General features: G+C 43.3%; 3 long non-coding RNA genes across 3 annotated transcripts; 2 read left to right on the top strand and 1 right to left on the bottom strand.

Moving 5' to 3' along the window:
- The first annotated feature begins 47,605 nt into the window (after window positions 1-47,605).
- Window positions 47,606-181,853, top strand: LOC309367793. Its single transcript, XR_014167366.1, has 3 exons — window positions 47,606-47,755; window positions 135,898-136,002; window positions 181,762-181,853. It is a non-coding gene; the product is annotated as an uncharacterized lncRNA (long non-coding RNA).
- Window positions 181,854-235,366: 53,513 nt separating this feature from the next.
- On the top strand, window positions 235,367-263,721 carry LOC309367773. The gene is made up of 5 exons (XR_014167346.1): window positions 235,367-235,550; window positions 235,775-235,821; window positions 251,997-252,142; window positions 257,317-257,436; window positions 263,559-263,721. It is a non-coding gene; the product is annotated as an uncharacterized lncRNA (long non-coding RNA).
- Window positions 252,171-256,032, bottom strand: LOC309367787. Its single transcript, XR_014167360.1, has 2 exons — window positions 255,208-256,032; window positions 252,171-254,713 (listed from the first exon to the last, which is right to left on the bottom strand). It is a non-coding gene; the product is annotated as an uncharacterized lncRNA (long non-coding RNA).
- Window positions 263,722-276,019: the final 12,298 nt, after the last annotated feature.

Genomic DNA, 276,019 nt, shown 5'->3' with positions numbered 1-276,019 from the left:
GCTGAAGGAACACTCCACAAGGGAGGGTGTTTGAAAAAGGGTGAGAGACTTCTAGGCAAGGGGGGATATAACTGGGCTCCTGAGCCCCACAGGTGTGCCACAGAAAGAATGTAGTTGCTCAAGGGAGCCATGGACACAAAAGGTTGAAAACCTGCCATAGTGGCTTTTTTTGATTACCACAATGGTGCTCAAAGCAAAGCCAAATCACAGTTCAAATTGCACTGAACTACTCAGTGACATCTTCCTACTGGACAGTTGGTGATAGACAACCTTGTGGGGAACAGAGGGGAATGCCAGTTGTAGGAGGCTCTATTTGCCTGCACTTTCTTATTAAACTTACATTTGCAAACAATGCTGATAGAAAAAATCCAGTTCTTTGAAATATCACAGCATGTTCTATGGTCTGAAACCTTTTGCAGTAACTTCGGCAATATATTATTAGTAGTTGTAGTGTTTAGGTGTGTAAAGGTAGTTTCTTTCCCCACTATTGCAATCCCCACCCCTCATTTATGAGTTGTGTGGTCTTATATTTGGACAGATTCTAAAGTGATGTGTGATCTTACGATTATAGAACAAGAATACCTTCAGTTAGGTCAATATTGTTTCAACTGCTTCAACATACTATGAGAACTGTTATGTTTGAACGTAGATCTTCTAAAAGGCTGAAAAAGCATTTCATCATCAAAATTGGTTTTCTTCCCTACATCTAAACAGGCTTATCCTGATGATGATGTAAGAATGAAATGTGTTTTGAAAGGCCAGGATCTTCATGCTTCTTGAATGTATGCTGCACCTGACGTATAACGGCACAGAAACAGGGAGGTTAGGAAACAGATCTGATAAATGTGCTACTTGATTTCACTTTGGGGACCTGAAATTGCATCTTGCACAGAATGAAGCAACTGGAAATGAAATAGTTTCAAATGACATCTTTAAAGGTCATGAAGGAAATGATGGTAGGTGATCCAGACTTTCTATGGCAACAGGTGTCTTGTCTATTCAAAGAAATATACCAGAACACACCTATTTTATGGCACTATTTTCAGACTGTTCAAAATGAACAAAAGGATAGAGAAAGGACCCCAAGAAATCTAAGCAAAAACCCTAATATTCTTCAAATTTATTTTTTAAAGTGCAGGGGGTTGTGACCCTGAAGTGATATTCTTATTTTTTCCAGTAAAGGGAGCACCAAAATGTCTGAGATGGTTCAATAACTGAAGCCTGGTTTAGAGAACCTGGTGATTGTGATTAAAACTGTTCTTGACCCATAACATTTCAGAATGCAAAAGGGGGTTGAGTGTTATAATGTCTACCTTTCTATACTTACACATGCACATTTCGCAGCATGGGGAAAACTTGGGTCAAAGAGTACTAATCTAGCCTTCTATCTAAAATGCTAGTTTTTGTACATACTGTATTGGCCTGAATATAAACTGCACTTTTCCCCCAAATTCTGACCATGAAAAGTTAAAGTGCGCCTTAAATTTGCGACCTTACAAAAATTGGCTTCCACGATATGAAACAGCTCCCAAGCCTCCCCTGAGAGGAGGAAGCTATCCTATCCTTCAGCTATCCTATCCCTCAACTCCTGTCTGAAGAGATGTGGTCCAATATACCACAATATCTGTGTTTTATATAAACTAACTGAATAGTTGGTGGTTTATAGATGCTATGTTGGTTTGGGCATGTCCTTCTGGCATTCTGTTGCATGTTTAAGTTCAACCAAAAGTAAAATATATGTGGACAAAAATAACTCCAGTTTTCTTTATTTGAAAAGAATAATGAATTGGCAACACTCCCTAGTACAGTGGTGCCCCGCAAGATGAATGCCTCGCAAGACGGAAAACCCGCTAGACGAAAGGGTTTTCCGTTTTGGAGGTGCTTCACAAAACGAATTTCCTATGGGCTTGCTTCGCAAGACAAAAATGTCTTGCGAGTTCCTGCGGGGTTTTTTACCTTCCCCCCCTTTTCCCAAGCCGCTAAGCCGCTTAACAGCTGATCCGCTAAGCCCGCTAAGCCGCTAATGGGCTTGCTTCGCAAGACGAAAAAACCGCAAGACGAAGAGACTCGCAGAACGGATTCTTTTCGTCTTGCGAGGCACCACTGTACTATGAGTACAGTGAGTACTATGTTGAGCATGGAAATGACCTTAGTGAGTCATCCTTTGCCAAAGCTAGCGAGATTGCATCTATTTGCAATCTTCAATGCATACATAGACACACTGAATGTTCTTTATTGGGCCAGCTGGAAGGTTTCCAACCATGGTAGAGACCCACTACTTTGGAGGGGGGGAGCAGGAGATGACACGCCTCTACTGCCCCTGAAATTGGTGCAAGTGATGGTTGTAAAGGCTCCCTCATTCCACCCAGGAACATCTTCATCAGCAGAAGGCAGAGAAGAGCCAGTTCCAATCAGCCTCAGGGGCAGGATATGGTTCATAGGTTTGGCTTGAGCCCGGTTACCACTTTAAATTTTGACACTTTGTTGCCAAAAGTAGTGCAAGGGAGGGGTGATAATTGGGCGCTTCAAGGGGTGTGTCTACTTGGTCCTAAGTTGCTCCCATGCCCCCTTGCTTTGTGTAACTTCATGGGGCAAGAGCTGTCGCTCCACTGAGATTATTGTGAGGGTAAAGGGGATCCTGAGCCATGCATTTAAAGCAGTGTTTACCAACTCGGGGCCATATGGCCCCCTGCCATAGCTGTCAACATTTCCCTTTTTTAATTCCAAATAGGATTCCTCGCAAGAAAAGGGGAAAGTTGACAGCTATGCCCCCTGCCCCCCCAAAATATTCCAAGGGGGCCACAGGTAAAAATCACGTAAATGCGGGGGGGGGGGGTAGTAGCACAAGGCTAGATGGCTAAAGGGGGAAGTGAGAAGTGAAGAAAAATAATATTTGTATTGATTTTTATTGGGGGGGCACCTCCCATGGGGGAACCACAGGAAGGAAACAAGGTCAGAAGGGGAGATGGTTGGGAAAAGGTTGGGAAACACTGATCAAAGGATATTCAGTGAAACTGCTTTACCCATTTTTTTAAAGTTTCAGCATGCCAATTTTCCTGAATATGATGCAAAATGCATTTGACAAGGAGTTTGTCACAGTTGCAACATTGAAAAGTGGTCTATCCACATGATCAATGCAAGCGTCATCTTAAATATCAACTAAAGCAGTTGATTTCCAAATTGTGAGGGTGGGAAAAACTTCTGGGTGGGTTGGTCCTTTTGCTGGTGCGCTAACTGACATTTATTGGACTGACAGCATTTGCAAGCACTTGATCTTCATCATGCTGATGAGCAGATCCATGCTGGGTTTTATTTACACTCCCAACTTGATATTTGCCCCTGAGAAAAAAAATGGTATGTTTGTCAGTTTCAATTTCAAGAACTTTCTGACACTTTGGTGGTTTGAGAGAATGTACTGATAGGAAGAGCACACTCTTCAGTCAAGAGGTAGGTACTTCTTTATTTAATCTGTTCCTGTTCAGTAATGTAGCCCTAAACATGATGAATATGACAATTCTAAAATAAGGACATAAACATTTGATAAACAGTATTGCAGAATGTGAAGTGTGTTGCATTCAGCCAGCCTGTTGCTAAATAGCATGGACACAATTTAGTCAGTGATGGGTGCAGTGTCGAAGCACGCAGAATTTCTACTGCCACTCGATTGCACACACAGGCATGCCTCCAGACAGCTGTGGAGGCTGTTAAGGCGAATGGCAGACCTGCATCCTTCACCATATCCCCTTCTAGCTTTCCCCTCTGCTTGGTGCAAGTTCATGCCTGCTGTGGAACACAATTAACTTGCGTTGAGGCAGGTGAAGGGACTTTGGAAGTCCTATTTACCTTTATGCCTCCCCCCCCCCACTCACTGCCTCTGGGCCCAGTCTAAAAACCAATGTGGGAAATGGTTTTGTTGAGTCCATGGGCATCATCTGCATGAAGGTGCAGCACCCATAGTTGGCTAGGAATCCTGGATTCCTAGGTCACGTGGCAGACCAGTCTGATCAGCTACAGCAACAGAAGCTCATTTTTTATTGCAATCCCAGGAGCAGTGAGCATGGCTTTTACTGGGGGGGGGGGGCACAGACACTAGCTCCAGACAAAACTTTTTCCATGGACTGCTTTACCGGGGCACCCTAAACACTTTGTTCCAGTTTTGACTAAGGATCCAACCCAGTGTCTTTTCCCCACAAAGTTGTGACTGTTGCTATGAGGTAGGCAAAACCTCCAGACAGGCCCAATTTGTCTGCAGGCAAGTTCCTCCCTGGCCCCAGATATGGCGACTGATTAATTCCCAAGCAAGGTCGTGCTAGCTAGAACAACTGTCCACTTACCTTCTGATAGGGCTGAATTGCGCAGGATGGGTAGATTGGATGTCTGACACTGACTTGGCTGCCCACTCACAGTGCAGTCATAATTCAAGCCACAGAGGTGGACCTGAGCGGAAACTGGCTCCCCCAGGTCTTATCTCCAAAACCTCACCCGCTAGTCTGGCCATGATTGGCAAATATGAATTTCAATGCTTTGCAGGACATCCCAGAAGACCCCTTGACCAGCAGAGGCTGTTAATGCTGCCAGCGGTCACACGGGTGAGGACTTCGCGCCCCCCCAGCTCCCCAATGGCTGCGTCACATCACACCATCCAGCAAAAGGTAAGCGGTCTATATTGATTTCTAATTGGCAGATCTACAATGCTGGATTATCCTGTTGAAACAACATCAACCACATTGCAGAGTTTCTCTGCCTCTAACAAAACCCCAACAGGAGCGTTCTGCTCTATATAATATAGCAGAGTGACCTCCCATTAACTCCACCTCTGAAATACAGGAACCTTTTTCCTTTGTGATTGTCAAGTCCCCCAAGAAGGATCAGAGCATTTTACTCTTTTTCTTTCTTTCTTTTTTCCCTTGGAAGATCTGCAGTGCAGTAAATCTTTTGACTCTGACAAACTGCAGAAACCAGTAAACAGCTTCAGCATAACACTGCTTGGATAAAGCATCAAATATCAGACAGGTTCAAAAATGAAGCTCTCATTGGAAAACATTATGCAGTTGTCATTGCTCATCCTTCTACTATCTAAGGCTGAATCTTGTTCAGATAAACCTCACCCTTGCTTAAGCAGCTAGGTACAGGGAAATGTCAGTATTTCAGCATTCCCAATTTAGCTTGTGTTAGGCTAGTCTGAAATCAGAGCTTAGATTTGGTAGGTAAACACATATAGCTGATCCTTAAAGGTTCAGTGCCTCAGCTGCATTTAGTACTTCAACTGCTTGGGGGAACGTGAGCACAGAGGCATCGGAAATGAAAACTATAAACATTTTAAATGTAATAGAAGGTGGTGAGAGAAATGTGTCCCTGATGGGCTGACTAATAGTAAATTGTGCCTTTTGGAGCAAGCTCATTCTTTATACCCTTGATAAAATAAACAGAATATTTCTTCCTTCCCACTTTATCTTTGCTCCTCTATGTATTCTAATTTCCCATAACACTCTCTCTCTCTCTCTCTCTCTCTCTCTCTCTCTCTCTCTCTCTCTCTGTGTGTGTGTGTGTGCGTATGTTCATAGAGATGGAATTTGTTTCCATGATTCTTGTGTGGTAGGTGTGGTGTTGAGCTGTACTGGTTTTGACGGCAGGTGCATTTCTGACTGTATTCCTCAGGCTTCCTCAACCTCAGCCCTCCAAATGTTTTTGGCCTACAACTCCCATGATCCCCAGCTAGCAAGACCAGTGGTCAGGGATGATGGGAATTGTAGTCTCAAAACATCTGGAGGGCCGAGGTTGAGGAAGCCTGGTCCTCATGCTTCTTCCGCACAAAATACTTCCTAGATGTACAAAAAGACAAGCCCCTGAGCTGCTCTATAACATTCTGCTTTTGTATGCAAGAGTTATGTTTAAGACCATTCCACAATCCATTCCCCACCTGAAGGCTGAACTGGTTTCTGCTATTCTATTTCACTTGGGGAACTGCAACCTTGAGTGGGATGTGCAGGTCTGGATGGCTTTGCAGATAAGCACTAGATCACATCTCACTGGGTGCCTTTTAAGTAAATGGCTTCAGCAAAAATTACATGTTGCAATTTTCCTGTGTATGCCCAAATCCTTCCCTTAAAAGACCTAAATATTTAAGCCTGTTTTTAATTGATGCTGATTTTATATTTTACATTTATGATTTTTGATTAAAATTTGAATGTTATTTTAATGCTGTTGGTTTAGTAAATTGTATTTTAAATATATCTTCCTCTTAGTCACTTTGAGAAGATTTCTACCACTAAACGTAATTTTTATTTATACACACACAGACACAATTAATACAAGTTTTTACATAATATCAATGCTTTTTTCTTTAAAAATGCTTAGGTGAACTCTCATTTTGACTCAAGAAAACCACCATTTTATAGTTCAAATCAGGAAAAAATAAATACAGTAAATGGACAAAAGTACAAAGATTCACAAAATGTTTAGGGGTATGCAGACCCCTGTGTCCCCCCACAAAAAAATCATTGCGTAGTATCAAAATATTTTGGGTGAAAACATCATATTCTGCCATATTGTATCAATTTCAAAACAAGAGTGTGTGTGTGTGTGTGGACACAGGTGGCACTGTGGGTTAAACCACAGAACCTAGGACTTGCCGATCAGAAGGTCGCCGGTTCAAATCCCCGTGACGGGGTGATCTCCCATTGCTCTGTCCCTGCTCCTGCCAACCTAGCAGTTCAAAAGCACATCAAAGTGCAAGTAGATAAATAGGTGCAGCTCTGGCGGGATGGTAAACGGCGTTTCCGTGCGCTGCTCTGGTTCGCCAGAAGCGGCTTAGTCCTGCTGGTCACATGACCCGGAAGCTGCACACCGGCTCCCTCGGCCAATAAAGCGAGATGAGCGCCACAACCCCAGAGTCAGTCATGACTGGACCTAATGGTCAGGGGTCCCTTTACCTTTACTATATACCGGTATATATATAATCAACCTAAAACTAATCAACCTAAAAACAATGGGCCACGGTCTTATTCATAAATATTTCAGCTCTCCGCCTTCCTTACCTTCTGGGAGGCAGAGATGAAGATTGCTGAAGCCAACAGTAGTAGCACTGGCCTAAAAACAGAAGCCAGCAAGGGGGGGGGGCAGAGGAAACTATTTTTCCTTATTTGTTTTTTACAGCTTCAGATATATTCTTTAACATATAAGATTATTAGAATATGTATCCTTGCCTGTTCTTAAAACAGAAACCTGTAGTATTACAATTCTGGATATTCAGGAATGGGACGAGGCAGAGTAGTTTCCCAGTGAAAATATATTTAAGAAATACAGGGAGAAAATGTCTCCATGTGCAGTATTATAAACTACATCCGCACAACTTACTTATTGGTGGACTGTAAACCTTGAAGAAGCACATCAAAGAGCTTCTTTTGTTACCAGAATTCTGACATAAAAAGTACGTCTCGACATATTACGTTTTCTCTGTTTGATGTCTTTTAAGGGAAAGAGTTCTTGGTTGGTAGTGAAAGTAGTCATAAATAGTGTTTATGGAGGCCTGAATGGGGCGAGGAAGAACTGAGTCTCTTGCAGGAATGATTTCTTGTAAATATCCTTTAGGCTACATAGTGTGGGCATGGAAATATTTGCTTTTAGTCTTTGGAAAGTTGAGTTCTTCACTTCACTTTAATGAACCTTTTCTGAGGCTTATTCTTTTGTCATTGGCTTAAATTAGGAGACTCCAAACGCTGACCTTGTGTGCTTTCCAAAGGGAGTCCATAGCTCATTTGTGCAACAAAGGCCTTTGCCGTAAGCCTAGGAGAGCCTTTGCCAATCAGAGTGAAAAATACCAGGTTCGATGGAGCAAAGATCTAAGCCAGTACAAGGTTGTTCTATATGTTCAAAGTCAGTGGGGGAAGGGGGGAGCACTTGCTTAGCGGCAAAAACCTTGACATAATGGTGCGAATGCAGTTAACATGTGTGTGTGTGTGTGTGTGTGTGTGTGTGTGTGTGTGTAATGCAGATAGTACCATAGCTCTCAACTTTCAGATTTGAAAATAAGGGATCAGCAGCCTCGAACATAAGGGATCAGCAGCCTCACCTGTCCTGGGGACAGTCTATGGTTCAACTTTGTAACCAGAGGTTCAACTGAATAGAATCTGAATCCCATGCACCACAAGGCCTATGCAGCCTCAACTTAAGATGGCTCCCCAGCCTGGCTTTGCAGCAACACGTGCAACCAAACAGCGTCCAGTGTTCAAAAACTCCTTCAGCTTGCATTAACTAGCCACACACACACGAGGCGGTGGCAGCCTCCCGCCCGCCATTGTACTCAACCAGCTCCTTTCCTTTCCCCCCACTGTGTGCCCCCCCCATCCAGACAGACCTTATCCCCGGCAAGGGTGAGTGGGCCATCGATGATGTACCCATCCGATTCTGAGCACAGGTACATTCCAAGCCCCTCTGAGCCAAGGCCCAAAGGCAGAAAGCCCAGCCAGTAGCCAAACAAAGCCTCGAGCGGTGGTTCCCACAGCGCAGCAACCCGGCAAAGGGATACAGCAGCAAGGAAAACCACACCGTCACCTCTCCGCGGGGAAGTGCTGAAGCAAAGGCGAGTCCCCAGGCAACGCGGCTGATTTTATCTGCACAAGGCATGCAAGCTCCACCCCCCAGTTGTTCTCAGACTCCTTATTGGTGAGCAATGCAGCCGAGCAACGCAGTTGAGGAGCCTCCCTGGCCAGCAGGGAGGGAGAGGAGCTGCTTCCTTTGAAATCTGGGAAATTTACAGGATATCAACAATCCGGGATAGCAGCGGGAAATAGCACTGGAATAAGGGCGTTTCCTGCCAAAGAAGGGAAGGTTGACAGCTATGGATAGCACCCACTGGGAAGGGGGAGCAAGGAGAGAGAGCTTAAGACAACAGAGGCTTCCCTCCCAATGAAGGCTTCTTCGTGATGTGCTTTGAGCATGTGTGTGAAGGACTGGACTGTTCCTCCCCACTCCTGCTCAAACCCCACTCTGTGGCTGTTAAAAATGTGCACATTGTGAGAACTTAAATAATTGCCATCACATCTAGTTCATCCCTTTGTTTAAACCAGGGCTGGGCAACTGCCTCCTCCCTGTCAAAGGGGGGATTTCGGGGGGGGGAATCACATCCTGACAGCAGCGCATTGCCCCCCCCAACCTCTCTCTCTCTGCCACCACACTCCTTCCCTTCCTTCCATCTTTCTCTCCACCCAGTCTGCTGCCAGGAGTGGGACAAAGTCAAAGGTCTGAGCCCACTTGCTGAAATAGAGGGATCTGTCTGCTGGGTGAGAGTTCCACAGAGTCTGGTCCACAATCTATCTCCTGGTAGAAACGAGCCGTGCAACTGAGCCAAGTGGGGAATTCACTGAAGATCTTGTTAACTGGGCAGAGATAGAAGGAATCAGGAGGACTGTAAAGTATCCTGGACCAAAGTCATTAAAGGCCCAGTAACATATAAGCAGATGCAGACATGGAAATTCCCCGTTTGCATTTTTGCTTCAGTGTTCAGGGCCAGGAAGGGGCTGTACTGCTTTTGAAATTTAATTTGAATGCTAATTTTTAAAGCCCTACAGGTCTGGGTCCCTGGATATCTGAAGGGCTATCTGCTCCAGTGTGGATCTCCATGTGCTTTTAGATCACCTGCGGAGCTCCTGCTGTGACAGGAGTCAGTAAGATCTAGTGCATTCGCATTAGTGGTGTCCCAGTTATGAAACTGCTCAAGAAGGATTTCCTAACTTTCTTAACATTTGCTGCTTTTAGGCTGATAGCCAGCACAACACCTTTCTGGAGGGCATTTGGCCTCCAGGAGATCTAAACCAAGAGCAGCAGTTTCAGTATCTGCTTCTTAGTGCTCCATCAAATCGAGATGCTTGTTATATGCTGGATGTTTTAACTCTGATTTTACGGATGTTTTTACATGGTTATATTCTGTTCTATACTCTGTTCTAAACTTACTGCTTTAAGAATAAGTTACTTACTAGTTCATCCTAAATTATAAATAAATTGATTTTATTGAAATTTCTTGCCAGATCTTCATACATTATGATTTCCAGGCTGTGCACACATTATACCTTTAAAGCAGATTAGAAAAACACTCTTTCTCTCAAAGAATTCTGGGGCCAGTAGTTTACCCCTCACAGATTTATGATTCCCAGCAACCTTTAACTTGGGTTGCCATACATCCTCTTTTTCCTGGACGCGTTCTCTTTTCCATGGGTAAAACGCCAAACTGGGAGTGGTTGTTGTTGTTTTTAAAAAAGCCAAAATGTCTGGGTGTTTTGTTTTTTGTGTGTTTTTTGCTTGCTACCCTTGCTCCCCCCTTAGGTATCCCTCTATTAGGTGCGCTTCCCATCATTAAGCGGCTCTGCAGTGCTCCTTGGGTCAAGGTGCTCTCTTACCTACCTATGTCCACCCCACCACCACCATTGGATCTGGTGTCTCTCGCTTGCAGACATGACTCGCTTTAGGGCCTGCTTTTCAAGTGGCTTGGCAAGTCCAGTTGGCATCCCGCCCCACTGCATGGGAGCTCAGGGAGGGCTGTGGTCTCAGGAAGAGGCGCAGAGAAGGAACCCGCCTGCTGTGTGGAGAGCTCAGCAGTTCCCCATCCCTCGTTTCTCCCCCCCCCTCATTTTCTGTCTCATTCTCTCTTCTTCCCCCTCCCTACCCCCCTTTCCCCCTCCCCTGCCTCGTCTCCCCCTTGCCAGGGCTTCACCTCCCCCTTTTCTCTGGCAACCTGGGGGTCCCTCCTGGATTCTTTGGGATTTTATACCTAGTGATGTGTAACTTACAAGATGCCCAGTAGTGGTGGCAGTGGGGGGGGGGTGTCTTCCTACTTCACAGAGGTTTTTTTGGCTATTTAATTCGCATCCTCTTGCTCCAGCAGCCTTAAAAATATATATTATTGACTCATAAGGAACCACCATTTCATGGCAAATCAGCTGTATCAGACTTTTGCAGCTGCTTGTCTGTATACATTGAAGGCATCAAAAATAAAAAAATCCTTTTTTATTTTTTAAAAAGGGAAATGGTTGCTGTCCTCCAGTTTTCACACAAAGGAAGGGACTGTTAAAGTAATTATAATTATTTGCTTTTTAAAGAAATTCTCTATATAACTTTAATTCCAACATTGTGCTCTGAACTGTTTGTTGGGTCTTGTAGCTCTCTGAATGGTGAAAGAATCAATTGTTTATTTAAAAAAAACACATCATTCTCTGCTTATCATCTGTTAGTATGCTGTCTTGTTGTTACTGGATCTGAGCTGAAGGGAGGGTATTTATGGGTATGTAGCATCAAATGCAGGTCGACTCTAGCTTGGCTGCAAAAATGCACAGTACATGCGTTAACATACAACACGGGTTCATGTCCTTGGAGTCATTGTTGTACCTTGATGGTAAAATGGGATGTTTTCAGGAGAGATCAGTGTTGGTTGTGTTGCCTAGTGTAATGGTTTTGGGCTTGTTGTTTTAGTGCATGGGTGGGCAAGCTAAGGCCCGGGGTCTGGATCCGGCCCAATTGCCTTCTAAATCCAGCCCGCGGACGGCCCAGGAATCAGCATGAGTAGAATATGTCCTTTTATTTAAAATGTATCTCTGGGTTATTTGTGGGGCCTGCCTGGTGTTTTTACATGAGTAGAATGTGTCCTTTTATTTAAAATGCATCTCTGGGTTATTTGTGGGGCATAGGAATTAGTTCATTATTATTTTTTTCCAAAATATAGTCCAGCCCTCACCCCGAAGGTCTGAGGGACAGTGGACCGGCCCCCTGCTGAAAAGAATTGCTGACCCCTGTTTTAGTGTGTTTGCATTTACAGTGGTACCTCTGGTTAAGAATTAATTCATTCCTGAGGTCCGTTCTTAACCAGAAACTGTTCTTAACCTGAAGCACCACTTTAGCTAATGGGGCCTCTCGCTGCTGCCGCGCCGCCGGAGCATGATTTCTGTTCTCATCCTGAAGCAAAGTTCTTAACCCGAGGTACTATTTCTGGGTTAGCGGAGTCTGTAACCTGAAGCGTATGTAAGCTGAAGCGTCTGTAACCCAAGGTACCACTGTATTTGCTTTGAATGGCACATTGATTGAAAATGATTTTGAAAACTGGCTATACTTTCTGGAAGAGACATAGACATAACTGGTGGTTGAAGACTTGCTTTCCTCTTCTCTTCTCCGGCCACCTCAGCAATATAGCACAGCTTCTATCAGGGGTCAGCAAACTTTTTCATCAGGGGGCCAGTCCACTGTCCCTCAGACCTTGTGAGGAGCCGGACTGTACTGTGGGGGGCGGGAATGAACGAATTCCTATGTCCCACAAATAACGCAGAGGTGCATTTTGAATAAAAGCACACATTCCATTCATGTAAAAACACACTGATTCCCAGGCCGTCCGCGGGCTGGATTGAGAAGGCGATTGGGCCGATCCGGCCCCCGGGCCTTAGTTTTCCTATCCGTGTTCTATAGCCTACATATAGTAGGGATATTTAGAATGAGAGTTGTAATAGCAATCCATAGTTAAAGGTAGAAGTCGGCAAACGTGTCCTCGTTTTTGCTCTTCAGAACATGGTAACCTACTCAGTGCCCAGAATTCTTGAGGGAAAGGAAGTTATTCCAGTGTTCTTAAAGCTTTAGGCCTAGATTCAAGGAAACAGTTGGGCTAGGAGGTAGCCCAACTGGTAGAACCAGGCTTTCTCTCCTCTCTTATTTTTCATTGCAGACAAAACCTCGGCCTGTCCACACAATTTTCCAATTTTGTTCCTGTTTATAAGGTTACAATATAGGTGTATATTTGGATTACTTGAAAACAGTTTGTGTGACCTGAGGAAAAGTCACCACTCGGCTGAAAGATCTATAAAATTCATTCACAGGTATCTCACTTCCTGATTCTGTTGCAGCCGCATAGGCAAAAACTGACAAAACGGGACAAGGTTTTTTTCAGAAGGCTTGCAAAGAATAATGTAGAGGTGGCAAAAGAATTGATTCAAAATCACTGTAGAAGATTAATTGTGTGACATGTGGGCAATTGGTTAATGGGATTGGGCCGGTTCCCATTGACTGATGCTTTGACAAAAAGAAGCTTTGCATTGCATTTCAAATGATGGAAGAGATTCGTTTTTCTACGCTTGTTTACCTCAGTGTAGTGAAAAATGTAATGTGTGAAGCAGCCCTTAGAATGCAGTTGCTGTTATTTGAAAAGGGACTTTACAAGCCAAGAGATTCTCCGCTCTGTAGCTTCCATGCTCTGAAAAATGAAACAAATCTAAATGGAAATTACAGGCTTAGCTGACAAACTTTGCTTTGGAAATTGACATTTGTACGCTCTATGCATGAAACCATTGTCACATATGAACTGAATCAAACACACCACGGGGGGGCGGGGATGGTCAGAGCAAATAAACCTTGTATATGATTGGTCCACTTTTGCAGCCTCTGACACATTCCAGCCACTTCTCTATTAAGCTTGCCAAATTACTAGAAAAAGTAGCCTAGCCTGCTCTTGTGCCTTTAACGGCAGCTTAATGTACAAAAATCAGCAGGTGAGTTTATCTCTCAGGACAGAGATAAAAATGAGCTAATGCCTGCAGCTCAAGCTGCTGCTAAACATGCAGCTACAGTGGTCATCTGAACAGTCAGCAGTCCCATTTTCTGTTGCAGCCAAAGCCTGTTTACTCAGAGGAGACCTTAATCTAATGCTCCTCTCTCAACAAGTGTGTCAAGAGGACAGATTCCACGATGGCCAGGCGCCCCCCATGTAAGAAGCTCTGCTATAAAAGGATGGATCACTGGATACGAGGAAGAATTGATTGGTTTGGCAACACTTTTTGAATGATTTTAATGGACTAGAATTTTGGCAGGACACTCAGGTACTAATAACCAAGTTTCTAGATCCAAATGGATGCAGAAGGGGTTATTGACTGTGGCTTTTCTTAACAGGGACAGATGGTCAGTGGAAGATGGTTGGCAGCCACAGTATGCATCTGGAGTTTAGAAGATACCACCCTTTCAACAGTTTTCCACTACTGTGAGCAAAGATGTTGTTATCACAGTTGGGGGAGGGGAGCCAAGTGTAGTTCTAAGCACATATATATGGCAAGGATTCAATTCTAGGCTGCAACTCTTGACTGATTGAAGCTAAGCTCCAGAAATTGTGCGGGAGCCTTTCACTATTGCTTCATCACAGGAGGCTCTCAAAATCTTGCTGGACTACGTAGTGTTGTCCCTGACTGTTCTTCCTGCTGGTTAGGGCTGATAGCAATTGTTATCCAACAACTTCTGCAGGGCCACAGGCCCCCTGTCTCTGATACATCAAGCTCTGCTGACAAGGTCTGGGCTGCCTCTGCCATGAAAAGAGAGCAAGTTATCTTAACTTATCAAACTAATAGATGATAATTAACTGCAGCTGGAGAATACCATGTTTGCAGGGCTTTTCAATTTACTGCCTGCCAGTTCCTTCTTATTTTCATTGTGTTGGTGGCAGATGATTCCTTAGCTTCTTCTCTTTTTGCTACAAAGTTGATTAAACAGTTGCAGAATCCAAGTCTTTCTGAGCAGTGGTGTTTGCCAAGTAGAAGAAAATGGCCTTTGGCAGATGTGGTGCCACAGAGTCCACCTTCTCATAAATTCTTTTTAAACATCTATTCTGCATGAATTTGCTGAAGGAAGTCACCCAGAGGTTTGGGCTGAAGTGTCCGCAATATGCTGATGAAATGCAGCCCCGTCTGTTTTCCATCTACACATCTCAGGAGGGCGGCAGAAATCTTGAATGGTGCCTAAAGGAGGATGCAATGTGGATGCTATGGGTAGGGAAACCAGCTGATTTGAGTAAAGGGGTGCAACTAGTTTTGAATAGGATTGCACTCCCTCTAAAGAAGCAAGTTCACAGTTTGGGGGTTCTTCAGGACTTGGCACCTGTGGATGCACAAGTGGTGGCACTGCCCAGGAGTGTCTTCTGTCAGCTTAGGGTGGCATGCAGGTTATGATGCTGCTTGATTGCAATAAAACCTCCAAGTGGTTTAAAAGAAATATTAAGGTCATTAAAAACAGTTTAAAGATTAAACATAATTAAAATTAACAATAAAATATTAAAACACACCAACATCTACAGGCCTGGATAGGCTTGCCGAAACAAAGATGTTTTAAGCAGGCACCAAACAGAGAACAATAAAGGTGCCTTCCTGAGGCCAATATTCAGGGAATTCTAAAGCATAAGGGCTGCCACATTAAAATATTTGTTACAACTGGGGGGGGGTATTCTTCAAATTAAAACGATCAGCTAGGCACATCTGGGGCAAGGCAAACCTGCAAGTAAGCTGGTCCCGAGCTATTAAGGTGCAGATCATGAGCAGAGGTGTTCTATGCTGTCTCACCCCTCTCAGCAACTGTGCTGCAGCATTCTATTCTACCTATAGTTTCAAGGGAAACAGAAGGGAAGCCCCACTGAAGGGTACATTGCAGTAACCCAATCCTGAAAGTCACCTAAGCCTGACCTGTTGTGGTCAAGGTCTCCCGGTCCAGGCATGGTCAGAGTTGTACCAAGTGCAGCTGGTAAAAGGCATGCATGCACAATGTACATCTAGAGTAAACTACTCTAATGCATGCTTTGTGGGGCTGCCTTTGATGATGACTCAGAAACTCCAGCTGGTTCAAAATGCGGCTTCTGGCTGGAGCCAGATAGTCATATCATATTGCACTTGGAAGGAAGTCTGGGTAACCATCTATTTGAAGGGCTACACCCCTTTTTAGAAGAGTTGCCCTTTTCAAGCCCAGTCTAGCCTGGATAGAATGTGTATGCATCACTGTAAGGGGGATTCAGTGCTATGTGGTAGACAGACCCCCATAAAGTGTTGTTGTGAGACACCGGCTGCATCTCATGGCCTGTGGTGGACCAAGTGCTGCAAGGATCCACTCTCATGACATGGCAAACCACAGGACATGAGATGCAGCAGGTGTCTCTACTGAGGGGAGTCATCCATAGATTTGGACTAGGGTGGATGAACCTTGTATGCTGATGGCAGCCAGATCTATTTCTGGTTTCCATCTTCGGATCCTGGGAAAGTGTGGCAGTTGAGAACTGGTGTCTAAAGGCAATATGACATTTGATGGAGAGCCATAGTTTCCATTTTGCCTGCATCTCTTCTTGCCTCTAGGTTTGCATGTGGGGAGACAGCGCCGGTTAGGGGGCTCCTGGGCCATCAGTTCTGGACCGTTGCAATGTACATGAAACATATTTCACCTTTCCACTGAGGTGAACTTATAACTGTAGTCTGTGTGTGGAGCCCATGCATATTTTATATACTATCTCATGTACTGTATTTGAGCCCACATGAACAATGAAAAAATTATTTGCCATTGCTCAGTGCATTGCCTTGATAATGGCAGGCTGCTGGTGCAGTCTCTGAGTTCCACAGGACAAAGAGAATGTACTATTTCAATTTTGCTTTTTAAAAATGTAGCTATAATGAACATGCCTTTTGGCTTTCAAAGCCATTTTTCTTTGGGGAAAGTATTGAAAAGAGAAAGAGAGGAAGATGGCTGAGGAAGCTGCCAGGTGTTGGCATGAGATGAGCAGACATCTCACCTACAGAACAATTATCCCGAGTTCCACTTTAATTAAAGAGAGAATGCAAGCAAGAAAGACCAGTTCTTTGCAGAGAAGCCTCCTCTATAGCAGCTTGTTCCTTTGTCCAATGGGCAGCCAGATTGTAACTAAGAATAGAGCCATGAAACGGTGTGAGAATTAAAAAGGGGAGCATGACATGGACAGGAAAGATAGCGTGGTTCTTTTCCCTGCCTTGTGAAATTCTCTTTTGTAAAGAATAAATAAATAATAATTCAGGGTGGTCACCCACAAGATGATCTTACCATGCCCACTCAGGTTTAATAATCTGCTTTGCCCCTCTTAGCATAACTTGTGGATATAGATGAACAAAGGACTGGAAGTTGGTGAAAGTGCCCATCTTGTCATTCAGTTTCTGAATAGGAAAATCTAAAGACATATGTTGAAAGTGACACTTTACATCTGAACTAGAATGCTTTAGATTTGTCTGCATCTCTTGATCAGGCATGAAATATCACAAGTTGTTGCCTATCAAATATTATACAATACTAAATTCAATTCAAACACAGTTTAACTATTTCAAAAGCACTGTGCACCAGCCATCTAACATTATTACATGGTGCCATTACAAACTATCCAATATTAAAATAAAATACTGTGGGATGCAAAGTACATTCATCCATTTGAAGTGCATGAAGTACGTTTGGTGTCAAACTTTCTGGGGGAGAATTTGGGAGAGAATTATTTGGAACAAATTATGTTTGGCTCTAGGATGGTGCTGATGCTAATTGGGATGGTCGTGATCACTTTGAAAACCACATAGACACATTTTGCACCTCTGTCACTAATGTAAATTACCTGCTGAAGAACATGGTAGTATCAATCATTCTGGAATGATCTTGAGATTGAAGAAAAGTGATCCAATCTGTCTGTAAATCATGTGGGCATCTAACCACCCAACTGTGATTTAATTTTTTAACATTGTGTTTGGGATAGAAACAAAAAATGCAAGTCCTTTCTCATAAGTACATGATCTGGCAATGCCAGACTCTATTAAGTTAAGAAATTCATTAGAAGCATGTAAAAATTGCCAAGCCAAAGCTGGACTAGGAAGTGGTAGTGTTCCAAATTATATTAAATTTTGTCCCCATATGGTTTGACACAATGTTGAATAGTAAGGATGAAGAGAGGAGAGAGGCCAGCAGAGCCAAGACTTGAAAAGGCTTCTCGTGGGCTGACTGAAATATTATGCATATAATCCTTTGAAAGTTGGCAGATATTTCCCTCACAAATAATTGGTCATCTGTGCTGCTTTTGCAACTGTTGTGAGTACAGATAACTACACTGTAAGCTCTGTAGTATTAGCCATTTCTGACAGGTGCGTCTTTGGGGTGGAGAATTGTCAGCCCACAGGCAGGATGTGGCCTAGAGTTCCGCCTTCATCCCATTGCCTTGCACATGATTTAGGTTTGAAAGAAACCACAATAGGATGTCTTGTTCAAGTAAAATCACAGCATGGTCGCTCTGGGAGAGAAGGTCAAGCCCTCCTCATGCGCTGCCCCCCACCCCATGCAATTGTGTTTGAAAACAGCCTTCAGGGCATTTTTTCAAGCCTAATTGTGGTACAGGCATTGTTGTTTGGAGGAGATCACAACTGGGGACAAAAGGGCTTGTACACCCCACGAGATCTCTCTCGCTGACCCACATGCATATATCCCACTGCTCTGTTAGTGCCAACAGGAGGCTGTATTCAAGCTTAACTGCTGCAGTGAAGGACCTTGGGGGAGATCAAACACACACAATTGGACTTGAAAAATGTGAAGATTTTTAAAAGCCTAATTGCGGAGGATTGGGGAGAGTTTGTGATGTGCATATGTATGTGATTAGTGCATATGCGAAATGGCTTTTTTATTTTTTTGGACCTGCTCACCACTGGGCGTGCACATTTCTATGACCCTTGTGAGCAAAGCCGGCAGGAATCTCATACTCCCAGCAGGGTCACCCAAGGCGGTAAGGTCAAAGGGAAGGAGCTAGACAAAGAATGATCCAAGAAATCCTCGATGGCAGAACAGGCGGAAGATAACAAGTGGTATGTTACAACAGCTGTGAAGGCAGATGAAGGCTGCAGCAGATAAGAATCTACCGCTCATCGTGACAATCTTACTCGGCTGTGAGTGATTGCCGACGAAGAACTGATACGTAACAGTATGCAACTGATGATCCCCCCTACCATTTGCAGCCGAGGAGTGTGGTGGAGTCTCCTTCTTTGGAGGTCTTTAAGCAGAGGCTTGACAACCATATGTCAGGAGTGCTCTGATGGTGTTTCCTGCTTGGCAGGGGGTTGGACTCGATGGCCCTTGTGGTCTCTTCCAACTCTATGATTCTATGATTCTTTTTCATTGAAATCAATGATGTGCAAAAATGCAATGATAACGTAACTGTAATTACATAAAGTTTCACCACTGCAGACAGAGAGAAATGAATAACATAGGTTTTGTTGGAAGCCGAACTGTAGCAGAATGGAAGCAGCACTGCATGCAATAAATACAGGGTGGAACAGAAGTCAATGCCTTCTTACATCCACACTTCCTGATCTGCTTCAACATGTCTTCCCTTCCAGAACAGTTTCCACCAACTTTGTTATATTTTTGGAACCAGCCAAAAGACACTTCTAATCACCCAGGTTGTTTAAGTTGCCACTTGGTTTGTTTTACCCGCTGCTTTACCTCATTGCCTTCACTTGCCCTCTTGAAGTTGCTTTACTTGTGAAAATGTTTTGCTGGTTTTAACGTTCCCTGCCCTGGGATTATTCATTCAGTGAAAGGTGGGTAGAAATGTTTTTAATAAATAATTAAACCCATGCAAGTACATGCTACAATACCTTAACCTCTAATGTGCCAAATCACATTATTTATTATTATTGTTGTTGTTATTGTTATTGCCTGTATAATAGAACAAGATGATCATAAGCAAGAACTGGCAAGTGAGTTCTATAAGTTCATTTCTGCCTCTTCCACAAAGAAACTTCAGATTTTGCTTTCAAATATGCAGAGCACAATGTTTTAGTGACGCCAGTTTCTCATTAGCAGGGAACAAGCTGTCTCTTTTGGGGGGCTACTTTTATGGGAAACTGTATAAATCAGGAATTAGCTTTAAGATAAAGTGCCATTTTGACAACAGTACATTACAATTAGCATTAACAGTATTGATTGGCCTATAACACCGTGCCATTTGCCTGGGAAATCTCAAAACATCTGCTCCTCTGTACTGCTTATTTAGGTGGAAGTTTATGGGTTTTCTATGCTAAGTATCTTTAATTTTATATTTTTCCACTGAAAATTGCTTCTAAAGGAAGCAACCCACCTTCCTTTTTATTTTTAGTTGTGCCAGTAGCAGAAAGTGATCAATAAGTTACTAGCATCAAGGTGGCCTTTTATTTCCCAAGAGGAGTAATAAAAAGGAGGGTGGAACTATTGCCATGCTTGGTTGCTGCCAAAGAATGGAGCTGTTGTAATGAATTTTAAATTGTACTTGGAAGAGGCTATTAGTGATAACCATTTTAAGTTGGTCCTATGCTACTTGTTTTTAGGGTCATGCTCGTGATCCGTGAGATGCTTTGCCTAGGGCTGCCACCTAGCTGATACCCTTCCCCCCGCAAGTCCATGCAGTTTGGTTGGACTTTGAAACAATGGCCAACCCCAACCAATGGAAAAGGCTGGGCAAGTCAGGGGTCTCTGAACCATTGCCTTCACTCTGCCTAAGAGGCAAGCATGAGGGGGGCCACTAGGGGCGCATCGGAAGATGGCTGACAATAACATCTCTCTGACCCACACAAGGTAATTAAGAGGCTGTGATGGGAGTACACAGCCTCCCTGCCCCCCCAAGCGTGTGGGGGGGGGGACTGCCCTTGCCTGCTGTGCCCTATACCACCCCCGAATTTGTGGGGATGGGGGCACTAGGCAGAAAGCCCTTGTGCGGATCTCGGCGCTCCTGGACACTGTCTCTGATTCGCGCCTCTAGCTGCAGCAACTTCAAAAGAAACAATTAGGAGGAAGCTAATGCACATATTTCAAGGAAGAAGGGGGAGTAAAGACTGCTAACTGAAGAGATCTCTGAGAAAGAAGACGGGTCGGAGGAACAGGAATAAATCATGAGAAGACACACCAAGGCTCGGTATGTTCGGCAACGGGACTGGATGGGGGAGGGGGAAAACTTTCCTTTCTTTTCTCTATGTGATTAACCAAGAATCCCCCCCCACAAGTCACAAGTCAGAAATGCCGTTTAAATGACTTAAGCTGTGGATTTAAGACTGTGTGGAGATAATTTTTTAACCAAAGCATGTTTCAAGAAGATCGTGGAAAGCATAAGAGCTTTGGAATGACGCAGCAAAAAATAGCGTCGCCATTTTGGCAAGTTCTGTCGAAAGACTTATGTCTGGGAGGAGGAACAGATCTGTTTTCATATTGTGGGTGAGCCTCCTCAGTGGGACTAAAGAGCGACAGATTTGTGAGATTAATGATGGAAAGAGTGCTGTTATTTATGAAAGTGATGATATATGGAAACCATCTTGATATGATGATTGGACGAACGGAAAAATTCACACAGGATTATGACTGGTGTTTACCTGCTTAAGGAGATTATCAGAAGAGATCATAAAGAAAAAAAAGAAAAATATACAAACAAGGCGAGATGTGGAAACAGCAAGATAAGACTGGATAGAATTATGAACATTATTTGGACAGATTTGTGGATATTAACACAGCAGCAAAAAGATGATTGGAATCCCCCTTCGGAACTTGAAATATGGGTCCCCCCAACAAAAATTTAAAATTCAGCTTTGTAATTTGGAATTTATGTGATGTGATTTGATTTGATTAGTCGGTTAATAACAATTGTTTTTTTTTTAAAAAAGAGGCAAGCATGAGAATAGTGGCAATGTGGCTGTAGTGAGAGGGGGCACCCAGGTCTAGTCCAGGAAGACCCCTCTGGCCTTGGATAAAGCAACACTGGTCACTGGACTCGGTCACTCCCAGTCCAAGGAGGAGTCTGTTGGCTGTCCACTGCAGGGTTATTTTGGCCTTTAAAGGCTGGAAAGCACTGCTTGGTTTTGCCAGAACTGGCATCTAATTCTGATAGTTTTACGCTCTGGTTTTTACTTGTATCTTGCTATTCTTGCTGGTTTCATTTCCTTTTCTGTTTTGGTCTTCACAGTATCCTATGATTTGTTGTAACCACTTTGAACTCCACAAGGATATGCCAGGATAATAGTATTTTACAATAGACACTTGTTCAGTTTCCAAAGAACCTGTTTTTTTTTTTAACAGATTTTATTTGAAATAAACATAAGTTTCTAGTACCTTTGCTTGAAAAAGTATGAACAATGGCCGGTGAGATCCCAAAACTGAACACGTGTTCAGGAGGATGAGTATATATTTGCTTCTTGGATAATATTTTTTAAAAAAGTTTTCAATTACGTTCCAATAATAGCCTCATTATAACAATACCAATTTATAATACAGTTATTAATACTAATTATTCAAATACCGAATTATATAATTTAGATAAAGTGGGCACACTAGAATTGATGGTTTGATTATTTGCTTTATTTCTGCGTTCCAAAATCTTATTAATTTCCATTACATCCCAGTCATCATAATATTCCCTTATATAACAACTGCAATATGAATAATTCCTATTTGTGTTGACACATTAATTGATTTATAAAACCACAAGTGAGGAACTCAAACTATATCCTCATTGAAATAAAAAATTGCCCAGTAGCACATTAGAGACCAGCTAAGTTTGTTCTGGGTATAAACTTTTGTGTGCTTGCACACTTCTTCAGATACCCGGAAACAGAAGTCACCAGAGCCTTATATATAGTGGGGTGGTGGGGTGGAGTTTTTCTCAGAAGGGTAGTAGGAGATGGGTTATTGCCTCAATGGTATGGTAAACCTGTTAACAACTGCAATTAGTCCTACAGGAAAAAGCAAGGGATAGTATGCAGATGACAAAAAATAGCTTTAGCGTATGTAATGAGACAAGAATCCAATATCTCTATTCAGACCAGGTCTCTCCATACAGTGGTGCCCGCAAGACGAATGCCTCGCAAGACGGAAAACCCGCTAGACGAAAGGGTTTTCCGTTTTGGAGGTGCTTCGCAAAACGAATTTCCCATGGGCTTGCTTCGCAAGATGAAAATGTCTTGCGAGTTCCTGCGGGGTTTTTTTCCTCCCCCCCCTTTTTCCCAAGCCGCTAAGCCGCTGATCAGCTGATCCGCTAAGCCGCTGATCAGCTGATCCGCTAAGCCGCTGATCAGCTGATCCGCTAAGCCGCTGAACAGCTGATCCGCTAAGCCGCTGAACAGCTGATCCGCTAAGCCGCTGATCAGCTGATCCGCTAAGCCGCTTAACAGCTGATCCGCTAAGCCGCTAAACCGCTTATCAGCTGATCCGCTAAGCCCGCTAAGCTGCTAATCCGCTAATAGCGCTAATCCGCTAATGGCCTTGCTTCGCAAGACGAAGAGACTCATGGAACAGATTCTTTTCGTCTTGCGAGGCACCACAGTAGTCTGAATAGAGATAATAGATTCTTGTCTCATTGGATTCCCACCCCACCCTCCCACTATATATAAGGGTCTGGTGACTTCTGTTTCAGTGTATCTGAAGAAGTGTGCAGGCACACGAAAGCTCATACCAATAACAAACTTAGTTGGTCTCTAAGTTGCTACTGGACAATTTTTTATTTATTTCGACTGCATCAGACCAACACAGCTACCTACCTGAATCTATATCCTTGTTCCTGTGCGTGACTCTGTCCATGGTGTTTTTTCCTGTCCTTGTAAGAGGTTATGTCTTTCTTTCCCCCCGATTGTTGCTGTTATCCATCACGCCTTGGGTGGAGCCAATATCCCACTGTGGTTCCAGAAATTTCTCCATAAGTATATCTTTGCTTCTCATTGCACCTAGCCTCTCCCCATGCACTGACTAAATTACAAAAAATGGCTTAGGTTGCCTTTTTTTTTTTTGCAAAACAATGCAAATTTACATAATTTAGCATTTCTAAATGCAAAGCTATGGCCTAGAATTTAGATTCTTTTGCAAAGCATCATGTTGTCTCTTTGGTGGAGCAGCTGCTAATGAACCTGCACATGTCACACCTGGGGCCATGAGCACTGTTGGCTCCTTAAGGTGATGCCTTTTAAGCCAACCTAAAACATACATTAAAAAATACAAGTGGGAATTCTAATGATAAGCAGGGAAGGTGGATGCAAAGTAGGTTTCTCTGAGTGGTGCACTCACTGAATTGATAAGTGGAGGAAGAGCAGGGCAGCGTTTGATACTTCAGATCAAGCAGGTTCAGGATCAAAATGTTTTCTGCCCAGCTGGGGCTTGACAAGACTGCAATTACTAATTATTTCACTGAGCTTGTGTAAAATCCTACAGCAGGTTCTCTTTTAACCTGGCAAAATAAATGGGTTCTGTGGCCAGTGTAACCAAGCTGGCAGGGAAATAATTGGCACGCACTGCTCTTTTTGTTCCAGTGCTAGGTGCCTTCCGTTTTTTACAGGTGGTGTTTGTGATTCCCCTGTGGGTGTGTGCATAAGCAGGCAGAGGATGCTGGAGGGTTGCAGACAAAGTCGGCTTTGCTAAGCAGCATCTGCAGCAAAATAAAAACAATACTTTTGCATGCTGCTGTTGCTGCTTCCTCCTGCTTCCATTCACTCTTGCATGCAAATGGATGTGCCAATTAACACAACCCTAATCATGCTTATTTGGAAGTAAGTCTTGTTTATTTCAGCAGGGTTTGCCTTTAATGTGAAAGTACTTAATGTTGTAGCCTTTCGTTATAAAGTTAAGCATTAGAAGTCGTGTGCCCAGCTTGTACAGGAGCAACTGCCTAAACAGTGATCCATCTTCCCCTTCTTGCTTATGCGGAGAAGATAAATAACAAAAACAAAATGCAAACAAAAACCTAGAACTATTCAATCATGAAATATTTAGAGCTCTTCCAGATATCCTATTTATTGAATATTCATCCTTATTTGCTTTCACAAAGCTTACTGTGGAGGTTAGATTGCTTTACTGAGCATTCGTTCTGATTTGACTGTGGGGAGGCTACAAGACAAAAACAAGCATTTGTTCCCATCTGCTTGCTGAGTGTTAATAAGTCGTCCTATTGATCACTCATTCACACACATTCTTCAGTGTATTTCCCTGTCACTTTCCAAGCGGCAAGAAGTCAAATTGTTTTCTTTTAAGTGGATGTGTTACGCTCAGGCATCAGAGCACTTTAATCCACTTTAATTGTGCAAACCTGGATTTACGGTATGTGCTTCAAACCCTCTCACAAACTAGTGTCAGCCTGGAGACAAGTCAAACTCACTCAGTATTTTTACTCTATCCCAGCTCCTTAAAAAAATAATTTTAAAAAATCCCAGAATATTAGGCCCATCTCTCTGATTTGAATCATCTTGTATTTTTAGTGAATTAACTCTCCCCCAAGGGTCAAAGTGTTGGTTTTTCATAATTTGATTAAAGAATAAAAAGAGAATTCCCTGGATGCCTAGATCCAGGTTTGGGGCAAGTACTCTTTGCTGAGAGAGACTCAACAGAGATTTAAAATCACAAGACATGCAGCAAAGTAAAACATGGAAATAAAGGCTGTTAGACCCTTAAAATATCTTCTTCTAAGTTTCTTCCAAAGTTACCCACTTCCCCTTAGCATAGAAAGAGACCACATTAAAAAGTTAAAAGTGGTTTGCTTACAAATTCTTCAAAGGTCAGATTCATGTGCTGCCCGATGCAGCAGCAAGAAAAGACATGCAGAAGAACTTAATTTCAAAAATTGTAAGAGTTTCTAAATTATTTGTATAGAAACACAAAGATGGCTTGCTAAAGCAACGCAGTCTAAGCTTGGAACCTCTAGATCAGACCTCCTTACTAGAAGGGTTCACGTGGTGCAAAAATGGTGGAAAGTGGGAGACCAAGGAGTTTGGTAACCCTTCCTCCCCAGTTGAGGGTGTGTGACCTAGCTAAGCCTGGCAGGACAGCTTACTGTATGGTTTAACCCCTTCATGCATTAGTTAAGCATTTTGGTTATATGAGGCTGGATATACCTCGCGAAGAGTACCTTTCTTCCATCTGGCATTTGGTGCGACAAGTTCATTTCCTTTGCTGTGGTGTTTTTCTGTCCCCCTCCCCAGTATGATATTAGCTTTTAATTATGTGAGCTGCCTTGAGCCTTGGATAAGCAGCTAACATATGCATTTTATAAAATGCAAAAAACAAATCTGGTTGCCCCTTTGAGAACAGAAGGTTGGACTAGCTGGCCATTGGCTTAATCCATTTAATGGCTCTCCATATTTAATGTCATTCTCAGTTCATGTGAAGAAAGAAAAGCAGCCGCCTTGTTTAAGGGCAATTTCACAGTCCAGATATTTACAGCAAAATACCCAAACAAAAAGTTTGCCACCCCCAATAAATACTAACAAGCAAATACTATTTTCTGCATAAATATCATCCCAATGCTGAAAAGCAGACCGGTTGTGACTGTGTGCAGCACATGGAAAACCGGGGGGGCGGGGAGCCTACAGTATCACAATTTGTTCTCAGTAGAAAGGAAACTTCATTTATTTTAAGGGAGTTACTTCTGAGTAAAACCTACCAAGGCCAGCCAATTGTGCTTTATTCTGTAAGGACAGCACATCTGAGGAACAAACGAAATCATGTGGACATGAGGAAAGTGCTTTAATTTACTCACTTATTTACTTACTATACCATCCTTCATCCAAAGATCTCAGGGTGGTTCACAGCATAAAAATACAGCTGGGCTCTATTAGCAGTGCATCTGGGAGAGGCACATTCCTGATACTGGTGGGGCTTGAGCAATGGCAGGGTTGGGCCATGCAGATACACCATTGGGAGCACTGGATGGTATTTCAGAAGTGTGGAAATGCTACTGAGTAGACCCTGTCACAAGTCAAGCAACACCCAGCAGCAGAACCATCGACAGGGCCTCCGTTGTTGATTCTAAGGCTCAGGATGGTTGATACTGGACGAGACAATTTATTGTGGCTTAATATGCTAGTCCTAATCCCTTGAATTGGGTCCAGTAGCTCATGGGAAGCAAAGTTCAGTTGGGCTGTTCCACTCACCAAGATGGTGGCAGTTTCTAGGCAGTCTTCAAGGCACGCCCCGCCCCCCATAGAGGCGCTCCAGCTCTTGGGACAATCAGTAAAGAGAGGACAACATATAAGAACCTGCCAAAAAGCAAAAAGAGAGAGAGATAGAGACTTCGAAAGACAGCAGTGGTGGTAGTGCTCAGAGGGGAGGTCATTAGAGTATGTACTGACTCCTAAGACCCAACTATCCTAGTCCAGAAACAGCCATAGTTGGTGAACCATTTTAAGCTTGGCACAAGTACTTCTAGCTACAGAGGCCCCTTGGAACTCCAGGGACAGATTGAAATACAGGCAGTTGCTTCAGGGGGAGTGCAAACCCTCCCAGAGCAGGCCATATATCAAATTCCCAAACATGAGAACCACCCACTCATAGCACCTGTCTATGAGAATTCAGCCTCTTAAAACAGGCCATTCAGCCCATCACTGGAGATCATCATGTTTCTGTGGCAACTGTCACACACACACACCAGAAGCAAAGATGGTGACCACCAGTGTAGTATAGTTGTGTGGTTGTGTGTGTTGCTGTTGTTAAAGGGTTCAATGTGGCATCAGTGGTGGGTCCCTTAGCCTAATGTACTATTTAATGTGATCCCCTGACAAGGAAGACTCCAGTTCAAGACTAGCCATTCTGGAACAGTTTTTTCTTCCTATGCCCGTAAGACTTTCCCCACTGAGAGCATATAGGATCAGGGCTGGCTGCCAGCCCAGAAACAGATCACTTTATTGTTTTATATAAGTGAGGAGAACCTTTTGCTTTTAACTTCATGGCATGCACTCTCCCAGCCCCAGTGCTTTTTTCCAGGTTGCTGTGAGCTATCAGGCACTCATGCAATTGAGAACTGGATTGGGGCGAGGAGGAAAAGTTAAGTAGAATGGCCTTTGCTGTAACCTGAGGGGAATTGTGTACAGAGGATTTTTGGCTAGAAATCTAAGCCATCTCCACATCTAACTGCAATATTAACCAGGGAATTTGCTGTTGGGCTGACATAAGTACCAGCAATTGTCTCTCAGCTGCCGTCCTCAGGTTGTAAAGGAAGAGAGGCTGGCCTGTGACCTTCCAGATGTTGTTGCACTACCACTTCCATGGTCCCTATTGGTCATGCTGGCTGGGGAGCTGGAGATCAACAACATCTGGAGAGTCACTGCTTCCTCATCCTTGATCTAAGTGAACTAGGAAGTTCTACCTGCAGGCAACAGGGATGCTTTTCTGTGATGCTTTAGTTCAACTGTCATTAACATTTGGCGAGTCCCAGAAGATCTCAAGTACTTATTTGGGCTATTTTAAGAGTTTCCTTTTTTCCCTTTTTCTAATTTAGAGATTTGCTTACCTAGAGAGTTTCAATATGCAGAAACAGCTACCTTATTTTTAGGTGTCTCTGTCTTCTCTCCCCCTGCAGCTGACAAACATCTCCAAGTTGGCATTTCACTGTATGATGTGTGGAGTGTTATTGTAGGGTGCTTCATATGATCTTTGGTGTGAGGAAGGGGGTGGGCTGGGTTTCAGACAAAAATTGGAAGACTTGCCTTTGGGAATTTCTATATAGGAGAGAGCACTGATGGGACAATATTTGGTCCAAAATAAGGAAATTGCTTGTTATAAAGAAAAGGTATATTTCCCTATGAATTGCTATCTGTATATTTCTCTTTTGAAAATAATTCAAGCCTAAATACTTTAATGTACTTGCTTTGTAGCTCAGCATGTGTTGCTTTTATCACACTTCATTGGGATTTGTTTAGGAATGCTAAACTGATAATATACGAAATGGTCCAACAATACTAATGGTGTTTATTCACTTGTAAGTCCCATTGACTTTTGTGGGACTCCTTCCCATGAAAGAGTGCTTAGAGTTGCAGCCAAAAGCTTGTGTTTCATTTTTGTTTCATTATTAGAAAGCTATTATAATTCCTTAACCCATTGTGCGCAGCCGTTAGCACAACTATAACAAGCATTTCCTCTTTAACCAGAATTTGAAGGGCCTGTGTTACCGTGGATGATGCTATAATGAAGAACAGGCACTTTGCAAGGAAAATATGTTTCATGTATTCCATTTCTTCTCCAGTGCCACAGAGTGTGTAGTCAACTTTCCCCATTCCTAACAAGGATTGATTTGGCAATAAAATGCATTTAACATTCCTGCATAAGCAGCAGTAAATTCAACTGTTAGGGCTTCAGAAGGAAAACAGGGTTAACTAGCTGGTTCTTTGAAACATAATTAAGCATGAATTAAATACGATGAGTTAAAGGCTAATGCTAATGAAGCTAAAGATAAGTTATGGAGATTCAGTCTGAAATGTTAATGGTTGACTTTCAACATATGTCACATATTGAACATATGTCCCTCTGGACTCTCATGCGCTGTGCAGCTGACATAGGCCAGTCAGAACAGGCTGCCGTGCTTCTCAAGCTCAAAGGAGACAACAAATAAAAGCATTAGGACTTAATCTTTGGGTTGGGGGGTCACTACTTGCCCTTGACACTGATGAAGAGAAAGAGACCTTTAGCTTTTCTAGCAGGTTGTACTAACTATAGATTTCTAGAGCCACAGCAAAGATGGATACATAATAGTACACATTTACTCAAACAAAGAAACGGGAGAAAGTTAATGCAAAACCCCAGCTCTTTGCTGGAGGCAGGGCTGTGTGCAGAACTTCCATCTCTTCAGACACAGCTAAACAAATGCACCCTTGCTTTGCCCCATTTAAGTCAATGGTGATTACTTGTGCCTTGTAATACCATGTGAGCATTAAGCACAGCCTGGAATCAGATGCAGAGTTCAGCTCCATCTAGTCTTTTTTATGCTTACAAATTGCCACATCAAAACGCAAAAGGGAAAAGGAAGTATGTTTGCTTCACATGCCGCTCTATTAGCTTTCAATTTTTCAATTTCTTATTTAAATGTGATCTTAGATGAGAATGTTATGTTATTTTCTTGTATCCTTTCATCATAACCTTTTGAGTATGAGCTCATTGGTGGTGGTGGGGTACCTCTGGTTTTGACAAGCAGTATGCAAGTTGTGATATAATGTTCTAATTATAACAATTGCATTCTATAGGCTTCCACTTCTGCAAGGGCCAGACTAGATGTGACGTTGGCTGTAATGCCTGTGTCTCTGCCCATTCACATATAAAGCGGGGGTAGAGAGAGTCTCTCACACAGGGGAATGCTGTGCCGGAGAGAGATGCTGAACCTGACATGTGTTCCTGCATTCTCGCACACCACTCTTCCCTACTATTCTAATATTGGCTACCAGATACAGAGCAAAACTGAAAATGACTCTCTTATAAACCCTTTTCAGACATTACAATTAGGTTAAAAAATAAACATAGGGAGGCAGGGAGAGGAACAAGAGCTGAAGGCTCTAACTCTGCTCTGCGGTTGCCATTCGTATCACCCTCCAACCCTTGGAAGGCAAATTTCTGCAAAGGGGAGCCTTTGTATTCATGGAGGCTCCCTGTAGTAGTAGTAGTAGTAATAATAATAATAATAATAATAATAATAATAATAATAATAATACTCCGCCCATCTCAGCCACTCTGGGCAGCTTACAACACATAGAACCCCAATTACATGCACTGAGCTGATTGCAGTGTTGACATGGAAAGGGGCACCTGGAACAGCAGAACGAGAGGGAGGTAAATATGGGAGACAGATCCAGGGTTCAGTGCATCCATCCTGTGTTCTCCTCTTACTTATAGAGACAGACGTCTGCTCTATATATCAGTGAGGCAGACACATGAAAAGAAAATGTTTGCCACTGTCATGCCTAGCCTGGCATGTCCAATACGTTTTGGCACTTGAGGTGAACCACAAAATGGCCCTGCCACCCCTCCAGAGAAGAAAGGGTGAGTGACGTTCTACATCAAGAACAAGGCAGGGGGCGATAAATATCCTCATCCAGAACAAGGGTGGGAGGAGATGAGCAGTGCCTCCTATGTGCCAAGAGGCTGCTGAAGTGGCAGCCGTGGGGTAGGGGGCTGCTGAGGAGGTGGCAAATCCTGTCTCCAGTGAGCACACTCCCACTGCTGCTGTGGCGGCAGCAGTGGGTGATACATTACTTGGAGACTGGATGTGCTGCCCCTTTGGATCCTGCCACCTGAGGAGGTCATCTCACCTTGCCTCAGGGGTGGGCTGGGTCTCTGTCTACCCTTTCTCCAAGTTAAATGTCTCGAAAAGAGGTTACATTGGTGTTAGACACAGTAACTCTTGCATTACACAGCTTGTGATGGTGCTGCATTTGTTGGTGTTCTGTGTATTTGCATTTGCGTGTTGAGGTCCCCAATCCACCCCCCAAAATAACTCACAACGGACACGTAATTTTTGTTTAAGATTTTTGGCATGATTTTGGCCACAACTTTATTAAAATACAAACTGTGAGTGGTTGTTTAGGCATTGGTTAAGACTATCTGTCCCCCCGCCTGGGGACAGAACTGACTTCCGGGCACCACCGAAAGACAGTGCGGGGGAAAGCAAGTCGGGGAGAAATGGAGCTGAGACACAGACCCTCAATTCTCACCCGCCTGCTCCCCGAAGGCTTGCCGGCCCTAGTCCCATTCCAGGGATTGGACAAAAAGATGGCAAGCCCCAGGATTCCTTTAACGGAATTCCCTTTCCGCAGCAACCATGGAGGGGCAGGCCCAGCCTATCCTGAACCCCTCCTCCACCAGATTTATAACCAATGCCTAACCGCCAATCGAGCCCTTTACGCTCGCCGCCAACCACTCACAATCCCAACCCATTCTTCAACCCTTCAATTACCGCATCCAACCAGACATCATTCCCCAGCTTGGAAAGATGTACCCCATCATTGCGGTAAAGGGCCAGAGCCTTGAAGGTAATATCCTGGTGGTAAATCACCAAGCCACCCAATTCCGTTACCCTCTTGCTCACTGCGGAATTAATGCGCTTCCTGGCCCTTTCAGCAGCCTTGGGTTGAGAAATGCCCTGCCAATTGCTCCTTTGCAGCAATTGTGACCAAAATATTTTAACGGTAGGTATTAAGGTCACCAACTCCCCCAAGTCTTTTGAATCGTGGAGCGCAAAGTGGAGCAATCAACCTTTGCCATATCATTCTCCCCCAACTGCACCACAATTGCCAAAGGGGGACCATGTGAAAGCACCCTCCGCTTAATTAGTGGGATGAATTCACTCCACCGCATTCCCCGTCTGGATATCCACGACACCAGTACGTGCTGTGGGAAGCCAAGATCCAGTCCCCTTCCAGACTGCCTCGCCCTGATGCCAGCCCAGTAAACGATGCTGTGCCACACAATCCAGATACGGACTGGAGCGAGACCTACAGGGTGGAGAACAAGCACACATCAAATACAATAATTCAACATCTCTTCCGCACGTAACCCTTGAACGCATCAGACTTCCACCGGCCCAAGTCCTTAATCCTGTAGGCCAACAACCCCCAATGGGCTACTGTTGTAGCAGCACCAATGCGAAAGGAATGGGGTGCGAAACCATTAGCCGGGACCCCACAAGCAGAAATAACCTTACGCATTACCTTGGAAAACTGATGCCATGCCAAGGGACGACCATTTTCGTGAATGAACAGTGGACCCTTCCCAGAGGTCCTCACTGCTAAGAATTTCCTCAAATCCTTAACCGGGCAAGGACCCGGCTCCCTAGTTACGGGGAGCCTTATAACTGCCCCCCGACCCAATTGGTCCGTTTTCGAGTTACGCACCACGATTCTCACTTCCACAGGGGATAAACATACATCCTGAAGCAGCAGCCCCCTGGAACCGCCATCTCGCCTAGCCTCCATGACCACTTCCCCCACCCGTAATGCGGCAAGGAATGCAATTGAAAAGGCCGCCGAAAAAAGGCGGGCCTCATACTTGGACCAACAGACGATCCTTAATTTGGCACGCATTCTACTCAGCAACTCAAAAGTGATAGGCTGCCGAACTGCTTTGCTAGGGGGAGCAAGATGACCCCAACCTTCCAAGGCCTTGCGCACTACATTCCTGCCTGCTGTCCTGTGAAGGTTGGAGCCTATTCCAACCTTCCGAGACCCTGCACACGACACACTTTAGAAGGGTCTCTAAAAAATTAAAGCTTTACTCTAGCAGACATTGCAGCGGACTGAATTCTGATAGTTTTAACACTGCATCCGATCTGCAGCAGGTGGGCGAATTACTGCAGGTCCTGCTCAGAGGATGGGGGCAGGTTCCTCTGAATGGCTGAGGACTGCCAGCTAAATTTTAAGAAATCAGTCCAGGCCTTCTCATAAGACCTGAAAGCGGATGTGGAAACGTAAGCTACTACTCCTCATAATTATTAATTGTTGCCAAGTGCCAAAGGAGCTCCAGAAAATCCGGCTATAGCTGGGCGTCCAGAGCCCAGGATCTGAAGCTCTCCAACTGAAAAAACCGGATAGAGCAACAGCAAAAACATTAGATGATCCCAAAATAAAGCGAGCAGAAACACAATATTAAACCTTAAGCAGTGTGAAGACTCTGCCAGAGCATGAGGACTGTTTTGCCAGGACTCTCATACTGCCTGGTTATCAGACCAAGACAGACCCGACGGCCCCTAAACTCCTCAGTCCAGATGTGCACTGACACTACAATGGGGAAAACTTGAGAAAAGTTAGGTTACATGTGATTGCCTTGCCCTGCCAGGCTCAAGGCCACTGTACATGATGATGAAGGGACCCCGGGCCATGAGACCACCTGGCCAAGCAGGAATGGAAGGGGCAGCCTGGAGCAACCACCCTGCATGCAAAATTTAACTGACCTAGGAATGATAGGATCTGACAAAGCAACACTTGCTTCAGAGGAAGCATTACAAGAATAACATCCTTCAAGGGAAACAGCTTTCCACAGCCAAGCAGATGTTTGAGCAACGGTATCCAGCTAGCCCCCAAATACGTTAAAAGGGGCAGTAGGACCCACTGTCCTCCACTGCCAACAGAACACCCAGCTCCTCAGGGAATAAAGGGGCATCTAGTAAGCCTAGAGGGGACACAGGTGGCGCTGTGGGTTAAAGCCTCAGCGCCTAGGACTTGCTGATCGAAAGGTCGGCGGTTCGAATCCCTGCTGCGGGGTGCGCTCCCGCTGCTCGGCCCCAGCGCCTGCCAACCTAGCAGTTCGAAAGACCTCCGGGTGCAAGTAGATAAATAGGGACCGCTTACCAGCGGGAAGGTAAACGGCGTTTCCGTGTGCAGCTCTGGCTCACCAGAGCAGCGATGTCACACTGGCCACGTGACCCGGAAGTGTCTCCGGACAGCGCTGGCCCCTGGCCTCTTAAGTGAGATGGGCGCACAACCCCAGAGTCTGTCAAGACTGGCCCGTACGGGCAGGGGTACCTTTACCTTTACTTTAGTAAGCCTTAGCAGAGGCTGGTGTCACATGAACCAGCCAGTAAAATAATCCACATAACGATACTCCCAGTTAAACGAGTCTTGACTTGCAATGTTTAATCCAGAAAGGCGCTCAAGGACTCAAGTGCTGCACAGCCTATTGAGCAACCCACTGGCGTCGCCTTATCAATATAAGGACCATACAATTAAAGCCTAACTACTTAAAATCTTAAGGGTGAACCGGCAGCAGCCTAACAGCCGATTCAATATTGCATAATGCCAACAAGGCACCTCCTCCAATTTGTTGGTAAGCTCAACTGCCTGATCCAAAGATGCATATTTCACGGAACAATTCCGGAGGGGTAGCATCATTCACTGAGGTGCCTTTGGGATGCGATAAGTATGGATCAGATGGAATTATATGGGACTTTCTTAGGGACGATCCCCAAAGGGGATAAATGAAAATCAGGACTAGAAGGAGAATCAAGGGGATCCCACCATACGTCCCAATGCAAGCTGCTTCCTAACCTTTCTGGCTACCACAGGTAGCTCTCTAACTGGCTTTTGAGTTACTGTATTCTGAGCCACTGGCTGAAAAGCCAGAGGAATCCCAAACCTTGGGAAAAACCCTTCCCACAAGCACAAAGCTACTGACCCATCTAGATAACCTTTTAGCCAGACTTTCAAGGGAGATATTTTTATGGAAATATGGGCGAGAGGTATTGAGTTATTGCTTGCCAGCCCCCGCTTGGGCAAGATGCCCTGCCTTGTGTTGCCACCATGATGTGTAAATTTACAGGGCCAACACTGGCCAGAAACCCTAAAGAAGTCCCAACAAAGCTGCCACCGGGCCAGCTTCCTGCATACCAGCTTCAGGTTCTATTGCTCAGGGAATTTCCATTGAAATGTGGAGCTGCGCAAGTGGTCCACATGTCCCCATCCCTGCGATCCTAGCGAGCTGAGGGGATGATGGCAGCCCTGCGTCTAACATTCCCATCATAGTGAATTACCACTTATAGAATAGTGGGGGTTGGAAGGGACTCCGAGGATCATCTAGTCCACTTTCCCACAATATAATAATCATCATCATCATCATCATCATTTATTTGTACCTCTGGGAAGCTTCCAACAAAATATTAAAATACAGTAATGCATCAAACAGTAAAAGCTTCCCTAAACAGGGCTGCCTTAGATGTCTTCTAAAAGTCTAGTAGTAGACATCTGGTGGGAGGGTGTACCACAGGGCAGGTGCCACTTCCAAGAAGGCCCTTCACCTGGTTCCCTGTAACTTGGCTTCTCACAGTGAGGGAACCACCAGAAAGGCCCTCGGCGCTGGACCTCAGTGTCCAGGTAGAGTGATGAGAGAGCGTGCAGCTGTCCCATACAGGGACCAATCCTGCAACCTAGGCATTACCGGCACCATACGCTGACTAGCTGAGCTATCCAGGATGGTCCCTAAAGACCTGGAACAGCCTCACCCTGACCCCTGGAGAGGTCCAAGGTGATGTCTGAATCATCATCAGAGCCCAGTGATGATTTACCTGCAAGGAGGTGTAAGCATCATCCCTGCTCCACTTTTTTCCTGCCTCTGAAGACGCTTCCTTCTGGAAGAAGGCACCTGGGGCATCAGCAAGTCATCCTCTGCAGGAGAGGCAAGCTCTGGAGGCATCTGCAAAGGCCCTGTCATAGTCTGCAAAAAGAAAAAACCTAAACAACGTGAGGAACAGGTGAAACCAATGCTTTGTGCACCACATGGGGATGCTATACAGGCCAGAAATGCTGCCAGAGGCCATCAAATTCTAGGGCCAAGCAGGCCAAGCCCTAGGATCACCTGCTAGGCCAGACATAAATGTTTCCAATGAGATAACAAACTCGAGGCAGCCCACCACCTGTCCAGGTACCCCTGCTTGCCCTTTAGAGGGAAGCACCTCCTCAAGAACCCCAAAGTTCTTTTTGGGAGCAATATCACAAATGGGCCAAACTACCCAGCAACAGAATAGTCCAAAAGGAGCAGCTTGTTTTGCTTTGTTGTAACAATGGCTAAGTGGGGGATATGAACCCTGTCTCCCAGGTCCTAGTCCTGTACTCTAGCCACTGAGCCACAATGGCTCATCTCTAAAACGGCAGTCGCCACTATCAGGGAAAAACAAACTTGAAGAATATAAACTTGTTCAGAAACAGCATAGTTAAAGAGCATACAAAGAGTGCTCATTGGAGGCACAGAGAGCCTCTGGCTCCACTCTGTCTGCCTAAGATATACATTAGCAACAAGTGAGCCTGCAAACAAACAGATACATTCTGAGAGAGAGAATGAGTCACATGTCACATAGACTTTAACAATTTACTGTACTGCTAACTGTAGCAGGCTAAGGCTTGAAAGATATGTGCAGGCCGAGCAGGCCGTGAAGGCCTCCCTGCTTCTGCTCTCTGCCTTTTATAGTCTCATTGCAATATTAAAGGAACTCAATATAGTGCTCCCGCCCAAGGCTAGATTAAAACTCGACCAACAGCACTGCAATCACCCAAAATAAAGCCAACCTATGAGGATACTATAAATGAAAGTGATTCCAAGTAAGCTGGGAATTTACTGTACTGCTAACTGTAGCAGGCTTAGACCTGAATGATATGTGCAGGCCGTGAAGGCCTCCTTGCTTCTGCCCTCTGCCTTTTTATCTCATTGCAATATTAAAGGAACTCAAAATAGTGCTCCCGCCCAAAGCTAGATTAAAATTTGGCCAACAGCACTGCACACACCCAAAATAAAGCCAACCTATGGGGCCACTTATAAATGAAAGTGATTCCAGGCAAGCTGGGAACAGCCCTGACTAGCCCCACAATTAAACAGGCGAAAATGGGGAAAACCTTTTTGCAAAAGAAAGCCCCTAATGGGGGCTCTCTCCCTATTGGGAAAAGCAAGCCCAGGAGGATTATGCACAGGCAGCGCTCACAGGTACAGGGAGAATCTTCCCAAAGGGCAGGGTAAGGGGTGGGGTGGGAAATCAAACAGGGGAAAAAAGGGGGGATTGAATTAATTAAGGGACTAGAGAAGATTAAAAAGAAGGGGGAAATAAAGAAATGTAACCAGACAATGAGAAGATCGCTCCACTGTCCTCCAGACGGTCCAAGCGCTCCAGGTGATCCGTTGCACGCAGCAAAAGAGAAAGTACAAGGCTGCGTGCAGAGTATTTAAACCTTTTACCCCTCCCACCAAAATTGCAACATAACTTTTGCCCCAGCAGCTCGGCAATCCAATCAATGCCCCCTGGCCATCTTGGGGAACTTACCCAGCAACAAAGGGGTGGCTCAGTAGACCCCACCGCAACACCTGCTCTCCCTGAAGGAGAACACGCTTTGTGGCCAACAGGAGCCACACTTGGACTCTGTCTCTCGCTTGCTCTGGTCTTCTGCCACTGCACAAAGACAAAAGAACCTTCTGGATCAGGCCAAAGGCCCATCTAGTCCAGCTTCCTGTTCTCACAGTGACCAACTAGATCACACCACTCAACTGCCCCAAATTAAGTGGGACACAAAGAATTTACAAAAGCCACCGCGCCATCTGTTTGAAGTCTGTGATGTCCTGTTTCCGCTGCCTTCTCTTCTCCACCTCTGGTGGGGCGGCCACAGCCAGGGGCTCCACCACCGCCATGACTGACTTCCGCTGTCGCCATATTCCAGTGAGTGAGTGCAGTGCATCTCCACTTCCAGTGGCTGCAGCCAGGCCAAGGAGGCTGCAAGAAGGCTGAGGCCAAGCTGTGGTGGTGGAGGAGAAAGAGGTGGTGAAGGTAAGGCTGTGGTGGGAGGGGGCAGCTGCAGCACGAAGATCGGGCCGGGGGGAGCGTGTGCGGATCAGGAGGGAAAGAGTGTGTGGGTCAAGTGGGGTGGGTGGGAGAAAGAGCAGATTGGGAGAAGGGGGTGGTAAAAAGAGCAAGCAGGTGGGGCAGGAGTGGGTGGCAGGAAGAGCATGCAGATGTCCCGCTTTCCTGTCCCAAAAAGTTGGCCAGGATGCTAGATTCCCCAGGGAAAATAGGAAGACCTTTATTTTACCCCCTACACACCCTACAACTCAGGTTTTTTTTAAGCAGAAAAGCAGGGGGGGACATAAATATACTTTAAACAAACAGGCACACACATCTGGGAAAAGTTGGAATGTGTAGAGTAATCCCTGGTCTAAGGCACTGAGCTTTTCCCACCCTAATGCATACGGGCTTCCATTTTACTACTATTCACATAACTTCTATATAGTGACAAACCTGTAGAAACAAAGGACTATAAAAAAAGTTGAAGCAACTTCACTGCCACCCGTGGAAATATTCTCCCTCCTCCAGTTCTAATATTGGTCACTTTATACAGACTAAAACTTAAAATAGCTTTATTATCGTCAACTAGAGCCTACGTTAGATTAATGGATCCCTGTGATGATGGCTTGAGACCTGTTAGGTTCAAGGCTATTCCTTTCAGGCTCCCACACACTCCAGTCTGGACAATAGCACAGACAGACAAAATTCAAGCTGAGCCTTTTGCTTCAGCTAGAAAATGGAAAGCAAAGTTGTCTGTGAAAAAATCATTTGCCATTCAATTGTATGTATCTGTGTCTTGGGGAAGGCAGAGCAACAGCTTTCGAGGTGAGAGTCATGTGTTACCTGAAGGAAAACCGACCACAGATTGCAGAAAATCTTTTTAAGCTAATCAAAGAAGCAAAGCTCCAGAGCAGAAGCCCAGAGATAGGGGGCTCTGCAGGACAGGACATTTTAAAAAGAGCTTGCTTTTCTACTGCAACCATTTCTTACCATCTCTCTCTCCTCTTTTTATTCTTTGCTTATGGTATACTTTATCCCTCCCGTTTAAATGACAAATTGCTCTCAATAATCACCCCCCCACCCTGTAGCTTTTATGAACACTTTCCCCCTTGAGACTCAGGATTCATTTGTTTTTGATATAGTAAATAATGCATTGTTTTCTCTCTGGTTCAGTCCTTTATATTGTAGCAAAAGCGCTTGTCCAGAATGATTATCCCTCTTTATCACCAGAGTTTACAGCAGGTGAGCTCCTTCACCTAATTATGATTCTATAATTTATCACCAATCTAGCCTGCATTGGTGTCTACGGCCTGGTATATATCATGAGTAATATGTTGTTTGAGGAAACAATGTCCCACTTAGAGTTTGGGCAGCCTGCTCCACCAAAAAATGCACTATTCAGCATGTATGTCTGCCTCCTTTGTTTTCCCCCACGTGATTTATTTCAGTAAGAAGCCCAAATAGCTTGCACAGTCCATACCAAGTCCCACGACGTGCTCCAACAAGTGTTCCCTTCCACGGTTATTTACTGCTCACATACAGCATTTTAGCTGTACAGCGCCATCAGGGCACATAGTGCTTTTACAGAGTGTCCTATTCTGCTTACTACAGTGCACTCTTAAGTGGGGCTGTCCTCTGAAGAACATTTGCATATGTCAGCAAATGCAGAATTTTACAGTATAATCATTCTCCTAATAGTTGCTGAGATTCTGGGAGCATGTTAACATCTATTCTCCAGTTGCCGTGTGGCTTTCTGTGTGATCCACAACCCTTTGCAAACAGCCGGTTTATGGCATTGTCGCTCCTGAAAAACCTAGACCTCATGCAGAGTGAAGTCTCCAGAGGGGCGCCCTTGAGACTCCCGAATGTGTGGTGGGGAGGGGCAAACAGGGTCTTTGACACGGGTGAAATAAAGCCTAGTTTTGCCCCTGCCACATGTATTCTCACGCATGAGCCTAACTCCGGGGCAGCCAACATGTCACTCTGCAGGCAGCGGTTGTGCAGAGGGACCTCTCCGTCCAAGCCAATGCAGCACCTCAGCCTGGAGGGCAGCCCTGGTCACTGGCTTTGGGCAATTTCAGGGTTCAGGGAGCCTTATGTCCGCTGCTATGTTTTTCATCTGTATATGCTGCTACTTTTTCAGAATGTTTTAAATGCTTCCTTTATTGATGGTTTATATTTTTATCTGTATTGTATTTATTTGTCTGCAAACCACCCAGGGGTTCATTGGAATGAAAGGTGTTTTGGAAGTGCGATAAATAAATAAAGCCTTGAAACTAAATTAACTTACATTGTTCATTTGAGAAAAGGAAGACAAAACAAACAAAAATTTGAGCAGCTTTTATTTCTTGTACGAAAACAATACAAATAATAACACATAGAGAGGATTTTCATTATTGGTACAAGCAAACCTTGACAACTCCAGTCATTAATTATATATTATTGTGTTATATTGTGCTGTGTATAAATTACCATGGAAAACCTGCAGGACAACATATTAATTTATTATGAAAGGCATATTTGATATTTATGGCGTATATTGTGTTATATTGCTTCTTGATTGTATACAGGGTATGAATTTGGGTATATTTTGTACGTCTTATATGCTTGGCATTCTATTTTCTAAAAAACCCAAGAAACCTTCTAGCTAGTTTCATTACAGAACTGGACTTTAACACCCCCCAAAAAAATTCTGTTTGTTTTTCTATTCTTTAGCATTAATGTAACATGTGTTTTTAAAATACTGAGTACATCCCACTCAGTGCTCTTTTTAGGCAGTTAATACAGTATATTCTGTTGCATAAATCTACGCTGTTCTTCCCTTGCATAGGTTTTCCAGATCCCCCCTCCCACCCAGGAAAGGGAGTCAGACCTTCTTAGAGGCAGAACTCAGGTTTATTCAGATGAATAAAGAAGAGACAGACCCCTGACTTCTCAGGTCAGAAAAAGGGTGTGTGTGGTATGGAAAGAAATCACAGTTTACATATCAAAAATGCATTCCAAGGAAACGGTGTTAAACAAAGGAGTATTTGCCACATTATCTGTCCTGCACTGCTCTGCCAGCTCATCTCTGGCTGCCAAATTTGTTGCAAACCCAGCCTGTTCTGTTAGCCAGTCCTGCCAGCTCCGTCCTTGATGTGATCTGCTTACACGGAGCCTGCATTCCGATCCCTCTCTGACTGTCCCATGCCTTAGAAAAAGTATACTTAGAAGCAAGCAATTGATACATAAGCAAATTAAGCATGATTAATTAATATAATAAGCATAAATGATTAATAATTCAGATTTTTGTAACAAATAAAAAATGTTGACAAGCTGTCTTTTGAATAGCTTAACATAATAAAAAAATTAAATAATTAAGATTCAATAATCAAATTTATCAAATATTGCACAGAAAGCAGTAAAGCTGCTGTTATAACCCCTACCACTGTGCAACGGAATAGCACAGTTTTAGTGCTTTATGAAAAGGCAAAAAGTTGAGTTAGGTAGGTTATGCAGCTGCGGTCATGTCATCTAAGTATCATATCAGAAGCTTAATTCTCCCTCTCATTTTAGAAAATGCATTTTTTCCTAGTACCAGAGTTTTGTATAGCCCAACATTTTGGGGAAATGCTGAGGTACCTGCAGTTTCCCAAGTGCTAATGCTGTTTATAAAGATTGATCTAAACCTGAGAAAGAAGACGGACATTGCTCTCCTTTAAAAGTGTGATGTTTTGACAATGCGTAGCAGACTATGTTAGATTATTATTATTATTATTATTATTATTATTATTATTATTATTATTCAGAGTTCCTGCTTTTGAATATGACACTGCAGCTTTGCCTGCTTGACATTTCACTTGGCAGGGCAAAGCGCTAGCTGCCGTAACGGACCAACCTCCACTGACTTTAACTGGGGAGTGAGAGAAATGAAGAGTGGAAGCGATGGACTAAAATACTAAAATTCACCAAAGGGGATTTCATTGTTGGTAGTCATGTTTCAAAGTTCTCCTCTCTGTTAATGATGCATACTAATGGTTTGGGAGCCCCTCAGCCCCCGCAGGGCCCAATTCTGCACATACTCTGCATACCCATAAATTCCACCCCTGATGTCAGGTGGTAGACAGGTGAGTGTGGTTTGTGGCAGATCATGTGGAGGCCTGGTGTGGCTGATCACGTGGTTTCCCACTTCAGTCATAAGTGGTCTTACATTCGCAAGGAAGTTCACAGAACAGCACTGATATTTTTTCTTTCTGCTCATGCTTTTAGATCAAAGTAATTCCTTTTAATAGAACCTTTAGAAGCAAAGTCACTACAAATTTTGAGAATGTCATTAATCTTAATTTTAAGATTAAATATCACTATCACAATAGTTGACTATCCTCTTTCCACCACTGGCCTCTGCTCCCAAAGACTGGGTTTTGTTACTGGACCAGGCCCATCTAGTCCAGCACCCTGCCCTCACAGTGGTGAACCAGATGCCAAGTGGGAAGACGGCAAGCGCATAGCTGTCAACTTACACATTTGAAAATAAGGGACCAGCAGCCTTGAAAATAAGGGACCAGCAGCCAAAATAAGGGACCTGCAGCCTCACCTGTTCCAGGCACTCCAGTCTTCCTGTCCTCCTGCAGTCTGGTCAAACTCATGCTGGTAGCTTCGAGAACACTGTCTAACCAACTTTGTAACCAGAGGTTCAACTGAATAGAATCTGAATCACATGCACCACAAGGCCTATGCAGCCTCAACTTAAGATGGCTCCCCGGCCTGGCTTTGCACTGCAAAGTTTGCAGCAGCACATGCAACAAAATGGCGTCCAGCGTTCAAAAACCTCCTCAGCTTGCATTAACTAGCCACACACAAGGCATGCAAGCTCCACCCCCCAGTTGTTCTTAGACTTCTTATTGGGTGAGCAACACAGCCAAGCAACACAGTTGGAGCCTCCCTCCTCCCTGGTGGGCAGGGAGGGAGGGAGAGGAGCTGCTTCCTTTGAAATTTAAGGGACATCATTTAAGGGACATCCATCAATAAGGGACAGCAGCGGGACATGCTGCTGGAATAAGGGACTGTCCCTTCAAATAAGGGACACTTGACAGCTATGCGGCAAGCGGGACATGAGCGCAGCAGCAATTCCCAGGAGTGGCATTCAGAGGCTTAATGCCTCTGGAGGTGACATACAGCCACTGTGGCTACTGGGGACCTTCAAAGATGCTGCAAATTCTCTCTGCTGCTTTTGGTCAACAGACTCTCAAGCTTATGATACATTTCAGCAAAGCACAGATCTTACTCCTACTCACTGGTGAACCATGCAAATATGTCCTTTCCCTGAGCTCATTCAGCTCCCAGAGGTGGTCATTACATGCATGAGAGGAAGGAATGAAAAGCTTAGCCGAAAATCAGTTACCCTGAAATTTTGCTCAAAGTGACAAGAGGCTGGAGCATGCAGGAAGCAACATGTTGTGCAACTCTTTTTTGTACTCATGAGACATCCACTGGTAATTTCAAATTCAGCATGTCTTAGCATATGTGTGGTTCTTAGCCCCATTCTAAGATTGTTTGTTTGTGTGTGTCGTAGAGATTCTGGTAGCAGTTCCTGTCTCTGAAGATCTGCATGGACTGCATGTATATGTCTCCCTCTGCCTAATTGGGAACACAGTTTTTGTAGGGTTACTGGTTACATGGACTCAATCATTTGTCATAGCAGCCTTCCATCCCCTCCAACATTCTGCTGATGGAAATCAGGATGAGATTCTTTTGGGGTTGGACTAGATGACCCCTTAGCACCTATTCCAACTCTACAGTTCTATGATCTATCACCTCTGTGAGGCAGATTGGGGCTGTGTGGAACTTGCCTAGAATGGTCACTTCAGCCAATGAGGGGTCTTGTTGTCTTGTCTCTCCACCATCCCAGACACTGCTTTCTGTTTTCCTCAAAAGCCTTTATTCTCTTCTCTTTCTTTTCTCCCCCCACTGCCTTTCCTTGTGCTCTTTCCCCCTCCTCTTTGGAGTCACCCCTGAGGGCCCTGCCATCTGCCATGCTGTCCACTCCTCGATGCTGAGAGAACACTCGGGGGGGGGGGTGTATTGATGTGCATCTCCTCCCAACCACCTTCTTGGCTGTTATGAGGGGGAGATTCCACTTGGGCAATTCTCTAAAAGTCTGGTAACAGCAGGCACGTTCATCTTGTCCGGGTCCCAGCAGACATCACGGAGGTGGAAAATCCCGCCGGCCTCCTCCACCGGCTGGCATGCAAATCACACTCCTCACTTGGTCCTGCCTTGGCTGCTTCCATTTCCTCCACTGACTGGAAACAAAAGCTGCATGTTGAAGTTCCGCTCTTCAAGTGAAGCTTGCATGGCTTTGAGCAGCAGGTGGGAGGGCTCTGGCAGGGTGCGAGAGTCCAAATACCTTCTTCTCAAAGCCTAGTAAGCACCAGGTGGGCTTTGGGAAGGAGTCTTCATACCTCCTGCCATCCCAGGAGCTGCTTCCACAGTCCACTGCTGGGAGAAATCAGGGGCCCCTGATTATTACACTTATTACAGGAAGTGCTGTGCAATGGCGGCCAGCACACAGAGACCCTTGTTCTGTGGCAAGCAGTCTGCATGGAAGTGGTGCTGAGAGCTGCTGTGAGTGAACCCAGGGAAGGCTGGTGTACAGAGCCTGTGCAGGCTAGCAATGAGCATCCCTAGGGCAGGGAGCCTGCTATCGTGAGCTTACTCCTGCACACGTGTTCATTGCGTGTGTGAGACAGTTCTGGTGGAGTGTGGAATGCTACTGGGTGCAGAATTCTCCTTCCCAGAGGCCAAACCATACTTAACACAAGAGATCTGTAATAATCCAGTTGGACCTGCCGTTGTCTTTCTTTTTAAACATTGCAATGTTTAAAAAGTAAAGATTTTACCTCAGCTTGATTGGTGCACCAGTGTTTGACCCTTTCCTGATCTAACAGGCTCCTAGAATGTGCTATTAGCCCAGGAGTGGTGAACATATGCAAACAGACAGCCTCCAAAATGTGCTTACTTAGCATAATTTATACTAGAGCACAGAGTCCAGCTTTTCTTTCTTTTTTCTTTTCTTAGCTTTTCTTTATACTAGAGCACAGAGTCCCACTTTTCTTTCTCAGCCCTTGGATTAGCTGGGCAGGGAAGTTTAAATTCAGTAGCATGGACTGCACCAAGTCCCAAGTGTATGCAAGGTTTGTTTCAAAGGCTTGATTTGAAAGAATATCTTTTTGAGTCTCAATTTTGCCTTGTTTATAAGATTTCATGGCAATTTTGCTTGTGTTGTGCTGAGAATGATTTCTTTATCACATGCAGATTAAGCCATCTAATTTCCCAGTTCCCATTTCTGGTGCTCCTGTAGAGGAGATGCACGGATCTTAACAGAGAGCGCAATATAGGGAAGAACAGCCCTCTGGACGGTTCCAGGGCTAATGGAGATGGACGGTTTGGATTAAGTGGAAGAGAAACCCACTTTCAAAGTAATATACTTTTGGTCTCTATTGGCAGCAGGTTGCCAATGTTCTCTTTATCATTGCTCCAACTACAGACGCAGGTCTGGTCAGAAGGGCCTAGTAATTATTTCAGAAAATTGCTGTTTCTCAGGAACAGGACCAGTTGGAGTAATTTCTTCATATAGTAGTGCTTGCAAAACAAACATTATCCATGGCTGCAGGAAATAGAAGGAATGTAACGGTTAGTGATTAACATTTGGGTTCATTGCACTGGTCTTCCGCGCTAAGCATTTAATAACACGAGAGACCCTCTGAACATTTGCAGAGTGCTTTCGTGTCTAGTGCTGCACTGCAAATCTACGTAAAAGCATCTGAGATAAAGGAAAGGGCTTCCACAGCAGTGGCATGGTTTAGGGTAGGGACCCATGACCCATGTGTTGTCGTCCAGAGGTTGCTCATCTTCCACCAGTCCCAGCCTGGGACCATGGCCAATGATCAGGCAGGATGGCAGTTGTAGTCCAAGAGCATCCGGAAGCACCACATTGGCTACCCCTTATTCATGGGGTTTGGGAACTGACTCAGGGAATTGGCTCCCCACCACCACCTCCCACCCTGCACGTGGATAGTCCTTAAGAGAATCTTACGTTTTGTTCAACTTCTTGATTCTATAGACAGACTATTGTTCTGTGCAGGCACTTATGCATGTTCCATTGCATGTGGCCACGTCTACACGTGGCACCGGGAATAATTAAATAATTCAATTCAAACCCTGAAATGGCAGGAGAGAGCTGGAGAGCCCTTGTAGCTCATGAGGGTCCCTCCCCAGAGCCTGAAGAGGATGTCATTGAGGGTGGAAGAAACCCCAAAGAGACCAAGGCGCAGTGGGGCTTTGTTAACGCTGCTCAGCCTCCCCGCCTAACAGCTGGTGCATGCAGTAGCGCGGCAGCCGCCAATGCCGCTTTCCCATGCATCCTCCAGCAGCCCCAGAGCTTCAGTTCTCGCTGTGGATATGTTTGGATACTGTACTTTTAAAATGGATGGGAGAGCAACAGAGAGTGCATTTAAAGGGTGTTTAGAGGGTGCTCCCCACTTTACGCAATTTCACTTCTATGTGTGGCGGCCTGGGACTTAACCCACGCATACAGTGAGTTGCCTGTGCAATGAATCCTGTTTGCTTCTGGGCTCAATTTGAAATGCTGGTACTTACCTTTGAGATGCATATACCTGAAGGAACTTCCATTCCTATATTAAGCTGCCTGACTCTTCCGTTGAGACCCATCTGCAGGCGCTTCCTCCCTCAGAGGTATTCTCTTTAACCACAAATGAGTGGCCATTTTTCTTTTTGCAATGAAACCCTCCCTAAAGGGGCTTGTCTAGCACCAACATTGCAATCTTGCTGACACCAAGCAATATTATTTTTATTTACCTAGGGATTTTACTAATGCACCCCCCCCTGCATATTATGATATAAATCTGGTTGTATATCATCCTGAATTTAACAGGATGGAGGGTGTTCATAATGTTTGTTATGAATAATAAAACAAATCACTTGGTTTAAAACTGCTTTCGTTTCTCTGCAATTTAATCTCCTTTCTCTCTCTCTCTGGGCTGTAGAATTGAAAATCACACCCACAGTGCACTGGAATGGCATCTTGGTGATAGGCAGGTTTAAGCCTTGGCACATCTCCCATTATAAATTAATCAGGGAGCAGGAAACCAGGTGTCCATAGTTCTAAAAAGCATTGGCGTAGACACAACAATGGGGTAAAACAAGTGTGTGTGTGGGGGGGAGAAATTATCCACCCAACACATTTACATTTACTTATTCTACGATTGTCTCCATCATGTAGCATCACTAATCCATTTCAAAGGTGCAGCTTTTCAGGCCTACAGAAGTCATGGAATTTCTTGGGCACTGCATTAGCAATGTCACCCTTCCATATCATGTAAAGAACAATCTTTGCTTTGGCACAGTTTCTTGTTCTATACTAAATCTATCTCTCATACCAATGAAGTTCAACTATAAAACCATTCCACATAGAAACCAATCCTCTTAAGTGTGATTTTGAGCTATCAGCTCTTGTTTGAGATATCGGAAATCCTCTGATTCAAAACGGCCTGTTCTAAGGCTTTTGAAAACTCTTTACCCATTTATCAAGTTGGCTAAGATTATGCATTTGGGTGCCTAAACAGCAGAATTGCTCAGTATTGCTGTAGCAATAACCTGCAGTTACTCTGTGCTTGCCACCCTGTGCAGAAAGGTGCAAGCAAGGTGCTTATGGGAAACTGTTGGGAAATTGCAAAGTTTCTGCCCTTGGCTACAAACTCACACACAGTCTTTTAATCGAGGGACTGTTTTAGTCTTCCAGTAATTAGTGATGTGGATGCTAGAAGTTGCTCGGAAGGTTGCAATCACTTCTAGATCTATTGGTCTTACCTCTGTTTTCAAGCAACAGAGAAGAGCAGTTTTGAAGCACCACAGCAAGTTGAGGTCAGTGCTGTCATGCATTATATTAAATATACATTCCAGAATTGTTACAACCTTTTATAGTACCAGAAAATGCTCAGATAATCTGTTCTTAAAGATCCACACATCTAGCTGGGAATTTTACTTTATGTATTCTGGTTAGTTTATGAGGAGTGAGATATCACTGGGATATTCTCTTAAAGAAATGCTTTTTTAATGCTGGAAATTTATTAAATGTTTGAGGATATTATTGAACACCCAAGTCCATTCTTGTTGTTGCATGTTGGAGTTTATGCTTAATAGAACTTTTTCTATAGTCCCATTTTAACTGTTTCTATAATCCCATTTTATCTTGCATATGGACTACGTTCAAACGAGTTTAATTTCCAAAAGGGTTATGTAGATGTTAGTATAGTAATCAATCTTTTTGGGTTGAGTTTCATTAGAAGAGCTTCAAATGCAGTCAGTTTATGCTGCTTTCCATATTTATCTACAGTGGTGCCCTGCAAGCCGAATGCCTCGCAAAACGAAAAACGCGCAAGACGAAAGGGTTTTTCGGTTTTTGCGTCTCTTCGCTAGATGAATTTCCCTATGGGCTTGCTTCGCAAGACGAAATGTCTTGCGAGTTCTTGTGAGTTTTTTTCCTTTTTCTTAAAGCCGCTAAGCCGTTAATAGCGGCTAAGCCGTTAATAGCTGCCAAGCCGCTAATAGCCGTGCTTCGCAAGACGAAAAAACCGTGAGACAAAGAGACTCGTGGAACGGATTAATTTCGTCTTGCGAGGCACCACTGTACTGTTTTCTCTGCCACATGTCTAAGTTGAAAAAGCTGAAATAATGGGAGAGTATATTGTCAATGCTTGGTGATGAGAGATCATATTTTCATCTTAAATCCAAGCACATACACACAATATATTTATCCATATTGAAGTATTGATTGTTCTTTATCCACCAATTCATCCTGTAGAATTGATGCCATTGGTGAGAAGACAGAGGCTAAATAAATAGGGAGCTTAATCCAAACTTTAATTGTTGCTTTAGTAGAAAGTATAAATTTTTAGTTTGAGGTGTTTTTGTTGTGGCTTATATCAAAGTGTATTCCACAGAGATTTCCTATAAAGAATTCTTCTATTTATATAGGAGACATATAACATCCACTTAATTAGAGCTAGTTTAGATGCGTGATGATAGCAAATAATTCAGGCACCTCAAGGCTGCCTTTGTTAATTTTTTGGTAGAGATTTTCATTAGCTGTCCTTGAAGGTCTGCTTCTTCAGATAAATTTCATTACTTTCTGTTGCCAAAGTGCTAGGTTACTTTAAAATAACAATTTCCAGCAAAAACGAACAAAAATATCAATTTTGCTAAGTAACCAGGTTTATGATAGCTATCCTCCCCAGCCATGACACTGGATATTTTCCCCAGTTATTTTAGTCCTTCTATATTTGTGTATAAAATAAATTGCAGTTATATTCCTTCATTAGTTCAAAATTTGAGTGAATCCAAATCCCCAGATATCAGAGCGGACTTCCAATTTAGTTTAGTAGTTTCTAGAAGCTTATTTTGTTGTTCACTTGAGATGTTTACTGCAAAAAACCAGATTTTAGAATATTTACGTTATAGCCCAAGGCTTTCCTATATGCAACTGGAGGGCATTCCACCCCCCCCCCCAACATTCTGGCTGGGATAGATATAATATTATGTCATCAGCATACAAAGATATTTTTACCTCTTAAGTTCAGGATCTAATCCTTTAATCTTCTTATTTTCTTGTATGTGAATTGCCAAGAGTTCAAGAAATATAGCTAAGAGTAAAGGGGATAATGGACATCCCAAACGTGTTCCTTGGCAGATAGGTGGCATTTTTGGCATAGGATTATTTATGTAGATTTTTTATTTAAAGCACTGATACAGAAAATTTGTCTATGTCTTGAAAAGGCTACCTAAGTTCAGTTCTTGTGTGGCCCTGGTAAGAAAGCTCCACTGTAATTGATCAAAAGGCTTTTCCATGTCAAATAAGAAAAGAAAAGGGGTTGTTGGTTTGGTTCTTTACTCATTTCTATGCAATTGATCTGTCTTTTTACATTTCTTAGAAGGGTTTGTGATTTTTTTCATAAAGCCTGTTGGAACTTAGTGTGTATGTATAGCATAATTTTATGCAAACTTTTAGCAAGAATAGCTATAAAATAATCTCTGCATCTTGCTACAGTTGTGAGATTGGTCAGTAGGATGTCGTGGTCCTTATTTGGTTTTCATATAAGCTTTATGGTTGCCTCTCGCCATGTTTCAGGAAGCCATTTTAAACACAGTTAATTGCTTATCATTGTTATATAATGTGGTGTTACAATTTTAGGGTAGCTTTTCTTACAAACTGCTTAGAGCTTTTATGACAAAGCCTTATTATCCATCTTAAATATGGTGGTGGGAACATGACAGAGGTTTCTTGGAGATGGAATGGCTTCCTAGTTGTCCTTGTTCCTTCTAGCCTTTTGAAAGATGTGGTTTTTCCAGCATTCCTTGCTGGCATAACTTTAGTTTTTTTATACCCTTGTTCTTTAACTCAGTTGTCTATATCACTAAAGCAGGACTCTTGTGGCATCCTGCCCTACCATATTTTTGCAGGTCCCCTGAGCACACAGGTAGTGTGTGCTACCTATAAATACCATAGATCATGTCCCCCACCTCGCCCTATAAAAAATGTTTGCATGTAGGACTGTTCCATATTGTTGTGCTGTGGTTGTGCTCTGTCTTTGTATAACCTCTAGTTGGCTATGTATTCTTACTTTATTATTATTTTTACTGTGGATGGCATTACCTGCTTTAAGAGATCATAGATCAAAGGCAAGGTTAAAATGTTTTAATTAATTAGTAAATTCTGGTAGTTCTTTTATAGTGGACATCTGGCATATGGTTACCAGTTTTTTCCAATGAATCTGGGGACACTTTTTTTTTTTTTTTTTTTGAAGCTGAGTAGCAACAGGATGGTGAGGCAAAAGACCCTGGGCTCAAGCACACATGCATGTTGCATAAAGGTGCAAATCCCTTCTTTTGCACCCTGTGAAACATGAATGCGCAGAATTTTCTAAAAAACAGGACAATGCCCACCCACCCAAGACTCCCAAGTCTCCTCCGATCTGTCAAAACAAAGGGGGCAGGAGATCTCTACTGCTGGATGTCCACAGTTCCCCTTGGACAGTGGTGGCGGCAGCGAGCAGCAAGCACCTCCTGAAGCCAGCCAGAGCCAACTGCACTACCAGGCTGACTTCGGGCTGCTGAGGCTGCTGCTGCCACGTTTCCCGGGGACAGATTTGCAAATCTGGGAACTGTCCCCGGGAACCAGGGGCATCTAGCGGGAATGAATACTTTTTTGTTTTATATCCCACTATTCATCTATATATAGCTCCTGCCCACCTAGCAGTTCGAAAGCTCCCCTAAGTGCAAGTAGATAAATAGGTACCGCTTTATAGCGGGAAGGTAAACGGCATTTCTGTGTGCGGCACGGTTGCTGGCTCACCAGTGCAGCTTCATCACGCTGGCCACGTGACCCGGAAGTGTCCTCGGACGGCGCCAGCTCCCGGCCTCTTGAGTGAGATGAACGCACATCCCTGGAGTCGGACATGACTGGCCCGTACGGGCAGGGGTACCTTTACCTTTACTTTATTCATCTATAATGGCCACATCATAGTTTTACAACACACAATCCCACAAAATATGATATCCACTAATATGCAGCAATGAAAATTCTAAAACCATCCTTAAAACAACAAACTTCAAAACTCTGGTATCTATATATGGCCCACAATTTTTATTATCTCTGAAAAGCTTGATTAAATAAAAACACCTTAAGATGACATTGGAAGATTACCAGTGAGAGGGACAGCCAAACTTCCAAAATGAGGAGCATGTGTGCTATGAATCTATAGTGTATCTATCTATTTTAAGCTGAACTGGGGCTCTATAGTGTACAGTTCTGCAAAGCTTTCAGCTTTGAAGAAACAGGGCCCTATTTGTCCACAAGGGACCTGATGATTTACTAGAATATATTTCACATCTCCTGTGCTCAGCCTTTATTCAGAATTATTTGAACCACTGCTGCGTCTGGGTCATGCACAACTTCTCTGCTGCATGCTGCTAAACTATTATTGGTACTGACTGCCCCTCCAGGGATAGTCTCTTCACTCTACTGATTCCATTCTTGCATTTAGGTTTAAATAGTTACTGCAACAACTGAAATTGCACTCATTTACAATTATTCAGACTTGCTTGCTTGCTCAGCTTCTGTGAGTTAGGGTTACATCTCGACGGTATCAGCAACTGTATCTCTGAAGCATTTTTCAATGCATATCGATTATCTTGTGATTTTTACAGATAGATCTAAATCCCAGGGAGCAACATTCATCCACAATGGACTGGAAAGTAGTAAGAAAGATGCCAATTGGATCATCTGTAATTAATGCTGAACTTCTTTCATCCTTTGGGGAAAACTCTGATTTATGTTGAATTCCTGAGGTAAGGCAAATCTGGACTTTATCTTGACTCCCTTAGCTAATTCTTCTTTTTCTGCTTCATCTCCTGATTGTTACTTCCTAACACTGTCTGTCATCGTAGGCTTGTAATGTCGTTGTTTATTGGATGCCTGCAGACATGAAAGGCAACAAGCTGGCTAACCAGACTGCCAGAACGTTGACCCAACTTGCCATCCAACATGTAAGGTGTCCCAGGTGGAAGAGCTGTCCCCTGGTGACAAATACAGCCCCCCCCACCCCCCGCTTCTGATTGTCATACAAGAACTGAATGCTTCTGAATGGCAAAGTGTACAATAACCTTTTGCCAGACACAGAACTAAGTGAATGATCAGTCTCTAGACTAGAACCAGAGCAATTCAGATATGTATGTGACGGTCAGCTGAACTAGACCAGTCTGGTGATGCAGTGCCTCAGAAATCCACTAGCGGGCTGGAACCTCTCTTGGATTGGCCACCAAGACTGCCAGCCAGATGATGGGAGTGGAGCCTGCACTTTGGGAGGGGAAATAAAAGGAGGCATTTCTGAGATAGTTGAGAGATAGTTTGACTTAGAGAGTTGGTCTTGGTCTCTGCTCTGAGGGAAAGGAGTCTCCTGAGCTTAGACTGGAAGACAGAGTGTGGTGTCTTGGGAGAGTATTCAGACAGAAATGAACTGGAGGGCTGAGTTTGAGCAGGAGAATTAGAAGTTGTGAGTATCCAGTTGGGAGGAGAGAGATCTTCTAGGTAGAGAAGACTCCCAAGCCTGTTAAGAGGGGTGAGGTGATTCCCTGGGTCTGTTGCACTGCCAGAAGTACCTCAGGAGTGTCATTGACAGAAGGTTGGGGATCTGACAGAAAGTTCCACCTTGCTTAAGGACCAAAGTATTAAGCTGTAACACCTATGCAAAAACTAAACCAAGGAGCTGAAGTGAAGTAACTGGAAATAAGCTGAGCATTGACCATCTAGGCTAGAAACCTGTAACATGTAACTGAAGCATAAGAACTGAATTAAGCAACAGAAAGGTGCATCTAAAAGCCTTGTCTAGAAGCCTGTAACACCCAGTGGTGTAGCGTGGGTTGTCAGCACCCGGGGCAAGGCAAGTAATTTGCATCCCCTAACCCGTGGATTTGCGCTCCCTAACCTGTGGATTTGCGCCCCCTAACCCTAACCCCCAGATGTTGCGCCCGGTGTGGCCGCCCCCCCTGCACCCCCCACGCTACGCCACTGGTAACACCCACTAGATTTAGTGTACTATTAATAAGTTAACTGTTTCCTGAAAGACATCTCCTGACACATCCTTTGTTTTATCAACTTTGTTCTGTAAATTTGTTCTTTTATTTGTTCAGCTTCTGCCTGAGTCTCCAAATATCTAAGTTTACCCCCACAAAAGAAAACCCCATAAGATAACCCATGGTGGTTATGTACAGTGCATACATAGGTGGTATCTGCCACAACTGGTGACAGAGGGGTAGGATCTGATACGGTCTGCTCCAAGGTGGTAGAGGAAAAGGAGTGAGAAGGCTAGGAAGATGGGTAGAGGAAACAGGTGGAGAAATTGCACACGTAGCAGAACTAAATATTTTGAAGTGTGGATGTGTAAAATAAAAACAAAAGGGAAAGGGGTTCCAGCACTGCATACCGCTGACCTGCATACCTGGGGGAAAGCACTGGAGCTCAGGATTCCTCCACAGGGACACAGTAGCATACATGGTTGAACTCAGGTGTGATCCCACCCTGTTCTGAGTCCAACACTTTATTTCTCTTTCTACAGGTCTAACCTTATAATTGCAGGGGAGAACAGTGTTTTCATGTCGACCTTTTTCTATGGCTAGTGGCTGATGCAAATAAAGATTCTTCTGATCTGTTCTATTGCAGGGGAGGGAAAGCTGTAACCCTCCAGATGCTGCTGAACTCCATCCCCCCCCCCTGCCAGCCTGGCCAGGGATCAGGGGTGGTGGGAGCTGCAGTCCAGCAACAAATTCCCCACATCTGCTATATTAGGTCATTTTTTACACATCAAAAACCCTGGAATTCTATTCCCAATTTATGATTTGTTCTTAACCTTCAGTGTCAGGGAATGCATGATTAATCTAAAGGCCATTGAAATTCCTTTGGGGTGGGGGTGGGGAAATGAGACAAGAAAGATGTTGGCTGCATCTCAGAGCTGCCATTTACATGTCACGTCTCACAATGAGAACTTGCAATACACTTTAAAGATTGGAGATGCGGGTGGTGCTATGGTCTAAACCACTGAGCCTCTTGGGCTTGCTGATAGGAAGGTTGGCGGTTCAAATTCGTGCTATAGGGTGAGCTCCTGTTGCTCTGTCCCAGCTCTTGCCAATCTAGCAGTTTGAAAGCATGCCAGTGCAAGTAGATAAATAGGAACAGCTGTGGCAGGAAGGTAAACGGCATTTCCGTATGCTCTGGCTTCTGTCATGGTGTTCTGTTGCACCAGAAGCGGTTTAGTCCTGCTGGCCACATGACCCAAAAAGCTGTCTGTGGACAGACACTGGCTCCCTTGGCCTGAAAGTGAGATAAGCGCTGCAACCCCATAATAAAATTCACCTAGACTTAACTGTCCAGGGATCCTTTACCTAACAGCATAAAGAAAATTGATATGCTGAGTGAGGAAAACAGCAGTCAGCTATTTCTTTTGTCCTCACTTTGACCACACTGACATTCTTTGCATCTATTAAAGCGTGCCAGAGTACTGCCATTGCCAGCACCACTGAGCCTCTTGTTTGTAGCAAAATAAAATCAACCAAGTCTTTCATAAATATGAGAAGGAGAGACAACATGTCTTAAAAGATAAAATACGAAAAAGTCAGTATCAAGGGGGAAAACTATCCAAAGCTCTAGAGATTCTGGGCAGCTAGTCTTGGTGAGACTTTGTTCAGTCAAGGAGCTAATCCATGTTAACATTTTGTCCAAGATGTTGACCATGGCTCAATTCATAGGAAGAAAAAAGATCATTTACTTTTTATTTTCAAACCTGTATATCTGGCTCAAAAAATAACTGCTTTTAAAGAGACGACTTTCTTCTTGTCTGAGTAAATTTTGTTCCAATTTTGTTTTGGACACAAGTCAAAGATAACAGCTGTACACTTGTGGGTTCACTGAACTTTACGTGATTGCTGGCTGCATTTGCCGACTAGAGGGAATAACCAATAATTAGAACATTTCAGGTCATCTTCTGAAGAACAGTTTTCTCATGTCATGTGATAACCCCCTGCTGTCTTCCCTTGATTTCCCCAATTGTGGAGCTGGCAGTCATGGAGAATGGAATTTTTCAAGACTGCTGTGTTGTGAGATTAGTGAAAATAGAAAAATTGCCACTCCTTCCAGTTTTGATGTTGGTTGTGCTTAAAGTTTTTCATTTCATTTGATTTGTTACAAAATGTCTCTAGCAGAATCACTCACAATGTTTCCAATAACAGAGAACTCCCAGAATTTCCGTATCTGACTTTTGGCTCAAGTTTTGGAAATCCTTGTGTTTCTTTCTTCCAATTGAATAAGATTAGCCTAAATGCTGCCTTGTTCCTGTAGGATCATTTTTATTTGCCTTCCAGGTGATAATGTTGATGACCAAAGAAAAGTTGGTTAACTGAATACAAACAACAAGACGAGGTACTGTTGTTGTTGTTGTTGTTGTTGTTGTTATATTTATTTATACCCCACCCTTTCCCCTGACTCAAGTAGGTCAACAGATAAAATGTGAACAACTAAAACAACTAAACCTTAATAGAATTATATCTATCATCTATCTATCTATCATCTATCTATCTATCTATCTATCTATCTATCTATCTATCTATCATCTATCTATCTATCATCTATCTATCTATCTATCTATCTATCTATCTATCTATCTATCTATCATCTATCTATCTATCATCTATCTATCTATCTATCTATCTATCATCTATCTATCTATCTATCTATCTATCTATCTATCTATCTATCTATATCTATCTATCTATCTATCTATGTATCTATATCTATCTATCATCTATCTATCATCTATCTATGTATCTATATCTATCTATCTATCATCTATCTATCTATCATCTATCTATCTATCTATCATCTATCTATCTATCTATCTATCTATCTATCTATCTATCTATCATCTATCTATCTATATCTATCATCTATCTATCATCTATCTATCTATATCTATCTATCTATCTATCTATCTATCTATCTATCTATCTATCTATCTATCATCTATCTATCTATCTATCTATCATCTATCTATCTATCTATCTATCATCTATCATCTATCTATCTATCTATCTATCTATCTATCTATCATCTATCTATCTATCTATCTATCATCTATCTATCTATCTATCTATCTATCTATCTATCTATCATCTATCTATCTATCATCATCTATCTATCATCTATCTATCTATCTATCTATCTATCTATCTATCTATCATCTATCTATCTATCTATCTATCTATCTATCTATCTATCATCTATCTATCTATCTATCATCTATCATCTATCTATCTATCTATCTATCTATCTATCTATCTATCTATCATCTATCTATCTATCTATCTATCTATCTATCATCTATCTATCTATCTATCTATCTATCTATCTATCATCTATCTATCTATCTATCTATCTATCATCTATCATCTATCTATCTATCTATCTATCTATCTATCATCTATCTATCTATCTATCTATCTATCTATCTATCATCTATCATCTATCTATCTATCTATCTATCTATCTATCTATCTATCTATCTATCATCTATCTATCTATCTATCTATCTATCATCTATCTATCTATCTATCATCTATCATCTATCTATCTATCATCTATCTATCTATCTATCTATCTATCTAATCTATCTATCTTCTATCTATCTATCATCTATCTACGGTATCTATCTATCTATCTATCATCTATCTATCATCATCATCATCATCTATCCATCTATCTACTGTAGTGTTATAGATTTGGGAGGGGGACTCCCTAATCCCTAGAAATTAATAAGTGATAAGATTTTGATTATCTGCAATGTGAAGGGAGAAATACAAGCTGCAGAGGAATTCTTGAGCTGGCCTAAGCTAAATGACCTGGTCAGGCTAGCGCCATTAAGAAACAATACAGGGCAATTGAGGGCCATTGGCAAGGCAAGAGAACAGAGACAAGGGATTTGGAAGGTTCCCAGGGTAAGGGAATGTGAGATGATAGGAAGAGAGTCCTGAGCCAGGGTTGCTGGGAAAAAGAAGGAAGAAAGACTGGGCTCCATTTTGGGCAGGCTGGCTGCACTGCTGTGCGGGACAAGCTCTTCTTGAAATGACCATGCTGTAAGGACTGGACTCACTCCATGCAGACTGAATGTGTAAATAGGTGAATAAATCATATTTCTTACGGCTACGACAGTCTCCGCCGTGTCTCAATTCACCAAAGGACCACAGACCAAAACAATTCACCAAAGGACCACAGACTGGGCCAAAACAAACAAGATGAATTTTAATAGGGAGAAATGTAAAGTATTGCACTTGGGCAAAAAAAATGAGAGGCACAAATATAAGATGGGTGACACCTGGCTTGAGAGCAGTACATGTGAAAAGGATCTAGGAGTCTTGGTTGACCACAAACTTGACATGAGCCAACAGTGTGACACGGCAGCTAAAAAAGCCAATGCAATTCTGGGCTGCATCAATAGGAGTATAGCATCTAGATCAAGGGAAGTAATAGTGCCACTGTATTCTGCTCTGGTCAGACCTCACCTGGAGTACTGTGTCCAGTTCTGGGCACCACAGTTCAAGAAGGACACTGACAAACTGGACCGTGTCCAGAGGAGGGCAACCAAAATGGTCAAAGGCCTGGAAACGATGCCTTATGAGGAACGGCTAAGGGAGCTGGGCATGTTTAGCCTGGAGAAGAGGAGGCTAAGGGGGGATATGATAGCCATGTTCAAATATATAAAAGGATGTCACATAGAAGAGGGAGAAAGGTTGTTTTCTGCTGCTCCAGAGAAGTGGACACGGAGCAATGGATCCAAACTACAAGAAAGAAGATTCCACCTAAACATTAGGAAGAACTTCCTGACAGTAAGAGCTGTTCGACAGTGGAATTTGCTGCCAAGGAGTGTGGTGGAGTCTCCTTCTTTGGAGGTCTTTAAGCAGAGGCTTGACAACTATATGTCAGGAGTGCTCTGATGGTGTTTCCTGCTTGGCAGGGGGTTGGACTCGATGGCCCTTGTGGTCTCTTCCAACTCTATGATTCTATGACCTGGCTGTGTGCCTGGAACCCCATCGGCAAAGAGAGGGGGAAGCACCCAGGTCTTGTAACACTATCTATCTAGCTCCCTCCCTAGCATCTATCTATCTAAAACATCTATTAAAAACATACAGATAATTACAATAAAAACAGTATGGAATCAGCTCTTTCATTAAAAGTCACTTCCCAAAAGCCCAAAAGTCACTTCCCAAAAGGAACAAGAGGGTCTTTACTTGCTGGAGGAAGGACAACAAGGAGGGAGCCAGGCTGGCTTCCCTAGGGAGGGAGTTCAAAAGTCTGAGAGCAGCCACCAAGAAGGAAACATTTCTTTTCCTAAACATTAGAGCTTACTGTCACTTTGCTCCATCTCCCTGCCCAAAAGGTCAGACTTTAGGTGAAATTACTAGATGTGAAAATGTGAACACTATCAAAATTAAGGTAACCAATCTTTAAAACTAGCCTGCCATATTCTACTGTTGTCTATATTATATCTATTTGAAAGGCAGACAACTGGATGACCTGTGCGTCTCTTGGAGGCAAATGCATAGTCAGGGACACAACAGCATGTGGAGAACGACAGCTTCTCCACCCCTGATTTCAGTTTTATGAATCTAGAAGTATTAATAGTAACTGGGTGCTGGGTTTGATCACGTTTGGGGAGAAATGAGTTCAACCCTTCTTCCTGCTTTGCCATGGTTCTGAGAAACCTCAACCCGCACCCCACAAGCTGGGAGGGATGCTCCCATCGCCCCCTCAAACACAATATAACAATGTTGAGAGGTGGGCAGGGGAAGAACTAGGCAGCCCCATTCCCACCCCGTGTTTTCATTCCAAACCACCCACTTCCAGTACTGTTTTGCAGCAAGGAAACAGGTGCCTGGGCTGTTCTTACATACCATATGATGTAAGAAGTATATAGGAACTATCATCTATCATCCAAAAAAGTGACAGGTGTCCCTCTCCCCTTTTCACTAGAAGTCCCACTTCCCTTTAAGATTCATTTAGGATTCTGCATGAAAAAGCTATTTTGAGGTGCTGCCCTTAAACATTGCATTTTGGGTGTGTTGTGAGTCTTTATGCATCTGTATTTTTGTATCTAACCCCAGGGAATAGGTTTCACATTCCCCAACCCTTCACACAGCCCCAAATTTCTTAGGGACCCCAATGATGAGAAAGATTGTTTGGGGTCTATCATGTAACATCTCTGGGTGACTGCAAATAAAACATTTCAAGTGCAATATACAATGTGACACTAGATGCCGATGGTGGGCCTTATGGAAAATTCAATGTTCAGTGGTACCTCAGGATGCAAATGGGATCCATTCTGGAGCCCCGTTCACATCCTGAAGCGAATGAACCCGTGTCTGCGTGTGCGCAGGTCGCGTTTTGCCACTTCCATGCATTATGTCATTTTGACCATCTGCGCATGTGCGCGCGGCGAAACCTGGAAGTAATGCACTCCATTACTTCCGGGTCGCCGCGGAGCGCAACCCGAAAATACTTAACTTGAAGCACATTTATCCCAAGGTATGACTGTATTTTTAAAAACGCTTTTCAAAAAAAGCATTTTCAAAACTTTTTTTATATGTGTGTAGATTCCACCTCAGTGCACCCAAGATGAAGGAGCAGTTTTCAGGTTCCCCAGCCCCCCCATTTGTCTCTCTGCCCTGGGGTGATGACAAAAAATACTGTTTGGAACTGTAAAACAGCTATATGCCCAACCCTTCATCAAGATCCTGGCTACTACTAGCCATGTTGGCAATGTTCTGCCACCATTGCCAGAGCCAGTAAGCTCTGAATACCCACTGCTGCGTGAAGGCAGTGCTGTCCTGCTCAGGTCCAGCTTGTTGGTTTCATTTAGCTTCTGGTGGTCCTCTGTGGATGGCAGACTAAGTGCTGGAGGGGCTCCTTTGGTCTGATCCAGGAGGCTCTCCTTATGCGCCTGGGAGGGGTGATTCAGAGTTCTAGTGCAAAGCAAAATTTCTCATCCAGCATCATCTGGGAATGCAACTATCGCATGCAGTTGCCCTATTAATATCTGACATTTGACGGGGGGAGGGGAGAAATTTAGTATCAGGGTTCAGTAAAATGCAGAGTTAAGACACCGTGAAACATGAAATACTAAAATTAGATATGCATGAGTTAAAATTCATGTGATTTCAGAGGAAGGGAAAAATCACAATGAAAATGCATCCTTCTCTGAACCATGATTTGATTAAATCACTGCTGAACCTTAAATGTTCTGTCCAATTAGCAAATGGCATATGAAACTGCTCCCTCTCCCCGCCCCGCTGAACAGAAGGGGTAGTTTTTGTGCTTATCTCCTGAAGTCTGAGAAATAGCTGCAAAAACCAGCTTTGTCGGCCTCCACTTGAAGATAGTTGTTTCTGCCAGAGTCCAGAAAGGGGAGCTCACCCAGCAGACTCTGTGGAGGGAGTGATTTATGGAAACTAATTTTATATCCTGACTAAAAAGTTCAATCTATGTAATTAAATTTTATACTGATATTATGAGGGAAGTGAGACAACAGCAGGACAATTTCAGTACAGAATGTTGGCATTTGCGAGTGTTGTAAGCATGCGAACGCTGCAGTGAAACCCTGAAGAAAAACCCATTAAAAGATAAAAGGTCTGACAATGTGCAAAAATTGTGCATGCGAGGTCATTTCCAAGGATTTGGCCAACCACATATAGTCTCTCTTTTATGTCAGTTGCACATACAGTTGTGTTATTGGGAGGGGAGGGCGGGGCATTCTGGCCTCCCAGAATGACAGCTGGCATTACCTACTAGGGGAGTCTTACTAGTGAGGAGTCCAGCAATGGGCTGGGAGTGGGTGATCTCCTTGCTTGGGGGGGTGTGCTTGTCTCATTCTGTTGCTGCCCATGATTATGCCACGTTGATAGATATGGCTTTGCCCAAAGCATCATGGGAACTGTGGTTTGTTTGTTGGTGAGAGTTGTTAGGAGATCCCTATTCCTCTAACAGAGCTATAATTCCCAGGGGGTTTAACAATCCCCCTGGGAATTGTAGCTCTGTGAGGGAAATAGGGGCACCTCAAGCAGGAGCAAAACTAGGCTTTATTTTACCCGGGTCAAAGACACAGTTTGGTGCACACACCCACACCCACCGTGCCCATTTGTGTACACACAGACTGGGAGCCTGAATGACGCCCCTCCAGAGGCTTCACCCGGGGCAGAAAACCTGGCTAGCCCCCCCCCCCCCCGCCCCCCGTAGCTACGGCTCTGCCTGAAGCCTCAGTAATTTTCAGCACTCTTCACAAACTGCAGTTGCCAGGATTATCTGTGGAAAGGCGTGGCTGTTAATGTGGTATAATCGTGCTTTAAGTGCAGATGAATGAATGAACTATGATTGAAAAGTTGAAAAAGAAAAATGGGTTTATTGCATCTTTAGTTTACCCTTCCTGCAAGGAGGTCAGAGCAGTGTTAATGGGGCTTCCTTCTTCATGCCACCCTGACAGCAAGCTTGTGAGATAAGGTAAAGGTAAAGGTACCCCTGCCCGTACGGGCCAGTCTTGGCAGACTCTGGGGTTGTGCGCCCATCTCACTTAAGAGGCCAGGGGCCAGCGCTGTCCGGAGACACTTCCGGGTCACGTGGCCAGCGTGACATCACTGCTCTGGCGAGCCAGAGCCGCACACGGAAACGCCGTTTATCTTCCCGCTGGTAAGCGGTCCCTATTTATCTACTTGCACCCGGAGGTGCTTTCGAACTGCTAGGTTGGCAGGCGCTGGGACCGAGCAGCGGGAGCGCACCCCGCAGCAGGGATTCGAACCGCCGACCTTTCGATCGACAAGTCCTAGGCACTGAGGCTTTAACCCACAGCGCCACCTGCGTCCCTTAGAGCTTGTGAGATAGGATAGGTCAAAAGAGAGACTTGCTACCCAGTGAGCTTTCTGACGGAGCAGAGACTTCAGCCCAGAGTCTCCTGCTCTAAAACTCTCTCCCCTTTACACTTAACTCTCTCAAGGAATGAACTGACACTGTGGAGGAAAATATTTCCATCTCTGTGTTGGGGAAATTGATGATTCACAAAAAGTTAGCGATGGCAATGCTTTCCAGTCCTGTAATTCTGCTTGGAAGTCATATACGTATTCCATGCCTGTGCCCAGTCCAATCAAACTTTTCTTCTTTTCCCCACATGTTCTGGGGATTGGCAAGGGTCACTCCTCCCTTTGATTCCATTCAGATATAATTTGGTGTGCTTTGTAATCAAAATCTTTTAAATCTGTCCTGGATGCTTTAGCTGGGAGTCCTGCATTGCAGGGGGTTGGACTAGATGACCCCAAGGGTCCCTTCCAACTCTAAGATTCTTTGATTCTATGAAACTCAAAGCAAGCACTGCAGTTTGAACTGGGTAGCTGCTTCTTTCTAGGCACAGGGCTATTCCTGTGTGGGCAAACCCTTGCTCACCTCCAGTTTGGAACTCTTTGTACATGGTGCTTTAGGGATGTGGGTGGCAGTGTGCTCTAAACCACAGAGCCTAGGGCTTGCCGATCAGAGGGTCAGCGGTTCGAATCCCCATGACGGGGTGAGCTCCCGTTGCTCGGTCCCTGCTCCTGCCAACCTAGCAGTTCAAAAGCACGTCAAGTGCAAGTACATAAATAGGTACTGCTGTGGCGGGAAGGTAAACGGCATTTCCGTGCGCTGCTCTGGTTCACTAGAAGCAGCTTAGTCATGCTGGACCCATGACCCGGAAGCTGTCTGCAGACAAACGCCAGCTTCCTTGGCCTACAGAGTGAGATGAGCACCGCAACCCCAGAGTTGTCTGCGACTGGACTTAATGGTCAGGGGTCCCTTTACCTGTACCTTTACATGGTGCTTCTTAGTGCTTGGGGGCTGAAGGAAAAATGGGAGAAGTAAAGGTAGCGAAAGATAAATGAGAGCAAATCAAGTTGCATGTACACAGGCTGCAGTATACTTGGGACTGAGTTTTGGTTTTTCAGAATATGTGAATTTGGGGTATAAAGGGGGGAGGGAAATAAAGTAGTATACAGTGGTACCTCAGGTTACAGACGCTTCAGATTACAGTCGCTTCAGGTTACAGACTCCGCTAACTCAGAAATATTACCTCGGGTTAAGAACTTTGCTTCAGGATGAGAACAGAAATTGTGTTCCGGCGGTGCGGCGGCAGCAGGAGACCCCATTGGCTAAAGTGGTGCTTCAGGTTAAGAACAGTTTCAGGTTAAGAACGGACCTCCGGAATGAATTAAGTTCTTAATGCGAGGTACCACTGTAGCAGTAATAATCAAGACAATACCAACAAGAAAGAAAAGTGGGAGGCATCTAAGGAAACCGGTGTGTCTGCATGAGGAGCTTACTGATGAGCTGAGAGTTACGAAGGGTATATATACGAAATGGAAGAAAGAGGAAATCACAAAGGAGGAGTATACACAAGTAGTCAACAGTTGCAGGGGGAAAGTCAGGCTGGCTAAAGCTCAGAATGAGCTCAGGTTTGCAAGAGAGGTTAAAAATAATTTAAAAAGGTATCTTCAGCTATGTCTGAAGAGGAAGAACAAGCAAGTGGTAGGTCTTCTGTGTGGGGAACAGAGAGAAATGCTATTGGGTGACAGAGAAACATCTCCTCAACATCTACTTTGTCTCTGTCTTCACCCAAAGGAAAAGTGATGCCCAGCCTGGTGATAACAGAATAAATGATGTCAGGAGGGAGCTGCAGCCCAAGATAGGAAAAGAGGCGGTAAGGGAACACCAGGCTACTTTAAATGAATTCAAATCTCCAGGACCTGGTGAGCTGCATCCATGGGTTTAAAGGAGCTTGTGGATGTAATTTCAGAGCCTTGCCTATTATCTTTGAGAACAGGTGAGGTCCCTACAAACTGGAGGCAGACAAATGTCCCCATATTTAAAAAGGGGGGAAAGGAAGACCCAGACCAACTGGTGGGCTTGACATTGATACCAGGGAAGTTCCTGGAACAGATCATTCAGCAGTTGGCCTGTGAGCATTTTGAAAAGGATGCTGTGATTACTAAGAGCCAGCATGGGTTTCTCAAAAATAAGTCATGCCAGACCAATCTGATTTCTTTTTTTGATGGAATTACAAACTTGGTGGATCAGGGAAATTCTGTGGACATAGTATATATTGATTTCAGTAAGGCTTTTGACAAAGTCCCCCATATTCTTGCGAGGAAGCTGGTAAAATGTGGGTTGAATGAGGTAACTGTTCGGTGGATTTGTAGCTGGTTGACTGACCAAACCCAAAGAGTACTCATTAATGGTTCCTTGTCCTCCTGGAAAAAAGTTACAAGTGGTGTGCCACGGGGTTCTGTCCTGGTCTGTTGCTGTTTGGCATCTTTATGTCTTGGATGAAGGAATTGAGAGGGTGCTCATCAAATTTGCAGATGACACCATATTGGGAAGGGTAGCTAATGTTGCGGAAGACAGAATCAGAATTCAAAATGACCGTAACAGATTGGAGAACTGGGCACAAGCTAACAAAATGAATTTCAATAGGGACAAATGTAAGGTTCTGTGCCTACGCAGGAAGAACCAGATGCAGAAATATAGAATGGGGAACACCTGGCTTACTAGCAGTACATGTGAAAAGCTTAACATGAGTCAACAGTGTGATGATGCAGCAGCAAAAAAACTTATGCTATTCTAAGCTGCATCAACAGAAGTGTAGTGTATAAATCCGGGACGTGGGTGGCGCTGTGGGTTAAACCACCGAGCCTCTTGGGCTTGCCGATCATAAGGTTGGTGGTTCGAATCCCTGCAACGGGTTGAGCTCCCGTTGCTCGGTCCCTGCTTCCGCCAACCTAGCAGTTCGAAAGCACATCAAAGTGCAAGTAGATAAATAGGTACCGCTCCAGTGGGAAGGTAAATGGCATTTCTGTGCGCTGCTCTGGTTCGCCAGAAGCGGCTTAGTCATGCTGGCCACATGACCTGGAAGCTGTACGCCGGCTCCTTCGGCCAGTAAAGTGAGATGAGTGCCGCAACCCCAGAGTCGGTCACGACTGGACCTAACGGTCAGGGGTCCTTTTGCCTTTTTAGTGTATAGATCAGGCACCCCCAAACATGGCGCTCCAGCTGTTTTGGGACTACAGTTTCCATCATCCCTGACCACTGGTCCTGTTAGGTAGGGATGATGGGCGTTGTAGTCCCGAAATATCTGGAGGGACGAGTTTGGGGGTGCTTGGTCTAGATCAAGGGAAGTAATAGTCCTGCTCTATTTTGCCTTGGTCAGAGCCCACCTAGAGTCCTGTGTCCAATTCTGGGCACCACCATTTAAGAAGGATGTTGACTAGCTGGAAGGTGTGCAGAGGAGGAGGACCAAGCCTTATGAGGAGCACTTGAAGGAGCTGGGTATGTTTAGCCTGGAAAAGAGGAGAGAGAGAGGAGATATGATAGCCATCTTCAAATATCTTAAGGGCTATCACATGGAGAAGGGAGCAAGCTTGTTTCTGCTCTTGAGGGTAGGACTCAAGACAATGGCTTCAAGTTATAAGCAAGGAGATTCTGACTAAACATTCATAAAAACTTTCTGACAGTAAGAGCTGTTTGGCAGTGGAACAGACTCCCACGAGAGGTGGTGGACTCTCCTTCCTTGGAGGTTTTTAAAGAGAGGTTGGGTGGCCATCTGCCATGGATGCTTTAGCTGAGATTCCTACATTGCAGGGGGTTGGACTAGATGACCCTTGGGTCGCTTCCAACTCTAAGATTCTATGATTCTATCGGTGGGACCTCCAGGAGAGGCCAGAAAGGGCCAGGAGTGCAGCTACGTGAGACTTCTGCAACAGGAGGAACAAATGACAGACAGACAGAGATATTTCAGAATTAGAGCATAACAAATGAGGAGAAGCGAAGAATTGGGAAGCTTTGGTAGAATATGATTATCAGATCCAGCCCCCATCTTCCTTATTGCCCATCCTAGTAATCCCACTTGGAAGATCAACAATAATTTGAGATGCTTAGCCATCTTTGAGCTGGTAGTGTTCTCTTAATATTTTTGCAGTACTGTACACAGATGGACAATAAGCCTTAGAATGAATGCCAAATTGTAGCTATATTGTAAAAAAGTAGGCAAGAGTTGTCCCTTGATGTAGCTTGGACAGCAAACGTTCCAAGGCAGCACTGGCATACGGATTTAAAAGTTGGTGAATAGGAAAAGCTTCAGTTGGTTACAGCATGCATCCAGGTTTTTATGACTTCTCATTGCATTACTTCATACTCTCCAAAGCAGGTGCTAGAAGGTTTTACATGCTCAGTGATGGGAGCTGGTGAGAAAAACTCAGTCACTGTAATTCTCCGCCTCCCTTAAAAGGTCGGCACACCATCTCTGTTGGTGCAGACAAAAGAACTTCTGCATAAAGCAGGGGTGGTCTCTGAGGTCATCCTAATAAAAGTGACTGGCTTATGAGATCCAGGAATATTTAGGCTAGACCAGGATTCCCCAAACTCCACATGTTAAGGTGAATTTCGACACAAATCACTACCCTGGTCTCCTATTTTATTCAGGAACAAAAAGGTAATGCTCTGCTTTGAACTTGAAGGTCTTAAGGAGAGCCTCCTCTTGAGATGGTACTACTGTATGTATTGCTTCCCTTTAGAATGTGGTGGGCCAGGCCTGCTGCAAATGAGAGTTCTTTTGCTCATTCTGCTGAGTAGGCCCCCGAGGATCCTGCCTCAAAGTCCTGCCTTGATGGCACTGTTACTTGCTTCCTTCCTTCCTTCTACCAGGACTCTGCAAATGACTTAAACATGTACAGGAACTGATTTCACACAGATGAGGGAAGCAGGCTTCTGTCAGAAGGGATACTTTCAGCTGGTCACCTGAACAGATGTCATATGCATATGGACTATACTTGCAGACTATACAGCTTGGGATCCTGTAAGAAGCAGTTTTTACATGTGTGTAGCACATGTTTTTTATTGGTACCAAATTGCTGATTGAAGGTGGTGCCCCACACCCAGCCTAGTGATGGAGGCTGATGGTGCCTGGAAGACAAGTGCAGATCTTCTTAGCCAAGCCTGAATAAACCTTTCGGTGGGAGCATCTATTGACGTTTCAACCAGATTTTGTTACCAGGTAAGCGATATTCACAAGGTGCTTCCAAATATCCATAAGATCATTTTGATTTACAGCTGAATGCCTGAAAAACACAATATAGTTCCCTTTAATTTAGTACTGGCTGCACTAGTTTTTCTGTAACATTTTCAGTGCAAGGCCTTGAGCACGGCTTGGTTGTTGAATGTGCGCTTGCTGGGCCACCTGCACAGGAATACTAGAAGAGCAGGGGTTGTGTATCCATCTCTACCCATGGCTTGCTGGTGCTCCAGCTGCATGCAGAGAGCTTTCTTCACATACAGCTGTGTACAAGGGATTCTGTTCAAGTGTTCTAATAAAGACACTCGGGTTGGTTTTCAAGGCTGATGCCATAATGCCGTCCTTCACGCACGTTTATTCCACATGCAAGTCACATCTGAAAACAAGGGCACAATGCTTTCATTGTTATACCTAGGAGCCTTGAAGCGCATGCTGAAGAAGGTTTATGCAGAAGGCAGTCCCACTGCGTTCAATAGGTTTAACCCCTTAGGAAGCATGCCTAATTTTAACTTAGACATACAGCGGTGTCCCTCTCAAAGGCTGGTAGCCGAGGCTGTTTTTTCTTTCAAAATAAAATTGGAGGCAAAATTTGCTTGCACATAAGCTGCAAACATATGTGGGTATAAGACTGAGTGCCAACCACCCTCAGAGGGCTACGCACTGTGCAGTTCTCTGTGAACCACTGGTCAGGCAATGCTTCTGGGTGCACAGAAGGAAGAAAGCCAGAGGCTTATGCACTCCTGAAACTGTTGGGCTAGAACTGGGAATGTTTAGTCCTGCTGTATGTAGAACTGGCCCATGCAGTGAATGATCAGAACTGCAGTTTAAAGCATCCTTTTGAACAGTGACTCTGGACTTGCCCCACCCACCTGTGAGGCTACTGGGTCTTCCTGAAATGGAAGGCAGGGCCAACCCGCCCATCGGGCAGAGTGGAGCAGCCCACCTTGGGTGGCACCTCCACAGGTGCCCCACCAGCCCCTGGCATTGCATTGCACTTATTTGCCCTATTAGCTGCTTGTCACCTGAAGGTCTCCAAGCAACTTGCAGCAGCAGCAGCAGCAGCAACAACAAATATACACTGCAGATTACTGTAGGAGGGAAAGGGGGGAATCATATAATGCATTAATATTCCATATACCTTAATATCCACATAAAAAACCCATGTTTAAATAATAAACAAAGCAATGCTCAGACCCACTAATTACCAAAGAAATAAAATACACAAAACTTCAAACTCCCCAAAGCCCAAAAATCATTCCCACCAGACCAATATTTCTTGTCTCAACCTCCCCGCCCACCCGGAAGTCTGGGGTCAAGGCCAGCTGCTACCCATCCATGGTGGGGGGGGGGCCAGCCTGGCGCCTCTCCTTTCCCTTCATGGGGAGCAGCAACAAAGCAAAGCAGGAAGAAGACGGGAACCAGAGTTCTACCTGCTTTGCAGCTGACCTGGCTGCTGCTCCTCTCCTGCTGCTCAGGCCCCCCGGCTTGGCTCCCAGACTATGGGGCCTGCGACATAACGTGGGTGGCATGATGACGTCGTGAAATCAAGATGTCACGTGAAATTGGCACACCGCAGTCGTGCTTCTGAGGCCTCGCAGGGCCTAAGAGGCCACGCCAAAGGCCTCATGAGACCTCCAATGTGACTGACGGATTTTACTGGAATGGGAGCCCCGCTGTGTGGGTGCTGAGCACCCAGGGGCCCCTCTAGTTGGCCCAGTGCTGCTGCTGCTGGGGGCCTGCTGCTGCGACTGCTGGGATTGCGTGGCTGCAGCAGCTGCTTCTGGAGAGATCTGGCTGAACTCTGCAAGATCTTACAAGAGTTCTGTTTGCTCTTACTAGAAGCTACTGGCACGCAAAAATGCTCTTCTGGTTCTGGTTTGCCTCAAATCTCTGACTTCTGATTCCTATCTCCTGCTCACCTCTGACAGCTGCCCAAAACTGAGCCTTGACCAAGTGGAAGTCATTCCTTCCCTCTTCGCTGGGAGTGATTTGTCCAGTCAAATCAAATGTGCTGGCACAACAAAATAACCTACTTCCAGCAAGAGGCTCTTTGGAAAAAGCCAAGGCCAGAACAATGAATCAGAGGTTGCAGGCAGCTCTGGGTTCACCAAGACTCCTTAATATTATTAGTTCTTCCTGGCACACCATTTGCCTGAGCAAGGTTACGCTAGAGAATCCCAAAAATTCTATAATGGCTTCTTCTGAGAAACAGCAAAATGTGGAGACAGTGAGAGCAGACGTACTTGCTGCAACACTTTACATCCTAATCATCCTCATGTAGTAAAAGTTGCTTTTCCAATTCACAACCAACACATTCATGTCTATTTGTTGCAGAAGATGTCACTGGAATTTAAATCCCCCTTTAACCTAAATGATGGGTGGGCTTGTGTTCACTAGCTGTGGAAGAATTTGCTATCCACCCACCATTGTATAATTTTAGTAGATTAAACTGTGTTGATTTTCTGACAAATACAGGTTTTGTAGAAATCGGATGACAAAAAAAATTAAACTTAAAAATTTATGATACTTATAAAAACTGGTTGGAAAATTTCAGCTCGTAAAGACACGAGGCAATGCTTTGTGGCTTATAGTTAAAACTCTTGTGAGGCAATATTCTTGATTTTACTACTAGCAGATTAATCTTGGCATTAAAATAGGTAGTATAAAGGTAGCAGTGCTTCTTTTTAGGCGGTTCCTGTGCGGTTGGGTCTTGCTCTTCAGATCAAAGCGGGAAAAGGTTTTTGATGACTTAATTTACCCACTTCTATACAGTGAATACTGTATAGAAAATACTGAAAAGACATTGAAGAGGTGCAACAGTAGATTACTGGTTGTTAAGCAACTCTTAACTTTGGTTTGTGATTCTCTGTGACAAGCAGAATCAGAACTGCAGCGCAGTGTCACTGAGGAGATGTGGAGGGGTTCCTGTTGCACAGGGGTTCCTGTTGCAAGCCCTGCCAGCATCTACATGCATCCAACTGCCATTGAAAAGTTAAGACCAGAGTGACCAGCTTTGATGGCAGTAGGAGCATTGGATGATAGACAAAGAGCCAACATGATTCATCTCATTTTATCCTTGGCAAAACCCTCAAAAGGACAAAATGATTTTGCCTCTAAGCTGATGAGGATGGAAAGGCAAACATTTAAGCTTCTCATTCTGATAAGAAAATTCAAACGTGCTCAAAGCTTACGCCTTTCAGTATCCTTGTGGTTCCATTAATGCACTGCCATTCAGTAAAATATAAAAGAACCAAAAGGATCTTTTTGTACTCGGCTTTATATCTCATGTTATCTTCCATAAAACTATTCTTCAGCAATGGAACTGATGGTACAAAGGTGATTACCTCTTAAAATACTACTGGTGAGGTGTTGGGTTTTTTTTTTTTAAAAGAATTTGCTTAAATTGGATGCATTCATGAAGCAGCAACTACATTAATATTTGCAGGCAATTGACACTGAAATGTGACAGGAGCACATGGTCAGCTTTCCAGTGTCTCTGTTGCGGAGAACCTACTTTTTGCCTATGGGAGTGGCAATGTAACTTTATTCCAATCTGTTCATCCCTTCTGACAATCTCCACCATCCTTGGCTGCCTAAACAATTATTGCCATTTCTTTTTGTTGCACCTTATGAGCAATAAAATAAGAAAATAAAACAGGACATTTTTTCCAACATGCATGCAAAAATGAGGTAAATCTTATTGGCTCAGCTCCACAATGAAATCTTAACTCCCTATAATTGCTTCTTCATCTCTTGCTACTCTTTCTTCCCTCTGTGCATCAGAGTCAACAGAGTTTAGATTGGGGGATGGGGTCTATCTCTGCTCCCTTTATGTTACTCTGGAAAATGCTGTGTATGTTTGTGATGCTGTGTAAAAAACGACACCTCACAGAAACGTCTATACATAGTATGTATAGCATTCCCAGTGAAGCTGTGGTAATGTGATTTTTAGTAAGATGTATTGTTATGCGTTTCCTACCACCACTCAGGTGAAAATTAAATTTACTAATGAGTTATGACAGTTGACTAATGAGATGCATGGAAAGGTTAGGCTTTTCAGGAGTGAAACCACGCCCCCATTCTGGTAGCTGCAAATTTAGGGCTTTTGCAACTCATTAGCAAATGTAATCTCTCTAATGTATCATGCCCTCATTATGTGAGTGACATTTCAATGTATTGTTTTAGTACTTTTTCCACACAATATTAGTGATGTGTATATAACGGGGGGGGGGGGGAGGAATATTGATCCTTCTGGTCTGGTCTCTCCCTCTCCAAATAAGTAGGTATTTTTTTCCTTGTATAAGACAAGCTCTGGAGACATATTCATTGAACCCCATGGGGTCAGCTTACATAGCTTTCCAGCCATTCAGTGAACTCATCTGCTGGCAAGTCTGGTGTAAGTCTTTTCCCTTATAAAGGAAAGTCTTTTCTCTTTGACCACCTGCAGAAAGGTGCAAAAGGCTGCAGACTTTTGCTCTCCACTCCCACTCCTTGTCTCCACTGCCTGTTTCTACCTGGTAACGGTGGATGTTTCAACTCCCTCGGATGATATTGCAACTCTGCTGTAGTTATGCTGGTATAAGGTGGTGCAGAAAGACCCACCTCACCTGTAGAGCATGTGCCCAACTTTTAAAGTATTGCATGCTGACTCCTCAGCATATCTTCAATCACAGTTAGCAGGGCTAGAAAAAGCCTCTAACTTTGGACCCTCAATAGCTTTTAGCAAGCTGTGAAACAATTGGACCCCAGGTTTGAATCTCAGAGCTGCTTCACACACTACAAGGAGTGTGTGGATGCAGTTTGTTATGTTGAAAAGGAAACTTCTTCATGGAGACATTTCAAATAAATCCTATATGTCTGAAACCATTCCAAGTTGGATTTCCCCACCTCAGTTGGTTTCCTGTTTCCATCTGAAGCTGCTCCAATTCAGACCAGTGTTGCTGTGCTCACACTGGAACTGTGTGCATGCCTGTGTCATGTGCAAGTTCTCTTTCAGATTTTATAAACAAAAGCCTCCTCATTGACATAGTAGAGGTAAAGGTACCCCTGCCCGTACGGGCCAGTCGTATCCGACTCTAGGGTTGTGCGCCCATCTCACTTAAGAGGCCGGGGGCCAGCACTGTCCGAGGACACTTCCGGGTCACGTGGCCAGCGTGATGAAGCTGCTCCGGCGAAGCGGCACCAGCACAGCACACGGAAACGCTGTTTACCTTCCCGCTATAAAGCGGTACCTAATTATCTACTTGCACTTAAGGGTGCTTTCAAACTGCTAGGTGGGCAGGAGCTGGGACCGAACGCCGGGAGCTCACCCCGCCGCGGGGATTCGAACAGCCGACCATACGATCAGCAAGTCCTAGGTGCTGAGGTTTTACCCACAGCACCACCTGTGTCACATATATAAGCTGGACTTGATATTGTGGGGAAAGGGTGGTTTACATGTTAGATGTTTCTCCTGTCAACCCCTTTAATTTAAAAGACCTTATGTGAAGCATTAAAATAGGATCTAGGAAGGTCATGAATGTGTAGATAACTAAAAACTGAGTCCCTACATCCCACTGAATTTAGTGGTCTGAGTAGACATGTAAAGGACTGCAGTGTGTGCGAATGGGACTTCACATATGCAAGTGGCTTTCAGATTGCCCACAAGGAACTTACCTCTTAAGTGTCAGAACTGTTTCACAGTCTCCAGCATTTCCCAAATGATAAATGGGGCACACATGTCTCCTTAGAACAACAATCACTGCATCAGCCCATTGCAGACTGTTATAGAAGCGCATTGTGAATCCTCTGCTCTCTATTAAATTACTTTGCATCAGCCTGCAGTATACCCCAATATTTCCCTTTCACTTAAGAATGTTCAGTATTATGTTTAGATTAATAATGGATCTGATTGTGCTGTATTACTTTATTTATTTATTCAATTGTTTTAAAAAATCCTACTTTTCCTCTAGACAGAGCAGAACATTAGTTGCAATCAATAAAAACGTACAAAGAGTGTAGAAAGAACTATAGATTTTAAAAATGAGAAATAAGGAGCAAAACTATGATTGGCTGGATAAAATAGCATTATGAAGTACCCATTAAAATAATTTCCAGCAGAGTTAAAAACAATTAAGAGCCAGAAGCCGTCCTGGAAGAGGAAGGCTTTCACTACGCAGCAAAAAGGCCTTAATGAGGAGGCAGGTTGCGCTTCCCTTGGGAAGGGGCTCCGGAGCCCGCAGTCAAGGCTGCATGTCCTGGCACTTTGTGGGTTTTTATAAGGAGAAGGGATGGAAGGGAAGCAGGCAATGTGCTGGTGTTTGTGTCTCTGCATGCATTTAAATACATGTGCATTAGAACGGAGCTGCATGTCTGCTCTGATTCAGAAATTTAACCTGAACAGACTCAAGGGGAGAGCAGTAAATCTCTGAGGAATTCTAGTGCAATTATGTGCGTGTGAACAAAACTTTCAAAAGTTATCACCCAAGGGCAAAAAAGGGCAGTGGTTTAACAGAGGCAGGCCCAGCAAACAGGGACAGTGGCAGCGTGTGAAGTTTTACTGTCCCCAAAGCAGCTAGACAGGGGCAGTTGGTTGGGAAGTCCCTCAAGGAAAAGATGAAAGGAACATTGTGGGACTAGCTGCCAGGCCTGGAGGCCTTTCCCTTTGGCATGATTTTAAATCACCTCTTGAATCTCCTGGGTCTCAGGAGGATATTTGAGTCTGCCCTTTTTTGTTCTGCTGAATTGCTAGACACATTAGCCTGTATAATGTGACCTTTCTTATCCAGAAACCTGAGTCTCCAAAGCACAAAGATATTCAGAGAATTCTTCAAAGACTTCACAAACTTCCCTTTGTTTTATGTTTTTCTGGTTCCCACAATCTTTTAATTATGAAGATCTTTTCTTCTGTCTCTTGGATCAAGTGTATAAGCTTTTAACCAGGGGAAAGCATTGCTGAAGTACATCAGTAGCCTAGAAATGGTATACAACTGACCGCAAAAAGAAGAAGAAGAAGCTTAGGCACTTGAGATTGTTAAGAGCTCTTCTCATTTGAAATGGATTTTCCCACTCTTGATGTCTAACTGAAAAAGGAATGAAACTCAGACCACTTTTTCTTTATAATACCTTAGAGCAAGAATAGGCATGTTTTTATCCCTTTTTGCAACTAGGCATACCTGCAGAGCGACATCATCCAGTGGGGCATCTCTTTTCTTCCTTTCTTGCTTTCCTGCTAAAAGTATGCAAAGTAAAAATAAAAAAATGAAACTGCACATTCCAGTATGATAGCTCTGCTTCTAAGCCTGCATTGTCACATTAGGAATTTTCTTTCAAGATACTCCATATGCTCTAATTTTTTCCCCATATGCCATATAAAGTATGGCTTGATGATTAGTATATATTAATTAGCTTTCATTTAATATTTCCTGTTTCAGTCTTTCTCATCCTTGGTCCACAGATGTTCTTGAACTGCAACTCCCATCATCCCTGACCCCTGGCCTCCTGGCTAGGAATAATGGGGCTTGTAGTTTCATAACATCTACGGACCCAAGACGGAGAGAGAATGGAATCCTCACTTGAGAATTTGCTGTTAAGTCAGATGCTTCATGAAATAATGTAAACAAGATATATTGTACATCCAACAGTGTAATGGATTTCACTAATAGAAGAATTTCAAAGACAAATCTAAATCACTTACATCTATTTGGCTCTAATTTCTGGGGAAATATTCTAAAGCCCAGGAGGGATAATTCTTAGTGTAGCTTTTGGGCATTAATTTCTTCATGCATCTATCTTAAAAATGCATTCAGGGTTGCTGTATGAAATATGCAATACTAACTTTCCATTTATATTGTATTCTCCTTGTGGCAGTGAAGCCCCTGACATGCACTGTGTGAACTAGCTTGGTGCCTGGAATATCTGCAAGAAGAGCCTTGATGGATCAGGTGGGGGGTTCATAGAGTCAAGCGTCTTGTTTACAACGGCAGCCAGCCAGAACTAGCACAGCCAGGCACTTGGTTTCAGACTCTCACTTCTGTCAACTGGAAGGTTTACAGGAGAGGGGAGCAGATTTTTGCTGATTCCCTGCTTCTCTCTTTCCCTTGCACCTCCCTGCATCACTTTCTATGCTGCTCCAGAAGGTCCCCCAAACCTTCTGGACCCCCATTAATATCAGTGCTGTATCTGCAGTTTTTCCCCTAGGGGCCAAAGGTCTGCACTGCACTGGTCTGCCCCATGGCTGGCACCAATGTGTGTGTATGGGGGTGGAGGTGGTGAGAAAGTCTTTCTGCTCTTCATGTCCCATGCAGGCTTCCATAGAAAGGGCTGTCTCCTTGCCTGCCCTAGGAAGAGGAAGGTGAGAAGCTGCAGCAGGAAATAATAATAATAATAATAATAATAATAATAATAATAATAATAATAATAATAATAATTATTATTATTATTATTATTATTATTATTATTATTATTATTATTATTATTATTAAATTTGCTGTCCATCTGACTGGGTTGCCCCAGCCGTTCTAGGCAGCTTCCAGCCAATTAAAACTTCTGAGCACAGTCAACCACACTGCATCTGTCATCAAAGCCTGAACCCGCCTTTATGTCCCTGCTGCGTCAGCAGAACATGAAGGAAGAGTCAGGACATGGCGACAACACGGTGTGGCAGATGGAGGCATGCCATCCACCATCCACCTTCCACTTCTAATAAGTGGACGCTGCCTGGAAGGTGTGGAGCCACCGAGTGTGTGTGGCAGCGGCTGCAGGGAGGGTGTCTCTAAACTCACATTTCTAGTTCATGTGTTACTGAAAACCAATTTCCCTGCTTATGCCTTTCTAGAACATCTAAACAGACTTCTGTGTAGTTGCCAGCGCCTGCAGGAAGCAGTTAAAGGGGACTGATGAATATATATTACTTAAGATTTTCTGCATGCTGGGATGGAGATATGGCTGATGGGATGAATCAGAATCAACTTGTTGAGAAGCCAGCAATAGTGAATGATTAAGGTATGAATCTGACCTAACTGTATAGAGAGCAGGTTGGATAGCTGAGCAAATTGAGTCTGCTGTGGCAGAGACAAAAATAATTGCACACTGGAACTACAGAGCATATCCTGGCGCTTAATTCATTAAGAAGCCTTTCTATTTAGTTATCCTGGCTATCGTTTTCTGCATTAGATCCCTCATGCAATTCACAATTCCACAGCTGGAGAGCTGAAATACATGAAACCAACCCTTTTCACAGCACTGAAGTTTCTGCAATGGCAAGAGTCATAGCCAGTCTCGCCAAGAACCTTATTTGCCAGTCCTAGTTGTGCGGGTCTCTCCCAGAATGGATCCTTCACAGAAGTATTCTATAGTTTGCTGTGTAGGGGAGGCACATTGCAGTGGACAATTGTGCTGTGTTCACTGGCATGTCTGCAATGCACCTGTGAAGTGGAAATCTGCAAAGGCAGGGATCGCCATGGCTCAGAGAGGTGCCTGCAATATGTCAGCATTCAGACATTACAAATATGCCCCTGAACGCATGTACAGTGAGGTGTGGGAGGAGAGTCTGCTCCCTCCCCACATGGTACGTGCATTCTGGAGGAGAGCCGACAAGCGATTAGGGTCCTTGAAGATGCAGTTGGGGGCAGTGATCACTTTTCAGTTACTGAAGAAGTCACCCCCCCCTAAGTGAACGTGACCCAGAAGAGGAGGGCCCAGCCAGATCCGTGGGCCCAGTGGCAACAGAAGCAACGAGGCTGGATAACAATCCAGGCAGTAGCGTCACACCTGGATCTGAGCCAGAGCCTCTCCTTCGGGGGCTGCTTGAGCCAGGGACCCTGTGCAGCCCTATGCCTACTCCTTAGGGGAGGCAGAGAGGCAAAGAAGAGGCAGAGTGATGGGCCAGACCACGGCCAGTGCAAGGCCTCCCCTTCTTTGGTGCGAGGCTGATCTGAACCTAGAAGAATGAAAGGTCTCCGTTCAGCCCTGGGCTTCATGGAAGGAAGTTGCTCATGCGTGAGCTTTCCAAGGTCCTGCATTCTTGCTTTCCTTGCTGAGCACCACAATACTTGTATGCATTTCCACTCAAGGTATGCACTGTTAGATCTTGCTTAATTTCTATGACTTGCCTCTGTCCCTGTGCATTTAGCATTGAATACCATCCTAAGGCACACTTCCAGCAATTCACCAACTTTTATCGTGTTCCTAGAGCCCCAGAGTTCCCTCCCCTGACTGCATTGTCTGTGTACATATGAAAAATGAGGAATTTATCTGACTGCTTTTTCAGTGTCTGCCTGTTTAAATGGCAAAAAGTGATATTCTCAGTTTCTTTTGCCAGCCGCTTCAGTGCACTTTGTGTGTATGTACCAGCTGTGGTTATTACAGCTCCACACCAGAACCTCTGTATTATGAACATCTGCTGTAGCTGATGGCTCCATTCCTTGCCAGATGTGTTTTGTAATTCTCAAGGGTCTCTGCAGCTGCACGTCCCATTTGTTTTGGTGAGCCTTATACTGGCACCATAGTTTAAGGATTGGGCCATTTTTACATGAGTTTGTTGTCATAAAAAGAAATGTTATTGCAGTTGCAGATCAATGAAGGCTGCATATACCAGAGACCTCTTGTAAACTTATGAAACTCTGCATTCTGTTGTGTAAATACTGAATTAATGAGGGTGGGTTGGGAATAGTCAGAAAAGAGAGGCTCCAGCAATGCATTTTTTACCACACACCAAACTTGTAATCATTTTAAAGCTCCGATTGACATGAAAAAGCCGATATAAACGAGGGTTGCCACATCTTGAAGAGCAAAAGAAGGACAGTCCAAGCTGCTTCCAGCCTGAGGGGAGGCAGGACCCCAGCTCCGCCCTGGTCTTTGCTGAGAAGGCTTCATTCTGCTGCGGCGCTTCTGCTTCCGGGGCATGTTGCCCCCCTCCCAAAAGAGGACATGTCCAGGTTTTCCTGGACATATGGCAATCCTATATAAACTTAAGATTGTAATATATATTGATCATGAGTGATTTGAATGCAGAGCCTCAAATCCAATAGATTTGACTGCATCCATACCTGCGAATATACTCTCTTCAACACATATTTTCTTTTTTGCTACTTAGTAAAATTCTGTGTATTAAAGAGCTGCCAAGATCAATTGTCAGTTCCATCTACTGTAAATCATTGTGAAAGACCACAATATTGGGTCTCAGCGGTTTTAGATATATTAACATTCTAGTAAACCACTGAAAGTCTTCTTTACCGGAAAGCACTAGATGCAATTTGACCTTTTTATAATACAAAAATCAGATCTTCTCATTCAGGATTTTATAATGCAGTAAAAACAGCATGGCTTGTGAAATGTAGTATATGCATTCTAGTTTCCTGTAAATATAATAGTACTTGGGTTGTATTTTATTATTTTATTACACCTGCTGTATTCAATTATACTAGCATGTATACATATTTCTTCCTACAGTGTTGCTGGGTTCCCCCACCACACTCCAGCCCAAGCCATGGTTTTCAAACCTCATATCAATTTAAAAGCAATTCTTTCCTCATAGGTGCCTGTCAGGGAATTCCAGCTAGTCTGCAAGAAAAGCCCTAGATGATGGACAAAGGATTATACGGTATGTTCTAGGTAAAGTGGGGTGTCATCCAGCTGTGTTGGGCTGCTTCTTCCCTACATATTTACTAACAGTACACCAGATAACACCTTCATGCTTCAATTTTCTGGAGAAGATCTGTGCTGAGGGAGCTGATTTCCAGGGATGCTTTTCCGCTGTTGCTGATCATGTCACTGAGGAACTCCTGAGATGCTCCCAAGGAACCACAGGGTTCCCTGGAGTGCAAACTGAATATGTCTGCCACAGAGCTTACTGGGACTGTATATCAACACATTTTAAACCATTTGGGAATCAATGTGTGGTAAATGACTTTTCTGGTTGCTTGTCAGGTCTAATGTCCTGGATTGCAATCCTTCCCCCACTTACTTGGGAGGAAGCCCCATTTAACTCAGTGGAACTTCCTTTCAGGTAGAGATGTCTAGGACTGAGCAGGCAGGAAAGAAAACAATTGCTGTTCTGAGGATCAGTCCTAGTGTACCTGCATGGAATATGCTCTTTGCCAAACCATGTTGTCTACACTTAGGGCAGTAGCTTTGGGTATTCCAATCTTTGACAGAGTTGGAGAAGACCAAGACTTCCAGTTCCTGTCCCAGCCGATGTGGATGGAATACATAAAGCCAACACAATCCAGATACATGGCAGGATTCTGACATGGGAACAGTAAGAGGAGCATATGAGCAGGTACAAGCGTTCAGGCCAGGAGTCTTAAACAAAATAAGAGTGAATGAAATGGTATGAATCAACACCGTATCAAATGTTGAGTTTTTAAATGCAGATAAGGCCACAATTTGAAAGAATTGTAAAAATGTGCAGTATCAGTGGTAGTATGTGTCTCATGGAGAGCAAAATTGCAGATGCAGATATGAACACAAATCACAGAATAGCACTAAGTTACCCATGGAGCAATGCTCTGATATCTGTCCTCATTCAGGGAAAAGGATGAATTGATAAAAACTTACGAGGGTGATTCTAGTGCCCTCCTAGCTCAGAAGCCTATTAAAGCCTTGGGAAAGCAAAAGAAGAACTAAATTTTCCTTCTCTCTTTTTTCCTTCTCTGGCTGTCAGAGGGGTGAGGATGGCTCACTCTTCGGGTCACTGCAGATTGATTTTGTGTAGCACACTAAAAAGAACTGAGGGGGATTTTTCAGGGGGGGTTGTCTCTGTATGACTTGCTTTTAAAGATTTCCATTTGTACTATTGATTTTTTATTTTTCATCTTTCCTTTGCTGAGAAGGGCTTGTCATTTTAAGAAACAAATGGCACATATTCTGTGAGGCAAAATAGACTCCCCACCCTTCTTTGGGGGATCTTCTGAGCTGGCAAGGAAATGCCACCTTAGCCCAATTCCAATGGCCCTGTTCCTTTGCAGGTCATAGTCTTTAGTCTTTGAAGCAGCACCTTGGGACTGTGAGGCTAATGATGTGATTAATAGGGAAGTTATGTAAATATGGATCTGGTTTATTCATATTTCTGGCTTGGTAGTAGACTATAATCCTTGCTGAACCTGGATTCTCAGAGTAAGCTTTTGCCCAAGGGGGCGAGGACTTGTTTGTGCTTTTAAATGTATCCCAGTAGTAGAGATAATGTGATGCTCTTTCCATATCAATTGGATGACCTTCTGTTTTACTGTGCTGCTTAATGTGAAAAGCTATGAAAAAGCACAGTTTGGCTTAGACCTGTTCAGAGGCTGCCTTCTGGAGCTTGGTGGGGAGAGAGCTTCATTCCCTACCATCTGCATTCACTTTTGGGACATCAAATAATGGCTGTAACCTTTTGTGTTTTGACATGTGGGTCTAATTTGCCAGCAGAGTAGGGTCGCCCAATGGATAAAACTTGATGAATTACAAGCAAATAGGTCCTGCAGTTCTGTGCTGGACACTGCTAAAATGTGATTTGTTTCTTCTCCCCCCCCGCCAAAAGGAACCGTCTATCTGTTTTTGTTTTTGTATTTTACTTTTGACCAGAATTGGATGAAATTTGCAGGCTACATTGCCTCTTCTGAGGAGATGCATCTTGCAAAAGGCTGGCAGCAGAATATGACTCAATAAGCTCTCCACACCAAGAAAGAGTTCCAAAGTTTTACTGCAAATTGTCTTTAAATTTGTTACAAAAAGTTGTACATACAAACCAACACATTGCTCTTAAACAATGAGCAATGCAGTCCAGTTTTCTTTAAGTTCTTACTTGTTTATATAGTCTAAGAACTATTATTTCTCAGATCCCAAAGAGAGATTCAAACAAGTAAGTTGCTTCTTCATTGTGCTGTCAGCTTCTGAGAGAGACCCAGGGCTCTTCCATACTTACCTTTGCTAGGCACAGGTCTGCTCTTTAAAGCTCCCTGTCCAAGCATCCCTCTCCACCAGTGCTTTCCATACAAAAACCTTCTCTTTACCACTGAATCAGAGCAAACGACAATCTGCAAATTGCCATTAGTTCCAATTCAGCATTAAAAAGTGACTTTTCCTGGGGAAAGCAGCAGAGCAGCAGCAGCAATTGGACACGGACTTAGAAAGCAAAATGGTTGCCAGATTCCCCAAAGTGAAAATCTAGACAAAATTGTTGACCTCCTCGCCTGCACCGCCCCGAAGTTGTTGAGCCATTGGGCTTTTGGGAGATTTTTAAAACTTTTAAATTAAAAAATCGCCCTGGTTTCCATACCTCTGTGTTTTCCTGGACATTTTGCCAATTCAGGGAAAATCCACCCAGATGCCATTTTAACAGTCCAATTCGCAGACATTTCAGGGAAAACTGGGGCGTAAGGCAGCCCTAATGATGAGGACCCCTGTGGAGCTGAATTGGACCTGAAGGCTGGAGGTTCCTCTCTGCAGTACCACTGTGTGGAGTAATGCTCACCAACTTGAACAGCCTTCAAAGGGAATTTGACAAATCTAAGGAGCATAAGGCCATCAGTGGCTACTAGCAATGTTAGCTACCTCTAGTATCTGAGTAGCATGTCTCCAAATTCTAGCTGGTAGGGAGCAAAAGTGGGGGAAATGTTGTACTCTGGTGCTGCTTGCGGCCTCCCATAGGCATCTGATTGGCCACTGTCAGAAGACGATGCTGGATGACATGGGCCTTTGGCCTGATCCAAGAGGGCTCTTCTTACACTCGAGTTTTATTCTTGTCTGCGTACCATGATATCTTTCATCTACACTGATGTATGAGCAAGAGAGGTTAGCCAAGGGCAAAGCAACAAGCAATCAACCCAGAGAGCTTCTGTTTTATCTGCCCAGTTGCTGGAAGTAAATTAAGTTTGTATTCCCACTTATGGTTTCAAACAGTAGTAGTTTATTCCAACAATAAAGGACTTCACTTTATACTCTCCATATTACCACCTCAGCTTACACCCAGTGTGTTGGCTATAGTGGTAGGATAAACTCTGCAATTGGGTGACTTGCTTCCTCACCCCACCCCCAGGTAATGGAGTTTCATTTCCTCCAGACCCTGGCGTTCCCAGGTGCCGTTGCAGCATCCAGAGACTCATTCCCTGAGCCAAGAGTCTTTGGACCTCATTCGCTCCTGTCCAGTAAGTTGTGCAGATTGGGTGGAGCTGCTCCTCCCAATTCTCTTCTTTAAAAAGTGGCCCTATACTTAGTACATTACTGAAGCAGCTTGGGGTGCAGCTTTGAGAAAGCAGTGCTGCCGTCACTCAGGTAAGTGTATGCATTGGGGCTATAAAGCAGGACGGAGCCGGTGATCTGTGTGTGTTCCTTTTGCAAGTGTTGAAAAGTACCCCCCCCCCACATCCATTTGTGGCAATTTTAACAGACATATTGCAATACTGAACAGCTGAAGCCTCACCCTTCAAGTGCTGGCCCTCCTTTTCTTTCAGTCATACCCTCATTGTAATAAACATTTGCACTGCTCTTGAGTGCCTTTTGTTTCTTGGTGTCCTCCGCCTTCCTTCCCAGTTGCTGCGGCTGATGGAATGGCAGCAACAGGTCCTTTTCTGTTTGCTTTATTAGCCTCTTGGACACCTTCAGGCACACACAGATTGCACATGCAGACTGGGAAGTGGGACTGGTTCTAGTAATCCTGTTCTCCCTCCCACCCCGATGTCTGTGTATTCAGAGGAAGACCTGAAAAGGGCCACTGTGGACACACGTAGGCTCTTTATGCACACAGCTGTAGGTGCATAGAAGCCCCTTTCAGAGCTGAAAGCGCAGGGCTAAGGGCAGCAGCAGAACTTGCTACCACCTCAGTGTGCTCACAGCCTATGCATGGAGAAGAGAGCTGGGAATGAATGGCAAGAAAACTGCTTGCTTGTTTGCCCACTGCAACAGCAACAAAATGGGTGACAAGAACCTCTGCCACTTATCCCCCCCCCCCCCCCGCTTAGCTGCTGCTCTTAATTTCCTGGTCCAGCAGATGTGTGAGCAAGACATGCAGCCCATTCTTCCTTGGGCAGCATTGGCGGCTCCTCCTTCTGATGATCCCTCTTCCACACGTCAGAATGGGCAGGCAAGGGCACAGGAGAGCACAGGACAAGCAAGCCTTGGCCATTCTGCCTCATCACCCTAACCACTAAGCCTGCCTGCCCCTGCCTACCAAGCAGGAGTTGCTGCAGCCTGCCTTCTCCATGGATGTGGGCTGCAGCAGATGGGAGAAGGAGCAGGAGGAATGGTGGGGATGGGCTACTAGCAAAGATTCAGTCCTCTCTTAGGGCCACACGGTGGGAGCAGTGGCAGCTTCAGCTGCAGCTTTTCTCAAGAGTCTGGGTTTTGGAAGTGACTGATCAGGGCAGCCTTGCTGATTGCTGCTACTGCATTTCTTCTTTATCCTTAACCCACCTTGGGGGTTCTGCACCAGCAGCACTGCAAGGAGGAGAAGCCCCTGTTGGCAAAGGAGATAAAGAGAATAGAGAAGAAGTCAGCAAGCACTGTGAAATCAACACACATGATCAATGAGGGTTTGGGGGGAGACGTGGGGTGTGTGTGTGATTTGTTCACCTTTCTTGAATATGCTAATTTTGAACTAATTTTGCAACTGGAGAATATTTGGTGCAACCTAGGATGAGGTGCTGTGTGTGTGTGTGTGTACGCACACAAATTCCATTCCATTCTTGTGCGCCTTGGCAATCAGCTGTTTTATTATAGGTCTGCTGTTGCTTTACAATGCTGCCAAATAATATTCTGGAGGGAGACTTTTCCTGACCAATTTTTGCAGAATTGTAATGCATAGGCAATATGTCTCTTGCTGTGGTTTTAGCAGCTACTGTGGAGTGTGCAGGGAGAGCTACAAAATGGAGCACATGGGGAAACAAAGAAAATGTTCACAGGGTTATAAAGAGAGTGATACAAATTATGAGGGGAGAGGGTTTTTTATGAAGGTTTTGTTGATGAAATGACTTTTTCTCGCCCCATGAAAATTAAAGAATCCCTGGACCCAAACCCTTTTAATACCCCAAACAAGGCTTCTGACACTGCAGGAAGTCAATTATCTCCATGGCAACGAAAACAAATAGTGAGCACTGCCTTAGCAGCCACAAAGGATAAAAGGTGCATCTAAAATTAATTTATGTCTTGGGATCAGACACTTCAGATGAGAGAACTGGTCCATAAAGCACCCAAGAGAAGCTATTAAAAGGAAAAACAAAATAAACCCACTAGTTTTGCACTCAGGGGAGCAATGTTAGGAGCCTGCGCATTTGTTTTGATTCTGCCTTGAAGCAGGGGCTGGGCAAACGCTGCACCCCTTCTTCCATCATTCCTCCTTTAAGGTTCCCATGTAAATGCTGAGGCTGGCCACAGAGGGTTTATTGTAATTATTATTACTGTTATTTTTTAAAAAATTATAACCTGCCCTTCATCTATATGAGCATTTTCCAACCTTTGCTTGTGTGAGAAGCCTTTTTCTAATCTCAAAAAAATTCATAGAGCCCCACATGCTAACTGTTGCAATTTTAGACTCCATTAATTGAGAAAATACAAAATGACAAACAATTTTTATGAACTTAGTAGCACTTTTAAAGAAATTCATGGATGTGGCAAAATCAAGAAAGAAAGAAAAAAATAATTTATTTATTTCTCTAATCAACAACCCAAGCAATTAATTCCAAAAGGTGTTAAATATATATTTGTTATTTATAAACATAAATTCATTTCTTTCTCCAGTATGCCCCCTGATCAATCCAGTTAATTAATTTAAAAGATATGTTTTTTTTATAAATACAAATTCATTTATTTCTTTCAAAAATATGCTCACTGATCAACCCAGCTAATAAATTTAAAAAGGTATGAAAGATAAGTTTTTATTTATAATTATAAATACATTCATTTATTTATTTCCGCAGCAACAATCAGCAATGCAATTTACCAATCGATCTGAACAAAATGCAAATTTACTTGTTTATTTATTTCCAACGGAACTGAGTTGACATACAGTGGTACCTTGGGTTACATGCGCTTCAGGTTACATACGCTTCAGGTTACAGATTCCATTAACCCAGAAATAGTGCTTCAGGTTAAGAACTTTGCTTCAGGATGATAACAGAAATCATGCTCGGGTGGTGCGGCGGAAGCGGGAGGCCCCATTGGCTAAAGTGGTACCTCAGGTTGAGAACGGTTTCAGCTTAAGAACGGACCTCTGGAATGAGTTAAGTTCTTAACCCGAGGGACCACTGTAATCCCAAAAGAATTAAAATGGAAATATTTATTGCCATTAATGTACCTTAGAAATAAGACTTAATATTTCAATGCAATCCTTAATCCCTATAATTAAATCTATTTTTATATATAATTATATATTTATATTTATGTATTTATTAGTATTTTTTGTTCTTAAAAGCCGGAGGGCATGGGCAGCGAATGCCACTTAGGACAACAACCTGCCCCAAAAGATCTACTCCCAAAATCAACTAAACCAGGGGGGAAGCCCCAGCCATAGAATTTATTCCAATAAGGCACCAGAAGTAAACCAAGGAAACAGAATTCAACAAGCAATTCTTCTGCAGAAAGCCCACCAATGGTCCCCAATGCAAAGCCCGCTGAAATCAAATTGGGGTCTTTAAGCTGCCAAGCTGTATTCTGCTTCCCACTAATAAGTCCTTTGTGTGGTGCAACGTAAAAGGCCCTGGGCAAAATGTGCCTCCACAAACAATACGGCAAAGCGGGGAATGCAACCCCCAAAGTACTGATTTCCTGCACCTCAGTGCCAGCCTCTTTGAAGTTCACTGAGCATCAGCAAGGGAAGTGAGGAAGACACAGGCCAAAGCTGTTGAACTGTGTCCCTGCACTTTGCAACAGATGCAAGCAGCACTCCTGGAGATAAGCAAGGTTCTTGGAGATGTTGCTGCTGTGAAGAAGAGCGTGGCAGAAGAACTAAACCAAGCACTGTCTAGAAGAGTATTGATCACGGACCCCTTGGGATAACTGTGGGTCTGCAGTCCGCAGGATGTGAACCACAGGTCTGTACAAATAGAGTGACCTACACACCCACACCCACACACGTCCAATTCAAAGCTGGAGCTGCAAATTGCACAATTAGTGGGCATTGAAAGGCAATGCGATTCACTAAACGGGAATGAATAAAAAAATAGAAGTGCCATAAGGGCAAAGCTTCTGTCTGCAGAATAAGGAGAAAATTTCCAAATAAACCCATAACACAAATTAGCTGCAGAAGAGCATTACTGATTATTGCGAGGCACTTGGCTGAGGCGTCTTCAGGAGTGCCTTCGTTGGACTGGGAGTCTCTCAGTCTTGGTAGGAGTGACCACTGTTGAATCACACAACTTGCTTTGTACAGATTGTCCAAGTCCCACAGAATCATTCTCACAATATGTGTTTATTATTATAAATATTGATATCCATCAATTATGTCTAAGACAGCTATCCATAATAAACAGCTGGTGAAAGGCTAGGAGTTCTCTCATTCCTTTGGTGGGAAGCTTAATTTATTGGTTGTAAGTTTTTAAATTTCCCTTTCAATACAGTTTTTGCTTCTGCCTTTTGGATTTATATACGTACTTATTTTGCTGCTACTGAAAGTTGCATGTAATAGTAAATTATTTTGTTTTTATAATGACTGTTTTGTGATGATTTACTAATATGCACTTAACTCCCTTCAATCCTACTTTGTGGGAGAAAATATTTTAAATAAATATTATGTGGGGACAATTACCCTCATAGCGTCAGCATGCTTCATGGTCCCATGAAGATATCACACAGGTTTTAAATCTCAAGTGTGGAGTTATGCCAAGAACAAAACAAAGATCACACTGCAATTTATGGTCACAGGTGGTGGGGCATTCCTGGGTGAAGTTTTTGCATGCAGATTCATTCTTATTCCATTTGTGATCTCCTTCTGCAGCAGAATGGGACAAAGCAGTTATCTAAGCAAAGGTAACCTCCAAGTAAAAACAAAATTAAACATGTATTAGAAGATGCTATGACTATACCCTCTTGAAAATATGTTTTGGAGTTTTCATGTTTCTGGAAACACCAAAGCTGATAAGCTTACATAGCATATGGCAACACACTCTTTCATTCCCGCTTAGGGATGTAATAATGCCACGTCTCCACATACTGGCCTCCAGAAAACTCTTTGAATCACTCTGTGTATCTCAATTATTGAGTGCATGCCCCTTTTCTCTATTTTAAAGGGCACAAAGTCGCTGATAAATGGGGAAAGGGCAACAGTCTTTTGATAACAGAGTAGCTTAGTAAACTATGGCATAGTGTCAAATTAACTACGTATGTACAAATTGGACAGAAACCATTAAGAAAAGGGTCATTTATCAGATCTAGAGTGTGTACAGTTCAGATGGCTTTCAGTGGCCCCATATCCCGTATGTCCTTTGCTGCTTTTTTCTGTGCATGTTCACAAAGGCTGTTCTTATAGCATCATGTGAACTCTTTCTGCTCTTAATTTGTTTCTAAAGTTACATTGGGCTCTTTAAGTAAAATGGCCCATTACATGCAAATATTTGTGTTAAGTGGTCTCCATCGCGTGAAGTGGCTTGGAATTTTGTCCAGTTACCGAACAAAAAGTGCAATCTTACTAAGTGATCTCACATCACGAAATGAACAGTATTTGCATGTAATGGACAATTCTGCTTAAAGGCTACTACTATATGTGTGTGTGGTAAAAAAAACCAATGAATGGAGTTACACACATGTTTCCATTTGCTTCAGTGGAAATCCTACAGTATATATACTTATCTATAAGTAAGTCCAATTGAACTTGAGCCATACTTTTTAGTAGAAATGTACAGGATTATACAATTAAGGCCATGCCATGTCCCCACTGAAAAGCATAAGTCTAACAGCATAAGTCTAACAGCATAATCCTTTACTTATCAGAAGTAAGGCTGAGGGAGCGATTGTTCTTATGCTCATGGGCTTCTTATAGGCACCTGAGGAAGCTTACTGCCTGGTAAGCAGAGTGGAATACATCCTAAGAAATATAAATCCTACAGGGCACGGTCATGTGTTTTTATGAAACTGGCTTGAAACTACAGTGGTGCCTCGCAAGACGAAATTAATTCGTTCCGCGAGTCTTTTCGTCTTGCAATGTTTTTCGTCTTGCAAAGCACGGTCCGTCGCAACTGCGCCTCTTCAAGCAGCTTTAGGAAAAAAGCGAACAAACTCACAAGACGTTTTCGTCTTGCGAAGCAAGCCCATAGGGAATTTTGTCTTGTGAAGCGACGCAAAAACCGAAAAACCCTTTCGTCTTGCGCATTTTTCGTTTTGCGAGGCATTCGTCTTGCGGGGCACCACTGTACATCCTATTGCAAAGGTCCAAGGAAGGTACCAGTCTTATAGCACACACACACACACACACACACACACACACACACCGGTCTTAGAAGAGTGTGCCAGTTTAATTGTTTTTTCTTCACCAAGCAGGTGATATTCCCAAGCCAACCTAGCCGTTCAAAAGCATGTCAAGCGCAAGTAGATGAATAGGTACCACTGTGGTGGGAAGGTAAATGGCATTTCCATGCACTTGTCACGGTCCTCTGTGTGTCAGTAGCAGTTTAGTCCTGCTGGCCACATGACCCAGAAAAGTGTTTGTGGACAAACACCGGCTTCCTTGGTCTGAAGAGAGATGAGCGCTGCACCCCATAGTCAAGTTTGACTGGACTTAACTGTTCAGGGGTCCTTTACCATTACCTATTACCAAGCAGGTAATACAAGAACATATATTCTTGGGTAGCACTTATGACAACCATGTTAAATAGGCAAGTATTATTATCCCTACTTAAGAGCATCATGTAAGAAGAGCCCTCCTGGGTATGACCAAACACGTATCCTGTTCTAACAGTGGTCAACCCATAAGCAAGTTATCAGCACCAGCACAGTCTTTTGCCCATGTTCCTTAGCAGCTGGCATTCGTTGGCATACGGCCTCTGATACAAGGGGAAGTACACAGCCACCAGCACTAGCAGCCATTGATAGTCTTCTCACCCAGGAATTTGTCTCAATTCATTTTAAAGCCATCCAAGTTTGCAGCCATCACCACATTTCGTTTACAGATGAGAAGGCTGAGAATGTGTGACTTGCCCAAGATAGCACCAAGAAGATTGTTTTCACAAGAGGGGTGAGGGATTCATTCTGTGCACATAAAGTGTTTCCTGAGCTCTGTACTTCCTTGTCTTCCTCCTTCCATGACACAGAATCATAGAATCATAGAGTTGGAAGAGACCACAAGAGCCATCGAGTCCAACTCCCTGCCAAGCAGGAAACACCATCAGAGCACTCCTGACATATGGTTGTCAAGCCTCTGCTTAAAGACCTCCAAAGACACCCTTTATGACACTGTCATTTACAGGGGGTGTGGATGGCACTGTGGTGTAAACCACTGAGTCTTGGGCTTGCTGATCGGAAGGTCGGCGGTTCAAATCACCGCAACAGGGTGAGCTCCTGTTATTTGGTCCCAGCTCCTGCCAACCTAGCAGTTCAAAAGCATGTCAAAGTGCAAGTAGATAAATGGGTACCCCTCCAGCGGGAAGATAAATGGAGTTTCCCTTCGCTGCTTTGGTTTTGCCAGAAGCGGCTTAGTCATGCTGGCCACATGACCTGGAAGCTGTCTGCAGACAAACATCGGCTCCCTCAGCCAGTAAAGCGAGATGAGCGCCGCAACCCCAGAGTCATTCGCGACTGAACTTAACTGTCAGGGGTCCTTTACCTTTATCTTTTTAACAGACAACCGTGTGGTTTAGGCATAGCTCTTGTTATGGAACATAAGTTGTGAGAAATGTGGTAAAACACTTCCTAGCCACCCCCTCCAGTGTGCAAGGACCATTCTTCATATATGTGGGCCAAGCAACCTGAATCCTCAGCTGGAAGAGGACTATAGTTGATATAGAAAAGGGTTTGCAGCACTTGTGTGCTGATGTTGGAAGGACACTGAAGCCAATGAAGACAAACTAGAAATTGGTAAAAAAAAAGTTCCCATATGCCAGAACATGTGGTGCTCCTCTGGCAGAGCCTGAGAGTTTTTCTCTGTAGCCAGACCCTCACCTTCTTGATTACACAGAATCACAGAACTGTAGAGTTGGAAGGGACCCTAAGGATCAACTAGTCCACCCCCCTGCAATGCAGGAATCTCAACTAAAGAATCCGTGACAGATGGCCATCCAACCTCTTCTTAAAACCCCCCCAGGAAGGATAGTCCACCACTTCCCAAGGGAGCCCATTCCATTGTCCAGCAGCTCTTAGCATCAGAAAGTTCTTCCTATGTCTAGTGGGAATCTCCTTTCTTTCTTTCAAAATATTTTTTTAAAGGTTTACAATGCACATACTTTTGTAAACTGAGAATCTCCTTTCTTGTAACTTGATTAGTTCAGGTCCTCCCCTCTGTATCAGGAGAAACCAAGATTGCTCTATCTTCCATGGGTCAGCCCTTTAGAAATTTGAAGATGGCTGTCGTATCTCCTCTCAGTCTTCTCTTATCCAGGCTGAACATACCTTATGATCCTGGCCTTCAAACCCCAGCGTGCAAGGCAGATCTTTGTCATAGCTTGCTGCCACAGGAACTGCTCAGGTGCTTCGCAAGAGACCTGCGGATGCTCATGAAAGAGTGTGGGGTGTTCCCCCCTTCCCTGACCCCCTCTTAATGGCAGGTAGGTGAAGACAGGTAGCACATCTGTGGATCGTGTTTTCCTGGGTTCCTTGACCTCGATGCTCTTCCTTGGTGACAGGTTTTTTGTGAGATGATGCTCCATCCATAGCGATGGAAAAGGAGCCCATCTCTCTATTATTTACAGTCTGTCCAACTATATCATCCAATAATGTTATCACCAGGCTGGTATAGCTAGGGAGCATTTGTTTCCATGGGGTTTGGTGCATGGGGAGCTGTTAGAATATTTATGCCAATGAATTCAATTTGGTTTGGATCAGCTGGATGGACAGACGTAGCCATCCTGTGTTCTACTAGTGAGACGAATCTTTCACCACCTCTGTAATGGACTGCTTTTGGGTTGCTAAGTCATATTCACACACACATTTGCATCAGCCAGGGTAGGCAGATCCTGCTATTTGTTGAAATGCGCACATTAAAGGAGTGGCGGAGCAAAAGTCAAGGAGAACTGACTGCAGATCCAGACATTTATGTCTTCAGTGAGTGTGCCTCCCTTTTAGATGATAAAAAACTTTTCCTCTCCCCTCCCCTTCCTTTACAGCAGCAAAAACCCACTAGAGCTATCTACTTGTGAGTGATAAATATACCGAAATTCTTTAAAAAGGTTGGTCTGTAGGACAATCTCTGTTCTCTATGCTAATAGCACTCTTGCCATGCTTTCTAATCCTTTGTTTTGTGTCTTGGGATTCTTTCATATGCAAATCAAACCATAGGGGCACTTTCACATGTAAATCACATTATCAAGTTCATATGTGTCACACTGTTTTCCATTTCTTTGTCTTTGGGGAGATAATAAGTAGTACTTATTCAACATATATAGCATTGCATTGGGCACGTTTCCTGAGTTCAGAATAAACTGGAAATGGGGCAGGACACCAGTTCTGATGCAGGATTTGGAAGAAGCATAAAAATTGGGAAGGAATTGTAAATACCTAGTGGCTGATTGCTTCATTTTTCATAGAATCATAGAATTACAGAGTTGTAAGGGACTCCAAGGGTCAGCTAGTCAGACCCCATACGATGCAGGAATTTCCACTATAGCAGATGGCCACCCAACCTTTGCTAAAAAATTTCCAAGGAAGGAGAGACCACAACCTCCCAAGGGGAGGTTCCATTGTCAAACAGCTCATACTGTCAGAAAGTTCATCCTGATGTTTGTTGGAGTCTCCTTTCTTGTAACCTGAAGCCCTTGCTTTGAGTCCTATCCTTCAGAGCAGGAGAAAACAAGATTGTTTCCTCTTCCATGTGGCATCCCTTGAGTTATTCGAAAATGGCTATCTTATCTCCTCTCAGTCTCCTCTTGTCCAATCTAAACATACTCAGCTCCTTCAGACGTTCCTCATAAGGCTTGGTATCCGGGCCCTTGATAATCTTGGTTGCCCTCCTCTGCACATGTTCTAGCTTGTCAACAACCTTCTTAAATTGTGATGCCCAGAGTTGGACACGGCATTCCAGGTGTGGTCTGACCAAGGCAGTAGAGAGTCATACTATTACTTCCCTTGATTTGGACACAATGCAGCCTAGAATGGCATTAGCTTTTTTTGCTGCTGCATCACACTGTTGACTGTTGTTTTCTACTCTGGCAACTTCGTAAGGGCCCCCACCAAATAAATACTACTTAGCTGCTAAGGTGAATTTGGGAAGATGATTGTGTAGCATGATGTACATGTAGGAAATCACTCCTGGCCCTGTGATTTGGAGGAACGTTCCACCCATAGAGTCCAACCATCTGCTGTTGCAGGAAACCCAGAGTGAGAGCATCTCCAGCAGACAGCTGACCTCCAGTGAGGAAGAGCATATCACCCTTATAAAGAAGGTGGTCCCGTTGTCAAGCTGCTGCTACTGTTGAGTTGTTTCTCCTAATGCCCACTCAAAATCTACCCTCCCATAACTTCTCAAGCCCCTTAGGCAGAGTCATTCCCTGTGGGGATAGCAGAAAGCAAGTCTTTGGATGCATACAGACCTTTAAAGCACAATCCTCCACTTGAAGAATTATGGGCACTGGAGTTTGCTGGGAGTAGAATGTTGTGAGGGTTAAATCACATAGCCCAGAATTATTTGAGCAAAATAATGTGCTTCAGTTGTTCTTTAAGGGTATAATGGTGTTCAGCCTTTGTGACAGCCATTTAGGTGTTTGAAGAGCACTATCATGCAACCCCAGAGTCGTCTGTGACTGGACCTAACGGTCAGGGGTCCCTTTACCTTTATCACGTGTGCCACCCTCCCCCCAACCCTCTTCCTATTTCTGGCTAAACGTACCCACTTCCTTCCGTCCTTCTCTTTTAAGTGAGAGATTCAAGGAACAGCCCTACAGGAGTCCATTTATCTTTGGATCAAAGTTAGATATACTTGTATGTGCAATGCACACACAGACACACACACACACACACACACACACACACACACACACGGGTGGGGAGGGAGGGAGCTCCCCTCAACAGGCAGCATCTGCTTCAAACCGGCCAAAGCTCCTTCCCGCCAGCTGGAATAGCCAGGCTTGTCTCTCCCTGATCCGGCTACTTTGCAGTTCCAAGCTGTTTTCTCTCTCTCTCTGCCCCAAAGACATACTGGCGGAATACTGATCTCAGCTGTGACCTGGCTGGTAATAGCTCTGAACCATCAAGTCTCATTTTAGACACATCAACTACTCTTAGCAGGCAATCAAGCACAAAAGGTGGTCATTTGACAGATACTAAAACTTTTTATGATTTGGGCTGGCCATGACTCCCCGAATCCAGCTTGCAAAGAAAGAGGGGGGGGGGAATCAATTTCAGCTGCTACAACTGGTCCAACAAAAGATAGTTCATTACCTATTCTATAGGTGTACAATTGCAGTGCTGCTCTGATACAAAAGCATTTAGCAGGATAAGGTCAAAGGATAGCTGCTTCCAAGCATTCAGTGTGTCAAGGTCTATCAGGGCCAATCACATACCCTTTCTAAAGTCCTCTTAAAAATACACGGTAGTGAATTTCTATCATATGATATCAGAAATCAATTTTGGAGCTAAAGAGCATTTGACCTGACATGCTTGGAAGGCCAGGAAAATGAAAAACACACAAATATATATGCCAGTTTCTGGCAATGTCTGGAGTGGTTGGCACAGGCAGAAAGCAATACTGATAAAGCATGTTGCAGCCTCAATAATACATCATAAGGAGCAGGAGGTTTTTCTTCAGGTGAATCATACTGTCAAAATTGTTCCAGCTAGAACTGTGTGAAATAGCCAGAGTTGAAAAATCTCAAAAAAGTAGTTGGAAACTGTTTTTACCACCACCTCCCTGAGGTTCCTGCATTGCAGGGGGCTGGACTAGATGGCCCTTGGGGTCCCACCCAACTCTACAATTCCATGATTCTATAATTCTCTGGTCTGCAGAGAGAGGACGGTGGTAAAAGAAAACTCTGCCCCACTCTCAAATCAGTGACTTCATTTAATATGCCATTCTATATAAATAAGCCAGGTGCCTGTCGTTATCATCCTGATAGTTTAATATTTCACCATTCTCCAGTGCCTGGGGGAAAGGAAGGTGGGGAGGGCTGGCAGCCTAGGTGGAGTTCTCCCTCTCTCTCACTATAATCATGTCCTTACAGCATTATGTTTTGCAATTCCCCACCCCCAGGAGCTACTGATGCAGGAGAAAACATATACATTCTAATGGCATCTGGACACCACTGAAATTGCAGAATACGGAGAGGTAGAACTTGACATCATTATAAAATGCATTTCTACCATAGGAATCCCCAAGTTACTGGGGTGAATGCAGCTATGAGTTCCAGTTCTGAACTCTCCTACGGCTCCTCCTGAAAATGAATCCACAAGCTCAGAATTTGACCCTTGGCAACCCTGAGCTCCTTGAATAAAAATGTGGTAAATAAAATACAAAATAATATCCTACTTAAGGGGTTTGTGCAGCGGCACTGAGGGAAGGCAGGGTCTGTACAATGTGTGACCCACCAAGCCAAACAGAACATACCAGCCATGTATGGTACAATGGAGAGGGGAGAGCCATGTCTGCCATCTTGAGCTCTTTGGAGATAAGATGAGATATAAATGTAATAATAAAATGAACGGTTGCTCATCTTGTTCTGTCACTTCACTGATAGGTTTAAAGTGAATTTTCTCCTTCCCAGAACCATCTAGACTGGATACCTGCAGGATTCCAAAACTGGTCCCTGCATCAATGCAGCTGAACTTACCGGATGCTCATTCTTGAAGAGTAGCTCTTGAGGCCATTTCCTACTGTCTTGCAGAGGTAAACTGCAGAAGGGCTGAAGAATCACAGTTTGAGCTTAAAATGTGAATTGGAAGATTTGTAATATAAGTCAATCAAGATTGTATATTTAGCCATCTGTTATGGATACTTGAGTGGAGAGTCCGGCATGACAGAGGGTCGGGCTAGATGGCCTTGGGGTTCCTTCCAAATCCACAATTCTATGATTCTAAGACTTCTCACCTGATTCTCTGCTCCACCTTGGATGAACTCTGATGTTGGGCTGCTGTTAAAGCAGATTAAAGCAGATTAGAAGATTTCTATACCTAATCCATGTCTGATAGAAAAGTCCCATCAGAATAGACAGTCTCCAAATAATTGGGTTTGTTCTGTGTATGGCTCTCTTTTTGCATCTTTTTGGGTAATGGGTATTTTTCTGTTTTCAGATTCACTGCACTGTTAGACTTCAGAACCTATGGGGAAAACATGAGGTTAACAATTATTTCTCTGTCTCATAATGAGGCAATGTAGAGAAACTGCTGAGAGGGCACAGCAAAAGAAAATGAAAAATTGGAGGAATGTGGAAACAGAGAGATGACATTCCTTGAAATCAAAGTACAGGAAATAGATCTTATGAGATAAACTGAGCAATATGAGAAGAAAAAAGATCTCATTAATCTCTCAGGTATTTCTTCCTACGGTGATTGAGTGCTAACACAAAAAGCAACACAGCTGGTTTGTGATCAGCACTTTTTGTTATGGATAGAAGACTGAAGCAACAGATCACAAGTAGTGCTGGAGTTGTTGTAGGGTAAAGGATGCAGATTCTTCCTTAGCTCAGCTCAGGCTTACAAAAGAAAATTTTGCTTGGTGCAATTGTTCTTCAGGATGAGAGAAAAAGGATTCTTAACTCAATAAATCATTTGGAAAAGTTATCTATTTTCAAGGGGAAAGGGAGCTCTGCAGCAGAATCTGGTGACAGTTGTGACCCATCTTAGATTGATACCCCACTCCTTTTGTCTAGGCTGGAGGAGAGCCAGTAGACCTGGTTGAATTTGGCTGTTTAATACAGCTACTGTCTAATTTTTCATTGCCCAAATGAAATGTGTTTTATCTTATATTTTAAAAAGTAGTGTGTGGTCAAAGATGTGTGCACGTGCGTGTTGGCTTATTTCAAATGTGATGGCGCTACTTTTGAGATACCCCCCCCCCAAGTACTGCAACAACAGCATTACTAATTGGGTGTGCTTGTGTGTGTGCTTGTGTGTGTGTGTGTGTGTGTAATCCCATGTTTATCGTGGTTTTATTTACCATCAGAAGTTGTACTGAAGCAGCAGTGAAGCATGTAGATAGCCCAATAAATTATAAAATAATCATTCAGGTGAGACATTCAAAACCAAATCTTAATGCATTTGAACAGAATCTATTGAAAGCAACCAAAGAGTTCTATTCTTTTGTTCTAAAAATGTTTCTTATTTAAAGACATTGTTTGTACTAAAACCAAAATGCTCTGTAGGATTCTGATATTTGAGAGATGGGAAAATATTGGAAGCAGTATTTTAAAGAATTTATTCTTGTAAACAATATATAAAAGGTGGAGATGGGGAAAGTAGTTAATCACTCTGTGTCTAAAACGTGCTTTGCTTCTCTTTGGAGAAATCCTGGTGGTAATATATACAGACACACACATGGCAGTTAATAATAGATTATAAAAAGCAGTGCCCTTTATCATCTAAACCCCAAACCTTTTGAGGCTTGCAAATATAGAACCGTCTGCTTGGTGATTGTAGAGATTTGACGTCAGAAAGCAGTTCTGTTTCTCATCTGAAATACCAGTGTGTTATTTCACATACACAAAGGGGTAGTATTCAACAGGTTATATGGATTTGCAGTAATTCAGGTAGAATAGCAGAGAAAAATAAACTTCTTGCAGAGGAGTAACAAAAAGCTTGACAATCAGGCCAGTAATTTAAATATCTAGACAAAGGTGATACCGGCTAGAACAGGGGTCGGCAAGGTTTACCTCGCCTGGGCCAGTTCACTCCAGCAGAGATCCCTCCGTGGGCCAGATTGCGTGCACGTGCCTGTGATTTCCAGCGTCTGCGCAGACGCCATTTCCAGTGCTGCAGAAGCGAGTTCCCACACCGCACTGCGCCGGTTTAGCACAGCGTGCAGAGACTCGCTGAGCAGGCAGCTTGGTTTGGGCGTGGCTCGAGGGCCAGTTAAATGACCTCCTGGGCCGCTTGTGGCCCATGGGCCTTAGGTTGCCGACCCCTGGGCTAGAAGAATTATGTTACCTGTACTGTGTTCTTGCTGCCAGCCTACACTTTTAATATGCACATTAATTGCTTAAGAAAACCCAAAGGATTGGATAAGCTTTTTAAAAAATAAAATAAATCTAAAATTGTTTGACTGCTGTTCTCTGTGTATATATAAAACATTGGAGGAGTGGGAATGCAATGGAGTACTCTGAAAAGGGGCGTTGCTGAACAGGAGAATTCTACAATGCAATGTCTGAGGTTATGGCATAGTGGAGGTTTTTCCATTGTTTGTTGGTATGTTCAGATCTCTTTTTTCTAAGATGCTGCAATACATTTTTAGGTCTGATATATTCTGGGGGTGGGCAGTGGCCTCTTCCTTACGGTGTTGTTGGAAGATATTCCGGATGTGTGTTTTGAGATCTCTGCATTCCTTATCAAACCAGATTGCAGCAAAGGGCTTCGCACTATGAATTGTTGTTTTGGAAACTCATTCAGAGATGTTGTTAGGATTTCAAATGATTCAATAGCATCTTAGGGGATTACTGAGTTAATTATAGAAGCTCTACATTCCAACATGATCTCAGTTTGTGACAGTTGGAGAAGTTTGTGAGTTGAGTCTCTGGTCCAAGGGATTCTAAGCAGGAAATCTTTGCTTGCTTCAGGAGTCAGAGGCAATGCAGATATGAGCACAGGATTTTTAAATTTGGTGGCCAGAGTCAAAGATGAATAATCGCCATTGGTGCAAAGTTCATGGCTCATGCCAGATCAGTTCCATTGGCAGGGGGTTCATGAAGAGGGTGCACGGGGAAGGAAGAGCTGATGGTTAGAATCACAGGGAGGTGATCGCTCTCACTGTGGTATCCCACCTGAAAGGTTTCAACCTAGTTTATTAGAGCAGAAGAGCCTAAGATGTAGTTGATCATGCTATGTGAACTCTGCTAGCCAATCACCGGGTAATGAACCATTCAGGTCAAAACGTGCACACAACTTGGCAAGACAAACTCCGGCCTCATTTATATGGGTGTCTTTGGAATGCTGCATGCTAGAGAGAAGCTCGGGCAGGGGATCCTTGGTGTCAAAACCCAGCTCTCTTGCAAGCTCAAAATTGTCTTTCCCACTCTTGCGTTGAAATCGCTTGCACTTAGCAGATTGATGTTGGGGAATTTGGTCTCCAGTTTTTCCAAAAATGATGTAAGTTGATTACAATAGCCCATCAATGTTTGCTTGTTGAGGCAAGGGGCGGGGTATAAACGTTAATTATAATTAGAACCAAGTTTGAAGTTCTCAACAAGAATGCCTGGGCAATGGCTGGAGGGGAATCATTTCAAGATTAGGCTGCCGGGTGCAGAGAAGGGTTAGTCCCGCTTTATATAGGCCCAAATTGAGAGTGCTTCAAAATGCTTTATGAAGGAGAGAATTGATCTTAATGTGCAAAATGACTAATCACAGGTTAATTGTAACATATTAACATGATGATAGAGCAATCTGGTTTTTTTGCTGACAGCTTTTTAATGGTCTTAGACTCATGGGCATAATGGATTTTTAATAGCCACTGACAAACCAACCCTTATGACTACTTTCCATAAAAAGGTAGTACTCCCTTTAAAATGGGAGCATGTGGACACAGCTCTGCAGATTCTGACTGCTGGTGGAGGTAAATACTCTCTCGCAGTTTCAAGCAGCCAGCTCCTTTCTCTCTCCAGCCATGTGAGGACAGTGTGTAAATTCCACTTGTCTGAACATGTTTGATCAATGTCTGAACATGTCTGAACATGTTTGTGCTTCATAAGCTTGCTCATATGTAAATACTAGGGGTGTGTATAGGCCCCAGAATTGGCCTTGCATGTGATCTATCTATCTATGATTGGTTTCAAGAGTTGCTCTGAGCTCTCAGCTTCAATATGCAATTCAGGTTCCTAATCACTCTGTATAAAACAATGCTCAGTGGTGCCCATTAGCTATACAGCAGACCCTCTAGTTATGCACTGTTCTGGATACGTAACTTTCGGGTTACGAATGCGGCAAACCTGGAAGTGTATACTTTCAGGTTTCGCCACATGCACATGCGGAAATTGTGTCTGCACATGTCCGTGGCATCAGAAATTGCTTCTGTGCATGCCCAGACACCGAAAATTGCACCTGTGCATTTTCAGTATATGCGCATGTGCAATTTCTGGCATTGCTCGTGATTCCCTTCACCGCGTTGTGCTGTGCCAGTTTAGTGCAGCGTGCAGGGAACTCGCCAAGTGGGTGGCTCAGTTCAGGGGCAGCTCATGGGCCGGTAAAACCGTCTTTGTGGGCCGGATCTGGCCCATGGGCTGCACGTTGCCGACCCCGGGCCCAGTATATAGACATCTTAAGCCAGCCCAGGCTTATAGGTGATAGGTCACCTTGTGTTGTAACTAGCGAATCACAACACTGGCCCTTTCGCAGCAGGGGATTGGCTGCCTGCCAGCTACCAACAACCTCATTGGAGCGTTTTAGAATCCTCCCTGTATTTTGTTATGCAGTTGAAGCTCCAGGAGGCATTAAGGGCTAGGCCTGCAATGACATGCACGCAGCATGGGTTTGGCCTACAAAGCCTGCATGCATAACAATTTGACTCCGCCCAGGGGTGCCAACTTGAATAAAATATGGAGGGGGGAAGGTAAGCTCCGCCCCACATAATCATTCACAAGATACAGTGCACACACACCATCTGATGGGGCCCCCCGCCTCCCTCAGATATTTAATGGGGGGCGAAGGGACCTCAGTCCCTACAGGCTGGCTCCTATGCCCCCTCCCCCAAGCCAATGCTTTCTTTCCCATCAGGTTGTGGTTGTAAATCCCCATGGTAATTATATAGTAGTTGGACTAGTCCCAGGACAGCATTGTCCTGAAAAGGTTAATGTTTATTTGTCACTGATACACCTAGCACATGCAGAATAGTGAAGTTTGTTACATTTCTCTGGAGGATTGTGACATGTTGTTAATTGGAAGGCGATAAGCCTGGCAAGTTAAGTGCCTTTTAATGGGCCATGCTGGATTAGGAAGATAAGTCACAATCTTCAGGTGCAGAGTGCAAGGGAACATGTATTTTAATTGGTGCATAGTTGAGTATTCGTGCATTTGAGGTAAATTATCTGGTAAAAAATGAGCATGTCGTTTGTGTGACAGGCTTGTTTAGGCGCATTTACAATCCAATCCCACTATCTTTAGCGGGGGGGGGGGAATTTCAGTGCTGGGTGATTTTAAAAGCACATAACCCAAGGCATTAATGGAATTACAGAAGGGTTAAGGATGCAGCTTTGCCATAGCCCTTAGAAGGAAAACTTGGGCAAAGATGTGATAGATCACATGTAGATTTATTTGCAACACAAAATTAGCTTGGTTCCTTGCAGCATAACCTGCTCCCTTCAAGATGCTTATTTAACTTATATGCAAAATTCATCATGCGAAAGGCTGGACTGGATGAATCCGAAACCAGAATTAAGATTGCCGGAAGAAATATCAACAATCTCAGATATGCAGATGACACAACCTTGATGGCAGAAAGTGAGGAGGAATTAAAGAACCTTTTAATGAGGGTGAAAGAGGAGAGCGCAAAAATGGTTTGAAGCTCAACATCAAAAAAGCGAAGATCATGGCCACTGGTCCCATCACCTCCTGGCAAATAGAAGGGAGGCAGTGAGAGTTTTTACTTTCTTGGGCTCCATGATTACCGCAGATGGTGACAGCAGCCACGAAATTAAGAGACGCCTACTTCTTGGGAGAAAAGCAATGACAAACCTAGACAGCATCTTAAAAAGTAGAGACATCACCTGTCAGGGAACTGCCATCAGAGCCAGAGCCAGAGGCAAGGCTCCAGAGCGATGCCGGAGAGGGTCCCAGCAGGGAGAGAGGCAGCCCATTTTCTGGGCAAGGAAATCAGCGTAACACCAGGGGTGAAGGGGGGCAGATGGGGGAATCGGAGAGAAGGCTCCAGGACTCTTCACCGGAGACCAGTGGGGAGAGCACGGGTACTCCGCTGCCCACACCCTCACTGCGCAGAAGACTTCCGCGCAGGGAGAGTAGGAGGAGACTTGGCGTCAAAGAACTTCTTTGCTGGAAGAAGTTCAAGAAACGCCCACTGACGGATTCTGCCAGCGACTGAGACAGCCACGAAGTGAAAGGCTGTCCAGACAGAAAGGGTTCAACCAGGTAACCTAGCCAGGAATGGCGGCAACTTACGCACGAGCAACCCCTAGAACCATTACAGCAATCCGTCAGTCACCGACGTTGCTTGTGCGCAGCTCCAGAGAGGCAGCACGATGAGCCAAACCAGGGGAGCCGGACAGACGGAGCAAGCAGCTGGAGTGCAAAGTCTGGTAGAGAGGAACCGAGATTTGGAACAGCATGTGGTTCTCCTGACGGCGCGGCTGGACGAAAGACGGACTCAGGATGCACAGGTCAGACCCACCCCCATCGCAAGGAAGGTACCGGGGCTGGTACACAAGTTTGGGGGGAAACCCCAGGACTACAATGCATTCTGAACGGAAATAGAGTACACTTTGGAACTGCAGCATAATAACTTTGCTGATGATGGGGAGAGGGTAGCCTACATTGTGGAGCATCTGGAGGATGGGGCGCGCGAATGGATCAGGCCCCTAATGGTGACGCAAAATGATGCCTTGAAGGACCTTAAGAAATTCTTCCAGGCGATGAATGCGATGTACTCCAGTGAAGTGGAGCAAAGTGTGACTCGGCGGGAATTGATGGGGTGCAAGCAGGGGAGCCAGTCAGTTGGACACTACTGGTCACGCTTCGCGATGTTGATCCACCGGCTCGGGTGGGATCTGGACGCTGAACCGATTCAAATGTTGTTTGAGGAGGGGTTGTCCCCAACTGTGAAGGATGAGCTGTCTCGCGCGCCCCGCCCACAGTCGATGGATCAGCTGTCCAAGGCTGTACTTGCGATTGGAGTGCGGCAGGAAGTGCGGGCTCAGGAGAAACGCGAAGTGAGAGGGGAACGTTGCCATGACTACCGCATTCCTGAAATATCGAGACAGCTTTCCCAGGCGGCTGAGCCAATGGAGATAGATGGCGCATGCACACGCGAGGCTTCAAACTCCAGTGAAGGTTGCAAGAGGGAGGGGAAGGACTGGAAGACCGCCAAAAAGTGTTTCCTCTGCCAATGACCAGGACATTTTGCCAGGGTCTGCCCACAAAGAAAGGCCTGGCAAGGGATGGTGGGGGCTGCTGGCTGCGAGGAGAAGGGGGAGGAAGGGCAGGCGCAGGGAAACGGCAATGCCTGGCTGCCAACCAGCGGGGGCAGCAGCCAGGCCAGCAACTAATAAAAGTGCCCCAGCCTGACTCTCCCAGGGCAGCTATAGCCATAGAAGTGGTGCTAGAACTCCCGAATGGGCACCCAGTCAAAGTTGAGGGGCTGCTGGATTCGGGGAGCTCCTGCAATTTCTTCAGCAGGGACTTCGCTCTGGAGCACCAACCCCACCTGCTGCCCCTGGATTTTCCCTTGCAAGTGACCACCATAGATGGCAGGGAACTTCTGGGAGGGGAAGTGACACACCAGACCCCGCCAATGCGAATGAGGGTTTCCAGGTACACGGAGACCATTGCCTTTCACGTGGCCACACTGGCAGGACCCCCAATAATACTGGGCTGACAGTGGCCAGGGTGGCTGGGCTGGCGGTGGAAACAAAAGGGGAGGTGGCACCACAATATGCTGACCTGAAGGAAGTCTTCAGCGAGAAGGAGGCGGATAGACTACCCCCCCCATAGACCCTTTGACTGCCAAATCAACTTACTCCCAGGGGCTCAGCTGCCATGTCTGACCGGGAGACCCGCTTCCCACCCGCTCCAATCTCTTCCCACGGGGTGGGCCTCCCAGTCTGATTCTTCTCCCTCTGATGCCTCCCCTCCCTCCTCTTTGGAGGCAGGAAAACCCACAAAGTCCTCTTCGTCGTCTGTGGTTCCAAATTCTTCCTCCCAGAATCTCGCTAGTGGTTTTGGTTTATCTGGGAACAGGCTGTGGAATTCTTCCACCAGATACCCGTCATTGATCGCCTCAGCGGGGACCCACGTGTTTTCTGACCTGGGTTCTCCCTCCCAAGCTACCAAGTACTCCACCTGGTGACCTCGCCACCTTGAATCGAGTATTTCCGTGGCTTGGTTATGGTGTTCCCTCTCCTTTGAGATAGTGTTCAGGCTAGACAATGTGGGTAGAGACGCTCCTTCAGGTATATAGGGCCTAGTTCTCCAATCTCTTCAGGTCATATTGAATCCTGATTGTGTCTTCTGTGAGAAACCCTCCCAGTTTGGTGTCATCTGTAAATTTGATGAATATCCCCTCAATTCCTTCATCCAAGTCATTTATAAAGATACTGAACAACATTGGGGCCAGGACAGAACCCTGTGGCACCCCACTTGTCAATTTTTCCAGTATGACAAATTAAAACTAGACCTCTCCATCAAAACAAAATCTCTCCCATGCTGACCATTTCTCCTCTTTTCTCTACCGTTTCTCTACCTTTTTCCAGCTCTGGACATTTCTCCAATTAGCATGGTTTTGTTTCTTGGGGGAAGAGAGAGCAAAGTTGTGTGTTGGGTTGGGTATTCCCTAATGTGCCTCAACATGCCTTGTTAATGGCTCAGCTCTGACTTGGGAATGTGAGACCCTAATCCCTTTGATTCATCTAGTCATTGATGGTTGATGTGCATGACTAATATTTAAAACGACAAGACATTTCTGGTTGAATTAAGCAGCCAATGGTAACGGTAAGGCAAAATCAAATAATGTAACGCAAATAGCATTTCCTCATTATCACTATCTACTCATTGCCTTAATTGCTAAGGAAACATTAATATTCACAGACATAAGTGGAATGTTTAAAGCTCTGCCTTACATTAGCAAAAGATAGAAATTTGCTACAAGTTACTTTATTAGAGTGGTGGATGATACCTTTGGGAAAATAGGATCTGTGATCTGTACCTAATTTGGAGCATATTTTCAGTTTACCTGAAATTAGGGGGAGATGAGTGCCTGGATACTGTACTGATTAGAATGGGGTTGAGCAAAGCAGTATCTTTTGCATACTGCATTGGGCTCCAGTCTGGTTGCTTCCTGCTCAAACTCTAAAATTTCCCTGTCTAGCAGAAGACAGCTGGGACATTTCAAAGTCTCCTATTTTGAATCAGCTTGCCTCACCTGGTTCTAAAAGACCTCACAACAGACATTGTAGAAGATACAGTATCGCCCCCCCCCCCAGTTGATGAACAATACCATTCAAAAGGTGTGCTTGTGTGCTGTGTCTTGTGATTGATTATGCAGGTCAGGCCTTACCTGCCCCTCCCATATTTTATTCAAATTGGCACCCCTGCCTGGAGGAGTAACTTCAAAGTAGCTTGCTCCATTTCAAAGCACTTCCCAAAATGGAGCACTCCATTTTAGGAAGCAATTTGAATGCAAGCGTCTTCAAAATGGAGCAAAAGAGTACCCACAGCTGCATGTTGGGGCTTCCTGTCAGGGAAAGGGAGCCCTGCTTGCGCAGGAACAGGCAGGAGCTCACATTAAGTTCCCGCTTGCTCCTCTGTGGCCATGTCCATACCTGCTCCACACATGATGTGCTGTTGGCCTTGGGGCTGGTGGGTCTGGCTTGTAGGGAATGGCCTAGGCCCATGGTCTGGAGGCTCCCCAATGCCAAGAAACAGGCTAGTAAATAAAAACATGATCCCGGAGTTTCATTGTTTGGTCTGCTTGTTGGTAAAGAGGGAGGAAGCAGATTGAATTGGCTGGCTTCAGTCCCATCCACTCAGCCACAGAACCCAGTGATGGACTACATTAAAAGCAGCAACCCAAACGCAGCAATCCATCAGTTCTTGAGCCAACGTATCCCACATGGCTGCTGTAGTTACTGATACAAAGGTCAGGAATCAAGCTTCCCATTCTCTTATGTTTCTGTGCTTTAAGTATTTTTGTATAGTACTGAACTTTAAGCATTTTCTGAATAAAAGATGATGGCTTCTATTCTTGACTGTGAGCCTGTGGGCATCTGCTGTTGTACAGCACTTCGTTACATTAGGTCCTTAATAATATTTTTTTTTGCCACAGCAGGACTCTTCAAGTTGACCTCGGAGTTTGCTTTAGGCAAATTCCATGGGCAACTCTACCTAGTGCTTATTAGCAAATCTCATGCTATTTTACTCTTGGGCCTTTCTTGAGTGTTGGATTTCTGTTTGCACAGAACAGCGTCACATCTCATGGTTTTAGTGATGCAAAGCAAGCAAGTCATTTGACACTTAAACCAACTTTTGAAATACAGAGTGTGGAAATAAAAGACTGCCTTGTTTGTACTCAGGGCTGTCACCAGGCTCACACACAATGAGCATATTCTGCGCCAGAAATACCTTGACAGGTGTTAGCAGCTGGCTCTACAATTACAATTAACACAGTGCCTTTATTAGATTTGACATTGACATGTGTATTAATAAATCTTGGACTGGGGTAAGAAAATCACTCAGCTGTACTTTAAAGGTTTAATTACACATGTGCATGTTTGTGTGCGGTGTCTCCACACCCACATTCAATTTTCTCTGCCTAATGTCTTGTGTCACATTGGTGGTTTTTTTTTTTAAAAAAAATAGCTGGTGTTTATTTATAATATATATTCCCCCCTACTAGACTCAGTAAAACAAGATGGATTTACATTTCTTAAGATTGCTTAGCAGTGAGACACCCCCTCGAGAGATTGCACTAATCTTTTAACATCTTTCAAAATTCCTACATGATTCTTGCCTGGCCAAGACTCTCCAAATGGTGTGTTGTTTATTTATTTATTTGCTCAATCAGTTTTTATTATTATTTAAAATATTTTCACCCAGTGTTTAAGAGAACTCCTTACAAGACAACTTACAAAAACCACTCACGTCGCTGTAGCCAAAAGTCCATTCTACATCTAGGTCTCCTTCCAAAGGCTGCAGCTGTGTTCTAGGTAGAGGCCAGGGGTAACCAATGTGGCACCCTTCAGATGTTGTAGAACTACCTGGTCATTTTAATCCTACTAATGGCTCCTGGTGATAAGGCTACCCTGGCTCCATATGGACGGATACGACGCAGACCTGTTCATGGCTCTCCTGCATCTCCCTACTGTGAATGGTAAGATATTCTAGGAGTGACATTTGACAGAATCTGTTCCCTTTTTAGGAAAGGGTTCTGGAGACTTTAATGTCTGTTGAAATTAACAGTTTGTTGACATATACACAGGTTGAACAGACAGAAAAGAAGTTAACAGACAGTTTCACCATTTAAGCCAGCCAAGTATCTTACAGGCTATTTCTGGGAGCCAGGAATATCAGAACTGTTAGATAGTGGGTAGACATAGCAGACGACGCAGCAATTTCTCCAAAGCAGCTCTTCATTTGTAAGCTGGAACAGAACTGAACAGCAAACAGCTGTCAATATTGTAGCAACAACAGCCCTAAGGTAACTGACATGGACCTGAGTGAAAACTATCTACACAATACTCCTGGTGGCCAGGGTGAGAATTTCAATACATAACCCCCCCCCCACACCGAGAAAAGGCATTAGTTACAATCATGGTGGTTCCATTACATACAGCAATACCCTTATTGGTTTCAGTAAGGCACATAAACATATTAATTGACCCTATTCACCATACAGCTTTACATGTGCAGTTTGTCCAGTGAACATAGTCTTTTAAATACGCTGGGCGCTTGGAAACCCTGCTAGATCGCCGAGGGCCAGTACCAGAGTCCAGGTGGCCTTCCGATTATGGCTGTGACTGTGGTGTGACCAAATGTGGCATTGAGCCCGAGTTCCCTGGCTCCGCTGCTGTCGAAGGAACCACCGTGAGTGGACTCGGTGGACGGTCAGGCACGACGGTAATGTGACACGGGCTGCTGGCCTTGCAGATCTCCTGGGTGGAGCGTTCAGCAGCTTCTGAGGTCACGGCCTCCTCAATGGCTTTCTGTAGCGTGAGGTCTGGCTTGGCGAGGAGACGCCGTTGCGGACGGATGTCCTGGACCCTGCAGACGATTTGATCCATCAGGGCATCGTCTGAGGCTCAGAACTCGCAGTGCATTGCAGCCTGTCGGATGGCGGCGGTGTAGTTGTTAATTGACTCCCCCTCTGCCTGGTTCCGGTGGTAGAACGCATGGTGGGCAGCAATCTTGGACGGCTTTGGCGTGTAGTGGTTGCGGAGCTTCTCTTGAATCGTGTCCCATGGCGCTGCCTGTACTGCTAAAGGCGCAACCAATGCTCGGGCCGTTGCGAACACCTCAGGGACACAAAGGCTGAGGAATAGGCCCCGCTTCTGCTCTACAGACCCTTTTGTCAGCTCATTTGCTTGGAGGTAGCAGTCAAACCGAGCGAGGTAGGAGTCCCATGATTCAGAGGCTGGGGCAAACAGTGGTAGAGGCGACGTGGAGGCGATGGATGGAACACAGTGCTCTAGCCAGAACGGTCAGCTCTGAATTGGTTCCGCTCTGTGATTTCGCTCTGTGATTCAGCTCAGCTCAGAGGGTGGCCACGTCTGCCTGTGCTCTGATGTCCATTGATCCCACCTGCATCACCAGTGTTAAATAGTGGGTAGACATAGCAGACGACGCAGCGATTTCTCCAAAGCAGCTCTTTATTTGTAAGCTGGAACAGAACTGAACAGCAAACAGCTCAGCCGGCCTGCTTTTATAGGCAGCCGGCTGTCAACATTGTAGCAACAACAACCCAGGGTTTTCCGCCTAAAGTAACTGACGCGGACCTGAGTGAAAACTATCTACACGATACTCCTGGTGGCCAAGGTGAGAACAATAAAAATTTTCTCCATCAAGTGCAAAACTCACTTTGACTCTTTTTCTCACTCTGCCTCCAACTGACCAAAACAGTAACAGTTTTGGTTTTATCTTTTAAATGTGTAATAATAGCATAAATTCATTAAAAAAACCAAAAACCTTTTAAAGACATAGCTTGTAGTACATCATTTGACCCCTAAATGTTTCCTTTAATGATTTGTGGCTGTCAAAAAAGTAAAACTTCTTGTAACTGGTAGCTTAAGAGGTGCATCCTTACTCGCGACTCGTCTTGGGTTCCCTGTAAATGTAACCGGCCATCTCTCTTCCGAGTCTGAGTCAGTCTCAGCTCAGTATGTGAGTTGCAGACAGAACGGCTCCAGGCTCTAGTTAATCAGAAACTAAGATCTGTGCCTCTCTGAAGACTAAGATAGCTGCTATGAGCACTCTGTGCATGCTCTTTAACTATGCTGCTTATGAACAAGTTTATTTTCTTCAAGTAAAAGTTTTATTCTGTTCATAAAGAAGACTGCATGGATTAATTTACCACTGTGTGAAACATGGCTCGCTGCATTCTGTGTCTGCGGTTTGGAGGTGAACCAGGACAGGGGCTCATCCACCCTTCCGCATGCCCTGAGTCTAGAAGCCACAGGTCTGAGTGATTTCTCCCTTGTCCGGTGCTTGCTAGGCATGGGTCCAATTGGTTTTGCCTTTGCCCCACCACTTTCTCCTAGAAAATGCACTCTTTAGCACTAAATTGGGGTAAACGTCAATCCAGAAAAAACCTGATTGGCATTCAGCAGTAAAGAGCAGGTTTTCCCGGGGAGAGGTTGTGGGACAAGAGGAAGGATGCTTGAACCATGTGTGTTGCACTGAGAGAGTATATGAGGGGCTACTTTAAAATGAAGGTTTTACTGGCCACAACAGCATGGCTGAAATAAATGTAGACTTCTCTTTGTGTTGGATTTGCTATCAACATGAATTTCAAAACAGTAGGAATAAAGGCTTGTGTCTCATCCCATTTTGCATTTGGAAAAGCTCAGAAGAGTGGGACAACTCTACAGTCACACAGCATATCCAGAAAAACATTAAAAGTCATCCTTTATTTGGTTCTCTCTCTCTCTCTCTCTCTCTCTGGCCCCCACTTTGTTCTAATCACAAAACCCCACTGCTTTTTGCTTGAGAGCTTGCTTAGCTCTTCGTCCTCATAAATGAAAAACATAAAGGCAAAAAGTGAGCCAATATGTTCCTGAAAATAATGCCTTTTCCTTATCTTTTGCATCTGGAGTGTCAGTTACAGAGACACAAAAAGCTTTGAGAGTTAGATTTCTCCTCCCCTCCCCTCCCCCAAGGAAATTAAAATCTGCTGAGAATTGCTTTATCAAAAGATGTCTATCTAATAATTCCTTTAGCAATTCAACTACGGTAAAGTTACCTTGAGAGAGTATTATGAGGCTTTTTCTTTTTTAAAGCATAATGTTTCTCATTCATTGTCTGGAATGGATCTTGAATTCAAATTTGGTGTTATCATATTCAACATACTTGCAAGTGGCCAAGGAAGTCCATCACAGTCACACTGGACTTCAAAAGAGGAAAGCTCTAAAAAGTGAGGTGGAAAGGAAACTGGAAGGGAGAGTCCGTTTCTCCAGAAAACTTTAGGGTTACTCAAAACCATCATAATTGCATTCACAAATGATGAAATGGGAGTGAAGAGTTTGGTGAATTTTTCATGTGTATCTGGCCATAGTGGAAAACAGGATGATGAATTAAACCGGTCTTTGGTTCTTCTTACATCCTTACCATTGGCATCATCAATTTGGCCTCCTGCCTTTCTAGAGTTAAATCAGCAAAGCAGGAGGCAGATCTTGCAGGACTCACAGGTAAAATTCTGTATGTGTGCGGACTTATCCACACTTACGGTATCTTTCCTCTACTTTCCAGGCATTGTCCATGCTTTAAAGCTCCGTGTCCAAGTGCGCTCTCTCTCTCTCTCTCTCTCTCTCTCTCTCTCTCTCTCTCTCTCTCTCTCTCTCTCTCTCCTGACACTTTCCCCATGAAAGTCCACTCTTTAAATCACTCTGGAATCAGAGCAAATGACAATATGCAGAAAACCTGAATTGTCATTTGTTGTGCTTCAGCATTAAGGAGCGGGATTTTACGGGAAAAGTTCTGAGGCAAAAACAAAGTGTGCTTGGGCCTGGAGGTTTAAAAGCCTGGAAAGCGTGAGACAAAAGCTAAGTGTGGATAAGGCCGTAGTCAGGCTGCGGCAGCAGCTGAAGCCAGGCTGGGGACCCCAATGCAGACCCACCGATTTAGAGGTTTGAGCTGTGGAATCTGGATGCTGTTGCTCATGGAATCTTCTGCCTCATTAGACAAGTGCTAAATACCAGGCTCCTAGTGCTCCCTGCCCATCCATTTATTAAATATAATATATTCCAGGACTTCGCATGGGGTATATGCCTTTGTGTTCCTGCATCCTTCTGGAAACTCCTCCTCCCTCAGCCCCTCTTCATGCCCAAACTAGGAACTTCCCACTCATATAGTACTGTACTGATTTAATATTGGATCTTGCAAAGTCAGAGCCTTCACACTTCTTGCCCACCACTGGGGCTGAAGATGAATATCCCTGCTGCTTTAGCTACATGAAAGACACTCTGAACTTTGTGTGTTAGGTCAGGCCCCAACCACAGACTTCGAGGTTGCCAGCTGAAGCCTCTGTTGACTCAACAGTTACTGGTATATAAAATTAATGCAGGGGCGGTAATTAATGGTTCAAATTCTATAGCTGGCCTTTGTCTGCCTTTGTCAGATATGTGTTGTCTTTTCCCCCCTTCCTCCTTTTTCTTTTTTGCATAAACTTTGTAGATATTTTCTTCCCGCAAAGCAACCCCGCTGAGGGAAATGGATATAAACACTTTGAATGTCAAATTCATTTCATTACAAAAATACTTGAAAAGCCTCATTAGCAAGAAACAAAACAGAAACACCCACATCCATTTTGCTTATCTTGTGTCATCAGTGACAGTTGGGAAAGACAAATACGCCTTCCCTTCTATTACTGCCGTCAGCGAAGCAGTAAAGCTTAAAGCGAAGGGGGGAAATGCAAATAAAACCCATGAACCTATGAAAGCTTTAACTACAGTTCCAGATGAACATGTATTCTGCAGTGAATAATGCCAGGAAATACTTCATGTGGCATCCTATTTCCCCCCATGTCATCCAGTGACTCTTGAGTACTAAAATAACATTAGTTGTTTTATTACCATAGGAACTACTGTCATGTCCTTCTGCGTATCCTTTAAGGGGGGTTGGGGGGTAGTATCTGTATTTTTTGTTTTGAACTGAAGATTCAAAATAACTGCGTTAGCACCATGAAAGTGTTCACAGCTGGAAGATTCCCTACAAGATTGTATGGATTCACTGATTTATAAATCCTGCATGAAGAGGTTTTGTTATAGCAATGGTGGGACACGGCTCACAGTCACAGCTTCTCTTCACTTAGATGCTTTTAGATGTTTTTGGCTATGATGTTGTTATATTTTTTATTGCTCTGATGTACAGTGGTACCTCAGGTTAAGTACTTAATTCGTTCTGGAGGTCCGTACTTAACCTGAAACTGTTCTTAACCTGAAGCACCACTATAGCTAATGGGGCCTCCTGCTGCTGCCGCGCCGCCGGAGCCCAATTTCTATTCTCATCCTGAAGCAACGTTCTTAACCTGGAGCACTATTTCTGGGTTAGCGGAGTCTGTAACTTGAAGCGTATGTAACCTGAAGCGTATGTAACCTGAGGTACCACTGTATTTGGCATTCTGGGCTCCTCTGAGAAGAAGGTGGGATAGAGATTTAATTATAAATGAATAATCCATTCTATGCAGCCACTGACATAGAGGATTTTCCCAGTGATTTCTCCTCCAGGAAGTTCTTGGGTGAGGGACCCAGCAAGTCACTTGCCACAAAAACCACACAGCTACATAGAACACTGTTTCCATTTGAGTCTGGTCGCTCTCCCTGTCTTCCTTGCTTCCATATGTACCTTTTGGTAATATTTATACCTTACTCTCTGGTGAACACCTGTGGAGTGAAAGGTCTGTCATTCTGATGCTAAATAACTGCCATTTGATGTGGCCTACCCTTGTTTCCCACTAGTACTGCAGAGTTCAGTGTACATTGCATTATCATGATGATATGATTTACTGCAAGAAGTGTGGAACCTAAAAGTTGCAATTTGTGCCAGCCCTTCCTCTTGGTCCCTCCTAAAGACCTCTTCAGACTTTTAATGTTTTAGGTGCACACCTAAAAATGTATGGTATGATTTTGACCTGTTTGCCAGCAGAGGGCTAAAAGAGCTAGGATGGGCTGTGGTCAAATATACACAAAGTAACAAACCCAGTTTTTGCTGTGTAATGCACAATATGGCCCTAGCATGCTTTTGAGCCAGCCAGATTCATGTATAGGAAGACTCTGGCTACTGTGCTCGTTCTGCTCCTAACGGCTTACGGTTGTCCTTCATATTCCGCTCAGATCTTCTTTGCAGCCATATAAGCCTATTAGTTTTTGTTCTGTTCTCATTCACTAATGAGAATAATTGGTCTCTATCCTCCTCCTTTCAGGCAACCTTCTGTGAATTTGTAGATGGGTCACGTCTCCTTTCAGTCCTCTTGTCTCTAGACGGAACATGTTTAAATCACTTGCCCTTTCCTCACAGATCCTATTTTCCCAAACGTTTTATCAATTTTTCCTTGCTGTCCTCTGAACTCACTCCAATTTGTCTGTCCTCTCAAACATATTTTGCTCCCCCCCAAATGAATGTAGTAATCCAGCTGAGGCCTAATCAGTGTCAAAAAGAGCAAAATAATTACCTCTCTTGTTTTGCATGCTGTACTCCTGTTAATACTTCTCAGTGTAATATTTTATGGTTTTATACACAGTGCAGCCTTACTGAATTGTAATCTGTTGTGTTGTTTGCTAAATCCTACTCTCTGTGGCATTAGTCACTTGGCATTACAATGTTATTCCCTCACCCCCAAAGCCTAAACTGCTGTGTACAATATCTTGTCTACTCAGCATCCTTCCGTTTTATGAGGAAGATTTCTTTAATCAGATAAAAGTGTCTGAAAATGAGCACTAAAAACTTTCATGTACATCTGAGAGAAATTATGCGGCTTAAATAAACCAGACAAATTAGGCAAACCCATTTATGGCATAATTCTCATGTAGCTGCAGCTGCCTGTAGAGGGAGAAGATCAGCATAAGACTCAATAGGGCCCCCAAACTCCTCCCTCCCTCCCTCTGTGCAGGTGCAATTCAGTAGGTATGGCTGCTACGTGCTTTGATATGCAGCTACTGCTACAATCTATGTACATGGAGCTTTCCAGAAAGGTTTAAGATGCCCCCTATTGCAAGGGATTTGTAATCTGTAATTCAACATAGGGCAAACAACTTTGTTGGGTTAAAGGGTAGTTGGGGCCACGGGAGGGATGGGGAACGATTACCCCATGGGCTGGATGAAGGCTCTGTGGGCTCCCCGTCCAACCTGCAGCAACTCATCCACACCCCTCACAGAAATGGGGCTGGGGGAAAACCCTCTATCGGATCATAGGAAATGTTTCTTCAAGTCTAATTATTGTGAAGGGGGCTTTTATTTTGGTGGGGCAGGGTTTGCAGCGCATCCTCCCCATCGCATGCACTGTGACTCCTGCACCACAATTAGACTGGTGGTGGTGGTGGTGGAGGAGAACTCCTGTTGCAGCTAATAGAATTCTTCTAACAACTTGGCTGACCTGTCCTTGCTGAATTAATATGGGGATGGAGACAGTTGTCCACTCAATTTTGCACATATTATGTGTATATTGAGATAAAATGCATTTCAAAAGTGAAGATTCTAATGCACATACCAACATGCAAATGTTATAGACCAGAAGTAAAGAAATATGAAGCTGACATATTCCTCTTCTCATGAGGTGGCCAAAGTCTTGGAGCCTCAGCTTCAGGATCTGTCCTTCCAGTGAGCACTCAGGGCTGATTTCCTTCAGAATGGGAGAGGTTTGATCTTCTTGCAGTCCATGGGACTCTCAAGAGTCTCCTCCAGCACCAGAATTCAAAAGCATCAATTCTTCGGCGATCAGCCTTCCTTATGGTCCAGCTCTCACTTCCATACATCGCTACTGGGAAAAGTGGGAAGCTTTAACTATACGGACCTTTGTCAGCAAGGTGATGTCTCTGCTTTTTAAGATGCTGTCTAGGTTTGCCATTGCCTTTCTCCCAAGGAGCAGTCGTCTTTTAATTTCGTGACTGCTGTCACCATCTGCAGTGATCTTAGAGAAAATACTGATGTCATTAAAGTAAAATGCATTTAAGGACATTTAAAATGTCCTTCCACACAGCCCTACCTCATTGCTGCCCTTCCTCTGCACTACCCCAGTAACTGCTGTTGGGAGGGTAGGGGCACAGCGTTGCCCCACTGTGCTCCTGAAAAACCACTTAGGGCATAGATGTATTTGTAGACAATGCAATAAATAGATACATAGACTAGCTGTGCTTCCTTGCTGTGCTTCCTTGCTATTTTCATTAGCATACAGTGGTACCTCGAGTTACAAATGCCTCAGGTTACAAACGTTTCAGGTTACAAACTCCGCTAACCTGGAAGAGTTACCTCAAGTTGAGAACTTTGCCCCAGGATGAGAATGGAAATCGTGTGCCGGTGGCGCAGCAGCAGCAAGAGGCCCCCATTAGCGAAAGCACGCCTCTAGTTAAGAATAGTTTCAGGTTAAGAACGGACCTCCGGAATGAATTAATTTCGTAATTAGAGGTACTACTGTACTAGAAAATTTAAGTTGTGCAATTATAGTTGACTGGGATGTCTTGCACTTCCCCAAAGATCAGACTTTCTGCAACAGGGAACATGCCAGGAAAATGCACTGGAAAGTACGTAATAGCCCTACCTTTGACATGTCACCTCTCTGAAAACAAATCAGAATGAATGCTCATTAAAAAGCCAATGTCCTTTAATCTCCCTGCAAACAAATTAAGATGGATGCTCAATAAACAGGTTGTCTGGAGGCATATTATTCTGGTGTCTGCTCCACCTTTTACTTGAGGTAAAAAAAATGAAGGCTTTATGTTTACGCACACTTGCACAGGAGTAAACATCAAAACCAATGAGACTTACACCTCAACAAAATGAAGATGATCAAGGGTCTGGAAACCAAGCCTTGTGAGGAATGTTTGAAGGAGCTCGGTATGTTTATCCTGGAAAAAGAAGACTGAGAGGAGATATGATAGCCATCTTCAAATATCTTAAGGGCTGTCACATGGAGGAAGGAGCAAGCTTGTTTTCTCTTGCACTGGAGGGTAGGACCTGAACTAATGGCTTCCAGTTACAAGAAAGGAGATTCTGACTAAACATCAGAAATAACTTTATGGCAGTAAAAGCCTTTGGACAGTGGAACGGTTTCCCTCCGGAAGTTGTGGACTCTCCTTCCTTGGAGGTTTTCAAGCAGAGGTTGGATGGCTGTCTGTCATGGATACTTCATCTGAGATACCTGCATTGCAGGGGTTGGACTAGAGGATTCTCAGGGTCTCTACCAACTCTACCGTTCTATGTTTCTATGACAATCTTGCCTGTGCTTCAGCTATTGATATTCCCCCTCCCTCCACCCTGTTCAGGATGCAACAAAGTGTGGCTGTGAGAAGGATGGTTCTGCTGGCAGCATGTCAACTCCTTCCTACAACCCTGGACCCGTATATCAGCTGCTTCCCAAGGTTTCATCACATGAAGACAGACAACCCAGGGTGGTGGATGCAGGTTGAGGGGTGGGGTTAAGCAGATATGATTTTAAAAAGTAAAATAAAGGGGCACGGTTGTACTACTTTTCGGTCTAATTTCTAGGGTGTTTACCCAATGGTCTTTCTGCCAAGAGAGCACAGTTCTTGGCTGTTTTCGCAAAAGAGGTCTGAGCAGCCACTTTTCAGTTGCCAGCAGGCTTGACTATTCAGGTGGCAGGGGGACATAGATGTGGCCACAAAGAGGAGCAGAAGTAGCTCCCTGACTAGTTTCTGGCAAGTAGATGTAAGCATTCCAGTCTGGGAGCATCATTTCAGCTGCCAAGCTGTCCTCCCCACAGAGGAGAAAACCTAAACGACACTTCATATTCCCAGTTAAAGAACCACTACCCCATACAAGAGGGAGAGCAGAACAGCTCCCCTGACCGGCTTTGGGACTTCCATGCATACAACCCTTCCTCTTTCACTGTCCCCACAGCTGGGAGGTGAGGGCAAGAAGTCAGACTATCAAGGTTGGCCCCCATGTTGCATTCAGCAAGCCAGCATCCCTTCTCACTCCTCACCACAATGGTCCAAGAGGACCGCAAGTGGTGCAGCAGCAGGCTCCGGGCAGGCAGGTGGTGAGAGAAGGAGTTCAAGGGGCCAGCAGGGCATGGATGGATGCGCTCCCACCGCTTCCATGGGCAAGCAAGCAAGCAAGCCGGCTGCTCACAGGCTCTGGGTGGGGTCTCCCCTCACTCAGCGGCCAGATCTGCTCCAGGAGAGCCAGTGAAGAGATGGCTCTGGCAGGTTGTGGGGTGGGGACCCCTCCAGGATGTCTTCCCCTCCCAGATAAGAAGTTTGGGATGAATACTTTGGCCTAATACCATTTCATTTGCACCGAGTTAAAAGATATAGCTATAGTTGTTCTGTCCTCCATCCATCATTTAGCTGTTCAGGACTATTTCCTTTGTTTCAATAGGAACTCTAAAAAATTATTCTTCTGAGACACACAATATTGTAATACAGACCTTCCAAGTAAGTGTGCATCCCTGTTTTGTTATGTTTTAAAAAGTTTTGCTAAAACTTCTGTTGTGTTTTGTGACTTTGGGATTATAGAGTGATCATTATCCTGGCACCAAACCTGCAAATCCACAACAGAGATGACTCGAAGGAAGGTGCTTGTTACTGCTACTCAGATGGAAACAATATGAATTAATAGTCTTCCTGCTGACAGTTGGCATAAAATGATTTACAATTTTCAGCATGGAGCCGAATTTTCATCATTTAGGTGTACTACTTCCTTATAGATTATAATTTAGCATAATGATGTGATTATCTGTCTAAAGTACAAAAGGGCTTGTTGTCAGCTGAGGATGTAAAGTACCTATTTTCAGTGCCTCGAAGCAATCCTTTGAGTTTATTTCCCCAGTTCTAGCATGCTGGTTCAACACAGGCAAACCCAGTGCTTGTGACTAATCTTATTTTCCTTTGTTCAAGGAAAACTTCAATCCTGATTGGTTCCTAATCACACTGCCCTTTAACACAGCCTGCGTTGTATGTCAGAGTAAAGGGAGCTGCTAAACAAAACAAGGAGGAAATGTTGTGATAAATGTAAAGCAGTTATAGCCTCTGTCACACATTTATTCAGGTTTTGTTTTAAAGTTTTGTTCAGATTACTACCTGGAGTGTGCCTAGTCAAGCACTGACAATATTATGAATGTTATTTTCTGGCAATTGAATGAGTGAAATTCTTGGTTTTCTGGGATAAATTGGATATATTCACCTAGAAAATATAAGGAAGATGAAGTGTTTATGTGTGTGTCTTTTTCATCCCTGTAATGGGACAGCCTCTGGGCTCCTAAAAAGCCACTCTGGAAGGTCAACAGGTTCTACAGAACACTATATAATGTGGCTTGTGAGGCGGCAGCTGGTGTGAGAGAGACATCCATAGAAACTGGATTCCCTCTCGTTGCAAAATGCAAGTGCGTTCTTCTCACAAGCGGCTTTGAGGATCCAATATAATAATAATAATAATAATAATAATAATAATAATAATAATAATAATAATTTAATTTATACCTCGCCCTCCCCAGCCAAGGCCGGGCTCAGAGCGGCTTACAAGCAATAATAAAAACAAGATGAATGATTACAACTTAAAAACAAAAATAAAATACAACATTAAAATAATGGAACATTAAAATATTAAAATGTAGCCTCATCGCAGGAGGAGAAAGAAAAGAAAGAAGGGAAAAAAAGAGAGGGAGGGAATCAAATTGGCTCCAAGCCAAAGGCCAGGCGGGACAACTCTGTCTTCCAGGCCCTGCGGAAAGAAATCAGATCCTGCAGGGCCCTGGTCTCATAAGGCAGAGCGTTCCACCAGGCGGGGCCAGAGTTGAAAAGGCCCTGGCTCTGGTTGAAGCCAATCTAACTTCCTTAGGACCTGGGACCACTAGGGTGTTGTTATTTATGGACCTTGTCCATATGTTGAAAACAGTTGAGCTGAATATGAATAAAATACAAATGAAACAATTGAGTTAAATATGTGCAAGATTCCAGGCCAAATTAGTTGTGACGTTACATTTATGAATGCATTGAGTCTATTTTGGAAGGGGTGGTGGTGGATATGTGCAGGATTTCACCATTTCGCGTTATGCCAAAAGTTATTCCCCTGAAACTGCTGTTCACCCTGGGAGGAAGGGGGCCAATCTCCTTTCTCATGCCTATAATGAAAGACGTCAGGGGGGCATTCCTTATGAAGGATGGTGACTTTGGTAAAAACTTCATAAAACCTTGGATAATTGCATAATTAATTACTACTTTTTATAATAACGTAAGGGTAATTAGGTATGTTTTTTATGATCCCTCTCCCCCGCAGTTGTAGCACCTTATTAAAAATGCTTCGAAGATATTTGATACCTTCTTGAAAATATCTCTCATACAAAAGAGAAAATAACCAATGGGATGCAAAGCGTTATTGGAGAGAGGAGTGGTGGGTGGACTTGGAGAGGGGGGCAAATAGGCCGGGCTTTGGTGGACAGAACTTTTGGTATGAACAGTTCAAGAACACAAGCTGACAATGCTGTCTGCCCACCCTCACTTTTTTGTAGATGTGGTGAACATTTTTTGGCAACACCCAGCAGCGGGAAAACACAGCAATAATGGCAACATACAATAGTATTTGTAGGCAAAGATGAATTGAAAAACTTTTATTTACAATTCTATTATTTTTTCAGTGGTATTTGAAGCAAAAAATAAAATAAAATAAAATAACAAGAGCTAAAATGATGGGTGTTAAAATAGTTTACATATCTTTTCTAAAATCCTAAATACCATGTGATGGTAATGGATTAGATTTAAAAGCCAGCAGTTAAACTGTAGATTTTAAATTCTAAAGTGGAGTGCTAGGTTATTTGTTAGCTGATCTTTTCTGTGGCATATATAAAAGCACTTGCACATAGGACTGTTCCACTTTGCACATGGCAACAGACATGGATTTGGTACCAGGTGTATACTGGAGTGGCTTCTACAGTCATTCTTGCTTTTCTTATGCATGTCCCTGTAAAACATGCAAACTTCCAAATGGGTCTCATTGGTGTGTTATACATGTAAGTGTATTCTTTAATCTTAACTGATCCATCAATAGCAATGTGTGTGTGAAGTAGCCCTCAGTTCCTTCATGCAACTTTCGTCTTATTTGCTTTTTACACCTCTTATCAGCCATGTAGTTGTCTTCGCCTGAGTCCTTTCTCAAAATGAGATCTAGTGTGTCCCAAACAGAGAAGGGCTATCATTTCCCAAAACTTGATTATCGTGACATTTGTCAATGCAACTTAAAATGATTCTTATTCCTCTTCTGCCTTCCTTGGGGCTACTATGAACCCTGATGGAATGCAAAAGCTAGCAAGCCTGGGCCAGAGAGCACATAACTATCAGCTCTTGAAGTGGGCCTGAAAATAGTTTGGACCATTTGTTTGTGTTAATATGACAGGCAGGCTTTACTAAAATGCATTAAGTAAATAGTAGTATATAATAAGATTGTAAGAATGTCAACACACTTCAGTTTCTGTGGCCGCCCAAAGATGGCCACACGTATTGTAGCATGACAACGGAGCAGCAGGCAGGCGGCTTGGGCAGCAGAGGAGGCCCAGGCAAGTGGTGATGGCCAGTCCAGTTGGGTCTCAGAGAAACAGCCACCTCATACCAACGCTGCCACTTCAGTCTCAGGCCAAGGAGGAAAAGTGGTAGCAGCTCTGGACGGCTGCTCTGAGGAGCTCCCCCAGCATGTCCTGCCTGCTCCTCTTTCTTGGGCTGCTCTTTGGCCAAGCGGGTGAGTGAGGAGGAAGGAACTGGAGGTGGATGCAGTTGGGCAGGGTGGGTTTTCAAGCCTTCCTACGGTCCCTCTGCCACTGCTGATAGAGAGAAAGTCTGCTCTTGGTCTGCTCTCCTCCACGCTGCTGCCACAGCCATGGCTGCTGCTTTGGGAAGGAGAGAAAAAGTGGACATTTTGAAACGCAGACTTCTTTCTCCCCTCCTCACTGCAATAGCCTCTCTCTCTCTCTCTCTCTCTCTCTCTCTCTCTCTCTCTCTCTCTCGGCATGTGTGTGAGTGCAGAGGGCTGGGGAAGGGGATAAGGAGTTTCTCCCCTTCATTCCCCTCTCCCCTGCCAGTGCTGTAACTGGAGGTGGAGTTTGGGGTTGGCAAGGGGCAAAGGGAGGGGTGATTTGGGGTCAGCTCTGATGGGAGGGGGGTTTGGGGTGCTGTAAAGGGAGAGGGGGGAATTTTCGTCAGGTGTAATGGGAGGGGGCTGCAAAGGAGTGGCGGTTTGGCGGGGGTGATGCCCCTGGCAACCCAACTGAGTGATAGTCCACAAACTGACCACTCGCGTCACAGGTAACTTGGTTCTCCCCCACAATATAAATTCTGGCTGTGCCCATGCAAGCAGATTATTTGTACAGTATTGTTCAATGTTACCTTCCTTTCAACAGGTATGAACCCAGATGTTGCTAATGCTTCATTTCCCACTTCCAGTACAGAGTGAAATTGCCTTGTATCCTGGTGAAATACTTGAGCCTAGGCTCTGAGCACATGATCTGATCCTTGGCCATCTTGTAGCAAAGCCTGGCTCAGTTTTACGATTGAGAACTGGGTGTCTGCATACCTGGTGATCAAGATCCAGACTCTAGGTCCATCAATTTATATTCATGAAGAACAGTATGCAGCATGTGCTCTCAACATACTTCTTTGTGTACTGCAATGCAGGTGTTGTATTCTTTTAAAAACAAGGTGCTGTGTCTCCTTTTCTTCTCTCTGTAATTTACAAGGCAAGTTAAACTCTGGGCCTGTTTAATGGACCTAATAGCAGACTTTCAAAGCCAACAACTGAATCAACTACAAAGCCATGCGTTTGCAGACAAGCCTGATGATTTACAAAATTTAATAAGCTTCTTCCTTATGGCTTTCTCCCCAAAGATGCTGTTCCTGTAACTGCTGCCAAGAATGCTGTCAGAGGTGCACAGACTATTGCTATAATGAAAATTTTGTGGAAAACTGCATAAACAATCTCTAGCACTTGCTAATTCATTAACAGTGACTATATTCTGCACTATGTAATGCATACAATTACCTACAGACACCTTATAGATAGGAGCAAGAACCCAAGGATTGTCTGACTATCCACTTTTGATAAATGCTCTCACTGTTCAACTATAGAATTGTGCACAGAACAGTAGGCAAAGAGAGAAAGAAACATTTGCAAAGAGGAAGAAAATAAGTGAAATAGATAGCAAAAAAAGAGTAAAATGGAAAAAGCACTGTAGGGAGTTGGGAAGCCACCACCAACAGCAACCTAGCATCCCGCCATTTAGTGCTAACTATAGCATATTGGCCTGTCTCACTGCTGTTGCTGCTGTTGCTGCATGACATTGGGCCTGATCCAGACCGGCTTGGAGCTGGTGCAGAGATTGGACCCAGTTGCCCTGTTCCCCCTCACTTGCTGCTGCAGCCGCCATGAGCAGCTGGGCTGTGGCTTCTGTGGTGGCTAAACCACACTTCACCTCAGGCCTTTTTGAACATCTGCAACATTCATTATGGTCTTGCAAATATATCGCAAGTTATGTTGGAGCAGTGCAGATTTAACAAACTTGTAGTTAGGCTATCATGAGATTGGTACTCTCCTGGCTCACCTTAATCAACGTGAGGCATTACTGCTCCAGCGCAGATGTTCACAGAGGTGAAGGTTCATCAGATTTCCATTTAGCCAGAGTTGCTATCAGCTTCAAATCCTGGTTAAGCGAATTTCTCCATTATAGCTGTGTAAGAATATAGGGTGGTCTTCTCAACAGTACCATTCTGTTTTGCAGCATTTCTTCAAGTCTAGATTCAAAATACACATTTTGTAGAATGTGTTTATTCAGTATAGGATGTTGTTCCTGTTTAGACGAAATCTGTTTAGAGCTGGGGAATTGATAATATATTCTGACTGATGAATGTTAGATAGACAGAGGTCTTAAAAAGAATGTGGTTTTTCAGAGATCTTGATTAAGAAAAGGAATGGAATTAGCGAAAATTTTTGGGAAATATGGGAATGGATTTGCTGACAGGATAACGAAATTAGAATACAAAACGGGGAGGTATGAGGAAGTCGGGAAAAATAGGTTGAGAAAATAAGATTTGAAATTATACTTGTTGTTTTGTTGTTGTTTTTTTGTTTGTTCTGTTTTTTTTACTGTTGTTGTTTGTATTGGTATTTGTATGCTTTTACTGGAAATTTTAATAAATATCATTAAAAAAAAAATAAAGAGAAAGGAAACTTGCCAAAAAAAAAAAGATAATATATTCTGACTGAATGACACTTCCTGATTAGATAAATTTCCCCATTCTAAATTATTAAGCCGTCTTCTGCTTCCTGTTTCCTGCCTTCCATTGTTCTTGTCCCTTTGTCTCCTACTTTGTCTCCTCCCCTGCTTGGCTTTGAGATTTTCCAGTTGTATTATTCACATAGTCACAATTCACTTTCTCCCCTGCCATAAGAACATAATAAGAGGTCTGCTGGATCAGACCAACAGCCCACCTAATCCAGCCCCCTGTTCTCAAAGTGGCTAACCAGATACGCCAGGGAGCCTGCAGGCAGCCCAGGAGACCTGTGGTCCTCTCCACCGCAGTTCAGAGACTGGTCTTCAGAGGCATGCCGCTTATGATCCTGGAGGCCATATATAATCTCTGTCGTGACTAGTAGTGGTTTTATCCTTCACACGTTTGTCCAGATCCCTTTTAAAGCCACTCAAGGTGATGGCCACCACATCATCTTGTGGAAGTGAATTCCATAGTTTAAATATGTCTCATGTGACCAAGTTCTTTGTTTGTCTGTCCTGAACTTCTATGGGACAGGAAGCAAATCATCTTTCTACTCACTTTCTCCAAATCATGCATAATTATGTACATCTGTATCATTTCCAGTGATACAGTGTGGTGTAGTGGTTAAGAGCGGTAGTCTTGTAATCTGGGGAACCGGGTTCGCGTCTCCGCTCCTCCACATGCAGCTGCTGGGTGACCTTGGGCCAGTCACACTTCTGTGAAGTCTCTCAGCCCCACGCACGTCACAGAGTGTTTGTTGTGGGGGAGGAAGGGAAAGGAGAATGTGAGCCGCTTTGAGACTCCTGAAGGGGAGTGAAAGACGGGATATCAAATCCAAACTCTTCTTCTTCTTCTTCTTCTTCTTCTTCCCCATCCATTATTTATTTAACCCCCCACTCACGTTGTTACACAACGGGGAAAAGCTCCAGCCTTCTGATCATTTGCTTTGCCCTTTTGTGCACTTTTTTCAGCTGCACAGTGTTGCTAAATCTACAATACCCGATCTTCTTAAAATGTAGATTTTTCTCCAGAGGTGTTTAGCAAGAAACGCCTCTAATGTAATGATAAATGTGAGAAAGCAGACACATTCTGTTATCACAAATGCCTACTATGATTTATTTCCAGCACAGGAGCCTCTCATGGAGATATGTGGGCAAACCAAATTGAAATCAGAGGGGTGTTTTCCTTTCTTACTATCTGATAGGATTTGGGTCCTCCCTCACTTGCCCCTTGCAAATTTTTGTGTATGTCCTTGGGCTGTGCAGAAAGTACACACATTTGTGGAATCACAAGGGAATTCTTTTTAGATGAAAAAGAGATGTGTGGGACAGCTTAGTGAGAATGAATTAGAGGTATTTTCTCCTCTAAACATCTGTCAGCCACAGGGAAGAATAGAGATGGTAGAATAATTTAATGCATGAAAAATGATTTCTTGACATTGTTACAATATACTTGAACCTCGTTAGGTGTTCAGTCACATTCTTCCACCTCAGAATAGTTTCCAACTCAGTTTTATACCAGGAACAGCTTGTAGCTTTAAAAAAATATATATTGGCGAACATTAACACATGTTAATGTTCTACAGAGGGTAGGAGGGCCATTGGAAGGTGTCAGTGATTCAATGATCTATGGCTTTCTTGCCATTGGGTTGTATATTTTTATAGACTGTTTAGGGTTAGCAAATAGGATTGGAAAGGAAACCCACTTTCATGTCATGAGTACAGCAAGGCAAATAGAATATGAAGAAGCTTATGGCACTGGCAGCTTTTCAACTGGTTCAGTGCATGTTGGGAAGTAAAAGTTCTTCTCCATCCCACCTGCAAAGCTCGGATATTTTCTCTCCTTAAGAAAACTCCCACTTCATTTGTGGCTCTTTCAAGAGACTCACACACTCAACTGCTTTTATTCCCGGTCTTTCCTTGAAGGCAATGAAGTGGGGGGGACGGATGCCCTACTGATTTAAAAGATATATTAAGAGAGATCAATGACACAATGTCACTGACAATTGAATTCATGTAAAGCTCCTCAGAGTGTTAGAAAATAAAGTGGAAGCCACAGAGTTTCATTCCTTTTATCTCTTTGATCCCCATGTTCAAGACTAGCAAAGGCCTGCAGCAGTGCTTAGACTGTAACACCATCATGAGAGGAGCTATTATTGACTTTGGCATTACTGAGCACAGGATGCCAGTTTACTGAAGCCAGAGATGCTGATTTTTATTTTTATTTATTATTTTTAGCTCAGCCACAATTTCTGCAACAGCAGAACTCGTCATGATGGCACTGATGTTTTGTCTTAAGGAATGAGCTACTTGCCATCAATAGCATTTATGGGATGGTTCAAAGGGTGTGCATTTTTCTTAATGGTTTAATCAGAAAGGATTTAACTTGTTAATCTGTAAAAGGAAGTTCAGCACATAACTCATTGGGAAATTGCTTCCCTCAGTTATGGAGGAGGAAATCACCCAGTTCTGCATGGATTTCTAGCTCTCTGAAGACAAACTGATATGTCTTTGAAATGATGCAAAATTCTCATAGGTTTGTGAGAATTAAATTGTGTGCCATCCACACTTTCATTTCTCCCACGATTTCTACTATTTTGCATTGGTCTGTTATCACAGGTCTGAGGGGTTTTTTTTTGTTGGTAATGTCCTGGGAAAACCCGCTACTTACTGCTGAATCAGATTAAACATCAATCTGTGGAAAAAACGAATACAAAATTGTCCCTCTTCTGAACCAGTCCTAAAACAGCTCCTGAATGGGGTTTGCTTGCTTACCCTGGAGCTGTGTTGGGGGTGGTCTGCTCCCACCTCCTTTTTTTCTTTCCCCAGCTATCCCTGTAGGATAGTTTTCCAATGGTCTCTCCAGCCTGCAACAGCAAACTTAGTTTCCTCAGCATGCTTCAACTTTTATTTATTTATTTTTACTTTCCCCTGTTTGGTGCTCATATAAAAGCTGCAATCAAACAATAGATGTACAAAACGAATGTGTGTGATCCTGCTCAGTTGTTTAGACTTGTTTTCATGGTTCCAATCCCAGTTTTATTTTCTGTCTTGTATTGGAAGTGTCCTGGCTCCTTTTGTGTGTGCTAAATGCTTGTCGGTTTATCCAGTTTTCTGATTCCTTTGGAGTGAATGTTAGTTTTTTTAAAAAAATAATAAAGTGGACCCTGGGACTTATCCTTCACACCCAATGGTTTGACAGGCCCTGGACCCATTGCACGGACGTACGGGAGAATTCCACCTTCATACAAGATCCCGCTCTCTCAGCTGTTCTGGCCAGAAATAAAGACCTCCTCAAGGAAGCAGGAATGTCTGTTGTTGTAGTAGTTAGTAGAGGCGAGCGATGGACAATAGTTTTATCTGAGTGCTGAAGATGTTAAATGAGAGGTACTGCTCCCCATAGTGAGTATATTCATCTGCCCACCACATTGGGTAAAGAGGTTTTGTGGCTGTTTGAAAGGCTACAAAGGGCGGTTGCAGGTTTTGGTGTTCTTTCCCAGGCCTGCAAAACCTGTTTTGTCGCAGTCTTATCTGACAAAATCACAGCCTGAAGACAATACCCCTACCACACATTTCAGTGCTAATAAGGGATTGTATCCAGCTAGAGACAAACAGAATCTGATATGTTGCCTGATATTAACCTCGAAGAAACCTGAAGTCCACTTTTGCAGCAACCTTGATTTATGAGTTCATCATTTATTATTGAAGGCATGTATCCTGTGAAGTACATTGCCAAGGTGCTTCTTTTTAATCTTGAGAACTGACTTTGAATCATGTATCCAGGCTGTACCTTTACTGCTTTTACAGGAAGCTATAAAGCCCCCAACCATTCCCTAGCTTTGCAGCCTTGCCCTCTTTCAGCCCTGAGCTCCCTCTTCAGCACTGTTGCAAGCTCATTTTTATTTCCAGAATTTTGTCAGGAATTTAGCTACTGCTAGAATTGCCAGCTGGCTGCTGAGTTGCCAGCCTAGCTGTTATTTTGGTTAATTAGCCAGTTGAGTTGACTGCAAGAGCCTCTTATGGGCAATTGCACCAACTGGCATTTGTGTGTTGCTCCTCTTGGTGCCATAAGTGGAGGGCTTTCCTGCTGAAAGACATGCCGGCTGTCTCAGGCTCTAGCAAAATGCATCCAGAAAGGGTGGTTCTCCTTCCCATCTTGATGTTGTATGCTTGCCTCTTCTCCCGCCCCTCTCCCTGCTGCCCCCCACATACCTCCCCAGGCTCTTCTATTGTGACATGCAATGGCTGGGGCTGATTTTCTGCTTCTCTTCATCAAGAAGAATTTGCAGACCCAATGCCAACACAGCAGAAGGAAATGACGGCTGCTGCTAGGGCAGTGTTGCCAACCCATACTGCCACAGCCTGGACCCACAGGCTGCTTTCTCCTGCATGCCCAGATGCTCTTTAGAAATAGGTTTTTAGGGGAAGGTTAGGCCCACAGGCAAAATGGGTTTTCAGCACATTCCAAGAACACAATATTTTCAATTATAAGGTTTTAAAAAACACCTTCAAACCAACTCTCTTTCTCAGCTTTTTTCTGTGGTGCTGATGGGCTAGTTACATATTACATGCTAGTGTATATTATCCCCTGGATGTTATATATAACATAGCCACTTTGGGGAAAGGGGAGATTTAGAATGAAGAACTGCAAGGGAGAAAGGGGCTCAACCCTTTCATTGTCTACTTTCCCCCCCTTCTACAAATTGTACCTTCAGCAGGTATTTTTCTCCACAGTTTCAGATGCATGCCTAATCTTACAGATGTGGGTTTTGAACCCTTGCGCAAAGTATTGGCTTAACTGGAGCAGAGCAATGCCCTTTCCCCACTGATTTTCCATTCCGAATTTCTCATCCCAAAATGGCTGCTCAAAACATGAATTTGGATAGTGTAGATTGTGCAAACAAAGACGTGCTCTCTCTCCCAAGCCCACATTCCCAGCATGTCCACAATCCTGTCTCTGCAACATCTGCACTGGATTCGTCATGTCCTCAGAATGGAAGATGGCAGGATCCCCAAGTAGGTGATCTACAGGAAGCTAGGTTCAGGCAACCAGGCCTGTTGGCAGACAAACTCTGTGCTAAGAAGATGTCTGCAAACGTGACATGAAGGCTGGCAACATTAACCCTGCAATGCCTGGAGACAGTCAGGTTGTTTATCCATAGCAATGACCAGAGGACAAATGACCATTGGGAGGAGTGCAGAGAGAAGAAACACCTTGGTGAATGTGCATCAGCACAACTGGACGCCTTCATCTGCCCCACCTGCAACAAAACATCTCTCTCCTGTATCAGTCTCTACAGCCACAGCTGGCGATGTAACTTTCAACAGTTTGACTTCACCCCTAAAGGCACACACATCTGTTGTCTCCCGAGACAGACAGATGCCCACCAAACACTTCAGTACCCACAATGGTCCCTTACAGTGACTCCAAATTCTGGGTGTCAGCCATTGGCACGCAAAGCCTGCTGGGTGCCTTTACTTCAGGGGGAGCTCTGTAGGTTGTCCAAGTGTAACTGTGCTGTAAACTTAAATGATTTGTGTAGCTTGAACTTTTAAACGCAACTGATGAGAGTAAAAATGACACCAGCCTTGTGCTCATATAGATCTATTATATCTTGAAGTTGGTCCATGCATACTAAAGAGAGCACATTTGGAAATCACAAGTCACTTAAAATGTCTCTTGCCTGGAATATGTCTGGATTTCCTGCCAATATGAGGAGTGACGTCAAATAATAGGTGCTATTACTGGAGCATGAAATGATTAGTTAAAGTTCACAGTGCTTGGCTAGATCATTTAGACCCTTATTAGGCAAAAAGAAGAAAAAGAAATTGTGAGTGATTTGTGTGTGTGTTCCTTTTAAAAAACGTAACTGCCCAACAACTTTGGCATACAATTCTTATTCCGCACTGCGGCCCCAGTCCAGTACATGGAGGCAAGTTTCTATGTGATACACCTAGGTAGCAAGGTTAGGGAGAACTCTGCCTGAGGCCTAGGGGAGAGAGCGCCACTGCCTGTTAAAGATGGCTGGATGGGGTAGCTTCATATTGTTCCTGTAGTAATAATAGTGCACCCACCGCCTGTCCACAATGGGCACTGATCAGATATTGGGAGTAGGGACATAGAACCATTTTTCTCCTTTACAGTCAATCAGCACCATTGCCTGTTATTTGACAGTTTGTATAGCAGAGATCACTAACCTGATGCCACGTTGGCTACCCTTGCCAAGGTTGGGTTGGTGGTGTGGCATTCAATGCGCGGTACTTGCCTGTATGTGGAATCTAGGTTAACCTAGATCAGGAGGGCATCCAGCTTGACTTAAGATGGATTGACAAGCCGTCCTTCCTTTCATTCTTGCCGTTTGTCTAACGATCTGCACGGGAGTTCCCCTGTGTATTCTGTGACACTTATTAGCAAGTGTGCAGGGCTGAGGCAACTGTTGTTTATATCCATATCTCACCTGTGATAACTTTAACAAGAAATGACATGAGCTAGCGTCTGGAGCTGGCTGAAGGTCACAGCCAGTTTGCAAAGGAAGCCCAGTGCAGCCCCTTCTCCAACTCTGGGCCTTGCCAATTCAGATTTGTCGAGAGCAGCCGGCTGAGTCATTTCACATCATTAATGCCAAAACGACTGAGGGCATGCTACCTGCATTAGCTTCTCAGTTCCAGGAGTAGAAGCACACAGAGCTATTAGCGCACCTCATTCACATCTTAGATAAGAATGTTGGAATAGTTCCACATGGCAGATGAACAAAAGAAGTCATTAGGCTTATGCTTGTCTACATCTACTCAAGTGGCTGACATTCCCTGCCTTTGCTGTTTTAAATCAAGACTGATTTACTGCATTGCCTTTTTGTGAGGGTTGTGTAAAAAAAGAAAAGAAAAAGAACCCCCTTCTGCACATCACATGCAGTCCATTAGAGCAGCTAACCTACATTTTCCACTGCAAACAGCTTCTGTTGTACACATTATGCCCTTAATAGTGCTATAACAACAACATGTGCATTTGCAGCTCTGATAATAGCAGTAATTACTGGGATGCCTATAACTGGTGCAGCTGTGTGGCTAAAAGAGTGAGCAAAGGTTGTTCTCCCACTTCTGCAGCCCCGTCTGCAGGATGTGAAGGTAGGAAGACATTCTTCAGCAACCTACTTCAGTTGGGGGCAAGTGAAAGCTTTAAAATTGTCAGAGGCATGAGGACTTATCAGTAAGCACAGTAGTCGTAGAAGTTTGTTTTGAAATTTGTCTTCATTTTATGGAATTTTTTCTTTCTGCTAGTAGTCTACATTGGCTATCTGTCTAATTCAGCAATGATCTTCTAATGTGGAATTGAACCAAATATTGACTCATAGACTTGGTGACTATGCTACACCCTCCCATCCGCTACATACTTCAGACCAGTTTTGAGCAAAATACTAGAGGAACCTGCTTCTTGTATGCATCATGGACTGTGTATACACAAAATCTTATTCTAGAATCAGTGGAGTCTGGGTACTTGTTCTTGTTGTTTTACATATTCCACACACAATCGAGATATGTTGCATTTGTCCCTGAAAAGTACTTCTTGAGAAACTGGTTTCATTCTGAAAATGAAAGCTCATTGCAGATTGATTCTGTCCAAGCAGTGTGTCCATTTGAAAACAGGTTCCGGCAGCCCCAGCAATGGGGGTGTAGCCACACCCTTGGGGTGGGGGTGCATCAAGAATGCAATTGCCACTTCCTTCATTCACTTTAGGTATGTGAAAGGAGGAAAATGCATGTACAGTACAGTGGTACCTCGGGTTACAGATGCTTTAGGTTACAGACTCCGCTAACCCAGAAATAGTACCTCGGGTTAAGAACTTTGCTTCAGGATGAGAACAGAAATTGCATGGCAGCAGTGGGAAGCCCCATTAGCTTCAGGTTAAGAACAGTTACAGGTTAAGAACGGACCTCCAGAACGAATTAAGTACATAACCTGAGGTACCACTGTACAAACTACGTAATCGAAGAGGGGGTGTCCAAATGTGCATAAAGTAAGCACAGCCAGTCTTGCGGATGGCAAGGCCTAGAATCAATCTAGCATAAAAGCAGCATGCTAGCTGAGGACAAGCATGAACGATTCTGAATTGAGAAAAACTACATTTTTGTATTACAAATGGTTTAGTGTGTACGCAACCTTTGTCCCCTTTGGGGTTTGGGTGATTGCAAAATCATAGAAGCATAAAATCATAGAAGAACTGTAGATTTGGAAGAAACCCCGAGGGTCATCTAGTCCAACCCACTGCAGTGCAGGAATCTCAACTAAAACAACAGGGGGAGCTGACTTGGGCCCGGGGTTATGGGTGCGCAGTGTGCATGATGCCATGAAATCACATTGTGACATGGCGTCACGGCGTCACACGCCCCTCCCCCAGCCTCAACTTGACTTCTGGTTCTGAGGTCTCGCAAGGCCTCGGACACATGTATGAGGTCTTGTGAGGCCTCAGACATAGACAAAACAAGAAATGGCATTTGCTTAGCTGCCCCTTTTGTTGCTGCAAGGCAGTTGTGGATTGGAACACTGTCACTCCAAGTGCCAATATCATAATTGAGAGTTAGGTTTGCCTCTTTATGGCCAAAGTAATGAAAGAGAGAGATATCAACAGCGATTAAGCATGATAAGTACTGGTTTGGCCATTGCTGCTTTTCAGAACTCCTAAAGAACCCACTATTCTGCTGGGCTTGATCCATGGTAATTTGATTTTTTTGGAACATCTGTATGATGGAAGAAAGACAAATCATTTGTCTTTTGTTGCCTCTGACAAGGGTTATGGAAATCAATGGAAAGATTCCTAATGCAGGATTGTGGCTCCTTAGATATTGTTGGACTATAACTCCCATTATCTGTGACCATTGGTCATGCTGGCTAGGGCTGATGGGTAACTCCCATCCAATAACCACGGGGGGGGGCACAGATCCCCCACCCAATTATGATGGGATTTCTATTTTTAAAAAATGTCAACTTTTGAAATAAATTTAGATGAGTCAGTTCATGCTAACAAAGACCTTCCATTTAAGATGCTTCCATTCATACACTGCATCCAATAAACCTTCCATTTCTCCCTCGGGGTCATCACATTCCCTTTTTGCTTGGGAATACGTGAACCAACTCTAGCACAAGTTGCAATATATTCCACATACAGTGATGAGCAATAAGAGTAAAAAGGGAACATTAACAGCGGCTTACAGCAGAACAACAAGGAAGCTGTTTGTATTAATTATCCTGTAAACAAAAAACACAATAAGGAAAAAACAGATTACATGCTCTTACATTAGATGGAACAAGAGAGTGAAGCATCCGCTGAATTATTTCTTTGATCTGAGGGAAAACAGTTCCTGGTGAATTAGAGTCCTGGAAAAGAGCCATGGAAACTAAATGGTTGAAGAATGAAAACATGCAAAAATACGTAAAGGATTCCATTTCTGATAGTTAAATTCTGTTTCCATGGCAATGTATTATGAAAATGTTGTTATTTGCCTCTGGTGACCTAATCGGCCTACTGGGCTCTGAAAGTTAAAATCTGGGCTGAGGATTCAAACAAAACAGAACAGAAAAGAACTTGCAAAGTTTTGAAGAGTGTTGCTGCATTTCTGACTGTTTACCACTTTCTCAAAAGGGACTTTAATGTCCTCCTAGCCAGAAGCATCTCAGATTCTTCGCTAACAAGCTAGTGCCAGAGGTATTCATGATGTTAGTACCCTTTCTCATGCCCGGCTGATTTGTTTTGCTTCCACCCTCTGGAAATGTGTTGCCATCTTTGTCTTTTGTTTCTTCCTTTTATTCTGCTTCATAGTATTTTGTTATTCCCAGTGATGCCAGCATCCTTAAGAAAGCAACGACAGTCTCTTTCCATTCACATGATAATGCATGGTGTCTACTATCAAAGCATGGCGTGAAGTGAATCCTGGACTTCCAGGCAGGCTCCTCTGTTGGAAGACTGGGTGTGTACACCCTTCACCAATTCCTATTTTTATTGGGCAGGAAACGTTACACAATTTTAATATTTTTAAAAGGATTTTATAGTCTTGGCAAAGCTGCTGGATCCAGTCAAGGTTGGTTTTGATTTTATGTTGGCAATTAGTGTCTTGTTGCCATGGCAACCACACTTCACATGGTTCTTGGAAATTAAACGGCTGAACGTGAGCCCCTTCTTTCTTTTAGCCTCTGCAGTTAAAGGCGCTCACTGTGTGTGAGAGATTTTGATTACAGATCCCCATAAAATATCTATAAACATGCACCATAACAGAAGAGCTCCATCAATTAAAACCAAGTATTCAATAATTTATTCTTTAATTAAAGCACCCTGCTTTTCCTTTTGCTCTAACCTTTCAAGTGTTAAAGGAGACATAAGAGCTAATTATTTTGCAAGGAGTACTTTTTAAAAATTAACAAATTAACAGACAAGCATGAAGAGGAAGGGAGGCATGGGGGGTTTTCAAATGCATTACTTATCTGCATTTATTGAGCACAATACAAATTGTTTTCAAAGTTAAATAACTAATTCAATAGTTTTTCTTAAAGGCTTGTGTATATGTGTGGGGGGGAGAGACACATGTCACTCATATCTGCTACTGAGCAGGTTATGTCAATCTATGAAGGAGGTATAACCCACGTGTGAATTTTGAGCAGGTCTACAAAGATTATTTTTTGTGATAACAGAGGCCTTGAATGACACTGATTCATTAAAACAGGACTAGAAGTGGAAATGAGAGCAATTGGAGAGTTCCAGTCTGTGTAGAAGTTATTATGCTTTCATCATTTCAGAACTTGCCATAAACTACACCCGGTTCTCACAATTGAAACCTGTGTGTTACCAGATCTGTTCATGTGTCACACATACACACAAACCAGCATCTTGCACAAGTGTAGGTGGAAGAATCATTTTTGGAAACTTTACCGGAGAGAACTGTGTGCAACAGACATTTCTGCAAGGGACATTATTACTTTTAGAAATACCCTGCTTATTTGCAGCAACTGTAAGAACCAAACGTATGCCAATTTAAATGAATATAGTTTATTTACACAAAATGGCAGACAAAGAGCAAAATAGCATTGTGGCTTAGAGTCCTATTACAGAAAGATAAAATAATAAGCTGGTTAGTAGTAAGTAAGCACCCACATTGTCTGAATTGTAGAATAAGAATAAAGAGATAGGAATAGGTGAAGATATTGCCTTATATGGAATGTAGCAGAGTGCTAGGGAAAAAGCAACCAGGTAAAATGAAATGGGACTAAAACACACCAGATGGAAAACTTGAAATGGAAATTACTTGGCTTTGGACTATTGGGAGGTTCAGAGACAGTGAGATTAGGGAAATAAGGGTCAATACATGAAAGAGAAGCAAGCTGCTAGTAGTTCCAAAGGAGAGTAATGGCCTGTGTTCCAGATAGAGCTAGGGAGGAATGATCATGGCAAAGGCCAGACCAAGCCTTATGAGGTATGTTTAGCCTTAAGGAGAGAAGTGTGAGAGGTGATGTAATAGCCACCTTCAAATATCTAAAGGGCTGACCCATGGAAGATGGAGCAAGATTGTTCTCTGCTGCTCCAGAATGACAGAAAACCAATGACTTCAATCAAGAAAGGATATTCTGACTAAACATAAGCAATAGGTTTCTAATGGCAAGAGCTGTTGGACAACGGAAGGGACTATCTTGGAAGGTGGTTGACTCTCCTTCATTGGAGGTTTTCTAAACAGGTTGGACGGTTGCTTGCAAGGGATTCTTTAGTTGTGTTTCTTGCATTGCAGGGGAGTAGACTATATGACACTTGGAGTCCCTTCAGACTCTACAGGTTTTGGTTGCTGCTCTATGTGGAATTCATAGGCTGCCTTTGAGCTTAGTCCACACACAACCCTGCAGTGTTCTGAATCCACTGAAGAAAAATTTTAAGAAGAAAAAAGAACTTTCCTTTTGAGAAATGCTGACTTCCTGCAATCCTAACCCTGAGGGCAAAATAACAAACATCACTTGAGAAGCAGGGATACAGAGTGAGGAGGGAAGAGGACAAACTCCCACAGGCATCCACAGGATTGGAGCAGGCCTGAAGAAGGGGGGGAGCATGGAGGACTGCAGCAGTCTCAGGGGAGAAAGAGCACACTAGGTGGTGGGGTGAGAGGGGTGCAGTCATCAGAAAGAGATTTTACTTGAGGGATGTTAACTTTAACACAAAGTCTTCTAGCCTAAAAACATGGCTAGCTACACAGTGAACTGTCAGAAGACATCACAATACATTTTTTTTCCTACTGAAGAGTGGCAGCAACGGCAGAAGCAATCTCTGGCCAGTCAGAACTTACAGGATGCGACTGATGGACCATCGTGGGGAAAGGTAGAGAGAAATGCAAATTCAGAGTTTGTCTGATGTCCCTTTGTTACTTTGAATAAGGGTTTCTTTGTCTGGGGGATTTACGTAGGCTTTGCACATATGCTTTCCTCTATGTTCTGCCTGCCTGCAATATGTTTCTGAATAACAATTGCTATTGTGGTTGGGGGCTGCTTGAGGGTTTTTCACAGGCCTCCAGGTGTTCACAGTGAGAACAAGATGCTGGACTGGATGCGCCATCGCCCTGACCCCCCAGGCTCTTCTTATGTTCTTCTGTGAGTGGTCTACACATGTGATTTAGCCAAACTGAGGCTATGTGTCAAGGGGCACAGTCACCGCTGAACAGTTGCAGTGCAGCCCCTGCATGGTCATGTTTAAAAGCAGCCACCCATGTGGGTCACTGCTTGGATGAATTAGGTCATTCAATGTTTTATTATTTAATTGATGTTTATTCTTTAATTGCAGGTCAGTCTGTTACTGTTACTAAACATATGTTGAAGAATAAATGATTAGACCTGCACATTGAAGACTTCTAAATACCACAAGGAAAAAGAACCTGATGCTGTTAAGGTATGGACAGACTTCCTATTTCTTAACTTCTTATTCAGATTAACCTGCCATTTCTCTAATTTTGCCCTGTTCTAAATGCCGCCAGAGCTCAACATCTCTTTGGGCTTGTCCACACTTCTGAAAGGTTTCCAGAGAGGCTTTCTAGACATGGGTCCAAGGGGTTTTGTCTTTGCCTCAGAAAACCTGCTCTTTAGCACTAAATCAGAACAAAGGGCAATCCATCAATTCATGAGAAAAGCCAATTGCCATTTGTTCCAACTCAGTGCAAAACTGCTGGTTTTCCTGGGGGAAAGCCACAGGTCAAACAGAGATGTGGATGAGCCCTTTGTGGTGCCCTTAAAGGCATCAAAGAAAATTTGTCACAACACATTTGAAGGCACAGATGCTTAATATTCTGAAACTTCCTTCTTTCAGATGTTTTCTGAAGTTGCAACCTGAGCATCTACAAGAATCAATGTGAGAGGTTTCAGTTAAAGCATGCATTTAATCAGCAAATATATGTAAACAGCTGCTTTAGTTGCACACTTAAGAATTTGGTATTTTATAAAGCAACATGTCTAAAATGAGTATTTCAGGGCCATGTAGGTTTAAGCTCTCGTAGAAGTAAACATTGTGAAAGTTGAAGAGGAATCCAGTTTCTTTCCTGGGAAATTTGCCGAACTCGAACTGGGAAGAGGGAGAAACCTCAGCAATGCGCAATAACTGGTTTATTAAAGGCCTTGTACATTTTGAATCTAGAGATTCTTCCTTAGTAGCTACTAGAAAATAAAGATACAAAGGTGCAGACTTATAACTGAGACCAGATGGTCCAAACATGTAACACCGGTGCTTGCGCTTCTCCACTGACTGCTAGTTGGTTTCTGAGCCAAAGTCAAAGTTGTGGTGTTAGCCTATTAAGCCTTCTATGACTTGGAACCCCATTACTTCATAGTGTATTTTCCCATATGAACCTGCCTGGACCCTTGGCCAGCCATCTTTGGAGCTCCTTCTCCAGCACCCTCTCCAAAGGAGGCGCAGAGGCTCCACACAAGAAAGGGCCTTGGGAATGATCTCTTCAGGCAGGTGCACCATCTTTCTGGTACCAGGCTAATGCTACAGCCAGCAAAAGGGAGCCCCTGTGTTCCATGCTGGGACTTGCTTTTAAAAAAGAGATTGGGGGAGGGAGGGAGAGAGAGGGAGGTAGAGGTAGAGGTAGAGGTAGAGGTAGATGTAGAGAGAGAGAGAGAGAGAGAGAGAGAGAGAGAGAGAAGGGGTATCCCCACATGTACTGGCTTGGCAGGTTCCTCTTTCACCCCATACTGGGCTTGCTGCTGCTGCTGCTTCTTTAAAGGTTGGGGAGGGAAGGAAGGAGTGGCAGGGCTTTCAGTTGCATTCAGGCTACCATGGTCTTCTAGCCAGGCAATGCCAGTGGCGAGTGTTCCCTTGGCCCCAAGGAACAGCTGTTCTGAATGGGGTGTGCGCACTTGTGCATACATAAGTAGTGCATATACTCAGGTAATGTATGTGTAAGTGTGTTTTAAAGAGTTATGAATGTGTGATCTGTGTAAGAGATAGAGAGGTGTATTTGTGGCATGTGTGATGGAGGGAGTTGTGTGTATGCATGTGAGAGGAAAGAAAATATGTATGTGAGGTACAGTATGTGGGGGAGGGGTGCACCTGAATAGTGAGGAGGAGATCTATGCAAGGTGTGTGTGTGTGTGTGTGTGTGTGTGTGAGAGAGAGAGAGAGAGAGAGAGAGAGAGAGAGAGAGAGAGAGAGAGACCTACCTATATGTGTGGTTGTGTAAATGTAAAGTCTGAGTGGGTGAGATGGATAGATGCATCTGTGCCTGAGGTTTGTGGGTGCTAAGTGAATGCTCCATTTGTGTACTAGAGAGAATGCCATGGCCTTTCTATATATTTCCCCTGGAACTTTTGCAATGGACAATAACAGTGTCACTGTATGTGCACGGGGGTGGTGGGGTGGGGGCAGTGTTGGCGCTGGCATCTCTGTGTGGAAAATCAATATTGTGTGAATGTCACAAACAGGACCAGCAGGGCATAGCACCGACTTCTCATGCTAAGCACGAGTTTGGATGGGGCAAACAGCGGTGACTCCACTCTCGCTTAATTTTGTGCTGTGCCACACACCTCCCAGTGTTCATTTTGGGACTGATGCCCTTGGTAGCAGTCTTAATTGCTGCTTCTATATAATTCAAGGTAATAAATACCATCTATAAAACGGTAAACATTTTGAATTTTATTATCAACTTTTTAATAAAAAAGTTCATCACAAAATCAACAGAGAAACGGGGAGTGGGAGGAGAGGTATTTAGCAATTTATCAGGATACAAGTATGGGCACCTTCTGTTTCTACAGAAAATGCACTGCTTGTGGTAATCATAAATGGAATGGAATGTTTCTGTGAAGGTCCACAGGCTTGCCAGTGCCAGAGAGGCTGGCCATGTGCTGTGTGAGCCTTTCTTCATACAGTAAACGCTGCTGAACAGTGTGACGAGGAGGGAAGTTGCCAGCACCTGTGATTGTGTAGCCAAAGGCCTTTTGTGTTTGCTTCTGAAGTAGTGTAATTTCCATGTCTCATCACCTCATTTTCACATACAGAAAATGTGTTAATTGCCCCATTTTAATTAGTAATAAAAAAATTAGACACTGCTTTGCCTTTGTGAAAGTATGAAGTAATCAAGCATGTTGCTATGTTCACACTACCATTCGTGAAACAAATAAGCTTGCGAGTGATCTTTCCACCCTCACAAATGATGGACAATCTAGACCCCAGACATTCACTGCAAGAAGTTCATTAAAGACTTTACTGCATCCACAATAGAATTAAGGCATTTCTGGGTTACAAAAAATGTTAACAAATTAATATAATATAATTAATGTATTCATTAATTTAAAATGTAACTGTCAAAATACCGGTTGCGCCATGCTCCTCCTTCAACTGCCACCAATAACCTTCGCTCAAGCTATAGGAGAGTGAGAAAGATGGGGCAGAACCACTTCAACCACTGAAAGACTAGCAACCTTTGGCTCATCTCCCAAATGCTTATATTTTTGCTGTTTACTACAAGATCTCTGCAACTAATTCTGTGTTCACACTTCCATTTACTGTACACTCACTGCTTTTCCAGTGCTGAGTTTTTAATCCACTTTCACACATGCATATGTATCCTGTGCTTTATTATAAGATACGACTGTATGATGCCTTGGTACTCAAACTAACCTCAAACTTAAGCCATTCCTAATTTGCATAGGCTAAGGACACCCCTGCCTTCTCAGTGTCCCCTGGTGTGTACACAAACGGAAACAAATGGGGCACTGATGAAGTCATGATGATGTGAACGGGGTGGGGATGGAGACGTGATATACAACAATTAAGAAAAGAAAGCTCCATTAAGTGCATGTATTGCTTTTCGTTTGCTCCCCGTTCCTTTTGTGTCACCTCTCTCTTACTGTGGGCACCGACTGTCTTCTCACTGATATTTGTAAGCTGCTCTGGAAGCCTATTTCAGCAGAACAGCAGGATAAAAATGCCAATGATAAATCATAATAAGTTTTAATATATGAAGGAAAACGTGTCCCAGTTTGGCAGCACTGCATTCAAGTAACATCAAGTTGGATAGGTGGGTTGATAAGCTGCACTGCATCTCCACAGGGGCACATTTACAGAGGCTACTTATCAAAACGTGAATGCATAATCTATGATCTGTAATTCATATGAAATTTGCTCTTATCTTTCAGGCTTTTGATTCTATCCTTAACCATTTTTTTTCTACTTCTTTATGGATGAAACTCTCTGAACAGTGTGTGAATGTTTATAAATAGGTGTCCACTCTAGAAACAAGTTATATGCTACATCTCTTTTAAAATGTTTAGATGCACTTCTGTAACGAGAACTTCAGCACAAGTGAGGCCAAACCAGCTGAATCCTCTGCACCAGCAAAGGCTTGCACAGCTGTCAATCATTTAGGGAATGGTGAGGTGAGGCTAGGAGAAAAAAGAAAAGAAAAGGTGAGCCTACACCTGCCTTTCTCAACTTTGGGTCCCTAGATGTTATTGGACCACAACTCCCACCATTCCTAGCTAACATGGCCAATGTTGGGTATTGTTGTTCAATAACACATGGGGACCCAAGGTTGAGAAAGGCTGTGTAAGCGGGGCTCTTCTGTTATTTCAGTGGCACAGGAGTTGTTTCTCCATGACTTTTCCCCATGCTGGTACATTAAGTCCAGAATGATATGGGAAGAACCAGCTGTATTGGTTCCTTTTACCTGATTGTCACCCTGTCTTCCTACTCATCTGGTGATGGTCAGTTGAAAATGAATTATATGATTGGTCCCACCTATGTGGTTCTGGGCTTCAAGACATTAACGTGCTTCTTGTGAAAAAACAGACATGTTCTGTGATTGGGACCTAGATTAAATTTGGGTTAATATCTGAACACAACTCTCCCAGATTTGGAGATACTGCAAGCTCATCCCTAACTTGTTTTTGTGGAATTTGTGAAAGGACCTCAGCAGCTATGGGGGAGTCCCCCCCGGAAACCAATGTCCCCACTGTGGAAGGACATGTGGATCCAGAATTGGCCTCCACGGTCACTTATGGACTCATTGTTAAAACTGTGTTTATGGAAGACAATCTTACTCGGCTGTGAGTGATCGCCAAAGAAGAAGAAGAAATTTGGGTAATTCCATTTGTTTGCAAGTCAGATTTTGACCACAGCACATCTGAATTTGTATGCATGTCTGAATAGGTATCTGGTTAAAAAGGAATGATCTCGTCTGGAAAAAAATGTATTCTAGAAGAATGTCAGAGTGCCAGACTGTGTGACCTTGGCCAAATCTTTATCAGCATAGGCTATCTTAACAGAGTGGCCTTTGAGGCAAAACAGCTGCATTGAACTCCTAGGAAACAGGGCAGGAAATAGAATCATAGAATTGGAAAGGGACCCTGTGGATCATCTAGATCCACACTCTAACCAACTGAGCTGTCCAATTGGAAGTAATAAATCTATTGGAACCAGCTTTTTTCACTTTCAGCACTAACTATTTAAAAGTTAAGCATAGTCTCTAACATACTTTCCTTCTCTTGGATCTATTTAACTCCAAGCAAATTTATGGAAATGACCCTCATTCAGATTAATTGAATTGACTGTATGTAAGTGGGAAGACAGCCCTAGTGTGCTGACTTGAGCCCATGTGTCTAAGGTTGAGACATGACTCCTCATAATAAATGTCTCGGGGCATGTGCATATATATATTTAAAAGAAATATCTTTCCAGTGGTTACACTTGCCATCATTTCAGATACCTGAACCTTGATCCCAATTTCATTCTGATAATTTGTAGTCAGATATGTCCTTGCAGTGGAATGTTCTCTTGACCTCTTGCAACAGCATACAAGAGTGTGGTGCAAATAAAAGCCTTTAAAAATTGCAAATCCAGTATTAATCATTGCATCATCATACAATTGCCACTGTATGGTAGAATTTTATTTGCACAATCCGGTGCACTTGGGTTTATTGAATGCACTGAATAGCTTCTACTATATTAGTGCCTCTTGTTCATTGTGCTATCTAATTTACCAGTAATTGTTTTCATGAACTTATCAAATTTTATCTCGGAGTTCATTAAAAACATGCTGGGCAAAGAGGATCAATTTACTAATTCAAGTTTATAAAGAAGCAGGCATTTGTCCCTGAATTTATACCATGGCTATTGCAACAGAAGGTTCAGAGGATAATAAATATTCTGGCACAACGGAATACCAAATACTAAATTTCAAGCTAAAGCCCTTCTTAAAAAGTCAAAACTTGTTCTTAACTCTTATTGGAATCAAAGGATCTCCCACATGAATACATCTGAATCATGCTATATGTGGAATTTTATCAGAGAGATTTAAAAATCAATGTGCTGACCACAAGATTGGTCTGGACCCCAATTTGGTGCTTTGTGAAACAGCTTAATTTGGGCTGGACCAATATTTGGAGGTCGTCTGATGTGGTCGTCTGATGTGGGAGGGGTGGCTAAGACCCCAGAGGACAGGATCACACTTCAAAATGACCTTGACAGATTAGAGAACTGGGCCAAAACAAACAAGATGAATTTTAACAGGGAGAATTGTCAAGTATTGCACTTGGGCAAAAAAAATGAGAGGCACAAATACAAGATGGGTGACACCTGGCTTGAGAGCAGTACATGTGAAAAGGATCTAGGAGTCTTGGTTGACCACAAACTTGACATGAGCCAACAGTGTGACGCGGCAGCTAAAAAAGCCAATGCAATTCTGGGCTGCATCAATAGGAGTATAGCATCTAGATCAAGGGAAGTAATAGTGCCACTGTATTCTGCTCTGGTCAGACCTCACCTGGAGTACTGTGTCCAGTTCTGGGCACCACAGTTCAAGAAGGACACTGACAAACTGGAACATGTCCAGAGGAGGGCAACCAAAATGGTCAAAGGCCTGGAAACAATGCCTTATGAGGAACGGCTAAGGGAGCTGGGCATGTTTAGCCTGGAGAAGAGGAGGTTAAGGGGTGATATGATAGCCATGTTCAAATATATAAAAGGATGTCACATAGAGGAGGGAGAAAGGTTGTTTTCTGCTGCTCCAGAAAAGCGGACACGGAGCAATGGATCCAAACTACAAGAAAAAAGATTCCACCTAAACATTAGGAAGAACTTCCTGACAGTAAGAGCTGTTCGACAGTGGAATTTGCTGCCAAGGAGTGTGGTGGAGTCTCCTTCTTTGGAGGTCTTTAAGCAGAGGCTTGACAACCATATGTCAGGAGTGCTCTGATGGTGTTTCCTGCTTGGCAGGGGGTTGGACTCGATGGCCCTTGTGGTCTCTTCCAACTCTATGATTCTATGGCTCAGCAGTCCAGGTCTGTTTCATTTCCCCCATTCACTATTTGGAAATCTGTGATAACCTTTTCCACTTTTGACAGAAGTAGATGAATATTGCACAGAGTATTGGCTAAAACCTATCAAATTATAGTCCAGGGAGCCGACCATCTCTAATCTGGACACCCCCCCAAAAAACACACACCCCAGAATGGTCTATAATTTTTGTTATTATTTTGGCCAGAATTTGATTAAATTAGCAGTCACTCCTGAGGCATGAACTCAGTTAAATTTCAGACAGCTAGGTGCTGTACTTTCCCCATAAGGGCAGCTGTTGTACTTTTGATTATCTGTTCAATTCCCCTGTGTCAGTATTTAGAAATAAAAAATGGCTCAAACTTTATTTTATTTTAACAGAATTGGGTGAAATTTGTAGACATAGTGGCTCCTCCGGCATGAATAAGAGTGGTCAATTTTATGTACTGAACCCTGTGTACTCACCCTGGGCCAGCAGTGGGATACTGTAGATAGTTATGCAAATGAAGGATCGAAAGTGACGTTTAGTGATTGGATAGTTTTGTATGCAAATGAAGGATCGAAAAGTGATGTTCAGTGATTGGATAGTTTTAGAACGTTGCAACAGTTACAATTGTTCTGTAGCTCTATATAAGCAGGCTGACTGAGCTCCTCAGTTCAGTTCTGTTCCAGCTTACAAAATAAAGAGCTGCTTGGAGATATCGCTGTGTCGTCTGCTATGTCAACCCACAACTTAACAGTCAAGTTACAGAAAAATGGTTATAACTTCTAGTATCCTGAAGCCAGCTGCCAGTGACAGAAGAAGCTGTGCCATTTTCTCTTTTCTTTCAAATCCCCACCTGAAATGGGAGGTTTGCTTTCTCCCCCACCCCACAACATGGGACTGACTAGCTGTATGTAGTTTACTGGTATACATGTATGGCTCTTCAGCTGCAACTCCCAGCTTAGCTGAAAAAAGTCCTAGGCCTAGGGTCCTCTTTATAATAAGTTTATCAACAGCAAGTTATGAAGGAATATTTGCTCCTGAATTTGCAGTGGCATACAGAAATGTCTTTAAATATTGGATATGCTTTAAATATTGGATATGCTTTGCTTGCTCTTGCTCTTCCTAGATGTGATCTAGGTCTGTGGGTGAAAAGAAGAAATGGAAACCAGAGATTTGAGTGAGGAATAAGAGAGGGGCAGAGCAAGAGGCAGAGAGCTGGGTGTGGGGAACTGCAACTGTGGGAGCATTCTGGAGGGCTGTCTGCCTTTCTCTGGAGACCTGATGTGGGCCAGGGATAAAGAATCTGTGCCCCCCCCACATGTTGAACTGCAGCGAAGTTAATTAAGTCAAATATTACAAAACAGCATAAGCATTCACTAACCTCCTTCCAAAGGAAACCAAACCTGGGTAAGCACTGCCACCCTGCAATTTCTCACTGCTTGGGTATAATAAGGGTCAGTGAGTAGTTGGGGCAGTCTGCTTAAATGTTAAGAACAGAAGCTTGTCCTTTGGTGGGGAAGAAGGAGATTGCTCAGTGGTAGAGCATAAAATTACCATGCAAAAAGTCCCAGATTATCTCCTGTCATCTCTTTGTCAAAGATCTCACACTGCAGAGCTAAGAAATCCCCGGCCTGTGACCTTAGTCTTACTGCCAGCAGAAATGACAATAATGGATGAGGTGGAGCAACGCTCCTACTCCTTTCATGACTAAGCTTCATATGTTCATAATGTCTGGATATTATGTGCTTGGAAAATGTAGATTAAATATATCTACTGCAATGCATTTTGTTTTGTACTTGAACCTTCTGGGAAAGTGTACTTTGCACAAGCAAAGTGCACTGCATTCAGCTAGTGTGGAAAGCTTTTCTAGTTTCCATTGTATTTTTCTGCCCTCTCGTTTCATGCTGTTCTTGCCTGTAAAAATAGATACATCCATTTACCACTGGCTCAAATGCTCACCAAGGTTCAATGGGAGCCATAAAACATTCTCTGGATAACCTAAAAGCTTTTCTATGCCTAAAAATGTCATGACATTAACATCCAATACCTTGGGACCTTCTTGGAATGGAAGGTGGGAAATCACTCCTTTTCACATAGTATAAAACTGTCGTTTCTAGCCATAGAGGGTTGCAAGATAATGGACTTTAAACCTGTGGCATATTTATGTATAGGAAAGGTGTCACTGAGGCTGGGTTAAATATACTGTTGCATCTCAGGCCAATTTAATTTGGGGGGTGGGATGGGGAACTACCTCAATTATGGGAGCAGAAGGCAGGCTTTTATTTGATACTTAAATGGTGATGGTTGTGACATTTGAGAAGACCGACATCAAATTGGCATTCGGGCAAAGAGAAAGGACAGAGCTTGAAATGGCATGACAAAAGGAACTGCACACTTACTTAAATCAAAGATTTGTTTAATTTGGAATAATGCTGGCTTCACATTAGGATGGCTTAGCATGATCATGGACCTTGGTTCCTTTCTCTCGTGTTCTGTGTGTATAATAGGGAAGCTGGAATATGCTTCTACCTCTTGGTGTGTACATTTAATCTGCATGGTCTTCTCACATGAACACCTATTGCTTACTTGTGCACAAATAATTGGGAGCCATTGTGGTGCAGTAGACGGTGTGCTTGGACTGGAGAGAGCTGGTAGTCAAATATTTGCTTAGCTACAAAGTCCACTGAGTGACTTTGGTTCAGTAATTCCCATATCGCCATAACCTACCTCACAAGATTGTTATGAGGATAAATGAGGTTAGTGACCTGTGTATTGCCAGAGCTGCTTGGAGGAGGGGAGGGGAAAATATAATACATATTCATATTTTGTCTTTGGTTCTTCCTTGATGCAGTGCTTTGTGAGAAGTGATGTTTCTGAACTGAGCACACTTCTTGCAGGAAACTGAAGCATTTTTCAGATAATAATGTGTCATTGGTTTTTCAGCCCAATAATTGTGCATTTGTTATACAAACATCCTCCTTCAGCTCTGTGTTTCTGTTGTGCAGTTGCTGGGCATTCTAATACTCAAGGCAATATTTAGTTGCTGTGAGCAACACAACTCTTTTCCATGTTCTAAATTCTCAGTATGTTGATGGTTTTCCCACCTGTCAGTTACTGCCTAGTTTTATGCCTCTCTTCCATTGGTGATGGGGGAAATGGGAAAATGTGGGGCAGGGTGAGAGGAGAACTGAATTGTGTTTGTATCTGCTTTAGCAGATGCTGTTTTGAGTTCTGCCGTACCATCAATCAGAGTGAGGCAACCTCAGGCAGCATATGTTGAAGGAGAGACGGCAGAACCCCTTGGCCACAATTTCCCCCATCTGTCTGGGGACGGAGTTGTCTGTGCTCTGGTCTCCTGCTCTGTGTCTGCTCTGCTAGCCTCCTCCCTGCAGGGGGAATGGAAGACACTGTCCCTTTCCCTGTGTTAAAGAAGAAGATTTAGCTGCCGGTCTTGTCAGGCAGCAAAGTGCCAGGGGCCAGTCCACTTTCTCTCGGGTGTCCCTGTGGCCCTGTTTGTATTGATTCCATGCTAAAGGTGAAATGCCAGGAAAAGGCTGGCCCACCCATGAGGCAAGGTCAGGCAACTGCCTCAGTCTGCCTCCTGAGGTGGATCTGTCCCCTCCCCCTCCGTTCCCCCTCACTCCTTCGTCCCCGGCAGGGAGGTTGTGGCCATCTTGTGATTCACCTCAGGCGCCAAATTGGCTTGGTCCGGCCCTGCTCACCATTGCAATAAGGATCTTATTTGCTTCTTTTAAGGCTGTGCAGTCTCCCACTTCAGCATGTTTGATTAAAATAAAATAGTGAACATATTTATGGAATTCCCTTCCCATAGAGATCCTTTAAGCCTGCTTTCTATTATCCTTCTAAGGGTTGACAAAGACATTCCTGCTGCAAAAGGCCCTTGAGGCAGAGGCCTCGTGACTAGGGCTGCCATATTTCAGACACAAAAATTGTTGAGCTATTTTTATGAGAAATACCTCCACTTCTGTCATGGGTTGCCATACGTCCAGATTTTCCCGGACATTTCAGTGCTTCATTACATGACTGAGGTGCATAAATTGGTCCTGCGTTGCTGTGATGGTGAGACATGCTTCTCTAATAGTTTTCAAGTTTTTAAATGATGTTTTATATTATCAGTTGTTTTATGCTGATGAGTGTAAGTCACCTTGGGAGCCCTTGAGAATATGACTATAAATATTGTTATAAAATATAAATATATAAAATATTCCACTAGTGGTGGTGATCTTGGGCTTGTACAAGAATAACATTGTGAAAAAGGTCTGTGTGTTTGTGTGTGTGTGTGTGTGTGTGTGTGAGAGAGAGAGAGAGAGAGAGAGAGAGAGAGAGGTGTGTTTAATGCTTTGGAAAGGACCTTAAAGTTGTAATTAATTGCAAGTTTGGGAATGAATGTGAAAATCTTTTGCCCAGTTCAGTTTTGGCAAGGAGGCAAATGAGTTGGCATAAAAAGTGTATGCTACAGTCAGGTTGTCTTCCCAGTCAATGCCTCAGGCAGAGCAGTTGAGTGAAGGTAGACTGAATCTGCTCCAGAGGCTTAGTGTCTTGGTGTAGTAGAGCAGTAGAGCAGAAGTGAGATTATTTACTATTCTTGGAGGGCAGAGATCTTTTTGTTGTCTGGTTTCTTTTTTGGATTTATCCACAACAGAGTTCAACAATCAAGTTGCAAGACTTTGCACAGATCAGTTTGGAGGGCCTGTGCATTGTACATGACTCTGGGCTGTCACCAAAGTGGCAATCTGTTTTTAGAAAATGTATATCCCATGTTTTGGACTTTGGCTGAAGATCTCAGAGCAGCTCATAAGATAAAAATACTGGATAGAATACAGCTCAAATTCCACCAATCAGGTCAGCCTCCTACTGCCCCTGGGGCAGCTGATTTCATCCTTATGGCTTTTGTGTCTTTTAAGGTCTAGCTCAGCCCCTCCTGGATCAGCCAAGGAAATACAATGGACATGTGTTTTTGTGGGTGATTGGTTCATCTATCTAGGAATATGCAAGTGGAAGCAAGCTTCCATGCGGTTATTATATCAAGCTGGACTGAAACAGATATATGGGAACTTATCAGAAATAGCTTTTATGAGATGACCTACCTTAAATTGTGGTTGTAATTGTAGAGGCAGTCACCACATATTATTGTGTCCGGCCTGGAAGGTCCTCACACAAGTCTCAGCTACCTGCCATAAGAAGTACCATTGGTGCTCATCTTATTGAGCACATAACTTAGAGAACAGGCTGTGAAGGATGGAGCCACCCCAATGAAGAATGGAGCTCATCCAGGAGCAAGACCTGCATGAAAGCCCCAGGACGAGTGCCTGTCTTCCTGAAGGGTGCCTGCCCTCACTGGCCTTCAAGGGCATAACCTCAACTTCTGCAACACCTTTGAGGTGAGCCACCACCTCAGCACCCTGGAGCGGCTGGGAGACATCAACAGTTCCAGCTTCGCCAAATTCTTCACGAAGAACTTCTTCACTAAAAGGACAAAGGAACTCAAACCTCCTGTCCACAGTTCTCCTGTGCACAAGGCAGGAAAGGAAATAATTGTAATTCGGGGGCTGTCCTACCAGACCCATCCTTTGCCCACCCTGCATAAACTCCCGCTCTCGCTCTGCTCCCACTGGACCCACCCTCTGCCTGCACAGTTTGGATTATGATTTCAGATATGGGTCAAACTATGTTCCATATTAAATCAGTATTAAATCAGGGATGTAGAATGCCCTCCCTCCTGAAGCATGAGATGCCCCCTCCACATTGGCACTCTGCTTCCTCTTGAAGACACACCTGGGTAGGCAACCATCCGCCTGAACTTGAACTTCTTTATCTTTTAACTGTTTTAATTGTTGTGCTTTTTATTGGGCTTGTTCTACTGTATATTTTAAATATAGATGCTTTTAATGTTTCAATGGAATTGTTTTCTTGCATATTTTGATTATTGATTATGTATGGATTTCTCAATTGACCTTATGCTAATAAACTGCTTAGAAATCAGTCCATTAATATATACATTTAATATTACTATATCTTACAAAAGCATGGGGCTCAACGTGGTGCTGCATATCTAGGATTATATGTGGAGCCACTTGTGTTTGCATGGCTAGTTTTAAATAATTTGGGCAGGAGCGGATGTATTTTGTAGTAGGCTGTTTTCGAAATAACTTCTTTTAAAAGGAAAACCATTTAAAAAATGCAGTTATTTGTGAGCAGAACAAAAACATTTAATAGAAACTTGGAGGCTGTGAAAATCAGTCACACAAGGGGGGGGAGAGAAGATTTGATGTTTGAGGCTTTTGAACTGACTTGGAGATTTTCCATGTAGTTCTTCGCTGACTGACATGTACAACCTAGTATAATGATATGAGATTGTACCGGAGTATTTAAATTTCAGAATGATTGATTAGCTTATAGTGACAGACTGCCAACCTCTGCAAGCTGGTGCCATAGTGCTATCCCAATAGCAGCTCTTCCATCTGAAGTGGATTTGCCTAACCTTTGCAGCATCAAATCATAGGATTTCAAGGCCTGAAGAGGATCTTAAAAGTTCAATAGTCCATCATCTGGCACTGAAGCAAGACCAATTAGACTTCACATATCTCAACTATTCTTCAGGCTAAAGTCGTTTTCAAAATATACAGTAATAGGGGTTCCACAGCCTTTCCCTTTTTGTTGCCACATGGATGAAATATTTTCATTTTTATCCCAAAATCTTTTGCTCATTTTGAGCTCATTTTCCTTTGTATTACTTCTGGTGGTTTTTTAAAAAGCAGTTAATTCCCACCTTGTTTATCATTGTAAGCCCACAACTTAATGCACACTCTGTTTTATACGCTTGGCAAAAAACATTAAAAAGTGGGGGAGGGCAGAAAGAGGGAGGAGTTCCGGGGAAAACGACTTTGGCAATCCCACCCACCATTGAACCCAGTGGGTTTTGAATATACCTGATTTTGGCTTTTGGTGCAATCCCTGCAAAAGTTGCAGGCTTACTGTATTTGAAATGTCCTTAGAGATTATTAATAGATTGCAGCTATGAGGCAATTGAGTACAAGAGGACCATATAACACTAGATGCCTGTTTGCTACTAAGCCAAATTCAAGGTGCTAATTTTGATATTTGTTTGATGGGCAGCTTAAAAACCAGGTATCCGAAGGAGCATCTCTCCAGGTCTGGCCCTGTCCATGATCTGAGATGTGTTGAGATGTCCCTTCAGGTTATTATATCATCAAGTAAAGTCTAGTTGTCTGGAAACTCTGGGATGTTCTACACCCTGAAGTTAGGCTGGTACCTCCATTAACCCGCTTTTAGCACCAGATGAAAACACTGTTGTTATAACAAGCTTCTGCATGAACAAAAGTATGTTTTGGAGTAAAATAACTGGCAAACTACCCATCTTATCTGTGCGGCCTATAGGTTGGTTTTCTATGTATATAAGAGAGGATTGTATAGTTGCATGTTGTGACCCACTCTGAGATCAATGGACACTGTCTGTCCTGTGAAAGGAAGAATGAGGGGAGCAGGCAAAGGCAACGTCAGAGCCTGCTCTGGTTGTGCCACCCTGTTCTACTGCGCCCCAGGACCAACTTTTGTATGGCAACCTGGCATATGCTGGCAGACATTTTTTAAAAGCTTGTTTTCTCTCTGCCAGGCTTAGGGCAGCTCAGCCAGGAATAGCCCTGGTGCTGAATGGAGTTTGGATCTGGTCTAACTTGAGACTGGCTTAATTTACACCAGCTTTTGGGGTGTTCTGCCTTACCTTGTAAAGTGTTCCTAAGCAATGACTGCATAAGGGTTGGGTCCCTTTGTCCATACAATATAATGGAGAAAACATGAGTTATATATGCACCACCATTCATTATTATTAGAGTCATGTGAATTTTTGTGCTCCTGTATTGGTTTCCAATTACAATATGTCTCAAAAATGCACCTTCTATGCGTCTGAGAATCAGCTTGGGGATTCCATGTGACGCTTCCTCTTTGTGTCTGTTTTCCTTGGCAATGAGCTAGACATAGGCATGAATATTCTTCGTTGCATTAGCACTTCAATACAAATTTGGGATTGCAGGTGATGATGAGAGAATCTCTTTCCTTCTCCTCATCTCACTTTCCATTTTCAAACTTGTGGCGTGCTCAGTTTGCTGATTTTTGAAATGATGTCTTTATTTTACTATCAGTAAATATGCCTGTAACACATATTGATTCTTAGATGCACTGGGCTCCCCTTCCTTCTTTATTAGGGATCTCTGCAATGATTGCAATATTGGCAACAGACGATAGTTTGAAGAGGGCGTTGAAAGTACTTAAAGAACACAAATAGAGCTCTGCTGGATCATCTGGTCTGGCATGCTGTTCTCAAGGTGGCCACCCAGAAGCCTGTGGGAAACCTGCGAGTGGAACCTGAGGCCAACAGCTCACTCTCTCTGTCCTGTGCAGCAAGCAGTGTTCATACCACCTCTGATGCTGGAGCTACTACACAGCAATCAAGGCTAGTACCCACTAGTAGCCTTATGAACTATGAACTTGTCTGATCCCCCTTTAAAGCCCTCTATCTTGGTGGCCATTAGCATATTTTGTGGTAGTGAATCTTATCATTTATCCATGTACTGCTGGATGAAGAAGTGTTTCTTTTTGTCCTAAATCTTCCAGCATTCAGCTTCAGTGGGTAAGCCTAGGTTTTAGTATTATTGGAGACAGAGAAAAAGTTCCCTCTATACATTATCCACATGATGCATAATTGTATGCATTGTTTTCATATGCCTGCTTATACATTTTTTTCTCTAAACCAAAAAGCCCCAAATGTTGTAAGTTTCCTTCTTAGGGGAGTTGATCATTTTGGTCTACCCGTGTCCAAACTTTTCCACCTCTACAATATCTGTTTTGAGGTGCAGTTGTGGTAAGAATTTACTTCTACACCATCAGTTTGTTACCAGGTGAGGGAACACCTTAAATAAAACAAAAGCCCAATAGAATAGCAAGATGAGCCATCCTGTAGGAACCCGGTTTATTAGAGCTATTGCAATAGGGCAGCCTTGCCAACCAGCTGCTCAGCAGAACTGCTAGTTAGAAAGACTGCTATGAGGTATATCAGAACACAGCTTATATAGGCTACTAACACACAGCACACAAAGCCTTCAAAACACCCTTGAACATTTTTCAGTGTACATTAAGAAAGGTTACGGGTCATGAGATATAAAGATACATGACTCCACACTGGCATCAACTTCCTTGGGGTGTCCCAAAACATGTGGTCTCGGCATACAACTTGTTGGACAGTTGTCTCGACAACCAGACGTTCCATGAGAAGGGAAGAGGGTCATAAATTCCTCTCCCATTTCCTCTTTCTGGGCCTCACTTAGCTTCAAGTAAAATTACTAGTTCTCACTCGGATGTTACACACCCCCTTCTAGGGTCAGATAAGGCTGGAAGTGGTAAGCAATGTTTGCACAGCTCTACACAGTGCAGGAGAGTGGCATGAGGGATACAAAATGCAGGTACATAAAAATCAAGCCTAATACATTCTAGCCAAAGGTTCAATGCAATTAATATTGAAACATTTTTAAAATAAAAAATCTACACCCTGGGTCTTTAATTCTTACATCATGGTGATCAGAACTGTACACAGTACATAGGTTACTATAACAGCAGCACTTTTATTTTCAATCCCTTTCCTAATGATCCCTAGTCAAGAATTTACAGTTTTCACAGTTGGCACACAATGGGATGACATTTTCATGGAGCTACCCACCATGACTACAAGAGCTCTTTCCTAGTCATTCACTGCTAGCCCGGACTCCAAAAGATTATGTATGAAGTATGCTCCAAAATTTTGTCCCAATGTGATCACTGTACACTTTGTTACACTAAAGTACACTTGCCATTTTAGTGCCCATTCACCCAGTTTGGATAGATCCTTCTGGAGTTCCCCAAATCCCTTTTTGTTCTCAGCACACTGAATAATTTGGTGTCATCAGCAAACTTGGCCACTTCTCTGATCGACAAAACTCCAGGTCATCTGTAAGCAAGTTGAAAAGCCTAGGTTTTGATTCCTGAAGAACCCCACTTCTTACATCCCTCCTCAGGAGGCCTGTCAGTTTATTCCTACTCCCTCATCTCTGTTCTTTAACTAGTTTCCGACAATGATATGTCATCTTCTCTCCGAGCCAATATGGGTGAAGCCTCAGAAGCCTCCAAGCCAAGACAGGTGAACCTGAGTGCTTGGTCTTAGAGGATGGCATTGATATCAAGGCATAATGGAAACCTTGGCTCTAAATTCTTAGTCCTAGTGATACCTTTTCTGATCTGTGGAATACATCCTAGCTGAACTTCTATTATTGTTTGACCATTCCCCAAACATTCTGGAGATATTTCATAGAATCATAGAAGGGTAGAGTTGGAAGTACCCCGAGGGTCATCTAGTGCAGCCCCCTGCAGTGGGGGGATTTTCTAAACGAGAGGCTTGGATCTTCATGCAGATGCCCTCTGCAGGAATGAATTTATGGAGGTCCCATTTGGAATGCGTAATTGTTGTGCTTAAAAAAAAAATTATGACTTTTTCTCGTTAGGTTTTGTTTAATATTTGAAGACTGCTATGACACAAGGTCAGATAGGGATGTGAAGGAAAGTGAATGAATGTGTCTGGGGAATCCTAGATGCATTAAAACATGCATTTTAAAGGTAGGCTCAATTGATGCTGATCTGTTTACTTCAAAAGTGTCCAGTTAATTCAATGCCAAGCCAAACTTCTGTCCTGATATTTCACTTTAGCAACAGTAATTTGCAATAAGCTCCAAGACCCCGAAGCATGCTTTGACCCTCTTGATTTACCAATTCCCCCAATTTTTCGAGAGTTCCTGTTTTGAAATCAAATGTGACTGTGCTGAACTTTTGGGCAATTGCCCACTTGCACATATGTTGAATTTGATAGCACTGTGGTCACTGTTCCCAATCAGTTCTGCAACACTTGCATTTTATACCAGACTCTGGCCACCACAGAAGATTAAGTCCAGGATTGCAGTGAATTGCTGAGGGTCTTGGTGACAGCTTAATGATTTTTCTGTCCATTGTTTTGCAGTAGTGTTGTGCTGCACTAGGTGTTGAAGTATTTTCAAAAAATTATATGGAATTCAAATTTTAATACAACAAAATACAATAAAGAAGCATAAGAAGCAATTCAGTTCAAAATGAGTGTGAATATTCTAATGCAGTGGATCTGTGGATGTGCCAGTTAAACAAAGATCTTTGATGTTTGTTGTAACAGTTGTCAGCTTGAGTCTTATGTCAGATTCAGCATTCATTCTCCTTCTGCCCATGTATCGATTCTTCACTCCTTCCCCTGTCTTGCTTTCAGCCATGGCTTTATTCCTCTAAGGAATGCAAAGACTCCTGCCCTGGTTACTTCCAGTCCATCCCACTCACTCACCTTCCAGGTAGAACACCATGTTCTAAGTCTAAGAATAATGGACCAGTCACACCCGCTGTTCTTCTCTCTCATACAAAGACCTCTTCTTTGGCCACATGGTCACCTTATTCAAATAGGTATGTGACACAATGCCAAAACCTCATCCCCAAAGTGAGAGTGAGCAGCAAGCTCTCTTTTCAAACTGTTTTCTAAGTGGAAAAACTTACTGTTCTCCAGCATGAGCTTTTCAAAATTGATGGAATTTCATTTACATGGTTGTGGTCCCTCCCTTTACATTCTGGCAGTTCCCTGGCCTAACAGAATGAAAGCACCAGCAATGTTGTACTATCACTGCATTTGTTTCTCATGCATGACACAACACTCCTTACTCAGATTTCCTGTCCCCCAAAGGCACTCGGGATTGATGAAGTTGTCCCTGATAAGGGAGCAGTTGCTGTGGGCCTTATCATTTATGGTACTTTAGCCAAGGCCATCCTAGAGGCAAATAAAACCAAACAGAACTTTGAGCGGTTGCTGCTAGAGGCAAAGGAAATGGTCACTCTGGTCCTCTGTTGTTGTAGCTGTTGTTTCAAGCATCACTGCGTGTAAGAAACAGTCGACTGGCCTCAGGATAATGCTAGCTAATTGGAGGGAGATGAGCACAGATGCTGGCTTTTATTAAATATCTGCAGGAGTCCGCAGTTCCACTAGGCTCCCAGACAAAAGAGAAAAGGGGGGAGCCCTCCAAACCCCTTGACTGCTCTTTCTGTCCTTGAGACCAAGCATTTTATCCAGCTGTCTTCTGTTAACTGTTGGAAAAACAGCAGCGACTGAAGTAGTATTCAGAGATAAGAAGTTAAAGATCTGTCCATTTGTGCAGGCACGAACACTAATTGGATGCCTTTGCACGAGAAGGTGATAATGTTAGCAAAATGTTCTTCCTGTTAACAGAGCACTTCCTGGTGTTGCACTAGAAACATTTTATTTGTTACTTTTGTATGCCACCCGTTTTAGCCTTAAACATCATTTTAACTTATGTTAAACATTAGGAAGTGGGACATTCATTTGTCCCCTCCTTGCTCCCCCCCCCGCCCCCGAATGTGGCTGAAAGGATATTTGAACTTTCTGTCTGATCACAGGGAAGACTAAGTAGAGTGGGCATTTTCACTGATTCCATACCTCTAAATATTTGTCAAATGAAAATAGGTACATTTCACACCTTCATGCTGACAGTAGCGATATGTTCATGGTAGTTTCTTGGAACTGTATGTTTCATTCACTCTCACCACCACCAGTGCCCAACTAACCAGTTTCCTTTGTCTTGGCAGTAGAGGAGGCCCCCAAGCTACAGCCAGCCAGCCACAATAAGGTGCTGTCTGTAATTGTGGTTTATATTTCATGCTTGTAAGTTGCCTTGCAGGTTCCCCTTTTTGAAGATGGGGACAAAATTTCCTTGCCTCCAGTTTGCAGGGATCTCACCTGTTCTCCAAGAATTCTCAAAGGTTATAGACAAAGGGTCTGATATTACATATTGATTGTTAGAAGTGGGTCTGAGACCCTCAAAATAAAATCTGAACAAAACTGGTGAAGCAGCAAAGAGTTTATTGATTACAACCACCCTCTTGCAAGAACAGGTGTCCAAAAGTAGGGACACACAAACTGATAAAACACCAGCTTCTATTCCCTATACTTGAAGCGCAGGTTCCCTCCCTTGTCTCTCCTTGGGTGGAGACTACAAGGTTTACAGCCTATCACAACCACCTAATTAATCTATTAACATTATTCATTATTTACCTTATTTGGTCTATTTCCTATGCAATTATTTGCTAAGCCAACCAAAAATACCTGGAGACAAGTGTGAATTGATCTCTGTACTTGCTGTATTTGTCTACTTATCACAGCCACCTTCTGACCACTAGCAGGTGTCAGCCGGTTCTTGCTGACGCCTGCTAATCTGAACTGTCTGAGATTACAAATCAACGTTATGCGTAGCTATGGCCTTGAGCAAAGCAACACCATGTCTTGGAATTGCCTAATAGCTGTGGCCTTGTGGCTTTTATATATGAAAGAGCAACATTTTCATTTCTTATACCCATTACTCTAATTTTGGCGACTACCACCCTTGATTACCTTTAAGCCACATACCAACCACTAGTGGGTGTAAACAAGCTCCATATTGGCCGAAGTATACAATAAACAGCATTTCAATTGCAAACAGACCTTATCTATGAACATCCTAACCACACACTGTTCTAAAGATACGCCCTATAAGCAAGTCTGTGATTACGCAGCGTTTTAACCTTATGGCCTTTGAAAAAGCATATTCTTATTCCTCACATTGATGACTAGAAAAAGGGGAGAAATAGAGGCTGAAAAAGAAGCCAGCAAAAGGGGCGGGGAGCTGGCAGTGGGGGGTTGAGTGAGTTAGGAGAGAAATTGGCAGTGGGGAGGGTTGCCCTGCTGCCCTAAGGCAACTGCTTCACCTCATGAGCAGGTCAGCTCTGTCCACCCATGATGCTCTCCTAATGATAACATCCATGCATCAAGTTCAGCCAGCAAGGGCAGAAAACAAGGTGCAGCTGCCACACACACACCCCACTGTGGAGTTCCCTCTCCATAAAACATCTAAACCTGAGCACCATTTGGAGTCATTGCAAGACCTGCCTGTTTGTGTCAACCTTTTGGGGCTCATCCATCTGTCATGGGTGCTTTAGCTGAGATTCCTGCATTGCAGGGGGCTGGACTAGATGACCCTTGGGGTTCCGTCCAACTCTCCGATTCTATGATTCTATAATACTCAGAAAACTAGCCAAAGAGTGAGGGGGAAAATGCACTTGGGTAAAGGGTTTATGGGGACGCAAGTGGAGCTGTGGGGTAAACCACAGAGCTTAGGGCTTGCTGATCAGAAGGTCAATGGTTTGAATCCCCACGATGGGGTGAGCTCCCGTTGCTCGGTCCCTGCTCCTGACAACCTAGCAGTTCGAAAGCATGTCAAAAGTGCAAGTAGATAAATAGGTACCACTCTGGTGGAAAGGTAAACAGCATTTCCGTGCGCTGCTCTGATTCGCCAGAAGCGGCTTACTCATGCTGGCCACATGACCCAGAAGCTGTACGCTGGCTCCCTCGGCCAGTAAAGCAAGATGAGCGCCATAACCCCAGAGTCGGCCACGGCAGGACCTAGTGGTCAGGGGTCCCTTTACCTTTAAAGCGTTTATAGAACCAACATTCTTTCTTGCAAGCACTGTGATTGGACACCGTTAGTTGAGATCCCAGGCCTGGATTGGAAGATGGGCCTCTCAATTGGCCAACCTCAGATCCCTCCTCCCACCCTGGCATCTCCCTTATATGAGAGGGATACCTGTAACTGTTGTTGTTTTTAATCTGTTGTCTCCAAATAGCTTGGAGGTCCATTTCTGTCAGTATATGCCCAGCTAGCCTTAGTATTTGGGATATGGACAAAGTGGTTGCACAGCTCTTCTAGATGATAGAGGTGGTTTTATGGTAGCTCACACAGTTTGGGCACACTAGGCACTGTGCTGTCGGGGATGCCACAACAATGCTGCACAATGGAGCACAAGAGATGGGGAGGTGCCAATTTTTAGTGTTGCACAGGGTGCTGAAATTGGAGAGCCCAAAGTCTGCCTCTGCCAGATGGGCCTTTACCCTGATTCAGTAGGGCTCTTCTTATGACTACCAAGTTAATAAAAGATAACCAGTGTGGCACCAGAAAATTGAGGAGAGACAAAATGCATTCATTGGTGTGTGAGCTATAGCCCATGTTAGATTTCTGAAAGAGAAATAACAGCCTATTTCTCATTAACACTCCCATCCTAAACATATTTCCCCCCTGAAGTCCTTTTGCCTTTGACAAAGCAAATTTAGGTGGTATAATTTTCTGTGCAGAAAGTATTAACCAGAAAGTATTAACTGAATTGAAATTACAGCAAGGAAAGCAAACAAGGAGAAGAGCTTTCAAGCAAGCTACAGTCCCCACACAAAACATTTTCTTGATGTGCAAATTAGGCAGAGAGAACACTGGTGTATTTCTTTAGAAAACACAATTATCTGAACCAGGCGGAACCATGAACACAGGCCCTAAGAGCAAACTGAAACAGACATAGGATGGCCAGTTATGAATTGCCGATAAAGGACTTGCATCAGCAAAAAAAGAACCAAAGCGACGCCAACGCATAAAATTTGCATGTGAGGATTCATATTTTTAGGTGTCAATTAAGGAATAATTGGTATAATTCAAAGAGAAATACAATATATCTCCCCATATATTGATGAGATACCAATTTCATAATGCACTAGTGAACAATTTCTGCATTCTTTGGAGCTATTAGGATCTCCAGACCAAAGGCTGGAAGTATTTTGTCACTTAAACCGACCCCTCAGGCTGCGTAATAAAGCTGGGACCATCCAGCAATGATGGGTCACACCCACGGAGCCCTTACACCCAGACACAGTATTTTATACAAATGTGCACATATTACATGCGAAAAGAAGAAAATAAAAAGGTGTATCATTAAATTATTAACTTTTCCAGGTTCTTTTTTTTATGCAGCTTGAAAATGTTCTTTCTTATGGGTGAAACTGGGCAACCATATTACCATAAACTGATTTACTATTTTGCAGGATCTAAATCCTTGAAAACAGGATTTGGCCCATGGGTCATACCTAGTTTGCCATCTCCACCACAATACACGAAAAATACAGAAAAAATGATCAGCCAAAGAGAAAACAGCAATGGTCTGATCTTGTTAGTTCTGAACTATCACAGTGCCAATCAAGGAAGGTTGCATCAAATTAATGTCACCAAAGGGTGAGAATAAATTAATTACCTTACTCATAGCAGTTTGGTATTAATTCATAGAACTTTCTGTCTCCCTATCATCATCTAATTGCCAAATGGCGGTAACCTTTCTAAAAATTAGGTTCCCATTAAATCCTTTTAAGTAAAGCTAATTTGGTGCTCTCTCCTAGGTTTGTGCTCTTAGCTTCTGAATGTTTGCAGAGCATATTGGGATACTCTTAACAGCTCCAGAGGTACATTGTACTCATTCTCAGTGAGGAAAATGTTATAATTTGAATGTGCCCAAAGCAACAATGGTTTGTTATGATGAGTTATTTGAAAAATGCAGTAAAGGTAATACCAGTGCAATGTACATCTTAGCTCACTGGGGGTGGGTATCCCCTCACATTTCTAAGAGTGAATTTTCCATCTTTACAAATAAATCTAAAATAGTGTTCTGAAGTGGAAATCCTGTAGGTAAATTTGAAACTATTTTAATTTCCTTGCTGTTTCCTAAATGCCTCCGTAAGCAGATCTACGTATTGTGTAGACTGAAGTGGCAACAGTCTGGACTGTATCACTTCAGGTGTGCAGGTGTAGCATTTTTTCATATGCTCAATATCCTCTTCTCCCACCACACTCTTCCTCCCCTCAGACCTTCTTGTCTCCCATTATAAAAAGCTTGGGACTTGATTGCATGCTTTTGGCAAGATAACCTCTAATTTGGCCCATACTGAGGGGGCCTTAGGCAAGTCACTATCTCTCAGCCTCAGCTTTCCACTTCTAATGTAGGATATGCTGGCCTACTGTTGGGGCTTGCTTTTTAATCATTACTGCAGGGATATTAGTGAGGAGCATTAAGTTAGGAACATCCGTAATAACAATTTATTGCCATTGTGATAGGCTAGGTCCTTACCAAAGGTTGACCTCCCAGTTGTGTGCTTTCATCGAAGAGGAAGCAAAGAGGGTAAAATGGACAGATTAAGGTCACCAGCCTGTCACTTGTCAAAATTTCAGCTGAAGTAACCAAGATATGGAGACAATAAAATGGAGAAGCTGGTGACAAAGTATAATGCCAAGCAGCAGGGCTCTGTCTGTAGCTACTCACAAATGAATAGGTGTCCAGTTCACTAATGCATGCCAGTGTACAATTAAATCTCAACAGGCATTCATCAGATAAAAACCACCACCTTCTCTGCTTTGAGTTTGCCCCACCAGATTGCACATCTACATCAGAGCCCAAAGCCACCTCTAAATTAACCTAGTCCCATGTCACACAGACAAACCAAAATAATTCCTTCAAGCAGTGAAGAAAACTCAGTGTTGATGTAAAATATAGGCTCTCTCTCTTGGGAACTCATTATCTTTTAAGGGTGCTGCCTTGGAAATCAGAGTTTTGTAGATGAGTAGCCTCACAAACCTCAGCCACTTCTGCAGCATCAATAGAAAGGTTCCATGCAGGTCTGTCTTTCAAGGATATCATCAAAATTCCTCAGTATTAATATATGTTTTGACAAAGTATGAAGCAAAATCTGCATAGAAAAGAACCTAGGTCATTTGGGCACTGGAAAATCAAAACAGCAGGTATTCAAATGCCTCAGAAGCCCAACATTTGGGCCCTAATTTTAGTGGATAGCAACTCTCCCTAACTCCCTGGCTTTAAGATAATGTGATGAGTCTTCAGGTTTGCAATCTATACAGTGGTACCTTGGGTTAAGAACTTAATTCATTCTGGTGGTCCGTTCTTAACCTGAGGCACCACATTAGCTAATTGCCACCACGCCGCAATTTCTGTTCTCATCCTGAAGCAAAGTTCTTAACCTGAGGTACTATTTCTGGGTTAGCGAAGTCTGTAAGTTGAAGCGTCTGTAACCCGAGGTACCACTGTAATTCTTACCAACTTTCTCATTTTACACCAGCCCTATGAATGAACCTACAAAAGCTACCAACTTACAAAAACAAAATTAGCCTATTTATGGGCAGAACAAAACTGTTTATGCATAATTGTTTCATTCGATTCTTTGGGATTAAATCTTGCACAGCTGTGAGTAGACACCACCAGCCCAATCACTGCCATGCCAAGCACCAGAGGGAAGGAGGCAGAGCAGGCAACCTGCCCTGATTGTGGGAGCCTGTGTAAAAAAAAGTCTTCCTTGCTGGCATACAATTCCTCGTCACCTATGACTAGCAGGTGAATGCCCAGTGGAAGACTGTTCTAAACAATAAACAATTAAATGTGCCTAAGAACTACCTGTACATGCTGAATCTATGTCTAAAAAGCAATGCAGAGACAGAGGACAAAGAAATGTGATTCTGCTGCTTGTGCTGAAAACACTGTGCAGTTATTATGAAGCAATTCTAACAAATTTAAAATACACGTTGATATTTGAGTGTTATTTGTAATAGTCCTACAAACTTTGTGCCTCTGTTTTGCATTTTCCAAAGTAATGCCTAAAACCAACTTCCATGCTAGGCTGGAATGGTGAACATTTCTTTCAAATGGACCAGTAGAATTTTAACCTTTCTTTCATGACATAACTAGACATTAAAAAGGAAAGCAGAAAAATGACATATTCTTAAGGATGGACAGATCCATCTATTTCTGCTCCAGAATAGTTTTTCCTCCTTAAGTCTGTTCTGTTTCATTTCTCCATCAATCTGCAATTTTAAAAAGCATGAAAACTTGCATTTTATGTGCAGTTGACTAGGTTTTTAAATCAGAACCATACTGCAAAATTTGGAGAAGTGTGAAAACTGAAGGATAGCTGTATTCTAATCTGCTTATTTATGTGGATCAGGAATGAATCACTCACCTTTCTGCACATATTTAGACATTGGTTCAGTTGGGATAAGTATTAAGGGGCATTAAGCCATGGGAAAAGGTACGCGGGTGGCTCTGTGGTCTAAACCACAGAACCTAGGGCTTGCAGATCAGAAGGTCGGCGGTTCGAATCCCTGTGACAGGGTGAGCTCCCATTGCTCGGTCCCTGCTTCTGCCAACCTAGCAGTTCAAAAGCACCTCAAAGTGCAAGTAAATAAATAAGTACCGCTCTGGCGGGAAGGTAAACAGCATTTCTGTGTGCTGCTCTGGTTTGCCAGAAGCGGCTTAGTCATGCTGGCCACATGACCCAGAAGCTGTCTGTGGACAAACGCCGCCTCCCTCGGCCAGTAAAGCGAGATGCGCGCCGCAACCCCAGTGTCGTCCACAACTGGACTTAACGGTCAGGGGTCCTTTACCTTTAAGCCATGGAAAAAATGGGTTTTGTGCTTAAGGGATGAGAGAGTTGGTTCATTGTAAGTGTTCAAGTAGAATGTTCCAGCACAAATAAATCAGATGGGAGATTTCTAGAGGTGGGCACAAGAAACCCACATGCACAAATGGAAACTGCAGAATGCAGGCCATGAAGGGGCACATAAGAGCCCATTGAATCTGGGTACATAGCTATACATCAGTGTTTAGAAGGTGGACAATATGGTCCTTTCCTATCACTGCTCTCAACGAATGGCCATTGACTTCAGCTTTACTGATATCAAGCCTCACTTTCATTTTATATGGAGTTGCAAGCTGGGTATTATCCATATGCCCTTCAGATGCTGCTCATGCAACACCTCTGCTGCATAACTCCTTGTTTTTATTCTCCAGCGTGGGACATTGGGCAAAGTTATTTAGCAGGAGCCTTTATGGACAGCTAAGGAGAAAAGGTCAAGCTGAAAGAGTGGGGGTCACAAGCAGGGATATAAAGAGAGGTAAGGGTGGGAAGATAGGATGAGATGTCCCAAGAAAAGTAATCATGTGAAACATTATGGGCAAAAGTCACATTTTGTCAGAAATGAATGTAAGAAACAGGGCTAAAATTACTATCAGATTGAAACCAGAGAATACTTGTGTCCTGGCTCACACACAAGGCTGACCCTGAGACCCACACGAAGCCTGCTTATATCAGTGCCCTTTTTGTAAACAGTCAGCAGTTTAGGGCTGTGAGCTGGTCAGCTCTTGCTGACTCAGAGTGATGTCCCAAACACCCTCACTTTTATATTGTTCAAAATCTAATTCAATATTCAGATGCTACCGGTTGCTGCTACTTCCAAAGTAATCTCCCTGCTGTAATAAATGGCTGAGCTTCAAGGGATTGAAATCCTGATCAGAATTCAGCAGCTCAAGCCCCATCTGTTGTTGCAAGTTGCATTAATAAATGGAGGAAAATATCAGGCAATTTTTGCAAGATGCCTGGAACAAAATACATTAGTCCCACACTATAAACTGTATACATAAGAAACAGGTGGTGTCCTAATGGAACTGTCTATATACACTTCCTCCCCTACCTCTAACTTTTGTGAAAAGCACACTGACAGCTTGGCTGTGATTTCTTTGATATAGCTTTAAAGTGGCACGTTGTTTAAATGCACATTAGCACGGGAACACGCAATGGTAAAACTGATTTGGTTTGGAGGTCTGTTTTTTTCCTTGTCGCTGACGGTGCAGAACCTGCTCCTGCTCATCATTCTTATTTAATCTGGCCCAGTGATGAAACAGACTACTGGGGCAAGCCTGGCAGTTGAAGGATCCAGATGCTAAGCTCCAGGATTAATTTCTCTAGCAGGGGCATCTGGGAATCTGCTTCTCTCCCCTGGCTTGGATGGCAGACTGGATTAACCCCTAGCTATCCAAAAAGGCTCACTTCTCTGTCAAGTTAGGAGCTCCAGCTAAACGGTCAGGTAAAGGCTGCCAGACTGACATTTTCTAAATGGGAGAACTTATATTTAACTTGGATGGTTTTAATTTTCCCAGGCTTGGGAGGTCAGCTGCTTCTGCTTTTCTTTTTTGGCACCAGGTGAATGGTGTGACACAAGAAGTTTGTTAACAGCAAAACAAGACCCATGATGTGAAGGAGGAAAAAAATGCTGTTAGCTGCATCTGCCTATCTATCTATATATTCCCAGTGATATTTTGAATTATAAAAGCAGAGATATGAGTATGTATAGCATTTTTATAAATGTGTGAGAGGAAGATCACAAAACTAAGAAACCACATCCATAGTGCATACTTGTCTTTCTGAAAAGACTGTATAGGGTGACCATGTTATTTTAAAACATTTGTATATTTCTCTGCCCATGGTTTTCTGAATCTGTTTGGTAAGTTTCTTCAAATAAACAAACATTTACTTATATCCCTCCTTTCTCCCAGAATTTGGACTCAAGGCAGGCCACAAAAATTAAAACAGCTAGCTAAAACATATAAAATATAATAGTTAAAATAATTAAACTATAGGAGAATTAAAATGTTGTAAAAACATCATTAAAATGCAGAGAGTAAAAACAGCACAGAGCTATTCAAAGCCCTTTCCTTAAAAGCAGTCACTTCCTGAAAGTCTGCAGAAATGAAACAGTTTTGACCTGACCATGGAAGGACAACAACAAAAAAGGCACTTATGAGGTGTTCAGAAAGCTACTTCTTTCTTCCTCTAACCCTTTAGATGTCTGAAGTTGCTTGAAGCAGTTCTGTGGCTGAATGACAAAAAGAGAGAAATCCCTTTAAAAATGCTTCGAGGAAGTGACTGTACATCATAACATGCAGTCCCTTACTGGGGAACTATACAGGGAAAAATGGCTGCTCTGTAAGGTACAGTCACATCCTGGAAGCATTTTTAAATGGTTTTTTTTTAAGGGTGTTGTCACAGAGCTGCTCCAAGCAATCTAAAACAAAGGCAAAAGGAGCGAAGAGGCAGCCCTCATATCACCTCCTAAATACAATATGGATTCATGCACAGTTTGGTCTATTGATTATGTGGCTTAATCCTCATATCAACAATTTGGTTCTATGTATGGGCCTGAAGGGAGCAAAATGGGAAGCAAACCATTATCCTCCCCAGCCCTTCTACCTACTGCCCCTGATAGTCGAGGGAAGGAGCGGCTAATAGTTGGGAGTGATTTCTTTACTCCCTGTCTTCTCCATGACTCTTCAGCCCAGTCAGCGGTGGGGTATTAAAAAGAAAGGGCATGCATATTATTAAAGAGCCTGGGCTCAGCTCTTTGCTCCTGGAGGTGCCAATCCCTGCCCCTTTGATCCCTGGGCCACTGTAGATGGCTGTTTCCCAATATTTGGTGAAAGAGTATCGTGGGTGGTGGGTGCTGGCTGCATTGGGCCAAACCAGTGCATTGTGCCAGAGTTTCTGAGGAGAAACCTATAAATAGACACTCCAAGGCTCAAACCCCATGAGGACAGGATTTGGAGACTGAAGGCTGCCTGAGGATGGGAGGGATGGCTAGGACTGTGAGTAAACATGCAAAGGAGTGCATTGCGTAGATCTGAGATTAGAAGAGATTGCGAATTGTCTTTTAGGTATTTTTCCAAATGCTGCTTTGTGCAAATGTTTGCATGGCACTCATAGGTATTCAGAATTTCAGTAGCACTAAAATTCAGGATCTCCCAGCGAAACATGAAAGGGAGCAGTATGTTCAGGGCTACTTCACGTAGCACATTATGTGCTGTTCACCATTCGCTTGCACACCCTTTTAAAGGTGATTAGACAAAGCAGGGTTTGAGACCCAATGCTTTTTTCTGTTGCTAATCTCCACAACTTCAACATATACAGAGGTAGACTTCCTCTGAACCTGGAGGTGTCAGAAACCAATCTCAGCTTGATGGCCACCTTTCCATCTCCAGCTTCGGAAGCTGTCTGCCTCTAAATATGATGAAAGGGGAGAGACAAAACAACAGGAAAAGGCTGTTGGCCTCAATCCCTGCTTATGAGCTTCCTCTTGGATCCGACTGTCATTGTGGAAAGCAGGGTGCTGGGCAAGATGGACCCAGTTCAGTTACTCTTAGATGCACAGGAGCTCCTCCCACCATTTTTTTAAATGGTTGTTTATTTCTGGTTTATTGACTCCAGCTTTTTACTAACATTCCTCATTGCTTCAAGAACCTATGCAAACTCCACTTTGCTGAAGTAGCATTTTTTAAATTTTGCATATGATCTACTCAGAGAAAAATAAAGTGGTTTTACTCCACTCTTCAACCAGAAAAGGCTTGCAGAGTAGCTTATAAAGATTAATAAGAAGACAAATCATCATCATAAAAACGGGCATCATGTTAGGGGGGCGGCGCAGAACTGAGTTATTTGTGACATAATTGGTTAGTTAGTTAAGTATTTGCATTATTTGCTTGATTTAGGGTGTGCGTGCTCCCCTGCCCCCCCACTACACTCATGCATAAGGCTGGCGTGAACTAGCACAACAACTTCGCTTCCTCCCCATCTCTTCTGTCTGCGCATGGGGGGGGGGAGTTGAGAGGAGAGGGCAGGAAGTTACGATGTGCAGCTAAACATCATTGCGCTAACACAACTGTTTAAATGAATACAGGTAACTTGCATCTTAGGTGGGGGTTATCTTCCTGGCCATCACAGGTTTAAGCAAAATCGAGTAAAGCCAGAATGACCCCTAGAAAACTATTTAAAAGCCATTTAAAAAATTGCTGCACTTACTGGTGAGGGACAAATGTTGCTCTTAGTCTTCTTAGCCTTCTGCCTCCTTTTCCCTTCTGAATGATGTTGCAGATGATATGAGGACCAGGGGAACTGACCAGTAGCCAGAAGCAATGCTTGGCTGTGGTTCAGATCCAGAGGTGGGTTGCCTATGCACATCTGCTGCTGGTGGGGATTTCTTTGTGACGAACCTGGTGATTGGCAGCTGCTGCTGTTGTCTCTTGAAGTCATCAAACATTTGCTTGTACAGCCTCAGAGTATCTGTAATCTCATGGATGATCTTGAGGCTGCATTTCATGGGGGAGGGAGGGGTGTCAAACTCTGCAATCAGATCATTTGTGTACTTTGGGACTTGGAAGAGTCAAGAAAATTTCTGCAGGTTTCAGCTGGCTGGTTCATGCTCGCCATCCTCAACCTCATCCTCACATTCTGAATTTGATCTGACCAGGTCTGTCAGCCAGGGGTGCAGCATTATTGGTCACTTCCTTCCCTGCAGTCCCCCCAAGTGCACCCTTGAAATCTGCTCCAGAGGGTTGGGTACCCTCTGAAGAAAAGTGGAGGGAGCACATGACAAATAGCGGAAATGGAAGTGTTGCTGCTTGTTATCTTAGTTAACCTTACAACAACCCCCATAAGGTAGACTGATGTTGTCATCCTTATATTGCAGATGGGGAACTAAGATTGTGAGTTAGTGCTTGCCTAAGGCCTCCTGGTAAAATTGTGCCAGAGATGAGATTTGAAGTAGATTTTATTGTAACTTTCTGTAAGGGAAATTTTATCGGTGAAGTGCCAAGGCCCATGGCTACAGCAATAAAGTTGTTGATGATGACAAAATGGAAAGTGGCTTGTTGGTAGCTTAGTCTCTTAGCTCCTTATCTCTGGGTTTCACCCTAAGTTCCAAGTCCTACATGGGCTGTTAATTTACTAGGAATTTAGATGTGAGAAGATTAGTTGCAGCTTTGGTTCCAGGGACGAAAGCATGCATGCTTTATTCCTTTCTCCAAGCTCCTTCAGACACACAGCATACTTGTTTGAATATTAATGAGCTTCTTTTACATCCATCACCTCCAGAATGTATTAATGCTGCCTACAAGTGATTTCCTCTAGAGGCTGTTAAAGCCTCATGGAAGGAACCTATTTATCGTCAAGAGCTGGCAAAGAGCACACGCTGTATGTCAGTGGATAAAGACCTCTTCCTAGAAATGAGCGATAATCAGAGAGAGGATATTTCACATGTTGAAGACAGTTTCCGTGTGTGTGTGTGAGATCAAGCTTGTTTCTACAACTGAACACAATATATCCACATTATATATTTAAAAGATATTAGTAATTTAAAGCACCGATCCCATATTGTAGAATTTTGAGTCTTCCCCTCAAGGATTGGTTGGATAATATATATCAATAGAAACAAGATGTGTTAAGAATAATCACTCTCTGGATAGATGTGAATAGGGTTTTTCTTCTTCCTTTCACCATATTTCTGCATCTCAGCCAAAAGCAGAGAGACATGTGCATCCTGTAGCCCCTTCTAGGATGCAACAGAAGAGGCAGTTCTTCCTACATGAGAGATATCCATATCCAGAACTGTTGTTTGGCACTTGGGACCCGCTCCTGGGCAGAAGGCCTGCCAGCTGGGGCCACCGACATTGGTGCCATTGCCCAGATTCACAGACATGGTGGAGATCTCTGCCTCTTCAGCAGTGGAGTTGAAGGACAGGGAGGGCAAGGAGGAGGAAGCAGTTAAAATGATGGTATGATGTGGGGTCCATCACGAAATGGAGAATAGAAGAAGCTGAGTGGGAGGGGGGAAATGGACCCCCACTCCTGTCTTGTGGTCATAATGAACTTCCCCTGTGTGTGCGCACATGCACTAATATGCACATCTGAATGCCCATCATTCTTAAGGAATGGTTGAATCACAGTCTTGCCTTCAGTGGTTTGCTGGAGTTGTCTCTGCAATATGTCTCTGAATACCAGTTGGTGGGGATCACGAAGGAGGGTAATATTGCTCTCATGTCCTGTTTGTGGGCTTCACCCAGTCTGTTAGAACAGAATGCTGGACTAGATGGGATTTTTGCTTGATTTCCCCCCTTATGTTCTGATCCTTTGAAAGAGGCAAGACCAAGGAGTGGACACCACAGCTTCAGCTTGCACAAGGAGCCAGTGGATAAATGGGCTTCTCCTTACTTGCCTCCCCTTCAGGCAACATTCTCCTGATTTCTCAGCTAATTCCTGGTACAGTCAAACCTCGGTTGTCGGAACATAATCCATTCCGGAAGCCCGTTTGGCTTCCAAAACGTTCAACAACCAAGGCACAACTTCCGATTAGTTGCAAGAGCTCCCTGCACTCAAGCGGAAGCCATGTTGGAAATTCGGCTTATGAAAAACATTAAAAAACCGGAACGCTTACTTCCGGGTTTTTGGTGTTCAGGAGCCAAAACGTTTGAAAACTGAGCCATTCAGGAGCTGAGGTCTGAATGTATTAATTCATCCCGTATGGTTCTCCTTAACCAGGGCTGGCCCAAGAGGGGTTGCCACACTAGGCGGAACTAAAAATGCCACCACACGGATGCTGCCTGAGGTGCCTGGGGAGTAAAAGGAAGTGGGTGTTGGGCAGTAAGCAGGGATGTTGCGCTGAGCTGATATGCTGCCTGAGGCAACTGCCTCACGCTGCTTCATGGCCGGGCCAGCCCTTTTCTCTGTTCTCTTACACCATGGGTCGGCAAACTAAGGCTGGCGGGCCAGATCAGGCCCAATTGCCTTCTCGATCTGGCCCACGGACGGCCCGGGAATCGCCGTGTGGATCACCAGCATGCAGGTTCTTTCCCTCTCCCTTCCTCTCCCTCACACAGTGGCACTTTTCTCCTCAGGGACGGAGCAATCTTGGCCCCCGCTGGGAGCCGTTAACGGCGGGAGTCAGCTCACCAGCCTGCCCGCCTCAGCAGGGTGGCGCTGTGAAGGGGGCGTGTGACGCTGGCTGTCGCTGCATTTTCCTCCTGCTCCTCCTCCCTCTCCCTCAGTCTGCCCTTCCTTCCTTTTCCGTGCCAGTTCCTCACACACTTTCTTCGCTGCTGCCTGCCTGCCTGCCTTCCTCCTTCATTCCTCCCATGGCGTTCAGGTGGGTCGTTGCAGTGGCTGCGGCTGCTGCTTGTGGGTTGGCGGGCAGCTCTCTTTTCTCCGCGGTGCCACTCAGGAAGCAGCAGCAGGTGGTGGTGGGTAAAAGCTCTGGTGGCGCCACGGTTACCTTACCTCCGTCTGTGGCTCCTCTGCCAGGGCTGCTACTTCTGTCTTCACCAGCCAACGTAGCCTTCTACCCCACCACGGCGCCTGGCCGGCTGGAGAAGCCCAACTATTGGGACGACAACTGGGACAGGTAAAGTGAAGCATCTTCAGGCCTCTTTGTAGGTAGGCCAAAATCATTCACCCCCCCAAAAAAAAATATAGTCTAGCCCCCCACAAGGTTTGAGGGATAGTGGACCAGCCCCCTGCTGAAAAAGTTTGCTGACCCCTGTCTTACACCTTCTGATACCTATATGGAATTATTTTGTATTATCTGTCAGTGCAGTGCTACAGATCTGCTCCCTGTTCCAGGACATTGCATACTTTATTTTGCCTCCATAGCTACTTATCCCTCACTCAAAGGGCACTTCATTCTTTCATGCATTTGGTGGAAAAGAGGGGGGAGCATGTGGTGCTGCATTTTCAGCTGGAATTGCTGAATAATTGCTACAGGTTGCATGAGGTGGGAGAAGGAGCCTTCTGAAACCTCTGTATGAGCTGATGTAAAATGCTGTTCAGTAAACGCATCCCCAAAATGCTGATCCTTGCAGGCTGGCCGATAGTAACTTGATAAATAATGATGATGATGATGGCATTTATATACAGTGTTTAATTGTTGAGAGCATTTCATATACATTATCTCAGTCACTACCACAGTCCCGCAATATCAGTTAGTATGGCGGCGGAAATATTGATTCGTATACTTCTCTCCCTTGTAAAGTGTAGTAATAGATCTACCTCGTGTTGTGATGTAATTATGTGTGTTTCTCTGTTCCTGCAGACTGCCACAAAAAATGTGGACCCAGCCACTGGGTGGAGAAGTGCCAGAGCCCTAGCTAGGTGATCTTGCACCCCTGGCAGAACCATCCAGATGGCGCCCCCTAGCTACGGACAAATTGGCTCTTCTTTCCGCCTCTCCTCCAACCCTGCCCCCCGGCACTCATTCAATGCCTCAGGCACTTCACCTTGTAATGAATTCTTTTTTTTGCAATGAATTCTGATTGAAGGAGGCCAAAACAGAGCGCGGACACCAAGATGGGGAAGGCTGACCTAGAATAGATGATGGTATATAGGCGTCTCCCCACTTATGTGTGGGTTATGTTCTGGGCCCCTGCATGCATAAGTGAAATCACATAAAATGGGAAGCACCCCACTAATAGGGAGGAGGGCATGGGAGCCAACTCCTTGGGGCCAGGGTTCCTCTGCCTCGCCCTGCCTCAGTTAATGGGCATTGCCATTCAAATAGTGTGCATGTGCTCCATCTTGATTATACAGGGCGATGCTTACCTGCCCCCTCCATATATTTTATTCAAGTTAGCACCCTTGAAGGAGGATCTGTGTTGGCGACACTCCCCCTGGCGACCGGAGAGACAGGGGCGTGGGCAGTGAGGTGGGCTGGGCAGCGCCAGGGCCCAAGGCTGGTGGACCTTCCCTGCCCTGACCCCACAAGGTCTGGGAGAGGCAGAGCCGGTGCCTCACAACCAAACGGGATGGGGCGCTGCGCCTGGCTGCCAGGAGGGCCAAGGGGTGAGGGGAGCAGCCGGGAGCAGCTGCCGCCCAGACCCTCTTCCCCGCCCTGCCTGGGCTGTGGGCAGGGAGTGCTGGCTGGAGGGTCTTGGCAGCCGATTTTGTGTCCCCCCTTGCCTGCACCCCTGGCAGGCACCCACCTCACAACCCCCTAGCTACAGCCCTGGGAAGTGCACAATGTAGTGTGCATGTTAAAACCAGAAGTCATGTCAGAGCCCCACGGTGTTGAGGCTGAGCCTCCACACACAAAATTGTGGGAACCCGGGCACCCAGGACCTCATAGAGTTGGCCTCAGTGTGTCTGGGCATGAAAACAGACAATGCCTGGCCAACCAGCAACAAGGGCCTCTGATTGGCGCATTTGAACTTAAGGCTTTGGCGGGCAATTATGCCCTGCAGAGCAGCCAGCCAGGCGAATTCCCCTATAGCCAGCCAGCAAGGTGATCTCCAGCCCCCCAGGGATGGCAGCTAGGAGTGAGGGGAAGGACACTGCCCACCTAGGAAAGCAGTTGAGCGGCCATTTATTTTCACCATACCGAAGAGTTATTTTTTACATTTCTATTCAAAGAGAAGTGCAAACACCATTTTAAAACTGTATTTTTTAAAAAGAGCTGAAGTATGCTCTACATCAAGGCTGAGGCTGAAAGTGCTATGTAACCCATAGCTCCCAGGTTTTGTCCTTCAATGATGGCCATTTGTGGGGCTGGGCTGATTCCACTTCCCTGTCTTTATGGATTTGTGAATGGTCTAGGAAGGTCACGGCAGCATAATAAGAAGGACAGGATTCGCCATTTGTCCGCTTGCTTTGTCCTTTTGTTGCTTACATTCAATTGCATTTTTATTTTTTAGCTGTTGACTACCTAACTATGCAGCGTGAGAGTATTGTTTTACATTAGGAATGCTACCTCAATGGATATATGTATGATCTTTCACCAATCAGTAAGAGATAGCAGACCAAATTTTTTTTGTTTTTGTTTTGCTGTATGATATGCAGATGATGGGGACGCAGGTGGCGCTGTGGGTTAAAGCCTCAGCGCCTAGGACTTGCCGATCGAAAGGTCGGCGGTTCGAATCCCTGCGGCGGGGTGCACTCCCGCTGCTTGGTCCCAGCGCCTGCCAACCTAGCAGTTCGAAAGCACCTCCGGGTGCAAGTAGATAAATAGGGACCGCTTACCAGCGGGAAGGTAAACGGCGTTTCCGTGTGCGGCTCTGGCTCGCCAGAGCAGCGATGTCACGCTGGCCACGTGACCCGGAAGTGTCTCCGGACAGCGCTGGCCCCTGGGCCTCTTAAGTGAGATGGGCGCACAACCCCAGAGTCTGTCAAGACTGGCCCGTACGGGCAGGGGTACCTTTACCTTTACCTTTTATGCAGATGATAGATTGTTTCTCAGACTCTGTGAATAATATTTTCAATAACACATAAGTGAAATCCAAAAAAGTAGTGTGCCTACACACATTATTTACAGATTTTGTAATGTCTGATCCAAATATTTTCAGGGATGCTTTCAATTATTATTATTTCAATACATTATGGGCCTCTTCTAGTCCCCTTGAGCTCTCTTGGACCCAGATTGGGCAGTTATAAAATTTATAACTCCAAACTGCGTGTTAGCTGTTTGGTTCTCTCTTCTTCACATAATTAAGGGGTTTTTTGTTTGGTAAAAGCTACACATTACTAGTAGCTGATAATTTTATTGGGGTCCTGTGCTATATAAAAAAAGGTTACCTTATTTCTTCACTCTAGATGGTAATGACCACCCCATTTTTAGACCCCTAGCATATAAGACCATGTAGGATTCTATGCATTCTTGCACTGTGTTACACAAGAACAGCAAAGACCCCATTGCATTTAGTCAAATATGAAAATAACAAGCCCTGAAAGGGAGGGGGATCTTTTGTCAGGCTCCTATTGTTTAGTACCAGATGCATCTGAGAGTTTTCTTCCCCATCTGCCTGCTATGTCTTAGATATGAAAACATCATATTAATTCTGACTATCACATTAATTACGTTTGATTGTTTAGGTTATTGAATGAATCTCTCTCTGTGCAGGTGGCATGATTTCCAGTGCAGTGAACTATAATAATCATGGCAAGGCAGACAATTTATTTGTAATTTACTCTGAAGCTGGAATTTGGTTCTCGGAGGGGGGAAATGTAGATCTTTTGCTCATTAAAGACATTACAGCAACTTCTGCTGTAGTCATTTTTCTTTTCTAATACTTTCTTTTGCTTAGAGAAGAAAAATGACCAGTATGTAATTGGTTTCTGCTGCATTTTCTAATCTTTCCAACCTCATGCTCCTGGTCTGCCAACACCTGTTGTCTTATCTTCATCTCTCCAGTGTTAAGGCTGCAAAACCTGTTGCAGTTAAGAATAACACTTGTGACGCAGAATGGATATATTGAAATCCTGTGCACTAGATCTCATTCTCAATGAGCTGGCAAACCTGGGTCTATAATATGCCAGTTGTGACTACAGGAGGGAATGTGCAAGACAGATTTCTTCTCCATTTCAAAAAAAGAACATAAAAAGCTAGCACATCGGATGGGAGGATTCTATCCTAGCCTTCACCATGAGAAGCAAACTTTTTGCATGCAGGAGCATTCAATCAAGTGAGTGCCCCACATCTCATACCCCCCAAGTGTCCCTATTTTCCGGGGATGCTTCTAGAATTATGAAAGCCATCCTGGAATGATTTTATCCATCCCCCGCTCCTGGGATGTCTTTATTTCCCTCCCCAGTGCTGCCACCGAGTTCAGGGAGGAGGATGAGCCAGCGCTTGTCCTGAGTGGTGGCGGCAGCAGTGATGGCTACAAGGGAGCATCTTGTTGCCTCTCCATGGCGCCACTGCCAGCTGATGAGAGGAGGAGAGGCGGCCGAGGCAGAGGCCCACCCCATGTCTCTGAGGGGCAGGCACAGGGTGGGCCACCATGGATGGGAAGAAAGGGTGAGTGGAGCAGAGTGCAAGGAGTCTTGGGTTTACCAACCCAGTAAGACTTACTGTCTTTAATTTATTTAACAGTGTGTTAACTGCAAAAAAGACCCTAAGCGGCTGACAAAGAATACAAAAGATACTTACAAAATATACCTAAATAATATAGGCCTTAGATTGTGATTTTTAAATGCTATACTGTTAACAGGATCCAATGAAAAGTTCAGCCCATGATGGAAGAAAGGGCAGGTCTTGTATATGGGACCATTAAATGACAAAACCATATAAAGGGACAAGCAAGAATCCTTGTTAACATTGCTTATCACCAGATTTACATTTGCATCAACTGTAATTCCTTTTTAAATCCACTAATGTCAAGGTTTTTGGTCACGGAGCCCTGGCAGAAAAAATACATTTTGCAGGAGGAAGTGCAGCACAAAGGCACTGGCTGGTTTCTGCAAACCAACAAAGAACAAGACAAAACAGCAGAAAATAAATGTCCCTTTTCAAAGAGCACTTCAAAAGTGCTGTGTAGTTCACCTCTTTGACCTTACTGCACACCTCTCAGCAAGGACACAAAGAACCTGAATCTTGTGGACTCCCACACTATGTCTTTCTCTGAACAATGCTGTTGCTTGGGTACCAGACTCTCCATGAAGTATCCGTTTGAGGAAAAGATGGTTTGTTTAGCCATGCCTCTATATCCCTTTCCTCCCTGTCTTCCCTTAATATTTTTTTTTAATTAAAATACAGTACAGTAAAACCAAAACAACATGTTTGCTACATAAACATAGGGAAGAATATGTAGTAAATGCCAAAAACGGAGAAAGTGAAACCTGTCTAGAATATGATAATACCAGGAAGGACGCAAACTTTGTATGTATGGCATAGATCTCACTATTAAAGCTTTAAATATTTGCCTCATTTTCCTCAATCTGGGAAGCTGCTAGAATTGATCATGGGCATAATAAGGGGGCAGGGGTGGTTGCCCCCCCATCAAGTAAATAAATAAATAAAAACTAAAAGTGGAAATAATCAGAATATTCAAAATTGAAATGCTCTCCCTCCCTAGCAAGCATTTCCCTAGAAAAAGGTAGTGCCTGCTTTTGTTACACTTGTGCATGTAGCATATTATTTCATCCTTCATTGATATGCGTGAGCCATTCTCTGCAGAACATCAGAATTTAGGATACTACAGCAGAGGTCGAACTGGTCAGCCAGGCACCCTCGGACACCCTCACTGGACAGTCCTGAGCCCCCAAATGCTGCGGGTTGCGAACGTGCGTCCTGCACGGATCACATTCGCAACCCGAACGTCCACTGTACTTGCACTTTTTAACAGGAAACTTTGGCAATAGCAGGGAACTTCTAACCACAGAGTTTGTTAGGTTACAGAGTCAGCTGTTTCTAAGATCATCAGCTACTAGCTAAATACGCCAGAGAGGCTACCGGGGGCTCAGGGCTGTCCAGTGAGGGTGTCCAAGGGAGCGTACCAGAGCTACCACACAGAAAGTTGTCAATGTTAGATGAATTTGGGACGGCTGGAGGCCCTAACTGGCCTCTTGATCTCTTTTTCTTATTGTACCCTTGCGAGTCCATAATAGATATAATATGAAATCAATGCAGCACCTACCACTCAGAAGCTGCTCTTCAGCCTCCCCTGTTTCTGGCCAGTCAGCAAAGGTAATGGTAGCAGTAATTCTTCTGAGTTCAATCCTGTCAATATTTTCCTCACACCTATTAGACCCTTCTTGACAACAACTCCATATCACGAGCGCTGACACAAAGTCTTCAAAAAATCAACAAAGGTTAGTAGAAAAAAGCAGAAGCAGGTGAAGTCCACTGGATACGCAGAAGAAGCCCATTTTAGGCATGCAGAAACACCGAAAATCAGCAAGGTCTCCCTCTCAGCCGATAACATTGAGAGCAAATTAACCTTGAATACTTTCAGATTTCAGGGAAACAACACGTAACTCTTTCCAAGTGCAAATCCCACAGGTTGGGAAGGAAACAACAAGCAGTTAAAAGAATCAGAAATGGTTTTTTTGGAAAAAACAAGGATTTTGAAAGGTTTAGATTAGAAGCCTTAAATAACACAGTGTAAAGCGAGAGACCTCAACTAGAAACCATTCTTTAACATGCAAACTTACTATTTATTAAAATACTGATTTGGGGCTAAAAAAGAAAGTATGGGCTGGGGCAGGATCCTCTTTATATTAAACGGCAATGAGGTTTTGTGCTTTCATTTATGGGATGGTGGTTCTCATTGTCAAGTCAGTAAGCTTCCTTTTAAAAACTGACTTCAGAGTGATCCCTGGTCACATCTTTAATTCCTATATGCGAGAGTTGAATATGTGAAGTGTGTTTGTGGTTCGAGATAATGTGAAAATTTTGGTTGAGTATGTATTCATGACCAACATGAGTTTGACCAAGCTGTGGGAGGCACTGAAAGACAGGAATGCCTGGTGTGCTCTGGTCCATGGGGTCACAAAGAGTCGGACATGACTAAATGACTGAACAACAAATATATTCATGAGGGCCTGTTCACAGATGACAGCCATCACTTGACATTGAAGCGATCAAATAATGTGCCTGCATTGTGGCCCAGCCATTGTGTATGTATATCTGAATCTGAAAAGTGATTTAATAAATGTGGTCTGAAGAAAATAGTAGATATGCCAAAATGAATTAGGCAAGGTTGCTGAGAAGTAGATGAGATGGCTATATTTGTGTTTGTCTCCTACTGAATCGCCTGCATGGCGAGGGGTAAATCCTTCCTCATCCACTATAAAGGAGCCTTGGAACCTGAGACAGTTGCCAACAGGACACTAGCAAAGGGTAAAAATAATAAGCTGAATGTCAAAATTTAAATAGTTACTATTTCTCATTCCCATTGCATACATTCTTTTTTTAAATAATATTTATTAAAATTTTGTTTGAACAATAAAAAACATACAGAATAACATAGTATTTTCCAGTATCCACATTCCATTCTCATCATTGGACTTTCTCACAACTCTTGTTCCTGCATTCCAAACTCTTAAATTTTGCCAGCAATTTATTAACTTGTTTCAATTCATGTAATGTAATTTTCCAATATTAAGTCTCAAATTTTAGAAAATTTAGATCACTCTTTTGGAAACTTAGTTTTAACATACTATTAATCCAAAATTTGTCTTTTCTTTCAATTGCATTTAGATTTCATATTCCTTATAACTAATTTGTTGGAACCATGTTATCTAATCTTACATCTTTCTTAACATTCATACAATTTACAATGTTTTTGTAGATAGTCCTTAAATTTCTTCCAATCCTCCTCCACCAGTTCTTCTCCCAGGTCTCGGATTCTGCCAGTCATTTCCGCCAGTTCCATATAGTCCATCAGTTGCATCTGCCATTCTTCCAGTGTGGGCAAATCTTGAGTTTTTCAGCATTTAGCGATGAGTATCCTTGCAGGTGGCGCTGTGGGTTAAAGCCTCAGCGCCTAGGACTTGCCGATCGAAAGGTCGGCGGTTCGAATCCCTGTGGCGGGGTGCGCTCCTGCTGCTCGGTCCCAGTGCCTGCCAACCTAGCAGTTCGAAAGCACCTCCGGGTGCAAGTAGATAAATAGGGACCGCTTACCAGCGGGAAGGTAAACGGCGTTTCCGTGTGTGGCTCTGGCTCGCCAGAGCAGCAATGTCACGCTGGCCATGTGACCCGGAAGTGTCTCCGGACAGCGCTGGCCCCTGGCCTCTTAAGTGAGATGGGCGCACAACCCCAGAGTCTGTCAAGACTGGCCCGTACGGGCAGGGGTACCTTTACCTTTACCTTTATCCTTGCTGCTGTTGTAGCATACATGCTGTTGTTGCACACATTCACCCTTTACCATTATAGCTGCATATTTATCTTTTCAGCAAACCTGTGAAGGTAGGTCAAACTTCTTTTCCCACAGGGGAAATAAAGACTGTTTTCCCTAAGCTTATGAAATGTGTGATGAAGCCAGAAAAACCCCCAACAACTCTACAAGGAGACATGTTGTAACCCCTGTTTAGAATGAAGCTGACAAGGAGTGGTTTGAAAAGGTGATTCCTGTCCCTGCCTGGGAAACTGTGGTTATTTTAGTCCCAAAGGCTAGATTAAAAACACAGTTCTCTCTTGGTTGTTCTTGTAGGGTGTCTGTGAGATAGAGAGAGAGAGAGAAAGTTGGGGCATGACTTCACTTTGCTCCGTAACACACAGCACATGATTGTTCCTGGAAACAGGGCTGTATCATTTTAATTAAACCACAGCGTAGATGCTTTTGGCTTTCTGGCTTTATGCTTTCTGTGTAGGTGTCAGAGCATGTGTAAGAAAGCACTACAGCTGAAATTTCTTGTGCTGCGTTGCCCAACACAGAGGCCTCAAGGCATGTCTGATCTAGAAAAATGTAGAGAAGTGACACAAATGTCAATATAAAAATGTAACACGTTAGAGGAGGTTTTAAGCCAAGAATTCATGTGAAGGACAGAAAAGCTGAGAGGGGAAAATATGGGGTAGATGAAGAGAGAGGGGGGGAGAGAGATTAATCTCTGTAACAGAGTATGGCAGGAGTTTCCTTCTATTATATATTTCTGTTTGGCAGCAAAAGTATCTGACAGATGAGATCACGGAGGAAGCAGGTTAAGATATGTCTGCTAACTGTGACAGATGTCCCTAGTTGTTGTTGTTTTGCTGTTGGAAATGGAGATGCTGGTGTGAATCTGCTTTCTGGGAGCATAATTTAGTGTTGAGAAGATTTCTTTAATAAACCAAAGATTCCTTTTTATTAGAAACACTTTATATTTCCAAAATAGGGAAGACTCCTCATACAAGCACAGGTGTACTCCATCCACATACACAGAAGAAATTGTTATTATTCAGCCTTAAACTGTTTCAGAGCCATGGACAGGGAATTACCGTATTTTTTGCTCTATAGGACGCACCGGACCATAGGACACACCTTCTTTTAGAGGGGGAGAACAAGAAAAAAAAATCTCCCCCTCTCTGCTCAGCGCCCCTTCAGCGAAGCGGCAGGAGAAACGGAGCCCCTTCCATTTCTCCTCCCGCTTGGCTGAAGGGGCGCTGTGCAGCTCTCCCTCTCTGCTGAAGCCGGGAGAGCAAGACTCTCCTGGCTTCAGCGAAAGGAACCTGAAGCCTGTGGAGCACAGCGGGAACTCGTGCTGCACTCTGAAGGCTTCAGGCGGCTATCCCTGAAGCCTGGAGAGCGAGAGGGGTCGGAAAGCGAAAGCAACGTGAAGCCTCCAGAGCGCGGAGGGAGCACTCCCTCTGTGCTTCGGAGGCTTCGCATTGCTATCGCTGAAGCCAAGGAGCCTGCATTCGTTCCATAGGACCCACACACATTTCCCCTTAATTTTTGGAGGGGGAAAAGTGTGTCCTATAGAGCGAAAAATACGGTATAAGTGTTGAGAGTTTTGCCCCAAAGGAGGAACTAGTCAGTTCTAACTAAGACTAAATGGTATTTGATTTAATTTTAATGACCTAACTCTGAATTTTAGTGTTCCAATTACATTGTCAGTGTGTCTGGCTATTAACCATAAGGTTGGTGGTTTGATCCCATGCAAGGATGTGGGCAGGAATCCTACAGCGAGGGGGTTGGACTAGATGACCCTTGGGGTCCCTTCCAGCTCTACTTTTGTATGATTGCAAAACAAACCCGAATAGTTCGAGAGCACTGCAGTCTCCCACCACGTGGGCACTGTGTGGTTTCAAGTGAATAATATCACCTGGTGCAAAAGAAGCATGCTAGCATTTTCACCAAGCCGTGCCCAGGGATGGTGCCACTGCCGAGAAAGTCCTCTGCCTGTTTCCCTGTAACGTCATTTTTCGCAGTAAGGGAGCTGCCAGAAGCCCCTTGTCTTGTGGTAATAAATGCCAACTGTTAATCATGAAGAAGCCCTTCCCCATATTATCTTGAAGCTATTGCCAGTCAATTTAATTGGGTAGCCCAAGTTCTTGTGTTTGGAGGGAGAAAAATAAATTATCTTTCTCCACAATATTAATAGTTTTATAAACCACCGCATGTCACATTGTTTGTCTTTCTAAAGTAACTCCCATGGAGATGTACTTCATAAGTACACACGACCATTTTAGTTGTTCATTTTATTTACTTTCTCCAGTGCTGATACTCCTTTTGAGATTAGGTTTCGGGACCTGTCATAATCTGCCAAATGGGGGCAACCTATCAGTTCACACTGGCATTATGATGTAGTTTGTTATTTTTGTTTTCAGACTTTCCACTAATATTTTAGCTGCTTACAGATCTTTGTCTGTACATGTGGGGGGTGAGTGCAGGAAAACAGCATTATGGCAGCAAAGTCCATCTTTGATTTCCAGATGTTTTGTCTCTAGTGAGGTGCATGACTGGACAGGTGTCTCCCTGTGATCAGGGACTCCAGTTATGTGGAAAGAGCCCTCAGTCCCCACGGTTTTATGTCAGGTCTGGAGAAACTGTGGCCTCCCAGCCTTCATGGCCATTGGGCTGGGATAATGCAAAAATTTGATTAGTTTTTACAATATCAACGACAAACAAAAACATAAAACAAACAAGACATAACAAACATAAATCATAACCTTATTGAAAATAACAGTTATTTACTTTGTAAAACGACTTCCTCGTTTCTCCTTAGTTGAATTTCATTGCATATCCTTATAACGGTTTTCCAAATCCCAATTTTAATACCCTTTAAATTAAACATTAACATCTTTAAATCTTCTCCTTCTTGTATTAGACATATTATTTTATCAGTTAACATAAATACAACCCTAAGCCCATTAAGTATCTGGAGGCTATTTCCAGTTATTTTAGCTTAACAAATTTAGCTAAATAATCATTAAATTTCTTCCATTCTTCGTGGTGTTCCTCCTCCTTCTAGTCGTGGACTCTTCCAGTTAGATCGGCTAGCTCCATAAAATCCATCATCTTCATCTGCCATTCTTCTACTGTTGGTAATTCTTGAGTTTTAGCTAACTTTTTAGCTAACAAAATACGAGCCACAGTTGTGGCATACAAAAATAGATTAACATCTTTCTTGGGCAATTCTGAACCTGTTATTCCAAGAAGAAAGGCCTCTGGTTTCTTTATAAATGTATATTTCAACATTTTTTTCAATTCATTATAAATCTTTTCCCAGAAGTCTTTCACCTTGGGGCAGGCCCACCACATATGAAAGAATGTTTCTTCCTTTTCTTTACATTTCCAGCATGCATTATCACAATTATGATACATCTTTGCTAATTTTACAGGAGTCAAATACCATCTATACATCATTTTCATAATATTTTCACTTAACAAAGTACATGCGGTGAACTTCACCCCTTTCTTCCACAATCTTTCCCAGTCCTCAAACGTTATGTTATGTCCTAAATCTCTTGCCCAATCTATCATCACCATTGGGCTGGGATAATGGGGAACATTTATAATGCAATATCCCGCACTAACTCAAGGACCTCTTCTCCTCATAGGAACCGACCCAGACCCTGAGATCATCCTCTGAGGCTCTTCTTTGTGGGCCTCATCCATGAGAGGTCTGGAGGCTGGCAACAGGAGAGCGGGCCTTTTCTGCATGTCTCAGATGCATGGCTGATTTTGTTTGTTGGCTTGCTCATTTTTAAACTCTTATTGTAAAGAATACTGCAACATTTTTCATATACTTTCTACTTTTAAAAAGATATAGATTAGATGTGGACAGTAACAAAGAATTGAACTAATCAGAGAATATATAAGGGGACAGTGGCTGCTGCTGGTCTCCTCTTTCTCTTGCTTCCAATGCAGATCTTTATCTCTCCCCCCCCCTTCCTGACTTTACACCCCCTTCTTCTCTGGCAGGGGAGGGGCACACCGTTTTGTGGTTTGCCTCAGCTGACAAAATGTCTTGGGCCAGCCCTGCATTCTGATTTGTGTGTGAGGCAGTTATACAATATGGGCATTCACCCTGATTTGCTTTGCTTAAACATTTTCCTGCCAATCATCTCTTCATCTCAAACTTTGCAATGCATTTCCATGTCACTTTCCTAACTGCAGAAAGTCTGTTTCTCTTTTAAAATGGATATGTTGTTGGTTTCCATTTTAAAAGAGAAACAGACTTTCTGCAGTTAGGAAAGTGACATGGAAATGCATTGCAAAGTTTGAGATGAAGAGATGACAGAATCCGAGACCTGGGAGAAGAAAGGATTGAAGAAGATTGGAAGAAATTCAAGACTTACCTGCAGAAACATTGTGATTTAGTGGAATGTTAAGAAGGATGCTTGGTTATAAATAATTGGCCATCATTAAAATAGATTAAGAATTGATATTTAAGCATGTGGTCATAGATTTGGAAATAAGATGATAATTTGCTTGACAAAAATTATTAAAGATGCAAATGGGAGCGGGAGGCGTGAGGAAGCTCAAGAATATTATGAAACTTTGTTAAAACAAAGCAATAATGTTCATTATTATTGTATTTTCTTATTAAAAAACCTTAATAAATATTTATTAAAAAATAAAATAAAATAAAATGGATATGTTGTGCAGGGATTTTTTGCAACACTTTTGTCCACTATAATTTATGCAAGCCTAATTTTATTATATGTGCTTGAATTTCTCCTGCCAAACAGTGACAATCTGGAAGCACTTTCAGTGTTATAGGTGCACATGAATGTAGCTGCACTTTTAATAGCTAAAGTAAACTGCTAAGTTAAGTCAGAGGCTGAAATGAGAAAGCTTTAATAAACACATATTTATTATTATTATTTGTTGGGCTTGGATGCTTATTTATCAAGATTTCTTTCAAGCTCATTGTATGCACACAAAATAAGGAGCAAGGTATACTAACTTTAATTTTGTGTGTAATCTTTGCAGCAACGAGGAAAGCCCACACTCTGTCAAGCCATTGAAAAACTGCTAAAAAAGTGGAAATCCATTTATTCATAATTGGAAGGCTTCACAGCAGTTCTGCTAACATTAATTTTGTTTATTCTTGGCGCATTAATTTAGAAGAATAGCAGTACACTATTTACATTAAAATTAATAGGAAATTCCACATTTTCACTGCATACCATATTTTTACAACTTCATGTGGTATGAATATGAACTGAAGCTCATATATTCACAACACACCTCTGAAAAGTGCACATTATTTGTTAACTGCTTCATTTCAGAGCCTATAGATAAACAGAACTGTAAGCCATTATTTAAAATTCTGCACTAAGTGATATGTTGAAATACTCTGCATCTGAACCCAGCACTCTTAAATGGCACCTTGAAAAGCCGGCAGACTCCTCTTCTTGTAAGTGTGCTCACCTGCTTTGGTGGGCGGTGTTGTGGCCAGGCAACCGGGCGTGGAGGTGGGGAGTGGACCGGCCACGTCGCCGGCACTGGCTGGGCCACACTGGGCATGGCCCCAACCAGTCAGCATCAGTAGGGGGTGTGGTTGCAGGAAATTTAACCATGGTGTAGCCTGGGGGCCCTCCTCCCTCACCCTTTCACCAGATCTCCCAACCCACCCACCCACCCTCTTTTCATGCTTTGCTCTGACACGACCTTGCTATGGACAAATGTCAGCCACCATATGGTTGGCACTGGGTAGGGTTATTTTCTACTTGGCACATTGGCACCAGCCATTTGCTTTTCACCTTCCTTGTAGCAATCATCACAACTTTGTGAGGTTAGGCATTGGGCAAGCCTTTGTTTAAGGGAGGGGAGGTTGTAGCCTCCGCCTGCCCTTCCTCATTAAGGAATTCAGGGCTGTGGCTCTTGTCTGATGCCCAAACGGGGACCCCTCCGGGTGCCTCTATTTGATATGTTATAGGGCTCCCTCTATTGGTGGTTTACCCTTAGATAGACTCCCTGCAGACAGGTGGGAGTCGAGATACAGCCTGGCTTCACCCAGTACCTATGCCAAACCCTCACATCTGCAACCAATAATGTTGTGATCTATTTGATCCCATAAACCTAAATACTCGTGTCCTTCTGTTTATGAATCACTCGGGAACTGCGGGTCACAGGGCCTTGGTACACAAGATCTGGGACTAGTACCACTGCCACGAAAGAAGGTGGTGAAAGCACTATTGTCTTCTCAATGGCTGTCACTCTTTCTGTCAAGAACTTCAGCTTAGCTGAGAGCTCATCCCTTTATTTCCTTATGGCAAAGGGTGATTCATCACCTTCTTTACTACTTTGTTTTAGTGATGCTTGTTCTTTAAGGATGCCATTCAGCAGGAAGAAGCAGAGGGCCTGCTCTTGCCTCCACAGGAGAGGCAGTTGCTGTTTAGGGAGGACAGGTGGGCTCTTACACCCCCCCCATGTGTGACTGTTCCTCAGGAGTGCCAGTATCCCTTGGACCAGACAAACTCTTGGATGAGTCTATTGCATGTTTAAGGCATAACTCTTTCTTAGTGATGTTGTTAGGGGTAGACTTTGGGCCCTGCAGCTTGCAGACTCCATAGCAGCATTCACTGCACTTCTGGAGAAATGAAAATGGCGGGTCAAATGGTTTTCTAAAAAATTGTTATTAAAAAGAAAAGAAAAAGGCATGCAGTAGTAAGGAAGAATAATAGAGTGGACAGGGCAGTGTTGGTGTGTAGCAGAAAGTGAGGCAGTCAGGTGAGAGAGAACAACCACTATGGCACAGGGGACTTGGGGGACACCTAACCTGGGACTCCTGGGACAGTTTTCTGTTGCAGGGAATAATCTGCTCAGGTAACATCATCAGGGATAAAATCATAGAACCGTAGCATGGAAGAGACCTCTAGGACCATCGTGTCCACCCCTCTGCACAGCAAAATGGGCCATTGTTCAGTGGCAGAGCATCTGCTTTGCAACCCCTGCCATCTCCAGGTGGGGCTGGGAGAAAACCCTGCTTGAACTCCTGGAGAACTGCTGCCAGTCAGTGTGGACAGCACATGGCTAGATGGACAAAGGGTCTGACTCCACAGAAGGAAGCTTCCTAAATTCCTATGCCTGCTATCTTTCATTCATTTCTTCCAGTTGTTAATAAACCTGCTGTCACGAGATATTTTTTTTGTTGGCATTCATCTGACTCGAGAAAAAACAGAGTGTGCCTCTCCAGGGGGGTGAGGTGAAGTCAAACCACTGGAGAATCACAGCACCTGCTGTGGCTGCAGAGACTGGTCACTCATAACTGCTGCCTCCCACATTGTTTTTACTGCGTTAGCAGCTCAAAGTGACTTCCCAGGGCTGCAAGCCTGGGCAGCGTCTGGAGGTCCTGGAGACGACAAGCCCCCTCTCTGCCTCACTGATGGAAAACAGAGCAAGATGTTTGGCACCAGCTTGGTTGCAGGAGTTGCTAGAAGGAGGCATACAATAATATTTGGGATTCAACTCCAAATTTGTGCAGGGTTTACTCCTTAGCCTTTTCTTCTCCTGGAGATGCCGTACAAGGCAGTGGGTTCGGATTTTTCCTTGCCTTATAATACTGATAAATAGTACAAATGCAAAGGAAACGAGAGTTTTAGGTCAAGGGTTGGGACTCTTTTTCATATGGAGGGCCACCTTCTCTTCTGGGGGACACATGTCAGCAGTGGCGTAGTATGGGATGCCAGCGCCCGAGGCCACGCTGAAGGGGGTGAGAGGGAAACGGGTGGAGTACCATGCACATCCTACTGCCTAATGGTGTCTGTGTCACCCAGGAGAGAGTAGCTGCAGAGTTAAGAAAAGAAGTGTTGTCTGAAGAGGTCACTCTCTGGTTCACATGGAGAAGCTGTTTTCAGTGAGCCCAGTGATGGAAGTGCACAGCTCTATTGAGGCAGCACCGAGTGTTGAAATTTTGTGTCCCTAACAATTTTGTGCCCAGGGCAATCACCCCAGTGTCCCTCCATGCTATGCCACTGGTTGTGGTCAGAAGTGGGTGGAGGACTGAATGCAAACTTTAATTTTACCCAGTAGCCTAGTTTCCACACACACTCTCCTATCAAGGGAAGCAAGAGGAGGCACTATCAGAGTTCAAGGGAGCATTCGAAGTAGTCAAAAACACTCAAGGAGGATCTGAATCAAAGCCATTAGGGTGTGTGGCTGGCAGGAGGGTGTGATTTGGGGAGAGTCCTGTGGGCTAGACAGAGAGACTTGGAGATGTGCATTTGGGCCCTGGACCTAAAGTTCCCCACGGGTGGGGCAGAATGATGTTGACAGCAGTTATGGACCAGCCAAAAAGCTGGGAGCTGACTTCCTCCTCTCTGGTCTTAAGTCTGTTGCCCTTGTAAATCTCAGCAGTGAGGAAGATGGGGGCATGTGTTGGCTCTGCCTGTCATTGGTTCTGGTGCTCCCTACTGTTGAGCTCCTTGCCTTCCACCCCACTAGTTCCAACAGTGACCAGCTGCTCCTGCAGGACCGCTGAGGAAGGATAAAAGAAAGCAGGTTCCTTGGAGGAGAATGAGTGGAAGAGGGAAACAAGGGAGGGAGTTGAGGAAGCAGAAGACCCAGCAGCTGGGGGAAAGCCTTGGTCAGCTGCTCCTAGGAAGAGAAGGAACTATGTTTTGTTTGGGGGTGGGGAAGAAAGGAACTACAAGCTATGGGGCTAGGCAAAGCAGGGGCTGCACATGTGGGCGAAGGGCTGAATTCCACAAACTGCCTTCGACTCCCCCGCTGAACCTTTGCCTGGAGACCTTTAGTGCTTCTGAGTGACCGGGTCCAGTTTCTTCCTCCCGGCTTCTGAGAGTTCTCTCCACCTTCAGAGGATCTTTCTCTTTTAATATTCCTCTTTGCTTCTTCAGCTCTTTATAGTTTCCAGGATTGTAATTAGTGTTGTCATTATACCAGCTCAATATGCACTTGGAGGCTATTGGGGTGGGTTCAGCAGAAGCATTAGCTGCTGTCAGCCCTCCCCAAGCCAAGAAGGTCACCAACACTTCCATTCCCTGCAGCAGCTCCTAATGCAAAGAATCTGGCGCTTGTTCCTTAACCCTGACCTTTTGCAAAGTAGTAGGTAAAACTGATGCCAGCTCACTGAGCTGACATAACAAATATAATCTCTTGCATTCTAATCCTCTGAAAATTTCAATACCCCAGAGGAAGTTTGTTGTGTGTAGTTTTATGCTTGATTATTTTTATTTTGGAACTGGAACTAAAGCTACTGATGTTTATTACAAGCGACTTAACATTTCTTTTTATAGAGGCAAAAGCTGCTGTCTAGTGTTTCATGTCAGAATGTTTGTCTCATTCTTTGAAGCTGTAGGGAATACTTGCTTTCAGGACGGATCCAGAAAGATGGCAGGCAGGACATGTGCACACTCTGCTTGCAGCCCAAACTGCAAAGACACAAACAAACACACCCACAAACTTTGTGACCCCTCCATGTGTAATACAAATTAAGCAATTTTGTGTGCTTTCTCTTATTTTGCATAAATTTATTCGGCTTTTGTTGCTCCTGGGGAGAGATTTGTTCTGAAATCCTGACCACTGGAAATCTTAATTCGGCTCTCCCTCTGGCTCCTGAGATTTCATTAGGCGTCGCCCATATGCTTAGCTGCATATTGCATAAAGCTAGAACAAGCTGGAAGCTTGGTTTTTATTTTTGTTTTACCAAAAGAAATCTGACTGACTCAGGAAGCTGAATTATGTGTCACATACAACAACCTGATGGTGTGGGATTTCAGCATGCCCAGTAATCTTGCACTTGAGGAATCCTTTGTGATACTTCACCAAATGTGTAGTTTTGCATGTTGTTTTGGAGGAACATTTTCTGCAGTGCTGTGCTGCTGCCCACACATCTTGCTGATTTCCCTGCTCTTCTGTGTGGACCTGTGTGAACCTGTGTGCGTGTGGTCAGTGCAAAATTACCAGCTACCGACGGCTAGCTAGGCTCAAATGTGCCAAACATACACAACCCATTGTATTTTGCACCACAAGCAGTTACTTAAACAATCCCTTAAAACAGAAATGCAGTTTATAATTAGCTATGAGTTGCTGAATGACCCCAGTGTGCATTAGGTGTACTGTAATACAAAATGGAGGCATGCCTGCTGTTCCAGCTGAGAGCCTTTGCACTGAACCTTTGGAAGAATAAGGTGATGCTACCTCATTACCTGTTTGTTGTAAACTTGATAACACACCAAAATCTTAGGCAGGGATGACTTCATCTTGTAAATGTGAAGTTAACATACTAAATTAACTTCCCTAAAATCTTCAAATTTACAGCAGAGTAGAGCAAAGATTGTTGCAGGGATGCAGGTGGCGCTGTGGGTTAAACCACAGAGCCTAGGGCTTGCCGATCAGAAGGTCGGCGGTTCGAATCCCCGCAACGGGGTGAGCTCCTGTTGTTCGGTCCCTGCTCCTGCCAACCTAGCAGTTTGAAAGCACATCAAAGTGCAAGTAGATAAATAGGTACCGCTCTGGCGGGAAGGTAAACGGCGTTTCCGTGTGCTGCTCTGGTTCGCCAGAAGTGGCTTAGTCATGCTGGCCACATGACCCGGAAGCTGTACACTGGCTCCCTTGGCCAATAAAGCGAGATGAGCGCCACAACCCCAGAGTCGCCCACAACTGGACCTAATGGTCAGGGGTCCCTTTACCTTTACCTAGAGCAAGGATAAAAGTGGGGGGGGGATTAATATGAAAGAAAGTAGGTATTTGCCTTGTGTCCCATGAAGTTTTTGGCTTTTTTCAAAGGAAGCATTTAATTTTGTGTCACCTCTCAACATTTTTTGCCTTTACTATAGTAATTTCAGGTGTGTAAGTGTGAATAATATAACATATATTCCTTAAAAAATCTCTCTCCCCCCCTCAGCTGGCTCCCGCTAATGAATAGAAGTGCCAATACTTTCTATAAAAGGAACTTTGTGGAAATTTATACCAATGCAAAGAAAATGTACAATTGGAAATAAGTAACTACCAATTTCTCAGCATTGCCTTAGGGGTAAAAGAGATCCTGGCTTAAAATATTCATAAACGTAAACTATTATGATAAGACAGATCAGCCAAATCATTACATTTTTTGAAAAGCTTCAGCTACAACAGTTTGAAAAACAAGGGGTCCCAAAGGACTGACTCATTTTAGAATGAATGCATTGATTCATCTAAAGAATACAGCATCTAATGGACCCATAATTATTAAGAGATAAATTGCTTTTTTATATTTTACTCCAAACAAGGCAACCTCTTGTCTAAGTGGCTTTATTTACTTTCTGTCCAGCCTATATCTTTAGTAAAGCTGGGTTTCCCCCAGTTTTAAAAGCACAGCAGATTCTCACCCGATTAAACAATTTTCTATTATTTTATTTTATTTTGTAGAACATTATGATGGCTTCCGAGTATCTTTCCCAGAAATAAATCAGAAGAAGGTGACTTTCCAACAACCAAGTCTCTTATTCATATTGTCTCCCCCATGTTGTGTCTTAGAAGTACTTGATAGGGTTTGAGTTTCTGAGATGTAGACCATGCCTGAGACTTAGACTTTTAAATTAAGGAGTTACTGGCGGTATCTTAGACTGGGATGTTGTTTTTGAACAAACTCCATAATCATAATAATGTTCTTGGGATTCCATTGAGTATTCCTCATGAGAGATTCAGCCTTGAAATGCAAAGTCTTTATATTATTGGAAATGCATCCATGTGGAGTATGGGGTTTATGAGAACTTGTACTTGGCTGCTGGAGGGAGCAGGTCAGGGAGGAAGGCCAGAAGGCCCACAGTTCAGGGGGAAAACCTAAGGTTCCAGCCCAATTTCCAGTAATAAGGATCTGAGGTAGAAATAAAAATAAAAATCTGTCCCTGAACCTAGTGAGCAATTTCTACTCAGAGGAGACCATGGGTGCTATCCAGTGAAACATTTCCATGTTCTCTAAATCTGCTCTGGTGGGTTGGGGAAAATCCCAGAACATATTTAGGGTGCATGTGGGGAGAGGGAGGGGCAAACGAAGTTGTGTTGCACAGCCAAAAATACTTGCATTCCTGGAATTGTTTAGTTGGGTACCGCCCAATATTCCACAGCCTGGTGCCCTCCAAATGTACATCCTAGTCACTACAACTCAGATCACCCGTAGCCAACATGGCTAGCGCACCCCCCCCAAACAAGGAGCTCACCCCAATCCCCACATTGCTGGACTCCTGTCATTAATATATAGTGTTGCTATCCTTTCAGAGATCTTAACATGTGAAACACAATTTGCCCACCTAGAAATATACTTTGCCCCTTCTGTCCCCCCCTCAATAATTTTTTTTCTTGTGCCACCATGGGACACATTAGGGAGATGGGGGGGAAACTGTAATGAAGAAATGGTTGATCAAACTAGGATAAAGGCCTTAAACAGGGTAGCATATTCATAGCACAACTGTATGCATGCCTATTGAGAAGTAAGGCCCATTAAGGTCAATCCTTTACAATCCCTTGCCGACATCATTCTCAAGGATTGTGTTGATGTATATTCTCATGAAAGAAGTTGTAGAGAAGTCCATAGTTGTCTGTTGTTCTGTGCATGGCCAGTGGCTTTTGGGTGTGCCACAAAATCCCTGGTGCATATTTATTATTTCTAATGTTTTTCGGCAGATACAGTATAGATTCTACATGAAACTGCTGCAGGAAATCATCCAGCGATTCAGACTAAAGAGTCATCAGCGTACAGGTGATTCTTACAGTAAGGGGTGATCTCTTTCTCTGGAGTTTCCAGGGAGGCTGTGTAAGCACTGAACCAGTTGTGGCACCTTTACTTTCCCCCCATATTTACTGAGTGATTGCTACATCTTATTCTAACACCAAGAGCTTTAAATCTTTGGGTAAATGTGCCTGCCTGCCTTGCACGAACTCATGACCATAAGTTTTTAGGCTGACAAAAGATACATTTCTCTCAACTATTCACAGCGTTCACACCCAGGCTCTTCACACCACATTGTGTAGCTGTCAGATGGCAGGTGGCAGGTGGAAGGCGGAACAGGGGGAGCATGACGTTTCAGTAGGAGAAGCAAAGCTTTTAAATAAAACGTGTAATTTACGCCCCCATCTTAACCATGCTATTTTCAGGAGGGAGGCTTGAATTCTGTGTGTGTGAGCAATATTTTTTTTATGGCCTCCTGACTTTTGCTGTGATAGTTACCTCTTTCTTCATGATAAATGGCACAGAATATAATAGTTCAGGGTTTTAGTTAGTTAGTTAGTTTTTAAAGGAACAAGGATTATTATAGCTTCATAGCATCTTTTTTCCTCCTCTTTTCTTCCCCCACCCTTTGATGTTTTCTAACATAGATTATGCAGACTTCTCTAATATGGAAGTTGTTAGCCCTACAAGGTTAGCATACAACAAAGGCTGACTCACATTAAAATGATCTCAATAACTGTCTGATGTATATGTGCATCTGGAGCTAGACTGATTTTTTTAAACTTTATTTTTTTGTGAATTGTAACATCCAGTAAATCATTATACATAGTCTTGGTACAGTAAATTGTATTTACATATTATTATATGTCATAATGTAAGCTCATAAGCTTTCAACAAAGAGGCTTGAGAGTTGATTCCCCGCCTCCACAATAATTTTAACGAGACAGAAGTAGGAAGTCCTGCTTTATCTCATCTTTATGAAGGCTACATTTCAAAAAAAGAGGATCAAATAGGATTTTATAGGCTATAGTCAAGAGAGTTATGCCATATCAGTAAAATATTTACAGTCAGTGCCAGGTATAGCTGTGAGGTTTCTCTGTTGGACTGAGAGCTCCCAGCCTTTTATCAGAGTGAGAGCCAGGTTACATGATCAGCAGGCTCAGGTGGCCTAGATGTCTGTTGCTGAGTGCAACTAAGGGGATTATGTTTTTGAATTGAGACCCTTGCAGGAACTTCCATGCATTTACAAGACTAGCATGTTGGGGGAAGGGCTCTTGCACAAAACTCCTGAAATGTGGAAGGAGATTTTTGTATTATTACAATTATTACTCCTGAAATGTGGAAGGAGATTTTTGTATTATTAAATTCACAGATCTTGTTTTTTCTTAGGGCCTAAACACATGTGACATACTTCTTGAAGTAAATACTACTTGATTTCCCCCACCACAGTGTGAAAGGCTTTACCCTTTGAAACTCATGTGATCCTATTCTGGACCAGACCCCACCCCCACGGTTGCAATTTTTAATCCCAAACCTCACGTCCCAATGGAAAATAGCAATTGTGGGGGACCTGTCCCTAAATCAGGACTGTGGTAGGGACAAAGAGATAAAGCTTTCCTACTTCTGCATCTTGGTCTCAATTGATACTTAGGCCACTCACAGCTGCCATTTCTTTTTTTAAAAATCATGCAAATACTACTATACCAGTTATTAATTGTATGAACAAGTAGGGTCTGCAACAAAATGTTTCTTTGTGGGTGGTTCCTTCTTTGGGATACCTCATTCCATCCCTCATCTGATGTGGTCTTTTGCTCAATTAGTATTCTGCGGACAGTGAGCTTTCCATGGTCACTGAGGAGCCTTAGTACTTAGTGGACTGTTTTGTGTCCCTTCTTCACACTTCCCCTTCCTCTAAATATTTTTTAGTACTTCTGCAAACCTCAAGGTTCCCCCAAGACTGCTTACGCCAGGCTTTTGTGCATGAATGAAGTCAGCTACATAGAGAGCAGCAGTTTACTCCTTTTATACTCCCCGCTGGTGTTTCTGCTGGCAGCAGAACTATTTATGGCCTTGACACAAGCTGCTTTCTTAAATGTGACCTGAAAGGTACAGCAAACATCCGGAACCCTAATAGCTACAGTAGAGATTATATTTACCAGCAAAGTTTAATTAGCACCCTCCTGTAAGCAGGAACCAGACTTCATGAAGATAATGAAATCCTTTTTCAAGAGTGAATTTATGGTTCTGAAACTGCATGCCTTTCCCTCCTCCCCCTTCTTCTAGCACAGGTCTGTTGCACCTGCTACACCCATTTTTCAGGCATTGGGTGTGTTAGGGACTCCCTTGATTCTTTAGATCTTAGTTGCATGTCCTTAGTGATTGTATTAAAAGGTAAAGGGGCCCCTGACCGTTAAGTTCAGTTGCGGACTCTGGGGTTGCAGCGCTCATCTCGCTTTACTAGCCGAGGGAGCTGGTGTACAGCTTCTGGGTCATGTGGCCAGCATGACTAAGCCGCTTGTGGTGAACCGGAGCAATGCACAGAAACGCCGTTTACCATCCCACTGGAGCGGTACCTATTTATCTACTTGTACTTCGTGCTTTCAAAGTTGGCAGGAGCTGGGACCAAACAATGGGAGCTCAACCCATCACAAGGATTCAAACCGCCGACCTTCTGATTGGCAAGCCCTAGACTCTGTGGTTTAACCCACAGCGCCACCCGCAGTGATTGTATTACTGCCTGCATATTTGTAACATTGCTGTCTGAAGCAGCACCCACATACTCTCTTCTCATTTCCGTGAAATAAAACGAACTTTTGCAATTTTCTGCTGTGCAAAGATCTTTATAGAATCATAGAATCCTAGAGTTGGAAGAGACCACAAGGGCCATCGAGTCCAACCCCCTGCCAAGCAGGAAACACCATCAGAGCACTCCTGACTTTATTGGGTATAAGGGTAAAGGCACACACCATTTTTAATGGGCACATGTACTGACTCAATGCAAAAGGTTCCAGTCTTCTCTGAGCTGAACACTGAATACACGTGAGCACTGGACACACGTGTAAGTCAGAGGTGCACCTGGTAACAACAGGTGTTGCAGTAGAGCCGGCCGGGTGCTCTTGCTGTTACACTCAGGCATCCATGAACCTGCTGCTCTCTGCCTCACCTCCATACTGCCCAGGAAAGTGCCCCCCCCAAAAAAAATCCTGGTTACACCCATGGTGATGCTCCCTTGTTATTTTTGCTATTAAATGTTGTATTTTGTTTATAAACATTCTTGTTATAGTCATAGTACAGTAAGCCTGCAACTTATATGGGGTTTACATTCCAGGGATCGTGCCTAAAGCCAAAATCTTATATAATTAAAACACATTGGGTTCAATGGCAGGTGAGATTTTGAAAGTCATTTCCCCCAAAATTCTCCCCCCTTTTTTTCTTTTTTCTCCTTTATTGCCACACAAATAAAGCTGAATGTGCACAAGTTAAATGCCTGTAAGTTGTGGCCTCACTGTATTAAAATATGGTTTTTTGTATGTTATTGTATTTTTTGTTCTATTATATTATGTAATTGTTCCTGTGCTTTTGCTTTGCTGTGTTATTATGACATTGTTTTCATTGTGTTTCTTTGACATTCATCCCTGTTTCTTTGTTGTAAGCCACTTTGAGCATGATATTTTTGTGTGTGGAAAAGCAGCAAAACAAAAGAAATGAAATGATATAAATTTTCCTGCAAACTTTTTCCCTTCTATGCAACTCTTTGAGGTACGGGAGTCCTGGTTTTGTATGCATTTGACCATCCAGCAACATTCCTGTTTTAGTAATTATTTGGTAGTGCTTTGAATGTGAATTTCAAGCGGATATATTTCGTTCCAGGACTTAAGGAGCGCTCCGATTGCTGTGGACTGTGGAAAGGTTTTTTTGGCGGCTCAATCAGAGGGTAAATGTGGGAGGATGGAAATCCCTTCTAGACAAATGAAGGGAAATCCTTTGTGGGAACTTTTAGATGGAAAGGAACATTTCAAGTGTGACCATTACACAAAGCCACCAAATCGCTGTGTCTTTGCAATCACTTAGCTCAGCTGGAGAAATTACTTAATTGTTGGCTTAATAACATTTGAGAAGACAAGAGGAAAAACTGTAACTGAAATTGAGTAGGGAATGTGCAATTAGCCTTACTAAAAGCTTTTATTATGCAAAATTCAGTAACTCTTGTTAACTTTCAAAAGCAGAGCTACTGTTCTTCTGTCCTTTTCCCTTTTCATTCTGAACTTGATACTCAAACAGTATTTAGCAATCTTTTCAGCTGAAGTGATTTCCCTTCCCCTTAATTTCCTTGTAGGCAGATAATCGAGCTCTCATAGGAAATATAAAGTCAAAATTGGGCCTGCATGTTGGCTGATGCCAAACTATCACTATGGTGAGAGAAATGCAAATTAAAATATTCATTGGAAACTTTTACAATCCTCTTTGTGTTATCATGCATTTATTTATTTATTGGCACAACTGAAATGGAGACCATTCTGTTCAGTTCTGAAGTTTCTCACCGACCTTTCCTGCCCAAACTATATCATCCCCCCCCCCCCGCCCCGGTGAAATTCACAGGAAAGTTCATTAGTGTAAATTCCTGCAGTGAAAAATAATCCATACATTCTTTTTTGGGTTATCTTATCTGAATGCAAAATCTGAAAATGCTTCCCCACTGTTCAGCTCTTTGTCCACTGTGTCAAAAAGTTTTACTTTCTTTTAATGTGGCAACTAATTAGTTTCATCTTATTCCGTTACAGTGCAATGCGATGAAATTCCCTTTAATTAGTTAGCTCCTCTTGTCCGTAGGTGGGGCTTTAATTCTGGTTTTCTCTTTTTATTTTTTTATTAGCACAATCTTGCAACTATGATCGGGAATCACCTAACGAACCTCATCAGTGGAAGCTCTGTGCAATGCCTTCTGCTTGCACAACAGCGCTTGCCACCTCTCCTCCCCCACCCCATCGGCATAGCCAGGGGTGGGGGCAGCTGTCCCCCCAAATCAAGTAAATAAATAAATAAATAAAAATGAGTAACTAAAAGTAGAAATTGTAGAAAGATTTTGACAGATTTTTCTGAGCACTCTGGATCAAAAGAAAGTAATTTAAAACAACTGCTGTTGAGACATTTTCTTCTGAAGTTGCTAGACAGAGGATGGTGACAGGTGGGTGTCCTGTCCCCCCCCAATAAATCCTGGCTATGCCTACTTCCCACCCCAGCCCCAGAGTGTGTGCTGGGAGAACCCCCAGAACAGCATTTGGAGGAGGGGAGACCATTTTGTCTGGCAAGCTTGATACTCATACCCAGAGTGGACATTTGTGATAGCATGACGTTGAATGGAAAGAAATGAGGAATTATTCTGGTTTCAGAGGAATCAAGTAATTAACCCACTCACACAGGGAACAGGTACTGATTAAGGGAAATTTAGGAATGCGGCAACCATGGCAAATGAACAGAAAGCAACTCAAATTACGTTGAGGTATTATCTAGTATTATCTAGAGATAATTAAGAAATAGGTCTGAAAAGCCTTAAGCACTTTTCCAATCCACACTAGACACACGTGCTTACAATGGCAGCCTGCATACATTTCAGCACAAATCAGGTCTGAAAATAAACAGGAGGACAAAAAGAAAAAACCCACTCGTATGTAACATTTGTAGTGACAGTATCTGAATTTCCTATAAAAACTGAGTAAACAATGTCCTTTCAAGATAAATGCCTGGTGTGGAGTTTTATTTGCTTATCTTTAAACTTACCTCTTTCATTCCAGACTTATGATTAATCAGCAACTTCCCGCCATCAGAATGCACGGTGTGTGGGGGAGATATCTGATGATGGCTGATATATGTCTCTGCATGCAGATCTACTCAACTCCCTGTTGGCTTGCTGCAAGGAAAGGCCAGGACTCCTGGTGCCAGGGGACACAAGCAGGGTTTATTTCCACTAAAATGTCAGCTACAAACTGAGCACCTTATTTCACCCCCAAAGGAGTGCATGACCGCAATTCACTCATATGAAAGAAAGTAAAGACATGAATTCAGAGTTTTGCCCCCTCCTGCTGTGGGAATATTCACAGCTGCCATGTCCCCCATAATTGACACTACCCCCCATTTATTACTGTGAATCCTGACAACACCCCCCTCTTTCTTACATGTTCTCCATTGTTATCCAAATTTTCCAACGTGATTAGCACAATTGTGTCACTTGTTGTGGTGGGAGAGTTAGTGCCTTTTCTTCAGTTACCCCTCTCTGCATTCCAGTGTGTGGAAGTGCTCTATCTAATTCTTAAAATGATGATGATGCACATGAATTAAACCACCAACAACAACCCTACTTCACTGGGGCGGAAGCAATTGCAGCAGCAGGAAGAAAGAGGAAGGTGCCCCAGAAGAAGAGGGTGATCAGATCCTTCCTCCCCCTCTCAGCCAGCAATGGGGCTCTGCTGCCTTGGTTGTTTCTTCTGGTGCACTCTGCCTACCTGCTTCCCCTTGTTTAGAAAGGGCAGGACCTGCATCTTTAGGCCATTCCTCACTGCGGGGGAAGGAGACTTGGAGTGCAGCAGCAAAGAGCACATTGCACTGGAAGAGAATGTGAAAAGGGTTGGCTGCGACTGCTCTGCAGGATGGCTTGGAAGGAGCTGGGAAGAAGAGCAGTTCTGCTTCATGCCTGGGAAACGCACCCACTAACATTCACACCTTTTTCCTCCTTGGAAAGTTCTTTCAGTGTTGCTCAGCATCTTATTTACTTAGAATCATAGAATCTTAAAGTTGGAAGGGACTCTAAGGGTTGTCTAGTTCAACCACCTGCAATGCAGGAATCACAACTGAGTTATCCATGACTAATGACCATCCAACCTCTGCTTAAAAACCTCCAAGGAAGGATAGCCCATCACCTCTCATGGGAGTCTGTTACACGGTCAAACAGCTCTTTCTGTCAGACAGTTCTTCCTGATGTTTAGCCAGAATCCCGTTTCATGTAACTTGAAGCCATTAGTTGGAGTCCTACTCTCCAGAGCTGGAGAAGACAAGCTTGTTCCCTCTTTCATGTGACAGTCCTCAAGATAATTGAATATAGCTATCATATTTCCTTTCAACCTCCTCTTTTCCAGGCTAAACATAGCCAGCTCCTTCAAGTGCTCCTCATAAGGTTTGATTTCCAGACCCTTGATCATCTTGGTTGTGCTCCTCTGCCTAGAGTTGGACACAGTATTCCAGGTGTGGTCTGACCAAGGCAGAACAGAGTGGTACAATTCCTTCCCTTGATCTTGATACTATACTTCTGTTGAGGCAGCCTAGAATAGTATTAGCTTTTTTGCTGCTGCTTCACACTTTTGTATCCTCAGCCATACTTGGATCTTTCTATTGGAGGCTCTTTGACACCTTCTGGACAGCACCAACAAAGACCCTTTTTCATTAATGTATGTAGATCAGGTAATTGTCACAGAACAGACTAACGAAGAAAAACAGGCTAGGGACAGAGGGGAAAGCTGTTTCCTGGTTCTGCTGGATTGCTCAGCAAATTTTGATACTGTTGACCATGGTATCCTCCATGGAGGGCTGGGAGTCGGGGGCACTGTTATGCAGTGGTTCTGCTGCTTTCTCCTGGGTCGTTTCCCAGAAAGTTGTGGTGGGGGATGAATGTTCAGACCCCCGGACTTGTGGGGTGTTTCAGGGCTCTGTCCTCTCCCCCATGCTTTTTAAATCTATATGAAGCCTCTGAGATAGATCACTAAGGGGTTTGGGTTTATACAGATGATACATACTTCTACCTCTCCTTTAAATTGGAACTAGTGAAGGCAGTGAATGTCCTGTGCGAGTGTCTGGAGGCAGTTGGAGGATGGATGATGGATAACAGATTGAGGTTGAAAAGCTACAAGACAGAAGTACTGTTTCTGAGGGACAAGGGGTGGGTGAGTGTGGAGGGACTCCCTGGTACTGAATGGGGTAACTGTGCTCTTGAAGAACCAGGTACTCACCCTGGGAGTCATTTTGGACTCACAGCTGTTGGCTACCTTTGAAGGTGACTCAGAAACTACACTAACCAAGAATGGAGCAGCTGCCAGAACCACATAAGTCCTAAAAGATCTACACAGGCTCCCAGTACATTTCTGATCACAATTCAAAGTGTTGGTGCTGACCTTTAAAGCCCTAGACAGCCTCGGCCCAGTATACCTGAAGGAGCGTCTCCACCCCCATTGTTCAGCTCAGACACTGAGATCCACTTCCGAGGATCTTCTGGTGGTTTCCTCACAGCCAGAAGGGAAGTTACAGGGAATCAGGCAGAAGGCCTTCTCAGCAGTGGGACCCTCCCTGTGGAATGCCCTCCCATCAGATGTCAAGGAGATAAACTACACAACCTTTAGAATACATCTGAAGGGAACCCTGTCTCAGGAGGTTTTTAATGTTAGATTATGTTTTTATATTGTTGGAATCTGCCCAGAGTTGCAGGGGCAACCCAGCCAGATGCACAAAGTATAAATAATATATTTATGATTATAATTAATATTAGGCAGGTTATAGGGGGATGCACTCTAGAAATTATTCCTAGGCATTGAGTCAAAACAGGCAAAAAAATAACTCAGCTAGATATCTAGAATTCTTATTCCAGCTACAGCTGAAACGTGCTTATTCCCAAAATTCTGTTCTGAATTTTCTGCTGTGAAATTTGATGTTGCGTATTTCCCAGATATTCTTCAAATCTTGATTCTCAGTATACACTGTGTATTTGGCACAAGCATTTGACATCCAATGGTATTCAGTTCCAAAATGTGATAATTACATTGTGATGCATAAAGAATATACTTTATACTTTTGTATCCTATTGGGTTTGCTGTACAACCTCGTTAAGTATTTGCTGTCTGCAACCGGTTATTAATACTCATGGCTTGGAATCTTTATTCAGTGATACAGCAATAATAAAAAAGTCAGTGAGCAAATTCCACATTAACCATTACTTGGGGAGCTAGAACTGCAAATTTAATTTAAACACATTCAACACATTTGTATGTCAACCATGAAGCAGCTTCCCTAAGTGGCATTATTATTATTTTTCTCAAAAGTGTGTTGGTTTTAGAGGTGGGAATGAGGTGAGTCTGACAACTGGGATGCTATGTTTAGATAACTGATCTCAGTTTCTATGCTTGTGTCTCAAAAGTAACTTAAAAAGGTTTAGTCTCATATTTGGTCCAGTGGCCTTTACAAATATGGATTAATCTACACAAATTAACATAAATGCATAAGCTCTGTGGAATGATTTCTATGGCAGATGAAATGATGTTTCCCATTATATTATTTATTTATTTTTCACTTTTATGTACCTCCCAAATAACAATATCTTGCACATATTTGCCACAGCCCAAAATCAAAACAATACAGTCGTACCTCGCTTCCATTTATGTAACCCTTGGGGTAAACTTCGGGATGTGCGCGCGGCAAACCCCTAAGTATTTTACCGGGTTTCGCTGTGCGCACATGAGCAGAAGCGGTCTGTGCATGTGCAGATGTCCGGAATGGATCCCGTCCGCAACCGGAAGTACCACTGTCCTGGAAAAGACCAACATATCTGATGATAGTATAAGGGATGGAGTTCAACCAACTTTTACTCAGAGTAGACCAGTTGAAATTAATGGACATGAGTTAGGCATGGTTATTAATTTCAGTGGGTCTATTCTTAATAAAAGTTAGTTGAATTACAGCCCAATACGCTATTGGACTATCACAGTAGAAAACAATACACAAAAGAATGTGTGCTCTTATAACTTAAACTCAGCCAGAGAACTCAGGTGTTCACGAACACTTTTATTAGTGCTGAAAGCAACTACGTGTCTTTTACATTGCTCTCACTGGTCCCTAGAGACGGCGTTGCTTACCCTGTCCCATCCACTCTGTGATCTCTGACTTGGAGAAATCACCCAGGTGACAAATGCAGGAAGGAGAAAGAAGCCTGGGGAAATGGTGATGTCAAGTGGGATCAGAAAAAGATTATGCAAACATTCACCTGAGTATGCTTTTCTAAAAAATTTAATTAGGCCACTGAAATTGCTAGTTATTACCAGAAAAGTGAAACTGGAGAATGTTTGGCATAGTTGTTTCTAGAAGAAAAAAAATCCTTTGCAACAATATATGGTGATATTGCTCATTCGTCTGTCTCTTTCTCTATTATCTTTGCTATTCTTTATGGCCTTGCTCTGTTTAATGTGCCTTCTCTGTGCAATTATAATGATGGTACAGAAGCAATTGCTAGTTGCAGATGCTGTAGCTTTGTACAAAGAACTATTGACTATTAGTTTATTATAGCAATTTGTGTGTGGAATGAGAGAGCCTGGCATGCGTACGGGTTTTGCGCTTCCACTGTATCAGACAACTTGTTTGTCAACTATAGTAAGCTTCAAGGTGATGGAAGGGTAATGAGACAATGTGCCAAAGTCTATGAAAATCAAGCTGCTGTTCCTTAAATGGGAGGCTAGCAACCGCAGGAGTTGAATGGCTTCTCCTGAATGCAATCCAACTGTGTCCTTAAACTGTGGGATGGAAGTGCCAGAGGCTCTATGCAGGGTGAGTGAACATGCCTGGGTTTCCTCTCCATTAACACTTGAAATTTCTTTTAAGCCACAGCAAGGTTGTGACAAATACTGCCACAGATCTTTCTTTGCACAATCATGAGAAAAATAACTTGACAGGTGTATGGTTTTTTCATGGTTTTTTTTTTTAAGGATTCTTTTCCATCTCTTCCATGCTTTAGAAAATCCTCTTAGGCTTTTATGTGAGACTCTTGCCTAAATGAAAAGCACGGTGTAATAAAAGGTATTCTGCTTTCTGCAATCTAAAGAAAAATATATGCATCAAATCCCTAAAATATAATACAAATTATTAATCCTTCAGATTGAAAATTGATGCCAGGGTAATTTACTAGCCTAGCTTATTGGGACCCTGGAGATGAGGCTGTGGTCGGAGATCAAGATGAAATAAAAGGAGGATATTTTCCAAGCAAGATGAATGTGGCTACTCAAGCTGCATATTAATTTGTTTCAGGAATCGGTAGCCGTTGAATATGCTGTAATACTTAGTGTCTTGCTTCTCAGACATTTGTTAGATAAGGGCTTATGGTGCATTCAGCTGAAGCAGACAAATTCCATCACAGAAGCAGAAACAATTATTTAAATTACATATATGGGTACCTCTTCATCCTTCTCCTGAAAGACACCAGAGCCATTTGCTTTATGAGTTTTAATAGCAGAGGCTAGCAAGTGACTTTTGCCCAAATCCCTTTGCTGTTGAGTAAGAGGGTAACAATTTTTCTGCCTACCCACAGCGTTCTTCACTTTAAAGGTCCCCTGTGCTGGTACAAGGGGACACCCCTTGCTCTTATGCTGTGACCCAGCCTCACCTCTGCCAGCAACAACATTGCTTTGCTAGCCTTCTGCAAACAGTCCATTAATGAATCAGGCTATTTAAATACAGCTTTCATTTTTGTTTGCAGCCAGCAGCCCCTTTGAGGGCAAATAGCAGCCAGAGGTGGTAATTTTCACTAGAAAGTGGTGCCGGCCACCAGCCCAGATTGGAAACATAGTGTCAGATCAGGGCCTGCTGGCAGCCTTAAGTGCACTCTTTAAAAAGCGCTAAGTAATGCAGTGTGTAGGCTGGCCGGGTGCAGCCCATATCTGGTGTTGCTTCCTTCAATAAGCAGACACAGAAGGCCTTTCCCCAGAGAACCAGGATGAGGCCCTTCCAGGATTCAGATTCAGGTTTGAAATCCCCCCCGATCAAAATGTTGCAAACATTCAGAAAAGCCACATGGTCCTGATCTTCTGGGACTGTGCCACTTTAGGTTGCTGCTGCAAGGCCGGCCCTACCATTGCGCAGAGTGACGTGCCAGATGCTGGGGGAGTGCCGTCTGTGAGACGGCCAGAGCAGGGGGTAAGGAGCTAGGGATAGTAGAGACAGATAGGAACATCCACCCTCCTGATGCCCTGCTCGCCCTACAGGCTCTGGAGTTCATCTTGTTGGGGCAGAGCCATGGAGGAAGTGAGGGGAAGCAGCAGGAGCAGATGACGGCCAGCCAATCAGAGAGCTACACATCCTGCAATGCAGCAGACAACCCCATAACAGACAGCCTTGGGATTGCAAGGAGGGTGCCCAGCTGTCAGCTGAGTTATTTGTGTGGGTGGGTGGTGTGGAGTTCCTGTTTGGTGGTTTGAAAGTGTCTGAGGAAGGGAGAGAGGACAGGGGGTATTAGGGAGGGTTGTGCACTTCCATCCATCCTGGGCGAGAGTCAGGTTGCTGTCTAGGCCAGTACATTTTTTATTTTTTTAAAAAAATGTTTATTAGGTTTTCAAAAAACAACATACAAATAATAAAGAAAAATATATAAAACACATTATTTTATTTGGAATAAAATAAACAGGTTTAGTGCACTTTGGCAGTTATTGTTCCTCATAAGGCTTGGTTGTTGATGAAGCCTAGAATAGCATTAACTTTTTTGCTGTTGTACCACCTTGCTGACTCATTCTAAGTCTACTAAGACCTCCTCAATCATTTCCACATGTACGGCTGGGAAGCCATCTGGTGTCTCCCATCTTATATTTGTGCTATTGTGCTCTTGCTATTTGTCCCTAAAGGTAAAGGTAAAGGACCCCTGGACAGTTAAGTCCAGTCAAAGGTGACTATGGGGTTGCAGCACTCATCTCGCTTTTAGACCAAGGGAGCTGCCATTTGCCCACAGACAGCTTTCCAGGTCATGCAGCCGGCATGACCTAAACCGCTTCTGGCGCAACGGAACACCGTGACAGAAACCAGAGCACAGGGAAATGCCGTTAGGGGACACAGGTGGCCTGTGGTCTAAGCCACTGAGCCTCTTGGGCTTGCCGATCAGAAGGTTGGGGGTTTGAATCCCCCATGACAGGGTGTGCTCCCATTTGCTCTGTCCCAGCTACTGCCAACTGAGCAGTTTGAAAGCACACCAGTGCAAGTAGATAAATAGGAACCACTGTAGCGGGAAGATAAATGGCATTCCTTCATCCAAGTCATTTATAAGGACATTGAACAACACTGGGCCAGGACATAATGAGGAACCATTAGTGAGCACTCTTTGGGTTTGGTCAGTCAATCAGCTACAAATCTACTTAACAGTTACCTTGTCTTACATTTTACCAGCTTTTCCACAAAAAAGATCATTCAGGACTTTGTCAAAAGTCCTACTGAAATCAAGATACACTAAGTCCACAGCATTCCCCTGACCCACCAAGCTTGTAACAATATCAAAAAAAAGAAATGAGATTTGTCTACCATGACTTATTTTTGAGAAACCCATGCTGGACCTTAGTAATCACAGCAACCTTTTCTAAGTGCCCACAGACTGACCGTTTAGTTTTCTGTCCTAGGACCTTTCCTGGTATTGATGTCAAGTTGACTAATCAGTAATTACTTGGGTCTTCTTTTTTCTACTTTTTGAAGATGGGGACAACATTTGCCTGCCTCCAGTCTGCAGGGACCTCACCTGTTCTCCAGGCATTCTGAAGGATCCCTCTTAGAACCCTTCTATGATGGGTTAACTGCAGAACAAAGCAATGGCCCACATAGTCTCAAACCATGCTTGAGGAGGGGGAGCTTGATGCAAACTTCCAATATTTGGGTATTTCAAGTTTGGCTTCAGCCAGTAGTAGTGCTAGCAGCTCCTTGTTGAACAAGGGTGGGCTTTAAATAACACTGTGTGGCCAAGAGAGCTAATACTGGGTCCACAGTTATAAACTTTTTTGTTATTGCAGAAAGATCAATGAATATAGACTACCAATAAGCTGTCCCTCCCACCACACATGAAGGAAGGTGCCTTTGTGACCAGCATAATGGTGAAGTGTATTTCAGAATATGTGACAGCCTAAAAGGTGTCAAATGGCAGTGTAGTAAAAGCTTGAGAGAGGCTTCTTGCATTTTGGCATGAATGGTCTTTATGGGGGTGGGCATACCTTTGGGCAGTAAATCTGTGTGATTGGTGGGTAACAATTTGTTTTTGTATTTTATATGGTTCTGCTACAGAGTGGTTTCATTGTCTCCTGGTGTGTTTGTAGTACATTTTTAGTAGAGTAGATGGAGTGATTGGTGACAATGGTTTGGTGGCTGTGAGGGTGGATTTGCTTGTTTGATAGATATATTGGGAGGCTGTGAGGGTGGATTTGCTTGTATTGATAGATATATTGAGAGGTCTGGGAGTAGAATGGGATGATTGATATTGGGTAAGCAGTGAGTGTTGCATGTTTTATGTTTACGTAGAAGAAAATTGGTTGGGATTAGATGGAAGACAGACTCTGGGTATACTAGGCATGTCTCAGTGGGGATGAGTGCCTGGCAAGAGGGAGGAGAATCTTAAATAGATTTTCAAAATGTGCTGCTAAGGTTTAGCTTTTGGGGGATTTGAGTGGATTGCTTGGTATTGTAATTTTCACATTTCATTATTACACACATACATTGTCTTTATTCTTTAGGTACACTGCTTAGAGGCTGTCTTGGTATTAAGTGGTATAGAAGGATGTTATACGTGGTTGGCACTGTGGTCTAAACCACAGAGCCTAGGGCTTGCCGATCAGAAGGTCGGCGGTTTGAATCCCCACGATGGAGTGAGCTCCCGTTGTTCGGTCCCTGCTCCTGCCAACCTAGTAGTTCGAAAGCACATCAAGTGTGAGTAGATAAATAGGTCCTGCTTCGGTGGGAAGGTAAACGGTGTTTCTGTGCGCTGCTCTGGTTCGCCAGAAGCAGCGTAGTCATGCTGGCCACATGACCCGGAAGCTGTACGCCGGCTCCCTCGGCCAATAAAGCGAGATGGGCACTGCAACCCCAGAGTTGGCTGCAACTGGACCTAATGGTCAGGGGTCCCTTTACCTTTATATGATAAATAAAGAGGTGACAGAAGCCACTGGCTCTTCCTCCTAAATGCTGCTTGCTCCTTGCTGACCTTTACTGGCTGATTGCCTCACCTAATTGCCTTCTCCCAATGCATCACAGATAGAGCAGTTACGGCTGGCCATGAACTGCACCAGGCATTGCATTTGTGTTGCTTTACTTTATGCCCATTGGCACTTCTGGTGCATTAGGCAAAAGGGACCTTGTCCTTTCCCTCAGACAGGAAAATATCTTAGGTTGGTCTTGGACTCCTGCTTGCCTGAAGTACCCTGCATGTGGGAAGCTAATGGAGCAGAGTTCCAGATGAGTTTTCTCCTTGCCAAGCAAGTATCCCACCAGCAGAGAGCTTACAATGGTAGCTTTCTAATAAAGTATTCCCATCTGCAGTCTTGGGTGGCACAGTGCCAAGGTGTCTGCATCATATGGCTTTTCTGAAAACTCTAAGGTTGAGCTAGCACAATACTGTTCCAAGCAGTACAGAGTTTTTTCATGGTTACCTAAGACTAGGAGCGTACTTTAATTGTTAAGACATAAGGTTTCTGGTTGTGCTACTGCAGAAAATGTTAGATTTAATTTCTGCTCCAGAAATTTCTGTTTGTGACTGCTATGGTGACCTAGATGTGTATTTGTTATAAAAATGAGGATAGAGGCACTAAGTCTTTTAAGGAGGATTGGAAATGTGGGCACTTAGGAAACTCAGAATTTTCATATTAAAGGGGGGCATTAATGAAACAGTAAAGGACTACTTTTTAGGTGTGCTGTGCGTGTTCCTGCCTTTCCACCCTGAAAGCAAAAAATGACAGGCTTGTGATAAATACCTTGAACAAGCAACAGATTTGCAAAACTTGTAAGATCAATGCAAAGAAGTTGTTGGCAATAGCCCATCAGCATGCACAATAGCAAACCATGGATGTGCTGTAAACGGGAACTGATGAATAGTGGCTCAGCATGATGGGAAATAGCTTGTCAGTGCTTTTGAAAGGGAAGAGAAAGAGCTGGAACTGAATATCCTATGAAAATTGAATCAAATATGTGATGGCAGAGACATCCACAAGGAAAAACTCAGAAGGCTTTGCCTATCACTTGTGTGCTGGAAGAATTGTGCATGCTTTGCAAAGAGAGAAGAAGAACAATATAATAAAATGAAATATAATAAGCCAGAAACATAGAGAACAATTGTTTGCCATATCCACGGAGGGTAGGACATGGCCGGCAATGGTAAATTGCAGAGAATTACCAGACCTGCTTGGGAGTCAGGGCCTTTCTCCATCTGATATAGGCCTAACCATATAACAGTAATAAGGTCACATCATGCTTTAACTTATGTTTATACATTGCCTCAGTAGGTGCTTACTTGAATCTGGATGTCAGCAGACATCTGAAAAGATTTAGCTTTCTAGTCAATGGAATTTTGTTATGATGAAAGGTCAACCTGTAAACTGCTTCTCAATTGCACTTGCAAGAAAGGGGAACTCTCACTTTCATTTTTTCCAACAATAGTAAGAATAAAAGACAAATGTAAATTAATTCCACAGAAGTACCAATCACCTCATGGAAATTTTTTATTCTCAGTTCTGTTTCTTTTCATGGACTACTAACATGCAAGGATATATTGGCTACGTTCAGCAAGATCACAATGCTAAACTGCAGATATATTTTTATTTCTTGATTAAGCCGTCTATACACTTTATCAAATAAATAAATAAAATGATGGCCTCATTTATTGAACACAAAGGGGCTTACTTCCAAGAACAGAAAAACGCTGCAAAATGTTCTCCTATGCTCCCTTTAAAGTGTACAACTGAAAGTATATTTCTGTGATTAACATTCCAGAATGGGTGGAGAACCCTTTTCAGACCTCATTCCAGCAAGAAGATGAGGGCACATTTGAGCCGGCTCTCAAGGAGGGCACAGGGCTGGGCCACTGAGGGGTGGATAAGGAAGCCTAGAGGGCCCCATTTGGCCCACAAACCTAAGATTCCTCACCCATGTTCTAGAAGGGCCTGTGGTCACCAGGGCACAGCTCCCACCTTGCTTTTCCCCAATTTGCTTCTCTCCTGCTACCCTCACAGAAGTGACTAAGGGAGGAGCATGGCCATAGCCACCATTCTGCACCTCCTCCTCATTCACCCTCACATCCATGACATTCAAGTAGTGACAAAATGAGAAGAGTTGAGGATACCAGGTGGCTAGAAGTCACTGCTTGTCCATCTTTGAACTGCAGAGATCTAGTGCTGTCAACTGTTACTTAATGAGGAAGAGCTATATTTTATATATGTTTGGAAACAAAGTCCCATTTCAGAACTTAGCTTAAATTAAAAGCCTGCATTTAGAACTCTTGTCAGTGTTACTTGCCCACTTTCCTTATTCCTTGATGCCTTTCCCTTTTTGGGGCTTTTGTGAAATTAGAGCAGCTCATTAAATGGGCTAGGGTGGAGCTGACAAGACTCCAGAAAGGCTTGTGTTGTTGTTGTTGCTGGCAAGATGCATTCACTGCATTTCTGCTGCAACATTTTAAGTGTGAAATAGCATAAAAGTATGGTTTTTGGCAAATGAGTCAGTCAGAATGGTTCTGCTGTATTTGGGGCTGGAGCTTGCTGAGGTCACACGTAGAAGTAGACAGATTCTGATGAACTGCGTGGATCAGCTCAAGTCTTGTTATTTCTTAACCCTTGAAGAAAAAGAAACACTAAAATGTTGGAATTAATCTGAATCAACTGGAGAATTTGTATAAACATCAGAAACTTAGTACATTTATAGGAAGGCATGGAGAATTTTCACAAAGTAACAATTTCTAGTGAGGATTTCACATATTGCTTCATCAATATGGACAATCACCCATCAGAGAATGTGCATTGATTAGACCTTTCATATATTGCTCAGTTAATATTCACGGAGTCCATGCCAGTTCTGTACATTGCCCAAGATATATGTCTAGTCCCTTCAAAGCCTATATTCATTGACTGACAGATATACTTAGAGGTTGACAGACCTTGTCTACTTGTGCAACTTTTCCAGTGTCTCTTGGCAACTATGCATGTTGGACAGGTAATGTGTAAAATCCAGTTCATAACATTGGGTTGTTGTTGGTGGTGGTTTTTGTGTGTGTGTTTTTGCAGAGAATCACTTATATTTATGCCCATTCTCCACTTAATATATTTTAGCAATAAAAAATGTAATTTTCCATGGTTTATGCTGTTTGACTAAGTAAACAGTGGATGTTAAAAGGAGTACAGAAATCCAGGCCAGATCTTTCATTGCTGAAGCTATCTGTGAATAACTCTTAGAGACTGGTGTCAAAGGTAAACCATGCAACAACAAGAGTGCAGTTCGATTATAATGCCATTTGTTGTGCCTGTCCATGAAAATCTGTTACTAGAGCTCCATTGAGTGACAGCTGTTATTCTCTGCCTACTTGATTCACTTGCCCAGATGACATTTTACTCCAGTGGGACTTGCCCAGAAGTCTGATAAACAGTTGGCCTATTTTTCTACAACTGCTTCAAAAAGTGATAAGAAGGAACTATGTATGTGTGAGGTCCTCTGACATTTCACTGCCTAGACCCAAGTAACTAATGTCTTGATTGCTCTTGTATGAACCTCCTCATGCTCTTAGGTCTCTTAAAGAAGTTCTGCTCTGCATGTCACCACCTCAGGTCGTTGACTGCAACAACATCACATTGTTGCACCACACCTATGGAACTCCCTTGGGAAATTTATTTGACTCTGTTTTGATTGCCTTCTGAAAAGTTGTGGCAATCCCATACTGTTGGAAGCCGTGGAGGCAGGGGATAGTCTGGGCAGCATCAAACAAGCCAGCAATTTTTTAAAAAATCTATTAGTTACAGTCTTAGAAAAAGAGGCCACCTTTATTGATTGATTAAAACACCAGAGCTTCAAAATTAACAAGCGTGCTTTTAACTCTTAGCCTCCCTGATTAATCAACAGAAGCTTCTGCTGATTACTCTAAATGCACTGTTCCCTGCACCTCAGTTGTACACATTTAACATTATATTTTGAAATTAAATGGCATTTGTGTGGATCTATGTTAGAACTGAACTCTCCACTTTGACACTGTGTTGTGCTAAATATAGCCAGCAGACCCTTTATTTGACTTAAGATAACTGCTGAAGCTCAATTGATGTTAAAATAAAGTACATTTATGTACTGATAATAATAATGTTAATTTGGATGGTGGGTGAAACAGAGCATGATGAAGCACCATCGCACAACAGCTATGAGGCAGAACAGAAGCCTTCCTCTCCCAGTGTCACCATCTGGAGGCAGCCCCTCAGGGTCCCCAATCCACACTTCAGAGAATGGTACCCAAGACCACAAAAGGCACAAGAGAACTAGCAGGGTTGTACTTATCCCAGCACAGGCCACACATCAGGATGAGACCATAAACCAGATTAAATGGATTCCAGTAATGTAATCCAATTGTGACTGGAGGGAAGAAACCACTGCAGGACCTTGCCAGGATGTGGTCTGACCATGGCAAAGGAGTGAAGGACAAATGTCCCATACCCAGACCACTCAGAACACCAAATGCATGCATAACCTGCCTTGGGACAGTGTCATATTGAGGCAGTCCTATCTCGGGGGGGGGGGGTCCTCTAGCCCAACCGCTGCAACTAAAGCATCAGTGCCTAAAAATCTCCAGGGAGACCGTTCCACTGCCAAACAGCTCTTACTGTCAGAAAGGTTTTCCTGATGTTTAGTCAGAATCTCCCTTTTCTTGTAAATTGAAGCCATTGGTTCGAGTCCTGGCCTCCAGAGCAAGGAATTCTTCTCCCTCTTCCATGTGACAGCACTTGAGATATTTGAAAATGACTATCATATAGCCTCCTCTTTTCCAGGCTAAACATACCCAGCTCCTTCAACCATTCCTCATAAGGCTTGGTTCCCAGCCTCCTAGAAGGGTGTCTCAGTAGGGATATCATGGGCATAGCCAGGATTTTTATTGGGGAGAACATAACCAATGTGACTGGTCAGTTAGTTAAGTATTTCTATTGTTTTACTTGGTCAGGGGGCAGATGCCCCCCCTCGGCTACGCCCATGATAGATATTATGATCCTCCAGGCCCACCATTTTGGGGTACCCCAGTACCTTCTGTCAGGGTCAGGAAGTGGTAATGTTAGTGGGGTTGTTGGTAATTCAATAGAACCCTACATATGTTCCACTTGCCTAGCACTAGTAACACAAACTCAGAATTGGAGCTCAAGCATACAGGGATCCTGGCAAGTGAGATGAAATCCTGATATGCTTCTGGGACCCACCCCTCAGCCCTCCCCAAACTAGTGAGCTTGTGGATGACGTCAGACACTTCTGGATGATCACCTGGAAAAACCTTGCAAATCTGTGTGCAAGAATTCCTCTTTGATTCTTGGACGCCGGAAAGGAGAGAGATATGTTTTCTGACCTTAAAACAATTGTGTGGGAGCTTTTGAGCATCTGGTCTAATGGCTGCAGCTAATTAAACTTTTAGAGCTGCTATTTCAACTGTTGTGGTTGCTGGTTCCTTGCACCTTAGAAAGGTGAGCCTTTGCCCTTTCCTTCTGTAATCCTGATGAGAATCACCAGTCTTTCCCTTGACTTTGGTTTGCCTGATGTGTGGAATTAATTTACTTAGTTTCAATTTCTGTACTTGCGGGGGGGGGGGGGTGTATGCCTGACTCCTGTTTGTTATTTCCACCTTTAGTACTTGAAATCAGAAGCGTTTTCATGGAACTTGTGGTCACTTAAAGCCTCGGGTACATTGATCTTGTCCTTTTAAGCTTCAGCATTTGAACAATTTGATCCCATTGCTTTCAATAGGGAAAGATTTCCCCCTTTAATCCATCTTAAATAAGAGAACAGAGAGAAGTCAAGGTTAACTGATCAATTAATCTTAAAAACCAAAAGGAACAGAAAGGTGAGATCAGTGGCATGGCCAAATCTGCACAGGAGGAGGGACAAGAACAGCTGGATGATAGGAATGTGTATCAAGGAGTAATATTGTACATGTGAAAGCGTAAGGAGAAGGCATAGCTCAATGCTTCACATGCAGAGGGTCCGAGGTTTGTTCTTTCTTTGGATAGGGATGGAAAAGACCCCAGTCTCAAACCTTGGAGCACCACTGTTAACTACAAATGGGGAACCTCCAGCCCACAGGCCAAATTAAATTTGTTAGATATTCTAATTTGGCCCACAAGGCCATTTTTTCATAGAAGTGGGCAGGTAAAACCACAGTTAGCGAGGAAGAATTGGGAATCTTAGAATGTGCTGCTCTTTGGGGGGGTGGAGTTTTCATAAAGTTCCTTTAAAATCTGGCATAAAATGCAAGCCCCATTGGGACCAGTTCCTGAATTGAGCTATCTTCCCCAAAAGTGGGGTTTGCATGTGCTGATTGCAAGATTCCTCTTTCGTCAGGGATCTTTACAGCCACAGCTAGAGGTCAGGCCATGACTGCAAAGATTCTTCCTTTGCATCCCATCTTAAAGTAAAGAAAGGAATGCAGAAGAATTGAGAGCATGCTTAGATTCACACACCTCTGATCTGGAGATTCAGGAAGCTTGACAAAATGAACAAAAATTCCTGGTGGTGGGAGTGACTCCCATCACTGTCACAGTCTGTTGCCACAATCACAACTTGAGACAAATCTGGACTGCTCCCACTTGGACAAAAATATCTGAGATATGAGAGAATATGAAAGTGGTTGTAACAACATTTATTATTTTGCAGATGGGGTGAGGATTGACACATCCATATAAACACCCTGTAATGTAGGGCATTAGAAAGTATTTGGGCAGGAGATTATAATCTTTTCCCCAATTCTGACTGGATTTTTTTTGCATACGAACACTTGTTTTCTTGCCCATACTTTTCTTGCAGTTGTTTTCTAATCAAAATGCACCTTATTCCTGGCAACATTGAAAAGGAATATACTATATGTTGAGAAAGAACCTCAAATTTCTTGTGCTCATCTTTTGATCTTTTCATCACGCCTCTGTAAGACCCGCATCAATGTCTTTACTGCACAACAGTCCTGATGCAGATTGACCTCCATAAATAGCTTATCCTCAGTCCCAAGATCAATTTTCTCTATTCTCCACTGCTCAGTAAAGATAATTCTCTTCCCTCTTTCCCTTCCTCGTATATTTGTTCCTAGCTCTGGGTGATTTTGTTGTGAGCCACCTCCCTTGCAGAGCACATTCCACACTTTTGACTTTGAAGGAGTTCTGTGTCCTATTACTGATAACTACTTTTGAAGATTATTTATTGCATAGCACAAACAGACAGTTGAAAAACAAGAATCCAAATACCAATTTTTGAGTCACTGCCTTGTGTGATTTTCAGTGGGAGCACCTTATTTTTGGAGCCACCTTCTCAAAGTTCACTTACCCACGTGTACTCTTCATTTTAGCTGAAGGTAGGTTATTGTTAAATCTGATCACATTTTGCACTGGAAAATTCAATAGTAACTAAAAACACCCTGGTGTTAAAGGAACAGTGTTGATTCTATTACTGGAAATCTTGTTCTGAGATTCTGCAGCTCAGTAATACAGCACATGCTTGGCATGCAGAAGGTGCCACCTCCCATGTTCAATCCCTGGCAAGCTCAGAGATTAAGAAAAATGCCAGACCACTCTTCATGTTGCAACAACAGCAGCCAGAATTTTAGTGGCGAAAAATTGGAAAAGTGAGAACATCCCATCAAAAACTGACTGGCAGGCACAAATGATAGAATACATACAATTGGCAAAATTTACAGGGAGACTTAGAGGATACTCGACGCAGAAGGTGAATAAAGAATGGCTAGTATTTAAATAATATTTGAATAATTATTGTGATAACGAAAATCTTCTGGCAGACTTAGATTGACTCTTGTAACCTAAAGGTGACAAATAATATGACCTTTTGATAAGAACTGAGAAAGCACAAAACAACAAAAAGACACTGTGTGTAAAATTACAAATTGAAATAGAGTATAATGAGAATAATCGGAAGTTTATTTTATTTATTTTATCCTTTATCTTTTATTTTCTCTTTTTCTTTTTTCTTTTCTTTTCCTTCCTTAGCAAAGTTTATATATGTAGTTTGTATATATGTTACATTGCGTATTATTATGATGTTTATAAATGTTGAATGTTTAATAAAGATCTCTATAAATAATAAATAAATAAACAGGAGTCCAGAAACTTCTGGGGGGCCGTGGGTCCCCATTCTTGACTTAAAAGAATCTCAGGTGGCAGGTCTGGAAAAGAGATCCCTTGGAAAAGAGACCTTGGAAAGCCACAGTGAATGAAGCTGGTCTAGATGAGGAGTGAGATGCCTTTGGCCCTCCAGCTGTTGCTGCGCTACAGCTTCCACCATCCTTGGCATTAGCTCTGCTTGCTGTGGGTAACGGGAGCTGTAGTTAAGAAACATCTGGAGGACCAAAGCTGTCCCTCCTATGGGCTGGATGAACCATTGGTCTGACAAGGAAGAAGGTGACAGAGCATAGATGAAACACTTTCTGAACACTCGCTTTAAAAGTAATTTTATTTTATCAACACTCTCCTTGCTTTAGCTTTGTCTTGAAATGACAGTTCATCTTATTGCCTCTGTGGCAGGTAAAAGTTGGCTCCAGGTGACCTGGCCAGGAAACTTAAGGAACTTAAAGACCTTCCTGCTCCAACGTGAACCTGCCCAATTGTTAAGCTCACTATATGAAGCCTTTCTGTACAGCCCCTCCCCCCCCGCATAATTAGGCAGGAGGCAACTAGGGGAAGCCCCTTTCAGCCTGGCACCTGTTTATGGAATGCTCACCTGAGGGAGCCTTGTTTAGCACCCTGCTGGGCTGCAATTCTACAAAGGCTTGTCTGCACTTAGCTCCATTGAACAAACTTTGAACCATTTATCGCTTTTAGATGCTTGATGAAAAATACCTTTTTATTCACCCAAGAATTTGTAAAAGACGCCAAGAAGAAAGGTGCTTAAAATACACCCACATACCCACAATAATGCCACAGGCTAGTATTCTATGGCAAAATGTGTGGCACTATGATGTGCTAGAAAGTCAGAGGAAAATACAGGGCTGTTCCTGTTACATCTTTTGTGGTTTTGTAGCTCTGCCCAGTAGTGGCTCTCTTAATGTTTCCATTACAACTCCCTATTTTTAGAAGTTAATAGCTTTGCTATAACAATTTGCTTCAGGGTGAAGCTTGGCACACGCGGCCTGAGTCAGGGAGCACATTTAGAAAAACAGAAGATTACGCATTTCAAGACTCTCCCCCCAAAATCTTTTCGTTCAAGTAATCTAAAGATTTCTCTCTTTTTTTCCCTTCCAAAGTTCACTTTTAGCTCTTGATTGATCTGTAATGTGCTATAATTCCAATGGTTTCTGCAATGGTCAAATCTTGAAAATAGCCCAGAAGCTGAACTCTGTTCATCGTATCTGGTTTACATCTGTGCAAAACACTTTAATCGAGCAAGCCTCTGCTTTTCTACTCAGAAGTAAGCCTAACTGAGTTCAACAGGGCTTACTCCTAGGCAAGCATGCATAGACTGCCGCCTAATGCTAGTCACATCTACCTGAGAGTAAGCCCCCAATGAACCCAATGGGACTTACTTCTGCGTAAACATGCATGGAATAGCATTGCATGTTCCCAGAGACAGAGAGGTAAAGTGACTGGAACTTACTCCTAGGTAAGTGTGTATGCAACCTAGGAAGGTTTTCTGCACCTTGTACTGCTGGACTTTGTACTTAATATAGTTTACTCACTTTACAAATACAGTCTGTTCTATACATCAAATTTACTTTTTTTTGAAAAACATTTAAATTATGCTTAATTTTTTAAAGCAACTTTTATGGTAGACAGTTTAATTTAGGGATAGGGAATCTGGTGCTCTCCAGCACTGATGCTCTGTTAGACTCCAACTCCCATCAGCCCCAGCCAGCATCACAGATTGTTAGGGATTATGGAAGTTGTAGTCAAAGCACCATTTGTAATACCATGTTTGTCAGCTTCTGCGTAGCACAGTAAACCTGTTCAGCACTGGGATTCTGGATTGAAATGTTATTCACATGTTTAGGATACTACTTTATATTTCAGGTTTGAATAACTGCTCAAGTTCCACATTTTGAAAGGAGCTAGGAGCAAAGAAATATATAGCACCATGTGATATGACCTTTGAACATTGAGATCTAAGAATGCAATTTAACTTGCAACCTCAGAACAAGGTTCTGTTTCAGTGATAAATCCCCACCATGATGGCTGCCTCCAAGAGGAACAATGTCAAGTCAAGTACTTTATTACAGTCATAGACCAGCATAGACAAAACATATACATAAATAGCATAACAGTATGAATCCAGGCGGATAATTATTAAATAAATAGGAGCTAGAACCAAACGTAGATTTAAACATATACACAGAATACTTAATTAAGGATAGATAATGGGTGAATAAAAATTTATAAGAAAGATTAAAAGATCAGTTAACACAGCTATATGGGATGGGCTTCAGAAGTGCGGATCTAATAATATGGGCCTTCAGTTTAGGACTGAATTGTAGCATAGATCATTCTTTGTCAAATATCTATCATGGCAGCGCAATATCTGGTGACTGAATATGTGACTTCTGGGCTCTCTTCCTGTGAACCAGACCAAGTTTTATTGCGGCAAAAGCCAGTGACACTGAACACCACAAGATCAAACAAAAAGAAATCAACAACAACATCAGGAAGAAAAAAAAGATTACACAAGGGAACTTCGCAGTGTGCCATTCAACAGAAGAAATTTACGCTTCCTGATTACTAAAGTGCAAAATTTGGCCACCTCATATGATATTGAGCTTGAGGAATCTTCCAGAAGGTATTTTCGTAGAATTTTGGGGGAGGATTCCAAATAATATTGTAGGGGTATAGATTTTGATAAAAGTGGCAAAATAAGTTGAACTCGTTCTTCACTATAAAATTCGCAGAATAGAAGGATGTGTGTAACAGATTCTACCTTATTAGACATACAGGGGCAGAGACGTGCATGCATTGGTACCCACGTGAATTTGCCGTACAGCACTGCTGAGGGCATTGTCTCAAAGCGGGCTCTAGAGAAAGCCCATCTATAAGCTTCGTTAGTGGTGTTAGTTAAGTAAGGGGCAGCTGCAAAATTAGGCCAAGGTTTTAAACATATATACGTCTCCGGGAGTAGGGCGTCTTGTTGTAATTCGACATCGTAAAGTCTCTGAGTGATAATTGCTTTTGCCTTGTTCAAAGTTCCATCTGGATATTCAAATCCAGGCCTGACCCCTGCATTCAGTTTCATGAAAACCATAGGGTAGTAGGGCCCACAGACATCATCATTTATTGGGTGGGGCAGCTAATGTTACTTGTGGTAAAAATAAACTATGTAATTGGGGGGGGGGGCATTTTCAAAGATGGATGCTGCCCATCTTGCTTTTCTTTTTAAAAATTAGTTATGCAGGGGCAGGGCAGTCCTGGGCTGTGATCCAGACCCTTTGGGTGCTTGCCAAAGATCTGGGTATGTGTAACTGAGCTATAGCCATGACAGGTAAATGGAAGCATTTCATTTCAGCAGTGCACTTGAGAGTGTCAGTTTGCCGGGAGACAAACAATGGGGGAGGACTGTTGTCTTCATGCCTCTTGTTATGGGCTTCTTGAAAGTACCTGGAAGGCCACTTCTGAAAACAAATGTGGACTAGTTGGACCCTTCATCTGACACAACAAAGAAGATAATCTTCAGAGTAGTTTTTTCTTAATCTTTACTCTTTGTGTATCTTAAGTCTGAAAAAGTGATTTATTTAGTGGTGTTCTGGGGTGGGGCCAAGGGTATGTGTAACTGGATGTCCTGCTCTTTGCATAAGAACATCAAGAGTCAGAGTGATGTCTAGTGGGTTGAGCACCTGACTTGCCCTAGGAAACTCTGGGTTCAACTACTCAATCAGCTACTAAGCACATGATGTAACAGTGGACTAGCCCTGGAATATGGATGAAAAAGACCAATCTGCAGCTTTTGTGGTGGCAGCGGTGGACCTTGAGGTCCCAATTTTCTGCTTTTCCCTGTGCTTCACCAAGATTTGGTGTCCCTCCCCTTCATTCTAAGTCATAGTTTTGGCATCCTCTGCATCTCCCCTGAGGCTCTGTGCCCAGTGTGACTGCACTGGTCCCCCTTCCCTAAATCTGCTTCTGGTGGTGGTCGTCTTTCGTTTCACGTGGCAGATGGCTGCTGCCCCAGAGCAAATGCATGTTCCAGCACTGTGCATCTCCATTCGCTACTGTGCCTTCTTTCCCTGTTGCCTGCAAGCAACATTGTGAGGTTCCTGGTAGAACAAGAAGGAACTTGGTAATTGTAGGACTAAACTAAAATGGAGCTACCATGAAAGAAGGACAGTTTTTCACTGAGAGCGGATAAGAGTTTAATAAGTTCCGAGTGTGCACAAACAGTTACCATTAACCTCACTGGCCCGTTCTGATATATGTTGACCATACAGGTACAAAAATGGGACATCAGTTTGAAATATACCTTATTATTTGTTGGGAACGGGGTAAGAATTTGGAATAAGGCTGCTTGACTTGTAATGAAAACAACTATTATCAGTGCATATTCATACTGCAAGCCTGCTTGCAAACTTCATTAGAATCAGTAGTTAGAGACCAAATTTCATGTTCTGTGGAGCAATTACAGTCAAAACAGCTTGCTGAATTGTCTGGCCACAAGAGAATAAGCTGAAGAAAAATATAAATAAAAGAACTGCAACAACTTTAATGTGGCTCTCTGTTGTATATGTGGCTGTTCCTGACTCGTGTACACTTGATAGTAGCGGCTACTTTTACAAATCAATGTTGACAGCCTGTACCTTATTTTTAAATAAAGACTGAAATAGGCTAGGAAACCAAATGCCTTTAATGTGGAAAAAGGGATTTCCACTGGCCCATGTCAGATACTTTTTCACTATCAAATATGGCAGCTGGCTATAACCTATTTTTATTTTGTATTGTCAAACCTGAAACTTGCCTTTCATTTCCTATATATTGTTTTCCCTGCTTCCTTTCTATATACTTAAGGTGTGTGGGGTGTGGCTGTGGCTGTCTCTTGTAGTCTTTCAGTTAGAACTACTCTGAGAATCTTTAAACTGTAGTTTATCAAAGGAGCAGTAAGTTGCTTCTTTGCTGAGTTGTCATCTGACTGATTGGTTCTGCAGAATATTAGTTTAATTGTCCTTTTTTTCCCTTCATTGCCATTCTAGACCATATTCAATACGGGACAAATCCTATAAAGAAGAAACTAGCAAAAAGCTAGCCAGTATAAATTAAGATGTCTTAAAATTACACCAGATCCAAACTCTGTTCAGTGGTGGGTGTGGCCTAAGCCTAGCAGAGGGAAAACAAGCTTTTAAAATAGGCTTTGCTTTACATAACCCTTTTTGCCAGCTTAATTTATGCCAAGTTGCCAGGTCACATTCAGCTTGGTTAGCTGAATAGTCTTATGAGTCAGCCTAAATCCCCCCTCTCGGGCCCTGCCCCCACCATGCCACTGGAACCTCCCCTTTTTAGGGTTATACTACTTTAATATCCTCCAGATTTGCTCAGCTGTCTGGGGTCCTGGCTGAGCTGGGCTGGGGGAAGTATGTCACTGCATCTCTGCCTGAACCGAGAATGAGGGAGTTAAACATGCATAGCTAATCAGATGTGCTGGGAATCTCCTGGCTCATCCACAGATCCACTGGATCGTAACCTGTGCATCCCAGCAGATCTTGCTATAGAAGTGTTCTGTAAAGCCAATGGATCTAAAGATAGAGGGCGGTATTCAGAAAGAGGTATGTGCTGCAAAAACTGCTGCAGAAAATTCATTTCAATTCCACTGAAGTAAGGCTCTCCGAGTGCCTAATAGGTTGATAATTAACTGAGAATGTATCTCTGCTTTTTTCATGTGGTGTTTAACTTTAGATTACATGGGAGGGATATTCAGTTGCAAATCTCCATTTTTGTGAAAGTGGTCTTTGTGTGCTAATGATTTCCCTCCAGGCTGGAATGCAGACTGTGGAAGAGACTGAGTCTCCCCCCCCCCCAGCTCTGTTTGATATTTAATATTTCTAAGATGCTGTAGCTGTGCTTAGACCAGTACATGATACTATGCAACTATTTGGATGTAACTTTTTTTTGCTTTTGTGTCTGCTTTGGAACGAGTTCTGTTAGTAAAACCTTTGAACCATATTTTTGGACTGGACAATTTTTCTTTCAAGAAAAGTCAGTTTTTATTCATTCTATTGCTTACAGATGTGAAATATTAATACCTGCACTTGGCTGTGAGCAGTTTCAGTTAAGGTAAGGTTACCAGACATCCCTGTTTCCCAGGGACAGTCCCCGGATGTACAAATTAGTCCCCTGACAAAATCCATCTATTTAGTAGGAAGTTGAAAAGTGTCCCCGGATTCATTGAAATCTTGGCAATCTCTGCCAAGCCCGATGACCTTCTAAATCTGGCCCACAGACGGTCCGGGAATCAGCGTGTTTTTACGTGAGTAGAATGTGTCCAATTATTTAAAATGCATCTCTGGGTTATTTGTGGGGCATAGGAATTTGTTCATCCCCCTCCCCAAAATATAATCCTGCCCACCACATGGTCTGAGAGACGGTGGACCGGCCTAGGGCTGAAAAAGGTTGCTGACCCCTGAGCTAGGTCATAGGTTCAAAAGAAAATGGAAACATCAAAACAATACAGTTTTATCCTATTGTTATTTTCTCATTCATATACAGCTAGCAAACTGAATTTTGTGATACAGTTTCTGGTTCAAAAATGCATTGAAATTGTTTTTTTAAAAGTGTATTTTCAGTAAAAAGTTCAAAAATATGTATATGTAAATGTATTTAAATGCAAATTTTCTTGTAGATTTTATAAACATATTCATAGGTTACTGTGGAAGCTGGATACAACCAACTTGAACATATGCAAAAGTGGCATAGACCAGAAACTAAATCCTTCTTCCCAATATTATATAAGTGTGTGTACTTGGTATCCTGTAAGCTGATTTTATAGCAATTCTGGAATTCCTTATACTTTGGTAATTACTTCCCCAAAATGTATAATTAGAGATATTATGACAGAAAAAGACACAAAGGGCCATATTTTCTATTTTCACCCTGTATACAATTTCATTAGAAGTAAGCCAAGCAGAAAATGCTAATATGTGAAAAATGTTTATTCAGATGGAAAAGGAAGTTTTGATGCCCAGGTTTCTTTTAATGTATTTCCAAATGGTTAATTTGTTTGACCCACGATATCATACTGTGTTTGTGGTTTGATCAAGTTGGCACCATCAGCATAAAAACACAGTTCATTTTAACAAAAATAGTAGAATTTATTGTATGCCCCGCTTTGTGTTCACTGTTTGCCAGCATTTCTGTGTGCTCTGGCACTCACACGGTGTCCCCTTGCACCAGAAGCGGTTTAGTCCTGCTGGTCACATGACCCGGAAAGCTGTCTGTGGACAAACACCGTCTCCGAGATGAGTGCCGCACCCCATAGTTGCCTTTGACTGGAGGGGGTCCTTTACCTCTTTGCCTTCACCTTACCCTGTTTGTAGAGAATCTAAGGGTGTATTTGCAACATGCCTTCCCAGGTGAAGGGAGAGCAATTAAGCTTCCTCTCTGTGCCACTTTCCTGTCCCGGAAGTATGAAATTTGCACAGATAACAAGCAGAAAATTTACAAGTTAGCAGCATTTGCTGAGCTGCTTGCTTCTGAGGATAGTGAACTGTTTGTTGGCAGTGAGAGATTCAGACCCAACTTGGAATGCTGTCCTTTGCATCTGGCAGACGGATCATAGCACTTGTAATCAAATCTGACTGCTTATTGAGGTGTGGCTCCATTTCAAGCAGCAAATTCTTGCCTTTGAGGGTGGCTTCTTTCATTACACCTCTGCATTGGGTCTGATGGGGTTGCTAGAGTTTTCAATGCAGAGATAATTACTCAGTTTAGAAGAGTGTAATTTGAGCCATTGCTCTGGATTTGTCTCTTTTTTTCATTCTGGAGGCACTCTTAAAACAGGTGTGTGTATGTGCACCCCTCTTAGAGAATACAGTCAAGAACCCCTCCTTTCTCTTTTGTAAAGGCAATGCTGTCATCCTAGGGGCAGTGGGACGCTGGTCACCTCACCCTTCCACAGTGGGGAGGGAGGAGATGTTTCCGCATTTCCACATCATTCATGAACTATTCATGTAAACCTCTCCAGACATAAGATTAAAGCATGCCTCCAATTTTAATTTGGAGAAAAGAGGGTTTCAGCTCTCAGAAGTTTGGGGATCAGTGTCATACAGTAATGTCCACTTTAAATGCTATAGCTTTTTATTAGGTTTGGGTTTAAGGAAAGCTGGCTATAACTTTCAAGCTGTATGAACTCCGTAATGTACAGTGATTACTACAGCCTCTGCTAGCATATAAAAGGTATTGAAGTTGTGCTAGAGGCTTAGTGAACACCACCGCTTGAGACCTTTGCAAAATCCTCACAAGTGATCAGAAATTCCAGCACATGAAGAAGATAGGGGAGGGGTGTCTAGAGTGCGATGGAGCTTTAATTAAAAAACATACTTTGTTTTCAATCCAATTTGGGAACAAATACCAAAAAGAAAAGAAAAACCACAAGATGTAATTTTTTTACAATGCTTGGTGATATATCCAATTCTGAGCTGAAGAAAGAAGCTTATAAGCTGAAAATCTAGAAGGAATAAAGCATGTAAGATAAATAATAAAGCTGTGTTCTGTGCTTAATTCCAATCGTCTCCCAACAACTGGAGCTGCTGATAAGACACACACTCAGAGTAATGATACATAACGCGAGCAAGCAATAGCCCAGGCTGCATATTGAACAAAAAAGTTTGGCAAATGTGGAGCTCCATTAATGTTCTGAGCGATTTTGTCCCAAGGTGGTGTATGTGAAATATGCTATCATCAATTTACCAGGGCAGAGAGAACAATAAATGTAACCATTAGTAAGTATTTTGTCCACCTAGCATCATGTAAATAACTGTTTTCGATTTAGGTTTAAACTGGAAGATTCAATGTCAACTCTATCCCAACACCCAGCCCCAAGAATTTTCAGAAACGTGGGTGGTCTCTTGTTCTCAGAGAAATGTCTGATAGGACCATATTCAAATAGTTCACAGTGTAAAAAACAAACAGATCAGGATCGTATTGAACAGGCCATGAAGCTTCTTTAATTCCCCCCATAACCAGAAGCTTGAAGGCATTTATGAGGCAAGCATGGGATCACTACATTCTGGGTTGCAAGGAGGTTACAGCCGTGCAGGTTTGCAGGACAGGGTCACTATTCTTACAGAGCCAGATCATACCCATCAACTGCCCCAGAAAAAACAGGACATCCTGTTTTTTCTTGCAAGAGGACAGGGGCCAAAATGGCTGCTGCAATCTTGCATGGTTTCAGGCTGCACTTTTGCGGGGCATGGTGCCTCAGAACACACATTTTTCTGGGGGCAGCAATCTTGCACGTCACCCCAGAATGCATGTTTTGGGGGGCTATGCCTGAAAAGTGTTATTTGGCGGGGGCCCTTCAATCTTGTGTGCGTCACATGACACACATGGAAGTGCAGACCTGGAAGATGGCTCCCTGGATTTGGAGTGTGTTGTGTTGGAAGGCATGCCTTATTGACACTGCACAGGAAGACATCCCAGTAATTAATTGAGGAATCTATACCCCACTTTTCACTATATATCTCAAAATGGCTTACAGAAAAAATAAAACATACAGTACACAAACTTTAAAACATAGATTTAAACATCATAAAATAGAAACATTAGAAAAGCGATCATGGTACAAAGGCCTCCTGAAAGAAAACCATTTTCACCCGGCATCTGAAACTTGCTATGGGGGCTGCCTTCTTGATTTCTACTGAGCGGGAATTCTGTGGAGAGTTAGGCAGACAACACTGCAGGCATTACTACTCCTTGAAGGTTCCTACTCTGCAGTTTAGCACCATCCAGGGTTCTGGGAAGAGGATTCTGTGTACGGAGCAGCTGAGACATAAGTACAAATCTTCATGAAATGCTTGATGAATCAATCCACAGAAGAGTAGGTATGTTAGTCTCATGTAGCAGAAAGAACAAAAAGACTTGTGGGAGCAAGACAAACAAATTTATTATGGCATAAGCTTTTATGGCCCATAGTCCATTTCATCCGGAGGATAGCTCTTCATGCATCCAGTGAAAGTGGACTGTCATTCACAAAAGCTTACACCACAACAAAATTGTGTCTTTAAGGTGCCACAAGACTCTTTGTTATTTTTAATGAAGGGAGGAACCAAGAAAACTAGAGTGGTCTTGCTGTTATTCTGTTTAGTGCTGATGAAATACTGAGAGTGTAGAAATAATATAAGAAGTGATTAGTTAAGATTATGCTGGCAGTAAAGATACTCATGTTTTATTACATGCTGAGTCTTACTTTGAATTTTATGTGGGGGTAATTTAAGCTGCAAGTTGTTTATCCTTGTTTTATGAAGGCCATTTTCCCCTCAATGCTAAAAATTCTCATTACCCTGTCACGGCTTCCTCCTCTTTCTTCCCTGTCATTCCATTTAGTTAAAGGGGATGTTCCATGTGTGTCAAGGCCAGGGAACGAGCCTTCAGTACATATCCTAGCATTTTCCTGTATGCTAGGAGAGGCTTACACAACAGGGAGAAAGGTTCTGTGAGATCATATTATCAGATTAAAGCTCAGCTCTTTGAAGGTAGTATTCTGCTGCAAATAACTCAGCTGCCCCAAGTAAAACATCCATGTTTTTCTTGAGAAACTCATCATGGTCTATCCAGAAGAAGATTATGTATATACTGGTAGGGGCATCTCTGCCATGCTGCTCACTCCATTCACCAGCCCACAATAACACTGCTGATGTTCTCCTTTACACCCTAAGCAACTATTAAGCTCCCTTTTCACCTTCCCAATTCCAGACCTTCCCTGTTTTCCAGGGACAGTCCTGGATTTACAGAAGTTGCCCCAGTTTCTGATTTGATCCCAGAATGTCCCGCTTTTCCTTAGGACGTCTCTATTTTCCTCTGAGAAGTGTTGGAGGGTATTGGAGTTATGCGATCCCTGAGCCAAGGAGATAACTATACAAGCTTTAGAAGATATCTGAAGACACATCTGTGTAGGGAAGTTTTTTAAATGTTTAGTTTTTATTATGTTTTATAAATGTTGGAAGCCTCCCATAGTGGCCAGAGAAATGTTGAAGGTTATGTAATTCTATTTCTGAAGCCACTTCTCTTTTCTATTCTGCACTTCCTTGAGCCCCAGCCAATATGGCCAATGATCAGAAATTATGGGAGCTGTAGTTCAGCAACAATCTGGAGAGCCACCTCTATTCTGAAGTTTCAGTGGTTTCAGCGGAGTTGAGTGCATGCCAGTCTTTCTCACTGAAACATGTGGGTCCTGCATCATGCCCTATTATTTATTTTAAAATGTTACAGACTATAGGAAAATGCAAATCCTATACCCACTTACATGCAAATCCTATACCCAGTTACCTGTGAGGGGAGAGAGGTGGCGTTGAAAGGGGTGGCTTCTGTGGCAGTGGGGCACACTCGTCCCAGTGCCTGGCAGCCATTGTTTTTTTCTCTCAGAAATATTGTTGTTGTTGTTTAGTCATTTAGTTGTGTCCGACTCTTCGTGACCCCATGGACCAGAGCACACCAGGCACTCCTGTCTTCCACTGCCTCCTGCAGCTTGGTCAAACTCATGCTGGTAGTATGAGGTTGTGTCGCATACTAGTGTTGACATGAGGCATTCCAGAGGGCAGGGGAATGATGGGTGCTAGTGAAAGCACCATTGTGAAACTGGCAGATAAAGATGGATGGTTGGCAGAAAAAGCCCAGGCTCACTCTCACAGCTACCAAAACGTTTGAGCTGAAATATATACAATTTAAAAAGTGATGGAAGAATCTTCATCTCAACAAACCAAACCAGAGAGGTGCACATGTTTCAACTTGATCCTTACATGAACCCCCTTGGCAGCTGTGTGTGTCTGTGTGTGCATGCACACACATGCTGAGAAAATAAATGAGTTGTTAGTCCCTTCTCTTCCTTGGGAAATAGGAGTTAGGGTAGAGTTGGGCGAGGAAGCATTCATGCCCAGCAAGTAGGATGCTCCTTTGGCCACTGCCTCATGACTATCTTTCTGCCCGGGAACTTGCTCCGAGCACTGCTTGTGCTTGGGGTTGAACCATTGGATTCAGGTGGACCAGCTGATGTCCTGCACCATACCTGCCTCTCTGTTTTTATGCTGAATTGATTCACCCTGCTTTTGGTTTTATGGCACTAGGAACTTTAATTGGATTTTATGTCTTTTATGAACTTTCTTGTAAGCTGCTTTGGGTTTGTTTTATGAAGAAAAGAGGAGTTAAAATAAATAAATAACTCTAGATTCCACTGCCTGCGTCCTCCTAAATAACTCTCCACTGCCTGCGTCCTCCTAAATACCTCTTTCAATTGACTCTTCAATTCATTTACTGTTGCATCTAGCTTCTTATCCACTTCCCCAATTCTATGTTCTACTTGTTCTAGTTTATGCTCCACATTTTTCTCACTCTGTTTTATCTCCGCAAACTCTAGATTCCAAACTGAGATCCTGGAAAATAATACAAAAACTCTGTCTAAAATGTACAATCAGTTACTGGATTGGAACCTAATTGACGAGGAAGTTAAGTCGGTAATGACACACTGGGCCAAAGACTTTGGCCGTAACATCTATTTTGAAGAGTGGGAAAAACTATGGAAACAACAACTTAAGTTTACGGCTTGTGTGTCACTTAAGGAAAATTTAATGAAAATGTTTTACCGCTGGTATATGACTCCCATCAAACTAGCCAGAATGTACGGATACTGTAACAAATGCTGGAAGTGCAAGGAAAGGGAGGGGACATTCTACCATATGTGGTGGGAATGCCAAAAGGTTAAAGGGTTTTGGGAGAGTGTGTATAATGAAATAAAGAAAATCTTAAGTTATACTTTTGTTAAAAAACCCGAGGCATTCCTGCTGGGATTGGTAGGAAAGGAGATAAAAAGGAAAGACTATATGCTGTTCCAGTACGCAACAACGGCAGCAAGGGTCCTGTTAGCCAAAAACTGCAAATTAGAGGGTTTGCCGACAATAGAGGAATGGAGATCAAAATTATTAGACTACGTGGAGATGGATAAGATGACAGGGAAAATCAGATATATAAAAGACCAGAGGTTTATAAAAGATTGGGAAAGTTTTACGGAATATCTGGAAAATCTAAGCGATGGTCAGATAACACTAGTGGGTTTTAAGGGAGCTCTGTAAGAAGCAAAGGGTACTGTCTAAAGGAAAACAGAGGAACCAGAATGATCAACGGCACTACAAAAGAAGAAATGCGGAACTATTGGCTTTTATTAACACGGATGATTTGTGGAAAGGTTGAAGGAAGTCACTTTGTAAACTATGTAAACATTAAGTGGAATATTATAGTTTTGTTTTGTATTTTGATCCATGCAAATCAATAAAAATTATGTTGAAAATAAAATAAAATAAAATAAAATAAATAAATAACTCCCTTTTCCAGGATACAAGCCAACTAAGACATAGTTTCCATCACACAGTTTTAGTCAACATGATGTTGTAGTGCATATTTTTCTTTGTTCAATGTCACCTGCTTTGTTGTCTGAATAATTAAAAAATATGTATATATTAACTTTAATTCAATTAATGACCTTCAAATCTTTCTTTCTTTTTTAAGAGGAAGAAGAAAAATGATAGGGCAATGGTTCCTATTCCTTATACCATTTTCATTGCACAGGAAAGCTGTTAAGTGCTTAATCTTTTTTGCATAGCTGTTCTATGCTTTTAAGAGGATTACATTATTAAGGGTTTAATTATTCATTATTCTATATTTTGCTAATTGGTACAAAAAGTCTTTTTTATATAGCTCTATCCCCTCTTTACAGCCACGCCTCCTGTACTTCTCAGAATATGATTTTTTTCAAGAAAGAAACGCAAGGCTGCCATCCTGAAATTGAAGCTACTGATTGCTGTAGGCAGAACTCTTTGCCGGTGCAGTGAAAGCCCACTAAGACGGCCACACTGCACTCCGGAAAGGGTGGCTGGGTTTCTGTCACTGCTGATGGATCATTAATCATAATCGACAGCAAGTTTTTTGACCTCATCACAAAAGGCAAAAAGGTCACTTCAGAGAACAACACACGTTGTTCAAGGAAGGGGAAGGGGCTAAAACTATTGGAGATTTCTATTTTGTCATCTACACTATTCCTTTCCTCCTAAATTTCGCTGTAACATGAGTAAAAACTGTGAAAGATGCAGGGAGACAGGTTCTGATTTTTTGTTGTTCTTTCTTTTTCTAAGCAGGAAAAAAACAAAAGCTATTTGTAGTGCCAGTCACTAAAAGATACTCTATTTTTTTTACATAGGAATATAATAGCTGAGACTAAATCCTCATTCCTCATCATGTTTACCTGGGAGTAAGCCCCATGGATTTAACTCTGAGTCAACATGTTTCATTGACCATCACCTTCTGACTCCCTACAAATCAACAACCCCATAATTTGTTTAAAATAAAAGGAAATCTAAGGAGAGCCTTCTTTTCTTGAGTAAAATGGCAAGGAACCACTATTTCTTGCAGGGCTGAGTGGGAGACAGACAACATCTTTCTCCAGACAGTTGAAGTTGACATTATAGAACACAGGTTTCCAGTTTTCGTAGTGTTTCAAATATTTATAACAACTGTTTGACAGTCGAACGAATGACAAGACTGCTTACAGCATTGCAAATGTTTCTTCTGTGTTGTACTTGAATGCCTTGGATATTAGCTTAAGATAGCAAAGCTAGGAAGTTTGTGGTGTCACTAGGGATGGGGGAATAAATCAAATCACTTTGCATGTAGAGGTGAACTTACCTAATACACAGTCTGCAAAACAATGAGCACTTGAATACAGCGATCTTTCGGAATTTGCAGTTCTTCAGATTTTGCAGTGCAATTATCCAGTCAGGCTATATGCACAAAGATGCATTTAGCAGGATAAAGTGTGTATGAAAACGCATTTATTAGTTAAAATAAGATACAAAAATGCATTATATTAGACAAAACCACATACAAATATGAATATTATGAGGAATTTATATTGGAATGTTGATGAATTTTCAAGAAGACTTTTTCGAATAAAAATCTCAAGCTGATGTTGAAATGTGGAGAACTGAATTAGTGGCATAGTGGGGGGCACAGGGGTGGTAGCCCTGGGTGCAAAATTGTTTGGGGAGCAAAATTTCAATACCCGGTGCTGCCTCAATACAGCTGTGCGCCTCTGTCACTGGGCTCCATTGAAAACAGATTCTCCATGTGAACGAGGACGTGACCTCTCCAGACAATGAAGTGGATCTTCTTTCCTTAACTCTGCAGCTGCAGTCCCCTGGATGATGTGGATGCTGTTAGGCAGTTGAATGTGCATGTGTATTCAGTCCATTTCCCTCCCTCCTACCCACTCCCCCCACACGGCCCAAGGCACTGGCAACCCATGCTATGCCACTGAATTGAATTTAAGATTAGAAAAATGAAAATCAGAGCTGAAATTGACTGATTTACCCATCTCTTGCTATCACTCACTGGGGTTGTGAATTGTCACTGTACACACAGGTCCCACTTACTGAACACAATGCAGTCCCAGGAAATTGTTCCTCAGGCGTGCATTCACACAATGAGCTGACCATTGCCATTATTTCTATGGGAACATTTCTAATCCATTGTCTGTCTCGTCCTCCCTTTTTTTGCATGGTTTCTTCTTAAAATGGCTGCTGCCTACTAGCAAAAGAGAGACAAAGGAAAAATTGATTTGCCAATCTCTCCTGCTCCGTGATTTGTCTAATCTCTCCCCCTGCTCCCTCTTTCCAAGGATTCTGCCTGAAAATGGCTACCACCAATCAACAAAGCGCAAACAAAAAAGAAAGTAAAGAAGTGGGTAAACTCTGGCTGTTTGGATATCTGAATCAGCCGTGCATGTAGTGAGTTCAGATAAGTGAATTTTTGGATAACAAGTGGGTGGATAGCAGGACCTGTGGGAACTTAGTTTAGTATAATTTGCCTGGCCACTCTGGGTACAATAAAGGAATGTTGAGGATAGAGTGGAATTGCAGTAGGTTGGGTGACCCCTGACTGCCCACTTGTGGCCGCTTGGTTTGTACAAACAGTGTGTGCCCACTGTCCATGGGCAGAGGTCCTGCTTCAGCTAGAAATATCACAGGCTGTACCTCTTGCATTTCATGGCTATGTGTTGTAATATTTCATAATATCTTATTAAAGAAGATTCCTTCTTTCTGCATTCAGCTGCTTTCTCTCCCAAGGAATGTTATGGAATGATTTACTTGTTTCATTTACTCAAAGACTTTTGCTCTTTCCTCTTAACCGGCTGCTCAGTTGGCTAATATTGTGGCCCTTTCTTCTTTGCCCTGCCCTCTCCGTCATGGGCCTGCATGATTCAACCTCAGCCCTATACACAGAGTTGCAGATGAGCTAATTTGAGTAAAATCAATGGCATTGGTAAACATGCAGCACAACTTGACTTTCCCTTCTTCAATGAAGTAATATTGGGTGTGCTAAATTCAGGATGGTGTAATCATTTCGATAATATGATTACATAGTTGCTAAATAATTTTCTATGACCCATACCTGGGTCATAACCGGGTTTCTAAAACTGTGTGCATAAAAGCATTTTCTGAAGACAAATCCAAGCTACCTGGAACAAAGGGGAACACATGGGTTTGGCTTGGCTGAGAGGCATGACAGATGTGGTTTCCACAAGTGTGACCCAGCAGAGGGGAAGACTTTGCTTTCTTTGGAAATGCTGAGATGCGTTTGGAATGGTGTGAAGATCAGCTTTCTGTCTGCATTATGCAGGATGTGTATTGAATTTTTGAGTAACAGTAGTCCCACTTAGAGCTAAACTATTCCTTTAACATTGTAAAGAGGATAGGGTTGTCTTCACAAAACCTGTTCTAAATGGTGGATTTCTAAATTGCAAGCACATTAATTGAATGGATTATCTTGTAAATTTCTACCTCAGCACCACACCTTTTCCTGTGATTAGTGTTTCTGGTCTTTTCACCCTATGTAATTGCAGCCAGGAACACCAGGTTAGGCAGCTGCATGGAGCTGTCATCATGCTGAATACACATTGCCATCTGTGCTATGCCTAAAAATTGTCTTGGTGGGAGCTTAGGCTGACCAGCTTAATGCCAATATTGGTAGACTTGCATTTGGCTAATGACATTTGAGCTTTTACTCCTCTGCCTGCTATGAAGGCCTGTGGATCAGAGACAGACCATTGCCAAGGTGGCAACATCAGGGACATTGAGACTTTGGAAGCGGGAGAAACCTGTCAAAAGATGAGCTAAAATTTGTGAATTTGTCAACTGGTGCAGGGCTCTTTTGGAAGCAACACTGGCAGATTTATGGTTTCAGGTGGAAACAATTTAAAGAAGGTCATTTTGAGTGAGTTTTGCTTGGAGGTTTTGTGATTGATTTGGACCAGAAATTCAAAGTGAAGCTGGAACAAGGAAACACACATAGATCAGAATGATTGGAAGACTGAGATAAGCTCTTGTAAACCTAAATCACAATTGATTTATCCCATATATATATATATATACACACACACACACACGCAAGAACATTCAATTGATTTATAATGGCTAAATTCCCAGAAACACTCAGTGTAGAAATTTTATTCTTACCTTACAACAAGGTTTCATGATCATTATTGGCAGGGCTGTGTGTATCTTGCAGGTCCCACAGGGAAGATGAGAAAGCACAAATATTGTGGTTGGGTGCAGAATTCAGCTTTGTAAAGACAGCTGACTTTTAAATTTAAAGTGAGCAGTTACCTCTTACGGTTACGAAGGTATGTTTGAAAATGAGTGGGTCTACCTCTGTTGTCAGTGTCATTCGGACTATTGCTAGGATGTTTAGAAAGGCTTATACTCCAGGTGGTTTACAATAGTGATATTTTGGCACATACAATAGAAGTAAAGTGTTCCATTTTTGGGATTGCAACTCTCCTTACACAGGGTCACCCAGTGGAATTCACTGATGGTGGAACAAGATGAATCATGGGAGAACCTGGCCATGAAGACCACTAAGTGATCTTGTGTCAGCCTAACCTCACAGGGTTGTTGTGTCAAGAACATGGCGAAAGGGAGACCCAGTGAATACCACCTTAAGCTCCTTGGATGAAAGGTGAGATGGATTTAAATGTACTACTTTTTAAACATTATTTCTCCGTATCTCTCCAGCCCGCCTCCCCCTCTTTTGAACTGGAAGAGACTTATGTGTGGCCAGGTTTAGAATCAATCACCAATCAATCAGTCATCATCATCATAATCTGGGACACAGTCGGGAAATCAATGCCTGCAAACATTTGTCCATAGCAAGGCCGATTAGTGGTTGTCTGCTGGGACAGGCTTGCCTGGGTGGGGTGTGCAGGGAGGGGGCCCTCCACGCTCCCAGACTTCATATATCTGCACTATCCTACTTTTGGTAACAGAATTTCAAATTTGCCAAAGTGTTTTCTAGTCTTTAATCCCCACCACAACCCAGCAACACAATGTAATTTTAGCAAAGCAACAAATGCACTAGCACCTTGAAGACTTAATGAATATATTATGGCATGAGCTTTATTAGAGTAGAGTAGAGCTTTATTAGAGTGAAATCTTAATGAACAATACATTTGCTAGGCTTTAGGTCGGCACTGGACTTTTGGGCTCAGCTGTACAGCTGCAGGGACGCGGGTGGCGCTGTGGGTAAAACCTCAGCGCCTAGGACTTGCCGATCGCATGGTCGGCGGTTCGAATCCCCGCGGCGGGGTGAGCTCCCGCTGCTCGGTTCCAGCGCCTGCCAACCTAGCAGTTTGAAAGCACCCCCAGGTGCAAGTTGATAAATAGGGACCGCTTACTAGCGGGAAGGTAAACAGCGTTTCCGTGTGCTGCTCTGGCTCGCCAGAGCAGCTTCATCACGCTGGCCACGTGACCCGGAAGTGTCTGCAGACAGCGCTGGCTCCCGGCCTATAGACTGAGATGGGCACATTGGCTTCAGAGAAGGAAAACGTGTAGGCAATATCCTATCAATTCAAAGCATGCTGCTGCCTAGGGTGCTGGAACTATTATACCAAGAAATCATTCCTATCCACCACAGAATATGAGCAGGGCAGGCAGGGTGAAAAACTGCTTTTACTTAGCAAGATGATTCTACAACAGTAACTTAAGCCTGAAATATAAACTTCTGAGGACAGCATGGGCAACAGGAGAACCATGAATGGCACCTTGAGCAATTTGGGGGAGATGCCATTCATGATTCTATTTCTTCCCCTTGGTGTTTTCAGAGCAGCCCTGTAGGGCAGGTTGTACTGAGAGACAATATTTCTGTTGCCTGCAGATTTCAGAGCTTTTAGATGCCCCTCCACTGACAAATAAGCTTTAAATGACCAAAACAGCTTGCATAATTTAGATTACTAGATTTGACCCATTCTCTTCACATTTCCCTCTTCCAAAAAGAAAAAAAAATGCCCAGAATTTATGAATGATTCCAACTGACTGATTGATTTTACTTACATGCCATTTTCCCACAACGAGGTGTGCCCAAAGCAGCTCACATCAAACATGCAAAACCGCAAAACTGGAAATACAGATAGACAAAATACAGAACATGTCAGTAAATTCAGAATAACAAAAACCAACAATTTAGCAAACACTGGATAAATTCAGTATTAACGCCCCCCCCACAAAATCTAGGCTGATGGGTTTACTAAAGTTTCAAAGCCAACACCCTAATATTAAACTCCTTTCCTAATTTATTCCAAATCCCAGTTAAGAGACATGAGAAGGAGGGGATGCCAATAAGGCCCCCTGAATTCCTAGGGGTTGCTAATTGTGTATTTTTCTGCCTGGAGATGGGTGGGAGGGACCACCTGGCAATAGCAATAGTTTTGGCATTGAGTGGAAAATCAATAATTAAGATTAAAAAAAAAGTTTTGGCTGAGCACTGCTAAGTTCTGATTGACAGGAAATGTCACCAGGAGTCCTTCTATGAGTTCAAATGGAAAGATAATGAATTAGGGTGGGGCAGGACAGGTTTGGCTTCAAGGTTGTTCTGATTTGTGGGGGCAACTTTCAGGAGTTGCTTGTAATTCCAGTTGGTAGGGCAGTGCCATGGCTCCCCTGCAGGGCAAACCTCCGCTGGATTTAGGGAAGCATTTTATGCTCCTTTACGTGCTTTGCATTTCTGTACCTGGAATAGTTAACAGTTCATGTAAATGTCATAATATTTGCTATGGTTAACATGTTTAGTATAAGAAAACCCAGAGGGCCAGAGCCCATTTTGTTTTGCTTTGACGTAATTTAGCAGGATCTTCTTGGGATATATTTTTGGTGCGTGACCTGCTGTATGTCATCTTCCTGGAATTGGCAATACAGATGTACTGGGCCTTCCACACAGTGCCTGATGTTTTATTGTTATTGCATTTCATAAAAATTGTCAATAAAAAAGAAGGAAAGAACTTTTAAAAAGGAAATTACATTCATGAAGCAATTTGGGTGCGGGAAATAAATACGCTGATATTTTGTTTAATTGTGGCCATAAAAACGTGTTTCTGGTGTGTTGCTGTAAATCTGACAATAAATTAAGTGATATTCCCTCCCCAGTTTTTTCACGCATTGGAAAATCCCGTGTGTGTGTGTGTGTGTGTGTGTGTTGGGGGGATTTACTTTTTTCTGTTTGGGATAATGATAATAATTTATGCTCCAATACTCATATGCTAGAGATTGTGTGCACATTATATCTTGAAAGCACAATATTTCCCTCAAAGAGTTCTGGGCACGGTAGCTGGTTAAGGGTTTCTGGGAATCATTGACATTCGGTGAGTGGAGGGGTGAACTGCAGAGCCCAGAATTCCTTGAGGGAAATAATGTGTTTTGAAGGTGCTTTCAGGGTACAGTCTTATGCAAGTCTTTCCACACCATCTCATGTATGATGTCTATGCCAAACATTTCCAAATAAAATTTAGAGTTAATGCTGGCGTAGGTTTCCTCGTCCCCAGCTCCCTAGCAGAGCAGCAAAAGTGCCAGGAGCTTGTGGCAGACAGAGAGCTCAGTTGGCAGAGCATGAGACTCTTCACCTCAGGGTGAAATATTCCTGCATTGCAGGGGGTTGGACTAGATGACCCACACGGCCCCCTCCAACTCAACAATTCTATGATTCTATGTATGGTGGTGGGGCGGTGGTGGTGGAAACTGCTCTTTTTGCTGCTGTGAGAAGGGAAACTGGCAACTGGTTCCAGCAAGTGTCTTCCTTTAAACACATGATGTGAGAGTAGCTTCTCGGCATATTACTGCTTACTGCTTGCGGTAAGTAGTGTTGCTTTCGTTGTATTACAGTGTATCAATTCTGTAGCAGGTTTTGCTTGTCGAGTGGCTTAAGACTGAAGATTTGGGGCTGAAGCAACACATTTTATAGAAATGTGGCAAAATGGCAAAGGGAGGGAGCAGTTTTGAAAGGGAACCCAGTGAGAGGAGAAGTGGTGCTTATAACAATTCTATTCCATTTGCATCCCACCTATTTCTCGTGAGGAGCTCAAGGTGATGTACACAGATCTTCTCCCTCCTCAGTGGGTAGCGACTGGCCCAAGGTCACCAAGTGAGCTTCATAGCTGCGTGGGGATTTGAACCCTGGTCTCTGAGGTCCTAGTCCACTATACCATGCTGGCTTTGTGAGTGCAGAGAAACAGTGTGACAGCAGGGGCCCCTTCTGAACAAAGGTGAGACATCTTAGGTGCTAAGCATTTGGCAAGAGAAGAACTGTGAATTATAATTTTATATTGCTCTGTACATTGAACACAGCTTTGCTTTTATATACTGTAAAAAATAAATACAACATAAAAAACCCAAATAGTGATGCTGACACAAAACCCCACACATAGACTATATAAAAGAATATTGTGAAAATAATACTTTATTGCAACCTCTTCCTTTTTGTTCGTAGATTTTCTAGCAAGAAAGCAGCTGGTCTTTAAGGGGGCAAAAGCATTGGTAAGTTTGAACATTCTGGGACAGAATGGCCATTAATTAATTCTGATGTATTTTTAGTTATGTTCCATTAAATATGTACAGTGATGTGTCTCTAGTATTGGTGAGATGGAAAAAGGGGGCATAATTAATAGAGGAAAGAATGCACCCTTATGAATAGTGGCTGTGTTAAGTCATCTTCGATGACATGGAATTTCTAATTTGAGCCCTCAGAGACATATTTTAGACTGACTACCCTCAAGCTTGGGAAGTGAGTCTCCCTGACTGGAAAAAAAACTACAGAGGAGCCTTTTTTAGTGTCTCAGCAGGTAGCCGTACATTAAGTGTAATTCTAAATGACAAGAGAAAACAAAGGCCAGGTTGTGTTATTAGAGGCACACTGCCGCTTCCTGACAGATGTGTGCGGCAAGGGAGAGAAGAGAAGAGAGTCCACGCTTCAGATCCTATCAAGCTTTAAATATTTTTGCTTTAAACATGTCAGCTTACGTTCTCTCGCCTTTTTCAAATGCATGATAATGGTGTAAGCAATCTCCTCTGCAAAGGGGAAGATGCAGCCAATCTCAGCACATAAGAGCAACCCTCTCTAATCCTTTGTGTAGGCTGCATGCATTTCAGCCTTGTCTTTGGGGCTTGTGTAAGGATTTCTCTCCTCCTGCTCCCAGCAATGAAAAGGTCTGTGTAGTCATTTGAAAGCCACTGCAATAGCACAATACCTGATTACCGTACTTTTCGGACCATAACACGCAGTTTTTTGCTCCTAGAAAGTAAGGGGAAATGCCTGTGCGTGTTAAGGAGCGAATGCACGGATCGGAGCCATGGCTGCCGTCAGTCAAGCAAAGCGGGAGCTGCTTACACACTCTACGAGGCTCTCGCTTTGCTTGCTTTAAAGCGACCTGGAGCCGGGGAGGAGGGAGGGAAGAACAGCCATGGCAGCAAAGCGGGCAGCAGCCACTTACACGGGAGGAGGGACAGACGCTAGCAAAGGTCCGTGAGCTCTCTAAACAGAGCAATGAGGCTGCAGAGGGACAGCAGGAAAGATCAAATTTAAGCAACCAGCAGCAAAATAAAACCAACCTCGAGCTCTGAGCCACGCAGTGAAAACCAGGAAGTTAAAGAAAAAAGGCTGGGGATGAGGGAGAGGGGAAAACTTCGCAAATCCCCGCTTCTCAGCTGATCCGCTGGGAGGGAGCAGCTTTTTTTCAGGCAGGATAGATTCGAGCATTGTCTGGGTCCTAGTGCCCCTACTACTTTTTTGTGCTCCATTCTATTGCTGCTGGTGGCTGCTTATCACCCAGGCTGCAAGGAGGAGCACTTTTACACAGCTAATGGTGAATCCCCTGCAATCCAAGTCCTCCTCACTTGCTCAAATCTATTCTGCCTCAAAACAAGGAGTGGAAGGAAAAGGCTGCAAACTGTTAAATGGAAAAAACCCCAGGCACAGGGCAAGTACCTTAAGTATACCTTTAAAGCAACAGTGCTCTTTCCCTCCCTCCTCCCGCTCAGCTCACCGAAAAGCTCCTTCTCCACGCGTGCTCCCTTGAGTGCTTTTCCTTCCCTCCCCACTTTAAACGTGGTTACAAAGCAAGGATCCACATGGATCCTCAGGATTTTTGCATTGGGCTACCCCAAACTCACCATCAGATCACATGTCTGTGGCCACAGCATGAACCATAAAAATCATGCACCCACTGTTTCGTTCAGAATATTTTTTTCTTATTTTCCTCCTCTAAAAACTACATGCGTGTTATGGTCAGATGCGTGTAATAGAGCGAAAAATACGGTACTTAATTTTGAGCAAGGAAGTTTACCGTATTTCAGTATTTTGCATATATGATCTGTGATGAGCACTGACTGTTGACCACCAGGGAGATCGCTTTGGAGCACAATTTTCTCAGTCCTGTAATGATGTTCTGACAGTGAGTTAGTGCTATTGGTAGCTGTGCTGTTGATAGTTTATCAAATAGATTGCTTTGTGCTGATTGTGTCGGACTCGTCTAGGCTGCTTAGCTCTGCCTCTGTGACTGGGGTGGGGACTGGATCCAGGCTCTCTCAAATCCCACGGTCCATTTTAACTCAATTTCCTTGCAACACTTGGTGTGGTTTCAAAATTCATGGGGCAAAGACACAGAGATTTGCAGATACAACCAGTCAGCTGTTCAGCAGTGTCTGAAAATACTGCTTCCTTTGCCTGGGCCTCTGATACTATTGTCCCAAGTTCAGATATACCCCTCACATTTCCCTTTTAGTGCAAGTCTGTGCCAAATTGCTACACACACTCTATCTAGGCTTTTGAGGTAGTCTGGGACTCACCTGGCTGAGAGGGGGAAAGGTGCCTTTGGGAAGGATCAGCTGCCTGTGGGAGAAGTTCCTCACACAGCCAATCTTCCAAAATGCAACTGTCTCTAAAAGAGGCTACTTTCCCTGGTTGCACATGCCTGAACCCAGGAGGGAACAGGCACACACAGCCAATCTGAGCCCTTTGCAAGTCACCCAAATTTCAGAAGTTGAAGGGACTGCTTAAAATTGACAAGCTGGAATGGGTACAGAGGAGGGTGAGCAAGATGATCAAGAAAACAAGCCTTATGAGGTTGATGGAACTGGGTAAGTTTAGCCTGGATAAGAGGAGGCTGAGAGGAAATATGAGAGCCATCTTCAAATATCTCAAGGGCTGTCACATGGAAGAGGGAACAAGCTTGTTTTCTCCTGCTCCAGAGGGTAGGGCCTGAATCAATGGCTTCAACTTACAAGAAAGAAGATTCTGACTAAACATCAGGAATAACTTTTCACCAGTAAGAGCTGTTTGACCGTGGAACAGACTCCCATGAGAGGTGGTGGACTCTCCTTCCTTGGAAGTTTCTAAGCAGAGGTTAGATGGTCATCTGTCATGGATGATTTAGTGGAGATTCCTTCATTGTAGAGGGTTGGATTAGATGACCCTTGGGGATCCCTTAATTCTGTGATTTTGTGAAAGAGGAATGCTGGGAGAGAGAATGGAAACTTGGCAGGCCAAAATTGGTTTATGGGCTGGAGGTTTGCCACCCCTGATCTGCAGATAGCCCTGGCATCTGAGCAATGCTCTTTGACCCACAAATGAAAGGCTTATTTCTTTCCCTAGGTTTCTCCATGCATTGCTTCCATCTTTACCTTCAAAGATGGGACTACACTTGAGGGTTGACGAACTCTACTCGAATCCCCCCCCCCCCAGCAAACCAGTGCTATTTTTCTAGAAAAAGAGGTGCTGGAACTCACCATGAACACCTCCCTCGTTCTCTTAGAATGGCAATGGCGTCCGCCTGAGAGGTTCCTGTGAATTCCCTCTGAAAAAAGCCTTGGGTATTATTACACTATTATTATGCAAGGTGGTGTAAGCCACAGCACAGTTCCCTGCAATATGGGTATAATATGGATTTGTGACAAATCATTTGTCTGCAATAGCATTTTAAAAAAAAAACTTTACAAGCTCAGGAAAAATAATAAGCCATGTTTGAGTATGAAGTAAGACCCAAGTTAAAAAGATTGTGAACTCCATTTTTTTTCTTGCAGTCTTTTGTTTTTGAGTTGATAAAGTACTCTCCAATCAGAGCTAGACTAAAATCTTGGATAACTGAATTGTTTTCTATTGGATGGCAATCACTTCTCCAGCAGGAAGGATAGAGAGAAAGGCTTAAAAATAAAGCAAAAAGTTCTTTCTACGTACAATGGGTGTTTTCCTCTAGACTTCTTTTTGTCCATTTGGCTATATAGGCTATTCTTCAATGTCAATCATTGTTCAGTCTTCTTTCATTGACTTAATACTGAGGCAGGAACAGGCTAATTTCTCACAAAGAAAGAAAGAAAGAAAGAAAGAAAGAAAGAAAGAAAGAAAGAAAGAAAGAAAGAAAGAAAGAAAGAAAATACAGCCTGTATATTTTGCCTTGTTTCTCAGGTTCTACAAGGCAAAGGATCAGGTTGCTGTTTATTTTTAAAGCCGGGAATCCAGGGAATATGGTTGGGGGGGAGCAAATGCCACCTTAACCCCCATGACCAGGCTGCTGTCTATTCAGGGCACCTCCATCAGCAACTGTGATTTTGTGTCATGAGCAGAAAAAGCATTTTCACAGCTTCCCTGCCTCAAGTACTACTTATTATGCTTTGTCACATGCACTATTAAAAGCATGTATTTGTAGTAGCCTTAGTGCACATCTCAGCAGGAAAAAATACAATATAACATATTGTTTTGTGGACAAGCATCACACCTTATGGTACAATAGTATATATTGTGGACTGTGCTATTGGTTCCTTAAAATTTATGTTCCTGCTACACAAAAGATTGGGAATACCGTATTGAGAAATGTTTGCATATGAACAACATGTTAAACTTGATTTGGTGTGGCATGAATGCACTGCAGCAAGACTTAGTCTTGCACACTCTCCCCCTCCTTCTGTTGGGCTGTGAGGAGGAGTCTGGAAGGGGTTGCTTCCACTTTTGGATCACCAAGGCTTGTTGTGTTGTCTGTAGTAACAAACTGTAAAGGTAAAGGGACCCCTGACCGTTAGGTCCAGTCGCGGACAACTCAGGGGTTGCGGCACTCATTTCGCTTTATTGGCCGAGGGAGCTGGCGTACAGTTTCCGGGTCATGTGGCCAGTATGACTAAGCCACTTCTGGCGAACCAGAGCAGCGCACGGAAATGCCGTTTACACTTCTGGCGAACCAGAGCAGCGCACGGAAACACCGTTTACCTTCCCGCCAGAGTGGTACCTATTTATCTGCTTGCACTTTGACGTGCTTTCGAATGCTAGGTTGCCAGGAGCAGGGACCGAGCAACGGGAGCTCACCCCATCGCAGGGATTTAAACTGCCGACCTTCTGATCGGCAAGCCCTAGGCTCTGTGGTTTAGACCACAGCGCCAACCGCGTCCCAGTAACAAACTGTAGTTAACATTAATTATGGTTAGTTTCAAATAGTTTCAAGCTGTCATTCCTGAAGTTAAAACAAAAAAAACTCCTTCCAGTAGCACTTTAAAGACCAACTAAGTTAGTTCTTGGTATGAGCTTTCGTGTGCATGCATCTGAAAGGCCATCAACATGGGATAAAGCATCCCCTACTACTCTCTGGAAACCATTTGGATCCATTAAGTGGTGGGGGTGGACCATCCAAATCAGTTCCACCTCCCTGCAGAGGGTTCTTTTGCACCCAGAAGAAGTCAGAACAGAGGTGGAATGGGGTTGAATGGAAGGGGGGCAGGCCTTGCTTATATGTGCTCTGCCGACGAGCGCAGGGGCTGGGAATGGAACTCCCACGCAAAATGGTTCCTACCTTTGCATACATTGCTTAGCAAAGAATGTTAGTTACCTATTCACTAATGTACAATTGCTGCAGTCCCAACTGGTGCCTCATTGCTTTTCTTTTTCTGGTGTTGATTGTTGACTTCTGTAAGTTGTTGTTAGAAGCAGCCTATATATGTATTTCGGCAAGGACATTTTGTATTCAATGCCTCATTGAGGATGATGATGAATAAAGTAGGCAACCGTTGTTGCATGGCGCAGCCGTGGTGGGTTTAAGGAGGCTGCCATCTTTCCAGGTGTGGTCTGGGGAGGGGATGGCTGGCACTGCCCACCTCTGACAGTGTCAGACTCTCAGGTAAGGGTGAGCAGTGCCCACTCACCCAATCAGAGACTGGCCTATTTAAGGGGGTGACCAGGTGTTGGGCGCCCTCTGGGCTGATAATTTAAAGCTCCACTCCATCATAGTTGTAACTTGAAGCTAGATGTGGAAACAGCACTTTCCGACTGAAATAAGTATAAAATTACAGTGGCAGGAGGAAAGGAAGAAAATGATGTGCGGGGGGGGGGGGAGTGAGTAGTGTTTTTCCAATGTACAAGTGTCTCTACTAAATACTTCTGTTCCTAGTGAGTGACAGTAAGATGCATACAATTGAGCATTGAAAAGCTACCCTTCTCCCCCAAATTCTGTTACTAAGGAGACTTGAAATACGGCAGAAAACTACTTGAAATAATGAAAACACCACTTGATTGTCATTTGTTAGAAATATTATTTTCATCAAGGAAATAGACTTCAAGGGTGCTCATGTCTCAGACACTCAGACGAGGACGAACCTCGATGAAAGCACGACCCTCACTTAATGCCAGATCATAAAGCAGCTTTGCAAATAGGAGTCAGCACTGGGGCCCCAAAAGGAGGCATCTAAATACCAATTCAAATGTGAAGGCTAAAGCCAGCCTTTCCCTAATATTCTGCTTTATTAGAATAAGGGCCTTGAGGGGTTGGTGTCAACACATTTTCATAAAACTGCACATGACAAAATTCCAGAGAGCAGCCTGTCATTCATATCTCATCTTCTCTCCACAAACGTGTCTTGACTATTAGTATGACAATCTCAGCACATCTTTTCATGCTACTTTCTTAGGCATATGTTGAAACATCTCCCCCAAAATTGTGAAAGTGACCAATGTATTTTGTAATCTTGTATATCTTACAGATAGGGAGCAAGTAGTGATTAAACAATGTTTCCTCTCTTGTCAGCTAACTACAACTCCTTCAGCTAAGGATGGAAGAGAAATTGGATTCAAATGTAAATACACCCTCAATTTCTCATTGTTCCAATCTTAAATACTGTTCTTCATATTTTGCAGCAATTTGTTTTAATATTTTGTTTTAGTATTTGAGTGATAATTTCTCCTACCAAACACATTTTATATGCAGCTTTGAGTAATGTACACATATCTGCAAGCGGTTCTCTCTAATATAATACATTTTTTGCACAATGTTTCCAGTAACATATTTATTTTTATGCATACTTTACCCTTGTACATGCATTTTGGTAAACATTGTGGTTGGAAAACTATACCACAAAATTCAGATAAGTGCAGATTTTGAAGGATAGCTGTGTTCTGGCCTTTGAGATCCAAAATTTACAAATTCTTCTATCTCTCCCCTTAGCCACAGTGAGTTAAACCTGTGTTGTAACAGCTAATGAATGTTTCGGATATGATTCAGCAAATATATTGGGTGGACATCTTGAAACACTGAATTTATATTGATGGGGGCTGCTAATAGATCACTACAAATGTCAAGTGCTGGCGTGTTAAAAAGATCAGAACTCCCAGGATTCAAAAAATGTAATTAGAATTTTGCATTGGTTTAAGTCAACTGATGACCTGCCCTATCGTTTAAATTTGTTTCTGCTGTTGTTCTAAAACGTTGTATGTTCTTGCATGCAGTTATCAAGCAGTTTACTTGCATAAAAAGCCTGACTAAAAATGATTGCTCCTTTTAATTTCACAGATTGAAACAGTCAGTTTTAGTCAGTTCCGTGGAGCTCCAGGGCATCTATGGCATCATCCCAACTTGTCCTTTGAAAAAAAAATGCAACCTAGGCTGATTTTAAAAATTATGACTAGCCCAAAGTTTCCCAATTTGCAACCATGGCTTGCAGGATCATGGAATAATCCAAACTATTTGGATGCTGAAATGAGTTACAACTCAGGCCTCAACTCAGGATCGGATGGCAGGGATTCACCTTGTGTGAGGCTGAGGGTTCTCTAAATCATTCAAGTAGTGGTTTAGTCTTATGTTTGAATTATAGGCCTTTTCATTTTTCTATCTGTGGGTGGCTTGTGGGGCCACACAATCTCTACCCCAAGGTTAATTCAGGTTTATTCATGTAGTAGCAAACCATAAACTCACCAGTCTGTAGCAGACAGATGATGGGCTGGGTGAAAACCTCAGTAATTCTTGGAAAGTATTCTGAGTTTTTGTTGTTGTTTAGTCGTTTAGTCGTGTCCAACTCCTTGTGACCCCATGAACCAGAGCACGCCAGGATGTCTGGCTCAAGGTCAGCAACCACACTACCTGGGGTGTACGAGCCACCCATATCTTTCTGGTATAATTCCTCTGTGTATTCTTGCCACCTCTTCTTGATGTCTTCTGCTTCTGTTAGGTCCTTACCACTTTTGTCCTTTATTATGGTAATCTTTGTACGAAAAGTTCATTTCATATCTCCAATTCTCTTGAACAGATCTCTGGTTTTCCTCATTCTATTGTTTCCCTCTGTTTCTTTGCATTGCTCATTTAAGAAGGCCTTCTTGTCTCTCCTTGCTATTTGCCCTGCTTCGTTTTGAACTCCAAGGCCAAACTTGCCAGTTGTTCCTTTTATTTCTTGACTCCCTACTTTAGCATTCCAATCCCCTATAATGAAAAGAACATCCTTCTTTGGTGTCACTTCTATAAGGTGTTGCAAGTCTTCATAGAATTGGTCAATTTCAGTTTCTTCAGCACCAGTAGTTGGTGCATAAACTTGGATTGCTGTGATGTTAAAAGGTCTGCCTTGGATTCATATTGAGATCATTCTATCATTTTTGAGATTGCATCCCAGTACAGCTTTCGCCACTCTTTTGTTGACTATGAGGGCCACTCCATTTCTAATAGGGGATTCTTGCCCACAGTAGTAGATATGATGGTCATCCGAACTGAATTCGCCCATTCCCGTCCATTTTAGTTCACTGATGCCCAGGATGTCAATATTTATTCTTGCCATCTCATTTTTGACCACATCCAGCTTACCAAGGTTCATGGTTCTTACATTCCAGGTTCCTATGCAATATTTTTCTTTACAGCATTGGATTTTCCTTTCGCTTCCAGGCATATTCACAACTGAACGACCTTTTGGTTTTGGCCCAGCCCCTTCATCAGCTCTGAATCTACTTGTACTTAGAATCATAGAATCATAGAGTTGGACGAGACCACAAGGGCCATCGAGTCCAACCCCCTGCCAAGCAGGAAACACCATCAGAGCACTCCTGACAGATGGTTGTCAAGCCTCTGCTTAAAGACCTCCAAAGAAGGAGACTCCACCCCACTCCTTGGCAGCAAATTCCACTGTCAAACAGCTCTTACTGTCAGGAAGTTCTTCCTAATGTTTAGGTGGAATCTTCTTTCTTGTAGTTTGGATCCATTGCTCCGTGTCCGCTTCTCTGGAGCAGCAGAAAACAACCTTTCTCCCTCCTCTATGTGACATCCTTTTATATATTTGAACATGGCTATCATATCACCCCTTAACCTCCTCTTCTCCAGGCTAAACATGCCCAGCTCCCTTAGCCGTTCCTCATAAGGCATCGTTTCCAGGCCTTTGACCATTTTGGTTGCCCTCCTCTGGACACGTTCCAGTTTGTCAGTGTCCTTCTTGAACTGTGGTGCCCAGAACTGGACACAGTACTCCAGGTGAGGTCTGACCAGAGCAGAATACAGTGGCACTATTACTTCCCTTGATCTAGATCCTATACTCCTATTGATGCAGCCCAGAATTGCATTGGCTTTTTTAGCTGCCGCGTCACACTGTTGGCTCATGTCAAGTTTGTGGTCAACCAAGACTCCTAGATCCTTTTCACATGTACTGCTCTTAAGCCAGGTGTCACCCATCTTGTATTTGTGCCTCTCATTTTTTTTGCCCAAGTGCAATACTTTACATTTCTCCCTGTTAAAATTCATCTTGTTTGTTTTGGCCCAGTTCTCTAATCTGTCAAGGTCGTTTTGAAGTGTGATCCTGTCCTCTGGGGTGTTAGCCACCCCTCCCAGTTTGGTGTCATCTGCAAATTTGATCAGGATACCCTTGAGTCCATCATCCAAGTCGTTGATAAAGATGTTGAATAAGACTGGGCCCAAGACAGAACCCTGTGGCACCCCACTAGTCACTCTTCTCCAGGATGAAGAGGAACCATTGATGAGCACCCTTTGGGTTTGGTCAGTCAGCCAGTTACAAATCCACTGAGTGGTAGCATAGTCAAGACTGCATTTTACCAGCTTCTTTACAAGAATATCATGGGGCACCTTGTCAAATGCCTTGCTGAAATCAAGGTAGGCTACATCCACTGCGTTCCCTTCATCTACCAGGCTTGTAATTCTGTCAAAAAATGAGATCAGGTTAGTCTGACATGACTTATTTTTCAGAAATCCATGCTGACTATTGCTGATCACAGCATTCCTTTCTAAGTGCTCACAGACTGTTTGCTTAATGATCTGCTCCAGAATCTTCCCTGGTATTGATGTCAGACTGACTGGGCGGTAATTATTTGGGTCCTCTCTTTTCCCCTTTTTGAGAATAGGGACAACATTTGCACTCCTCCAGTCTGCCGGGACTTCGCCTGTTCTCCAGGAATTCTCAAAGATGACTGCCAGTGGTTCTGAGATCACATCTGCCAGTTCTTTTAATACTCTTGGATGCAGTTCATCTGGCCCTGGAGACTTGAATACATCTAGACTAGCCAAGTATTCTTGTACTATCTCCTTAGTTATTCTGGGCTGTGTTTCCTCTGCTGAATCATTTGCTCCAAATTCTTCAGGTCGGGCATTGTTTTCTTTATCGGAGAAGACTGAGGCAAAGAAGGCATTGAGGAGTTCAGCCCTTTCTGTGTCCCCTGTTTGCATTTCACTATCTTCTCCTCTGAGTGACCCCACTGTTTCTTTGTTCTTCCTTTTGCTACGAACATACCCATAAAAGCCTTTTTTGTTGCTTTTAACCTCTCTAGCAAGCCTGAGTTCATTCTGTGCTTTAGCTTTTCTGACTTTGTGTCTACACGTGCTGGCTATTTCTTTGAATTCCTCATTGGTGGTTTCCCCCCTTTTCCATTTTTTGTACACATCCTTTTTTAATCTTAACTCAGTTAAAAGTTCTTTAGATAGCCACCCTGGCTTCTTTAGGCACCTTCCATGTTTCCGTCTCATTGGTATTGCCTGAAGTTGTGCTTTTACTATCTCCCTCTTAACAAACTCCCAGCCATCATAAACTCCCTTTCCTTTTAGTATTACTGTCCATGGGATCTCACCCAGCACTTCCCTAAGTTTTATGAAGTCGGCTTTCTTAAAGTCAAGAAATTGAGTCCTAGTATGCTTGGCTGCTCCTTTCCGCTATATAGTAAACTTCAGAAGAGCATGATCACTCACGCCTAATGATCCTTCCACTTCTACCCCACTAACCAGGTCATCAACATTGGTTAGGACCAGATCTAAAATGGCTGTTCCTCTTGTTGCTTCTCCCACTTTCTGGACAATGAAGTTGTCTGCAAGGCCAGTGAGGAATCTGTTTGACCGTATGCTCTTGGCTGAGTTTGACATCCAACAAATATCCGGGTAATTGAAGTCCCCCATTACTACTATCTCCCTTCCTTTTGCATGCTTGGCCATCTGTTCCAGGAAGGCATCATCTATGTCCTCTGTTTGGCTTGGGGATCTATAGTAAACTCCCACAATGAGGTCCCTGTTATTCTTCTCTCCCTTAATTTTGACCCAAATGCTCTCACTTTGGCTTTGAGGTTCTAAATCTTGGATCTCTTCACAGGTATACAAATCCCTGACATATAACGCCACTCCTCCTCCTTTCTTGTCTGGTCTGTTTCTCTGAAATAGATTGTATCCCTCCATTATTACATTCTAATCGTGGGACTTATCCCACCAGGTTGTCCTCCACTCTTCCTCAGTAGCATGTTGGATGCCTTCTGACCTGAGGGGCTCATCTTCCAGCGTCATAACTTTTATATGCCTGTTGTCTTTGTCCATGGAGTTTTCTTGGCAGGGATACTGGAGTGGCTTGCTAGTTCCTGCTCCAGTGGATCACATTTGGTCAAAACTCTCCACTATGACCTGTCCATCTTGGGTGGCCCTGCACAGCATAGCTCATAACTTCTCTGAGTTATTCAAGCCTCTTTGCCACGGCAAGGCAGTGATCCATGAAGGGGATTCTGAGTATTCACAACCTATTTATTAATATTTTAGAGCCAATAATGCTTAGCTGAAAGCAATTATGTTGGCCCAAAAGCTTTCATCATGCTGGTATGCCACCCTACAGTGTCTTATCATGTTAACATAAATTGTTTGTGGGAGATCACAGTAGGAGCTTCTGAAATTACAGTGCCATCCTGTGCATGTTTACTGAGCCTTATTCCTTAGGAATATGAGCACAGGGTTGCTGCCTTTCAACCAGTAATAATAATACTTTTTTATAAACTGGAGTTGCAGTTTTTTTTACTATTTTATATATAGCTTGATTAATTATCTGGTTAAATACTCTTAAGAGCTCCTCTTTTTGACTATATAAAACATTAAGTTAATTCTTGTCACACGAAAGTATACTGAAATATTTGTACTATCTTAATTGCTCTGTATTCGATCTTGAACACTCGTGGTTAAAAGTAAAATCAAATAGCCTAACTGAAACAGTATTCTTTTTGTCATAAATGAGGTATTTGTTTATTCCCCTCACAAGCTCCTATAAGGTGAAATGAGAAGAAATCTTAGTAAGCAGGGCATGGTTCTCCCATAGCACATACATTTATTCTATTTTTGACTGTTGTATACCAGGGACTTTAAAAAGTAAGGATGGAGAGAAATTTGTTTGGTCTGCATTTTAACATGGATTGAGCTAATGCACTGGTCCTCTACTTAAATGCAGATTGGAATGCCACAATAAATCAGATTACTCACTAATTTTTCAGTACAGTTCAAAAAGTGTGGATAAAGATGTGTATCTTGCAGAAAGAATGCATTGAAAAATGCTTTGAAAACCATATGAAATGTGTTTCAGGAAACATATTCATTCAAAACGCATATTTCACCAGAAAGTAGAATAATTCATAGAATCACAGAATCATTGGAAGGGACCCCAAGGGTCATCTGGTCCACCCCCTGCAATGCAGGAATCTCAACTAAAGCATCCATGCTAGATGGCCATCCAATCTCTGCTTAAAATCCTCCAAGGAAGGAGAGTCCACAACCTCCCAGGGGAGACCATTCCACTGTCAAACAAAAAGTTCTTCTTCATGTTAGTTGGAATTTTATTTCTTGTAACTTGAAGCCATTGGTTTGAGTCCTACCCTCACATCTTCCATGTGACAGCCCTTGAGATATTTGAAGATAGCTATCATATCTCAGCCACCTCTTTTCCAGGCTAAAGATTTGTTGTTGTTGTTGTTTAGTCGTTTAGTCGTGTCCGACTCTTCGTGACCCCATGGACCAGAGCACGCCAGGCACTCCTGTCTTCCACTGCCTCCCGCAGCTTGGTCAGACTCATGTTTGTAGCTTCGAGAACACTGTCCAACCATCTCGTCCTCTGCCATCCCAGTCTCCTTGTGCCCTCAATCTTTCCCAACATCAGGGTCTTTTCCAGGGAGTCTTCTCTTCTCATGAGGTGGCCAAAGTTTTGGAGCCTCAGCTTCACGATCTGTCCTTACAGTGAGCACTCAGGGCTGATTTCCTTAAGAATGGATCACTGCCTTGCCGTGGCGAAGGGGCTTGAATAACTCAGAGAAGCTATGAGCTATGCCGTGCAGGGCCACCCAAGATGGACAGGTCATAGTGGAGAGTTTTGACCAAACGTGATCCACCTGGAGCAGGAACCGGCAAGCCACTCCAGTATCCCTGCCAAGAAAACTCCATGGACAAAGGCTAAAGATACCTAGGCTAAACATACTGTTCCTCATAAGGCTTGGTTTCTAGACTCTTAATCATCTTGGTTGCCCTCCTCTGCACACCTTCCAGCTTGTCAACATCCTTCTTAAATTGTGGTGTCCAGAATTGGAAACAGGATTCCAGGCATGGTCTGACCAAGGCAGAATAGAGTGGTACTATCATTTCCCTTGATCTGGATCCTATACTTCTGTTGATGCAGTCTAGGATAGCAGTAGCTTTTTTTTGCTGCTGCATCACACTGTTGACTCGTGTTGTGGTCCACTAAGACCCCTAGATCCTTTTCACATATACTATTAGTAAGCTGCATGTCTCTCATCTCATATTTGTGCATCTGGTTCTTCCTGCCTAAGTCAGAACCTTACATTTATCCCTACTGAAATTCATTTTGTTTGTTTGGACCCAGTTTTCCACTCTGTTAAGGTCATTTTGGGGACGCGGGTGGCGCTGTGGGTTAAACCACAGAGCCTAGGACCTGCCGATCGAAATGTCGGCGGTTCGAATCCCTGCAGCGGGGTGAGCTCCTGTTGTTCGGTCCCAGCTCCTGCCCACCTAACAGTTCGAAAGCACCCCTAAGTGCAAGTAGATAAATAGGGACTGCTTTCTAGCGGGAAGGTAAATGGCTTTTCCGTGTTCTGCGCTTGTGCAGGCTCACCAGATGCAGTTTAGTCACACTGGCCACGTGACCTGGAAGTGTCTCTTGAGCGAGATGAGCTTGCAACCCTAGAGTCGGTCACAACTTGCCCTGATGGGCAGGGGTACCTTTACCTTTTTAAGGTCATTTTAAATACCAATACTGTATTCTGCAGAATTAGCTACGCCTCCCAGTTTGGTGTCATCTGCAGATTTGATGAGCATCCCTTCAATTCCTTCATCCAAGTTGTTTATAAATTCAAATGTGAATTTTTCACACATTAAACAAAATCTGGAAAAAACAAGGTAGAATGGGCCCGTCATGGAGCACACGTGAGACTGCTGCTCTGTCCAACCTATTTCATAGGTGAGCAGCCCCTTTGTGATTCTGCTCTGCAATTTAAACTGTAGCATTCAAAGAAAAATCTGCTCGAAAGAGTAGATCTCTGTTTGTATTTTGTATGTCTCATTTTTGGAAGGAGTCTCATAATGTTCCAGCATTGACACAGTTGCTGGTAGCCTACAGATCACAGAAATAAACAGCATTCCCCTCCCTTCATGTTCACATCACTGGACTAAAAGTGAATATATACTGCCTGGAAAAAATGCCTTCTCTTCTATCAGATTACTAGTGTTCTGTTTTTTGAAAATGTTGTTTGGGGCCTGCATTGCTTTTTGCTGTGTAGCTCTTCCTTTGCAACAGATTGTCACATTTTTTCAGGGTTACCTGTATCTTCTTTGCTTGAACTGGCTTTATTCTCCTGAGCAGCAGGGCTATTTTTCACAGGCCATTTTCCCCTTAAATGTCTCCACCAGAATTGGGACTCAGTGTTGGAAAGGAAGGATGAACCATGGCTCATGTTTCTATCAGATGTACTCGTAACCAGGGGAGCCATTTCAAGTTTCTGTGAGTGTTACCAGTCACTCTGCTAGCAAGGTAGTAATTGGACAGTCTTCTGATTGAACTCCCTTAGGAAATATATACCTAGTATATTTCCAGATGAAATGCCGCTGCAGAAGGGACTTTGGATAGCCACCAGTCTTGCGTCTCGTCAAGAGGATTACAGCTCTATTAGTATGGCATCCAATGTTATCATTAGTGTTAATTCTGGGGATCAGGCCAAGTGCTAGCATGGGAATGAAATACCAAGACTTGCCCCTGACATTTCCCGACCCTCTTTTCACACTGTTCAGCATTGTTTTTCAACAAATTAGATTGATAGATTTGGGGGTGGGGAAGAAATGTCCCTTTACTTTATGTTTCTGTTTAATAATTGGCAGGTTGAATCTCACAGTCCCTTTGCTTGGTACCCTAGGAATTACTGTGGCAGAAATAATAAGAGCAACAAAACCATTTTGGCTCCAAGGCAGCAATGTAACAAATTGAGCCATGCTAATGACTAATTTGTGTTTTCAGTATCTCTCTGCTACAGAAGACAAGCAATAGGTAATTTCTTTGGCTTTGTTTTCTTCAGTTTCCTCTTACTAATAAAAACAAGCCGTTGCATTATATTTTCTCTTCCCTCAGCAATGTCAGGCACTGCAAGTCAGACTGTGTGACCCTAATGGAAAGCATGTAAAGCATGTTGTGTAAGTCTCAAAGTTGAAGCACTTTCAGGAAAAGTACATTCAAATCCCACACATTTTCAGGGCCTTTCATCGGAAGTGTGTGCATGGAATGGTTTAGCAGAGAGTGCATCCATGGGTAGCCAATCACTTGATCCATCACTGGCAGCTTCTGCTGGCATAATCTGGGTAATTGTGTTTGACTGCTGGTATCAAGAAAGACAAATCGAGAACGTACGCAGGCAGGACCTGTTTCACTTGGAAACCTGCTCAGAATTAGGGATGTGTCAACCACTGATAAATTTCACTAGCCTTATCAAAAAGTCTTTTGGTTTTCCTTGACACTGAGATGTTTCATCTTGTATGAAAAAGCATGCCAGTTGTGATCCAGCTGTTACATATCTGATATTAGGGCATAGTTGAATGGATCAGGGAAAGAGTTACTAGGAATCCAGAAGACAAGGAAGGGAGTTACACCATGGTTTCAACTCAAGCTCAGTTTCTTATCTGTGTTCTGGGCAGGACAAGATATTCTGACTAGGAGTGGCAGAGGAAACAGCCCTTGAGGTATAGGAGGCAGCTCCAATTTTCCAGAAACCCAAGTACACCACGACTACCCAAATGCCTCAAGAAATCTTCATATGGTCAACTGCATGCAAGCAACAAAGGTTTGTTAAAAATTATCTCTCTGTCTGATTGATTGATTGATTGAATCTTTATTTGCGTCAGCCATAGCAATAAAACAACAATACTATATACAAAGAACAGTAATAAAAAGTCAATTCTATAAAACACATTTTAGGGTTTTGAATCAGTAGTCAAATAGTGGATCTTGTTCTGATTGCCCCAGCTAAAAACCTTGCAACCTTTGCTATCACCTGCTCATCTTGATCTGCTAAGAGAAAGGACACTGTGGCAGTGGTTGGGCGACCCAGAATGGACAATAAAAGAGGGGTGATAATCTCATTCCTCAAGTTTTTATTAAGAGTGCAAGCCAGAAGGGCGTGTACCACCGATTTGGTACTGCTATCTCCACAGGGGCATAAGCATTTTGTGTGTGGAATCTGTTGGAATCGTCCCTTGAGTACAGCTGAGAGCAATACATTCAAACTTGTGATAGTAAAAGCGCACCTATGTTTTAGAATTGCTAGGTTATACACATAGGGTGCCAGAGAATCAAAATGGGAAGGTGGAAAATAGTCATACCATGGGCAAAATTTCCTTATTGTGGCCAAGTTGTTCTGTGTCTGATTTATGATATGGGTAGATATGAATGTTGGGAAGGGATAGACATGCATGCTTAGGGAGATGTTTAATTCAGGGCAAGGATGATTTTGATGGTTTCCTCCCAGGTGAGTTCATTGCTCAAAGTATGGGGTGCTTCTGAGTAATTAAAGCTACTTGGGGTGGGTAAGTCATGGGTGCAGCCTGCAGGAGCCAATTTCATACAACCATCTGAGATGGATTCACCTAGTTCAAACCTGCCCTGAGACCCATTGGGCAGCTGTGCCTAGCCTAGCATGTTGCTTTGATTGCAGATTTCCCCAATCCATCCAGATTATTTTGTTTGAGTGTTCTTAAAACCTGCCCAATCAAGCATGCATCCCCTTCTGAGTGTAATATTTCCTAGTTCAGATGTAGCATGCATCTGGTGTAAGGGACATACCCCTTTTGGGGTGGGTGATGTCTGTGCTGTGCTTAGCCTGCAAAGGTCGGTGGGGGGGGGTTTCTTTCCTAAATTTATCTATCTCTCCACTAGTCTGATTCCTGAAAAGCCCATAGGCAGTACTAAAGAATTTCACTTTTATTTAGTGCCCCCCAGAGGCATCCAGAGGACCAGGCGCATTCTAATGTCAGCTGCCACAGGGCTCTAGATTCAGCATGGCAACCAGGTGGCGGCTGCTGCACATCTTCCAACGAGCTGTGCTCTGCGCCCCCAAGCAGAGCAGGGTGCCCCCCTCTGTCTGAGCCAGGGTTGCCAGCAGCGCATACGTTTTAGGTGGCTTGCAAGGAGCCTGTTACTCACCAGCTTTTGTGGAGAGAGATCTGTGAAGGCACCAGTGGTCTGACTCCTAATTATTTGAAAGCTAGAAAGACAAGCCCGGACTCCCCACCCCCCAATATATTATAGATAAATTTTAATCCTTTTTTTTCTACTTCCCCCTTGAAAAACCATCTTTGACTGCAATTTGGAAGGCTAATCCACTTTGGAGGGCCTCCTCTGCAGGCACATTTCATTCACTTTGACCAAAGAGGGGAAAAGTGGTTGGCATTATTAGATGCCCCCATTGCAGTGAGTGAAAAACATAGAGTTTCATTTTATACAAAACCAGAATTACAGTTCAATGTGTGTGTGTGTGTGTGTGTGTGTGTGAGTGAGTGTGAGTGAGTGAGAGAGAGCACAGAGTACTCAGAAACAGATTGGATTTTCTTTTTTTAAATGCACAGATACCAGGTGAATCTTGGGGCCTGTGCACACTTCTAGTAAATGTACACCTTCAGCAGACAGAACAACCTTCCCCCCCATAGGAAATGCTACTTGCTGTGGAATTCTTCAAAAGTCCAAAATTTGGTGAAAAATTCCCAGCTGTCTGGAGGACATCTCCTGTTCTTAACTCGCAGTGATGAAATATCAGTTAATCTTTTCTGATTATCAAGTGATCAGATTAACAACGGATTGTCAGCCAGTACTGTGACAGTATTTATCAGTTGCTTCCACTTTTCCCCAAAGCACCAGATGTGACATGCAACAAAACCAACAATACAATTCATCAACTGCTAAATTAAACATTCAGTAACTATCTGGAGATATCCACATGCTTTGAAGTTAGACCATTTATTTTGCCCTTCAGTATATGTGTGATTCCACCAAGGATAATGGAAAATAACACATGCACTTAAAAAAATTACCCCTGAATGTTGCATATATGAGATCCTTTACAGAGCTGACATTGTGTGTGATTCTGACCGTTTCAGGTTCAGCTCTTCCCCTTCAGTTGGTCATTAAGCAGAGAGTGCAGGCATATTCTTCCTGGTACTGCTGACAACAGAAATCCCACTGAGACTATAAAAAAATTGTGTGTGAAAAGCTGAATAGAGCCTGGCCGCCCATTTGTATCTGTCTGCTTTTAAAGGTCATTACTCCAGATACACCCCCATCTTGCACAGCCGTCTTGCAGCTGGATTTTTGACCATTCATTATTCTCACTCTTGATCCTTTATAACCTGTATACAAAGAGCTGGAAAGGCAGAAAGGGGAAGGCAAGGCAACAGAATGAAAATCGGTTTGCGCTCCCCAAATCAGTAGCAAACATTTCCCAGTTAAATACAATTGTTTAATGATGCCAATAGGAATGGCTTTGCCAAGTTAAAACATAGAAAGTTTTCACAAAGACAAAATAATATTTTAGATATTTGTAGGCAGTTATAATGCTTCTGCTCCCTTGGTGATGCTCAGCAGGAGAACAAGGCAAAGTCTATGAAGAAAGATGTGGTGTTAACTGCTGTTAAACCACCTGCCCCGTCTCATGAGTAACCGTCATGGAGCTTCTTAAATTACATTTGGTGACTGGAGTTCAGCAATGGAGTGTCTTAAAACTCATTCCATCCAGAGGCTGCCCCTGAAGAATGGGCCCACCATTCAGTTTCGGGCTCAAGCTACATGTCACATTGGTTTTCCCCCTCCTTCAGTTCTTTTTTAAACAACAACAACAACAACAACAACAAAATTTACCTGGGCAGACGGTCAGTTGAAGTGGAGAAAGGGTATGTGGAGAATTCATACTTATTTTTCATCTCAGGGTTCTTCAGCACAAAACACTTCCTCCTCCTCACAGAAGGAAAAAATACGGGCTCCCCATAGGTTTTCTGTAGCTTGGAGTGAAAAAGCAGCTTGAAGAGTCTGATTTTTCAAACTGAAAAAGGACCAGAGAAGAAAACACCTCCACACTCCCTTGCTCTGACTCACTGCCTGCCCAGACTAACAGTTTTAAAACGCAGAGGGGGAAACCACAGAGCCCCCCAACATGTGTAGTTTTTGCCTCAGCTGCAGTGTAGATGATCTCCCACCAGATCAAAAGTATGAATGATGCTTCATCTGCCTTGTGGGCAACATCCTTTTGTGAACAGATGGAGGGCAAGACCTGAACTGAATCTCATATGCCTTTTTGTTGTCAGGAAAACAACCCCAAACACAAAATACACACATGCACCATGCAAGTGAAAAATGTATTCAAAACGTTTCTGCCCTGCCTGCCTCTCCTAGGCTTGAGGCTGCTCACAGCAACATTTGAAGCAATTGGAACATTTGAACAATTGAAATGCACTGACAAGCTAGTCAGACAAAGGAGAAGCCCTTCCCACAGCAACAGATTAAAAGCAGTCAGCCTCCACACCCTGCGCTCTGATGGGCTTTCTCTGAGAGACAGTTCTTCTGAGAGGCCCAGGGCTACCACTGAGAAAGTCTTAAGTCACATTTTACAGAGAGTGTCTTTCCTTGACATTTTAAAGCACAATCAGTCTGACTGTGTTTGAGTAGAAGGAGCCATGGCGGTTGCTTAATTTGTTCTCCTCCTGTCCTTTTCCAGCTCAAAATTGCTCTCTATGAAGCTGTTCTTCCCTGCCCCAACCACAGGGAAACATAAAGGAGTTCTATATTTCCCCTGATACATTTTCACCTGTGAGTCAAAATGCTTGGGGAAAGGTGAAAAATGACCAGCGGACAAAGGGTTACACAGCTTTCCTCCTCTCCCATAGTTCTTCCTCCACCCACATGTTCAGCTGTTTTTTCTGTTAATAATAATAATAATAATAATAATAATAATAATAATAATTTATTATTTCTACCCCACCCACCTGGCTGGGTTTTCCCAGCCATTCTGGGCAGCTTCCAACAAAAGATTAAAAATACATTAAAACATCATTAAAAACTTACCTAAACAGGACTGCCTTCAGATGTTTTCCACATGTCATATAGTTGTTTATTTCTTTGACATCTGATAGGAGGGCATTCCACAGGGCGGGCGCCACCACCGAGAAGGCCCTTTGCCTGGTTCCCTGTAAGTTCTTTTCTTGCAGTGAGGGAACCTCCAGAAGGCCCTCGGCGCTGGACCTCACTGCCCGGGTAGAATGATGGGGTGGAAATGCTCCTTCAGGTATACAGGACAGAGGCCGTTTAGGGCTTTAAAGGTCAGCACCAACACTCTGAATTGTCCTTGGAAACGTATCTGTGAAGCAACAAAACATGGTGTTCCTATAATGTGGAGTTTGAGCCACAGGCCCTTTGGCAACTGTGTACACTAATATGTGAAGGGGCGCATGGGGATGAAGGGGCCAGTGGTGTCCCCGCCCACCTGGCCAGCCTCTGCTAGGGGGAGAGTGACAGTCTCACCATCAAACACAACCAGTGATGAGAGATTGGAGGCCCTTCTGCTTCCTCCACGAGAGGTCTGAAGGGCAGCAAGACGAGAAAGGGCCTTTTCTGCAGAGGCTCCCTGCTTGTGGAATGCTCTCCCCAGGGAGGCTCAGTTGGCGCCTTCATGCTACACCTCTAGGCACCAGGCAGAAATATGCCTCTTTGGCTGATTAAGATCCAGTCCCCTTTTAAATGTGGTTGTGGGCTGTGGGGAGTTTTTGCCATTGATAACGTCATTTTCCACCTAACCAACTGGGAAGCAAATGGAAGAAAAATAAAAACCTGGGCAATAGAGTGTCATTCTTACTGCAGACATTCTCCCCAACCAAGAGGGGTCTAAAGAGCCCCATTTGTGTAAATCAGCCTTAACTTCCTTTACTAATGGATAATAATTCCTCCTCTTAAGTTGTTGGACATTTTTGGTTGCAGAATGAGCCCATAAGCGGATCATCCAGAGGCATACCTACCTACATTGCATAATGGATTTGTGATAATTAACCTCCATACTATTTGCATTGTGAAAGGACTCCAACACAGCTTGAATCTCAGGTAAGACTCTGATCAGAAAGAGTAGAATATCATATTCAAATAAAACAAGAACATATTCTTTACCATTTTCAGATATCCCCTCCATCTTGGGGCTTTGACAAATCAGGTTGGCCAGAGTTTCCATGACTATAATGAGTGGCAGAGGCGCCAGGTTGCCCCCAAGACTGGGCGGGCCCAGAGAGCCCATGATGGAGGAGGCCGAGCGCGCTGGAGGAGCCACTGGACCTGCAGCGTGTGTGACATGCATAGGGCAGCCCCGAGATTGAGGGGTCTGCTCCCCTGAAAACAAAGGTACCTTCAGCCTCCCAGAGCTGCCACACCTGCTACCTGGTGGCCCTAGGCAGATGCATTTTGCAGCTCCTAAAGACAAAAGGAAAGTGAATCAGTCATGTGTAGTATATTGTTTTCTTTCTTTCTTTCTTTCTTTCTTTCTTTCTTTCTTTCTTTCTTTCTTTCTTTCTTTCTTTCATCTATAACTTGCATTGGGTTTTATAAACAAGGATCATAGGAATAAGAAATGATTTAAATAAATAAATGGACCAAGTCTCCACGTGCCATTTTTAAATCACAAAAGTAGCATAATAAATTTGTAGTAATGTCAATGACAAATGGTTCATTATTAGTGGACAATATGCTCTTGGTTTGTGAATTGGTTTAAACAAAAGCAAAGGGAAAACAGAAAAAACAAAGTTAACAAATAAATGTGGTTTACTGTTCTGACTCAAAATGTAAATATTTGGTGTGTTTATTTTTTGCTAAGGTTTTAAGGTTTGTTTTCCTTTTAAAAGTGTGCTTTGCTGTCATGCATATTTTGTGTGGACAAGCTTATAAACGGAAACAATTTGAAACAGTGTGAATCAGTGTTTCTCAAACAGGGAAATTACAGGAAATGTATACACATACTTTGTGAGGCATTTGAGGGAGGCAATGGGAAAATATGAAAGAAAAAGAAAATTCTGATTAAACTGGCAAGGCTCTCATAAGACCTTCAGAGCAAATGCCTGTAGTTTGCTTGAGAAAAGATGAACTATGGAGCTCCTTACCACAGATAAAATGCTGTGGCAAAGAATTTAGCAGTTGCCAAAGATGGATTGGATATCAACAGAGATACCAATGATTGCAAGCTGATTATGCCCAAACTGTGTCTCCATCTTCCACCATTTACAGCTTATCCACACTTCCTCTTCTCCTGCTGCTTTTCTCTGGAAAAACAGCTCTTTACCACTCAATCGGAGCAAACAGCAATCAGGTTTTCCATGGATTTAGATTTAGCTCTGATTTAGAGCTAAAGAGGAGTAGAGCAAGAGGGAAACTACTTGGAGCTGTGCTTTCTAGGCCTCGGACATGCAGAAGTGTGGAGAACCCCCAAGTGACTGGCTCTGCCCCTTCACCACTCTTTTGTGAAGCAGTAATTGTCAGCTGTCTCAAATGGGCCTTGAGGGTCCAAAGTTTGACAACCTCGGGTGTAAACTTACTCTCTATAGCTATAAAAAAATGTACACGAGTCTCAGTGCAATTCAAGAAAAAAATAGATAAAATGAAATTATAGGTTAAAAGAGTCTGGTTGCATCTGTAATTCTTGCTTTCTTGTCAAATCATGACAGACAAAACATACTAAAAATCTGGAAGGAGATGCTGCACACATTCTGTTCATGAAATTTATTTCTGAGCTCCATTAAACCTAGCCAGACTAATAATTGATGTGAGCATCCGGTGGGGCCAGCTTAGAAGTCCTGGAACACGCTTTCTGTCTAGTATCCATGTCTATAATTCTTTCACAGAGGGATGTGGCAGAATTTGTTATTGTCTTAGAAACCTGGACACTCTGCTATCAGCCAGAAACACAATGTGAGTCATTCAGTTTCCCCCCTTGAAGCAAGCTGGTGCTTGCCTAATTGGTATTTGAGGAGCTTGTTGAAGGGAGCAGGCTGACTGATAATGGAGTACATGGGGTCCCCCCCCCCCCAGAGTGCCCAGTTGTTCAACTATCGTAGGAATGCCATCACTTTTCTGAACATGCAACATGGGGCACCACAGTTCTCCTTAGGACAGGCGTGGGGAACTGTGGCCCCCAGATGCTCTTGGTGTGGACTTCAACTCTCCCTATCCCTGACCATGCCATTGGATTGGATTGGATTGATCTTTATTACGGCCATTGGCCCGTCACACGACAGTTTCCCATACCACCATAATGTACTTGAACCTCCAAATTTAAAACCTCCAAAACTTACAAAAAACAGACAAGAACCAAAGCAAAACAAAAACAAAAGACCAACATCATACATTACAATAAATTTGTAACATAAACATCGCCCTCTGCTCATAAATTAATAGAAGACATCAATGGTGATATTACCTAATTACATCCTAAAACATAGATCATGGTTTAAAGGGATTATCCGAGCCACACAAGAGTCCATTTCTCTTCTTTAGGGATAGGACGCTGATCAAGAATCTGGCAACCATGAGTGATCTTAGGGGGTCATCATCATTTAATAGATATCTCAGTTTGGCTTCAGTCGTATCATCGGCAATTCCCTTAAGATATTGAGCAAGAAACTTGCTCCTGGCCGATAAGTGAAAAGCACAATCAAGAATTATGTGATGCAACGATTCCGGTGCCCCACAATTACAATCACATAAGAGCGATATCTGTCCATTGGAGAATCTATTTCTCAGCACGTTTGATGGGAAGGTGTTGAATCTTGCCTTTAGAAAGGCATATCTATGAGCCGAAGAAGTTAAGGAATTCAAATAGTTTGGGAACCTTAAGAGGGGTAATAAACCAAGGTTTAGAGGTGAGCAGGTACCATTGCCCAAGACCATTTTCTGCTGCAAGTCCATCTCCTCTAGTTTACAGGTTACTGTTCTTTTAGCTGGAACTATGTCCTGCTCTAGTAATTTGGATGGGGAGATTCCCATTGCCGTAATTTTCAGCTGTAAACCCCCCCTGACCATGCCATGAGGCAGTGGCTGGGGGAGGCCAGCACCACCTGGAAGACACAGGATCCCAATCCCAGGCTTAAGACATGTTTCATGGGTACCAGACTTTTTGCTGTCTTTCATATTTCTTCCAGAGCCTTGCAGCCAAGGATTTAGCTGTTTTTGTTATCAGATTAATATTTGAATTTCAGCTCTTCTTAGCTCTGCAGAGTTGCACCACGAACATCTCTGTTGTTTGCCTATCGTCTTTCCTTTCCCTTTCAGAAAAGCCACTCTATCCTTCTGCTCTGCCCCTCATGGCCAGCTTCCAACCTTGTTTCCCAGGACCCCTGATTCATCTCTGATCCCTTTTCTAAGATCCTTCACCTGCTCTGATACTGCTATGATCTAGGCAGCACTGCTGTGTGCTGGTGTTATAATTGTCTGTGGTGTACAGAGTTTTTTGGTCCCATCATGGCAGCAATTCATGCTAATGGTGGACACTAGTATGCCAAAAACAAAGCTCAATAGATTAATTAAAAAAGGCCCTGGGAGCCTAAAGCAATCATTTGCAGAGGAGGCTTCCCATAGTATTTCTGGAGGAGTGGGATCACACACTTGCCATCTCCATTTCCAACCTCCATGTGTTCCGTTAACATGCATTGATTCGTACAATGGAACAAGTTCTTTATGTACAATCAAGAACCTTGGAAAAGCAAAGATCCCAGTCATGTGCATGTATACACATATAAACTATGCCCATTGTTAAGCTGAACATTCTTGTGTCTGGGATTGGGAACAACACAAGTGATCTGACTTCCCATCCCACATGTTCAATGAAACATTTGAATAGTGTTACCTTGCCTCTGTTATCAGATGTTTGCTATTGAAGAGGTTTTGCAGAATTTTGGCACCCTATAAAAATATGTAGAAAGCCAGTTTGACAAACACTGGCAAAGGATGGGTAAAATAAATGCATACCATGAGCAATGATTGCTGCATTATATCTCCTTCAAATCTATGAAAAACTATTGTCTGTACACAGCCTCAGGATACTAATATTCTGAGGTATTTAATTGTCCAAGTTCTTAAGCAATTATGAAGATTAGCAAAGTCTATTAGAACTTCTAAGTAACCTTCCATACACTTTCTATACAAGAAGTGATTTACTTGATTAAAATGTTGCCACTGGAAACATTAAAAAAATGTAATCCCCTTAATGTATAGTCATTCACTTGTCGCAACGATTTCAGGCAGTGTTGTCAAGATTTTCAAAGTGAAGAGGGCTTTAAAGTTTCAATACTCAATGGCTAAATAATAAGATGCCACATAATTTTGAAGTCAGTTTTGAGTCACTTCTGAACAGCATGAATCACAGAGGGCCAAACTACCGTAGTTGTGATGCAATTAGCAATGTCTAGGTGCAAAGCCCCCAACTAGAAACGGGGCTCTAGCAGGGTGTGGGGCTCAAATCTTTGTCTCTGCTGCGCTCCTATTTTCACTGGGGCAAAGCCTCCTATTTGTAATAGGGAGTAATTGTATTGTGTGATACTCTCCTGCTTTCAAGAGTGAGCACTTGTGCACACATTAGCACTGAAGCCCAGTAACAGACAATAGTGAGTGAAACAGACATACAAAGAAAAATTGTACAATAATTAATAAGGCACACTGGCAGATAAATTAATAAAATAACAAAATAGCTTGAGACGGTGTAAAGGAGACTACAAACTCAGAACTATTCTAAAGAACAATTCTAAGCTATTCTATTCACTGGCTCTAATAAGAACAAATAAGCTACACTTAGGGAACAATCCAATATCATGATCCACTGTGTGAGGATGGTTAGGATCCAGTGGATCTCTGGCTGAGCCAGAAGGTTCTTGGCACATCCAGAGTAAACCAGCTTAACTGCCTCAGGCTCAGCTCTTCCAGAGATATGCCAGTGTTTCTCTTCCCTTCCATTCCAGCGGACTAACACAAGCCTGACAGATCTTAAGCCAGTGTAAGCCCTGAAAAACGGCATTCTGGTGGCATGACATAGCAGGATGTCAGGGGCATTTAGGATAAGGTTACCAGACGTCCCCGTTTTCCAGAAACAGTTCCCGGATTTACAAATCAGTCCCCATACAAAATCCATTGAAGTTGAAAAGTGTCCCCGGATTCATTGAAAAAAAATCTGGTAACCTTAACTTAGGATGGATCTTGTGCCTGTTCAGCTTGGTCATCTGACTTGACAATTCAGTGTAAATTCAGACAACCAAAAAGGTGGTGTAATTCATAAAGGCTCACTTTCGCTCTGCTAGGCCTGGGCAGGCTTAGGCAGCAGTAGCCCAGCTGCTGAACAGCTTGGATCTGGTGAAATGTTATGCCTGTTTAATTTACGCTAAGCTTTTTTCATGCCAACTTCTTGTGTAGAGGATGGCTCCCTTAGACAGACCCAAGCAAAACAGAAAAAATAAAGAAGAATTAAAGCCAAATGAACAAATGAAAAAGAGCTGTAGTAATTTGGAAGAAAGGGACGTGGGTGGTGCTGTGGGTTAAACCACAGAGCCTACGGCTTGCTGATCAGAAGGTCAGCGGTTCGAATCCCCGCGACGGGGTGAGCTCCCGTTGCTCGGTCCCTGCTCCTTGCCAACTTAGCAGTTGAAAAACACAAAGTGCAAATAGATAAATAGGTACCACTCCAGCGGGAAGGTAAACGGCGTTTCTGTGCGCTGCTCTGGTTCGCCAGAAGCGGCTTAGTCATGCTGGCCACATGACATGGAAGCTGTATGCCGGCTCCCTCGGCCAATAAAGCGAGATGAGCACCACGACCCCAAAGTCGGCCACGACAGGACCTAATGGTCAGGGGTCCCTTTACCCTTTACCTTTAATTTGGCAGAAAAAGGAGACATGAGTAAGGAACTAGGCTGAAATGATGTGTCCAGCAAAAGCCTCCAGCATAACTTTATAACACTGCTGCCCTTCAAAGACAAAGAGCAAGAAGCACGAGACAAAAATACTATTTGATATCTGTCAATTTCCCTCCCATAGCACTGGGATTTTCTAAGGTTGGGGTAAATCATTACAGTCTTGACCTGCCTGCCCCAATGAGGCTCTCTTGGCTCCCGTCCCCCACCCTGACCTTTGCCCTCTCTTGCCACCACTCTGGCATTTTCTTTATATTGTCTGCCTAGAGACACTCATTTTGCTTTTCACAGATACTCATCTGCAATGTTTTTTGCTGTCTGAGATGCCAAGGAAGCATGAAGTGCTTTGAGGGAGATCCTGCTTCAACCTGGGGCACCTTGTACACCTTGGACAAGCCCAGAAAACCTCTGAAGGCCCCCCCCCTTGATTTGGCCTTTGGGCTTCTACGTTAAAAGTGAGCCATTGCTCAGGACATTGCACATCTAAAAAAGTGTTAATTAAACTAAGCAATAAATATATTTTTATCTTTAGATTGACAAACACATGTAATCTTTCCTAATGTGATGGCCTTTAAATATCCAAATAGTACAAATTATCCTTAGATTAAAAAAGAAAATATTATTCCATGGGCATCACTGAAGCCAGGAGGGAGTGGTGGTTCTGTTAAATTCTGTTGTTGTTCCATGGATTAGTTTTGCCTTGTGTTCCACTCCACCTACCCTTCCAGTCAAACTTGGAGAATTTTTAAATTTTTAATTTCAAAATTGATGCATGAACAGTTTGCCATGTTCTCAGTTTGTATTTTTGTTGTTGTTGCCATTAGAGGTTTATTTGCTTATTTCATATTTTCTTTGCTAGGATAGATCTCCTAATCTGATTGTGAAGCTGTTGTACAGGTGATCTCTCTGACACTGTTCCTTGGTGAATGATTGAAGTTGCTGATGAATGGGGAAGGGGTAGAGGTGATAAAAAGACGATCACTGTACGTCTAACTATGAGACTCACTCACTGGATCATCAACTTGTTGTGGTGAGTGGGCTTGAAAATTCCTATGAACCTTGTGAGTGAAGCCATCGGGAATCTCATACTCCCAGCAGGATTGCCCAAGGCGGTAAGGTCAAAGGGAAGGAGCTAGACAAAGAATGATCGAAGAAGTCCTCGATGGCAGAACAGGAGGAAGATAACAAGTGGTATGTTACAACGGCTGTGAAGGCTACAGCAGATAAGAATCTACCGGTCGTCGTGACTACTCATGCTATCAGAACAGAGCCTTACTGTGAAGACTGTGCATTGGTCAGCATGCACTGATCTACACACATAAAACAAATTCACACACGGGGATCTTCCAAAACCCTTCCCAAACCCAAGCCCCAAAAGTTCCATGGTGATCGGCAAATGTTAACGGGGGCAGAATCATGAAATCTGAAAGTCCCTAGCCATGAACCGGCACATGGGCGGTGGATACAGATTCAGTCATTCTGACTCAAGCAATTAGGCAGTTGAGCAGCTTGGCAGCTGTATCCATGACTGAGAAGCCCTTTTTAGGACCCACTCTGCTCATCCCGAAAAGGGGGATGGGCTAGAAAAGGTGCCCTAAACATAGTCTGCTTCCCTTTCCCCCTGACTGGATTACGGCAGCTAGTGGGGTCACCACCTCGCAGTCGTAAAAGACAGTTGAGCTTTGGAACATGGAATATACGGACGTTGTCAGATAACACAGACAGCGAGCATCCTGAAAGCAGAACTGCCATCATTGCAAGAGAGCTGTGAGATTTTAACATCGATATTGCAGCACTTCAAGAGACTCAAAGAGCAGGTGAGGGACAACTGAAGGAAGAAAAAGGAGGCTACACATTCTTCTGGAAAGAATGTGTCTCTATCTCAACAAGAACATCAAATACATGGTGTAGGCTTCACTATCAGAAACCATCTTGTGACGCTCCCGTCAGAAGTCCCTACCGGCATTAATGAGCGACTCTCAACCCTTCAAATAAAACTTCCCAAAAATTAACAGGCTACTATTATAAGCGCTTATGCACCAACACTGGTTGCCGATGATGACACTAAAGAAATTTTTTACTCTCAACTGGATACTGTCCTATCAGAGACACCTAAGGAAGATAAAATTATCCTCCTGGGTGATTTAAAAGCAAGAGTTGGGCGAGATTTTGATCTGTGGCCTGGGACTATTGGGAAAGAAGGAATTGGCAACAGCAACCAGAACGGAATCTTAGTTTGACGATGTGTGCACTGTACAACCTTGTTATTACCAACACTCTCTTTCGACAGAAAAATAAATTAAAAACTTAATGGAGGCATCCTCAATCAAACCACTGGCACCTCTTAGACTATGTTATTTTCCGTGCTAAAGATCGCCGTGCTAAAGATGTGGTCCTTACTAGAGCTATGATGAGTGCCGACGACTGCTGGACAGATCACTGACTAATATGTTCCATGATAAAGATTATATCTCAACGGAGGCTTCAAGGAAGGAAACCAAGGTGCAAAATGAACACTCAAGCCCTTCAAGATAGCATTAAGCGGGATTGCTTCCAAACGACTCTTAAGGACCATTTGCTTTCAGAATTCCCTTATAACATCGAGGAAGACCAGTGGAACCAGAGTTCAAATCCCCACTCAGCTATGGAGTTCACAGTGACCTTGGGCCAGTAGGTACCTCACAGTCTAACCTATGTCACAAGGTTGTTGTAAGGGCAAAATGGAAAGGATGGAGATCCGTGTTTGCCACTTTGAAGGAAAGGTGAGATAGAAATGTTAATAAATAAAATAATAAAATAAAGTAATATGTGTGTGAAAAGGTATCACTATTCTCTGGGACCAATGAACAACAAAGTACACATGCAGGTCTTGCTTTCTGAACAAAACACATTCCCAGGAAATTGTTCAATAGGCAAGCATTTCCATTATTTCCTATAGGAACCTTTCTAATTCATGATTTGTCTGATCTCTCCCACCTTCCATGACTTCTGCCCAAAATGTCTGCCACCAAGCAGCAAAACACAAACAAATAAGGAAGTGGGCAAACTCTGGATGTTTGGATATAAGAATCTGTCTTTCATGTTATGAGGTTTGGGTATAATTCCTTTGTGTCCGGATAACCAAAATTTCAGATAATGAGTGTCCTGATTGTGGGACCTATGTGGAAGGATTTTATACATGTGCATTCACATTACTCAGCAAGTCGGGTTGTTTGCGTAGGCCAGCGTGGCATGGTTTACCATTGCAATCCCTTTCATCATGAGTCTTCCTTGATATCTGACACAAAATACTTTTAAAAAAATGTATCTGGATAAGTTACATCACCTAAAACTACAATACTTGCCCTCCTCCAGCCTTTGCAGCTCTAAGAGAGGCATAATGGAAGCTGCCTTTCCCTTAGTGCAGTTGATAAAGTTAAGATTCTCCTTAAAGAATCAAATGCTGCTACAGATTTATGCCAGAGTGCTGATTTGGAGGCTTGTAATTTCTTTTGTTCTAAAGATACAGCTTGCATTTAATAAGGATAATTGTTTGGATGTTTAATATTCTTTGGAAGTTTAATATCCCTCCGGCAAATCTAAAAAATGTGTGAGTCTCTGATACTTGACGATGACCTTCACTGCTATTATAGGGATTTATATATGTCTCAGTAAGTGAAATGGTGCAAGGAAAAGAATGTGTTTCATTGTTCTCATGGTGACCCAGAGATAAAGAGACAGCAGCCAAGTATTGTATACTGTGGGCATACCTCAGAGAATACGCGTGTTCCAACTTGCCACACACGTGATGCTCTCCCCTTAGGGTTTGATGGGAAATGGCTTCATGTGCGTTTATCCTCATAACACTTTCTCAGACAGAGAGAATCCAAGGTGTAGCTCAGCGGAAGAGTGTGGGCTTTGGGAGCACTCAGACCCCCAGAATGAACCCTAACTTCAGGGCACACCTGGTGGGTGCCTAGTTCCCCAGGGAGTCAGGGACACTTGCTGGTCTCTTGTTGGGAGGCCAACAATTTCACATTTGAATTCTCAAAGAACTTTAAGGGAGGCATCACCCAGACCTGGCAATTTGTTCTTAAAGCCTAGAACTTCTTTTTGTGTCATCACTCTTTGCCTCAGTTCCTCAGCCTGCATATACAGTGGTACCTCGGGTTATAGACGCTTTAGGTTACATACGCTTCAGGTTACAGACTCCACTAACCCAGAAATAGTACCTTGGGTTAAGAACTTTGCTTCAGGATGAGAACAGAAATCGTGCTCTGGTGGCGCGGCTGCAGCGGGAGGCCCCATTAGCTAAAGTGGTGCTTCAGGTTAAGAACTGTTTCAGGTTAAGAACGGACCTCCAGAATGAATTAAGTTCTTAACCCGAGGTACCACTATATATCTGCCCTGTATCTCCTGCTGTGAAGATTGATTCAGCTTCTCTGCAATCTCCTTACCTTTTTTGACACCCTTGTCATCCGAGGGTCCAACTGCCTCCCTAGCCAGTCTCCTGTTATTAATGTGTTTGAAATTCATGTTGTTGATGAGCTTTATGTTTTTAGCAATGTGCTCTTCGAGTCCTTTTTTACCACCCCTTGTTGTCTGCTTGCATTTCTTTTGCCAAAGCTTCTGTTCCTTTTTGCTCTCTTGTGTGGACCAGACTCCCATTTCCCAAAAGGCGCCTCCTTGCCTCTAATAGCGTCTTTGACTCTGTTAGGTCGGCCTGCTGGCATCCTCTTGGCTCTGGTGGTACTTTTCCTGATGCGCAGCAACCATTCCAGCTGAGCTTTTAATATTGTGGTTTTAATCAACTCCCAAGCATTCTGAAATGAATTGACTCTCTTGACTTAGACTTTCACTTTGCTTTTGTTTTCTCTTTTGAAGTCAGAATGACTGTGTTGGGTTTTCTTCGCAAGTGGCCGGTTACACACACTTTGATATGTCTATGGTCATTGTTCCCAAGTGGTTTAACAACACCCACATTGCACACCACGTCATAGGTGTCACTTAAAATTAAATCCAGGTCACCACTGCTCATGACCCACTGTTTGAGGGCAGAGTCATTTTAGGGTGGCAAGAAAGTTTACCTATTTATTGTGTCAGCAACACAAATGTTGTAGTCTATGTGAGGATAGTTGAAGCCACTGATCACTACAACTTTTCCTCTTTGTGATGCATCACTGATCTCATTCTCCATCTCTAGATGTCCTAAACAGTCTGATCAGAGGGACAATAGCATCACCTCAGTAATAGATTATTTTTGGAGCCAGGTATCACGACCCACAACAATTCTGTGGAGGAACCTGACTCCTTTGGGATTTCTAGCTTATCCTATTCCATGCTCTCTTTTCCTGTACAGAGCACCTCCATCTCCACCACATCCTTCCCTGTCCTTCCTATAGAGTTTGTATCCAGATACAACTGTGTTGCACAAGTTCTTTCCATTCCACTAGGTTTCCAATACAGTGGTACCTCGGGTTAAGTACTTAATTTGTTCTGGAGATCTGTTCTTAACCTGAAACTATTCTTAACCTGAAGCATCACTTTAGCTAATGGGGCCTGCTGCTGCTGCCGTGCTGCCACTGCACAATTTCTGTTCTCATCCTGAAGCAAAGTTTTTAACCCGAGGTACTATTTTTGGGTTAGCGGAGTCTGTAACCTGAAGCGTATGTAACCCGAGGTACCACTGTACTGTGTTGCTCTCTGCTTGACTTTGGCACTTGCATTTGGGCCTGCAGTGCATTGTTCTGTCTGAATTGCCGTACTCTGCCTCTGCACTCATAATGCTTATAATTTTCCCACATTCAAATCATACTTTATTTCACCTTCAGCTTCATCCCAGGGGGGAGATTTGTTCCAATCAGTCCCTCCACAGCTCCTGTCAGCTTTCACCCAAACAATCAGTTTAAAAGCTGCTCTGCCAGCTTTTTCATTTTAAGCACAAATAGTCTGGTTCCATTCTGGTTCAAGTGGAACCCATACCTTTTGTACAGGTGTGGCTTGTCCCAAATTGCTCCCCAGTGCCTCACAATCCCTCCTGATGCCACTGTCACACCCACATGTTGATACTAGGCAGCTGTGCCTGCCTAGCTGGTCCTGAACGTGGGACCAGCAGCATTTCAGATAAAGGTGCCTTGGAGAATAACCAGCCACTGCTCACCAGACCTAGGCAATTGTCATCTCCCAGAAAATGCAGACCTCTTCAAGGTACTTCTGTTGTAGTTTTAGTTGCTGGTTTTAAATAATACCATCAGTCTACATGTCACTTTACAGTGTGGCTGCACAAAAGACAGGTCTCTACTCTCTGCTCCAGGGAACGTGCAGTTTAAATGTTAAAACAGGGTCTAAAATGTTAAAGACTGATGGATTAAGACAAAAAATGTTGTTAAGAATTTCATTTTGCCAAGGGTAGTAGAGCTGAAGGAACAAAAATCTTGTAGGATCCTGTAAAATTAACCCCTCAAGGTATAACAGTTGACTTAACCCATCTATTAGGCCACAGTGCTAGACCATCGTGTCAAAGGATCTAGTCTTTAACCAGTTTTTGTGTTGCCATCATTCTTTATGCCTGCCTTCCATGTCAGAACTTTAATTCTGATGTGATGGGATGTGGGTAGATCCTCAACCAACAGCCTGACCTATCTGCTTTTTTCCTTTTTGCTGCAACATTCAGATAACTGTTTACAGAACTGCAGATTTAGTCAGTAAATCATTAGAAGAGCCCCACTGTATCAGGCCAAAATCCTGCCTAGAAAATCTTCCTGTTTTTGCTGGCGCCAGCCTATGGGAAGCCTGCAATCAGGACATAAGTTCAACAGCATCCTCCTTACTTGTGCTCTCCAGCAATTGGCATTCAGAGACATCCCACCTCCGATGTTGCAGACAGTAAACAATCACCACGGCTAGCAGTCCATAACTTTGTCTAACCCCCTCCTAGAGCCATCTGTTGGTGCCCATTACTTTCTCTTGGCTTAAATGTGTGCAGTGTGGAGATGTACTTCTTTTTATCTGTCCTGATTTTTCCTACCTACATTCAGTTTAATCACAGTATAAGAGAGGGATAAAAACGTCTCTGAATTCACTTTTTCCACATTAGGCATAGTTTTATACGCCCCGTTAAGTCCCCTCTTCCACACCCTTTTAGTAACCTAAAAAGTCCCATACACTGAACCCTTTTCTTACAGGGAAGCTGCGTTAGCATTTAGCCGGCTTGTTTCTGAATCTTTCCAGCTCCATAATTACAAATAATGTAAATAAGGCAGAGAAGAATTGGTTTCCCTTCCCTATGTGCTGTTTTGTGCAAAGAGCAGGCCCCCAACCCCCATTTTATATGTTAACTTTGCTCCTTGAACTCAATTTAACTTATATTTTGGGGAAGTGCTTCATACTGCCAGGATGGGGAAAACAAAAGTCGTGCAATGATCACCATCAGAGTCTCCTTTTAAATTTTGATCAGTGAGGTTCTGAGCATGTTTGCAAGAACTGCCAGCCTAGCATCACAGATAAAATGCTCAACCAGATTGAAGACAGAACTGCTGGGCAATGGGGTTTCATGTGTTATTATCCTTTTTCTAAATGTCACTCTTAAGTATATTTTGCTGAAGTGATGACAAAGGGGATCTTCCATTTCATTTGCTAATATTAATTTATTCCAAACAGACAAGTTGGGTTTTGAAATAACTTCTCTGCGGACAGTATTAAGGGCATTTGGGAAATAGAGAGATTATGTTAAGTACAGTCTTGTCAGTGACTTGTCCATGCTCTGTGTGATAGTGTGCAGAGGCAGATGTGTGTACAATGTAAGCATGGGAAGTCATTATAAGATTAATTTTGGCACTTGGAATCACACCCTTATTTCTCTCTCTTCCTTTGCTGTCTTTGCAAACTAACAGACATGCATCTAATGCACCTCCCCTATATAAAGTTTTGTAGAAAATATGATGTAGCAATTTCATTTTCCTAGCCAAAGTCCTCACTGCTGTGATCTTTCAGCTTTTTTTTTTAAAAAAAAGCTCTCTTCTTTTAAATACATTCCACTAGGTTCCTCCTGTTTAATTATCATGTTGATGCCTTTACTTTTCTCTTCAAATGTCATTTTAAAATGAGATCAGATATAAATCTTGTAACTGGAGCCCTTCTGAATGCTGCTACATCCTCAGTAAAGTTTATTGTGAATATCTGCCTCGGAAGAAGAGTAATATATAACATTAGCACATTTGGATTATGTATGATCCTTTTGTTAAAGGCTGACGACGTGATTCCATTACCAGGGGGCAAGTCTGTGTAGTCCTGGTATGAAACCCCATCTTCTCAAGAGTCTCAGCTTCCATGTGATAAAGGTGCCATACCTAAGGACTAGAAAGCAGCAAATACAACACCATTTTTTAAAAAAGGATCTGCTGGGTGGCACCTGGAAAGTACAGACTGGTTAGCTTAACATTTGTCCCAGGAAAACTGGTTGAGGGTATTGTTAAAGATAAAACAACCAAGAGCACAGAAGAACAAGCCTTGTCAAGCAGAGCTAACATGGCTTCTACAAAGGCAAGACCCGTCTCACAAACCTTTTTCCATTCTTTGAGAGTGTCAAAAAGCATATTTGTCAAGGTCATCTGGTTGATATGGTGTACCTGGACTTTCAAAAAGCTTTTGGGGTATTTTTGTGAATTAGTTGTTTGTTAAGTAGCAGCAAGGGAGGAGCAGGAGTACAGGGAAAGTTCTCAAACTAGAGAGATGTAGAAAACAGAGTCTCCTGAGGATCACTGTTGGAACCTGTGCATTTTAACTCGCTCAAAAACAATCTGGATTTAGAGGGAATCAGTGAGGTGGCTAGGTTTGCTGATGATACCAAATTGTTCAGGGTAGTTAAAATAAAAAGAGATTGTGAAGAGCTCCAAAAGGATACAGTGGTACCTCAGGATGCAAACGGGATCTGTTCCGGAGCCCCGTTCACATCCTGAAGTGAACGCAACCCACATCTGCACGTCTGCGCATGCTGCAATTCACCGCTTCCATGCATGATGTCATTTTGACCATCTGAGCATGCGCGAGCGACAAAACCTGGAAGTAACGCGCTCCGTTACTTCCAGGTCACCACGGAGCACAACCCGAAAGCGCTCAACCTGAAGTGTATTCAACCCGAGGTATGACTGTATTTCCAAACTGAGTGAATGGTCAGTAAAATGGGAACTGCAATTCAATGTAAACATGGTGGGTGGGGGGTAAGTCTTCATTTCACCTGTACACTCATGTGGTCTGACCAGGAATGAGATCATGGGGTCATAGGGGATATAACTCAATAAAGTTGTTGCCCCAGTGTGCAGCAGCTTTGAAAACAGTGGATTCCATGGTTAAACAATAGAACTTTGGAACTTGCTCAATAGGAGACAATGATGGTCACTAACTTGGATGTCTTTAAGAGAGAATTAGACAAATTCATGGATGATAAGGCTATCAATGGCTGTTAACCTCCACAGCTATGTTCTACCTCCACTGTCAAAAGCAGTAGGCCTCTGAATACCAGTTGCTTTGAATCGTAGTTGAGCAGAGTGCTGTTGCACTCACGTTATTCTCGCAGGCTTCCCATGGGCATCTGGTTGTCCACTTTGAGAAAAGAATGCTGGACTGGCTGCTCCATTGGCCTGGTTCAGCAAGTTTCTGCTCTAGCCCATGCAGCCTGTGATATATGCTTGAGTGTGTGGCGAGGAGGGGGGAATGCCTGCTGAAAACCTAGACGCCAGTGGGAGAGAGGACCTGCCATCTTGAGTGATTGCTGCATTTCCAGGTTGGTTTCTGGAACTAAGGAGGTTTGCTTTGAATTGCAAGCTGGCAAAACTTTTATGAATGGGAGCCTCCTTTATGACAGTCACTTCCATGCTCCCAGAGATAATCAGGGAAGGAGATTTGTGGTATCAGGTCTCCTCTGATGATAATAATATAATAATAATAATTTATTATTTATATGTCAACCATCTGATTGTATTGAACTGGCCACTCTGGGTGGCTTCCAACAAATTAAAACATCAAACATTAAAAACTTCCTGACACAGGGCCACCTTCAGTTCTCTCCTAAAAGTCAAAGAGTTTTATGTTCCTTGACATCTGACGGGAGGGTGTTGCACAGGGTGGGCATGACAACTGATAAGGTCCTTGCCTGGTTCCCTGTAACCTCATTTCTTGCAATGAGGGAACTGCCAGAAAGTCCTCAGAGCTGGATTTCAGTGTCCGAGATGAATGATGGGGGTGGAGACGATCTTTCAGGTATACAGGGCCAAAGTCATTTAAGGCTTTAGAGGTCAGCACCAATAGTTTAAATTTGTGCTCAGAAACATACTGAGAGCCAATATAGGTCTTTCAGGACCTGTGTTATATGGTACTGGCAGCCGGTCCCAATCACCAGCCTGGCAGCTCCTTTCTGGATTAATTGTAGTTTCTGAGTCACCTTCAAAGGTAGCAAAGCCCACAAAGAGCACATTGCAGTAGTCCAAGCAGGAGATAACCAGAGTATGTACCACACTGGTGAGACAGGGCACAGGCAGGTAGGGTCTCAGCTGACATACCAGATGGAGCTGGTAGACAACTGCCCTGGACACAGAATTGACCTGCACCTCCATGGACAGCTATGAGTCCAAAATGACTCCCAGGCTATGCACCTGGTCCTTTAGGTAGTTACCCCATTCAGGACCACAGCTTCCTGCCCCTTGCCCCCAGAAACAGTACTTCCGTCTTGTTGGGATTCTACCTCAATCCATAGACTGTCACCCACTCACCAACCGCCTCCAGAAACTCACACAGGAGATTCACCACCTGCACTTGTTCTGATTTAAACAAGAAGTAGAGCTGGGTATCATCTGCATATTGGTGAACAACCAGCCGGATGATCTCCCCCAGCAACTTCATATAGATGTTAAAAAGCATGTTGGAGAGGACAGAGCCCTGAGGCACCCCACAAGTGCCTCAGGGATTTCCTTATCACCCACTTTTTGTACATGACCCAGGAGGAAGGAGTGGAACCACTACGTAACAGTGCCCCCAACTCTCAGCCCTCTTAGATGGTCCAGAAGGATACCTTGGTTGATGGTATCAAAAGCTGGTGAGATCCAGCAGAACCAGGAAACAGCTGTAAGGAACTGCATGTTACCACTAATGGTATAAAAATGCCAGAGCCCATCTTCAGCTACCTTTCAGAGGAATCCAATTCATGTTAGCAGTGTCATGCAAGGAGACATAGCTTTCCCCACCATGACTGCAACATACAGCATTGGTCATGGTGGCCTTCTGGGGCTTTGATGAAGAGTTCCTGCATCACTTCAGGAGTGGCTAACCCTAGCATGAAAATTCTTCTTCAAGGCAGAGAAAATATTATTTTCTTGTTCTCTGTTGCTTGACAGACCACATTTTGGTCTTTCTTCCTGTCTGTCCTTTTCTACTCTCTTATTTGCTAAAGGCATTGAATTTGCTACTGAAAGACGAGAATTGTTCATGGCCGATTGATTTAATTTAAAATCTGTCATTAATTACCTTAAGGAATGTACTTGGTTGATCATAAATCCGGCATCTGCTCACTCGCCTGAATACTTTTGTGCAAAACTGTAATAAGTCTGTTTTGGTTATTTCCACTGTACTTATGCTGAGTACTTGAGTCTTGTGATGGCACGCAATATTTCATAGTCTCTTAAAAATACATTGTGAAAATAGAGTAAGTAATTGTTTCCTGGAAAGAGCTAACACTAGGGATATATTTAGACTCTCAAAGGTGAATAATGATGGCTACAATGACCAGATGCTGCTGTTTGGGGCTGTACTGGTTGCCACAATGAAAGAATTAGTGAACTCTTTTGACTTTGTAGTGTAGGGTTTCATCACACATCTCCTTTGTTTGCTCTGTTGTATCATTGGACCTCTGCATCTCTCTCTCCTCTAGTAATTACAGAGTAAATGCAAGTTAAGCTATAATAATGCTGTCATGATGCCAATATACGCTTTTGGAGTTGTCAAGTTTGGCCTTGTGAGTGTAAAATGGTAAGCCTTAAAGTGAGTAAATTTTCCTGAATAACATTCCATTCTCTCCCCACCTGATATGCTGTTTTATTGAGTACAGTCTGCATTCCATTGAAATCAATGTCAAAATGCTCTTGATTATAATGCACTGGGACTGCAGCCATTAATAGCATTGAGGAAATGCCTAGATTATAAATTCTTTAACAAAGGAATCCAGGTCCTAGTCAAGGGAGAATGGCTGGTTCTGCAGAGAATTTAGTTCAGTTCCTTTTATGTACATTCCCCAAGGGATAACAGTTAAAAACAAAACAAAACTAATAATAATAATAATAATAATAATAATAATAATAATAATAATAATAATAATTTATTTATACCCCGCCCATCTGGCTGGGCCTCCCCAGCCACTCTGGGCGGCTTCCATAAAAACCAAAAATACAGTAAAATATCACACGTAATAATAATAATTTATTATTTATAAATAATAAACACAATTTAAAAACCAAATACCCATTTTGGTTAACCATCACACACCTGCTTAATCCTGGCTAGTGTCCACCAGCCCTAAAGAAGAAAAGCTTCTGGAATGCATTCAGGTCTGGATTTTAATATAAAATGAAGTCCCACAACTATGAACATAGGAAGCTGCCGTATACTGGATCAAGCCACTGATCCATCTAGATCAGTGCAGTCTATCTGACTGGCAGCAGCTGTCTCAGGCAAATATGCTTTCCAGCCCTGCAAACTGAGTTCCTTCAGACTGGAAGTGCTAGTGA

Source organism: Podarcis melisellensis (genome assembly GCF_964234715.1).
Source record: "Podarcis melisellensis genome assembly, chromosome: 4".
Lineage (NCBI taxonomy): Eukaryota > Metazoa > Chordata > Lepidosauria > Squamata > Lacertidae > Podarcis > Podarcis melisellensis.
The sequence above is the reverse complement of the archived record's forward strand: the minus strand, read 5'-3'. Positions and strand labels throughout refer to the sequence as shown.